At 35.1% G+C, this 282,000-nt stretch overlaps 32 protein-coding genes, 2 long non-coding RNA genes and 3 other non-coding genes across 66 annotated transcripts; 15 read left to right on the top strand and 22 right to left on the bottom strand.

The window, feature by feature from the left end:
• Positions 1–4,819: 4,819 nt before the first annotated feature.
• On the top strand, positions 4,820–11,253 carry LOC130724381 (uncharacterized). 6 transcript variants are annotated; one of them, XM_057575591.1, is made up of 10 exons: positions 4,820–5,115; positions 5,338–5,483; positions 5,565–5,636; positions 6,281–6,361; positions 6,452–6,519; positions 6,840–6,877; positions 7,321–7,629; positions 8,111–8,165; positions 9,464–9,549; positions 9,657–11,253. In XM_057575591.1, the coding sequence occupies exons 2-7, from the start codon at positions 5,349–5,351 to the stop codon at positions 7,362–7,364; spliced, it is 438 nt and encodes a 145-aa protein (XP_057431574.1). In that variant the 5' UTR covers positions 4,820–5,115; positions 5,338–5,348; the 3' UTR covers positions 7,365–7,629; positions 8,111–8,165; positions 9,464–9,549; positions 9,657–11,253. The 6 variants fall into 6 exon arrangements, with proteins under 6 accessions (XP_057431574.1, XP_057431575.1, XP_057431579.1 ...); XM_057575592.1 differs by having other exon boundaries at positions 9,654–11,253; XM_057575596.1 differs by having other exon boundaries at positions 9,464–9,712; positions 10,848–11,253.
• An 11,856-nt stretch (positions 11,254–23,109) lies between these two features.
• On the bottom strand, positions 23,110–29,088 carry LOC130722900 (probable inositol transporter 2). The gene is made up of 6 exons (XM_057573784.1): positions 28,763–29,088; positions 28,570–28,640; positions 25,848–26,183; positions 25,195–25,302; positions 24,490–25,080; positions 23,110–23,916 (listed from the first exon to the last, which is right to left on the bottom strand). Exons 1-6 carry the CDS (start codon positions 28,893–28,895, stop codon positions 23,422–23,424), a joined length of 1,734 nt encoding a protein of 577 aa, XP_057429767.1. The 5' UTR covers positions 28,896–29,088; the 3' UTR covers positions 23,110–23,421.
• A 15,364-nt stretch (positions 29,089–44,452) lies between these two features.
• Positions 44,453–44,824, top strand: LOC130725513 (glutaredoxin-C9-like). The gene has a single exon (XM_057576732.1). The coding sequence runs from the start codon at positions 44,453–44,455 to the stop codon at positions 44,822–44,824; it is 372 nt and encodes a 123-aa protein (XP_057432715.1).
• Positions 44,825–48,886: 4,062 nt separating this feature from the next.
• Positions 48,887–54,142, top strand: LOC130724327 (endoplasmic reticulum oxidoreductin-1-like). Its single transcript, XM_057575530.1, has 10 exons — positions 48,887–49,294; positions 49,638–49,769; positions 50,584–50,836; positions 51,308–51,418; positions 51,718–51,836; positions 52,133–52,237; positions 52,364–52,566; positions 53,051–53,174; positions 53,581–53,763; positions 53,852–54,142. Exons 1-9 carry the CDS (start codon positions 49,133–49,135, stop codon positions 53,761–53,763), a joined length of 1,392 nt encoding a protein of 463 aa, XP_057431513.1. The 5' UTR covers positions 48,887–49,132; the 3' UTR covers positions 53,852–54,142.
• Positions 54,143–63,682: 9,540 nt separating this feature from the next.
• LOC130725512 (cation/H(+) antiporter 15-like) lies at positions 63,683–77,629 on the top strand. Its single transcript, XM_057576731.1, has 8 exons — positions 63,683–64,683; positions 64,885–66,093; positions 73,363–73,425; positions 73,518–73,588; positions 76,014–76,258; positions 76,701–76,918; positions 77,051–77,155; positions 77,312–77,629. The coding sequence occupies exons 1-8, from the start codon at positions 63,916–63,918 to the stop codon at positions 77,627–77,629; spliced, it is 2,997 nt and encodes a 998-aa protein (XP_057432714.1). The 5' UTR covers positions 63,683–63,915.
• Positions 77,630–84,882: 7,253 nt separating this feature from the next.
• LOC130725511 (uncharacterized) lies at positions 84,883–86,095 on the top strand. Its single transcript, XM_057576730.1, has 3 exons — positions 84,883–84,941; positions 85,203–85,293; positions 85,511–86,095. Exons 1-3 carry the CDS (start codon positions 84,883–84,885, stop codon positions 86,093–86,095), a joined length of 735 nt encoding a protein of 244 aa, XP_057432713.1.
• A 2,058-nt stretch (positions 86,096–88,153) lies between these two features.
• Positions 88,154–93,366, top strand: LOC130722353 (uncharacterized). Its single transcript, XM_057573048.1, has 4 exons — positions 88,154–88,386; positions 88,491–88,590; positions 92,243–92,632; positions 92,889–93,366. The coding sequence occupies exons 1-4, from the start codon at positions 88,277–88,279 to the stop codon at positions 93,015–93,017; spliced, it is 729 nt and encodes a 242-aa protein (XP_057429031.1). The 5' UTR covers positions 88,154–88,276; the 3' UTR covers positions 93,018–93,366.
• A 171-nt stretch (positions 93,367–93,537) lies between these two features.
• On the bottom strand, positions 93,538–96,416 carry LOC130722352 (pentatricopeptide repeat-containing protein At1g03540). The gene has a single exon (XM_057573047.1). It carries the CDS (start codon positions 96,198–96,200, stop codon positions 94,281–94,283), a length of 1,920 nt encoding a protein of 639 aa, XP_057429030.1. The 5' UTR covers positions 96,201–96,416; the 3' UTR covers positions 93,538–94,280.
• A 1,417-nt stretch (positions 96,417–97,833) lies between these two features.
• LOC130725900 (uncharacterized) lies at positions 97,834–101,404 on the top strand. Its single transcript, XM_057577090.1, has 3 exons — positions 97,834–98,579; positions 99,534–99,831; positions 100,997–101,404. Exons 1-3 carry the CDS (start codon positions 97,893–97,895, stop codon positions 101,056–101,058), a joined length of 1,047 nt encoding a protein of 348 aa, XP_057433073.1. The 5' UTR covers positions 97,834–97,892; the 3' UTR covers positions 101,059–101,404.
• Positions 101,405–102,364: 960 nt separating this feature from the next.
• On the bottom strand, positions 102,365–104,936 carry LOC130721919 (pentatricopeptide repeat-containing protein At1g11290, chloroplastic-like). The gene has a single exon (XM_057572504.1). It carries the CDS (start codon positions 104,901–104,903, stop codon positions 102,744–102,746), a length of 2,160 nt encoding a protein of 719 aa, XP_057428487.1. The 5' UTR covers positions 104,904–104,936; the 3' UTR covers positions 102,365–102,743.
• A 3,786-nt stretch (positions 104,937–108,722) lies between these two features.
• Positions 108,723–110,506, top strand: LOC130724117 (uncharacterized). Its single transcript, XM_057575289.1, has 3 exons — positions 108,723–109,189; positions 109,445–110,295; positions 110,408–110,506. The coding sequence occupies exons 1-3, from the start codon at positions 109,102–109,104 to the stop codon at positions 110,498–110,500; spliced, it is 1,032 nt and encodes a 343-aa protein (XP_057431272.1). The 5' UTR covers positions 108,723–109,101; the 3' UTR covers positions 110,501–110,506.
• Positions 110,507–113,263: 2,757 nt separating this feature from the next.
• Positions 113,264–114,578, bottom strand: LOC130723638 (membrane protein PM19L-like). The gene is made up of 4 exons (XM_057574745.1): positions 114,315–114,578; positions 113,858–114,077; positions 113,706–113,751; positions 113,264–113,581 (listed from the first exon to the last, which is right to left on the bottom strand). The coding sequence occupies exons 1-4, from the start codon at positions 114,439–114,441 to the stop codon at positions 113,489–113,491; spliced, it is 486 nt and encodes a 161-aa protein (XP_057430728.1). The 5' UTR covers positions 114,442–114,578; the 3' UTR covers positions 113,264–113,488.
• Positions 114,579–115,875: 1,297 nt separating this feature from the next.
• On the bottom strand, positions 115,876–117,664 carry LOC130723639 (60S ribosomal protein L32-1). Its single transcript, XM_057574746.1, has 3 exons — positions 117,504–117,664; positions 116,292–116,473; positions 115,876–116,190 (listed from the first exon to the last, which is right to left on the bottom strand). Exons 1-3 carry the CDS (start codon positions 117,591–117,593, stop codon positions 116,061–116,063), a joined length of 402 nt encoding a protein of 133 aa, XP_057430729.1. The 5' UTR covers positions 117,594–117,664; the 3' UTR covers positions 115,876–116,060.
• Positions 116,927–117,010, bottom strand: LOC130727110 (small nucleolar RNA Z196/R39/R59 family). The gene has a single exon (XR_009015147.1). It is a non-coding gene; the product is annotated as a small nucleolar RNA Z196/R39/R59 family (small nucleolar RNA).
• Positions 117,134–117,210, bottom strand: LOC130727109 (small nucleolar RNA Z195/SNORD33/SNORD32 family). Its single transcript, XR_009015146.1, has one exon. It is a non-coding gene; the product is annotated as a small nucleolar RNA Z195/SNORD33/SNORD32 family (small nucleolar RNA).
• On the bottom strand, positions 117,337–117,418 carry LOC130727135 (small nucleolar RNA U31b). The gene has a single exon (XR_009015171.1). It is a non-coding gene; the product is annotated as a small nucleolar RNA U31b (small nucleolar RNA).
• Positions 117,665–123,033: 5,369 nt separating the features above from the next.
• LOC130726783 (polygalacturonase-like) lies at positions 123,034–127,511 on the top strand. The gene is made up of 4 exons (XM_057578090.1): positions 123,034–123,479; positions 125,536–125,825; positions 125,932–126,157; positions 126,615–127,511. Exons 1-4 carry the CDS (start codon positions 123,039–123,041, stop codon positions 126,831–126,833), a joined length of 1,176 nt encoding a protein of 391 aa, XP_057434073.1. The 5' UTR covers positions 123,034–123,038; the 3' UTR covers positions 126,834–127,511.
• A 3,440-nt stretch (positions 127,512–130,951) lies between these two features.
• LOC130726782 (uncharacterized protein C2F7.02c-like) lies at positions 130,952–139,184 on the bottom strand. 3 transcript variants are annotated; one of them, XM_057578087.1, is made up of 7 exons: positions 139,028–139,184; positions 137,618–137,882; positions 135,739–135,830; positions 135,274–135,373; positions 133,767–134,291; positions 132,340–132,677; positions 130,952–131,502 (listed from the first exon to the last, which is right to left on the bottom strand). In XM_057578087.1, the coding sequence occupies exons 2-7, from the start codon at positions 137,787–137,789 to the stop codon at positions 131,344–131,346; spliced, it is 1,386 nt and encodes a 461-aa protein (XP_057434070.1). In that variant the 5' UTR covers positions 137,790–137,882; positions 139,028–139,184; the 3' UTR covers positions 130,952–131,343. The 3 variants fall into 3 exon arrangements, with proteins under 3 accessions (XP_057434070.1, XP_057434071.1, XP_057434072.1); XM_057578088.1 differs by having other exon boundaries at positions 137,618–137,879; positions 139,028–139,183; XM_057578089.1 differs by lacking the exon at positions 139,028–139,184 and adding an exon at positions 138,775–138,893.
• A 1,743-nt stretch (positions 139,185–140,927) lies between these two features.
• LOC130723453 (phytochrome E) lies at positions 140,928–145,466 on the top strand. 2 transcript variants are annotated; one of them, XM_057574519.1, is made up of 4 exons: positions 140,928–143,238; positions 143,642–144,446; positions 144,598–144,891; positions 144,982–145,466. In XM_057574519.1, exons 1-4 carry the CDS (start codon positions 141,216–141,218, stop codon positions 145,223–145,225), a joined length of 3,366 nt encoding a protein of 1,121 aa, XP_057430502.1. In that variant the 5' UTR covers positions 140,928–141,215; the 3' UTR covers positions 145,226–145,466. The 2 variants fall into 2 exon arrangements, with proteins under 2 accessions (XP_057430502.1, XP_057430501.1); XM_057574518.1 differs by having other exon boundaries at positions 144,595–144,891.
• A 93-nt stretch (positions 145,467–145,559) lies between these two features.
• Positions 145,560–147,285, bottom strand: LOC130723454 (floral homeotic protein PISTILLATA-like). Its single transcript, XM_057574520.1, has 2 exons — positions 147,177–147,285; positions 145,560–146,512 (listed from the first exon to the last, which is right to left on the bottom strand). Exon 2 carries the CDS (start codon positions 146,507–146,509, stop codon positions 145,778–145,780), a length of 732 nt encoding a protein of 243 aa, XP_057430503.1. The 5' UTR covers positions 146,510–146,512; positions 147,177–147,285; the 3' UTR covers positions 145,560–145,777.
• Positions 147,286–148,722: 1,437 nt separating this feature from the next.
• On the bottom strand, positions 148,723–155,531 carry LOC130722036 (protein MEI2-like 5). 2 transcript variants are annotated; one of them, XM_057572625.1, is made up of 13 exons: positions 155,151–155,531; positions 153,749–153,791; positions 153,511–153,654; positions 152,951–153,420; positions 152,607–152,765; positions 152,386–152,502; positions 152,092–152,243; positions 151,543–151,634; positions 150,500–151,403; positions 150,322–150,406; positions 150,147–150,215; positions 149,773–149,952; positions 148,723–149,359 (listed from the first exon to the last, which is right to left on the bottom strand). In XM_057572625.1, the coding sequence occupies exons 2-13, from the start codon at positions 153,777–153,779 to the stop codon at positions 149,225–149,227; spliced, it is 2,538 nt and encodes an 845-aa protein (XP_057428608.1). In that variant the 5' UTR covers positions 153,780–153,791; positions 155,151–155,531; the 3' UTR covers positions 148,723–149,224. The 2 variants fall into 2 exon arrangements, with proteins under 2 accessions (XP_057428608.1, XP_057428607.1); XM_057572624.1 differs by having other exon boundaries at positions 153,749–153,794; positions 155,151–155,530.
• Positions 155,532–161,326: 5,795 nt separating this feature from the next.
• Positions 161,327–164,085, bottom strand: LOC130726523 (uncharacterized). Its single transcript, XM_057577802.1, has 4 exons — positions 163,570–164,085; positions 162,264–162,941; positions 162,031–162,070; positions 161,327–161,934 (listed from the first exon to the last, which is right to left on the bottom strand). The coding sequence occupies exons 1-4, from the start codon at positions 163,625–163,627 to the stop codon at positions 161,676–161,678; spliced, it is 1,035 nt and encodes a 344-aa protein (XP_057433785.1). The 5' UTR covers positions 163,628–164,085; the 3' UTR covers positions 161,327–161,675.
• A 1,016-nt stretch (positions 164,086–165,101) lies between these two features.
• LOC130723801 (putative pentatricopeptide repeat-containing protein At1g19290) lies at positions 165,102–169,942 on the top strand. 7 transcript variants are annotated; one of them, XM_057574938.1, is made up of 4 exons: positions 165,102–168,465; positions 168,592–168,666; positions 168,786–168,881; positions 169,494–169,942. In XM_057574938.1, the coding sequence occupies exon 1, from the start codon at positions 165,414–165,416 to the stop codon at positions 167,991–167,993; it is 2,580 nt and encodes an 859-aa protein (XP_057430921.1). In that variant the 5' UTR covers positions 165,102–165,413; the 3' UTR covers positions 167,994–168,465; positions 168,592–168,666; positions 168,786–168,881; positions 169,494–169,942. The 7 variants fall into 7 exon arrangements, with proteins under 7 accessions (XP_057430921.1, XP_057430920.1, XP_057430917.1 ...); XM_057574937.1 differs by having other exon boundaries at positions 169,490–169,942; XM_057574934.1 differs by having other exon boundaries at positions 168,592–168,881.
• A 3,855-nt stretch (positions 169,943–173,797) lies between these two features.
• On the top strand, positions 173,798–178,331 carry LOC130723076 (uncharacterized). Its single transcript, XM_057573998.1, has 6 exons — positions 173,798–174,412; positions 176,554–177,101; positions 177,221–177,279; positions 177,493–177,591; positions 177,714–177,890; positions 178,013–178,331. Exons 1-6 carry the CDS (start codon positions 173,907–173,909, stop codon positions 178,052–178,054), a joined length of 1,431 nt encoding a protein of 476 aa, XP_057429981.1. The 5' UTR covers positions 173,798–173,906; the 3' UTR covers positions 178,055–178,331.
• A 785-nt stretch (positions 178,332–179,116) lies between these two features.
• Positions 179,117–180,477, bottom strand: LOC130723078 (transcription termination factor MTEF1, chloroplastic). The gene has a single exon (XM_057574000.1). The coding sequence runs from the start codon at positions 180,460–180,462 to the stop codon at positions 179,374–179,376; it is 1,089 nt and encodes a 362-aa protein (XP_057429983.1). The 5' UTR covers positions 180,463–180,477; the 3' UTR covers positions 179,117–179,373.
• Positions 180,478–181,260: 783 nt separating this feature from the next.
• On the bottom strand, positions 181,261–189,633 carry LOC130723077 (CBL-interacting serine/threonine-protein kinase 23). Its single transcript, XM_057573999.1, has 15 exons — positions 189,031–189,633; positions 186,206–186,268; positions 185,987–186,058; positions 185,766–185,873; positions 185,429–185,509; positions 185,296–185,349; positions 185,086–185,211; positions 184,231–184,320; positions 183,979–184,098; positions 183,768–183,893; positions 183,340–183,456; positions 182,986–183,042; positions 182,796–182,870; positions 182,438–182,519; positions 181,261–181,672 (listed from the first exon to the last, which is right to left on the bottom strand). The coding sequence occupies exons 1-15, from the start codon at positions 189,211–189,213 to the stop codon at positions 181,653–181,655; spliced, it is 1,374 nt and encodes a 457-aa protein (XP_057429982.1). The 5' UTR covers positions 189,214–189,633; the 3' UTR covers positions 181,261–181,652.
• A 13,755-nt stretch (positions 189,634–203,388) lies between these two features.
• LOC130725510 (uncharacterized) lies at positions 203,389–203,796 on the bottom strand. Its single transcript, XM_057576729.1, has one exon. The coding sequence runs from the start codon at positions 203,794–203,796 to the stop codon at positions 203,389–203,391; it is 408 nt and encodes a 135-aa protein (XP_057432712.1).
• Positions 203,797–205,523: 1,727 nt separating this feature from the next.
• On the bottom strand, positions 205,524–211,883 carry LOC130723379 (putative ALA-interacting subunit 2). 3 transcript variants are annotated; one of them, XM_057574395.1, is made up of 9 exons: positions 211,598–211,883; positions 211,241–211,452; positions 210,783–210,844; positions 210,624–210,698; positions 210,406–210,522; positions 208,583–208,653; positions 207,616–207,913; positions 206,438–206,727; positions 205,524–205,942 (listed from the first exon to the last, which is right to left on the bottom strand). In XM_057574395.1, exons 2-9 carry the CDS (start codon positions 211,359–211,361, stop codon positions 205,888–205,890), a joined length of 1,089 nt encoding a protein of 362 aa, XP_057430378.1. In that variant the 5' UTR covers positions 211,362–211,452; positions 211,598–211,883; the 3' UTR covers positions 205,524–205,887. The 3 variants fall into 3 exon arrangements, with proteins under 3 accessions (XP_057430378.1, XP_057430380.1, XP_057430381.1); XM_057574397.1 differs by having other exon boundaries at positions 211,241–211,440; XM_057574398.1 differs by having other exon boundaries at positions 211,241–211,393.
• A 540-nt stretch (positions 211,884–212,423) lies between these two features.
• On the bottom strand, positions 212,424–216,068 carry LOC130726013 (heparanase-like protein 3). The gene is made up of 9 exons (XM_057577218.1): positions 215,564–216,068; positions 215,035–215,071; positions 214,736–214,919; positions 214,361–214,506; positions 213,923–214,153; positions 213,651–213,840; positions 213,440–213,565; positions 213,118–213,217; positions 212,424–213,030 (listed from the first exon to the last, which is right to left on the bottom strand). The coding sequence occupies exons 1-9, from the start codon at positions 215,777–215,779 to the stop codon at positions 212,671–212,673; spliced, it is 1,590 nt and encodes a 529-aa protein (XP_057433201.1). The 5' UTR covers positions 215,780–216,068; the 3' UTR covers positions 212,424–212,670.
• Positions 216,069–219,679: 3,611 nt separating this feature from the next.
• Positions 219,680–224,059, bottom strand: LOC130722469 (protein PHOX1-like). Its single transcript, XM_057573199.1, has 3 exons — positions 221,275–224,059; positions 220,955–221,200; positions 219,680–220,104 (listed from the first exon to the last, which is right to left on the bottom strand). Exons 1-2 carry the CDS (start codon positions 223,331–223,333, stop codon positions 221,052–221,054), a joined length of 2,208 nt encoding a protein of 735 aa, XP_057429182.1. The 5' UTR covers positions 223,334–224,059; the 3' UTR covers positions 219,680–220,104; positions 220,955–221,051.
• Positions 224,060–226,490: 2,431 nt separating this feature from the next.
• On the top strand, positions 226,491–229,408 carry LOC130726048 (protein OS-9 homolog). Its single transcript, XM_057577263.1, has 8 exons — positions 226,491–226,652; positions 226,763–226,857; positions 227,124–227,327; positions 227,462–227,533; positions 228,269–228,384; positions 228,506–228,572; positions 228,643–228,749; positions 228,879–229,408. The coding sequence occupies exons 1-8, from the start codon at positions 226,571–226,573 to the stop codon at positions 229,024–229,026; spliced, it is 891 nt and encodes a 296-aa protein (XP_057433246.1). The 5' UTR covers positions 226,491–226,570; the 3' UTR covers positions 229,027–229,408.
• An 8,668-nt stretch (positions 229,409–238,076) lies between these two features.
• On the bottom strand, positions 238,077–243,913 carry LOC130723981 (uncharacterized). Its single transcript, XM_057575135.1, has 10 exons — positions 243,524–243,913; positions 241,966–242,088; positions 241,741–241,837; positions 241,230–241,265; positions 240,342–240,529; positions 240,095–240,197; positions 239,479–239,660; positions 239,331–239,408; positions 238,838–239,034; positions 238,077–238,733 (listed from the first exon to the last, which is right to left on the bottom strand). The coding sequence occupies exons 1-10, from the start codon at positions 243,808–243,810 to the stop codon at positions 238,351–238,353; spliced, it is 1,674 nt and encodes a 557-aa protein (XP_057431118.1). The 5' UTR covers positions 243,811–243,913; the 3' UTR covers positions 238,077–238,350.
• A 1,967-nt stretch (positions 243,914–245,880) lies between these two features.
• On the top strand, positions 245,881–247,149 carry LOC130724680 (uncharacterized). The gene is made up of 5 exons (XR_009014591.1): positions 245,881–246,000; positions 246,113–246,201; positions 246,307–246,426; positions 246,516–246,660; positions 246,800–247,149. It is a non-coding gene; the product is annotated as an uncharacterized LOC130724680 (long non-coding RNA).
• A 9,376-nt stretch (positions 247,150–256,525) lies between these two features.
• On the bottom strand, positions 256,526–257,344 carry LOC130726373 (uncharacterized). 2 transcript variants are annotated; one of them, XR_009014801.1, is made up of 3 exons: positions 257,130–257,344; positions 256,808–256,975; positions 256,526–256,718 (listed from the first exon to the last, which is right to left on the bottom strand). It is a non-coding gene; the product is annotated as an uncharacterized LOC130726373 (long non-coding RNA). The 2 variants fall into 2 exon arrangements; XR_009014802.1 differs by having other exon boundaries at positions 256,808–256,970.
• Positions 257,345–262,983: 5,639 nt separating this feature from the next.
• On the bottom strand, positions 262,984–263,580 carry LOC130724463 (uncharacterized). Its single transcript, XM_057575693.1, has 2 exons — positions 263,449–263,580; positions 262,984–263,361 (listed from the first exon to the last, which is right to left on the bottom strand). Exons 1-2 carry the CDS (start codon positions 263,542–263,544, stop codon positions 263,089–263,091), a joined length of 369 nt encoding a protein of 122 aa, XP_057431676.1. The 5' UTR covers positions 263,545–263,580; the 3' UTR covers positions 262,984–263,088.
• Positions 263,546–265,442, bottom strand: LOC130725509 (replication protein A 70 kDa DNA-binding subunit B-like). The gene is made up of 9 exons (XM_057576728.1): positions 265,293–265,442; positions 264,934–265,201; positions 264,749–264,845; positions 264,528–264,649; positions 264,295–264,437; positions 263,978–264,135; positions 263,783–263,903; positions 263,593–263,706; positions 263,546–263,554 (listed from the first exon to the last, which is right to left on the bottom strand). The coding sequence occupies exons 1-9, from the start codon at positions 265,440–265,442 to the stop codon at positions 263,546–263,548; spliced, it is 1,182 nt and encodes a 393-aa protein (XP_057432711.1).
• Positions 265,443–267,163: 1,721 nt separating this feature from the next.
• Positions 267,164–276,791, top strand: LOC130723208 (proline-rich receptor-like protein kinase PERK9). Of its 12 annotated transcripts, none has more exons than XR_009014219.1 (12): positions 267,164–267,347; positions 268,073–268,108; positions 268,326–268,367; positions 268,453–268,524; positions 268,970–269,026; positions 271,949–271,990; positions 273,932–273,973; positions 274,059–274,130; positions 274,577–274,633; positions 274,748–274,822; positions 274,938–275,357; positions 275,677–276,426. XR_009014219.1 is itself a non-coding variant. In XM_057574169.1 (12 exons), exons 2-11 carry the CDS (start codon positions 268,084–268,086, stop codon positions 276,389–276,391), a joined length of 588 nt encoding a protein of 195 aa, XP_057430152.1. In that variant the 5' UTR covers positions 267,164–267,347; positions 268,073–268,083; the 3' UTR covers positions 276,392–276,432; positions 276,525–276,791. The 12 variants fall into 12 exon arrangements, 8 of the variants coding, with proteins under 8 accessions (XP_057430152.1, XP_057430154.1, XP_057430150.1 ...); XM_057574169.1 differs by lacking the exon at positions 274,938–275,357 and adding an exon at positions 276,525–276,791 and having other exon boundaries at positions 276,288–276,432; XR_009014220.1 differs by lacking the exon at positions 274,938–275,357 and having other exon boundaries at positions 274,577–274,620.
• The last annotated feature ends 5,209 nt before the right edge of the window (positions 276,792–282,000 follow it).

Raw genomic sequence — 282,000 nt, 5'->3', positions numbered from 1 at the left:
TTGCCTTAAAAATGTTTGAAGACATGATCAAATTAAATGTCACAAACTTTGTTTTCAATTATTGTGCAACAGGAGATAGATACTGGGGAGCATCAGCAGATTTTTCTTACTTTAAATTAGAACAAGAAAACAATAATAGAAGAATTAAAACTGGCAAACGGCAATACAGCAATAGAAAAGATTAAGGCCTTTAAAGTTTAAATCAAGGACCAGAAGAATATTTTATCCCCCAAAATAGTCAAGCAGTATAACAAGAATATACTGGCAAATAACCTATATATATATATATATATATATATATATATATATATATATATCTAAGTGGTCATATATTCTAGTACTCTACATGATGAGCACCACCTGGCGATTCCCTTTCATGAGTACTCTAATCCAGTGCTAGATCGATGTAACACCTCCACAAACCTTTGCTTTGGATTCCATTGATGTCTAAGTTTCAATAAAATGACATGCCTCATATAATTTATAGTTAATTACACAACAAATGTTTGGCTTAAAGTATGATAATTCTTAATTGAATCTTTTCTGGACAAGTAGTTTTCAGAAAAGTGATGATGAAACCAATAATATAATTTATAGTTAAACTGGCAAATTGAAGAACAAAGCCAAGATAATTAAATTGGTTAAATTTATAAATTGATCCATAAATAAAGTTGAAGTCTTGTTAGTAAAGCAAGCTACAAATTTGCAGTGTATAATAGATGCTAGCTATAGCTATGCCAAGATGTAGAAAAAAGACAAGAATTCATTCTTATTTTGTCTTATGTAAGCAACAACTGCAATAAGTTAATGTCATTTAACTATTCTGATTATTTTGCACGCAAACAATTCCAAATATCATTTTCCTGATTTATGCTACAACTCCACATTTGAAGAGACTCAGCTAGGACCGTTACTTGAACAATTTTAATTGATTTAAAGGAAAGAATACAGTATCATTAGATATGAAGTTGATGCACTTTGGTTTGGTAGTCCCTATTTGTTAGGAAATAACACAGCTGACGAAGTAAAATAAATTAGGAGCGCAATCAACAACACAAGAATATAACGTGGAAACTCCAAAACCGGAGAAAAAACCACGACCGTTGTCAAAACCGACAACCAGAGAATAAACACTATGTGAAAATTGTTACAACACATAGACTTCACTCTCAACCACCCCATGACCCCAGTACACCCACACTCTCCAAAGTAAATATTTGAACTACATCTCACAATGCTCTAAAATAAGAGCATAAGAGAAAAAGAAAACACAAATATAAACTTAAAGTGTTTTCAGGTGCTACATCTTTAGTGTTTTGGTGTGTTGAAACAATGAGCTTGAGATCCCTATATATAGTCTTGGACTCTCCCACCCCTGACTAATCTAAGCGATGTGGGACTTCTCCAAGATGCATAACTTGATCTTTTTTTCTCCTTCATTAGCAATGTGGGACTTACATTGCAAACAACCCCAACAATCTCCACCTTGATTGTAATGGTCTTCACTCTTCATTGTCTATACCGACAATCATTGTCTTCACCGACAAACATAATTCTCATTGTCTATATACTGACAAATTAAATTATCATACTCCACCATAAAAGAGTACACTACATTGGGAACTAAACCATCTCAAGAATTTTCTTCACTTGGAACTAAATCATTCCAAGAATTTCCACATGTCGAAACCTTGCTAAAAATTTATGGTGCAACTTTCATGTTGGCTTTCTCCGGAAGTTCATCAGCCATCGACATAACCACGTACCTTGCATCAATGTCAACCAATGCCCGCACGCTATCACCACACATCTTGCATCTATATCAACCAATGCTCGTGTGTCACCTTGACAATCTCATGCCCAGAACTCCTTGTGTAATCATGATTGCATCAACTCCTCCATCACAGCATCATCACAGCTGCAGACCGACTGTAAACCGTGCACCAGGTTGGTTCCCAGAAAAGAGAGGTGTCTTTCCAGAACCTCCCAAAACAGCACTTCACAATGTCACACTTCTTCAGCACCTTCGCAATACCACACAAAGTGATATCCATCGAACCGGAAGCTCTGATACCACTGTTAGGAAATAACACAGCTGACTAGGGATGACAATGGGTAGGGTCTGGGTAGGGTACTATAGTACCCATCCCCATACCCGCGTTTTAAAAAATTACCGGTACCCGTCCCCATACCCGTGTGGGTAGCAACTTGAATGCCCGTCCCCGTACCCTCTGGGTACCTATATGCCCGTACCCGTGCCCATTATCCGCAATTTAGCTAACCAAAATATATTTTTCACTGTTTTTGTTAATAGAAAATAAAAAATACAACTAACTTTCTAAATAAAAAACACTAATATATATACAAAAGATTATCTACGTAACAAATAAAATCATTCAAATAACAATATTTTTTTAGAACGAATAAGCAAGAAAGATATAACTTAATTTTTTATTTTGGATTTATAATATAGTCCTAAAATTGTAGGTTGTTAACTTACTAATTTTAAAAATAAGTGGGAGTAAATTAGCAATGATTATGAATATTTTAAATATTCACCTATTTTTTAAAATAAGTAAGTTTGAAAGCTATAGTTTAAGTTAATTTGTTTATATAATACTAAATAATAATAATAATAATAATAATAATAATAATAATAATATGTGTGTGCGGGTATGGGGCGAGTGGGGTACTATAGTACCCATACCCGCACCCATACCCAATACTTTTTGCGGGTAATTACCCATACCCAACCCCATACCCATATAGCGGGTTTTTACCCTACCCATAGTGGGTATTTTTTGCGGGTACCCTATGGGTCCGAGACCCATTGCCATCCCTACAGCTGACGAAGTAAAATAAATCAGGAGCGCAATCAACAACACAAGAATATAACGTGGAAACTCCAAAACCGGAGAAAAAACCACGGCCGTTGTCAAAACCGACAACCAGAGAATAAACACTATGTGAAAATTGTTACAACACATAGACTTCACTCTCAACCACCCCATGACCCCAGTACACCCACACTCTCCAAAGTAAATATTTGAACTACATCTCACAATGCTCTAAAACAAGAGCATAAGAGAAAAAGAAAACACAAATATAAACTTAAAGTGTTTTCAGGTGCTACATCTTTGGTGTTTTGGTGTGTTGAAACAATGAGCTTGAGATCCCTATATATAGTCTTGGACTCTCCCACCCCTGACTAATCTAAGCGATGTGAGACTTCTCCAAGATGCATAACTTGATCTTTTTTTCTCCTAATTAGCAATGTGGGACTTACATTGCAAACAACCCCAACACTATTATCTTTCAATATTTACATTACCTAATAGGGACATTATTCTCTATTTATCAAACATCTATCTATTTTGATTTGAATTTAACCTTCATTGTTATATCTTATTGGAAAAAGCATGAAATGTCACACAATACCAGAAAACGTAAAATCAAACAGGACTATACCTGATTTCTATGATTATATATATATATATATGGGGAATGCTAACTTACTCCTTCACAAAATATATAGCACTTAACACCTTTTATTTTTGACAAAAAACCCGGATTTTCTCCTTTTAATAGTAATTTAAGTTAGGGGTATTTATGTAATCTTAATTTTGTTTATTTTTAAATTTCTCATTTTTCTCTTTCTTCATTTACTATCTACTTTAACTTTACCTTTCTCTTCGTTCATTCTCCTTTTCCTGCTAATTTCTCTGTTACTTCCACACACCCAAAATTGAAGCCATTAAATCGGTACTGAGGTTTTCATGGACTAAATCAAAGTTTCTCGTTGCTTCCTGTGGTCGAAGCCCAAAGGGATTTGCTCTGCCAAGTTCTTTTTTTTTAATCTTCAGATCAGATTGATTTCACCCACTTCCTCTACCCTCACTCCAAACACTTCTCCCTCATTTGTGGAATAATATCTTGTTGAATATGTAATTGAACGAAACAGATCTCATAAATTTAATCTTGGCAGGCACCATCACTTAAATCGAAAATGAGATCTTGTATGAATATGCAATGGTACAATGGATCCAGGTGCTTTAACGAAATTGATTTTGATGAACTTATTGGGTGAGTCATCATCACAATTGTTGAATTTTAGCCCAAAAGATTAAGTCATACTAATAAAAGGGAAGAGTTGATGGTGTTAATTGAATTCCCTTTCTTCACAGCAACCATGACTGAAAATGTGTCGCTGAAGCTTGGAGAAAGGGGAGAGAAAAGATGGAAAATGGAAAAGGAGAGAGAAAAAGGATGCAGGTTTTCAAAATTCAAACCAAAAGATAATTAATGATGATGTAATTTACTTAAGTACCCACCGTAACATTGTTTTTAAAGAGAATAAACTGGGGGCTTTTTGGTCCAAAACAAAAGGTGTTAAGTGCTAACTTACTCCTTCACAAAATCTAGTGGGAGTAAGTTAGCATTCCCCTATATATATATTAGCACTTTCTCTTGCATATGGAATTCTAATCAAATGAGGTGCTTCACTATACCTTTTTCCTTCTTTTATTGGTGAGTGGTGACTGGTTAGGATTTAGAAATCTATAACTACTACCAAGAGATAGAATTTTTTTACTATTCACATTAGGGTTTTTAAAAAATGTTTCGCAGGTGCACCATAAGGATTACTTTTTGGTTTTTCTATTTAGTTTCAATAATCAGGTGTTCTAATCTCAGCCATTGATTTCAATCTAATGGTTATAAAATCATTCTCATTTTTACTTTTCGCTGTGTTTTCTATTTACCTTTTATGGCTACTTTTCCCTTTCAGTACTTTTCTGAGCACTTTTCATTTTCATTGCTTTTCTGACCACTTTTAATGTTTTTCATCTTCATGGAATTTTACTTTTGAAGAACAACTCACCTTTTAAGCACACTTTTGATAATTTAAAACGCTTATAATTTCTCTTCTTCATCTATTTAATCCCTCAACCATCTATTACTGTCGGGTTTTGTTCTTTGTGAGTAGCAATTGAAGTCTGGGTGTGGCGACAAGAAAGGTTGGGTCTTTGTGAGTAGCGATTGGAATCAGATCCATCCAGGTCTATATTTCTTGCTTTCAATTGGTGATCGGAATCAGATCCATCTTGTAGTGTAGAGGTGAGGCACAGCCGTTCTTCCTGATCTATATTTCTTGCTTTCAATTCACATACATATTTTCTTAGGGTTTCTTACCATTTTTTTTTTGGTGTTACAAGGCTCAGGTTTGTTATCATGATGGAGTATATTTTTTATTGTAGGATTTGTTAGTATGAAATAGCCTTACTATATTCGTTCTTTATCTTATCTGATTACGTTTTACTTGTAATTTTGCGACTCTAGCATATTGCTGGATGCCTAAAGCGAGAGGGGACTTCTACCGATCGGGGTATGAGGGGTCAAATACAGTCAGATTCAATGCAGATAGGACTTGCTATGCAACATTTGGGTGTCGAACAATGTTGACACTGCGTATGGGACAGTCTTATGTATGTTTTGATTATTTTCTTAAGTGATCTGGCTTACTTCATTGTGTCAAAATATTGTTCATGATCATATTCCAATTTCAGGCAGTATCAGTTGTGAATGTTGGACCAGCAATTTATATTTCTCCATCAGGGCCAAATCCTATAATGGTGCAGGTTCGTCATTTATTTTGAACTATTCACATTAGCTGATGTTTCAATCAAGTATTCAAGTTGATTAACATGCCATAAACTGAAATGTGAAAATTATGCAAGATTAGCTTGGTTTAACTGCAATTAGATTGTTAACAGCACATTGAAGATTGAAAGAAACACAGCTGATAACCACTTTTATTTCGGAACCTTGTCGTAGTTATGTTGTTCAACAAAAATATTCATTGTGGAACTTGAGTAAAAAAATATGATATTCACATGTACTCTTAAGTCTTAACATATTACACTGTATGCTTTTTTCTTGGCTTCAGAAACAATATAAACTAAGTATTCAATAGATAGTGTCATGATATGTGAAAGAATGAATTAAAAGAATGACTGAGGATTGCTGCGAATCCGATTATATTAATACTCGAAGGAAGGGGAAATCAGATAACATCTTTATTGAACTTGTAAGAGAAAAGAGGAAAATTAGGGAAATATGTCTCTTTAAAAGTGGCTAGATTAGAGACAATTAGATTGAAGAAAAATCAACAATGAAGCTAGGCTTCCCAGTCTTTCTGCGAGAGAAGGCAGTGGACTTGGTTTAGTTAAGTTCTATATTGAGCATCATTCAAAATTTGGTTCACTTGTTTCCATTTTGTCAGATGACAGTGAGAGAGGCTCTCAACTCCGCACTTGATGAGGAAATGTCAGCAAATCCTAAAGTCTTCTTGATGGGTGAAGAGGTCAATCAATTGTCCCATTTATATAACACTGAATTTTTTAACCAAAAAATGTCTATTTCTTACTTCATTTTTTTTTGTATTGAAGTGCAGGTTGGGGAATATCTAACCTTTAACCCTTCCAGCTCATGTGATGAAAATAACAATCGTTTAAATCAGAGGTAATTTCTCTGTTTATAATGTTGTTGGAATTGTTATCTGTTAAACTAGGTTTGGATTTGCAGAGAGTTATAAGAGAATGTTGTTTTTTTAATGGAAACTGGTATGTTCCTCCCTGATTATCTGATGTTTGATCCTATTGTTTTTCATTATTACAGAACATGACATATATCATGATAACAATGCCCCATTGGTTTCTGAAAAACCTGTGTGGTTAATGAGACGTTTTCCTTCTGATGTAAACCTATTCTTCCCCTTTCCGGTTACTATGTTGTTACTTTCCCTACTTCTTTTGCTTATTGTCGTTTTCCTTTACTTGCAGGAATGATTTCATTCACTTGGAGGGACAACTTCTTAGAGGTATTTTGGTTATGATCTCTTATGTTTGTTAATGGTTATCTGAAATTTTCTAATTGTAGTAAGTTTACCCATGACTGAACTAAGATCCTCATCTTTCTTTCACTGCAAGTAGTGACTTTCATAAAATGTGGAAGACTGTGATATTAGGCTGTTACTTGCAAATCAGGGTGCTGTATTTTAAAGATATATTGATCCTGTCTCATAAATTTTAGGATGAATAGCTTTGGCAATAATGATTTGTTGCAATTATCATATTACCTAATTCCTTTACTCCTCTTTTATCTGGAGTTGCCCATACGGGTGTTGAAGTTCATGAAAGTTAGTATCAGTCATATATCATGAAAAAAACCACTTACAAATATGTGCCATTTCTTTCTATTTGCTCTCTTTATTAGCTTAGTTACTTCACTCAGTTTTTTAAATGAATCTTATATTTTCTACAGCTCAAACTGTGTCCCAACACACTGCATGGTTCCAATCCAATTAATGTGCTTTCACTGAACAATCACATGTTCTTAGGACAATTTCATCTTGAAGTCAAGAGTCACTGAACGATCATTGGTATATAAAGGATCTATAACAGCGTCGAGTCCGACGCCGTAGTTGGAGGTTGATCGGTGACATTGCAGAAGTGTCCTGCCTTATAATGTTGAAGAGGAACCGTTGCTGAACACCGTTTAAACCTTCCACCTCCGTCTTTTCCATGCCGCCACCGCCAAGTTCCAGTGAACAAACTCTAGCTTATTTTCCAGGTTTCAATTTCGATTTCTTAGTCCTCTTTCTTATTACTTTAGGTTCCATATCCAATCCTCACAACACACTGTTATTTTCAATTCAGATTCTTACTCCTTTTATTTTGATTTCTCAGTCAAAGTCGCATGCTTTGCTTCAGTTTCAACTTCAGTTTAAGTTCTGACTTATTACTTATTAGTTTAGGGAAGCTAAATTAATTATCTATACTGCTTTTATAATGTGATCCTTTCATTCATGAGCAAAATGGTTTCTTCAAAAAAATTAGAAAGCATGTACTAAATGCTAAATTTTAGTCTTTGATTTGAGATTACTTTGTCACTGGAAGAATGGAAGAATTTTTCATGTCGCTGGTTATCTCTCTTTCCAATTATCTGAAAACCGTGTTCCAGTTCAATATGTAGAATAATAAGAGAAATTTTCTAAGTACAAGATTGTAAGCAATGTTTCTTACTTTGACTATGTTCCATGGATATATTGCAGGTTATAATTGATTCACATCCTTTAATAGTGGCTTTACTTGCAGCTTTGTTATTTGGTGAGTCAGTTAGAGTTATTAGAGTTGTTGGGCTTTACTTTGTGTCATAGTAGATGTTATGTAATCATTAATATTCTCTCTCTCTTTACCCCGCCCCTTCTGCCTTTTCAATCAATTCTATGATATGTATAGTCTGAACTTCCCTCCTTCTGCCTTGTGAGAAAATTAATATGATGTATATTGTCTGAATTTCCCTCATCACGCCATTTTTTTTTTTTCGTTTTGCAGTTCATTTTTCTCTAAAATTTTCCGCCTTAGCTGTTTTTCATGCATTGAGTCTGTTACTTGTTCTTATTTCTTTTTTGGATTTTGGTTTTTGGGTGGCGCAGGTGTGTGATTGAAGCCACTTGGAGGATTTATGTGTTTTGGATCTAAGATTAGGTTTTGATTTAATGTCAATCAAGTTCTTGGTTTCTACCTATGCCCCTTGATCAATAATGACTAAAAATATCTAAAACATTGTCTGGGTGCAAGGATAAAATGATATATGGTATTATTAAATTAATTTGTGAATGTTAGTAGTGATGGTTTTGTTTGTTTTTTAATAATAAAATTTGTACAATATTTTTTTCCTCATATTACTTATGTAGTTGCATCTCTCATGAATTAATGAGATCCAAATCTTTTATATGCATTTCAATATATGATTTCTATTGAATCATTTGGTTTCTATCACTGGAATTCAAATCATTGTCTTCCTCATCATCCTAATAAACTTATGATTGTTATCTTTTCCTTGAAAGTTAGATTTGGGGTATGAAAATGTGCATCTGTCAAAATAAAGACAAATAAGCATATTGTATTTAGAGACACCACTTAGAGTGAAGTTCCCCCATGTTTAAGGTAGTTCCTCCTATATGAAAGTCAATGATGAGTCATAAGATAATCTACCTTCCATTAATATCAATTACTTTTGATAATTTTTAATGTTATACAAATAAATTCATATTCAGAAAGGTCCTACAAATCTTACACACTTGGTTATTAGTTGATATGGTGACATTGATCATCTGTTGCATGACTATTGCATGATGGTAAGCACATTCTAATGCATTTCCTTAAAAAAACATAAACTTGCTTTAGTTTACTTTTGATGGGATCTATTTACACTCTTCACATGGGAAGTAAATGTGTATATCAGAGATAAAGAAGGAATGAACAAGTGTTTTAGTATGGCTGAATAAACTATTTATCTTATTGAACACTAGAACCTTCAAATATGGTTCATGTGATGCTCCATCCTTGAGAGGCACATTATTTTGCTGTAGTGCTTGAGTTTCTTTTTTTGGTTCCTGCAGTGTATTTGCATACTCAAATCTTTTGGACTACAATGATTCTGGAAATGTGAGCTCATTACGGAAAGTCGACCATTTTCCACATTAAGGTAAATTTATCCTCCTTCCCACAGAGCACGCTATAGTTTTTCATTTTTTTTTTTAATATTCAATTGCTTTTCTAACATTTTACTTGTGCGGTTGTGTTTATTAGCAGTAGAGAAAATGCTAAAAGGAATGCATGTATAGTTTTATCATCCTTGACATGATGAGGTATTATTTTTCTTTTTTTCATCCATTCATCTTTCCCCCCTTCATTCTGTCACAGTGATCTTAGAGTTTTGGCTTCCTGCATCAAAACTTGACAGCGAAAAATTTCAAGGAATGAACATTCTTTGGTATATTTGAGTTGGTTCATACGTAGTATTTATCTTAACCCAATTATATCAATCACATTGAATCAAGAATTTGAGTTGGCTCGGTTTTATTTATGCTACTGTATTGACCATTGATTTGTCAATTTCCTTAAACTGAATTATTGTTATTTGGTTTCTTTCTCTTTCTGGTGTGAGTATTTAACTTTAATTAAAGCAGCTGTTAGAATATTAGGGAACATTAACACAAGAAGATGTTAGGGGAATATGCTTTTCTTTGGTTATTGATATGTTTATATTTTAAAAATATTCAACTAAGTACCTTTATTTAATTTATTCAGCATTACAGTAGGGTAGGTTTCTGCCTAACTGTAGGTTAATCAAGGACTATTACTTCATGTGACTGATAACTATTGGTGTATAAGTTGTGGCACTTTGTGGGTGGGGTGTGTTAAGTGCATGATATGAGAAGGTAGAAAATGACAATGAAACTGGACTTAGTTTATTCACTTCAAATCCAATAAACTAATTGCTTTTTGCCACCTGCTCATTTTGATTCCTACTAGTGGGTGGGTTAAATTACATGGACATATGTGAAATTAACAATTCTCATCTGTGATTTGAATTCCCTCATTGATGGTGGGGTGAATATTAATCCTTGGACCCATATTCTATGATGCCAAGGAGAAAAAAGGACTGAAAGAGGGTTGATGTTGTTGTCTTTTCTTTTCTTTTGCTTCCCCATTATATGTTTTTATTTATGTGATTGGTTGATAATTTAGATTATGCTATTTTATTACACTATTTGAGTGGTGATAGCCATCTATTGTTTTAAGTATAAAGGTTTATTTGGCATGCAATAGTAGGATTGGAGTATGAAATTTTCTATGTTGTGACTTTACACCCTCTCTTTTTTCCCTAAATGGTATGTAGTTCATAATTCTTTGTGGCTTATTTCTTCAGTAAATTATCATAGACTCTATTTACATTGAAGCTGACAACTATTCTGTTGTTTCTTTTTCAATGGGTCTTAGTAACAAAGCCAGAATGACAAGGTAGATCTCATCCATTGTGGCTGGGGTTGATTAAGTGAAGTTTGAATTTGAGAGACGTGTTATTTGGGTTATGTTTTTATTTACTTAGTATTGGGATTGTTTTTGTCAGGATTACTAGGATTACTGTTTGTGGTTTTTAAGTTGTGGTTTTTTTTTCATGTTTATTTTATAGTTTCAATAATGTGTATTGTTTCTGAATTGGTTCTTAGTAGCAAAGCGAAACTGAGAATAACAAGGTATATAGATCTCTTCTCTTATGATTTGTTTTCTTTAGTTAGTAGTACCTAATCATTTAGGTCGACTATATATTGTCAATGATTTTGTTTTTGTATCATATAAGAGATTGAATTGAGCTTTTTTTTTTTTATATATTTAGATTTTGCTCCTTTGAAAGACTTTTTGTATATTTATTAACTCGGTGGTGATATGAAAAAAATAAAAGAGTTTAAAAAAATAATTTAAGAAAATAAAAAATAGAAATGAAACATAATAATCTAATTTTGTTTCCCTCATGTAACAAAAAAAAATCTAATTTTGTATTTAGAGATATTAGATGAAATATAGTGAACAATAATTAAAATAAAAAACCAGTTCGTATATCATAATTACCTTGCATAGCATTTATAATTAGAATAAACCAAATCTAAACACAAATTTCTTATCAAAATTAATTGCATTTTTATATGATAAAATTAATTATGTTTTGTATCTATCTATAACTAATACAAAGGGATAACATTTTTGACACTATTCACATTAGGGTTTTTCATAAATGTTGCTTAGGTGCACCATAAGGAACCTTTTTTGTTACTTTTTGGTTTTTTATTTGGTTTAAATTGAAGTTTTAAAATTATTAGGTTATGCTTCAAAAGTTATTTTTTGTTTGTATTTACTTTGGTTGAGTTTGATGGAAATAATTTCATATTGTTTATTTTTAGCTCTATGTAATAATTCTTTTAATAGATGATATTTGTTAATATTTATTATGTGGATATTAATATTGATAGTATAGAGTATTAAAAAAAAATATTGATAGTATAGATTACTGTATGCCTAAATAATAGAAATAAAAAATTATGAAATTAAGTATTGAGATTATTATTAATTTGATATATGATACGAAATTAATAATTGTGTGTCTAAATAATAGAAATAAAAAATTATGAAATTAAGTATTGAGATTAATAATCATTTGATCTAGGATACATATTTTTTAGTTAGAGAAAATATGTATTTCCCCTTTGTGTGTCTAAACTACTATAAAGGGGAAGCATTTTGGCTACTATTCACATAAGGGTTTCTTGCCCATGTGATGAAGGTGCACCATAAGGGAGTGATTAATTTGTTTTTATTCAGTTTTTTAATAAACTTTTGGCTTAATCCTCAAATTAGTCCCTGTCTTTGTGTCGCCGTCTGAACTAGGTCCCTCACCGGAAAATTTTGTGTAAATGATCCTCTTCTTTATAAACCGTTTGGAGCAGGTCCTCGCCGGAGCCTGGAACTCCGGCGAGGGATGAAATGGTCTGCTGACTGTGTAAATGGTGCCCACGTGGAATTTAAAAAAAATTAAAAATTACACATCAGGAAAATAAATCAATTAAAATATCCAAAGTTAATTAAAAAAAACCCACTTTTCACCATAAATTTATTAAAGTTAAAAAAAACAAAAAATCATTAAGCTAAAAATTATAACCGTAATTAAACACAACCAAACTTGAACCCAGAATAATTAATCATCTTCCCTTACATTCTTCATGTTCTTCAACAAACAACTAAACCTGGAAATCAAGATCTACCCTTCAATTAACATTTTCCAAAACAACGACCAACCCACATAATAAAATCCCAGAATCTATAAAATCAGAAAAATATGAACTTAAATCAGCAAGCACAGTATTCCCAAAACCCCATCTGCTTCATCTCCTCCCCCTTCATCTTCTTCTTCTTCTCCAACCAACCCACACCTGCAATCGGAACCCCAACCCCACCCCACTTGCAACTGAAGGTTCAGAGCGTCCAGAACCAGAGCGTGCGATGGCGATGACGACGGAGCAAGGGCGTGGGCTCGGAGGAGATCCCCAACTCAGATCTCCATCGATCTGCTCCTTTCCAGTTTGAGAGAAGACCCATTGTGCTTTCGGAAGTGGTGGTGGTGGCCAAGCCGTGAGTGGTGGTGGTGGCCATGGAAGAAGAAACCGAGGAGTTTGAGACCCAGAAGTGGTGGTACTGTGTCAATCCCCTATTTCTGCGTGGTAATGCGTCGATCCCCCTGTTTCTCTCTCGCCCAACTCTCTGTTTCTTCCTGAATTGTTTCTCTTTGTGAAATCTGGAAAATCTAGGTTTGGGTTTTTTCTTCTTGTGGGATGAAAGGAAATAGAATTAGGGTTCTTTGTGATGGAGATGTTGAAAGGGTTTGTGAAAGGATCAAAGGAGCAGCCTCATCTTCAAAATCAAGGCCCCGAGTATGAAGAAGAAGCAAAGGAAGTAGCTTTCTGGAGCAATCAGAACGTGGAGCAATGGGGAAATTGGGGGAAAATGATAATTTTTCCAATAAAATGATTTTTGTGATCTTTTTTCTCTAATTGGTTTTAGTTTTTTAATTCAATTAAAATTTATGATGTATAATTTTTATTTTACTTTTTAAATTCCACGTGGGCACATTGACACAATCAGCATGCCATTTCATCACTCGCCGGAGCTTCGGGCTCCGGTGAGGACCTGCTCCAAACGATTTATAAAGAAGAGGATCATTTACACAAAATTTTCCGGTGAGGGACCTAGTTCAGACGGCGACACAAAGACAGGGACTAATTTGAGGATTAAGCCTAAACTTTTTCATGAATTTTTGGGTTGCATTCCTTTTTCATGTACTTTTTCAGGTTTGAACTTTATAGTTGCAGGAAAAGCAGAATTTACTTTTGATGTAACTTTTCCTATGAAGGTGAACCATAAGAGAGTAATTAATTAGATTTCAATCAGCTTTTTGATCAACTTTTTCATGAATGTTAGAGTTTTATTCCTTTTTCATGCACTTTTTCAGGTTTTTACTTTTTCATCTTCAATTTGCAGTGTAAAGTAAATGGATCACTTTATGGCAGAGTTTGCTTTTCCAGAAACTTTTAATGGGATAAAGTGACATAAAATGTGTTGTGTTTGAATTTGACTTGAAAATTTTGCTATATAAGGGTGTGATATTGGGTTGTTGTTGGACAAAGCTCATTCACATTATCATGTTGTCTATTGTTTGCTACTTGTTACCTGGATCACTAGGTGGTTATATCTGTAAGATCAAGATTTGGTCATGTGGTACAACTCTATGTTTTGATGATAACAAGTATTTATTTGTGGATGAACAACTATGATACTCTAATGTTTGTCTTGAGTGTTTTGACAAACAGGTTCTGATTCTGACACCAGAAGATATATTCATCAGAGGATCAGAGGATCTGAAGATCAGAAGATCTGAGGATCAGAGGATCAGAGGATCTGAGGATCAGAGGATCTGAGGATCAGAGGATCTGAAGATCAGAAGATCTGAAGGAAATAATTTCATATTGTTTATTTTTAGCTCTATGTAATAATTCTTTTAATAGATGATATTTGTTAATATTTATTATGTGGATATTAATATTGATAGTATAGAGTGTTCAAAAAAAAATATTGATAGTATAGATTATTGTAGGCCTAAATAATAGAAATAAAAAATTATGAAATTAAGTATTGAGATTATTATTAATTTGATATATGATACGAAATTAATAATTGTGTGTCTAAATAATAGAAATAAAAAATTATGAAATTAAGTATTGAAATTAATAATCATTTGATCTAGGATACATATTTTTTAGTTAGAGAAAATATGTATTTTCCCTTTGTGTGTCTAAACTACTACAAAGGGGAAGCATTTTGGCTACTATTCACATAAGGGTTTATTGCCCTTGTGATGAAGGTGCACCATAAGGGAGTGATTAATTTGTTTTTATTCAGTTTTTTAATAAACTTTTTCATGAATTTTTGGGTTGCATTCCTTTTTCATGTACTTTTTCAGGTTTGAACTTTATAGTTGCAGGAAAAGCAGAATTTACTTTTGATTTAACTTTTCCTATGAAGGTGAACCATAAGAGAGTAATTAATTAGATTTCAATCAGCTTTTTGATCAACTTTTTCATGAATGTTAGAGTTTTATTCCTTTTTCATGCACTTTTTCAGGTTTTTACTTTTTCGTCTTCAATTTGCAGTGTAAAGTAAATGGATCACTTTATGGCAGAGATTGCTTTTCCAGAAACTTTTAATGGGATAAAGTGACATAAAATGTGTTGTGTTTGAATTTGACTTGAAAATTTTGCTATATAAGGGTGTGATATTGGGTTGTTGTTGGACAAAGCTCATTCACATTATCATGTTGTCTATTGTTTGCTACTTGTTATCTGGATCACTAGGTGGTTATATCTGTAAGATCAAGATTTGGTCATGTGGTACAACTCTATGTTTTGATGATAACAAGTATTTATTTGTGGATGAACAACTATGATACTCTAATGTTTGTCTTGAGTGTTTTGACAAACAGGTTCTGATTCTGACACCAAAAGATATATTCATCAGAGGATCTGAGGATCAGAGGATCTGAAGATCAGAGGATCTGAGGATCAGAGGATCTGAAGATCTGAGGATCTGAAGATCAGAGGATCTGAAGATCAGAAGATCAGAAGATCTGAGGACCAGAAGATCTGAAGGAACAGAAGCTCTGAAGGAAATAATTTCATATTGTTTATTTTTAGCTCTATGTAATAATTCTTTTAATAGATGATATTTGTTAATATTTATTATGTGGATATTAATATTGATAGTATAGAGTATTCAAAAAAAAATATTGATAGTATAGATTATTGTAGGCCTAAATAATAGAAATAAAAAATTATGAAATTAAGTATTGAGATTATTATTAATTTGATATATGATACGAAATTAATAATTGTGTGTCTAAATAATAGAAATAAAAAAATTATGAAATTAAGTATTGAGATTAATAATCATTTGATCTAGGATACATATTTTTTAGTTAGAGAAAATATGTATTTTCCCTTTGTGTGTCTAAACTACTACAAAGGGGAAGCATTTTGGCTGCTATTCACATAAGGGTTTCTTGCCCTTGTCATGACGGTGCACCATAAGGGAGTGATTAATTTGTTTTTATTCAGTTTTTTAATAAACTTTTTCATGAATTTTTGGGTTGCATTCCTTCTTCATGTACTTTTTCAGGTTTGAACTTTATAGTTGCAGGAAAAGCAGAATTTACTTTTGATGTAACTTTTCCTATGAAGGTGAACCATAAGAGAGTAATTAATTAGATTTCAATCAGCTTTTTGATCAACTTTTTCATGAATGTTAGAGTTTTATTCCTTTTTCATGCACTTTTTCAGGTTTTTACTTTTTCATCTTCAATTTGCAGTGTAAAGTAAATGGATCACTTTATGGCAGAGTTTGCTTTTCCAGAATCTTTTAATGGGATAAAGTGACATAAAATGTGTTGTGTTTGAATTTGACTTGAAAATTTTGCTATATAAGGGTGTGATATTGGGTTGTTGTTGGACAAAGCTCATTCACATTATCATGTTGTCTATTGTTTGCTACTTGTTATCTGGATCACTAGGTGGTTATATCTGTAAGATCAAGATTTGGTCATGTGGTACAACTCTATGTTTTGATGATAACAAGTATTTATTTGTGGATGAACAACTATGATACTCTAATGTTTGTCTTGAGTGTTTTGACAAACAGGTTCTGATTCTGACACCAGAAGATATATTCATCAGAGGATCTGAGGATCAGAGGATCTGAGGATCAGAGGATCAGAGTATCTGAGGATCTGAAGATCAGAGGATCTGAGGATCAGAGGATCTGAGGATCAGAAGATCTGAAGGAAATAATTTCATATTGTTTATTTTTAGCTCTATGTAATAATTCTTTTAATAGATGATATTTGTTAATATTTATTATGTGGATATTAATATTGATAGTATAGAGTATTCAAAAAAAAATATTGATAGTATAGATTATTGTAGGCCTAAATAATAGAAATAAAAAATTATGAAATTAAGTATTGAGATTATTATTAATTTGATATATGATACGAAATTAATAATTGTGTGTCTAAATAATAGAAATAAAAAAATTATGAAATTAAGTATTGAGATTAATAATCATTTGATCTAGGATACATATTTTTTAGTTAGAGAAAATATGTATTTTCCCTTTGTGTGTCTAAACTACTACAAAGGGGAAGCATTTTGGCTGCTATTCACATAAGGGTTTCTTGCCCTTGTGATGAAGGTGCACCATAAGGGAGTGATTAATTTGTTTTTATTCAGTTTTTTAATAAACTTTTTCATGAATTTTTGGGTTGCATTCCTTTTTCATGTACTTTTTCAGGTTTGAACTTTATAGTTGCAGGAAAAGCAGAATTTACTTTTGATGTAACTTTTCCTATGAAGGTGAACCATAAGAGAGTAATTAATTAGATTTCAATCAGCTTTTTGATCAACTTTTTCATGAATGTTAGAGTTTTATTCCTTTTTCATGCACTTTTTCAGGTTTTTACTTTTTCGTCTTCAATTTGCAGTGTAAAGTAAATGGATCACTTTATGGCAGAGATTGCTTTTCCAGAAACTTTTAATGGGATAAAGTGACATAAAATGTGTTGTGTTTGAATTTGACTTGAAAATTTTGCTATATAAGGGTGTGATATTGGGTTGTTGTTGGACAAAGCTCATTCACATTATCATGTTGTCTATTGTTTGCTACTTGTTATCTGGATCACTAGGTGGTTATATCTGTAAGATCAAGATTTGGTCATGTGGTACAACTCTATGTTTTGATGATAACAAGTATTTATTTGTGGATGAACAACTATGATACTCTAATGTTTGTCTTGAGTGTTTTGACAAACAGGTTCTGATTCTGACACCAAAAGATATATTCATCAGAGGATCTGAGGATCAGAGGATCTGAAGATCAGAGGATCTGAGGATCAGAGGATCTGAAGATCTGAGGATCTGAAGATCAGAGGATCTGAAGATCAGAAGATCAGAAGATCTGAGGACCAGAAGATCTGAAGGAACAGAAGCTCTGAAGGATCAGAAGATCTGAAGGATCAGAGGCTCTGAAGGTCCAGAGGCTCTGAAGGTCCAGAAGATCTTAAGTTATGAAGGTCAGAGGATCCAAGCTTCCCTCTGACTCTGATCACCAAGCCTCACAAGTTCCAACACGAAGCATTCCTCTGATCAGAAGTCATTGGTTAAAGGCAAATGTCTCTATCAAGAAGTACAAGAGCAGTGTACTATTCTGAAAAGCCTACCTACCAAGGTTCAGCCACAGCAGGTTCTGGAAGTTCCAGAAATGCCCTCCAACGGTCATATTCTCTCAACAGAAATATCCTTTGCACCTTGGACTATTTAAGGCTGAAGAAGAGAAAGAAGTGTGAAGAACAAGGGAGAAAAACCAAGAGCTGCAATACAAGAAAAGATTCAGCCTCTACTTTCTTCATCTATTCTTATTTAGTTTACACTCAGCTTATTTAGAAGCAAACCTTAAGAAGATCAGAAGATGTTTGATTTTCCTTAAGGGACCGGGTAGGTCAGTATCCTTAAGAAGACTAAGAGAGTGAATCTTAGTGGTGATTCCTTTAGGAGATCAAGGTTGATCGGATCCTAGAGAAGACTAAGAGAGTGAATCTTAGTGTGAGCTAAGTCAGTGTATTGTTAGTCACTTGTAGGTTTCAAGTGCAGTTGTAACAATTATCTGATTAGTGGATTGCCTTCATTCTAAGAAGGAAGAAATCACCTTAGCGGGTGGACTGGATTAGCTTGAGGGATTTATCAAGTGAACCAGGATAAAATACTTGTGTGCTTCTCTCTTCTCTCTATCTTTATCCGCTGCACCTTCTATCTTAGAGAAACCGAAAAGATTTACTTTAAATCTTAAGGGGAAAGTTTTTATATTCAAAACTCTATTCAACCCCCCCTTCTAGTCGTTTTTCACACCTTCAATATCTAGACTATCCGTTCTTTGAGCATCAGGTGAAAATTAATGTTGCCAGCTTCATATCTTAGATTGAAGTGGTGTTTATCATTGATTATCTGCTATCATTTAATTTTGTGGCCTTGTCAGTGAAAAAACTTTGCTATTTTGGCTTCTGTAGATTCACTGGTTCTCCATTTTTAACTCTTTCATGATGGTCATATTTCTAACTGGATTGGTGTCAATGATATTAATGAAACTTTGAGAAATGATTATGAAAAGTATGCTCGGGAAGATGATGATTTGGAAACTTTGGTGAGCCTTTGTTGACTTTGTCTGTAAATTTTTATTTATTTGTGGAATATCCATTCTTTTTTCACGGAAAAATGATTTGGTCAATTCTCAAAATTTTTCAGGAGAGAGATATTAGTGAAGAATCTGGCTGGAAATCTGTGCATGGTGATGTTTTTCGGCCTCCTCGCTATTTGATTCTTCTTACAGCTGTTGTTGGCATAGGTGCTCAGCTTGCAACGTTGGTGCTTGTTGTCATGTTGTTAGCTATTGTTGGGATGTTGTATGTTGGGTAAGTGCATTACTTATTACTATGTTACTCTGAATAATGGTTTTATTGAGATAGTGTGATTGTGCACAAAAGAGACTTAATGCAATACACATTTGTTATTTTCTTCTCATATATCACAAGTCACAACTATTGTTGTCTAGCTTTCCTATTGACCATATTTTGTTTGCCCATTTTGTTTCCCCTTCATTATTATGTGAATTTCCTTACATGTGCATACGAGGAACCATTGTCACAACCTTCATTGTATGTTATGCTCTGACATCATTCATTGCTGGTTATGTGAGTTTGGGATCACATAAACCAGGTGGTGTTCAATGGAAGGAATAGAGATGACGCATTGGCTCTACTTGAAACTGCACAATTCAGGGCTTGGCAATGGCTTAGTGGAAGGGTGAAAGGGTTTCATTTCTCAACCTATTAATGGACATCACAGCCATTTATTCGCATCAGATCCACTGGTTAATTTCTATGGAATCCAGAGGTGGTTATTGAGGAGATGCCACTGGCTTGTAACACTTCGCTTGAAGGTCCTCTGGTGCATTTCCTGCTGTTGTGACTGTCATTTTAATCACCTCCCTGAGCATCTCTGCGTTGGCTTCCAATTATCACCGATTTTTGAGTTGCTCATGTGCTCATTCACTTAATGTCTGTGCAATTTACTTATTGTATTCTACCTCATCAATTTTAAAATTACGAGGAAGGATATTTAGTCCTGTGGATAATATGAAATTCAGTCTGTAATTCACTTGTGTATGGCTTGAGCTCACTTCTGCTCCTTAAAAACCTTGCACTGCTAATCATCAGATTCTATAGCTGTAAGCTGTAGTGGAGAGTTAGCGAGCTATGTATTAATGTTTTATGTTTGTTGTCTTTTATTATATTTTATTGCAGGATATCAATTTGGGAAAGAAAATTGTATTGGCTTTTCAGACTCTTGGTGTTGTCTTTGGTGATGTTGGAACAAGTCTGTTGAGATATGTAGATAAAATAAATAGGGATAAATATATTTAGTATATTTTATCTTTTATTATGATAGATCTTTTCCTTATTTAGCTATCCCTAAACTCTTGTATATATATATGTACTCAGCTTCATGGAATAATCAATCAGAATATTTCATTCAAGTTGGTACCAGAGCTTTCTGATTCAAGTTGAAATTAATTGTAAAAAATTTAATAATTTATTTGGTATGATTGTTATTTATTATATTATGATAGGATGAGTATTCTATTTATATTTATAAAAGGCTTAAATATGTTGGGGGCCCCTATAAAATGGGGGTCCTTTGGTTTAAGCCCCTACAAAAAAATTTCTTTGGCATACGCCCTTATGTGGAAAATAATAGTGAGCTTTAAGCCCCTGCCGTCAACATCTGTTAAAAAAAACGTTAAGTGCTGAGCTGGCAACAAATGGTCACTTCTCTCTCATACCTAACTCTCCACATCATATCCCATCTCATATATTATTTTCCATTTCATTTTAATTATTAAATAAAATTTCAGAAAAAATAAATCATGTTATTCTTCTTCTCCCTCCCTCTTGTGCTCATCGTCCACGGCCCCTCATCTTCTTCACCATGGCCACCAGGCACCAACTGTCTCCTTCATCATCCATCGCCCCCTCCTCCCTCCTCTTCTTCACCATCATTGAAGGATCCTTCCTTCGTCTGGGTTGAGGCCTTCTTTCTCCTGATAATTTTGGAGCGCATGACTGTGATGCGGGCTGGAGACATCGTGGTGATGCGCGAGGATGATGACGGAGGAGCTCCGATCTGGGATCTATTGCAGTGTGGAGAAGGTTTAGTGGAAAGTTGTGGTGATTGCTGGGAGAGAAGGGAAGATGACGGTGGTGATAGGTTTTGCTTTGGTATGGATCGAAGAAGAGAGATTAAGGGGAGGTTTGGATGATAGTATTAAGGCGGTGGCTGATGGGTTATTGGTGCTTTGAGTTTCTATGAAAATTGGGGATTTTGGGTTTTGGGTTCTTCTGATGCTTGTATTTTTCTTTCATCCTTTTTCTGTGTTCAGTGCTTTCTTCCTTCGATAGTAAAATTTCTGGATTTCTGGATCTCTCTTTCAATTTTGTGTTTGTGTTGAATTAAGAACATGAAGGTAAGATTGGTGAAATTTCTGGGTTTTAAGAGAATTGTGTTTGTGTTAAGAGAGAGAATTTCAAGATGGATTGATTTTCATATTTATGTATTAGTTCTTTCTATACGTTTTATTCATATCTTTCTTTGATCCTTGCATCTTCTAGTTTAGTTGCTGGAAATTCATGAGATGAGATAAGGTTGCTGAGGTGGGTATGAATTCTTGGGTTGGAAATTTCTGGTCGAGGTTGAAGAACAGTCATGTGATTTAGTTTTTTTTTTTTTATTTTGTACCATTACAGTATTACACATGTGGATATTAAATTTTAATTAAAATATGTATTTAAAATGCCACATAAGCTTTTAGTAAGTGATTTAACGTTTTTTAACGGATCATTGACTGCAGGGGCATAAAGCTACATATTATTTTGCACATAAGGGTGTATGCCAAAGAAATTTTTTTGTAGGGGCTTAAACCAAAGAACCTCTATTTTATAGGGGCCCCCAACATATTTAAGCCTTTATAAAAAACCAAAGTCAAAATAGGGACACTTACTTTTATTTTATTGTTAACTTAATATCTCATTGTAATATATTTGGAAAAAAATTAAGATAACATGGTATTTTATAGATATTGTTTTGATACTTTATTATTTGTTTTTCTTTATATTTTCGTATGAAATTATAATTAAATTAAATTAGAAAGAAAATAGGAAAAAATAAGATGTGAGGTACAATTTAATTCATTATATTTTGATTGGATTAAGACATTTAAATCACATCATATTATGTTATAATAAAATATTTTGGGAAAAAAATGGCACCGTACATAGCACGGGTTACTACCTAGTAGTACACAGAGGAGCTAAGCATAATAAAACAAAGCTGAGCAGTACTGCTCTACAATTTTGAAATCTCATAAAAGTGTGAAGTCCATGTCTGAAAAAATGTTGGGCCTCAAACTTAATAGATGCTCAGACATTATGGATATTCATTATCAACAAGGTGGCCCAATCTAAATGGCTACTTGGGCTGCCATTTTTATTCCCAAATCTGGTTCCACTTGTCTCATTTTGATCCTAGTTTCATTTTCTTTGCTCAAATTTTGATGCTAAGGAAATCAAGTGGCATTTTGTTTTTTTGTTTATTTCTGTTATTAATGTTTAAGTTAATTAGAGTAGGTGGGGTTTGTATTACATTGAGTATTTGTGATGCTTAGTTGTATTGTTATTTGTCAGTGTTTATTATCCGTGTCGTTTGACTTAGCTTGATGCCTTAATGTAAAATAGCCAACATGGGTCATAGTCTTTAGGACCCAAGTTTTGAGTCTCACCCTCCCAAAGGTGTGTTCAAATCCCCCGTGACAGAAATTTTAAGTTGGTGGACATTTCTACCCAGAGAAATCCCTTAGCGCTCTAGCATGCCATTGGAGTGGACTCTGTTCGCCTCCACAAGGGTAAAAGAGAAGACAATCCTCCTCTATTGAGATCCCTTGTATGCCATTGACATCGTAGGTCTAGATGTGTCTTTCTAAGCTCTACTATTTTGATTCATCAGAAAAAAAAATCTAATATTTATTGAATGAAAAAAGAATCTTTTTTTTTTGGTGCTAATTTCCATTCCTGACATTTCATCTCATAGCCCAAAATGGGACTGCAATTATGCGGGTTCCAAATAACTAACATGTGACATCAAATAGAATAGTTACAGACTAGAATAGTAGAAATTTTTAAATCTTTACATAAGACAGAGTAATAAACCTATAATTATAATAATCTAACATGTGACATGTCACTCTCTTAATACTATTGTCCAATCCCATAGTCTCCTACTTGCACACCAATGCCATGATACAACTCTTTCTCTCAAAGTGAGATAGTCTTTTGTGCATCTACTTGACCAGAGCCAGAACTTCTTTGCCAAAACTTGAAGTTCAGAGACCTTCTTTCAAGCATGTTCTCTACCTCCTCAATTGGAAGTCCTTTGGTTTCTGGCACGAAAACAATCACAAAGACGATCGCCGCGACGGTGATGAATATAAATATCATGAATGTGGATGAAATCCCTATAGCTTCTGTCAAGGACAGAAAGGACTGTGCAACAATGAGATTTGAAACCCAATTTGAGGTAGATGCCATTCCTCCACAGATTCCTCTGTATCTCAAAGGATATATCTCAGAGTTTATAACCCATGGAACAGTTCCCATTCCTGGTGAGAAGAATAAGATGTAAAGTCCCAAGCCAATTAGTGCAAGCCATCCATTTTTGCTAGGGCATCCCCTTGTGTACCATAGCCTGTGTTCATTGTGGCACTGATCTTCTGTTGTGTCATTGGAAATCAAGCATGCCCCAGGTAATAGCTGCAGAGTAATTGGAAGTAGTGTTAGAAGTTAATTAAAACAATGAAGAAAAAAAAGATGATAACCATTTTCATTTAGTTGATGCATTAATGATTTGCTGTTTTGTACCATAAATCCATAATACTATAACTAAATGAAGTGCGCATTTGCATCATTGTGAAATTCAGTTATAAAACCTCACAATTGATTATGTTCACGCAGAAACTAGACCCTGTAGCTTCTCGCAGGTTTAGTTTTGGAAGTGAAATCAATTTTCTAAAATAACTCTCTAACATTTACTGAGTGCATGTTGTGATACACCGTGGAAAACCATGATCAAGCCAAAATCACGGTGGACTTAATCAATTTTCCTTAATTTTGTGATTGTGGATTGTAATTTTGACCTCACCATGTTTCATACCGCCACTCATGCACTTATCAAAAATTAATTTTACTCTATCAAATATGATTCTGAGGTTCCCAACTGGAGTCAAACACACATGGATTCATACCAGTACCAAGGTATATGAAATATGGTAATGAGGAAACCTTTTGATGTACTCAATATGAAGGGTGTGAGGAGGACATGTTTACCTTATTATCTGCTGAAGCACAAAAGCCACACTCAGGAGAAGACTTTAGGCATTGCATGCAATCCCATTCACCAGGGTTCAAAGCTGCCCTATAATCAGGGCATGTGTTATTGAAGTGAGAAGTTTCAATGGAGCTGATCATTGGAGTGTGAGTTGTAGTCTGATGGAACACAACAGTTAAAACAACAAGGGAGACCACAACACCAGACAAACTTATCAGCAGAAGCTTCCTCCTCCCAGTCTTATCAATGAAGTAAATGCTCAAAATGGAACCAAATGCATTCAACCCAGCTATGACAAGTGATAGAAGAAGTGCAACCCTATTGGATGCAAAGCCAGCTAATTGAACAATGGTGGGGCTGTAGTACATCACAGTGTTGATTCCCACAAACTGCTGGAAGATTTGAATTCCCATTCCTGCATATAAACCTCTCCTCACAGTTTTGGTTTTCAAAAGGTTGACTATGCTGACTTTATCTGAAGCTTCCCTGAGTTCCATGTCAACTGATTCCTTTAAAGCAATGATTTCATCTTCAACTTCTTGGGGAGGGTAAATCTTCCTTAGAATTTCTTTGGCCTGTTCTTCTTTACCCTGTTGTTTAACATGATGGACAAAAAGAAAGAACATGTAAAGATACAGATTCTGAAAAGAAAATTTAGATTACTTGGAGTAGTTTGAAAAGGTGATGACTGATGATGATGGGACCTTTCTGAATAGCCAACGAGGTGATTCTGGGAGCATAAGCATCAATATGATTTGTGTTAGAGCAGGTACTGCTGCAACTCCTAACATCCACCTCCATGTTCCTGGTGCCTGAACAAAAATTTATCAAAGTTACAAAATGTTGGTCAGTCTTAAAATTCCAGTTAAGCCTAACCCTGCCCCAAAATCTAACTTCGTGGTGAAGATTGCTAATACCCTATATAATGCCTTTTTTTAATTGTCAATATGAGACCTTAATACACACCCTCATGCCCGTACAACATCTATTCAAGTTAAGCATAACTCTAATTAAAAGGATAAGAATTGCTGAACTCTATTCAATATGACATCTTAAGTTAGTGCAGGAAACTATCTAGGCAAAGTAATTAATAGTTGAAAGAAGCTTAATCATCTAGCAGATTTTGAAATGATTCATCCATACACATGTTTTTTAAAATAGACAAAAGGACCTTCAATGATCACTATTCACTAACATAGCACATGAGCTTACTTTTTCTTCGAATCAATTCTGGTATCTAGATACTACTCACAAAAGCTTATCATGAGAATTGACTTTAAACATGTGATTTGTGTCACAATATGTAATTTATTAAAAAAGCTAAACATGTTGAATAGGTGAAGTTTAGTTTTCTTACACTTGTGAAGGCCAAGTTGATGACATAGGAAAGGAACTGTCCTCCAGTGATGAGAAATCCATTGAGACTAACAAGTGCTCCACGAACTCTGGTTGGAGAAGCTTCAGAGATGTACAAAGGGGATGCCATTGAAGCCATTCCAACACCAAGTCCAACAAAAACTCTACCAACAATGAGAATAGCTGGATTCATAGCAGATGCCATCACAACCGCTCCAATGAAAAAGAGTGTGTCTGCAAGGAGAATTGCTGTTTTCCTTCCAAATCGGTCGTTAATCCATCCTCCAACTGCGGCTCCTATGATTGCTCCAGCAAGTGCCATGCTCACTATGGCTTCCTGTTTCATGATTAACATCAAGTTTTAATTAGTGTTTTGGTGCAATTAGCATAATAGTTTATCAAATAACAAATTATTAAAATATTTAAGCTGCTGATAAGAGTCACATAAATCGCTTCATGTTATTATTTCTAATATAGTTGTTCAGCATTATTGTATGCATGATGCATCTATTACTTAACAATTTCCAGAGATATTGTGTAATGAAGTTTGGAGCTTGTGTGTTCATGCAAACTAGCTTACACTTTTAGTGAAGAGAGTCTTCAGTCTTCACTAAAGCTTTAAGCTCATATATTAACAATGTAAATAATTGTATAATACGATTAATCATATTTTAAATTTTAAATTAATTTAGATATGAGGTAATAAAATAAATTTTAATTGAATAATTTTAAATTGAGTTGTGAATATGAGTTTCAACCCACAAGCTAGCCAACCCAAGTCATTGGTGGATTTGGTTGATAAAAATATGGCTCATAAGAACCTCGGGTTATTTTATGTGAACTCGCCTAACCCACCAAGCACCAACTTATGCGGGTTAGGACCAGATTAACTTATAATTTAATTTTTTAACAAAAAAAAATTATTGTAATTTTTATCTTTTTTTTAGTTTTGTTTTTAAATTGTAATAACCATTTGTATAAAAAAAATTCATACTTTTCATTTTTTCATTTTTTTTAATTAATGAATCAATCCACAAATCCGCAATAGGTCAAGTCAGTTACACTTTTTATAGCTCATCAAAAAAAAAGTTGGGTTGGCTTGAGCAACTTTTACCCTCAATTTGAGGTGAATCAATTCGAGTGAGTCGGGTTGACCGGCTTGTAAACAAACAATGCATAGTTATAGTTTTTTTCTTAAGAAAAAGGTAAAGTAGCTTGTTGTGTATAAGGAAATTCAGGCCATAAATCAGTTGTAATTTTTTTCTCTTTAAACATTGCATTTCCTATGGAATGATGTAGGCTTAGAACATAGGCTTTAAAAAGAAGCATGATAATGATACAGAATATTGTGGTCCTTGGTGCTCCAAATTTAGAACTATCGAGATCCAACACTTGGCACTTGGCAGTGTAGAATTTCGGGACCACTTCTGTGAACGATTTTTAATCGAAAATTCCCCAAACTCATAATAGTAGTGAAAAATAAAAATGAATGAAAATTTGTCTTATCATTTTTTCTTAAAGCAAATAAAGGGGAAATGAGAACCACCCACTCATAAACTAGGGAAAAGGTTGTCTTTATTCGGACATTACAAACATATCACTCACATTTTTTAAGTAATACTTTAAGAACATGTCTTATTAAAACCTTACTAGTAAAAATTTCATGGGATAAAATAATTAATGAAGGAAAAAAAGTACATTATTTTCGATGTATCATGTCATAAGATAAAGATATAAATATTTATATGATATTAAATATTTTAAGTTCGTTAATTGATTATAGTTCATTAAATATTTTGCAGTATTATTAACTATTTTTTATTTTCAATACAATACAAAATTGGGGATATAATAATGATATCCTTTAATATTTATCATTATTGTATTAAATTTTTTTGAGATGAGGTCAATACATTTACCCAAAAATATTATATTATATTAATTTGTTGTTTTCATTTCTTTGACTATATATTTTTCTTATAGGTAAATGTTACCATATCCTTTTTTTTTATCTAAGAAAAAAATAGAAAAAAGTTCGTTAACATATCTCTAGTTTTATTTAATACTTAGCTTTTTTCAGTTTATTGTCTATTCAAGTATCACTACGAAAGACAACCGACAGTTAGTTATTAGATTAATTCCCTTAAGATTTGAATATCACATTTAAATTGGTAGGTCTTTCACGAAAATCATTTTACATACGCATTGTCCAGAGAGATGAAAACGTTTGACTAATTAAATATTTAAGGAGTCCAACTATTTATATGTTTTCCTCAACTTTGTTGGTTTTTTTTTACTTTAATTTAACAATACATGTCTGATAATTTGATATGATAATCATGAATCTGAGCTGAAAAGTTGAACCTGTCCTATTTATCTTAAAAATGAACACACTTATTGAACTCTTTGTGTTATTTGAATTGTTTATAAACAATTGCAAATTAGTACGTAATTTGAAAAGAAATATAAAATAAAATATTGGAGAATTTATATTTGTGAATCTATTCTAAATTCAGGTTATATATGTTTTCCAAATAGATTCAAAATTTGAGAAAATCATCAATAAATTCTTGTTCTAGATAATTTTGTTTTGGTGCAAGGTGATAGTTATGCATGTGAATGCAAATTAGGAGCATTAATGGGGTCCATTGAAAGTTGAAACAGAACAAATTTGGCATGAAACAAGAGAAATGACTGAAAATGCCTTTATGGATGAACATTACCTGCAGCCAAGTCTCTCTATCCACAGCTTTGAAATCATCTCTTATATACAAAAGAGCTCCAGATATGACTCCTGCACAGTGCACACACCAATCATTCATCGCTTTGATTAAGAAATAGGTATGTTATGTATGATATAGAAGAATTTATAAACAGAGAAAAAACAGAGCACTATGAAGTATTTTAATTAATTACCAGTGTCATAGCCAAAAAGAAAGCCTCCAATTCCAGCAGAGAAAGCAAGACGAAGAACATAAGGATTTTTCCATGATAGAGCTAAACATTCTCTGAAAGCAGAGACATCAGCTTCTGGCACTCCTCCTTCCATGTTTTTGTTGAACAACACAAATTAAACAGGTTTGGTTCGTGTTTTTTATTTCACAACCCCACACTAGTGACTATCCCATAAATGAGGAAGAAGAGACTAGAAATTAAATAGATAATGGTGTCAATGTTGGCTCGTGATAGAAAATTGGTGAGAAATAAAAGTGAGTCAAGGGATGACATGAGAAGTGAGATGAGTAAGCATATTTATAGACACATTTTCATTGTCGTGATGAGTTTGAAATTGAACACACATGATGGAATCACATTGACAATTTAGAATTTTCTATAGTGCATGTGCTGAGAGTTGAATGATTTATTATTAGATTTGACCGTAATTTTTTACCCTTCTATTTATTTATTTTGATGAATGTATCCTATTGGGAAAATAGTTGCATGTTTCTCCTAAAAATGTTTGCTTACAACTAGACAACACTTGTTAGTATCCTTCTAATTTTTAAATTGAATAAATATGTATATTGTTCATGTAAAACCTCCCTCCATTTAACCGTAATCCGAACTTATTTTGTATCTTGTGAGATTAAGATGTAAACCTAGATTTTTAAATTTTAGGTGAAATTTATTTGTTTGAATGAAATAAGGTTTAGTTATTTAACCAAATCAAATTGTGGATAAATCATAAAATGAGAATTTGAGAGCTTTTAGTATAATAAAAAACAGGGTGACTTAATCATTATAACAATTTTAAAATTGGATGACTAAATATATTTACAAAATTATTAAGAGGATAAAATTATTTATTATTTATAATATAGGGCTAAAAGTGTAATTGCATATTGTGATTGTTATTTTTATTTTTATTATTATTATTTATTAAATTTTTGTGGGAATTATAAGGGACAGATACCAGAATTGTTATCTTACCGACAACAGAGGAAGAGTACGCGCGAGAGAGTGTATGGCCCAAACTAGGTAGGCTTGGACACCACACATTTTCTTTGGGTTAAAACACAACTTTGGTACAGACCAAAATAAAACAAAGAAAAAGTTGGTTATTTGAGTCATAGGTGTTAGTAACTGTTCAGTTTGTCGGATTTCTTAACTTTTCTCCACCTTAGTTTTGAGGGTTGTATAGATGATCTATGAAAAAGTTTGGGTTAAATAAATCATCGTTCAATTATATTGAAGATAAGTGTATTAAAATTTTATATATTTATTAATTATTTATAAAATATCATATTGACTCACTAAATTGTGGGTTAGTAACACACCTGAATCATTTAGACAACTCTAGTTTTGATATTTAATTGAGGTAATTGTTCTTATTTATTTGTCTCACTATGTTTAGACATAATTGCATATACAAATAAAAATGTATTTATAATTAAATCAGTTCTGATTTGGGCCTTCGTGGATGACTTGAACTGAATATAGCGCTATATATCTATTTAACAGATGTGTGAAGCCAACCCAATTTGAGGACCATGGATGACTTTAACTGAATCCATGGCCTGAATGGCTGAATTTCACTCTGCTACATAGAGAATACCTGACAGATGCTTTAGTGGAAGGATCCATAACATATTTATCAACTCAATTAAGATATTTCCATGAAAGAAGTCTAGAACATAGGATGTGGCAAGGCAATAAATATTCACCAAGCAGGACAAACCATCCAAGTTGTCAAGCAAAGCGAGAAAAAGGATGTCCTCAACTACGATCCAAACCCCATGACGAGTCTATCAGGGAATGTTACTACTATACGACAGTGAAAGACGAGTGACGTCAAATTATAAATAGTAATTATTGTTATTCATTAGCTACGTACAATTTATTCTTACATTACCTTATCAAAATTACCCCTAGGTTGGGTGTCGAGTTCCTTTAAAGGTATCTCTATGCGCCCCTAATTCAACAATGATGGAGGACCCTTAAGTAACGACACATAACAACAAAGAACATAAAACTCAACGACAATAGAAGACCATCAACTAAATAACAAAGAAGGAAAAACGCATCATCAAACTCTACGACAAAGCTGGATTGAGACGATATCAACACTATCATTTTATTATTTGGGTCAGTATCTTTTGATTCTATTTAGATAGATTCAAAAAAATCCTAACAACAAAATAAAATATATTCAATAATTGTGTAATTTTCTTTTTACATAGTTTGCACATATGACATGGCCATAAAGCTCTTAATATAAATCAAGAATTTTTATAATGAAAAATTACAATTTTAAAGAAATATCTAAATTAAAATGTATCCAAATCTGATGTGACCCCAACGGAATCAAGTTTATGCTTTGAAAAGAAATTCTGAGTGCATGTGCAGTTTGAATAGAAATTCTGAATGTATGTGCATTTTGATCACACACTATATGAATGAACTTAATTTACCATTTTACCTTTGTCCTTAAAGCATCTTACATGGAAGGATGCAAATTCTCTATCTCAATACTCTGTCCCCAAAGTTGTCCTACAAATTAAAAATTGGCAACTCAATTAAAATTCTACATCATTACTCTCATTCATCTCGCGGTGTTAGTTTTATGTTTTCTTCATTTCAAAAAAAAAAAAGTTAATGTTTTCTTCTTCATCACTCTCATTCATCTCATTTTACGGTTGCCAAAAAGTTGACCCAAACACATAATTGATCATCGTAGAAAATCACAAGTCCTCTTCCAGGATTTATTTTTGGACGAGATTGACAAGCACAAGTCCTCTCAGTCAATAATCAAAAAATTGAAGAAAAGATTTACTTCAACCCCAAATATCCAAATACTGGAAAATCCCAAATTTTGAAACCTTAATCCCTAAGGATTCACTTTTAAATAATTCACACAACTCAAAAGTGAAAACAGAATCAATTATATGTTTCTTCTTTTTTTATCTCCTCAATATAATCGAATGCCAGATGTGTCAATTTAGGAAAACTGATCAATGACACAGAAACTGAAGGAGAATGAAGCGTAGAGGAGAAGAAAAGCCGAATCTTCGTTAACACGTTTTCTACGATTGATATCATAGTGAGGTTTTCATATGATTTCACATCTTCTCAAAGCTTTGCTCTATTTTTTTTTTATTTGGGATTCGGTGTTGAAGGTTTTGTAGTTAGAGGTTGAACAAAAAAGTTTACGATGTTAGGTTTGATAACAAAGGTGACGTGTCTCTTTAATTGATCTGTCAAAGTTTTAGTAGAGAAGCAGAGAAGGAGACAGAAACGGAAAACAGATGATCTTTACCCTTCATTGAGTTTTCTCCCATCTCTTATTTATGTGAATTGATCTTATAACAATGTATTTTTGAACTCCTATGTCAACTCTATTGTTGGATAGATAAAAAAATTGATGATAATTTCAAGAAACAGACAGTAAAATGTAAATAATTTAGTTACTTGAACAATATTTTTTTGTCAAATTATCACATTTTTATTTAATAAGATTCAAAAAATATATATTAAAGGATTATGTGGCTATGTGCTCCCTTACCCTTAGTGGATCATGGGCCCAATTAAGATATGGACCAGGAGGATGCTCATGTTGTTAGGAGGATGCTCATGTTCCTCCTTCATCTTTCACAAATGTCAAGAGTCTAAAAAATAAAAAGTGATCACAAATGATGTACGATGAATAATTAACCATTTGTATTAGTGCGATATTCAAAGATCTAATGATTATTGTCCAAAAGAAAATCTAATGATTATCATCCCCACCCAAAGAAAACCCTTACATGGGAGGGTTGTTTTTACCAAAATATAACCTGGTACGTATTTCAAATTCAAACTATTTTAGTGTTTGGATCAACATTTCGCGCCTCAATTGACACATCGTATACCTCAGGCCATCACTCATAGTGAAAGCCAAAACTAATGAACTATTGTTTCAATGTCCGGATCTACATCTCGCGCCTCAACCGACAAATTTTATACCTCAGGCCATCACTATAAAGTTATAGTGAAGGACAACGCTGGGGGGCTGCTTAAGCACCATGTAATGTAGTTGAGGCCAAGATGCAACTCTAGCATCCGAGGTCGAGACCAAGCCATAACCTTGCCATCCGAATCATAGCCATATTGTCGAGGCCGAGACATAAATCTGCAATACAACTCGGCCATTTTACCGAAGTCGAGACATAGCCCTAATAGCTAAGACATAACTCTAAGGTACAAGGAATCTGGGGCAAGCCCACAAGAGAGCCGAGATCCAACACTTAGACAAAACAAGCCCAGAAGCATCAGGAGAAGGCTGAGCTCGCACCCCATACACATTTCATCCCTGCACCCGGAAACGAAACCCGAGGACGCGAAGCAAGCATTGTACAGAGATAGAGCAAGAGAGCTGAAGGTTAATCCAACTGTTCATCTCCTAGATGATGGGACAATTCATTGAATGAATCCAAATGTCAACATGAAAGCATGCCGACAACAATGTACCGTCTCCTAGGACCCCTCCGACCTCACCCCTATAGGTACCCAACATGAGAAAGTCAAGGTAACTCTCTCATGTCTCTTTCGCCATACTCCACTCCTTCATGTGCTGACTTGGGCGTCTGAGTCTTTTTGCAGATGCCACCCACCACATGTCACAAGGGCAGAACAAGGACGTCGATGGTCCGACACAACGCGCAGCAATGAGCTCCACCATTATTGATTTCTGGAAGACCAAAAATATTACTTCCATTCATTTGTGATTGGTGGAAGAGGTTTCCATCATAAACACTAATGTAGAGATGCCTCAAATTTAAGTTTAAGGAAACCATGTATATCTCCTCTTATTAGTTATATCTACACTTGATTTCAGTTTTGTTAAATTTCTGTCGTGTGATCCTATTCTAAATTTTGACATGATTAATCATTACCCTAGGCATTAAGAATCTCAACTTATATTATCCATACATATCTTTAACGAAAGTAGATTTCAATCGAATCTCGGTTCAAATACATTGGAAGAATAATACATACTCTTAAAGGTCGGTTTCATTTTCAATACCCAATGATTGTGAGGTTTTCTTTTTTACCTTATGAACTTTTCTTCATGACTTGCTTTTTCTTTGCCAACCATCACTATTTCCACTTTGAACATTTCTGTTACCAGTTTTCTTTTGGGAGTTTCTGGATAATTCTTCACCCTCACAATTGTCCTTGTCACATTAAGTATTTTTAATATGCTCTGCTTTTCTTTATCACCACCAACTTTCTTCCCCCTTTCCTAATTCTTTTCATCATATCCTTCCCATAATTCTTTCTCTCATATATACCTTATATTCTTATCTTTTAAATTTCTTTTGATAAGGAAGATTCTCATTGAGAAAAGAAGGAAAATCAAAAGCTTTTCTTCAAGTTCTCACTATCAATCATCATATATGCAACCAACTCATATGCTAAGATTACGTGCCTTCAAAAAATTTGAAACATGGGTACACACTTCTTTAAGATGTGGCCAAACCCATGTTACTATGCATATTATGTTAGAAGTCCCACGTTGGCTAGAGATAAGACATAGATAGTCTTTATAAGGGTAGTGCAAACCTCAACTCTTGAGCTAGCTTTTGTGGTTGAGTATAGACCTCCCAATTTCTAATATGGTATCAGAGTCTATCCTAGATCCATTTGTTGTTTGTTGTGGAGACCTCCCATTATTGGACCACCCGTTGTTGTTGATCCCACGTTCCAGTTTGTTCAGTCCTGAACGTGAGGGGGTGTGTTAGAAGTCTCTCATTGGCTAGAGATAGAGCATAGATAACCTTTATAAGAGTAGTGCAAACCTCAACTCTTGAGCTAGCTTTTATGGTTGAGTATAGGTCTCCTAATTTCTAATATATTGCTCTTATGAAAAAAGTGGAAAAAGGCTTAAGGGGATTTTTTGGGCCAACAATTAGTGTTGGGATTCAAGCACATGCATAAAGGAAAAGATAAATACGCAATAAAAAGCAAGTGAGGTAGGTGGTTTATTTGGCCACTAACTAGACAGAATATGATATAGTGCTTTCTTTTCTATTTCAGCATATCTAATTAGATGCATGCTTTTAACTATCCCTTTCTTCTTTTTTTCCAAGGCTAGAGCATACCTACTCACAAGGCCGGGAAAAGCAATGGGATAATTATCTGTACAAAAAAAATTAGTAAAATTAAAAACTGTATTTAATTATTGATCATAGTGATGAAGGACTCTAAATCAATGTTTTTAATTGTATTTCTTAGTTGAAGTAGCCATGCTTTTCCTAAAATTATGAAAATGAAGTTTCTATGCTTGCACATATATGCATGTTTCTAAGGAGTCAAGATTTATTAATGGGAGTATAGGGGCTCTCCAATCCGTAGCAGTTTACAGGAGATACACAAAATATGTCCCTCATAGTAATAATAGCGTAGAGATATTAGGTGTAGGTGAAAAGAATCAATCCCTAGCTACAAAAGATAAAATCCTCGAAAATAAAAGATAGTTGAACCAACTTATTTAGCTGGATTAAGATCTTTTATCTCATTTGATATTATTAAAAAACTTAGCGACTTTGATCCTAAACCAAGACCAGGAATGGAAAAAGGAAAATGTTGAATAGCAAGAAACGAAACACACGAATTAACAACTCCATCATCACTTTGTTTTCTGTGAAGTAAAATTTAGTCATTAATAGTTTGATTTTTCATCAAACTTCAATGACTTGTTGTCATTTGTCTATTCTTATGTTTCGTAACTTACCTTTTCGCACCAAATAGCAGGGCTCATGGAAAAAATAAGAACACAAAGCTACGGTTTTAAGGAAGTGATTTTTAATGCCTAAAGCTATAGGAAGAACAATTTGAAACCAATAGCCCAAGAATAAAAGCGTGATATAAAACCAGAAAAACTATCCTACAATAAAAAAATTAAGTAAAAACAAATGCAAATTTGTCTGTGGTTGACTAGCTATGACATCATAGATTCATAGACAGCAAGTTTAATTTAATTTCGTTGATCTAAAACTATATAGATTATTATTCTTGTTCAAATTCATCAAAGTTGGTACTCTATTATTTCTATATATGCAGCAAATTAACCTGCGCATAACAGTGCTGCATGCTAAGATCGACTTTGGAAATTGGAAGTGTCCAAATTAAAGACTTCCAGAAGTTCTTCAATGTACATAGAGTAATTAATTCGAATATGGTCATATATTTTTCTTTGTTGTACGTGTCAGTGGAACTTGATTTGCATGAAACTGTTGGCAGATCTAGAATATATAGATACCTAGCTAAACCATAATCCATAGATCAAACCGGTCACCTTCTTTGTCCTTTAGCAAGTTAACCAAAGACAACAGTCTCAATCAGCCACGTGTTCTTCTTCCAATATAAACCTTCATTCCATTCCCTCACTAGTCACTTCAGCACAAAAGCACTATTTTTCGTTGAGGTGAGTCATGAGAGGGTAATTTTTTTTTCAGTGGATAAAATGCTTAATTAATTCTATAAATCAATATTTATACCTAAGGATGAACTATTTGGAACTTACTTTAGTAAGCTTCTCAAGTTAAAAACTAGAATGTCAAATTGCATAAATGTCTAACTAAGTTATTTACCTGCAACACTTTTTTTTCGGACATAAACACACCTACTACATTCATGTCTATTCATGAAAATTCATGCTACCACAATTTTGGGAATTGCTTTTTGGCTTTTGCACACCCCTTCTTACTATATATTTAAGTGTGATGGAAATAAGTCCCCATAATTTTTTTGAGCTGTCATGGAAATAGGAAAACCCTTGTCAGAAAAATGGAAAAAAAAAGACTTTTTTTTTTGTCACGGGCATTTTTTTTGTCCAAACGGATGATATTTTTGACTCTGTTCGTGTTATCTAGTGATTGGGCCATTAGTCTTTAGACCAGTCTACATTCTCGTTCCTAACGGGCTTTTGCCTCATGTCTCACGAACAGATTCAATGTTAACAAAACAAAAATTACGGATTAAATGGACATATTATATAGGAAAATGTTGTATGAAATTTTTCCAAAATTGTAAATGGAGCAAACTTTATTTTTTGTCCAAGAACAAATAGTTGTTTTAGACATGAAAAACTAGCGGAATTACCCGTGCCCTGCACGGGTGACTTTTGTTATTTATGATTTAAATTTCGTGTGATATTATGTTTTGTATCTTTTTAGTAAATATGTTTTAAAAATTGTTTCAATTATATGTTCTTAATAGTGATAATATTGTATTAATCTACCATAATTTTTACTTAAAATTTTTTACTTATTTAAATATGAAAAAAATTAAATATTTAAAATTTATAAGACATGTACTCATTATTTTATATTTTAAATTATAAATTTTGCATCACTCAAATTTTTGTATATACATTAAATCAGTATTTTTAATTTTTTTAATACATGTACTCATTATTAATATTTGATTGATCATTTTTCATATCAATGTTTCTATTTATAGTAACAATAACAATAATAATAATATATATTTTGATTCAAAATGTTAATTTCAAAGAGAAATCAATATGTTACAACAAAATGAAACCCCACTTCTAATAAAACTCAAATCAAAACATATAAAAAAAATCACCATATTAAATAAACCAAAATAATAGATAATGTACGAAAATTATTTAGATCCAAAGGCTTCTCTTATTTTTGAATAAAGTCTCACGTGGCTATTATTTTTAAGTTTGAACTCATTCCCCTTTTTTTGTCTTTGGCTCTTCGATCATACCTTTGGTAACCACCGCCTACCAGGGACGATGGAGGAAAAATTTATCAATCCAAGCAGATAAATTGAAGGATTTCTGTCTTTCCCCTTCATGATTTAAAAAAAGGGGTGAAACAATATATAATGGTGAATCAAAAATGAAAGAATGAGTAAATAATAGGATTATGAAATAAGAGTGTTCATAACCGAACTAAAAGGAATTAAAACTGCTCAAACCGATTCAAAAAACCAAAACCCGATAACTAAAAAAACCGAAAACCGCAAAAACTGATATTTTGTGAATGGATCAGTTTGTTTTCAGTTCCCATGTTAAAAATCGAACCAATCCAAACCGAAAGTATTTATTTATTTAAATTTTGACATACACAATTACCCATTTAACCATACTTATAATTTTTATTTCATGTATACCCAAACCTTTACCGTAATGTATGTAACCGTTTCCTTTTCATAAAATCAATGTTCTGCTTCTTTGCCTCTTACTCAAAACAATACATTTGTAACATTGGTTGATAATCAACTTAGATAGAGTTAATTAGATATTGTACATGAAATGCAATAGTGTTACAAATCACAGTCATCACTTAACAATCATCATATCAATGCGTATTTAATTCATTTTTTTAAATATTGATGTTAGTCTTAAGCATGATATCTTCTCTCTGTGACTTTTGCAGTGCTACTTGTTTTATGATTTTATTTTCTATTTCGTTATTTATTTCAAGATTTTTAATTTCTTTGAAAAACTGAAATGCAATCCAATCCAAACTGATAAAAATTGGTTCGGATTTGAAAAAAAAAAAAGGATTGAATGATTAAATTATAAAAATATAACGATTGGATCAGATGAATTTTTCCTTTAAAACCGAACCTCGAACACCCTATCATGAAACATGAAATAAATAATTTTACACAACAAATAAAAAGGAGTGAATAAGAGGATAATAATAAACTTATAATATTGCGATCATATTGTGGTGGTGGAGAATTATAAAATAAAAAATTGAATAAAAATCTGAAAACAATAAATCAAAAAAGATAAACACAATGTCACAAAGAACGGGTGAAAGAGAATGTTATAGATTAAAGAAATAATGTAACAAATGTCTCAAAAGAGCAAATGAATTCTAACCAATGTGCATGTATAACAAAATTAATTATTATTGCATTAAGATAAAAAGCATTACCTTTCACATGATTGATAAATTATTTTTCTCTATAGTTGTTTTAAATGAAAGAAAAATTGAAGGTGAAAGTTCCTTAACATGAAATCGAATAACGAATTGAGAAACTGAAAAATGAAAAGTTGAAAATACTTACCATGCAGTATACGAATGGAGAAAAAAAAAACAGGATCAGTTTTTTCATAAGAAATCCCAAAGATGTTCAAAGGATTCATTAATTAAATTATATCAATTTAATTTCGAAAATGTGGAATATTCCATTTTGAAAATTCAATTCTTTAATTAATCTTGTCTAATCTAATTAAAAAATTTCGTTATTTATTACAAATTATTTCATTGTTTCAATAAATTATCAATTCTTGAGCACCAACGTTTTCAAAATTTGAATTTCAAAACGATAATTAATTATACTTATTAATTTTAGGAATTAATTAGAGGCATTAATTTTAGGAAATAAAATTTAGGGGTGTAATCGGACTGGATTGGTTCAGATTTATGGTGTTTAAATGTCTGAACCAATCTAACATGTTCGGTTTGAGTTGGTTCAGATTTCATGATTTTTAATTCTAAATTCGAAGAAAAACCAACCAGATCTCAATCGGATTGGTTCGGTTCTGATTGTCGGATTTGAAATAAAAAAATATTATTTGGAAATATGCACGAAAATTAATCTAAAAACGTGAAAACTTATAAAAAAATAGAAAAATCTAACATTTTCAAAGAACAGAACATTCGATAATGACATAATCCATATAATCTAAATAAAAATAACACCTCTAATATAAGAATAAATATGTAATGTAATGGGTTGAAAATGTTTGACCTTAATGTAAAAAAATTCTCAATTCATTAGATTGGTTCGGATTGATCATTTTTTCAATCCCCAAATATGATACCTGAACGGATGGTGATCGGATTCAATAAATAAATCTGAACCGAACTAATGATCTAATTCAACCCATCACAATGTGTTCGGTTTGATTGGATTCGCGGATCAGACCAAACCCGTTTGCACTCCTAATAAAATTTGTAGTAACTAAAATAGGAAGTATTTATGCAATTGGAAAATTTTTGAAAAATTCAAAATAAAAAAATAAGATGCTGAAAATTAAAAAATTCAATATTTATTGTATTTTCAAAAATTAACTTTCTCATCACACACATTTTATAATTAATCTAGTATTAAAGGAACTTTGAATTTCATAAAAAATTAATTTATCTTTTAAAATCATTTTAACCATAATATTAAGGGAAAAAAGATAAATGAATTTTAGGACTAAAAATTAAAAGATATTGTATACATTGATTTTTGTTTTTTTTTTCTTTGTGTCTTGTCTGTTGCTAGAACTCGGCTTTGTCCCTTTTAATACATATTTGGCTTTTCCAAAAAAAAAATTAAAACAAAAAGGATTCCAATTATTTTTATGAATCGTATTTTCAAACTTATAATATTTTTTTAATATTTGATATTTCTTAAAAACGAATTTAAGGAAAAATAAAAATTGAATTTTTTTATAATCAGAATTGATTATTTTCAAAAACATTAAATCTAATATGGAATTTTTAATAATGGATGAACTGAAATAGGTTTAGAGATGTTCATGTATTGTATCATCTTTTCAAAAATTTGGAGGGGCTGAAAATAATATTATTTGGAATTTATATCCTTACTTTGATAGTTTTTATAAGTATTACCTGTGTTTTATTCTTAAAAAAAGAATTTACCTTTGAGTGTAACAAAAAATAAAATAAATGTGGTTACTGTTACATGGCAATTTACTTTTGTTGATATATTATTTTTTTATAATCATTTTTTAAAATTATTTATGTATTGTGTATGTGGCCATAATATTATTAAATTTAGCAATTCATGAGATAAAAAAAAGTTGAAATAAATTTTTTTGTTTTCGAGGGAAAATGAATTACTTAAGAGGAGACATGTGGCATAGGTCTTCTAAAAGAAAACCTTCTTACCTTCTTTTCATATTTATATAAATATAGATATATATAAATTATTATTTAGAAAACGTAGCTTTTAAAATCAACGCTGAAGGAAAGAATCACTTTCTTCAAAACATCTAGTTAATTACTCCCTCCGTTCCTAAATATAAGACCTAATACAAAAAATTGCGCTTATTAAGAAAACATTAAATGTGTTCAATTAGTGTATTGGTTTTTTAAAAATGCATACATTCCTCCATATTTACCCTTTGTCATTTTCTCTCACTAATTAATGGTAAGTGGTAATCAAAACTTGGGAATTGAAAACATATAATTAATGTGGAGGGTAAAAATGGAAAAGTACAAACCTTTTGTTAGATTATTGTAACTAGGTCTTATATTTAGGAACTTCAAAATTTTGAAACTAGGTCTTATATTTAGGAACGGAGGGAGTATTATGAAGCATCTGCTACCTAGAAGAAACATTAAAGAGGAAAAATTTGCATGGCACTAATTTTAAGGGTATATTATCCAAACAAAACCATTTTAAAAGTACCTATAGAAAATTAACCCTGCATATGAAACTAACCTTGAAAGAAAATATGACGGAGCAAAAGGAAATTGGCGAACATGAGTACGGTAGAGTGAATGAGGGGGGAAGAGAACGTGAGTGAAAAAGAATGTACCTTTAAGAAATTGTTATTGCATCTAAACAAACTCCTTAATGATACCAAAGAGAAACATGAATGATTAAAAATAACGAAGAATCGTGAGTTACAACGAATAAGAAGGTCTTGCGTCTATAATTTATAGTAAACATATTAGAATTACAATTTAAATTAGTGTGTTTTAATTGCTAACAAAAAATATATTCTGATTTGATTTATTATTATATTATACAGTATTAATTAGAATAACTAAATAAGGAATTATTAAGAGTTTTTTTCATTCCATGGAATTAATGATTAGGAGTTGATATCCCTGAATAATGGAAAGCATTTAAAAGTGTATATTTTATAATTGAATCACAAAATTGATTGTGCTAAATAAATTATTTGAATTTGAAAAAGTTGCTAATTTAAATGTTTAAAGTATTTATAAAATTAACTAAATAATTAAAATATGTGAAGTAGAAGACTTTTTTTTTTGAAAGTAGAAGTAGAGAACTTGAATACGGGGCATTAACAATTTTTTGACTAATATATGCAGATATATCTTTGTAAGAATAAAAGACATAAATATAGTAATAATTATTTGGTATTGATTGCTCTTTATATTCCTTAATTAACAGATTTGAATTTAAATTTGAAAAACTCTACTTATATAAACTATTTAATATTTATAAATTAATTAAAATAAATTATATAATATTTATATGCTGATATTTTCGAATTTCTTATTTTTCTTATTATATTTGATATATTTAAAAATAATTTCAAGTAAATTTTACATTAAAAATATGAAATTTTATAATAGTAGAGGATATTAAATATGGTGAGAGATGATCATATGCTTTTTTTTTAAATTTGCCGAGATGATCATATGAAATAAAAAACGTGGGAGTACCAAAATTAAAACTTTAATTAGTAAAAGAACTAATATGCTTACCATATAGTTTTCAAAAGTAATACTTATGTTTTATTCTTAACCACTTTTTTAACTTCTAAGTGTAAAAAAAATAACTGCAAGTTATTGGTTTCAAAATAAATTTCTTTAAGTTTATATTTTTATAAACTCTTTTTCAAAATTATTAATTTAGTGTGTATGTTGTCATATGTATTATTGAACATAGCAATTAATGTGACAAAAAAAGTGGAAATGAGTTTTTTTTTTGGAGGGAAAATGAATCATTTAGGAAGGAACATGTGGCATAGGCTTCTAGAAGGAAACATTATTTTCATATATATATAGATAGATGGTATGTTCACACTAATCTTACACTCACATCAAGAAAGGGACAAAAATAGAAGAGAGAAAAATGTAACATATGATAACTGATGTGATAAAATATAGATAAATATATAAAAATTAAAATGTGAGTGAAAATAAGATGAGAAAGAACCTGAAGTGTAAATGAGTAATTAATTTTATATAACAATGGGCATATATTGAAAAATAAAAAGAGATCGGCATTAGGGGAAAAAACAACTTTGATATGCTCACGCCACTTCTTTTATTTCATCTCATTTCCACTCATTTTTTCTTCTTATCTCCTCTTCTTTTCTCATTACATCACTCATCGTCATATCACTCACTTCTATGATCTTCAATTCCTATCTTTCTTTATATGCATGGTGGAGGTGGAATGGTGTAAAGAAAACGTCAATTGGACTGGTTTGGACTTTTGAGGAAAACTGCTACTTGATTTAGGGTGTCTTTGGGCACACATTGATACTAGTGGAAACGAGTTTTAGCATTCATTTTGAGATGAAAAGTAAATAGAAAAATCTCTATGAATTGAGGAAAAAATACTTTTATTTTTAGATTTATCTTGTATCCAAACACACATTTGGTTTATCAACTTTGATATCATGATTTTCTATCATGATATATATACCATTAACAATGCACAACAGGCACAAATTAATTTCTCATACACCTTTAGGAAACACCTTCTGCTTGTTGCATGCATAAATCTTTATTGCTAAAAGTAAAAAAATGGTTCAGTGCTTATTTGTTCTTATAAGTAAAGAGTTGGTCCACTAGAATCTCATCTCACTCAATTTGCATCAATCTATATTTTTATTTTCAGAGATATACAGTTGATATATCTTAAAATGTTTAATGGATTTAAAATAAACATTCAACTTGACACTCTAATTAGTGTGTGTTTTGAGGAGCAATCTAGCAGTTTAAGGAATTTTATATGATAGGGAATTTAATTGGATAAATAATTGACTTTTTTTATTTTCAACTTCACTTGTTTGGATAAAATGAAACTCGACATGAACAGAGTTGGACCAGCCTAAACAGTCATGATCAAGTTGAACCGACTCGACCGATCATTTAGATCAGTCATAAATCTTAATTCCTAACCCTAAACCTGATATGAACGGGTCGAGAAAATCTAAACCCTAAAATCAACTTTAAACCAGATTGAACATGTTCGGTTGAGTTGAACATGTCGGGTAGATCATAATGGATCAGCCCAACTCACCTTTAACCTTAAATCGTCGATAAACCCGACTAGAACCCTTAAATCGTCCATAAACCCGACTAGAACCCTTAAATGGGCCCGAAAGCCTGATTTTAAGTCGCCCATTCTGCTTACCTGACTCAACGCCAGTTCACCCATCTCGTCTCATGACTCTCTCAAACTGACTTGCCCAACCCGATACTGACCCGGCTGACTCGACCTGTGTCAGGCAGGCAAAATGAAGAGAGAGTATACTAACATTAGTTTTCTAAATATTCTTGTCACTAGATTAGTTCCTTAAATTAATAAAACGGAAATGAAATCGTGTTATACTTGGTTTAGCCGTTGAAATTAACATAGCAACCGGATGGAAGGAGAGGATTGTCAATTCTCATGAGACGAGTACTATCATGCATGCGGTATGCATGTGTACCATCTTAGCGTTTTCTTTTTTCTTTTATGAATTTTACTTAATTATTAATTAATATCATATTACATTCCTCCACTCCACTATAAATATAAGCCTTATTAACCCATGCTATCCCATTCCCATCTCAGTTCTCACACTCTGATCTATATAGCAAAACCACCACCTCCACCACAATGCAAGTTCTGAAATCAGCCACCCAAATGGAGACCGCGCCACCTCTTCCACTGCCGGTGTTGGAGCTTGAGATGAGGGCTCCCTATGAGATGATCCACCACCTGGCCTCGAGCAACGCGGTGGTGGTCTTCAGCATGAGCGATTGCTGCATGTCCACGGTGGCCAAGCGCCTCCTATTCAGCCTCGGCGTCGGCCCTACCGTGGTGGAGCTGGACGAGCGTGCCGACGGGCCTAGCATCCGGGCCGTCCTCTACCAGCTCGTCGGAGCCCATCAGCCCACCCTTCCTGCTGTCTTTATAGGAGGGAAGTTTGTTGGTGGGGTTGAGACACTCATGGCGAGGCATATCAACGGCACCCTCGTCCCTCTCCTCAAGGAAGCTGGAGCACTCTGGCTCTGAACTATATATATATATCTATGATAATTTTTACTTAGTTATATATATATATGTTACTTGAAAGGTCCTATGTTGACATATATAACATCAGTATTTCCCAGCACACTCTTTGTTGCAAAGTTCTTATTAATTTGTTGCATGCTTTCTATATTAGCCGTTAGTATTATTTGCATTGGAAAATGATCACAATTAACAACCAAGTTTTTTTCTTTACATTTTGTAATGTCAAAATTGAAAGGAAAAAAAAGGGAAAAAATGTGGCCGGAGAGTTCTTCTGGAAAGTTTTTGGTTTGAATTTGCCGGAAAATGCCACTTAGGAGTTAGGACCGATATGGTGTGCATGCAGATTGTGTGCTGAAAAACACAAAAGAAGTGAAGAGATGGCATGTGTCCGTACCGAATTATAATTGCTGAATGTTAAAGTTTTTTATTTTGGATTATGTGATCACCACATCAAGAACATGTAATCGATGCTTATTTACAATAAACACAGTGCATGCCATGAGGAATATTGCAGGGAAACCGTTTGGCATGTAACCGTACATGGGGTATCTTTATTCATATTTCAGCTGCGCTGCATTGAGCTAAAAATGTGAAAAAAAATCAACACTGATCATTTGTCAGGGTGACCTCACGGTCATGACGTGTAATGTACCAGCAAGAAATTAAAACAGTACTATTTTGCTATTGAAATGTTTTCTTTTAATTTGGTGAAAGTATTTCGGCTTGATAAAATTTCAATTGTATTTACATAGTCAATTCCTAGAAATCAGCAATTGAGTTTATTCACCTAAATTACTTAATGATTAAACTATGTAATTTTGAATTTAAAAAAAAAAACTATGTGATTTTGGAATTTGATTAAAAAAAGTGAATGTTGAAATACATGCAATCACATCCAAGTAACCTATTCTAATGCATTTCAAAAAAAAAAACCTATTCTAATGATTAATAATGATTGTTGCGTTTATAGCTAGGAATATGAGAAACACGTGTTTAGGGGAGATTTTTTACCGCTCCGTTAAAAACTCACGCTAAACATGTATTTTTTTATACTCCACGTAGCGTTGAGCTAAACATGTATGCTAATTGAATGCTGAGAATTTTTGGGTTGTGGAACTCTTTAGTGATCTTTCAAATATTCTGCCATGTTCAATCATTTTTTTAATAAAATTTGCATTAATTAATGAGTTGTGTCTGTGAGTAAATGATAATTTTAATTAGGAAATAAAAATGGTAGGTGAACAGTGATTTTAACAAAATTACAGTTATGATATATAGGTTTGAGCTTAATGCCCAAGGTTTTAAGCGACGATCCTAACTGAAGTGATTTTGATTGAACAAGTTCAAGTAAGGCTCACATGAAATGAAAGGAGAAGACGTTAGAGAAATTTTATTAAAAAAATGAAATGAATTAGGAGGCTTGAACTACTCGTGCATTCACGTTATTTATGTGCCACAAATATTTTATCTTTGTTAGGAAAACTTGATGCTCTTCATAATGTTGAATGTATAATTCATTTTGCTTTTTGTGATCACATGAAAATATTTTTATTATTTAAATTGTAAGCTTGCTTAGTACAACTAGAGGGTTTGATTTGTGGGAAAATGTACATTAATCCAGTTGGTGAGGGAGGGAGGTACAAAGGCATGGCATGCGGAATCAAATTAAGGGAGACAAGCTCTGCAGAACACAGAAAATGTTACTGCTCTTCTTGTTTTGTTGTTGTTATTAATTATTATTGTGATCGATCACTGTGATGATGATGGTGATGATGATGAGAGTGAGATTTGATTTCCTCTGCTAGTTTCGTTTTACCGTTACTGCCATGCAATTCGTCATTGACTCATTGAGATAATGATTATGGGAGAGAGGAGACACTTGGTTTTCCATGTTTGTCTGATTTGGGAAATCCAATCCACAATGAAATCATCGTGAACAGAAGGGATATGAAATTTGACCAGGGATTCTTTTCTTCTTTCCTTTTATTGAAATGGAAACCAACCAAGGACACATGTGATGCGAATCGTGATCTCTCTTCAGTCTTCATGACTTGTAATATTTGACTGTTTTTAACACTCTTTGACTGTCATATGCATGCACCACCTACTCTAGCTAGTTTTACTTTCCTCCTTTTTCCCCAAATAATAATTACTCCATGTCTCCATCCATTCCTTACCTTAATATTTGTCAATTTAGGGCTTTAACTCAAATTACATTGTGTAAGAAAGTTTTTTTACTCGAAGGCTCGAAGATATATTCTAACTATTGATAGTTATAATAATTTGAGAATAAGCCTTATCTAGTCCTCAATAGTCTTTGTCCCCTCAACTAAGCAAATATGTAAAGCTTTAATTTTCTAATAAAAAATACAAGATCATCATGTACTTTTATTTATTTATTTATTTATTTATTTCGCAATTTTGAGTCGGATATGACAATTAACATATAGACGATAAAGTTCTTCCTATCAAATATTAATTTAACGCAACTGCATACAGACTCGAAACTAAGACCTTTGGTTAAGCTAAAAGAACCCTGTGCAAATTGATCTACGCGTTTGATGGTAACATGTAGTTTCGAATCATTGACGGAATGTTGTCTAACAACACTTCTCTCATGTAGGAATAAAATCTCAAAGTACTACATTGCAAATGAACTTAGTTAAGAAAATTAAGAATAAGCATGCTAGCTCAAAGTATATATGAAGCTAAAATGCTAACACCATAGAAAAGCCCCTAAACTCCAACATTCAACAATGAAATATGTTGACTTTTGAGCGGATTAAGTTTTTCTTATTTTAATCAGCACTCCAAACATATAAATCGCTAACATTTTTAGGGACTTGCTTGCTCGGCGTTGGGAGGCCCTTGTGACTCGTTCTTTGAGGAAGGATAATGCGTGTGCGGACTTTCTAGCTAATGCCAGGGCTCGTCAAAGTAGTGGGGCTTTGCTCTTATCTAGATCCCCCAGTTGATCTTGTCCCTTTTGCTCTTGACAGATGCTTTAGGGACTACTTTTCTCCGGATTTAGTCGTTTGGGTGTTTGTTTTGTGCTTTTATTTTTTCTTCCTTATGCGCCAAAAAAAATTTGTATGAAGTTCCTATTGGCCCAATTGTATTCGTAGGATGAATGGCCCATGCATCTAACCCATAATGCTCATCTAAGGGAGGACCACAACTGTTGACTAAAAAAAATGGAGGACCATAACTTGACCAAAAACATTGGGATCATAGGCCCACAGCCCACAGATATCACTCAAGATTCGACCCAAAAAAGAAACATGACCACAATAAGTTCCGCGGAGTTTCTTTTAGCACCTGATTTTTCCACCCGCACCACCAAATTGAATCACTAGATTGCACTTCAAGGCCACATTAAGCGAATTTTTTAGAGACACATGGTTATGCAAAAATACAACAAATCCTCCAAGTTCATATTTTCATCAATACATTTAGATTTGGATAAAAGAGTTGGAGCAATTTACTTACTTTTTAGGTATACAGAATCCATGAAAAAGTTTTAGTAGATTCAATTTCAACAATGATATATTTATATCTCACTTTCTCTTCTATCTCATATTCACTTATTTTTTCTTCATATTTCTCATTGCTTTTTTTATCACATCGCACATCATATTTTTTATTTCTCTATCTTCTCTGTCTATCTCTCTCTACCACGTGGAGGTGAAGAGGTGTATACAAGTCATTTTCCGATTAAATTTAGTTCTATAAATTAACCCTCACTAGAGCTTCTTCATTGCTATGGCAATGTTGGAACATTGCGTCGTTAAGAGAGCTTGGACTACTACCATATCTTTTTATACCTTTTGTTGAAAACGCTATTTGTACATAGCTCCTATTAATCATAATGTCAATTGCAAGTGACGCGTTGAGTAAGTGAGTAACTAACTATACGATTCACACTCTAAAATCTAATCTACCATTATTATGTATCGACATAAAATATAATGTTGCCGACGTGCTTCCAATTGGGCTATTCTTATTACATCATCCAAAATTGACTTATTTTTCTGACCCATAGTTTGGCAGAAAAACCATCAACAATGCCCATAATTTTCACATCAAAACATCTTCCTTTTGACTTGCCACAAAAGAAAGAAAGACAATAAACAGAAAAACCTTCCTTAACTCCTTTCCCCTCCTCACACCTTCATAACCAAAACGCGTTCATTCATTGCCACCCCCATTTCCTCTGATCCATCAACAAACACCAAAGATCTCATCTTTTTCGCATTTCTGCAACTGGGTATTTTTTGTTTTTCTCGGCGGCGATCTTCACGAAGGGTGATGGTGAAAACCGACGGTGACAAGAAGAGGGGTTTCGGAACCAGATGGCTTTGGCTGGTGGTTGCTCTTGTCGCCGCCTTTGTTGCCATGGCTGTGTCTTCCAAAACTTCTTCCAAGATAGCTCTCTTTGGAGCAATTGATAGAGCATGTCACTGTGCTCGGGTAATCCCTCTTCACTCTCCTGATCCATACTGAGTTATTCTGTTTTTGTTACCTACTCACATTTGGAGCTTCCCCTTTTTTCTTAAATTGAACTGTGAATCCTAATCCTAATCCTAATCCATTTTGCATTTTTTTATTTTTCAACTAACTACATAGCATGTCTCTATGAAGCCCCAAGTAGTAGAAAAATGTAGAGATATGTACTTGATTTGATGGGAAAATGTAGAGATATGTTGTGAATCCTAGCTATTTACTAGAATATATATATATATATATATATATATATATTTTTTTGTTCTTAGTTGAGGGTGAAGGCTTTATTTTTCCTTATTGTTTGTTGCAGGGTACACCAAAGTACAGTGGCATGGTGGAGGATTGTTGTTGTGATTATGAAACTGTGGACCGTCTCAATGAGGAAGTGTTGAACCCATCCCTCCAAGAACTTGTGAAAACACCATTCTTTAGATATTTTAAGGTTTGCTTGTTGTCACTTCTTATGTCTACATTTGGCTTGAATTTTCTGTTGCTAACATTTGTACATAGTTGATGCTCACTTTTACTTTTTATATTGTATAAGAGGCAGATAAACCATTAGGTTTTGAGGAGGGCCTTCTTGTTTTGATCTGTATTTTGTTGTCTCCAATTGACTAGCATTTGTTCGTCCTATCCCTTAAATGACTAGCAAAGATTTCTTGCATCCAATTCATAGTCAGCGAACACAATTTAGCATTGAAGGGCCTTTCTAGAGAAAGAATTTGCAATAGGGTCCTAAGTTCGCAGCTTGTTTATTGATCATTTTTAAAGGTTTTATCCATCACTGGACTATTCAAATTTTAATTTAACCAACAATACGAGACATAAGAGATACCCACAGTAGCACACATGCTGTAGAAACACATGAAAGCTTTAGAATTGAGCACGCATAGCCATCTGCATTGTCAACTAAGCTTAGTGGCCTTCAGCTCAAACTATTCTATTCAAAATCATGTATTTTAATATATTGTACGTGATAACCCTATTAAATTGGAAATCTACTATTTATGTTACTATGTGGTGTGTGTTTAGGATGCATATTATTGATAGTGATCTACAAAGTTTGAAGTTAAGAGTGGATAGTGTTGAAAAGTATGTTTACCAATGATATTATGCAACTAGCATATTTAAACAACACTTTAGATTGTGCATTTTATGTATGGATACCTACCGCTGAATTGAATATTATTTTCTGCTTTTGTAAACCCTCACATGTTTCCTCTCTGCTAAAGACTATTAGATGAAATTTGCTACAGGTTAAATTATGGTGTGACTGCCCTTTTTGGCCTGATGATGGTATGTGTCGGCTGCGGGATTGTAGTGTATGTGAGTGCCCGGACAGTGAGTTCCCCGAATCATTTAAGAAGCCCAAGCGCCTTTCGTTGAATGACCTTGTTTGTCAAGAAGGAAAACCTCAAGCAGCTGTTGACCGTACATTAGATAGTAAAGCTTTCAGAGGATGGACAGAAATAGACAATCCATGGACGAATGATGATGAGACTGACAATGGTGCGCTACTCTACATACTAATTTGCTTATAAATTATATCTGATCGTAGTTGTAGTTTATCCTAGTGATTGTGTGAAATATTATATAGTATATTAATCTGAAATGTTGAAATTGGAACTTAGCGTCCGTATATCTGCTTGTGTGGTTTAAATTAGCTTATCTTGTTGAATAGATCTTGTATACACTAAGATATCTTTATGATTAAATTTCAATTTGATCCATTCTTGGTCTGATCTTTTTAACTGTCAGAAATCGAGTGGCACATGGTTGAAGTAATCTTCATTTTTCACTTCTTGTAAAAGCTTATAACTTTTTTATTAGGTGGCACCATAGGAGATTCACTTCTAGTGTAAAATACTTCGTACTTTGTACACACACTGTTCTTGTGTCAAAAGTAAATCATTTTATAATATTCTGAATTTCTTACTAAGAAAATAAATGTATCAATTGAACGATTGTGTGTGTTTGTAGATGAGATGACTTATGTTAATCTTCAACTGAATCCTGAAAGATATACTGGTTACACTGGTCCATCTGCAAGAAGGATTTGGGATGCTGTCTACTCTGAGAACTGCCCCAAATGTAAGTTGCCTTCAGAAAGCTTATGCACATCAATTGCCTGTGCTTTTAGGTAGTTAGATGATACCTTTCCTATTATCAAATATTGAAGGACCAATAACTATGAATGTGTCTCTATGTACGGAGTAAATACTTCCTTTTAAATGTTGCATTTCTTTTAATCATCTAATGTTTTATTTATCACCTGTGGAGCGGATATTAGTCATATCCTCTGGTTCATAGATGTTGGGAGCCATATGCAAAGCCCCTGAGACACCTAAGTGTTCATCCTTAATAATCACAAAAAAGTTTGTCTTTTGTAGATCCATCACAGGAGTCATGCCAGGAGGAAAAGATTTTGTATAAATTGATATCAGGTCTTCACTCCTCCATATCGATACATATAGCTGCTGATTATCTACTTGATGAAGCTACAAATTTGGTAAATATCATGTTCCTCTCTTCAGCAGTAGCTAATTTTCTGTTTGAAAGAGACATTTGCATTGCTTTTGAGGAATTAATAGTTTACTGCATATTTGACCAAGTAGGTAGACTACTGTTCGTCCTTGGTTTCTGTTTTACAGCCAAAAGTAATGGATCTTGTAAAATGACTTCTGTGATTTTTTATGCACTAAAATAATTTGGCAACATTGTAAATGTGAATATAATAAAATACAGTTCTTACTGAAGAAAAGCATATTTAAATCTCTAACTTCTCCTTCTTTTTTATTATTTCAGTGGGGCCAAAATCTATCTTTGATGTATGATAGAATCATGAAATACCCTGATCGTGTCAGAAATTTGTATTTCACTTATCTCTTTGTCCTGAGAGCAGTAACCAAAGTAAGTATGAATTATCCTGGTTTTAAAATCACACTCAGTACATTCATAGATGGATCAATCTTAATTTTTTTTATTTTAGATATACTAGTTAAAAGTAATCTTCATGCAATCTATATTCCACTCCAGGCTGCAGATTATCTGGAACAGGCTGAGTACGACACTGGTAATCCTAATGAGGACCTTAAAACACAGTCGTTGATAAGACAGCTACTTTACAGCCCCAAGCTCCAAGCTGCGTGTCCAGTTCCATTTGATGAAGCTAAGCTGTGGAAAGGCCAAAGTGGACCTGAACTGAAACATAAAATTCAACAGCAATTCAGAAACATAAGGTATCAACTGAAAAATATTGGACTTATCTCTGGCCTTAATACTATCCATTGATAGTTTTAGAGTTTTATTGTTGTTTATGCTCTAGTGATCATGCTGTATGGTACTCCCAAATATGTAGGAAAGATAATGGGTTTATGATGACTCTTATTAAGGCGTATCTTAGAATTCGGGTTAGGCCTAAATCTACCCCAAGCTAACTTAGGGATGATGATTTCTCTACCCATTATAAGGACTTATTTGGCCTTATCTCTAGTCAATGTGAGATGGAAGTTGCTTTTTGAATTTCCACCTATTGGTGGATGGATATTAGATAGGGTTAAGTTAACTGATTTTTAAGAGGCTGATCTGAACATAACTTTTAAGTTTTCACTGTAGGAAAATGACTAAACAATTACTACACGTTCTGCTCTGCATATATTGTTCTGCCACCGTTTCTATTTACATGCTACTTCATTTCATAATCTCATTGACATTGGAATGCAGTACATTGATGGATTGTGTAGGATGTGAGAAGTGTCGGTTATGGGGAAAGCTTCAGGTTCTTGGTCTTGGAACTGCATTAAAGATTCTCTTCACTGTTGATGGTCAAGAAAACTTGGATCAAACAGTAAGTACATTTGCTGGAGCCTTTCTTTTTTCCTCCCTCTTGTGGTTGCTACCTTTATGCATGTCGCCTTGACTCATATTGCTTCTGCATTCTGCAATGACCTTTAACTACATTATGCTTCCACTTAAATCTTTTACTGAAGCAGATACATCTTCTCTATTCTGTTTTCCTGTCCTGCTGCGGGGATATAATTGATAATTTGATAGTTAAATTAAGAAGTTGTAATCCAGCGAAGTATTTCCCTCTTATAATAGAAAAGTTTCTGGGTCTTCAGCTTGTATATTATTTTTTTGTGTAAATGACTCATCAATTTTTGTCTGTTACATACATCTCCCCTCTATTTTACTATGAATAGTAAAACATGATTGACTGACCCTTTGTGTTGCACTTGACGATGATCTTTCAGCTGCAGCTACAAAGGAATGAAGTAATTGCATTGATGAATCTTCTCAATAGACTTTCAGAGTCGGTCAAATTCGTCCATGAGATGGGACCTACTGCTGAAAGAGTCATGGAAGGACACCTTTCTGTACATTCAAAATTGATATACTCATGGAACAAATTTTGGTCTCATGTACTTAAAGCTTAGGTCACATTCTCTCTTCTGTGTATTTGTTGCTCTTCCTTCGGGCTATTGTTTGGTGTGGCTAACTGAGTGTTGCATTTGATATCTGCAGGCAGGCAGCGACAGGTGATAGTTTGGTTTTTGTGATTTTTGACTCACATTACTCCAAACAATGAGGCTTAGGAAACTATGGTCTTGGTTTGAAAATTTTCCGAGGATGTAACAGTAATGTATGTAACATGTCTCAACATTGAAGATAAATGATAGTTATACAGGGGAAAAACTGAATGTAGTGGAAGATATGTCATTTGGGATGTAATCCCACTAATTTTACTGAACATTCTTTTTTTGGTACAATGTTGACATATATCGCAACATGAAAATAAATCCACATGTTATGTCATTTATAAATCTTAAGGTTGACATATATCGCAATTTTTTACATGTAAGGTGACATGAATCTTCTTCACTTGTAATTCGCATACAAAATTATCATCAACATCAACCATTATGTTAGTTAATGGATAACAAATCAATATTTGGACCTAAATTGCTCTACTTTGAAAGTAGAGGAACTTAAAGCAATTGAAGCATTTCTAAAACTATATGCACCAGAAGTGTAACTAAGCAAGTTAAAATGGACAATTACTACTATAACCAAAAGTGTAACTAAGCAAGTTAAAATGGACAATTACTACTATAACCAAAAGTGTAACTAACCATGTTAAAATGGACAATTACTGCTATCATGTTAGTAATTGGCGAAGATTAGGGCAGTTCCTTTCTTTAGACGACCGATAGTCCCAGTGTTCTATTTGGTAATTTTCTATCATCACTTCCACGATCTCACCGGTGGTCCCTTTTTCACTTCTTCTTCTTCCTGATGAACACCACCACCATGACTGAGACCATCACAACCATCATGGATCTCCACTTTCCTCCTGAAAACTCTAAAAAGCTTCCACATTTCCATTCCTAAACGTTTCATAAGCATCTCTCTTCCTTTTCCTCTCTTCACTTTTGCTTCTTCTTCCTCATGAACATCGCTTCCTTCACTCATCAGATGCAGCGGCTCGGACGTCGAGCAGAAACGAAGTAGTGGATCTTTTTCCTTTCGTGGCCAAGAGCCCGGTTGTAATACCCCGATTTTGGGGAGTCACTTTAGTAACTCAAAATCAAAATAAAGCGGAAAAGCATGTATTTTTTTTCGTTTTGTTTTACATAAAAGACTTGTCGAAATAAAGACTCAACCCAATACGATGATCACAAACTAATATACAAATATATATACAGCCCCCGCTGTAAAATAAAAGTCCACGTCACGAGTAACCTCCAGTGACAGAAAGTAGTATGAAAGTGATGCCCGCATGCCCATAGGTACAAACCATAATCTGTGACAAAGTGTGATAGTACAGTCCTCCAAAGAAAGTAAGTCAGCCTCAAAGCGGCCTCATCAAGACCTCATAAGCACAACCAACTCCATATGATCCTCACGAAAGAGAATCACACAAAAAACTATAAGTCGGGAACCTACCCTGTCCCGAAATGAAAATGACCATCAGAGCTACGACATATACTCCTACTCTAACTACCCAAGAGAGCGTGTCTCAATATTCATCCTCCTCCTCCTCCTCCTCGGCATAATCTTCGTCGGAGTCAGAGTCAGAATCAGAGTCCAGAACGATCAGCTCGCTGTCCACATCAATGATCTCTCTCCTCTCAAACCGAGACACCAACCTAGACACCCCTGTCTCTGCATCCACCACCCTGACGGTCACATCCACCTCCGCCACTCGTACCAATGGTACTAACCGCGCTATAACCACGAGAGGAAGCATATGTTCTAGAGCGAATGATGGTAGCAGTGTCAGAATCATCCTCAGACTCAGCAGGCCTAGAGGAAGAAGCGACATCGGAACGGTCAGCAGCGGCGGGAGAGCTCGATCCAGACGATGCTGCACCGGCAGGCTCCTCCTCCGAGGGATCCTCGTCGTCAGACGACGGTGGTGGTGGCGGCACTCCAGTACCCGGACCACAATGAATAGTGGGTGGCAAGTTGAAGCTCACCGAGTAACATCGTAACAGACCCTTGGCCAATCTCCCAAACTCGTCAATCTGATCCTCCATGATCCTCCCCATGTATATAGCCCGGTGACTGGCGGAATCGGTCACCCACGCGGCTGGGGAATCCCGATCTAGCATCTCATATCGGGTTCCCCCCGAAGGGTGAACAGGCTCGAACCAGTCTGTCATCGACATATGACAGCAGGTGTACGATGGCCCAAACACAAGTAGACAAACAAGGCAAGCGCGATGGTCAACTCACGGAAATAAATAAATAGTACACATAGTGCACGCAACAAGTAAATTGTACGGGGATAGATACTTAGGTTCGATAGGCTTATAATATCATGTAAGTATCATAACCTCAAACGAAATAACAGTAGACGATAAATGACAACTCAATTAGTTATTAAGAAACATAACGATATTCAACGATATCAAGTTAATAAGTCAGAGATGTATAATGAAATGTATGTCATGCTGCAAGAAATGCTCCGGAATAGATGGGCATCATCGAGTCAGTCCTAACACTGGCCTAGTGTTTAACCATTTCAGCTCGGGCGTCTCTTACACCAAACAAATGTAGTCCGATCAGTCGTAACCCGCATGTCTTCCATTTCCGTCTGCTACTAAGAACTACACACAGTGTTCTTATGTGAAAACCCAAGTCTTATGACCATTTTGGGATTCACCGAGGTCCGACATCCCATCGTGTATTGACTTCAATATGTATGAATGATGCAATATGATCAGCAAATCAACGTACGACCAACCCTCGTCACGTCGTCACATGTTCTAACTAACATATTGTCTCTAAAAATACCCTAAGGTAAATGTCGATTCTGCGACAAAAGACGATTAATATAAAAAGGAGTGCAATCAATCTTGATGACTTCTTGAGTCATCTGAATCATCCAATTTCGATGGTCAAAAAATACTCAGCGAGCGAAAGAGTATCAATGTACTTGGAAACTTATAGTCTCCCGGCATATCTTTTAGATAGCCAAACAACAAAACTGCTCCTCGAGCAAAAGAGTACCAACGTACTTAGAAAATTATAGTTTCCCCGACTTATACTTTAGATAGCCAAACAACAAACCTGCTCCTCGAGCAAAGTGCCAAAGCGCACAGGGTTTCCCCTAAACTTGGATTCGACGACACTTCTCATTTTCCAAAACTTAACTCCAAGCCCTAAGCTTTCTTCAGAGGTTGTTATAATTATTTAAAGTGTTTGAATGTTGTTTAGTGAATTATGAATTTTCCTTGTGAAAAAATTTCTCTTTGTCTCTAATTCTATAAGTTCAAAAGATCCCGCCAACCCAAATGATTCCCTGAGAAGGTCTCGATCCATTAAAACCATAAGGGCCCGAACCTCGGTTCGTCCCATCAAACATTCTCTCAAAATCTCGTCACTAGTATGACATAACTCTCCTGTTTCCCCACACTCAGACGTATAAAAGATATATGTATAATTGCACAACAAAGTTAGCACAATCCAACAAATAATGGCACATATATCAACACATGCTAAGATTAACCATTTAGCACATGAGGCTTAGGCCGTTGTTAATCATGCTATGTAAATCAATCCACAATTATAATCAAGCGATAACACATATGTCGGCCAAAGCCCCAGAAATCGGAGACACACGTCTCTATTGATTAACAACTGCCAAAGCCTCAAAAAACAATTTTCCAGATCACATAATCAAGTAAAAGCATAAACAATAAACAAGTCGAATTTATCGACTCCTAAGTCATTAGCTAGCAAGATAAGTTGCCCTCATCTCGAGGTTTTCCAGCTTCACACAACAAGAGTTCCTCACTCGCTTCACTCACAACTCCAAAGAGTTCTTCAGTCGAACCTTTGAGCAAGACATAACAAAATTCAACCAATTCAAGTCAGAACTAATAAAACAATAATTACTAATGTTAGACGAAGCATTATAAGCTTCAGATTACGATAACCTAACACGATAAGACGAGTTTTCGCAAAAGAGAAATTTCTCCTCCCCCCAATGGGTGCTCTCGGCCATGACACATGGAAATGTGTTCCGGCGCTTTTTCTTCAATCAAACTTGATTCATAGGTTATCATTAGTCGTATCTAGGGTAAATTAAAGCTCGAAAAAATTATCGGGTCGAAAACTGAAATAGGGACAATTTGGTCAAGGTTTTTAGCTCAGAAATTCAAAGTCGGAATTTTGAAAAATAAATTTGATGAGGTTGTTACTATCGACGTTTATGACGACTACTCCTACTGATGCTAAGCTCAGTCGAGAGTTTTTGATCCAAAAAGCGTAACCTCAGCTCAGAAATGGATATTTGGACTGTTTTGAATACCTACGACGATCCGGCGAGAATCGGCGAACATCGACGGAGTATTTGTGATGTATAAATTGTAGGGATGAAGTTTAGAAAGAAGAATCGAGTTATTTGTACAGTTTTACAAAGAGTTCCAAACTTTGAGCACAGAAAGACATAGAGAAAAGCGACAGAATTGACGATCAGAGGTTAGAAGTAGCATAAATACCTCAATGCCAACATATAGCAACTGACAGAGTGACGATCGGGCAAGAAATAACGAAAATCTTCTTCTCCTCTTCTCCCTTGGAAGCTCGCGGGTTTGGGTGGAATGGTGATGGAGATTTTTGAGTTTTTCTCCTATTTATAGGAGATGGAAAACGCGGGAAAATGAAAATTTCGCGATTCCGATTTTTCCTGTGCGTTCCTCTGTGAACTATTAGTGAGAATTTGGCGACATAATTTCAGAACTCGAAACAGGTTTCTTGGAATTTAGGTAATCGATCCAATAACGGTATTAGACGATTTAACCCGAAAAGTTACTTTTTGCAGTCGATGTCGGATTAGAAAACTTTCTTCTAAAGAAAGACTGGAAACATCGAATAAAATCGGTACCCACGTGTGGAATATTCGTTAGAATCTCCGAATAGAAAAATTCTTCATCGACAGTTTATTTTAAGGTTCTTGAGCTATCAGGAACTCAGTTTCGGCAAACTTCCAAGAATTGAAATCGATCGTTCGTACATTCCAGGGTTTTGTGTCGAAACACTTGTCATGGAAATGAATAAGAGAAATTCTTACATTCCTCTGAATATTTTTTGAATTTTTCTTCTATAGTGCTTTAAGAGCAGATTAGCCATTAACTAACGCTTTCGCCCTAAGGCAAAAGTGAATAAGGCTCGTACTATAACCTATAGTGACTGTAGTACTATTCTTAGTAATTTCCTGAACTTTCTCATTCATTAAGTTATTACAATTATTGAACACTCGTTCAATTTCCTTCACGATACATCGAAACCTAATCATGAATAGTAATTTGTTTATTTAATTCTATAACTAAAATTTTGGGTCTCACAGCGGTGGTGGTGGTGTATGTTTCCACTAAAATTTAACGAGTTGGTCAAAAACTCCATTTTTGTTGGTTTCTAGGTTGTCCTTCTCCTTCCAAGACACGAATAACACCATCTATAAGAATCTTCACCGGAAAATTGAAGGACATGGTGGAGCTCAGAGTGTCTTCCCTCCTTTCCACGATAGTGACATTCTACCTTGCTTCTTGGTACTAATGGTTCGTCCAACGATAAGAAAAATGAGATGAATTTTGTGAGGCATGCAAAACCTTCCTCATGAAGTAGAGAAAAGGAATGAGAGTGTGGTGAGGGCATTTGAGAGAGAGAAGCGGTGAAAGTATTCACTCGATGAAACGCGACAATTTGTCCTTTTAATTTCTAATTCAATCTTGAACACTTATTTAAAGAATCTTTATGAAGGTAGCTCCCACCGTAGTGTTTTTGTTCAGAGACGCACAAAGCTTTGTCTCTGCCATCTCCGAAGCTCTCCACCCTAACCCTTCTTCCTCCTTCACCCGCCTATTAATTTTCTCTATCTCTTCTTCGATACTGTTAAATTTCTTTTTTCCTTAGAAGAAGGGTTTTGCGTATTGATGGGGTTGTTTCTTCTCTGTGTTTTTTTTTTGTTGCAGTGAGGACTCCTTTGAGCTCTCATCCGAACCGGGTCTGAACCGAACCACTAGATGGTGCGTGGTGTTCCCGCCAGACAGTGGCAGATCTACCACCAGGCTTGGTAGGTCCAATGCCCTGGCTCAATGAAAAAAAAATTCTTTGGACCAGTTAAGTTTGTGGGTCCAAAAAAAATGAGAGAAAGGGCAAAATTTATAAGGTAAGGCAAAATTTAGGGACTCAATCATAAATTTGCCCTAGCTTCCCAAAATTTATGGTTCCGCCACTGCTGCCAGACGAGTCACCCATGATGAACACGCGGTCAAAGTCAACGCCGCCGCAACTCTACCACTCATCCCCACCACCCTCCTTGAAGCTCAGCCCTTGCCTCTGCAGCCACCTCACTGCCTCCACGACGTCGTCCACCGCCATTGGAAGCCGGTGCTCCGGTGCGAGGTGGTAGTCCGGCGCAACCACCAGGGCCTGGAGGCCCGAGGCGAGACGCATGCAACAGTTGTGAATGTGGGGCCACGTGCGCGAGCCAAAACCGAAGCCTCCACCGTGGAGAAACATAATCATAAGAAGTTTCATGTTCTTGTTGTGATTGTTGTTGTTGGTGTTTGGTGAAGAGGGTTTTAGAGGCGGAGAGAGAGAGGTTAAATTTCTTGTCAAAGAGGAAGTCCTTGAAGGTGATGGAGTTGTCTTCGACGGCGGCAGCGTAGAATTTGATGTTGTTGGAGCGGTGGACGGAGCCGACGTCGCTGAAGAGTTGGAGGAAGCCCATGCAGTCCTCTACTACGTGGGGAAGATAACCCATTGTATATTGTGTGTTTTTGCAATTTGATATGTTGATTGTGTTATGTGGATAGGCAAGGTTCTTCAAGAGGAAGGGATCAAATATATAATGCAAATCTACGGGTGTGTTGTTATTAATTGTGGATTTTGGTTGAGGGTGATTTCAAGATAAGGTGTGTGGCACGTGTACACCAAGCTATTGGTTTATTTTATTTATTTATTCCTTTTGGATTTTAGGAAGTTAATTAGGTTAGTTAAGTCATCTCTGTATGATAGCTCAAGTGGTAAAAGCGAAAGACACATGAGTTGGGGAGGGGAAGGTCTAGAGATCAATCTTTTGAGAGTGTAATTTATATTTCTGATATACCAAAAACAGTTAGTCAAGTTGCCTCCGTGATTATTCAAGTAATGCATGATTGATTAATTCATCCTAACAAGATTTTATATGTTCGAGTATTATATGAAAAGACTTTTAGAATGTGTTTTTACATGAACATGAAAGTCCTAGATCTAGGGTTAGGAGCACCATTGTTGAGCTCAAGAGAAAACCTATCTCATTCCTTGGGAACTTAGCCTTTTATAGTGGGGCTGAAGTTGTAACCTAGCTCTAATACATTTGGGTCGTGTCCTCAGCCTATTGGGCATCGCAGGTAACAGACCCAACAGTTATGATCTCGACACACGTATAGTTATAGTCTCGACACACGTACATGTCTCTCAATCCGTCATGTCTCCTGCATGGGCATACATCAAAGGTAATATTACTTACGTATTTTGGCTCGGAACCCTAAACCCTAGATATAAAATTTTATAATAAAAATGCTAGCTATGTTGACATCCATTGAGTGTGTGTGTGTGTATATATATATATATATGGTGAGAAAGGAAAATAAGAGAGAAGTATTGAATGTGATATACGATTTAATAATTAAAAAGTGAGAAATAAAGATAAAATTTATGATTATATATATAATAAAGATGCGGTGATTAAGAGGATTTTTTTTTACATTAGAAAAATAAGTTACAGTTTTTTAGGGTTAATCCTTGAACCTCCATTTTCCCAGAGGTTTAAGAAATTAGTGGAGAAAATTGTTTGGTGTGCAATATAGTAGATTAATATGATATGACTTATGAGCTTAGTATAGTAAGTGCTTGAGATGTCCTTAGTAATGTGTTAGGTACTCTTACAAGATTTGGGTTCCGGGACAAAATACGATCCGAACTAGAGTATGTTTTTAAAGAGTTTGATTCCTCCAAAGTGATGAAGTAACTTTGCAAGACAATGTGTAAGTCATCACAACCGTCGATTAAGAAATCATGAGTATGATTAAAATATTCTTGCACATGTAAAATGAATTATGATATTCTTTAAATCTCAACACTTTACCATGATGGCTTGCTTTACCTGGTAAAGTGACTAATTACTCATTTTAGATTAGTCAAATTCGTCTAACATTTTTTCCAAGGGATGTCAAAATAATATTGAGAATGTGAAGTTTGGAATGCAACATTCACAAGTTTGATAAAAGCTTTAAAAAAATTATTCTCAAATAGGATGGACTAACAAACATGTAACTTGCCTATGATTTCTAGAAATTTCAATCTCATGTCAAATAAAGAGAATCTTAACATTTCTATAGGAATGAAAATTGTTTGTCACTAACACTCCTTGCGCTACACATTTGCTATTTTTAATTAAATAATTTTAAAAAACAAAATGAGAATAGTATATGCCAACCAAAAATATTATTCATTTACCCAAAAAAAAGTCAAAAGTCATTCCTAGGAATATTATTCTAAAACTTGAAATAAACTCCCCAGTGAGTTTTTGAATTAGAACCTGATGAACTAGTACATCGATATTTTTTTTCATAATTTTATTATTTTTAATAAAAAATAATACAATGTTTAAATTATATAACAAATTTTCACAGTTTACATTGGGTGTGCATCTTGGGATCAAATCCCCTCATGTTTAAATTCTCTCTTATTTCTTTAGGTTGACATTTTATATCTATCTTTCTCCTCATATGTAATAGATCGATAACTAAAAATATTGAAATATTTATAAATAAATAGATAAATATAGACATTATCATGTGAAGTGGGAGAATCTTATTTCATATCTTGAAGGCCTTAATTTCCTCCTTGTAACTAGCAGGATTAAAAATGACATTTGTATAACGTGTGTAATGTGTTTGTCTTTGACCCAAAAAAATAAGATGTGTAATGTATTAAATACGTGTTAAATAAACAGAAAATAAATAATAATTGGTGAAGGAAAAACAAGACAGTAATTCATCGCTGTTATTGTTCTACTAAAATAGAGGAACATAACCAATAATAGAAAGTTAAAACCTATTCTTAAGGTACATGCCATCTGAAACAAACACATAAATTTGCTATAGAACGTGGTTTGTTTTTGTCATCGTACAATCAAACAGGACAACAATAAACTTAGATCCTTGTGAGTCATAAATCATAAGTTTCAAAACCTGATACAATCATAGCAGAACAAAAAGTGGAAGTCACACGTCGAATAGTATAGGGAGAATATCATAAGGAAGACAAAAACTATGGGGGATTTTGCAGGAAATGCATGTTACAATGTATCCGTGATTCATCCCAATCGAATATGGCAAACTGCTAATGTTGTAAAATCAGAGCTCAGTGTTCTCGCCTTTCAAATTTGCTTCACGGCATTCTTCTCTAGTCTGTTCTTCTATATTTGTAAACGCATCCTACAACCACGTCTACTTTCCCAAATCGCTGTAAGTAAAAACAAGTGTTTCAATTCCTCTGTAAAATGATGAAATGTGATTGAAAATTAGTGTAATATTTTTAATTAAAAAACAAACAAACCTGGGAAATCTCCCGCTATGCGCCGAGGTATAGGAAAAGACCGTATCCACTTCGTGGATTTAATGTAGGTCTGCCTCAATTTATCAAGGGAATAAAGCCTTGGCGCAGCGGTAAGGTTGGGTTTGCAGTCAAATATTCGAGCCATGGAACAATTCTAAGAATTTCATAATAAATTAATAACAAATATGTTATTTGTTATTCTAACTTGAGGGTATTCCAAATTCAAATTTGCAGGTTGGCTTCATCCTAACGAAACCATTTATAGGGAGTTATGATTCTGTTTTTCAGTTCATTTATCCTGTAAATGGGGTCATAAACATTGAAGTACTAGGAAACATTGGATTGATATTCTACTCATTCCTCAGTGGTTTGGAGATGAATTTGAATACCATTCTAAAAGCAAATAGTAAAGCAAAAAGCATTGCCATTGCCGGGATCGTCTTTCCCATGGCGACGGCACCAGCTTTATATGCATGCACCGAAAAGTTTATATGGGACCTTCTTTCTACAAACTTGAAGAAGACACAACTCATGCTTATTTACTTTGGACTCTAGTTATCACTGTAACAGGTTTTCCAGTCGTAGCTTACTGCCTTTCTGATCTCAAGCTCCTTCATACGGGTCTCGGCAAAAATGCTTTAACAGCAGCCATGATTAGTGATACTTATGCATGGATTCTTTTCACATTAGCGGTTCCATTTTGTATTAATGCTAAAGGAGCAATTTACTCAGTGGTATGTACCATAATATTCATTGTATTTTGCATCTTTGTGCTACATCCTGTGTTTATAAGGTTCATTAATAGCAAGACCGAAAATGATGACTGGAACAATGGCCAGCTAGTCTTTGTGGTGATGGGGGTCTTAGCTTTTTCATACTTAACAGATCTTCTTGGAACTCATGGGATTGTTGGGGCTTTTGTGTATGGACTCATTCTACCTCATGGCAAATTTTCTGACATGGTTATGTCAGTTTCAGATGATTTTGCTACTGGGTTTCTAGCACCAATCTACTTCGCTGGAGTTGGATTAAGACTCACATTACCATCTATTTTTGAGCAGCAAAATTGGCACTTGACATTGCTAGTTGTACTTTTGCTGTGTGTTCCAAAGATTTTAAGCACTATGTTCACTGGTTTCTTCTTCGGCATGTGCAACCAAGAAGGTCTAGCCTTGGGCTTGATTATGAATACCAAGGGTGCCATGGCACTGATCATGCTAAATATTGCTTGGGATAGAGGGGTATTGATTTATTTTAGTCATACTATTTAATTTAGTACATGTTTGAAAACTGTCGTGAAGCCAAAATCATGGTAAACAAAAGTAAAAGGAAATGGATTTTGGTTCACTTTTGTTTTTCCGAACGCGTTGCCAAACATGCACTTATTAAAATTCTTTAGTTTTGATTACTCAAACAATATCTATTGAAATGTGATATTGCAGATATTCTCTCCAGCAACCTACACTGTTATTACCTCTGTTGTTCTCCTAATGACTGCAGTGGTATCTCCAACTATTAATATCATCTACAAGCCTAGAAAGATATTTGGGCAGAACAATCTAAAGACAATACAAAAGCTAAGAGCTGATGCAGAGCTTCGAATTCTGACGTGTGTCCACAACACCCGCCAAGCCACCGGCATGATCAGCTTAATTAAATTATTTAATATCACAAGACTTTCTCCAATACAAGTTTTTACACTCTACCTTGTTGAATTCACCAAACGCGGTGCTGCGCTTGTTGCTGCTCACATGGAGAAGCCTAGAAGCCATAACAGAGTGCAAAACCTGACTGCAACACAGGTAGAGTTAGATAACATTACTAGTATCTTCGAAGAATTCAGAGAGGAACATGATGCTGCAAGAGTCCATACCTCAAGTGTCATGTCAAACTACGACACCATTCATGAGGATATACACATGACAGCAAATGAGAAACATACAAGCCTAATTCTCCTTCCATTCCACAAACAATTATCTTCAGAAGGGGTGTTAGAGACAACAAGTCTTCAATATAGAGATATAAACCAAATGGTAATGCATGATGCACCTTGTTCTGTGGGAATCTTTGTTGATCGTTGTTCTAGGATCTTACCGAAAAAGGACTTCCACATTCTCATGCTTTTTATTGGTGGTCCTCATGATCGTGAAGCCTTGGCTGTTGCGCAGAGGATGGCGGGGAAGACAGAAGTCATGCTAACAGTGCTTCGATTCTTATTTCTTGATGAACTGGCAGAGGTGGATACAAAAAGTTACCCTGAAGCGCAAAGGTTGTTATCTTCTGTGATGGACATTGAGCAGCAGAAAGAGTTGGACGATGAGTATGTGAGTTCATTCAGACTCAAAACAGTGAATATGAGTGATAATTCTATATCCTACTCAGAGATCGGTGTGCATTCTATTACTGATATCAACACAGTCCTAAATGAGATAGAAAATAATGGCTGCGATTTATACATAATTGGACAAGGAAATTGTAAGAACTCTCGTGTGTTCTCGAATTTATTGGAGTGGTGTGATTTCCCAGAACTTGGAGTTATGGGGGATATTATTGCGTCAAAGAATTTTAGTTCACGTTCATCTATGCTGGTTGTGCAGCAGTATGGGTTTGGAGGAATGGTTTATGGAAAAGATGGGTTCAAGTCGCTTGAGGTGAGAACAGATCAATAACGGTTGTTAAGGATTTAACATGTGTATACGATGAAAAAAGCTCGCTTTGTTTGCTTATTATGTTTCCTGAATTATTTAGCTTTTGCGTGAATTTATGACAACATTTAATTTAATATATTTTTATTATTTTTATGCTTCAAATTTGAATTTATTGGGTAGGAACACAATAAGGGTAATGATTATTTATATATTTCAAATAAATATATATATGTTTTTTTATTTTTAATAAATAATTCCTTTTTAAATCAGATTTAATATTTTTTAGTATTTAAAATTATATGGTCCCATCAAATTTAAAATTTGAAGTGTTTAATAGGAATTTATTATTTATCATCTTTTTTAAAATTTTAAAATAATATACATATGTATGTATATATTAGTAGTAAAGTAAGTCGCCTAAATTATACGGTACATAATTTCGAAGAGAAAGTAGACATCTTTGATGTTGTTGATCGTATTAATCTCGATGCTGAAGTACTTTTGTGAGTTGTTGAATCTTCATAACCATTGTTTCCTAGAAGTGAAGTGTAATAAGATTTCATAACATAGCATGGAGATGAAAAAAAGATGTTTAAAATCGAATATAAAGAAAGTTGCACTAATTAAAATTGACAAAAAAAACACACACACACACAAAAGATTTGTGTGCAGAAATTGAAACCTGAAACGGACAAAAAGAACTATTAGACATGCTAAATCAGAATGAAAAAGAAGATGATAAAACCAATGATGAACTTGCGATGTAGCCTAGTTGTGGAAAATTCTAAAATTTTAATAAAATAGAAATAAAATGTGAATAGATTGAAAAAAAATTAAATAAGATGAATCATATGATGATGACACATAAAATATGTGAAAGAGATAAAGATGAAACACTAAAATGATAAAAATAAAAAAGGAAGGAAGGAAAGAAGAATATGGTGATTCGAAAGGGGAAGAAGGTGAAAGCTCTTACCTTGTAAAGGGATTACGAACAAAATGACATCATAAATATTTCAAGAAAAAATTTCAGGAAAGATAAAGAAGTTTGGTGAATATGGAAGAAGACGAAAGTATTTTTATTGAGGCTCTCTCATATGACATCTTTGTCATCAAAATAGCACAAGGGTACTAGACTGTTTTTCTTTTTGCCTTGGATTGTACTGAATCTACATGAGAAGTTTGTTCCCATGATATTTCTTATTTATCAATACAATTTTTTGTTCTAAAAAAAATTATAATGGAGTAGAAGCATGATAAAGGTTAATACGTAAGAACATTGCAAAACAAGATTTGCGTTGTTTGATTTTTTTAGGAAGACGTGCGGCATAAAGGTTGAATGACATGCATCAAGAGAAGAGTTAAGATATAAAACACCAATTTTGAATGAATATACTAATGAAAGGTATGCATTGAAGAAATATTTGGTCGACAAACCTTGATATGATTGATCATGATGCTTTGAGCAAGTACAATAGAAAGTTAAAAACTGGGAATCTCATTGGGAAGAGATCACTTGAATATGATTGTGTGTGCAGGACACGATAAAGAAAATTCTATAAACTTGTTTACAAATAATATCACATGGTTATATAAAAATATCATTAAACGGATTAAGAAATAAAAAGTTTGAAAATTCAAAAGAATTCATGATCATTGTAATATAATAGTAATCGTTTGAATAATGCGATTGATTTCGGCATTGCTATTCCAATTTCAACAAACTTTAATCATAATTTTATGCATCATTGTTGACATGTTTACAAATTTGATATCCAATTAATTTAAAATGGATTCCAAGCACCACATATAACACATATTTGAATTTTTTATATCATTATAAAAATTATTGGGGAAATTAATTTTGAAATTGGAATTACTTCAAATACATATAAAATAAAAAATTATTTTTGAGAAAAAAAATTGATGATGTAAATTTTAAAAAAATCAATATCTATTTGACTTTTAAAAAAACAATTCTTTGAAAAAATCAAAATAACACAAATGATTATGTTGAAAATTTTAAAAAATCAATATTATTTACATTTAATTTCCATTTTAAAACCAATAATAGTAATCAGATTGTAAAATATTCCTATAACAAATGTAATATTAACATTGAATTTTCTCGTTTTATAGCATGACATATTATTGATTCTATTTCATCTTTATTTATTATCTCAAGTGGTAAAAGCGGGAGACAAATGAGTTGGGTAGGGACGGTCCAGAGATCAATATTAAAAAGTGTAATTTATATTTTTGATGTACCAAAAAAATTAGTCAAGTTGCCTCCGTAATTGTTCAAGTAATGCATATAATTGATTAATTCATCCTAACAAGATTTTATATGTTCGAGTATTATGTATGAAAAAGACTTATACATCATATAACTAGCAAATGTGATTGTTCCTATATAACTTGTTAGATCTTAGAGTTATATTTAATTAATATTGTCTTTCAAAATAGAATTAAGTAATATTTACGATTAGTGATCAGATATATAGATATAAAATTTCTTAATAAAAATGATAGCTAGGTTGACATCCATTGAGTATAGATAATTAGATATATATATATAGGGTGAGAAAGGAAAATAAGAGAGAAGTACTGGATTTGATAAATGATTTAATAATTAAAAAGTGAGAAATAAAGATAAAATATATGATAATATATATATATATATATAATAAAGATGCAGTGTTGGACACTAATATTCAAATTCCTTCCCCAAGAGTAAATAATGTTGGCTGCTTTCCAGGTTCTATAATCTTATCCCTACTTTTCTATAGTCTTAATTGCTTTAGGAATCTTCATACATATTTTTCAATCCTTTTTAGGCACTATTGGACAAACAAATAATGTTTTTGCGACCTATAAGGCCCAAGCTGCGTCTTATGCAAGATTGAGAAGGAAAGCTATCATGAAGAACAAATCTTTTTTTTTTGAAATTAAGAACAAATCTAAAATGAATAGTCACGCACAAGGTTGTATATTAATATTAGTTTTATCTACTAATCTAAATCTAATCTAAATCTAAATAGTATATAAAAGAGAACCTAAAAGATGGCAAGTTTTGACACTTGGCATCCATTGGGAGATGTTTCAACTATTTTTCTAGGATTAAAAAAATCAAAAATAAATTAGTATTACTACTTTAGGAAACTTGAGAATGGCTCAATTGCTATTTGATGTATAATTAAAGGGTAAGCATGTAATAAGCCATGTAAATTATTTTATTTTTGACTTTTTTTAATCTTAAATATATCTTACATTAATCAAAACGCACAAGTTTTTATCCCACTACCTACCTCTAAACCAATCAGTTTTTAACATATTAATAAATTTAAAAAATCTGATCATGTTATTGAAATGATTCAATAGTGTTGTTATTTAAGCATTGTGTAGTGCTGTTTTAAACTTTTTAATGCCTTTTTGAAGAAAGAAAAATTCCGTACCTTTCCCTTGACTACCTCTTTCCCTTCTAATTTCCTAATTTTGAAAAACAAATCAAATAATATAGCCTCCCAATCTAACCAATTAAAAAAAGGCTAAATAAATATCTGATCATTATGTTTTGTTTCACGTGCATAATCATTGCCTTGAAAAAATTCCAATGACATTAATTCTCTAAACTTCCCAAACGTATTTAACTTTAGTATTCAATTTTTTTGGATACTATCAACTATTGTTTGTGATTGGTTAATTTTGCCAACCCACTCTGATATCATTCATGATACTTCTCCTATAAATAACTCCAGAATTTTCAAGGCAATACACAATATCTTTTTTCTTAATCCACTTTTCGTTTTTGTTGATCAAGTTTGATATATTGGTGATGACTTAGTCTAAGTTTATTATACAGGTTTGTTTCCTATTCCTATATGAAATCTTCTAAGTTGTTGGCTATACTTTTATGCTTGATTTATGCTTCCTCTTTTATTTTTTGTCTATAGCTTTTATACCCGCACGATTAAAAAATGTTGGAATATATTAGTCTTGCAAGAGATAATATGGAGCCATGTTTCTAGATGGATATTGTAGATTAGAGAATCCATCATAAGCAAAATATATAGGTAAACTTCTGATTTCTTTACCCAATTTTTTTTTCCATATTCAGTGGTTCTTACAGTGTGTTATTTGAAACTTTGCAGTTGAATTTTGGGCTTTTAGTGTTTGAACGCTCTTCTTTGCGTCCTGGATTATGTGAAGCATACATTGACTCTCATTGATTTGGCTGCAATTTATAATGGTGAGTTGAACTCAATTGCTTTTTAGTATTCTTCTTGATTCTTTCTACCTGTTCACTTATTCACAATTAATTTCTTCTTGGTTGCTTTGTAGTTATTAAAAGTAGATATATAGAAGCAATATAATTTGATTGTGAATATATAGGGCTCCCATGAGGAATTAGAGAAGAATAAACATTTTAGTTTTGAATTATTTTATGCACTAAAAAGTAAAAAGACTACTATTAATGACTAATTCAAATTGGATTCCCCACTAATATTTTGTTGGTCAATCATATTTTTTCAGCTGATTATTTTCAACCATGTATTTATCTATAATTAAAACCACCTCATCAATAGCCAATCATATTTAAACATTGTAAGTGTTCTTTTAAACCTCATAAATTCCTTTTCTGATTCTTTTTTCTTTTTACTTCCATTCCCTTGACTACCTTCCTATCTTCTAATTTCCTATTGTTGAAAAAAAAAATACAAAAATATTCCCCCCCCAATCTGACCAGTTAAAAAAAGGAGAAATAAATAGCTTATCATTTTGTAATGTTTCATGTGCACGTACAATTGTGTGTCAAGAAAGAAGGAGGTCAAGAATTATTATTACATATGGTGAAGTCAAGAATTTTTTAATTATTATTAATGAGGTCAAGTATTTATAAGGAAATATCTTCTTTTAGTAATTCAGATGGTGAAGTTATAATTAAATATGTTTAGAAGTAAAAATATATAAAACTATGATGAATATGTCATACTATTTTCCACGGTATTTATCAGTCATTTTCGATAAAATTTTCTACACAAGTTTATGCTATTTTTAGACTTTTAAATTATTTTAAGAGAATATATATAGAAGCAATATAATTTAATTGCGAAAATTGAGAAGCCAGAGGGGAGAACATTTTCAGTTATATTTATTTTTGTTTAAGTTTTTTTTTAGAAAACAAAATGTATATTAGCTAAATGCTTGAGAGCAAGACTCTCAAGCAAGGAGTACAATCCAACTACGGAGAGGAACATTTTGCATGAAAATGCTTTCAAGTTGAAACTAATAGAAAATGTTTTGTTATAATTTTAGTACTTTTCTCATATTTTTTAAATAATTTAAGAGTAGATATACATAAGCATTATAATTTGATTGTGAATATAGGGCTTCCATGTGGAATTAGAGAAAAATAAACATATTTAGTCTATATTTATTAATTATATAGCAAAAAGCTCCTACATGAGCAACATTTTGCATGAAAATTCTTTGAAACTAATAGAAAATGTTTTGTTATAATTTAGTACTTTTCTCATACTTTTTAAATAATTTAAGAGTAAATATACATAAACATTTTAATTTGATTGTGAATATAGGTCTCCCACGAGGAATTAGAGAAGAATAAAAATATTTAACTTATATTTATTAATTTTATACTAAAAAGCTCCTACATGAGGAACAATTTGTTATTAATTAAAATATTTTCAAAGTTGAAACTAATAGCAAATGTTTTAATAGTAATTTTTCCATATTTTAAATAATTTTTAAAAGTAGATATACAAAACCATTTTTATTTGATTGGGAAAATATGGATTCCACGGGGAAGAACATTTATGTTAAAATATTTTGAAGTTGAAAATAGCAAACAATATAATTTTAGATTTTTTTTCATAAGTTTAAAGGTAAAGGTATATAAAAAGTCTTTTGAGAGAGAGAGAGAGAGAGAGAGAGAGAGAGAGAGAGAGAGAGAGAGAGAGAGAGAGAGAGAGAGAGAGAGAGAGAGAGAGAGAGAGAGAGAGAGAGAGAGAGAGAGAGAGAGAGAGAGAGAGAGAGAGAGAGAGAGAGAGAGAGAGAGAGAGAGAGAGAGAGAAGAGAGAGAGAGAGAGAGAGAGAGAGAGAGAGAGAGAGAGAGAGAGAGAGAGAGAGAGGAGAGAGAGAGAGAGAGAGAGAGAGAGAGAGAGAGAGAGAGAGAGAGAGAGAGAGAGAGGAGAGAGAGAGAGAGGAGAGAGGAGAGAGAGAGAGGAGAGAGAGAGAGAGAGAGAGAGAGAGAGAGAGAGAGAGAGAGAGAGAGTGCACCTTGAAGAAGGGGTAGGAAAAAATTCATCAAAGCGAATAACCTTACAGAGAATCATTATGTTTGGTTTGAAATTCATAAAGATGATCCACGCGTTATTCATGTTGGAGTCATGAACGAAATAATTTCGTGAAAAAATTCTCCCACCAGAAGTCAAATATTGAAATTTTGCAGTTGTGTTTTTTATTTTTCTTGGAGGGTTAACAATTAGATAGATTAAATTTTAAATCCAACAATTTTGTATGCTTTACTAGAATGTAGTGTTTTTCCACTAGAGATATCTATTGTGATTTTTAGTTAAACGTTCTTGCTTTTTGATAAATATATTATAGTATTTTATACAAGAGAATTATTATTGCATCCTTTAAATTTTTGTACCCATCTGTATTTATTTAGAGTTTAGAAAATCACAATGATATAGTGTAAAGAATGTAATTTAATATGTAATCCATATTCTCTATCAATTTTTATAAGTTATAAATTGTGTAAACTTATTTGGAGATAGAAAAAACGAAAAAAAGAAAAGAAAAAAATTATACAATTTATTATATTATTATTTCTTAAACAAATTAATCAAATAAAAAATAATATTTACATATACTTTTCATTTATACAAAATAAATGATTCTATATATTAAAAGAAAATTATTATATACTTAGAAATATGTCCCCGTGCATCGGCACAGGTATACATACTAGTCTAATATAAAAGTGTGATATTTTTGATAACTTTGTGTTGTCACTGAGTTTGTAGGCGTTGGTCAAGCTTTTTTTACTCCAGATGCATTTTCGGGCTTTTCCCAAATGCAATATATGTATTCTAGCCCAACTCAAAATATATTGTGGAGTGTATGAACCTATTGTTCTCCTTTAGGTAATTTATGCATTGTATTAAAATGTTTAAATTAGATAGTGAAATTGTTCTCCAAAAATTATTCAACTTAATTTCAGCAATTTTAATATGGTTGCACATGTAGGTATGCATACAGGCAGTAGTTCAAATCAGTCGAATTCAGATAATGGTTCATCGCATGGAGCTGGTAAACTAAACTTCATTTTCAACATGGCCTAATAGATGACAGTTATGTCAATATCAGTTTCACATTCTCTAAAATTATTTTTTATTGTACAGGATCATCTACATAACCACAAAAAAGTTCCATTTCAGATCAAAGTAGCATACTCACATCATCAGTTGGAACTGTAAGGTTCAAACGCATATCTATATCGTTTATCATGTTTTGAATGATAACAATTTCAAGGGTATAAATGAAATACTAAAATTTATATATTGTGTATTTCAGGAAATATCATGTCTTATCATCCATACCCGTCATGTGAACTGTCCAAGCAAAAATGCAAAATCCGCAAGACAGTTCAAACCCTGAAGAGTTGGTCAAAGTCAATTGTCTAGTCACAAGACCGTATGAGGAAAGAAGGTCGTCTAAGGAAAGAAGACAGTCTAAAACAAGAGGATTGTCTAAAGGATCAAAGAAATTTTATCCAACGGAGCAAGCTTTAAAGTCTACAGATTAAGCGTCATCTTCATATTTGGAAATATCTTAGACTACTTGGTAAAGAAGAAATCAAGGATCAAGCCAAACATTACAAGCTAAAGCATGGAACAAATTTCAGTGCATCATCTCAAGCCACTGTGAAATGAGGAAGAAGAAAGAGTGATAAAGCTCTTGCCAAACAGTTCAAGTTAAAGCGTGAAAGGATATTCACGACCTCATCATTAAATGTTTTCAGACAAGGAGAAGGAAATTCAAAGGTTAAGCCAGATAGTCAAAGCAAAGGCGCGAAAGATATTTCATGGCATCATCACAAACTGTCCAAAGGAAGAGCTAGACTGTTCAGACTACACTATGTAAAGTTTTATTCGTCTGATGACTACTGTCTGATGGGTACTGTCCTCATTCTACCGTCCAGGACAACGAACCAGGAAAATTCAAATTGAAAATATCTTCTGATAAAAAAGGGGACTTGTCAAATCAGCTTAGAGAAGAAGCAAAGAAGCTCACGTGATTTCTATCTCTACACATTCCCCAATGCACGAATTACAATGTTGTCATAAAAGTACAAAAAGGAAGAGAGAGAGAAAGTACCACTTTGAGCTAAAAGTCAAGGGGAGTAGGTACAAGATATTTAATGCTCAAGAAAAGAGATGTTGGAGCAACGGTTAGAAAATTGAAAGGCTCTCAATGTGCCAACACATCACTATCCACTAGAAGCCTTGAAGATATAAAAGGAAGACTTGAAGACTTGTAAGAGAGAGAGAGAGAGAGAGTAGCACAATGTATATGAAGAGAAGAAAAGAATGGAGAAATCACTTAGCATTCCAACCATCCTTCATTTCAAGTGATCTTCATCCTTTGAAGAAAAGCTAAGAGTCAAACACTTCTTCTTCTCAACCATGTACTAGAGAACCAAACTTCGAATCCTCTCCAAGTACTTAACACTCAAAGTATTGAGATTAAGAGTCATATCTTAGAAAGAGAGCACAGATCCAAAAGATTCGAATCCTCTCTCAAGCCTCTCTAGATCTAGAACACAAAGTTTCCTAAGAGTCAAATTTGTCCAAAACACTTTGTAGTTCAATTGAGCCGAACCGTCTACCTCACTCTTGTAAGATGAGATTATGTAGAAGAAAAACATCTTGCAAAAGATTTTTTTAGGAGAAGTCCTGATAATACTTGTAAGGAGGCGTCCTGAAAATACGTGAGAGGAGATGTCCTTAGAATACATGGTGGGAGAAGTCCCTTAGAATACTTGTTGTGGGAGAAGTCCTTGAGAATACTTGTGTTATTTACTTGCATCTCAGGAACTAGCACCTCACATAGACATCAAAGGAAAAATAGCTTGAGAATTCCTTATACTATCATTGAACAAGTTTCAAGAAGAAGTTTCGGCTTCAATTCAGAAGACATGGAGCAAGGTGAGACGAGTCCATTACCTGATAACCAAACATCAGAAAGGCACTCATAATTGTATTCAAAGGCAGAAATGACAGGTAAACTTCTTACACTGTATGGTACTTTAATAATACCATTTCATTGCAGTAAGCTAATTTTAAGAAAGTTTGTGCTGCAAAGGTGTTTTATTTGGGGGATGCATCTTATGTATGCTCTAATTGTCAATCTATTATGTGGTATGAAGAGGAGGCAGTTAAGTTTGATCATAGCGAAATTCCAAAATTCAAGATTTGTTGCATGAAAGAAAAAATTACACTTCCATTCCTAAGAAAACCTCCTCAACTATTATATAATTTGATGAACGAGATAAATGACAGATACAAGAATTTCAAGGAGAATATCAGAGCGTAAAACAATTTATTTTCGTTCACTTCACTTGGAGGCAATGTAGAATCAGGTATAAATGATGGAAATGACCCTCCTCGGTTTATACTAAGTGCCCAAAATTGTCATCGGATTGGAAGTCTGATACCTCCTAAAGGAGCTCCTGCTAAGTTTACTCAACTCTATATATATGATACTCATAATGAGTTTTCAAATAGAATGAAAATTTTCAGGTATTTTCTGAACTACTTACAAATTTATGAACAAAATCTATACCTTGATGTTATGGTTGCTGATGCTAAATTCTTACTTTCGTTTTTTTATATCAGTTCAAGTTCAAGGAAAAGTCCACTTGATCCTTCCTTAATGAAGGACTTGACTGCATTGATTGACAAAGACAATGAATTAGCAAAAATGTTTCAGAGAGTTAAAGACTTTGTCGAGACTGATGGTTCTTCAAATTTCTATCTCAAATTGTATTGTAACAAAACTAAGGATCCAAGAACTTATAATATGCCCACGGCTGATGAGGTGGCGGCTTTGATTATAGGTGATCTAGACACTGTGAATGAAGGTAATATTATTGTCAAGGGTACCGACGGAGGTTTTCAACGACTTCCTGAAAGAAAGAAAAAACCCTTCTTACATTCCTCTTCAATATCTTTTATTATTTCCATATGGAGAAGATGGTTTTAAGGGGAATATACCACTACGAGAAGATCACATGCAAGACGATTTTCGAAAGGGATACAAAGTTGCAATCAAGGAATTTATTTCTTACCATATCCAACAAAGGGACATAGAGCATTGGCATTTAGTGAGCACATGTCGATTATTTCAGCAATTTATTGTAGACTGCTACACTATGATTGAATCAGATAAAATGTCTTAATATGGAAATAATCAACAGAAGTTTCGCTCAGATATTTTTAGAGGCTTGCAAGAAGCTGTAACTAGAGGAGATGTCCAACCCTCCTCTGCTGAAAAATGTGTCATTTTACCTCTTTCTTTCACAGGTGGGATGCGATACATGTTCAACAATTGTCAAGATGACATGACTATTTGCAAAAGATTTGAGTATCTAGATTTATTTATAACCATGACCTGCAATGCAAACTGGAAAGAAATTCAAGATTTTGTAACTCCAAGAGGTCTTCGAACAGATGACCGACCTGACATTGTGGCTAGAGTTTTCAAAATGAAGTTGAATGATTTGATGTCCAATTTGAAGAAAGTAAAAATATTTGGAGAAGTGCAAGCAGGCAAGCATTTTTAATTTTTTTTTCTTTTTTTATGTTTTATTTTTTCCTGTAATTTACTAATTGTTATGTTAATTACCTACATACTTCAAAACCTTTAACTGCAGGTACGTACACAATTGTGTTTCAGAAAAAGAAGGCTTCCACATGACCACATCTTAATATGGTTGCAAGGTGAAGGGAAGTTTAAAACATGGGATGACATTGATAAGGTAATATCAGCTGAGTTACCGGATCCTGTGTTATATCCTGCTTTGTCAACAACAGTTTCAAATTATATGATGCATGGTCCATGTGGGTTTGCTAACATGAATTCTGCCTGTATGAAAAATGAAAAGTGTGAGAAATTTTTCCCATAACAATTTCAGAGCTCAACTACAATTGATGAGGAAGGCTATCCTAAATACAGGAGAAGAAATACTAGAGTTAGTGTTACAAAGAAAGACACTGTGATGGATAATACGTATGTTGTACCTTATAATCCAGGTCTCCTCGTGAGGTATCAGGCCCATATCAACGTGGAGTACTGTAACAAGTCAAACTCCATAAAATATTTGTTTAAATATGTAAATAAAGGTCCTGATAGAGTTTCTGTTGAAATTTCTAATAGAGATAAAGATTCAAATAAAGAAAAAGGTGTTGACGAGATAAAGCATTATTACGACTGCACGTATTTGTCTCCATGATAAGTGCCAATTTTACCACGTTTGCTAGTGTATTTCAGGCACTTATCTTGTGAAATTACTCGAAAAAGCTTGTAGATTAACTCTCTTCATGTTTAGAACTTATAAACTTGTAAAAATTGAACTTAGATTGATTTTAATGTATATTTTAGTTCAAATCTAATTGCAGGGTCAAAGATCTGGAATGAATATGGATTTTCAGGAATATCCTTAGATTCCCCACTCAGCCCATTCATTTTTCCCGCTCAGCCCTCAAAGCTCATAACCCTAACTACCAAGGGCTGAGCGCCCAACTTGAGGGGCTGAGCCCTCAAGGTCCAGATTTCTGACTATCCAAGGCTGAGCGCCCAAAAGGAGGGGCTGAGCGCCCCATAAACAAAAGAAGGAAACCCAAGTCTGAAGTAACTGGGGGCTGAGCGCCCCGTTCGTAAAAACAGTATAAATAGGGCGGCTTCAGCAGACAGAAAAGGATCCAGAGTTAGAAAATCAGATTGAGACAGAGAGAAAGATAAGAGAACGACTAGAGCTCATCCCAAGGAGAAAAGGAAGGGGTTTTGAGGTCGGTTGATCGTCCGTTGAGCTGGAGACACGCCGAGGACGCCGCACCGCGCCGATCATCATCTTCTTCATTGTTTTTCTTTGTAAGCTTTTGAGCATCCATGAAAATGGATAGCTAAGCTCTTTTTGTTGGGATTGATTGTAGCCTTTTGACTTTATGCACTCACTTTGATCTATATATATGAATCTTTGTTTCTATTGATGGTTTCAATGATTTTACTTTGTTCTTAATGCTTGTTTTAGCTTGATCATCTAAGACATGAAAATGGATTTGATAAGTTTAGTGAGAACTAGCTAATTGAATCTGATCTAGGTGAATATCATCTAATGAATCTAAGGTCTAGAGATAGGATTGGATCATTAGTCAAAATAACATCTATGCTTAATGCTTCTTGCTTTGTTAATCAATCAAGAGATTGAGGGTTAACTTAGGAAGACGATAATCTTCGCATAGGGAGACCGTGTAGCAAGATAAGAAATGGTGTGATGGAACCAACCATAGGACGAGATTTATGTGTGAAGTCTTAAAGTGCGTAAAGTCAATCGGTGAATTCCAATTCCAACAGTTTTCTCTAATTGTTTTCAATCCGTTTAAACTTCCGCTTATTCGCTTTTACATGTGCTATTAGTTGCTTGTTAAGAACAATCTCTAAACAAAAATTATGAATTTATTGCTTAAGCGATTTAGCTAAAGAATGGTGTTATATTTACAATTCCCTGTGGATACGATATAACCCTTTACTATACTACAATTGAATCTTGAAAGGGATTCAAGAGTAGAGTGGTAAAAACCTTTCAACAAGATGGCGCCGTTGCCGGGGAATTGCGTCAATACATTTGCATTGCTTTAGCTTTATTATCTTGAGTAATTGTGAATATTGTATAAAGTTTTTCTTTTCCTTTTACTTTTTATCTATGTTGTTATTCTCGCATCTCTTTTGAGCTTTGAGTAAGAGGGAGATGATGGAGCTTGGATTGAATGATGTTATCTTGGCACAAAGTATGCTCTTGCAACAACAGCTGGAGAAGATGACAAAGCAATTGGCCAATCTTCCCAAACAATTCTTGGAAATGCAAGAATCATCCTCCAATCAAAGGGGAATGAGATGTGAATTGTGTTTTGGAACTCATCCCACTGGTATGTGTGCTTCACAGAAAGAACAGATGGATTACATATGGAGGCAAGAACCAGAACCTTTCATTTGGCCACCACCATCACACCAACCATATGAACCACCATAACAAGATAGAATTGCTAAGTTGGAAGATACCTTGATTCAATTCATGCAAGTATCAATGATAAATCAAAAGAATACTGAGGCTTCCATTAAGAACTTGGAGGTTCAAATGGAGAAGTTGACTGAACAAATGGCTGAGCAACAACAAAGTAAATTAGCAGCCAATGATGAAGAGGTTGATGGTGAGAAAATTGGGCAAAATGAGAAGGTTAGTGGAAAAGAAAATGAGAAAGAAGCAGAGGATGAATTAAGCTCCAAAATTTCTGTTAATCACCAAAACATAGGTATGGATTGTCAAGTTGAACATATTGGTTTTGTGTTTGGTGATATTTTTAATCAATATACTCTACATAACTCCTCAACTCACAAGTCCATACTTGATAATCTTAAATATGATTGTGATGCTAAAGTGAAAACATGTGAATTTGATTTGAAAGAAGAAAATGAAAGAGAATTGGGGTGGAGTAAGAAAAGGAGAAAGAAAACACGGACCAAGAAAATAAAGAGGCCAAGAAAGAAAAAGGGTCTATTTTTCAATCATTGTTTGTGGTCACCATAGAAGTGTTTGCGTCAAACTAATGACGTTAAACAAGCGCTTCCTGGGAGGCAACCCAGTGTTTTTATTGTTTTTTGTTGTGTTTATGTGTTTTAGTAAGTGGTAGTGTGATTTTGTGAATCTTTGTTTAACTGTGTGCTTTAAGGTTCTTCACAAGTTTTGATAAATACATTGAGTTTGTTCATAAGCTTTGGAAGCAATGAAAATGATAAATTTTGATTTTGAGGAGGTGACTTGTGAAAATGCATGAGGTTTGAGTGAAATTTGGGTACTGTGAGAATTATGTGCAAAACCTTAGTTTAAGAGTAGCTACAGGTCCAATTCAATGTTTATAAGGCATAGGGTTTGATGGAAAGTGAGGTTTATATGAATTGAAAAATTTGAGGTATATGGTTATGTGGTTTCCAAGTGAAAAAAAAGGTCCCTCTATAGCATTCTCTGCATAAACTGTGAAAACTTGCCTCCAATTTCTTGTGAACTATCTCAATTTTTTATTTATATGTCACTTTCCAAGTCTTAGGATAGGTGTTTAGAGAACTCTTTGATGATGTGAAGGATTTTCGAAAATGAAGGTCAATTTGTGCTTGTCAAGTCCATGGAGTGTGTCATGATGCCATGTGCTTCAACTGTGTATCTTAAGGCACTCAACAAGTTTTAAATGATGATTAATAGATAGTTTTGAGGTCTAGCGTGAAGGAAGTGTAAGAAGTTCAAAATATGAGGTATGGAGTTGTGAACTAATGAAATTTGAACCTAAAATGACTTATGTACTAAATATGCTTCAATTTCTAATCTTAAGTTATGCACAAGTTTTTTAGGGCATTTGTATCTGTTTGGAGTGATTGACATGTTCTAGAAATGATTACATCAAAATATGACATTTTGAGTTGTGAAAAGTATGAAAACTTGCCCTTGAAGCCTAGAAGTGTGAATTTTTGATAAATTGGGCATGGATGTTGAATCACAAGGTCTGGACATGTTTCAAATGACAAATGAGTGTGAATACATCAATTGGCTTGCTTGAAAATTTTAAAACTCAGAATTTGGTATGTTCACTTGTGATTAAAGAGAATTGGAGTTTTGGATACATGTGCCAATTTGATGCTTAGATTTTGGAGATTTGAATGAAAAAGATGTTTGGAATTCATGGATACAAGTTTTAATGATCACTTAGATGGTTTTGATGAAGAATAAAGGTGATAATTTTTCTTAGAATGGGATTTGGGGGTAAATGTTGAGAGTTGTTGTTTTTTTTTAACTGGTATAGGCCGCCCAGCGTCCATCTGAGAGCGCTCAGCAGCCTCAAACACTGATGTAGACCGCTCAACGGTCTTCAGAGGACGCTCAGCACCACCCCCTTATTAGTAATCCACTATTTTATTCAAATGAGCATAACTTCTTCATTTTTTATGAATTTAAGCCAATGACCACTCTATGGAAAGCTCTTGAAGTCTATTTTCATATGGACTAGGATTTGACTTGTTTTAATGCTTTAATAGTCTCATTTATCTCTTGTACTCTAACATGTTTTTCAAGTGACTGTTAGGCAGATTAACAAGAAAAACATACAATTTGGCCTGAGGACAGTCCAATTCTCATGGAGGGGGAGAGAGATCAAGGACTTTAGTAGAGATTTTGGATTCAAAGAATTAACATCACAAGGGAGTCCACTTCACCTTGTTTTTAGTTTCTTTTTAATAGTATAGTTTTATATATAGCATTTGTGTCCTGGATTTCATATTTCTTTGACTGTTCTCAATGCTAGCATGACTTTTGTGCGAATTTCTTGATATGTGCTATAAAAACTAAATGGTTCCATGACTGAAATTGTGTTTGCACTCATTGATACCATGACTTGATATGATTGCATGATTTACTTGAAATTCTTGAAGCATACATGAAAGTTGCTTGAAAATCAGGAAAATTTGAAACTTTTTAGTCTGTGAGGGAGTGTTCCTATACACTGTGAGTTGAGATAACATCACTGCTTCACATGGTTGATTTTGTTTGAGTCTTTGATATCATTGGTTGCATGGAATTGATAGGAAAAGATCAAGGCATGTTTTGTTGTGTATATAACTACTTATCCAAATAACCTACATTTTCAATTAAAATCCATTCGTTAACCCCTTTGAGCCTGAAAGTTAAATGTTTTGTGTTTTGTTCTTGATTATAACCCTAAGCCTAAAAGAAAAACAATGACTTCTCCTAAGCTTGATAGGCTAAGAGAGCATTTATTAGTGTGGGTTGTATGCAAGTTGGGGGGAGAAGGATTCTGTGCTAAAGTTTCTATGTCATTTGAATTCAATCTCTTTATAAATATAGTCAAATGTGTATATGCTTCAAAATCAAAAAGAAAAAAAAAAGCAAAAAGGACAAAAGGAGAATAAAGAAAAGATTGATGAAAGAAAATGGTTAAGTTCAATTGAAAATGTTGAATGAGAGTTGGTTTAAAACAAGTTGAGGGGAGTGAATATCAGGAAAGTAAAGTGTGATTGTTCTCTTGCCTTGTTGAGTTTCTTTGCATATCCTGAAAAACCAAACTCTTTGAAGCCTAGCCACATTACAACCCTATAAAGACCTTAGTGATCCTTGATTGAACATGTAGCTTTAATGATTGTGAAGACAGGTAACAATCTTGACTTCTGTGATTGAGTGATGTACATGAGTGAAACACTAACCTTGCTTGAATTACATGTTATATTTTGGCTTGATAGAGTGTTCCTTGATCAAGAGTAATTGATTGTATGCCTATTGAATTTTAGGTTGAATAAGTAGTTGTATCAATGTTATGCATCCTCTTGTGGGCATCATGTCTCTGTTTTGGACCATTGATTCAATTTTTGTGAGATCTTGCAAATTAAGCTTTGAAAAATTTTAGTCATGCTTGTTTGATTCAAGTCATTACCATTTGTTTGAAGGCAAACAAAGTTCTAAGTTGGGGGGAGTTGATAAGTGTCAATTTTACCATGTTTGCTAGTGTATTTTAGGCACTTATCTTGTGAAATTACTTGAAAAAGCTTGTAGATTAACTCTCTTCATGTTTAGTACTTATAAACTTGTCAAAATTGAACTTAGATTGATTTTAATGTATATTTTAGTTCAAATCTAATTGCAGGGTCAAAGATCTGGAATGAATATGGATTTTCTGGAATATCCTTAGATTCCCCGCTCAGCCCATTCATTTTTCCCGCTCAGCCCTCAAAGCTCATAACCCTGACTACCAAGGGCTGAGCGCCCAACTTGAGGGGCTGAGCCCTCAAGGTCCAGATTTCTGACTACCCAAGGCTGAGCGCCCAAAAGGAGGGGCTGAGCGCCCCATACACAAAAGAAGGAAACCCAAGTCTGAAGTAACTGGGGGTTGAGTGCCCCGTTCGTAAAAACAGTATAAATAGGGCGGCTTCAGCAGACAGAAAAGGATCCAGAGTTAGAAAATCAGATTGAGACAGAGAGAAAGATAAGAGAACTACTAGAGCTCATCCCAAGGAGAAAAGGAAGGGGTTTTGAGGTCGGTTGATCGTTCGTTGAGCTGGAGACACGCCGAGGATGCCGCACCGCCGCCGATCATCATCTTCTTCATTGTTTTTCTTTGTAAGTTTTTGAGCATCCATGAAAATGGATAGCTAAGCTCTTTTTGTTGGGATTGGTTGTAGCCTTTTGACTTTATGCACTCACTTTGATCTATATATATATATGTGAATCTTTGTTTCTATTGATGGTTTCAATGATTTTACTTTGTTCTTAATGCTTGTTTTAGCTTGATCATCTAAGAAATGAAAATGGATTTGATAAGTTTAGTGAGAACTAGCTAATTGAATCTGATCTAGGTGAATATCATCTAATGAATCTAAGGTCTAGAGATTGGATTGGATCATTAGTCAAAATAACATCTATGCTTAATGCTTCTTGCTTTGTTAATCAATCAAGAGATTGAGGGTTAACTTAGGAAGACGATAATCTTCGCATAGGGAGACCGTGTAGCAAGATAAGAAATGGTGTGATGGAACCAATCATAGGACGAGATTTATGTGTGAACTCTTAGAGTGCGTAAAGTCAATCGGTGAATTCCAATTCCAACAGTTTTCTCTAATTGTTTTCAATCCGTTTAAACTTCCGCTTATTCGCTTTTACATGTGCTATTAGTTGCTTGTTAAGAACAATCTCTAAACAAAAATTGTGAATCTATTGCTTAAGCGATTTAGCTAAAGAATGGCGTTGTATTTCCAATTCCTTATGGATACGATTCAACCCTTTACTATACTACAATTGAATCTTGAAAGGGATTCAAGAGTAGAGTGGTAAAAATCTTTCAACACTCCCTGTGAAGCAGCGTGGAGAATATTTGCATTTTATATTCATGACAAGTGACATCCTGCTAACAGACTATCATTTCACCTTCCCAATGAGCATTATGTTACTTTCAAGGATCACGAATGGATTGACACTGTAGTTGAAAGGAACCAAGATATGGACACTGAGTTTACAGTGTGGTTCAAAGCAAATCAGGAATCTGAACTTGGGAAGGACCTAACATATGCAGAGTTTCCCTAAAAGTTTGTTTATGATGAAGAGAAAAGATCATGGAGTGTCCGAAAGAAAGGATTTTCAATTGGGAGGTTGAATTATATTCCCATTGGTACCGAAGAACTATTCTATATGCGGGTCCTTCTTACAATTCAAAAGGGTTGTACAAGTTTTGACAACATAAAAACTATAAATGGGATATTATACCAGACCTACAAGGAAGCGTGCTACATCTTGGGTTTGTTGAAAGATGATAGATAATACATAGATAGAATAAAAGAGGCAAGTGATCTTGGGTCTAGACACCAATTAAGACGCTTATTTGTCATGTTATTGTTAGTGAACACAATCAGCAAACCATATGTAGTGTGGGAAGCTACATGGAAATTGCTAGCAGACGGAATTTTATATCAAAGAAGGAGACTTCTTCAAATACCAGGTATGCAACTTAAGAAACTCATTTAAACCATATGAAATTAGTTTTTTAAAATAAGTAACTAATAATTTACATTTCTTCCACAAGTAATTTTATATTCCATTCGATTCTTATTTTTTCAGACTTGGAAATTAGTGAGGATGACTTAAGAAACATGTGTCTGATAGAGATTGAAAAATTGCTCTAGAGTAACGGGAGATCGCTCAAAGATTTTGATTGTTTACTTTATCCTGGATCTTTTGATCTACATCTATTTTAAAACAGGTTCATAGTAGATGAACTTAACTACGATAGGGATGAGATGTCTGCCAAGTGCACAAATTTGCTAAATTTAATGACAGATGAACAAAAGCAGGTCTATAATTAAATATTGGAATCTGTTTTGTCTGACTGTGGTGGTTCTTTCTTTTTATATGGATACGGAGGAACATGAAACATATTTATTTGGAACGCATTGTCAACATCTCTACGGTCTCAAGGATTGATTGTTCTGAATGTAGCTTTCAGTGGTATTGCTTCGTTATTACTACCGGAGGAGAACTGTTCATTCAAGATTGTGTATTCAACTACAGGTGAATGATGTATCTACATGTAATATTAAACAAGAAAGCTTACGGGCAAATTTGCTTTTGCATACTAAATTGATTATATGGGATGAAGCGCCCATGTTGAAAAAAATTTGTTTTAAAGCCTTGGACAGAACATTGAGGGATTTGATGAGAGCACATGATGAAAGCAACGTAGAAAAACCATTTGGTGGCAAAATGGTAGTGCTTGGAGGTGACTTTAGGCAGATTCTGCTTGTTATTCCGAAAGGGTCCATACAAGATATTGTTAAAGCTACCATCAATTCATCTCAATTATGGAAGCATGGTAAGGTGTTGAAATTAACTGCAAATATGAGATTAAGAAATGTTGGATCCCTAGAACTTGCAGCTGATATAAAGGCATTTGCCGATTGGATTCTTCAAATTGACAATGGTGGATTTGAATCGAATGAGAGTGGAGAAGCTGATGTAGACATACCTACAGATCTGTTAGTTGAGCCAAGTGATAATCCTATTCTTGATTTGGTTAATTTTACATATCCATATCTCTTGACTAACATGAAGGATTACAAGTTTTTTGAAGAGATGCATATTGTGTCCGACTCTTGAATCAGTTGAGATGATGATGATGAATGATTTTATGATGAGCTTAATTCCAGGTGAACCAAAAGAGTACTTCAGTTCATATACAACTTGCAGGTCTAATGCAGATTCAGAGATACACTCCGAGTGGTTTACCTCTGAGTTTTTAAATGATATAAAGTGCTCTAGAATTCAAAATCACAAATTGAGTTTAAAGAAAGGGACTCCAATAATGTTATTGAGGAATATAGACCAGTCGGCTGGGTTATGTAATGGAACTCGCCTCATAGTTAATGATCTTTTGTCGAATGTTATTGGTGCCACTGTGCTAACATGAACTAATATTGGTGAAAAAATATTCATTGGAAGAATGAGTCTGGTACTTAATGATTCGGGCTACCCATTTAAATTTGAAAGACGACAATTCCCAATTTGTACATGTTTTGCTATGACGATCAACAAAAGTCAGAGACAATTTTTATCACATGTTGGACTATTCCTTCCTCGACCTGTTTTTACGCATGGCCAATTATATGTGGCTCTCTCACGGGTGAAATCAATAAAGGGTCTCAAGATTTTAATTCTAGATAAAGAACAGAAAGTTATGAATTATACCAAGAATGTGGTGTACAAAGAAGTGTTTGCGAACATTTGACTATTGTACTAGATACAACAAATTTTCTTGCACTTTATACAGGTTAGATTTCATCTTCTCCTGCCTATGATTGTTGTAAAATTGTTCTACATGGTTCTCTCCTACATTGCAATGACGAATTTAATTTACATTACAGGTGTGACATTTAGCATGATGAAAAACAATGGACTTGGATGGTTGCAACTTAAATTGATCGGTAACAACATAGATCTCCATGTGCCTACTCTTCTGTCTTACCACATGTTGTGAGTTCCTTATCTTTTGCTTGGGTTCTAATTCTTAGAATAGTCCAATTTCATTGTTACTTCCTCACCACTCATGCATTTAGTGATTATTACGCAACAAGACATCTTATTATTGGGACAATTAGGTCATTAAGACCATTGTACATCTTTGAACTAAGAAATCAAATATAGCAATCCATATCTTTAAAATTACAATTCTTTAATCTTACAGAAACATTTTGTTTGACGATATAGGAATTCATTTAAGATTATATTCACAAGCTTACGATGAGCATGTCTTTGCATTTTAAGTTAAAAATGATTTCTAGCTGTAAATTTTGCACAAAATCAAGCAATAAACTAAATATATCCATTGAATGTGTATGAGAGAAAAAGTTGCTAGTTGTAACTATTGACGCTAAAATATTAATCTCATACTACATAATAAAGACACAACACATAAACTCTCTCTTACGCAATCATTCTCTTATATACTATCTTCTTTATTTTCAGGGATTTCCAATCTACTACAAAGTTGTGTATCAAGGATAAACCGGCTACTGTCCAGTGATCATGTCAAACAATGTTAAATTCATAATGATGATGCTTTTGAAACATGTAACAAAATGACCCTTTTTCTTTAAATTCATTATCAGACCATGAAAGCTAACATGGTGTTTTTCTTGCTTATGTGCATTGATTTCAATATCATGACATCTTTGGAATTAAACTTTGGAACGTGACAATGTGCTTATTTGGATCAATTATGGTGTCTTCTAATTTCGAGATCTTTAGATAATCCATGTGACACATTTTATAGTTTGTTTACAAAACAAGTCTTTCAATTTTTTTTTTTTTGAAATAGGAATATATTAAAATCAAGCTACATGAAGCATAGAAGCTAAAATATTCAGAGCCACCAAACGAGAAGCAAAGTCTGGAACTTCCTCAATCCACACCACATCGTGTGAAAGATAGAGCTCCTAGCTAACAAATCGGCTAAATCAGTTATGGTTTTAACGTATTTTCTTTGTCTTTTGTTAAAAGTCTTTCAAATAGGATACTCATGTTTTAATGTACAAAGAAACCATTAACTTTTAATTTTAAAGACAAAATGTCTAACTAGTACTAAAAGCTTAGATGTTTATAAGTGTATAATAACATTTCTACTATTTCAGTCAAATTTGCATTGTTGTCTACTGTTTCTCAGCAAACTAGTATTTCACCCGTAAATGCACGGTATAATACTTAGTTAGCTGAGAAATAATATAGATCATCGTATTCATAGTTGTTGTCTGCAACTGCAAGTAAAAGAGAAGAGAGAGTAGAATGAAGGTAGCTCCCACCGTAGTGTTTCTGTTCAGAGACACACAAGGCGGCTTCGTCTCTGCCATCTCTGAAGCTCTCCACCCTAACCCTTCTTCCTCCTTCACCCGCCTGTTAGTTTTCTCGATACTGTTAAAAAAAAATTTCCTTAGCAGAAGGGTTTTGCGTATTGATGGGGTTGTTTCTTCTGTGTGTTTTTTATTTTTTTTGGTTTCAGTGAGGACTCCTTTGAGCTCTCCTTGGAGGGTTATGGAATCAAGGACCTCAAAGCTTCTGGGAACGTTATTCACCATGTTGATAATCATGGCATTTACCAGGTCCTTTTTTTTAACCAAATTGAATAGATTTCTCAATAGGGTTTGGATTTACAAATGCTATAAATTGTAGATTTATTTTAATTGACTGATTAGTAGTTGTTTAATTTATGGTGTTGATCATTTGCTACTTGCAATTTTTCTTTTCTACTAATTTCATCTTACTTTGAAGCTCTTACTTTCAGCAAGTAGGTATGAAGTTGCATATATGTTAGTGGTTATACCTTACAGGCTTACACATTTGGATAGAAAATAATTTCATATCCTTTGATAGGCATTAGGCACCCACATCCCTTAGGTTTGTTAGTAGCAGTTCAGTTAGGTTAGGTATTAGCAGTTCAGTTGGAGTTCTGTTAGCTCAAGGAGTTAGTAAGTGTAGGGGAGGGGATATTATAAATAAGAGGGATTTGAGAGGGATTAACATCTTTTGGGATCATTTTGGATTGGGATTTAGGGTAGTGTAGCAACAGTGAACTTTTATGTATTGAATAATAAGAGTTTTCTTTCTTCTTCTTCTTGGCTGATTCTATCGTCCTTGCATGTTAGTCTTCATTGTAGGATTCTGTGAACAACAAGCATTACATTTCATTTCAAAATTAAGAAAACCCAGTGCCAGGAGGGATGAATTCTTCTTTTATTAGCACATTGATTCATGTCTTACTGATTCTCAATCAACTTTGGTGCCAACGACTTATAACCCACTCTCAGATTTTGATTGACTGCCTAATTTACAGCACATGTCTTATTTACAGCTTTGCAAAACTGCACATTTGATGAAATAAATAATACATAGGGAGATTTGTTGAGTAATTATAGGAGAAGTTTGAGAAGTGAGAAGTTGATTGGGGGTGACTCTGTTGGCATATACCCCTCAGATTGATGCTGGTTGATGTCAACGGTGATAAAGATGTCAGCAACTTGAAAATATGAGGAACATGAATGGTCTAGTCATTATAGGCTTCATGAATATTGATAGGAACCGAATTTATTACAGAATATTTATGGAAGTACTGGTGTTCGAGAGCCAGTTCTCTCCTACAAATTCTGGAATTTTGAGAGTCCAGTCTCTCCTTATGACAACCACCCAATTTCTGAATGTCTAAACTAACAGCCACAACTCCTATTTATAACTAGAAATTTAATAACCACCCCTAGGCAGTTTTGATAGAACATAACTAACATAAACTGATGTAAATAACTAACCCAATAACTACCCCAACAAATAATCAAATAATAACTTTCTAACTGCTACTGTTCACGAGCACTGTTCATGCGCACTGTTCACACAGTGCCCTATCAATACCCCGCCCTAAAAGATCCACCTTGTCCCCAAGGTGGTAATCCGGAAAGTTTCTTTGCACTCTGCCCACAGATTCGCAACTGTTCTTACACAAGGGAAGGCAGAGTCTGGTGGCTTTGCCGGAGGTCGTTTGGTGGTTGCCAAATGGCATGGAAGACAGCCCAAGGTGTTGGGATCACCGACAAAGAGGTCTGGTGGCTTAGCCGGCGGACGATTGACGGTCACTGTCTTGCAAAGGAGTAAGTCCGGCGGTTTCCGCGGTGGCCTCCTCTCCACATCGAACTCTAAATCAGCATTTTGGGCCCCAGCGGTGAATTCCCCCTTTTGAAGGTCACACTCTTGGGTTCCTTCCATTGAAGAACCATTCTGCCACTGCCGGTAGGAAGCGATGATAGTCGTTCCATCTTTCTCCCCCTTCTCTGTCAACATGCAAACTGTCAGGGCGATCGATTGACTCTGTGACGCCACCGTTGCAACCTCCTCTTCTCTTCGTGACGCTTCCGCTGCGGTGTGTTCCGTTGCCGCTTCGTACGAGTCTTTCTCCATCACTTCTGTCTCAGACTTCTCCTGCAGAAGTGGCTTTTTCCTTAGATCTCGCTTGATCTCCATGCCGCTCCTGATCTTCCACTTCCTTACTTTAGCCAGCACCTTCATCGGCTGCGTTCGCTGGATTCCGAGATTCAGCCTAGAACTCGTTCTTGAAATCACACGTATGAAATTGTTTTGCCTCCATTCTTGATATTCCTTGTTTCTTCTCTCATCTTCCTTTACTGACGTGCAATTTCCTCTCTACAATCTGCGATCTCCTTTTTCATTTGTCTAAGAAGGTCAATTGATTCCAGTGACAATGAATGCCTCATGGAATCTTCTCTTTTCTTTCCAGCCTTACTTCCCCACTTGTATAGGGCACTGTGTGAACAGTGCGCATGAACAGTGCTCGTGAACAGTAACAGTTAGAAAGTTATTATTTGATTATTTGTTGGGGTAGTTATTGGGTTAGTTATTTACATCAGTTTATGTTCGTGAACAGTGCCTGCTGTAGCAGTTGCACCCAGCAGTAGCAGCTAGGGGTTATTTTTATTTAAATTGGGTCAGTTATTATTTGCTAGTTGTGTCTGGTTGTAACTGTCTAGGGGTGGTTATTAAATAGGGGTTGTGTTTGTTTATTTGTTTCATTCAGAAGTTGTGAGTTTAGGGGGAGAGGTCTGGCTCTCGAATTCCAGAATTACTAGGAGAGGACTGGCTCTTGAACATCCAGAATTTGTATAATTATTCCTTAATATTCTGTTTCTATCAATTTGGTGATAGGAACCGAATTTATTACAGAATATTTATGGAAGTACTGGTGTTCGAGAGCCAGTTCTCTCCTACAAATTCTGGAATTTTGAGAGTCCAGTCTCTCCTTATGACAACCACCCAATTTCTGAATGTCTAAACTAACAGCCACAACTCCTATTTATAACTAGAAATTTAATAACCACCCCTAGGCAGTTTTGATAGAACATAACTAACATAAACTGATGTAAATAACTAACCCAATAACTACCCCAACAAATAATCAAATAATAACTTTCTAACTGCTACTGTTCACGAGCACTGTTCATGCGCACTGTTCACACAGTGCCCTATCAAATATGGTGACAATCCACGTCAATAGGTTTGATATGTTCATGAGAAATAGGATTGGCATCAATCTAAATAGCACTGGTATTTTTAGCATAAGAAGTAGCTTTAGTTTGGGGGAAACCAAGTTTCCCAATAACCAATGATTCAATGAAGCGAAATAATCGCAAAATGAGTAGAAGACATGGCCTGATAGCCAGACTCCTTAGATGATTTGTAACTACAGCTTCTTAAATACTGATCAACACTATCAGAGATCTACCAAGAAATATACATCTGCTTGATGCTGAATGGCGATCATTCACACAGCCATTGCATCACTATAAGCTGTCAATTTAATAGGAGTTGCACAAGGGATGTGGTCTCAGTTAAGGGTATCCCTCAAGTACCGATCTGACGATTAACAGAACAAGCTAAGGATGAAAAGCTAGGAACAGAAAAATATCAAGGGAAACAGTCACACCAGTTTAGGTCTCTTCATGGTCACCTTCTCCAACACGTGATTCTACATAAGACACCCACTGGCCACTGCAAATAGTGACATTGCTGCTTTTGTCCACTAATTCTCCAAATGAAATCAAGTTAGTAGATGATCCTAGAGCTAAATATACATTCTGAAAGGATGTTGGAGATCCCAACCTTTACGAGTCATTTTCTAAGAGATTTTTTATCTTTGTGCTTTAATCCTCCTTCTAGAGATACATCTAATTCTATTAAACTCTTCTTATCCAGGTGTCGGTTGTGGTTATGCAGCATTATGAACCACCGGTACTAGCATGTGCTCTTAATGAGGTCCTTAATGAAATTGCTGGTGATAAGTCATCCTCGGTGCCTTCACTTTTGGTACCATTTTTGGTGGAATCATCCAAGGTTAAAGGGCAAAGTAAATCCCTAAGATCAGATGAAGGAAAACCTTTAATTTTGGGGATACAGGTTGGTCAAAGTACAGACGTAATGCAGGCTTTACTCAAAAAAACGCAAGAGATACCATCTTCATTGCAGATTCAGCATGAAACTCTTACATTTCTTCTTCACTTTGTTCGTGTAATGAAGTTGCCAACCTTTTTTCTAATTGGACAAACTAGTCAACATTTGGACAATAAATCTACCAAGCAGCGAGAGGTACTCATTTTGCTTATCACTTCTAGAGCAAATTATCTAACTTGACTTCCTAAAAAAAGTTCAGTATTTGGAGAATGGTTAGCCTCAATGGACTGTGTACCATCTGACGACGAACCTCTAAGATAAACAGTGGCACTGTTGAGTTAACATTATTTTCATTGTGCAGCATCCAAAAATAATAAAGGAAAATACTACTTCCTATTCTGCAAAGTATGGGTATGTGTTCAACAGCTAATTTTTGGTGGTTTTGTTGCAGATAATTCATGAAATAGGTGAGGTTTTGGCTAGCAGCACAGGTCTACAGTTTTCAGAAGACAGAGTGATATGGAATCCAGAAAAGACATCAAGGGAGACAAAGGAACCATGGCGCGCTTTATATGGTTGAATCATGGGTTATTTACATGCAAACATGGAACCAGTGTTTTCAAGGGTCTGGTTCTCAGAACCATCGATCTTTCTGTGTTAACTGTTTCCTTAAAAACAGTTTCATGTTATTTTCCTTATCTTTTTGGTACATCCCCGAAGTATTTTAGTCTCTGTTGTAATGTCAGTGGGCTGAATGTGCCATAGCATGTAACTGCATGTTTGTGTACATGTGGGTTTCATTTTGTTCATCAATGACATTTTATAGTCGCCGTGTTGCTTTGATGCCACAGATTTTTAAAACTGTTTCTGTAATAGAAGAAGCATTTTAGTAATGTGACTAATGAGGACCGCAGATTTTGTAGTGTTTATTTTAGTAATGTGAAGTAAAAATATTCTATGACAATTATGATTATGAATTACTTCTTAGCAACATTTGGTTAACTTATATACATTGATTTTAATTAGAAGGGCTGATAGGTATAACGATCCTGATTTTTAAACTTTCTGGTATTAGTACTATAACTATACACCCATTTTGCTCTATCTCTATCTTCATATCACAACATTATCATCGGTATAAATTGTCCGTTGTTCCTCAACTTTCACAAAAGTAGTCTCAGGTTTTGCTTTTTCCCATTCAAAATTAATGCAAAAATGGGGTTCTTCACATCATCAAGCAGTCCCAAGGCTAAAACCCTTCATGTACAAACAAGAAAAAAACTCAGTTACATGATTGGTAAAGAATGAAAAAAATTCAGCTAACTAATCTGTCATGTCAGGAACTAGCAAGGGAAGTGAATTTTTTTTCCTGTCAAAAGTAACAGAAGTGATTAGCATCATTAGTTCTGCCATGAGGCCATCTTGGTCATGGAAGCGCCCAGCATTGCTAAAGGATAACATGCTCAAGGCATAATTTTTAATGCATTTCATTTTATCACAACAGCTCATGAATCTGCAGCCTTATCATGTTGATCCCTCCAACCAGATGACAACAAAGTTTATTAGATGCTGGAGTCATACTTCAATTGCAGTGAGTTCCTGAGTGAAATTGTTGTTAAATATGCTGAAAGTCAGACGACAAGAACCATTCTCTTCATGCACAGCAACAAAATAGAATCTTTGGACAGTGCGCATGAAGCTGGGGCTTGCACTAGTTAATGTGCTAGCTCAATACTGTCAAAAGGGTAAATGTTGGCTCAAAGCTCAACCTTCCATAACACCTGAGATTGACCAGTTCAAGATGACATGCAGACCAATAAATTCAACGTGCCAATTTCCATCATCACACAGCCTCCCCAATGCTAGAAACACTGCTTCTCTCAAAAACATTCACATTGGCTAAACCAGACAGAGAACCCTTTTGATTTTCACTCCCAATCCAGCTCTTGCCGGGCAACTTCTTAACCCCTCTATCTTCCATCAACTTCCTGATCTCCATAGCATCATTCCACCTGCCAACTGCTCTGTAAATGTTACCAAGCAGAACATAACTCAAATGGAAGTCAGGCTCCAGCTCAATCATCTTCCTCGCGACGCGCTCAGCAGTGACATAGTCAGAGCATTTAGTGCAAGCTCCGAGAAGAACCGCCCACAGTGAATGATCATACCTGCAATCTGCATTCTCCAGCAAACTCTCAGCCTCCTCTATCATCTCAGCGCGGCCCAGAAGATCAATCATACAATTGTAATGCTCCACCCCGGGCTTAATCCCATACTCATCCACCATCAAAGCAAAATACCTCCTCCCTTCATCCACCAAACCTGTGTGGCTACAAGCAAAAAGAACACCAATGAAAGTGATGTAATCAGGCTCCATCCCCTCCTTGATCATATCCTCAAACAACTCCAACACCTCCGTCCCTCTCCCATTCTGCGCCAAACCGCCAATCATTGCATTCCACGTGATCTGATTCCTAACTTCCATGCTCAAGAACAATCTCTGAGCGAAATCAACACATCCACACTTGGCATAAAGATCAACTAGAGCAGACTCCACAATAACATCCCTCCAGCCACCCTTCCTCACATACTGACAATGCACCTCCTTCCCTAGCATCACAGCAGCCACCCCGGAACACGCGCGAAGAACAGTCCCGAATGCATACAGATCCGACACACCCCTCTCCCTCACGAGCTCAAACACAGCCTCATATTCCTTATTCTGACAATATGCACTAAGCATTGCAGTCCAAGACACTGAATTCTTGTCCCCTAACCTATCAAACACAACCCTAGCTTGCCCAACCTTCCCACACTTGCCATACATATCCAACAAGCTGCTCTCAACAACAACATTTCCGCAAATCCCTAAACCAACAACCTTCGCGTGCAACTCCTTGCCCTGCCTCAACCACCCCAAATTCGCACAAGCAGCCAGCAGCGTCCCGAACGTGAACCCATCCGGAACCAACCCACAACCCCGGTGCATTGCGACGAACAACCTCAGAGCCTCCCTAAACATGTCATTCCGCGTCAGCGTCGATATGATAGCGGTCCAGCCAACGACATCCTCCGGCTCAGGCGATTCATCGAACAGTTTAAGTGCATCCCGGACCGCGCGGTTCCTGCCATACATGTCAACAAGAGCGCTCGAGATCACCGTATTGGAGTGGAAGCCGCGGCTGATGACCATGGCGTGGAGGCACGCCCCGAGAGCAAGGTCGCGGAGCTTGGACGCAGCGGTGATGACGGAGGAAATGGTGAATGCGTTGGGCTCCATGTCGAGGTCCAGCATTTGGGAGAAGAGTTGGAGGGAGTTTATGGGCCGGCCGGCGCGGGTGTAGGCAGAGATAAGCGAGGTCCAGGCGATGATGTCTCTGACGGCGAGCGAGTCGAAGAGGGTTTGTGCCTGGGGGAGGTGAGGGCCGAGCTTGAGGTAGAGGGTGAGGAGGCTGTTGCCGACGAAGCGGTCGGAGTGGATGCCGGACTTGAGGGCGTGGGCGTGGAGGGTGGTGCCGTGGAGGAAGGAGGAGGTTTTGGTGCAGGTTTGGAGGAGGGAGGCGTAGAGGACAGGTTTGAGGTTTGGGTCGAGGGTGGTTTGGGAAGTGTTGAGGAGGTGGAGGGCTTGACGGAGGGAACCATCTTTGCAGTGTTGGAGGATTTCAGAGTCTGTGGAGGAGGCGACGAAGCCGGTGAGGGTGGTGGTGGTGGTGGTGGTGTGTCGCTGCAAGGGGGGGAGGGTGTAGCTGGTGAGCTTCTTCATCAAGAACTCAAAACAAAATGCTTATTGCATTCCATTGGCATTGAACATTGATAATCAAGGCTTCATTGTAGAGTGAGAGACAAATAATGGTAATTTTTAAATTTAATCATTGAGTGTTAGGGTTGATTCACATTGCTGATGAAGGAAGAAATAGCGCGAGAAAAACATCTTGGAGAAGTCTCACATTACTCGAAATGATGAAGAGTGGGACATCAATCACATTATGATCGGGTTTTCGCCAAGCATAAAATAACACTCAACAATCCGTCTAAAAAATCACAGAACGAAAGCAAAGACTCGAAGCGGTTGCAAAAGCCCAACGAGTTTCCATCGAATCACACACCATAGGGATGGTCTTGCCGGAGCGCAAATCCAACATAACCAACATGAAAACCAGAAAATAACCAACATAGAAAATCCAAGCCAACAACCTTATTGTCAAACAAAAGCCTATTATCTATCTCCCACAAAACATGAAAACCAGAAAATAACAATTGAACTATATCATCATCGGCATGCTTAAAGAAGCTTAGTAGAAATTCAATCATCAATAGACATGGAAAATCATTTATGCGCGGACTTAATGGTGAAGCAAACTAGAAAGACTTGACCTCAGAACAATAACATGAACTACATATTCTGATTTAATAACACAAAGAGGACGAAAACGATCCACGTCCAACCCACGCGAGCTACGACACAAACGAACTAGAATTGCATCATTGCAAGCCCGTCACACCAGCTCTTTAAACTAAAGAAGAGCCTTAACTTTCCAAAGTCTTCGCCAAAAGGGAAGGAGTAGCAGTGAAGTAGACATCTCGTACAACACTTATTGATGGGCCTTGAAAGCATAGCCAAATTTGGTGGAATATTTTCCATTCGAACAAGCTTTACTAAAACACATCATCATGTGTAATATAGAGAGAAAGAGGAATAGAAATAATGCATTACACAACATGAGTGAAAAATAGAAGATAATACCTCATGTCTCAATAATAAGACCCATCATAGGTTAAATAAGAAACATTATGCACATCCACCACAAAAGCAAGAAGAACTCTACTCAAACGAGAAGAACTCAAGAGAATCCAATTATTACGTCAAACCCTCACATGAGAGTCATCCCCAATCCTCCAAAGAAACCCCTTCCTAAAATCCATCTCGTTTGAAAAAATTTAGTCTACACATAGCTCGGCCTAAGCCCTTTATAAGCCCTCCCATAAAGATCACTTGGGAAAATAGACAACCTTAAACACTTGCCCACAGAGAGAAGATGGACTTTTCAAATGTCACCACCGATTCTTAGCAAATAATGCACTAGTAAATATCTTAAAGTCACATAAGCCAAGACTCATGTTTGCTTTGAGAAAGCAAAATTTAGACTACTTCAAGAAGTGCATCCCTCTCTTGGACACATCCTCACTCCAATACAATTTGCTTGTTAATCAGCATCTTAATATTGTAAGTTTTTTTATAAAATTAATTATTATTAACCATTGATATGCATTATGCATATACACAACACAACAATATTATTTTTTATAAAATTAAGTTACTTTTATAACATAAAAAAAGTGAAAATAGATATAATTCGAAAAAAAAAAATTATATTATATGAGACATTGTTGTTGGGGGTTTATACAGATTAGGGTTTATGGTGTGAGAGCAGAGTCCCAACACCAACAAGCAAACATGAGCAACGAAGGAGAAGAACAAGCAAAGCCAACAACCACAAGAAGAAGAATCAACCTGGTAGCAGGTTCATACGAGCGATTCATATGGGGATTCAATCTCAATCCCAATCGTCAAACCCTAAAACCCATCTTCTCCTACCCTTCCCACCTCTCCGTCATTAAAACCCTCGCCGTCTGCGGCTCCGTCGTCGCCTCCGGCGGCACCGACGACACCATCCACCTCTACAATCTCTCCAACGCCTCCTCCCTTGGCTCCCTCCACGACCACTCCGCCACCGTCACTGCACTCGCCTTCCACTCCCTTCCCAATATCCCTCACCCTACTACACTCATCTCCGCCGACGCTGATGGCTCGGTCTGTATCTTCGATGCAGACAGCTTCGTCCACCTCAAGACGCTTCCTATCCACCGCAAGGCCGTCAATGACCTCGCCCTCCACCCCTCTGGCACGCTTGCTCTCACTGTTTCCCGGGATCGGTGTTTTGCCATGGTTAACCTTGTTCGCGGACGCAGGAGCTTCTGTTGCCGCCTCGATAACGAGGCTACTATCGTCAAATTCAACGCTGCTGGTGATGCCTTCTTCATGGCTGCTGATGAGACTGTCTCTGTTCACCAGGCTGAGGACGCGCGCTTGTTGTTCCAGTTGCAATGCCCGAAGCGGGTTCTATGTGCCGCGCCAGATAAGGTTTGTGTTCTATCTGTGTTTTTTCAGAATTTATATCAACTAGTTTTTTTGTGATCACATGATTATTGATGCTATGTGGAGGGAAATTATGTCAAAGTTGCATTACCAATGTTTTAATTCAATTTTGATGTCTTGCCCATGTTTTGGATTTGCAATTAGCAGTAATGATTCTGATGTATGATGAGGTTTGTTAATAGGTTTGGGGCTTGGAGTTCTGGATTAGGTAGTTTAACTTTAAAACAGGAAATGAAAGAAAAATTGTTGTTTTCTTGTAGCAAAGGGTATGCCACTGCATGCATGTGATGCTGTTAAGTAATATGTTAACCAGAAGTGGGAGGTGCTGTTCTGCCCTTCTGGGTTATGATAGGATTTGGGATCTGTTAACAACAAGTGTTTGCTGGATTATTAGTATTAAAGCAGGGTTTAACCATGCAACTTTCACGAACATGAGAGGAAAAAAGTATGCTTTATATATGATGCATCTGTAAAGTATTGTGTTGGTTAGTGACGCTAGTATGATTTCCTACAGATATACAACTATAGGTATATCATGTTTTTTCCCAGTCTCTGCCAGCTTCGGTATATATGAAGGTTATTGAAATCTCAACCTTTTATTTCTAAAGTATTTGTGGGAAACTATTTTGTTGGTTAATGGCAATGGTGCTGGTGTGATTTTATACATATATACAACTATAGGTATAGCATGTTTTTTCTAGTCTTTGGCCAGCTTCAGTGGTGAACTGAACTATCTGGGGAAGAGGAGATAACTATGTGCAATCTTGCATCACTATACAATGTTCTCTGGAATATATTTATTTGAGGGGGTTGGGTTTGAGGATAGGAACTTTTTCTAATTCAACAACTAAACAGGGGAGCGTAATTCGTGTACTGCTATAATTCAAGGAATGCTATCTGAAATATTTCTTTGACAGCTAAAATTTATTTTATTTGCAGAATGGTCTTCTCTACACAGGCGGTGAGGACCGAAATATCACAGCATGGGACATAAAAAGTGGAAAAGTTGCATACAGCATAGAAGAAGCACACACTGCCCGTGTAAAAGGTATTGTTGTCCTTGGAGATTGTGATGGTGCTACGGAGGGTGATGACCCATATCTAGTGGCATCTGCATCATCTGATGGTACTATACGAGTCTGGGATGTTCGAATGGCTGCCACAGAGAAGCCAACTCCACTAGCTGAGTGTAAGACAGAGTCAAGGCTGACATGCCTTTCTGGATCATCTATGAAATGTAAGTTGTAAATACTGAATCCTTAAATATAACTTTTGCTCTTATTTCCTTATTTACCATTTCCCATCCTATTGCTCCTCCAAACTGCTTTTTTTGCTGCATGGTTTGTTTCACTAAGACCCAACATGAGCAGTCTTTGTTCATGAGTTTACTGTTGTTATTTATAACCTTAATAAGCGCCTTTGAATTTTACAACTAAAGGTTTGGTCAGTCTTGGTTTCTGGTGAAAGAAGTCTTGGTTTCTGGTGAAAGAAAAGGGGCGCAGGGGGGGCATCCTACCTTGATACTTGAGAGTAGGCAAAGGAGAAAGCTGTTTAAAGTACCATTAATCAGTTGAAAACTGTAAGAGGAAATCTTATTGAAGGAAACAGAAGAAGGGAAACACTCTCAAAACGGATTCAAACCAAACTTCATTGCTGAAACATAGTAGTCAATAGCGCCCTATAGCGGCGTAGCGGAGCGGAGCGCCTCCCTGCCGCTATTGAGATAAAATAGCGGCACACTTCACAATAGCGGCCGTAGCGGCCAAAATAGCGGGAAATTGCGGCGCTATATGGTCGAAGGAAAAAATGACTCAAGCCCCTCTGTTTTAAATCATTGGGGAACCTTTTTAGGAGCATTTTAGGACTTCTCAGGGCCATTTTAGGTCAAACTTGAAAGAATGGAGCTTCATTCATCATTCAGATTTGCAAGTCCGACTTCTTTACCTTGCTTTTGAGTTGTTTTTAGTTGTGTGTTATTGTTCAAGACTCTTGATTTTTATTTCTATTATGAATGTTATGAATTTTAGGCAATATTTGACATTGTTTGGCATTTATATGTGTATAGTATAAAACTATTAATTATATAAAAATGTATATAAAAAATCTAAATAGCGGCCATCCCGCTATGCGCTATCCCACTTTTGGGGCCGGCCGCTACGCGCCGCTATCCGGGATTGACTACTATGTGCTGAAATAGTAATTAGATATAACCATGCAAACAGGCCAAAATGTTAAATTTTACAAAAAAACAGAGCTTTTGTTTGACTTTGGAGTTCAGGAACTTCTTTCTTCTGCAACATGTTCATTTCGTTGTATCTCTACACTTGATCAGATTTTAGCTGTGCTTTATTTTTGCTCGTTTGTTCTGTATCATGATATATTTTCAATTTTCCTCTCTGCAGTGATCCCCAAGCAGGGAAAGGGTAATCCAAAAGTAGAAGATCAAATGATGGAAGGTGAATAGGGCTCTGGATGGCATGCTTGAGAAAATTGTTTTGCTTATTGACTAATGCAGCTTTAACCGTTTGGAGGATTCAACTAATGGCATTGCATTGAGAAATCTCTAGCTGCTTACACCCGGCTGATTTTATTTATCAGTTGCAGCACTCGCGCAAATACATATACACACAACTGCTATCTGTTTTGTGCCATTTCATTCTGTTATCTGGCAATGCTTTGTATTGTCTATTTTTGTGTTAGAGTTGAGTGTTCTGAAAGTTGAAACAGACGAAGATTCATATACTGTTAAATTTTCATCTATAGAATATTTCTCTTTTTATCTATTATTAATGAATTTTGTATTGTCATAATTTCTTATGCTTCTAATTGCTGGGATTAGGAAAATTCTCTCATGTTAAAATTTAATGTCTATCTATCTCTTCATATGCACCTATTGAATGAATATGTATAATACTATATAAGTGGAAGAGAGAGAGATAGATACAATGTTGAACTTGAAATTCTCAGGTGATATGAGAGAAGGATCCGAACCTCCTACCACTCATGCGTGACAGAGGTAAATGTAGATAGGGAAACAACTAACCTCATTTGATTGCAATTTGAAAGTTTATCTAACTGTAACACATTTCCACCACGATTATTTTTTACCAAATGCCAAACCAATAAACTAAACTGAAATAAAGACGGATACATTAACAAAACGATATAGGGATGAGGAGGAGACAAATGATACACTCGGTGACTCGGAACTTTTTGGAATTGAAGATCTATCTTAGGACTTGAACACCAAGTGGGATAACTAGCATACTTGGTATCCAATAATTTAAACTTCCAACTTTTGAGGTCAACAATCTGTTTTTATCTTAACCATAGTTTCAAATTTCAAATTTTTCTAAAAGCTAAACCATGGATTTCCTATAATAACCTTGTATTGAGTGGAGATATGGAGAAGACTAGAAGGTAAAAAAAAAAAAGTTTCTTTGAGATCAAAAGATTCATTTTCCTTGTTTAATTCCCTTCAATGATTGCATGAAAAATATAGCTATGAAGTATGAGTTGATGATGGCTGAGGACAAATAATTCCCTTGCCTATTTCCCTTAGCTTGAATATTCACCAAAGCTCCCTCTTAGTTTTGTGGTTCCATTCATCATGATCCCATAATCAATTAGTAACAAGCAATGCATAGCTTAGTTCTATCAATCTTGAACAGTATTTTGTTTGAAAAAAGAGTAAGGATTTGTTCAATAGAGCATCAGAATATCATAGGAATTTTTTTTTTTTGGAAAGTTAAAGGCTAACAGCAATATAACTACATAAGTAAAATAAACTACAGCATTCTGTAACACCCTTGATTCATGAATGTTTCAAACAATTAAATTTTATAAAGTAAGAATAACAAGTGTCAGTTTGGTTTCACTATTTAGAGTAAACATATTCCCGACTTTGCATACAGGGGCTGTTCACATGACAAAACTGCTATTCCAGGCAATAATCCTTCCGCCAAACACAATGGTATCTGTTGCTGATAGTTTGATAAAGAGATTTAAGATGTGTGTTCCGTTTGTCTACGGCCGTGTACTTTTCCTTTCGACCTATCATCGGAAATTAGGAATTAAGTGGTGAATGTGGTTTATCAGATGCCATGTCTTAAAAGGTTCTTGAGTAGATTCATTTACAATTCACATCCCTTAAATGATATGAGGCTCAAAGAGTTCAAGATCATCCTCCAGATCCCCTGCTTCCAACTCCATTACTTTCAATATCGAATATATATCCACCGATCTTGGATGAGATTGATCTGCAACACGAAACTCGTGTACTTGTCCATTTGACTCGAGCCAGCTACAACCTGGTGTTTTCTTTAGTCCTCTATCTCTGAGAAAACTCCTCATTTTAGCAACCTTGTCCCACTTTCCTGCTGCAGCATATATATTGGAGAGTAACACATAGTTTCCAGCATTTTTAGGCTCCATATTTATGAGCTTCTGAGCTGCAACTTCTGCTAAACGAGGATCTGAGTGCATCTTACAGGCACTCAACAAGGGACCATAAACTCTGGCATCTGAATTCAAGGGAACAGTTTCGATTATTTTGCTTGCTTCATCAATTTGTCCAGCGCGTCCTAGTAGATCAACCATACAGGCATGGTGCTCCTGACTAGGTTGGTAACCATATAGGTCCACCATCTCCTTGAAAATCTCTTTCCCTTTATCAACAAGGCCTGAATTGACACAAGCCGTGAGCAGCCCAAGAAACGTAACCTGGTCCGGTTTAACATTTGATAGTTTCATTTGGTTGTAAAGCTCAAAACATTGAAACCACTCTCCATGTTTGGAATAAGCACTGATCATGGAGTTCCATGCAATTATATCTTTATGGCTGCTTTTGCCTTCATCAAAAAGCTTTCTTGCCATCTCTATGCATCCACATTTCGCGTAGCTAGCCAGAAGTGATGTCTCAAGGGATTTGAGTGAATCAAGGCTTGCTTTCAGTGAATACCCATGTAAGTATCTTACATAATGCAATGCTCCAATCTTTGCAAATGTAGGCAAGATGTTAATCACTATAATGAAGTCAACTCTAGTACCACATAACTTCATTTCTATGAATAGAGATAGAGCCTCAAGACACTGGTCATGAACTGCATGTGCTTTGATCATTGCACTCCATGAGACCACAGTCTTGTCCGTTATCAAGTCAAAAATCCTCCGTGCCGAATTTAAGCCGTTACATGCAGAATACATGTCAATAAGAGCATTATGAACAGATACCTGATAATCAGAACCATTTCTTATCACATGAGCATGCATTTGCTTTCCCCACTCAGTATGTTTTAACTGTGTTATTGAAGAAATTGCAGGGATTGCCGTGAACATGTCAGGTCTAACCCCTGATCTAACCATACAATATACAAGCTCTAAGGATTCCTTAGGGCACCCATTCCCCGCATATGCTGAAACCATTATGTTCCAAACTACAAGGTCATTCCTAGGCATTTTCTCAAACATCAGTCTTGCATCTTTTAGACTACCCAACTTCACATACATTGATAACAATGCAGTATTCACAGTTAATTCTCCACACAAGTTGCTCACAATAATCAGAGAGTGGAGGGCTTGTCCTATCTTCAACAAGTGCAAATCAACAGTTGATCTTAACAAGTTAATCACAGTAATTGAATTAGGTTGGATGTTCTCTTTTCTCATCCTAGAAAAGAGCTGAAAGCATTCCTCCATTTTCCCACTCTCAAAAGCCTGAGAAATCATGTTATTCCAATAAGCCAATTCTGTCACAGACATTCCTTCAAGTGGTTCATGTGCATTCAGAAAACCATTTTTTTCATACAGCTCTACCAAACAGTTTCTCACCAAGTCAAATGCATCCATACCCAGTTTCACTATCTGCGCGTGAACCATCTTCCCTTGTTCATGAGACACAGAAAAGCAAGACCTCAAAACAAATGAGCAACTCTCTTCATCTGGGTACATGGATTTCTCAACCATTTCTTTATACAAAAAGAGGGTCTTCTCATGTTCACCAAACTGAGACAAGTTTCTTAAGATTGCACTGTATATAACTGAATCAGGGTTTTCAGTGAAGTAGAAGACTTTCTGGGATAAACCTGGGAGTCCAAACTTGGTATAACAATCCATGAGTTTGGAGCTAAGGGATGAGTTTTGGTGGAGGCCATGGAGGAAGAACCTGGCATGGATTTGTTGAAGGTGTTGAGGTTTGGTGCAGAGATCTAACAAAGAGGAAGTGGTGAAAAACCTTGTCTGGAAGGGTGCAACAATGTAGGGGATTTTGCGAATGTTAAGGAGATGAAACAAATTGTGAGTGCAGAGCATGTCAGGCAGAAGAATCTAAACAACATCGTACGCTAGTCACTATATACTCCCAAGAGTGAATCCGAGAATCTAAAAAGTTATTTTTTGGGTTGATAAATATTTAATAATGTTGTTGGTCCACTTAAAATGAGTGATATTTGAATGAATTTAGTCCATAACCATAGTAAAATTGGGTGCCTACTAGGGTGGGGAAGTTTCAAAATGGTCCACCGGTGGACCATTGCCTAGAACCGTTGGATGAAAGAATCTAGGAATATTCTTAAATTTAGTGGCTAGGATTGAATTAGTGTTAGAGGAGTATGATTGTAATACTACCATGTCTCTCTCTCGCTTACCAAAAAAAAACCACGTCTCTCTCTCAATAGACCCAGAAAGCCAGAACCACCACCGCCGTGCAATCTCCAACGTCGTGGCCACTGCCGTTTCGACCCACGACGCCACAACCACCGCCACCACCGGATCTTCTCCCTTCTCACCTACCACAACAACGCCTTCAACAATATCCCTCAGTTGCAGTTTCAAATCTGGGTATTTTTGTTAGGTTTTTGGGTGAGGGAGGGATTGAGTAATAGCATAACAGATCCACCAAGCCACCTCAAAGAGCAGAACAGAGGAACTTGAACTTCGCCTTGCTGACATCGCGCTTGGCGACGAGCTTGACGGAATCGACCATGCTGGCATACTGCTCACACGGAGAGCGAATCAGCGATGGATTTGGAGGTCCCAGGCGTGGCTTGCTCGCCGGCGATTGGGGCGGCGGTTTTGTCGACATGCGCTTTGGTCTCTAAGGGGGTTCTGGGTGGGCTCGCAGATGGACCAGACGCGGGCTTGAGGGGTGGGTGGCACGCGATGGCCGGTTTTGATGTTCTGTGTATTACGTGTTTTCCTCCCCCACCATGCTCTGTTCTCTTCTCTGTTTCTTGTTCTTTGGTGTTTTGAACTGTATTATTGTTTCTTCCCTGTACAAGAAGTGTTTGAAATTGCAAGCAAACCATGGAAATTTGGATTTTGGGTTTGGGTTTCGACTTGTGTTGGTGCCATGACGAGGAATATGAATCAGTATTGTGTTGGTGTTCCATTGTTTCTGTGCTTGGTGTTAGCTGTTGGTGCGGTGGTGTTTGAGGTGGGTGAGGACTGAGGAGAGAGGTTTTTTTTTTTTACAATTTAATTTTTTTTATATTCTTATTTTGTAAATTACTACTATGACCATTGGTCCACCGGTGGACCATTTTGAAACTTCCTCACCCTAGTGGGCACCGTAAAATTGTAAGAACACCTTTACTTTTTGGGAAATAGGGGTATGTTTGATTACAGTTTTAGTTTTCAATTTTAAGTGTCTATTTGGTTTTCAGCTAGGAAGTTTATTCAAAGCGTTGTAATTCGATATCACGATTTTCAATGCACATTTAGCCAACGAAATACACTTGTTGGGTTGAGTGAATGTGCTTTCACATTCACCCAACTGAAACCAAACATGCTCTAAAACTTAGAAACAATTTTTTTTTTCAGAAGAAGGAAATAATCTTTGCTCAAGTCGGAGCTCCGCTCACTTTGCCACGAGCCTGACAAGAGCTTATGGAGCATGCTGACATGATGATTGATGTGTCAGCTGAGGGATTAAAATCAAAAAAATTCAATGTTAGAGGGATAAAAATGTATTTAATATTTAAAACTATATTTTCTCCTCCACAGAAAATCACAAATTTCTAAACCTACTCCTAATTTTAGATAATCCCCTCAGCTTGGAAACTGTAAACCCGACCCGAACATGAGCCTCATCTCCTTCCCCAGCATCAAAGAGTAATTGTAATGATCCAAGTTATGAGGGCGACCGTAACCCCCCACTTGAGTTAATGGCGTTACCTCACTCAATAAGCCAATGATGACACTTAATAACATCATCAATGTGCCATGAAGCCATCAGAGACCCCCAACAACCCAAGGGACAAGATAAGGTTTTATAACGGGCCTCCAACCCAACTATTGGAGCACTTTCACTCATTACGAATTTTGGACTCTAGGGCTAAGTCATGTTGTGCACTCTAGCCTACCTTTGGTATTTGGAGGAAACATCTTGTGTACCCAATCCTGGTTGAAGGATGAGTCACATTCCAAGTGCTATAAGCTAAAACACTTTGGACTTTAGGGGATGTGTACCCTTCGAGTTTGACGACCCCAAACCCGGCTCAAGGACGAGCCACACTCCAAGTCCTTTGAGCTCAAACGCTTCGGACACGAGGGGTTGTATACCTTCCGAGTTTGGCGACCCCAAACCCAACTCAAGGATGAGTTACACTCTGAGTCCTTCAAGCTCAAACGCTTTGGACTTAACGGGTTATGCACCCTTCGAGTTTGGAAACCTCAAACCAGGTTCGGGCACGAGCCTCACCCTCTTTCTCTTTCCCAACACTAAAGCCTAACCATAATCGTCCCAGATACAAGGGAAACCGTAACCCCCCCCCCCCCCCCCACTCCCCACCTGAGTTAATGGCGCCACCTCATCTAATAAGTCAATGATTAGAACACCAGCAGTGCGCCATGAAGCCACTAAAAACCCCAACAATCAGTAATGGATCTAAAAATTTATTATTGTGAGAGCAATGTTCACATATAAATTTGTAACATAAAAAATATAACATATTACTATTAAAAGTTTGAGAAATACATCAGTGTGAGACATTTTCTACTATGTAGAGCATTTATTATCTTAATATCTTAATACTCTATATGATATAATTTCTCACCTTCTTCACCAATTAGCACTTTATACAAGACTTTAAAAAAAATTAGCACTTATACAAGGAGCTTTATTTCTAAATTGAATTAATGCAACTAAGAAATGATTTATTTCTAATGATTCCAAACACGATATTTTAAATTTATTTTATTCTTATAAAAAACGTTAATCAGTTTTGCACAAATATAGAAAGAAACCATTCACAAATTTGATAAAAACAAATCAATTAATAATGACTACATATATGTCTGTCCACCTGTGTGGAGATAAAGACTAGGCATCACAAGTCAGTATCTCATGAATCATGACACAAACTTTGTTGGCCAAATGCACACCTCTCGATTTCCTAATCCATAATCCATACTCCGAGTCGGCGAGTCTCATTCACACCATTAAATTTTGCCAACAAAAGAAAACCAACCCAAAAACTCACCATAGAAAAAGGAAGAGATGTGTCCCTTCCTCACACCCCACTGCCCCATCACCCCTAGTAGATTCCAGCAGATTTTGAATCTTGAATTCTTAATCCCTTACCAAATAATGAATGCCCCACTTGCCTTGGCTCACCACAGGACATGATTCCCCTCTCTTACAACAATACACAATATGGTTTTTAAAAATAAAATGTAACACTTTCCTCTATACAATATGGTAAAAAACTAAAAATAGTAAGAATATATAACACTTTCCTCTTCACAATAGTAATGAATGCCCCACTTGGTTGTGAATACTCCTTTCTTACACAAGTCACAATGTGATTTCAATCACCGAGCAACCCGCTTGACCGGTAAGCAGGATGAGACGAGTCAGCCAATTCAATTCGTTGATTCAAATTACTCTTAAATTTAGTTGATCAACCTGCTAATTCGGAGAGTCAGACAATCCAATTCATGAGCCGACTCGTTTTTGTTTTGGGCCGACCCACTTATTATCAATTATGTACTTTTTTACTCACAAACCAATTAAGCAGGATGAGCTGACATTTCCAACTCATATTCTATAACGGGTCCAACTCGACTCAACCCGGTACATGCGGTTGAAAGCGGGTGGGACGAGTCGGCTTGCGCCGCCGCCCTACACTCCCATTATTTTTTTAATTAAGAATTAAAATAAGTCATTTTAACCTTGACTCCCATTGTTTTACATGACCATCACACTTCCCTCTTCACAATCACATACATACACTGCAGTCATTTGCAGCTGCACAAAAGCCAAATGACACTGGTGACTGCACAATTTGTCTTCTCTTCCCCCTCACCCACCATTTCTTATTAACAATTTCAAACCCAGAATCTCTCTTTCTCTGCATCTTTCTCTTCCTTCTCCTTTTTCTGCAAACTGTAGCTTTTACTTTCAAGTCTACATCTTTGTCTTGCCCACTCTAGAAAAGAGTAAAAAGAGCAAAACACAAAGGTAACATCGCACTATTTGTGGCCTCCATTTTCCAAACCCTCCTCAATCATGCCATCAGGTGCTAAGAAGAGGAAAGCTGCCAAGAAAAAGAAGGAAAAGGGAACCAATACCACCCCATCAACCAACAACCCTCAAGGTACTCTCTTTCAGTTCCCCCCTATGCATGCATAGCCTTGTCCTTTTCAATTTTGGTGTTTTTGGTCATTTTTCTTGTCTTTGAATATAATTAGGTTGTGATGATTTGGGAATATTCACCTTGCATTTAGATTGTGCTGTGTGTTTTGAATAATTTATTGATTGATTATGTTTAGGGTAGTTTAGGCATGTTAATTCTGTTCTTTGATTGATTGTTGGTATTGGAATTGATTGGTTTTCAATGAATGAATTTTAGGAGATAATGAGTTGAAGTCCCAATCTCAAGATGAGAGAGGAAGTGATGGCGGCGAGGGTGGTTCGCCCGCGTATCGCGATAGTGAGCATGCATTCGGTGGAAGGAATGAAGATGTGGTGGAAAGTGATCCACCAGCTGCTCAGCCTTCTGCTGCTGTTGCCAATGACATTAAGATTGATGATGAAGAAAGAGGTGGTAAGGATTTGATAGCTGAGAAGAGTGATGAGGGCAAAGATGTAAGTGTTGACAATGTTGAATCTGCTAAAGGAGTAAAGGATTTCAAAGCTGAGGAGAGCAATGATGCAAGTGTTGTCCACATTGAGTCTGCAAAGAAATCAGATTATGTGAATGGGAGCTCTGGTGGGATTTCACATGATGAACCCTTCACTTTCACTACGAAGAGCTCAAAGGATGAGCCCTATAATTCTGTAAAACCGACAGTTGCTTTTGATGAGTTGGTTAAATCCATTGATTCTTCGCATGCCAAGATGGCGTTGATTGCTCAAAATGCTCCGGTCGAGGAGACTGTTAATGCAGTTGTGGAATCTTCTGCTGGTTCTTTTGAAGCGGTGAGCTCTGCATCTGTGCTGAAAAGAGATACTGGAAATGCTTTAGTAGAGAAATCAGTGGGCTCTCAAGTAGGTTCAACTGATATTGCCGGGAAGAGCAACGAGGATAAAGTATATCCATTTTCTGATGAGGATGCTAGAGCATCAAGTTTGGAGGAACCTAGGCCAAAGAAATTTGACCTTAAAGTATCAGCATCAGTATCTCATGGTCGTAACCCTGAATCTACCAATGGTGCAGAACATGCTAAAGATTCTGAGACTCCAGAATGCTCTGAAAATCAGGTTTTGCATTTTTCTCATATTTTGTGCTTATGTTTGTTTCATTTGACTTAGTTTGCGTTTTTTTTTTTGACAATTATTTTAAATGTTTTTCCTTGCTGAATTTGGTCTGTAGCCTCTAGTAGCATCAGCTCCACACATGGTGCAAAAAACCTCATGGTTGAGTTGCTGTGGACTGTTTGAAGTTCTATCAGGCTCCAGCAGATAATTTCAGGTTAGGAATAATTTACGTGGATAAATTATTTTTTTGAAGTCTGAACTCCCTGCCCCAACTCAACTTTTACTTTCCATTTTACGATATGCATTTGCCCCCTCCCTCATGCTTGTTTATGATTGTCTTTTTTGCTTTCCATGCTCCGTCGTCATTGCTCAATGCTAATTAGTTTTATTATCTTCAAATCGTGACTTTTATTTAGGTTTTTAAAAATTTGATAGTGCTATTGTGTTCAGTAATTTAACTTTGTTGAATCTCTTATTTCTGTTTTCATGTTATGAAGTATATTCTGTTCTTGATGGTTATGTATTTCATCCATTGATGAGATATAACATATCTCAGGACTCAGGAGATAACATATCTGTGCCCACTGAAAGTCTATATCAGAAAATGAGAGTTTATCATAATTAACAATATATGGAAATGAGAGTGTATACTGTATCATAAATAACAATATATAGGCATCCTAGTTACCATTGGAAATTGAATAGTGGAATATGAAAAGATTCTGTTGATGTATTTTTACCTAGTTTTATATGTGAAAATGATATAGTTCCTCCATTATTTGTATTGACTAGTGTAACCCTTGTAACACTAGTATGAATATACCTTCATAACTATTTTCCGCTCCTGTTTTCTAATGTGTAAGAGTGTTGTAAAATGGGTGACATGGCTTTTACACCAGCTGCAACTAAGTTCTCTGATTAATTTTTTTTGTCAGATATTTCAGTTTGTATATTTCTTCGACATTTTGATTAGTCATGATCTTTCTCATAGCCGCATGAGGCCAGTAGCTTGTTTTGTATGTTAATAAAAGAAACAATTTAATCTTCGAAGATTTTATTAATGGAGTTTCACCCAACAAATTTTTGTGCTGATTCAGCCCTTCCCCTCATTTGCATATGACTGGTACGGTGGTACCTGCTCTGGGAGTCCCAGCTGCGGATTTTTTTCTTTTCTTTTCATAGATGTATTTTTTTCAACCATTTGCTCTTGCTTTTGTATTATCTTGTTGAGTCCTCATAGATATTTTAAGCTGCGTTCTAGTTCATCTTCGTAGAGTAAATGTCAGAGCTGAGACAACAGACTTTATGGATTTCATGAATCATAAGACTTCTTGAAATAGCAGAATTGTATGTGTAACAATGTATTGCTTTTATGTCAAAAAAAAAAAACAATGTATTGCTTTGTTTGCAATGCATGCTTATAATTTCCCACATTGCATCCTACTATCATTCAAATGATGAATTGTTTTATGTTCTTGCTATAAGGCTGACTTTGGTGATTATTTTAGTATTGATGCATACATTGTGAAATTGAGAGTTGAGTTTTGTTGACAATCTCAGCCTTGTTCTTCTTGCAGAAAAATACAAGCAGGCTCGAGGATCTCATCTGATAGTTCAAATCTGTGAAGACTTGGGATTTGGTTTAGAAATTTTGTGGTATTTTGATTTACATGTGTTCTATAAGATTTTCCAAAAAAATAATGGGCAACAGGCCCTACCATATACTCCATATGAGATTTATGTACAATGAGGTTTACTGTAGTTATTGTGTTAGCAACAGTTTCAGCTCAATGTACCTGGGTTTTTCAAACTTCTTCAAACTACATTTTTTGAAGCCTGCAATCGTTTAATACATTTTTAACCTCTTAGTTTTACAAATGCGTGGATTTGATCCATGTAATTGCTTCAATCAAGTCATTCTAAGAGCGTGTTTGGAACATCGTTCAATTGGCCTCACGCACGTCTTGGAACATCGTTCTATTGGCCTCACACACGTATGCCAGAAGCAACGTATTGGTGCGCCCTCGGAGTGTGTGTGAAACTCGAACATTTTGGTGCGTTTGCTGAAATGTGCCTTTGAGTGTGTGGAACTCAATTCCAAACATATACCAAGGTAGCGTTTGGAAAAAGAACGGAACATAACGGAACAGAATAGAACGGTATGAAACAGGATAAGAATGTTCTGTATGCTGTGTTTGGCAGACACATCACAAATAGAACAGAACATAAAATTAATTACAAGTATACCCCTATCATGTTTTAAAACAAAAAAATTGATTGAGTTGTTTATCAAATGTGAAACGGCTGGAAACTTGCACCAGCAATCTTCATCTTATTATACATGTTTGCTAATTATTCCATTACCTTTTCTTCTTCATTAATATATACATCAAAATAACATTACAATTTGCAGTAGCGAGATTCAATTAAAATAGAATTGCAAGATTCAATTAAAATAGCATTTTCTTTGAAACCTAAAATAGCATTGCAGTAGTGAGATTGCCCCTTTTCTCTCGTGATTAGCAGATCTCATGTGCGCAGTATATGTTTGACAGAAATAAAGATGGAGGAAATGGGGGAGGTGCGTGGTGTATGATCATGGAAAGAGAATTGAAATGGGTGACGGCTGTACAGATGAGATGAGCGTTGAGTGAAAAACAATTGGAAATAATAGAACAAATTTATGGGTAATTTGGTATTTTAATTTAGTGTCATGTTATGTTCTCTTCCGTTCCACCCTTTTTCAGGGAACCAAAATGTCCCGTTCTTGAAGCATTATGTCCTGTTCTGTTCCCTCTTAAAACATGACAAACACGGAACTGAACAAATATGTCCCGTTCAGTTCCGTTCCGTTCCCACATGTCTACCAAACGCTACCCAAGTGTTTACAGTATTATCAAATTTGTCACGATTTACATTTAATAGCTTACGTTTAAAGGCTTTAATAACAGTAAGACATTGAAGAAGGATATAAAAAAATACAAGTTATATTCATCTTCAATTTTTTTTTGTACACAACTTAAATAATACAAATCCAATCATGTAAAAATAAATCAAACCACAATGAAGTTTGTAAATGGGAATACTTAGATGGACAAAAAGAAAATGAATAATTCAAGGAGGTAAGAAAAGGAGAAGAGACGAGGGGGGGAAAATAGACAATCACATCAACACATTCAATCAACTAATATGAAGTTTATCTCCTTGGTGATGCAGCAGCAGCATAAATAACAGCTATGTAGAAAAGCTGTGTGGCTGAGAGGATAATCAGAAAAGCCTCCATTGTTTTCTGCAAAATTGGACAATTCAAACCTCTTGTAAAGGGAAACATTCTGGCACTTGGGAATCTAGAAACTAAAATTAAATCATAGATAAGAAAATGATAGTAACTAAATAGATTTTTCCTATCTTACCAGGCGGGCATTTCTGACGTTAAGTTCAATCTCTTTGCATGCAAATCTGCATAAGATTATATTCTAGCTATATTAGTAAATGTGACACTACCCAATTTCTAATTTTTTATATCAATGCAAAGCAGTTGGTCAGAGGAGGAGGAAGAGGTTACCCCATGGCAAGAAGTGTAAGAGACCATGCAATGACAGCAACTGAAGCTGCAGACGGCAAGCTCTCTGAAGTCCATGAACGGATATGATTAAGCCCTGAAATCAGTGATCCAGCCCCTACAACTCCAGCAATCAAAGCAAATGTGACAAAGAATCCAGTGGCAGCATTTCCCATAGGGAAGTGTATGGGTGAAAAATGAGCAGGAAGTTCCAATCCTTGACCTGCATACATAGTTCCTCCTCTCACAACATAAGCATGCTGAAGAATTAAAATTACAAAGATTACACATGCTTCCATGTCTTAGAATTCAGGTGAGGCCTAACTCTTGCTCAAAAGCTAGCTCTGGTGTGCTTAGTGGGACAAGAACCCTTGCCTGATAAGAAGCTAGCTTTTGAGGCAGAGTTAGGCTACGTAACTTGGATTCTAAGATCATGAAGGAAAGATTGGAGACACATCACCTATAATAAAACCATAATCTATTGCTCTGTTCATGGCCCATGCACCAATGCCCAAAACTATGACATACATGCAGAAGTTGAGCCCCAAAAGAAGTGTAGCAACTGGCTTCATCTGCTCGTTTGCCATCTCTTTTCTGTGTGGTTTGGATAAGGAAAAAGCTGGTTTAGACAAACAGAAAAAGCTAAGCCTAGGGGAATTTCAGAAGCTTGAAAAGTTGTGAAGGAAAGCCTCGAATTCAGAATCAGGATGCAGTGTTTTGTGCAGGAGAGTACTCTTAATATATAAGAGAAGTCATGAAAGGTTTGGTTCTTTACTTGCTAAGGCTGCTAGTTCAAAAGGCCTATGCAGGGTTGTAAAGATTATGTTTCATGCTTCAAATTCAAGGCAAGAGAGGAAATATGCTTGATCCTGATTCTTACTTGCTTCTCATTTCCGAAGTTTCTATAATTTAGGTTCTTAGAATTAGTGCCTTGTTGATTTGCTTAGTTGTTTGTTCTAACAGGCAAGTGATATTCTTTGCCTTTGGTGGACTCTTCTTACATACCTTTGTTCTTCTTTTAAAAGGCTTATACAGTTACACTGTATGTGATCATTGTGCAAGCATTTTATTATCTAGTTATGTTTATGAAATAGATTTTTTTAATTAAACAGTTTTTTTTTTTGGATAAATAGTTCTTTTTAACCTCCAGAGTATTTTTTGAGTAGATAGTTTTGTAGAACAGAACTATTATTTGAAATGCCAGTTTGTATTTTCTTTTCAACTGATATAATGGAGATTGCATTATGAATGTATTGCTATTTGCTAACAAATTTTGTTTTTGAAACTAGCTAACTCATTTTCTTTTCTACTGATATGATTGCATTATGAATGTGTAGCTAACTCACAACAAGCTAGTGACATCTTTTAACTAATGAGGGATACGATGTCAATTTATTACGATCAAAACACAGATGGAGCAGATTATTTTTTCTTATCACAATATTAAAAAATTACATTAGTGGCCAAAAAATTCATGATTCTGTGAAGATGTACACAATCCATAACTTCGTAGTCACGAGCATCAGCAGAAACATTGTCCTAGGATTGAACAACTCGTTCAAATTAAATGCAATGTTCCAAGAAGCATTTCAATTTTTATAATTGCAAAATTTCAATTTTAACCAGCAGCAAAATTATTCTCCAGCTCAGCTCTGCCAATAATTCTATTCAACGCCACCAACAATTGGCATTACCTCAGATCATGATTATGCTGAAGTTCAGTCTAACCATCATAGAAGGTGAATGGAAACACTTTATAGTCAATTTATTCTAAATGAACAAAACTAATCAGAGATTTTTTACTTTATTAAGAATTATTTAGACATTGACAAAATAAAAACCAATTTTTAACTTAAATATCCATGCAGATTTTTTTTTCTTTAAAATCCAGTTCAATAGTTTGATCTAAGCTATCAATTATTTAGAGTCTGGTAAACATCACACATCTATCTAGCAATCATTAGACCATACGAACAATCATCTAGTAAGCTACTACCGAGAAGATCTATGCACCTCAAAAATGTTGAACTTAAAATCTAACCAAGATTATCAAAATAAGGATAGAAAGTATTGTGATAGCAAGATAACAAGCAACATACTAAATGTAGCAACTGGTTTTGAGGAAAAAACAACAAAATTGATCCAAATCAAAGGTGTCAACCGAATCTCACTACAAAACATAAATAAATTTCCATAACATTCAGATCTATTCATCCTCCTGGCTGCGAAGTCTGGCAGTTTTGTTTGTCACCACAACATCAAGCTGAGCAGCTCTCTCAACAATGTCCTTCCTCTTCCTGGTAGAAACATTGTGAGCAATCTCGGCACAGTATGTCCTGAATTAACAGAAAACAAAGGGGTTATACATAAGATAAGTTGATGCAAAGCTTTTAAATTACAATCCAATGAGTTGCAATGAAAAACTTCAAATCTTCACCTGTTATGCATCATGAGAAGCTCAAGGTCCTTCACATTGTGCACAACAAATTTCTTGAAACCATTGGGCAGATAATGGCGGGTCTTCTTGTCTGAGCCATAACCAATGTTGGGCATCAAAGTGACACCCTTGAACTTTCTCCTGACCCGAGAGTCAATACCCTTGGGCCTGCGCCAGCTTTGCTGTTAAAACAAAACAAAACAAAGTTATGAACAACTTCAAGTTCAATCAGTTCAAACCAACAATGTTAAGTAACATGAACAATCAATCAGGTGAATGGGTTAATACCACACAGACACACATAATTAAACTAGTGGTAATAAAAGGGAAACTAATAGAGCTTCAGCACTAATCTAATAAGAAGAAAAGTTCTCAATTACAGGAGGAAGACTCATTTTTGAAAACAAAACCTTCAGTTTAACTTAACAAGTATGAATTCTAGGATCACACAAGGATCATATTGAAAGAAAGCCAACTGTGTCCAGGTAAGAAAACTCAATATATCCCTTTCAAAAATACCAAGCTAGTTCTATAACAGAATACCAGACCATAAAACACAAACAATGAACAAACATAAATGATATTTGAAGATTCACACCAAGACAAAAATACATTCACAAGTTAGAGTACGGATCTGCAATCTCAGCCGAAAGATGGTGATCTTGGTATAATAATCACAATATATTCATTATATTAAGGAAATTTCATCATTGATTGCAGAACAGTACTAAGCTCTAAACATAAATCCATAAAAACAATTGACAAACAGAAAATTAAGAAACAAACACCTGGGATACAACAAAAAAGCATCAGCATATCAAAAACAAAATAGACAAACTTGCAAGAGATCAGATGGTAGTGCATGTTATTAATCATCATTCAAATACAGAATAGATGGATAAAAATCATCATATCTCTTTGCAAGTAATACCCAGATAAAAAAACACAAAACACCAACAATTCACAAGTAAATCTAAGCTTCAAAAAACATTTTCCGAACAAAAAAAACACACCCATGAATTCAAAACAAAACAGAGCAAAATCAAGATCAGATAAACATGTCAGTCACCATGTTACACCTCGAGGTGCAAATTAAGACTGGGGCGACAAAACCTATCATCATTTCAATCCAAAGGGTACAAGAAACAAGTAGAACAGAAATCGAAGCATAAAACAAAGCACTGTGAAGATTAGAAGGGGTAGTGTGGTTACCTTGACGCAGATCTTGCGATCACTCTGAGGGCGGATGAACCTCTTGACCCTCTTCTTGATGATCTTCTTGGTGAGCAAAGGGACCGCCATTTTCACTTCACTGCGTCTGCGAGCGTGATTAGGGTTTCAGAGTTTTGCAACGAAGCTTTATATATAAGGGTTGAGGTGAGAATAGGTCTAGGGTTTGCGTAACATGGGTCTTGTTTTCTTTTATTCACATTGTAGTGGGCTTGAATTTTAGATTAGAGGCCCAAATAATTATGTCAACATTATTTGTTTCTCAATAATTATTTCAAACCTAACCTTAAAATTTAAAAACATACACTTTCTTTCTTGCACATCCTTTAAATAAGTAAAAAAGGTTTATATATGCATTCCTTTTTACCATATTTTTCGGTATTAATCAAGGTATCTTTATAGTCGATAGATGTGAGATAATCTCTTCTTCACTGTCAGCATAATAGGAGGCTGGTGAAAAAAAAATTTCAATCGCAAGAGTTGGAAATCGAACTCTCAACCACTTACTTAAGGGACAAAGTGTTGAATCACTATTTCAAAGCTAGTTAGGCCCAGTTTTGAAGAGCTTATTTGAGCTTATCTGACAGCATAAGCTCTTATGCAAGTGTTTGAGAGGGTTTATGCAAACAGCTTATGACCTGCCATAAGCTCTTTTCAGCTTATTTTCATAAGCTACTCAAGATAGCTTATAAAAAACAGCTTATGCTTATATACAACTTATTTTTAATTTGTTTTAATAAATTTTTAAAAATAGCTTATAAATAAGTGCTTATGACCATAAGCGCTTAATTAAGCTGTTTTTCCAAACAGGGCCTTAGTTTAATACTAAGTTTACATGAGTATTAAACATCAATAATACTAGGTTTAATTACATGCTTATATTTTGCATCAATTCAATCAAATTTTATGTTATTTAAGTCCTATCACCGCGTTTATGTTGGGTTTGAATTGATATTACTTTTACCTTAGACCCTAAAAGAAAAATAATTGGTTTAATCCAAAGTATGAAAAATTGGACCCAATAAAAGTTATATAGAGTATTCATGGATAGCTCACTTCGTTCTTTAACCATGATATTAAGGGTTCGATCCTCACCCATTGAAATAGATAGTATATTATGATTGTTGATCAACGCTTAGTGCGAGCACTCACGATAAGAGAATTAATCATTGCTGTCGGCGATGGATACTCTAAGCTCTCTAAAAAAATTATATAGAGTCAAATGAAAGAAAAACAAAATTTGTCCTATCTCAATCTAAAATTTGTCCTGACATAAGTTGCTCTAAAAAATGGGAAATAAACCTACAAAAATGAAATGGACTAAATAATGTTGTAAATTAAGGCTAAAAGGATCAATAAGTTCTAACACAACTGGTACATAACTGAATTACCTTTTTATTTTGATAGATAAATGTTAGTTATTAATTGTTAGTAAATTAGTTCCTTCATCAGGGTTTGAACATTGGTCCCTCCCTTCAACACCCTTCATTTCTCTTAGCACACTAAATGAGTAACCTATCCCTCAGATAACTGAATTACTTAAGCATCTATTATAAGGTTTGACTCTAAACAGTGTGTATAAAAAATAATTTATTGAGAGAGATCTACTCATTTAATATAATCTTCCTAGGTCGGATTTAAAGCATAAAAAATAAGCATGAATTTGGAACTTTGGATGACACGTTGTTTGGTTGGGGGCATATGCAGCATGTTTGGAGATAACGTGAACGGGCTAAGCCAAACTTGCGCAATTTGTTATGCAATTAATATTCCACATTCACATGTCATGTGACTCATTGGCTTAATTTGGGGTTCATTCAACACACTGAAGAATATTCACCCTCTTTTCAGCCAATTGTCGAGTTTTGAGAATGACATTACCAAAATAATATATTCAAAAGAGAAAAAATGGATTTTGTTGCTGGATGACATAATATGTTGTTTAAATTTGGTTGTATTTTTTGGTGAATAAAAAGCTTTATAGACAACTCTGAACTATGCCGCATAGAGTTATAAAGCTATTAAGTATTAATAAAGATATACTGTACCACCGATGGATATTATCTGTGTACTATATGCTATCTTATAGTTCAAGGCATGCATATATGTAATCTATAGCTGTCTTATAGGAATGTGCCTATAACTTGTTTTTTTCTTCCGCTGAAACTGTATATAAGTTTAATTTTCGGTGTATAATAAGTTCATTTGGGTAAATTTATTACTATTAGAGTTAGAGAGGTCTAACTCAACCCAAAAGCTAGCTCAAGAGTTGAAGTTTCCACATATCTAACCAATGTAGGACTCTTACACACACTATCACGCCCAGAGTTGGACATATGGAGCGTGGAATGAAACATGTGACCCAAATATGGAGAATCAACAAATAGATCTAGAATAGGCTCTGATACCATATGGAATTAGGAGGCCTAACTCAACCCAAAAGCTAACTCAAGAGTTGAGGTTTACACAACCATTTATAAGTGCTTGATTGACCACATCTCTAACTAATGTGAGACTCTAACATTTATCAGTCAAATCCCTAATAAAATTGATATGAACAATAATTGAAACATTTGATTAATTGTGTTAACTCTCAGTTCACTTTTGGATGAGATAAAGTATCACTTTAATCATTATGGCTAATCAACACGTTGTCCATTTTACCGTGAACCCTCTAACTTGACCAGGAAGATATTGGGCCTTATAACCATTTCAGCCGGCCAGAATAAAATCCTCATCTTAACATGTAATGTAATGCAATGTCAAGTTTAACAAGTTCATGACAAATACAATGGAGCGTTTAATAATGAGATGTTTAGTATGAGATGTTGTGCAGATAATTCGATATAAACAATCCTTTTAAATTTCTAATTAAATTTCAAAAAACAAAAGTTTTTCTTAGTGTCAACTCACGACAAACTACACTAAAATTTTCTCACCTACTCGGTCTCTTTTAAGTTATTGAAACTTGAACCATTATGATTAGTGAGTAATCATGTTTTGCAATTATGTTTTGATCATAAATACATGCAATAATATTGCGACTTCCATTGTAACCGTTTTTTTATAATTTCTCACTTTGTTCTACCTTTCACACATGCTCATGTTTCTTATTTTTGAATTCTTTTAAATTGGGGTGAAAAAAGATTTTGGAAAGTTTTCCACTCCTTCCCCCCCCCCCCCTCTTATAAATGTTGTTTAAACACATCATTTTTATACACCAATCTTTCATACTCGAACTCTCTTTAACTTCTCTCGAAAGAGAATTTTTACGAGAAGGTTCTAAATGTTTGTCTGATAGTTCATCTATCTTCTTTCTTTCAAACCTAAGAATTTCCTTTCTTTAGGTATACTTCCTTTCTCTATTTTCCATTTCCTTATTTTCAATAGTTAAAATTCATCGAATAAGGGAAAATGGGAGTAAGGATAACAATAACGATAACCCTAATTTAGAACTTACAAGTGAAATTTCTACAACCCCTTACAAAATGTATAACCTCTTCCAGTAATAATAGAGAGGGTGGATTTTTTTCATAGGACATCTAATGATCTCAATAAGGAGTTAATAGATATTAATTATTAAGGATCTTGAGAGTGATGGGTCGTCGAAAGGGTGTTCAACTTGAAATTCCTTCTTCTACGAAAGAAAAGTTTGGATAGATAAAGAAGTTATAGGTAAGAAGTGCTCATTCCCGCTTGGATATGAGAGATGCAGACGCGCAAAGCAAAACCCACGTTCCAATGAAAACCTAGCTCAAAGCCACCACCAGTAAGCTCCCAAAACCTGACAAAAATAAGAAAAGAAGGTGTAGTGAGGGAAAATACTCGTTGAGGAACAGAAAAATGGCAAGCAACCGCAAACGAAAGTCGAAGACCACCACACAATCTTTGCTTGCCAGGAAAAAGAATCGTCGCAACAAAAGAACAGAGAAATAACATAGAGAAAACAAAATATGTGAAAATGAAGGAACCCTTCTTATTTTTACACAAAGGGGAGGGGCACAAAGGTTGATGCCCCCCATCATTGTGAAATTAAATTCGCGCGGGAGTTGAAGCGTCGCCACCAATCACAAAGAGGCACACACTTTTGAGCAGTGAAACTGTTAGGCACACCCAATTGAGTACTACAATGCGGAACGATACACATCACTAATCATCATGAACTTGTGCACATGAAACTCATACCTCTCACCATCAACTTTCACTCATGCCAAGAGTTGAGAGATTACTATTCCAGTTCTCAGTTAGTGCATGTCTACCGGTACTTGGCGACCACATATTAACCAAAGGAAATGAAATGCTATCTCTCGTCATTGCTTCTGCTTATGTCAAGAGTTGAGAGACTACTATTCTAGCTTCCAATTGATGACATGAACAATGCTGCACATCTAGCGTTTGCCAAAGAGTAACAACAAACACCCAAACAACCAACGAGTATAGATAAGGGAGCAGATCAATCCGATTGACCTATGTCGATGAACCTCATGAAGGAACATTTACTTTTCATTACACGCTCTTATAAAAGGATTGCAACTACCGACCACGTTTACACACAATGTCGATTATTGTGTTGCGATAAGTGTATGTCCTGCCATCCTTGGCAAATCTCCATTTGAACCCCTACTAAATCACGAGCGCATGCACCCCCATTACCAATCGTCATTTATGATTATTGTATATTGCACAACTAACCATGCTCCTTTGAATATGATTTCTGCTCAAGGACTTGATACTGTACGCAAGCTCGCAAGCTCTCTTCTAGTTGTTCGATTAAACTGCATTTCAGACAACCCAATTGTTTACCCCAATCACAACACCTCATACCCATCATGAGAATCCATCTAACCTCAAATTCTCCTACCTCGAAACCCTCAAAACTCGATCGTATAAAAGGTGGTGGAATCCATGATCCACAAGGTACACATGATTCACATCTCTTCCCTGTTTTTTACCTACATTCTAACTTGATTGTGAGAGTGTTTTTACAGGTGTCGCCATCGGAATATCCATACGACGAAGGCGCAACTCTAAAGTACGGAAGACCACTACCTCCTCCACCGTTCCCTGCTCATCTAAACACTCTTATGTGTAATTGATTGGTTCAGGTCGATCAGTACCCTGTCGGCATCCATGATTTACAAATTAATATATGAGAAGCCGAACGTGTTGGATTCATATAATATTGTATCTTCTCAGATATAGGCCTGTGACCACCTTTGAGTGTGTGTATTTCTAACTTTTAACCTTGCTAGCTAGACAAACATGCATGATGATAAGCTGTTGAGCCAATGAGAAGGCCCGTGAAACCTTGCACCACGCATATATATGTTTTTCCAACGAAACAAGGCTTGAAAATATGAGACTATTAAGTGACTTAACATGTGATTGACTTAGTTTGTACTTCAAACCACGTGACATTAAATATCTTCCTTAAGCTTTGTCCCCATGTCTCTATATAGCAAGTATAAAATCTTCACGGATTCGTACAATTCTCATCAAAAAATCAATTTCATCATCATGGTTCATCATAATTTCTATCTCTTTATTCTCCTAGCCACCACCTTCAGCTTCTTCTACGAAGCTTCAAGTGCTAAATTTATCAATGTGGTTAGCTTCGGAGCTAAACCTGATGGAAATTCCGATTCAACCAAGTCCTTCCTTAGTGCATGGTCTTCAGCATGCACATCAAGGGAACAAGCTACAATTTATGTACCCCAAGGAAGTTTCTTGTTGAAACAAGTAACATTTTCGGGTCCTTGCAAGAACAAGGTCGAAATTAAAATAGATGGCACTTTAGTGGCACCTAAAGATTACTGGTCACTTGGTGGTTCCGGTGAATACTGGATCTTGTTCATGAAGGTTGATAAGTTGAAAATCCAGGGAGGGACTATTGATGGAAAGGGTTCTGGCTATTGGCGTTGCAGAAGATCTGGAAAAAATTGTCCTGCTGGAGCAAGGGTATGTGTAAACAACTAAACATCATTCTTGCGTATTAGTGTGTACTATGCCTATCAAAAGTACAAAAGTAGTTAATATATCCGAGTACATAGTTTAATTCAATTTTTTTTCCTAATATATAATTTTAGTTGTGTGTTTGGTTCCTCCTTGAATAACCTTAGAATTAATTAATTCTAAAACGGTAAATCAATTATCTATGATACTGTAATTAATGTACGTTTGGACATACATGATACATGACGAATCAAAATTATAGTATATAAAAACAATTTCTCTAATTAACCTTTAAAAGTTATTTTAGAGAATTGATTTAAACCCCAAAACCAATTCTATTCAGAGCTAAGCAAAGTAGCTTGTATTATGCATAATCAATTCTAAAATTTATCCGACAAAATTCATTTTTCCTGTGAAAGTATCCAAAATAATATTATTTTCAACTCACATTTACTATAATCAACTTTATTAAAATCAATTCTTACAATGTTGTTCATCTAAACATACTAATGGTGAATTCTATTTTTAAAAATTCAACATAAGTACCTTGTAAATCATTACAGTTTTTTTTATTACAAGAGAAAAATAAATCATCACAGTTTAAAATATGGGTTCACTTTTTTTTTAAATAACTAATTCTAAAGAGTGTATTGAAATTTGTGTTAAACATGTGCTACCAACCTTCTTCATTTTAAAAATTATACTTTATTTTACCTTCTTCATTATAAATTAAACTATTACTAATATTTTTTAATTTTTTATAGGATACTTTTAAAATGCTTTTTGTAAAATTATTGGAAAAAAATTCGTAACATTTTTATATGATATTTTTTTTTACTTTTTTAAAATTGAAGTCAATAGAATATTATATTTATACACATATCACATAATCATTTATCGAACACGCTAGAAAGTCAGGTTCCGTTGATTACTCAAATTAGGAAATTTAAAAGTTTTAGGAAAAAAATACAATTTCACTCCGGTGAGAGATTGACTTTAGCCAATGATAAAGTTTGAGGGACTAAACACATATTCAACCCCTTAGTAAAATTCTTCCCTAATCCCAAAATTCTTTTTAAGATTTGCATGTATTGGCAATATTTATGATGAAAAAACCCCTCCATAAAATCCCTCACTTTTTTTTTATCTCTATTATACATCAGCCTGAAATTTTGCGAGAAAGGGTGAAATAAAATTTTTAGAGAAAAATAAAGTTTAAGTGTCATGTGAGCAAAACAGAAGCCAAAGCCAATAGAAAATAAATTACTCGTAAGATTTTATTTATATGGTGGGTCAACCCGTCAACCCACCTAATTCGCCCTTAAACAATGACCTAAGCTTTTTAAGCCGCCCTCAAAGGCAGGCCAACCCATCCACCCCTTTTTTTTGATGGGTTGAGAGAATGGCGGCGCTTGACCTACCAACCCATTTTACTATATATCGCAAGATATAATTATTACTCAATCATTTAAAATATTCAAAGTATGAAAAATTATTAATGAGTTACGATAGGTAAAGAGTAGTTTATGTAAGTCTCTCTATAATTAACTTCAAACTTTTCAATCCTTTGTGTAATGACTATATATATGAAAGGGATGTAAAATAACTAAATTGTTTTAAGATAAACATATCATATCTTACAATCATCACAATTTAATTTTTTAAATGACATAAATTAAAGATATTTTTTTTTTTGGTGTTAAACGTTAATTTGAAAGAATCAAAGGCTAGTAAATACATTGTTTGGATAAACTTGACCGACCTCATAATCAATTATGACATTCAAAAACTATTTATAGTAGTTTGTCAGCAAAATTGATTTTTTCTTTTAATCAATTTGCCCGAGCTGGCCGTTCATTTTGGATACATTCATTAATTTGCATTACCTTTGGATACTAAGAGTGAATTTTTGATTATTTCGCTTAGAAATTTCGATTCAAAAATTCAAAAAGGATAAGAGATTTGAAATACAATAATTATGTATTTGGCAAATCAAATACCATGGTTTAATAACAAATCATTCGGATTAATTGATAATATTAATGGATTGATCAAAATGCAGTCTTTATCATTCAGTTGGTCCAGCAATGTGGTGGTTAGTGGACTAAAATCACTTAATAGCCAGACAATGCACATTGCTGTCGACCATTGCACAAACGTTCTGATCCAAGGTGTTAGAATCAGAGCTCCAAGTGGAAGCCCCAACACAGATGGAATCAATGTGCAGTTTTCAACTGGAGTTACCATCATGCATTCTGCCATCATGACTGGTGATGATTGTATTTCCATAAACCAAGGTACCACCCATATGTGGATCGAACGCATCGCTTGCGGCCCCGGACATGGCATTAGGTATGTAATTCGCGTCTCAATTCCGATTAAATTTTGTCGTGTCAAATAAAAAAGACATGCGTGAGTTAGTTACAAACTTACGTCGTAGTTTTTAATTTGATTACAGCATTGGGAGCTTGGGAACTTCTTCGAATGAGGCAGGAGTGAGGAACGTGACAGTGACCAATTCAGTGTTCACCAAAACCGATAATGGAGTTAGGATCAAATCATGGGCGAGACCAAGCAATGGATTTGTAAGAGACATTGTGTTCAGGAAACTTATCATGCAAAATGTCTACAATCCCATCATTATTGATCAAAGATATTGCCCTGGCAGGCAATGTCCTCACCAGGTCAGTAAGATTGATCTCTACAAACCAGGATTATTATTACATGCTTAATTTCAAATTGAGGGAATGGTGAAATGGTCCTGTTGGACGCCGACAAGTTCGTCTCTAGATTTAAAAAATACCGGTGCGTTCCTTAATTGTATTAAATTTGGGTGAATTTAGTCTTTGTGGTTAGATAAAACGTTAGTCAAGTTAGTCTCTAACTAGCATTTTACACAATTAGGGACCGCAGAAATATTTCTTTTATCTACAGACGAACTTGTCAACGCTCAACACTTTTAGGGACCAAATTGACCATTCACCTTTTCCAATTCAATAATAACCTAATCATGAATAATTTGAAAACACTTTTATGGACCAATTTGACGAACTTGCTAGCGTTTAACACTTTTAGGGACTAATTTGACCATTCATTCTTTCCGATTCAATAATAACCTAATCATGAATAATTTGAAAACAGAGTTCTGGGGTGAAGATAAGCAAAGTGTCATATGAAGACATACATGGAACTTCAGCAAGTCCAGTAGCTATTAATTTTGACTGCAGTCAAAGCAATCCATGCTGGGGAATCAAGCTGCAAGACATAAATCTCGTTTATCGGAAAGGTTCTGCAAAATCAGCTTGTAGAAATGCTGGTGGCAGTACCATTGGAGTGGTCATCCCAAGGAGCTGTATTTAAATTTATACACTTTAATTGAAAATAAAAAAGTTGATCATAATTGAAAAACACTGTAATTTCTGCACATATCATTTCATTATTGCCTGCAATGTGAGTGAAACTTGATATCATATATAGTCTTCATCAATATTGAATGTATTTCATATGTTGAATTTCTTTTTACTGAAATGTATATAGATTGCATAATGTAAAAGCAGTTTGCCTCTCTCTATCTATAGTCTATACGTATTTTCAGTGGAAATAATATAAATAGACTCGCTGCTTAGAAATATCAATTGTTGGTTTGTGTGATTGCATTGTGAGAGAAATGCGACTGCAGATTTTTGGCAATGATAAAGCTAAATTAAGTTTCTGATGGGTTGGTGATTCACCATCAACCTCCTCCGGGTGGTTCACTTTTGGCTGAAAATGACAGACACCTTGTTTTTGAGGCGTTAGCTTATTTTTCTTTAAGCATTATATACCAGAAAAAGAAAGAAATATCAATGATAAATGTGCGGTTTAGAAATAAGTCACACTCCGCTTCACTTTCATCTAAATTCGCTTGACTTTTTCTTCATATCTCTCTTCTTTTTCTATTACATCTCTGTTTTCTCTTTCATTTATCTTTAACTCTCTCATAAAGTGTAAATGTAATAGGTATAAATGAATCATTATTCAGAAGTCTTGCAGCACCCAAGATTATAAGATCTATGTTAACTGCAGTGTTTAGATGAACATTCAAACCAAAATGTTACATAACCTCTTTTTGAATGATGAAAACTTTAACTAATATAATATAATTCCATAAGGAGCGGATCAACTTACATCAGTGTAAGACTTTAGTAATGTAAAAATTTCAACGGATGTGATCTATTAGAGAACGATGTAAAACTACTAGAATCTTACACAGGTAATGGTGAAAACATATTTTTGGCTTGGGGGTGAAGACTATATAAGAAGGAAAAGTGGTGGACTATGAAAAGGGAAAGTAAGAAGTTAAAAAAGGAAGAAACCGAAGCTCACTATTGTATACACCGTTGAGTTTAGAGAAGATAACCAGAAAAAAATAAAGAGGGTGTTATTTGTACTTCTGTGGCATGTGGAAGAAGGGCTCCTAAAGTCCTAGTTGAATAAAAATAAAAAAGTGAGGGAGCCACAAATTATTTCATGTAGCCGCATCAAAAGAAGTTGAAAATGTTGGCGGTGACCATGTACATATAGTCTCCCCTTTGGCCAAACTGCAGTGTTGAACAAGAACATTTCTGACCATTTCCGTTGTTAATTAAAAGTGTATATATGTCTATCCCTTTTATTAGATGAATTTACGAAATTGCTGCTAATATATGATGCAATCATACGCTAGAAAGTAGAGAACCCTCAAAACATAGGTGAATATCTGTCTATCTCTTTCATTAGATGAATGTACAAAATTGTAGATAATATCTAATGCAATCACATGCTAGAAAGTTAGCTAGAAAATAACAGCGGATTAGCAAGAAATCACAGAAAATCATTTCAATCTCTAACTATTTCCTAGCTAATTAATGGTGTATAATACACCCTAGTATATGTTGATAGAACCTTATAAATAAGGGTCAGTATACTTTGCTTTATATCTTGTATAAATCCCTTTATTATCCTAATCTACTTTTGTTACTACATCATATAAATCGACTTTCATCCAGTTTCCCCCACACATATTCTTCCTTTACAACTTTAACATGATGTATACCTTTCTTTATATAGTCAATCCAATAATTCTGGCTAGAGTGTTCAGTAGCAAATCATTTGTATTTCTGAATACAATGATGGACAATTGTAAATGACAAAATAACAAATGGCCAGAAATGAAGAACAGGAAGAGGAAAGGAACTACCAGTGAAATAACAACGATTTAACATTTCAAGTAGGATTTTACAATTTCTTCAGATAATTAACAAATACCTAAGAATTGCTTCCAGACTGTAACAAAATGTACATACCTATTAGACAGCCATTAGAGGGATAATCTAATAAAAGTTTCTTCACAGACCTGCAGACAATGGATGCAAAATCATGAAAGCAGATGACCATAGCAAGAAATAGCAGACAATCATCAAAGAATTGATAGTCAGCTATTTCATACAGGTGAAGTCCATCAACTTTGAATTTAAACCTAAAGGAAGTTTTAGCAGTTCAAGTACTTGTCACCAAACCACCTCTCTTCTCACTTTTGTCCCAGAAGGAACCACAACATCAGCACATGTTAACCCTAGAGCATATGATGTTCATATCATATGTACAACCACTTAGCTTCCCATCCTTCCATTTCCTCACATATAGTTGCTGTACTCTCGGTTTCATATCCACTGTAGCAGACTGATAATATTAATAATAGTTGTAGTCCTTTTTTAAAATAGATTACCTCAAATTCACTGTACCAAGGTTGATATGGTTGAATAAGAATCTAATATTAATAGAATATACCACACCTATTGATAACATGAGTATTCCTCATCCACCAGCTGCCAGCCAAACTGATTACCTATAAAGGGATATTCTTTACACTTTTAAACCATTGAAACAAGCTCATTCTCATAATTAGAAAATTCAATCTTACTTTGACATCTCTTTTGTTCTAAAAACCAAGTAATAGCAGTACAAATCAATTAAATGTGTCACTCTTTCATATCACAAGGTTCCAATATCAAGGATGACCAAAGTAATTTATGGCTAGTGAAGTATAGCAGTGCAGCCAAATGTATCAGGGATGTCCATAGAATGATTATAATCTCTTTCCACCTGTGTGAACCGTTTCCTTACATCAAGTCCTTATACACATGAAAGTTGGGAACAGGTATTGATATCAAGGAAATGGATAGGTATCAATAAGTCTAATAATCAAGATCTCCAGTGGAGTGTACACTGTGAAGGTAAAAACATAGCAACAAGCCACTTGGAAGTTAGAAGGTTATTTATGCAAGATGTAAATTAGTTCTTCAGACCAGAACTTAAAAGGATAATCTAGAAAATAAAATTTAACAATTAGTTAGTTTGATCAAAGTTCATACAAGAACGAAAAGCAAAAGAAGCTAGTTTATTACCTTTCAGGACTTGACAAGTAATTGAAATTTATAAGGATGAAGAATTCCACCTCAGACCTGATAGATGGCCAAATACTTTATGATGCCGAAGTGATGGAGTCCGATTTGTGGATCAGTTCCACACAATAGATGGAAATATATTTAAGCTTTAACAATGTAAATATGCTCAAACATTCAAAGTTTACAATTGTAGCATGGTTTTCATGTCAGAAACGAGATACATTTTTGCAATCCAAATAAATTTAAGCTTTACCAGTGTAATTCCCATATAAAATAGGCTAAAACATTCATAATTTTCAAATCCAGCATGATTTTAATCCCAGAAACAAGTTGCATTTCAGTGTACAAATGTAACAAAAGCTGACCAGCTCGAAGTAAAATTATAGATTCTATTCTATTTTTGGATTATCTTATTCTAGCTTAGAATCAGGATAGTTATTAGATTGTTTGGCTTTAATGGGTCTATAATAGACCTAAGTGTTAACATTTAGATGCCTTTGATGATTAATTAATCTATAACTTTTTACTAGAGTGTGGGTTTGAGTTGAAGTTTGATTAAGAATATAACTAATTTCACATTTATCTTCTGTGATTTCTTATAAATGCACCTGAAACCTTAATTGAAATAAGATTGTCACTGAGCATCCTCAACAATACATTATTCAATTATTCCAATAAACTTGTTGAGTGTTTCATATCTATGATCTTTCATTTCTTTGCAATTTTAGGTATATGTTTCAAATTTGTTGACTACTGATGACTTATTGCTTGAAAGACTGATTCACATACACTCTTCCATCTCAGCCATGCAACTGTTAACCTGATTGTTAAAATTTCAGTTCTAAACCTATTTGAGATTTTTTCAATTAGTTGTACAGTTGTACTTACTCATAATAAGTTTATCCTAGTATTTTTACTATCCTTGAACATTTTGTTCAATTTTCTTTTTAGATAGTGAACTAAACTTTTCTGCCACCTTTGATAACACATGCATCAATGATGCATAGAATAATACTTGAATCACAATCCTAGATGATCATACGACAAGAAAGATAAACAAAGACCAAGTAAAAACTCGATACAGTCTCCATTTCTATTGGTACACATACAATTGATTTGCCCTCCATAATATGATAAACTTCATGTACACCCACATAGAATATATGAACTTCAACTATACAAGTCAAAGACTAATAGAGGGAGAAAAGAAACAGAGATACTTGATAAAACTACCTTTCAAGAGAAACTGAGAACTCCAGATTTGTCAACTGAGAAGAAATAGGAACCAATTTTGGACTCAACCAAAAGACAACCAATAGTTTATTGTATAGGTTAATTCATCTCAAGCTCAAACGGAAAGGGGACCTTAGCATCTAATTAGAGGCCAAATTTTCTTAAACCTAGAGAAAGTAGAAGAGCAGCTAAATTTGGTGTAACAAGAAACCTTATTCTTTGTTACCATATCTCTTTGCAATGATAGGACGGACATCATCAGCATCAGCCAAGGTCTCTAGAAAGGGAAGTAATGACATCAGTGCAGAATCTAATGGATCATCAAACCAACTCTTTATGGGAATACCATTATTCACTTGCAAACGGAAAACCTGAAATGTTTTATAAGAGTGAAAGGATTACACATACAAAAATATTCAGTGAAGAAAATATTTTTCTCCCCTCCCTCATCCAGGACCTATGGATATTATAAAGTGAGTGCAGAGAGATGGAAAGGGAAGGGAAGGGAAAGGAAAGGGAGTTATTTCTTCTTGTTTGGATGTTTAAGTGAGTGAAGGAAGGGAATGACGGTTATTTGCCTTTATTTAATTTAAAATAAAGCTTTAAACCCAGCCCAAATTTGAGGGGGAAATAATTTTGAAGCTTCGAGGTGGAGGAGGGGGAGGAGACACTTCTCCCTCCCACATTCAAGAAACTTCAAACAAGGGTTGAGTCAATTTACCTTCTTCCCCACCCTTTTCCTCTCATCCAAACCCACCATGTTATTTATTTACTCAATGAAAGGAATCTCACATGTTTCTACCCTTTTTATTCAGTTTTAATGAAAGTCAAAGCCTAGTGCTCATCGGCTCGCTGCTGCATTCCCCAAAGATAATTGTTACTAAGATTTAATAATATATACCTAATTTTCCGCATGCCTTTTATGTATAGCTTTATTATATACTATACTTCTTTAAGTACAGAAAATCAGCAACAACAACTAAGTGTTTCCCCACTAGGTAGGGTCAGCTGCATAAGTCAAACGATACCATAATACTCTACAATGTATTGAACTCTCGGATAGACCATTTATTTCTAAATCTCTCTTAATGGTTTGGCCTATAGTTTTTCTTAGACATATTTTTTCAAGTTCGTAAACTGCTTAGAAATAGGGAACTAAAAGAAAGATATCTAGTTGAACTAACAAAAGAGAGGGATAGATTATATACCTGAGGTGAATTATCGATTATTGCAACTTTTTCCAGATCAACACCTAATATAGTAAGATCTTTGGTGTAATTTCCATCTGAAAAAAGGCATGATTCCCGATACACACGGCGAGAAATAAACCTTCCATCAGGATCCAGTATATCAAGTAGCGGTTTCGCATATAAACTTTGGCTGGCAGTAAAAATAACTACTTCAAACATCTCTGATACTTTCTCCAAGAATGTGTGGAGGTAAGGCCTCTGTTTTACATATACTGTATACTCTTTCATATGGAAGAAGACGGTAAAAGTGAAATCCGCATCATCACAAGGTTCCAATGTAGAATGAACAAGTGTCTCTGCATATAATGAGCATGATGGAAGGCTAAGGTAAATATTTCAGAAATAAAGCATTGGGGAAAAATGATTATTAATGTGAATGAAACAGAATATTATCCAATAGAGATACTCAAACAAGTCCGTCAGACTAAGTGACTTTAAAGAAAACACTTAGTTCTCAATCAAATTCAGCTGTCTCAACTTTAGTGATTTATTAGCATATATTGAGAAGGAATGTTACCATGGGTTAGAAGAGTCAAATTTATTTCAATAAAGTGACAATTTTTTCTTTTATCGATCCTTTTTTGCCGAAGCACAAGAGTTGGTGAAGAATGCCATGCAAAGGCATAAATATTTGGAAGGAATGAGATAAGTACTCGAGCGCATTATTACTAAGTAAGTATGGAGAAGAACACCATATTATGTCTTGATTCCATGGGAAAGCTGCTGAAAGATCAAGAACTTTGACCTATTTTCTATTTTCCATGTGTTTCTCAATAACTCTTATTTTTAAACTTCTAACTCAAAATGGTTAAACATCAATAACCATTTGTGATTTTTGTAAACATATATACACCATATGGCCTACACGTCATTCCTCAAATCATAAGGATATTTTTTTTCCAGTTTTAGTAATATAAATGATCCACAAAGCATAATACATATCCATGTATAGCTATGCATCTGATTTTTATAATAGATGTCACTTTTATGAACTTCATTGTTGTAAAAATTGAAGTGGAAATAATTTTAGCAATGCCATGCCATGCATATACATATATATATATATATATATACACACATATATATACACACACACACACACATATATATATATATATATATATGATATCTTTGTTTTAGATAGAAAATAAGAAACTGGAATGTATATCATCTAAAATTTACTCATAAATCTGAAGTTAAGTGACATATCATAAACCACATTAACAGACAATCTTTTTGACATAACAAAATCATCGTAAGAAAAGGAAGATTGGACCTATGACTCTAAAATCATTTATGTTAGTCTAGTCAGTTTATGCCATATACTACTGCATAATTATAGATTGCTAATGATGAGTGGGGAACATGCTAACTTGGTTTCTTACCATCTAAATCAAGCACTAGGGTTATTGACTTCCTTTTTGGAGATTGCTTAGGGATTAATGTGGGCTGGCCACTTAAATCTGCTTCAGATAGTTCTGGTAAATTCTTGATAAATGATTGCGGATCAAAGGACTCCGCCTTATCCATGTCATTTTTAGCATCAGATTCCAGGTTGCTTGATCTAATCTGAGTCATGGCTGAATATAAGCTAGCACTTTCTTGAACCATCATGGCTTCTTCATATGATATGATTTGAGAAATACCGCCAACTTTAACATCATCTTCAAGAGCAGGCAGGACCGTGTACTGCTCAGAAGCAGGAAACACGGATGGCTCATCTGATCCATAGTCAGAGAGGCAATTGGTTTCACCGACATCATCATCGTCAAAGGCATTTCCACCAATGGGTAAGCTTGAGATGATCATGTCAGAAATGTAGAAGTCTGAAACATCACATGTTTCATAGCCACAAATATTTCTTCCCTCATCAGCTCCTAATCCTGCCATGTTAGTATCACAAATGCTCCCTACAATATAATTAGAGTTGTCAGCATATAAACAATAACAATCAAATAACCACGAAGTAAGTAGCAGTACATTGTGACATAAAATTAAATACTAATTATTTTAAAATAAAAAATATGCTCTCCGCTTCCTTGAAGAACTACGCAAACATGTTGCAAAACTTCGAGGGTCTGCAACCCCCTTCCATAAGGCCCCAATTCTCATCAAATTGACTAAAGACTGTCTCTCTCCTCCTCTGTTTCTTTATACATCACAACCTACCTCCCTAACTGTGTCATCCTAACTATTCCCAACTAACTAACTAATAGGGTAACTAACTTATTGGGTCTCCCCCTGGATTTTTGTACCTTGTTCTCAAGGTGCTAGTTTGGAGCATTCTATCACAATGGCAAAACTTTCTCCAGGATTCCATTGTTCATAGTCTGATATTATTGCCATTATGAAATATTTCAGTACACATACTTCGCACCATAACCACAATTCTCAACTGTGTACTTCCTTCAATGGTTGGTAGCAACTTATTTTCTACGTCCTATAAAGTTACACTATGTAAGACTTTAGTAGTCTTGGACCATTGAATAACTTTTTGCCATATGATTGTATTCTACAACCTACAGTTGGATTAGAAGTTACTATCGTATAGATCATATGTATGAAATTTTATATTAATCCAAATTACTTAATATGTCACTCAGATGCATATTTAAGATTAATGTCGGTCATATACGCATTTTGAAACATGCGACAATGAGAACCATTTATTTATAAAATTATGTTCAAATGTTACAAGATTTGACACAAATAATCAATGTAATAAATAATTATAATTCAACAATTAGATAAACAAAAATCATGTTCTATATGAAGTTATTTAGAGTGTAAGATCATCAAAGTATTAGACCAGCGTAACTTGAGTCTTCCCCTACACACACACTGACACACGCGCACTGGTACACACACGCACACATAACATGATTGTCATACCTGCATCTTTTTCAGTATAATGTTGGGAATTGACTTCAATGGGCTCAAAAGCAGGAGAAAAAATTGTCTCAAAGTTTGTTGTACAGGGGTTGTTCAGTTCCTAGAAAAAGAATTACGTGAGTTGTGCATTACAGAAAAGCTCTCATGGATATAGTAGAAGTATAGTTGAAAAGTTATCGATGTAGACATAAATTCTATAATTATTTTTTAGGAAGCCAAGAAAACTACTTAGCTTCCATAGATTGAATGGAAGAATCACATCCCCCACCAATAGTCCCTTATTCTCCTCTCAGTGTTTTCTTATACATTGTACTTCTCAACAGGAAAGTTAACTTACACTCGGCTTCTACAAATATCTATTTAGTTGGAAAATGGTAATAAAATTATCCAGGAGCGAATGTAACACTGAGTAATGTGCACAATTATCAGTAACTAATTAATAAAGCCAATACAATCAAACTTTACCATTCTTTCCAGGACAGAATTTTCGTTATCCAGAAATTCTTTTTTGTCAATGGATTGATCACTTGCAATGTCTTTGGGCGGCTTTGAGGAAACTATAGATAAACAGTAAGAACTATCAAATGCAAGGGATTAAGATAATTTCAGAATAATTTTAGGGAGAAAATAAGTGTACAGAATGTAAAACCTACAACTACAGCACATAAATAAAGTATATCAAGGAAGGAAACAAACTGATACAAATGGATACACAATTCTGCATGAGTACTTCACATCATAGTTGGCCACTCTACTAAATAAAAAATATTATGCATTATTGTTTTAATACCAAACGAATCTCACAAAGAAAAAAAAAAACTGCCATTCCTAATCTAATCACTGACCAAATTCTGGACAACCCCCTAATAATGAGTTAATAGCCGTATATTAATAATGCCAGTACATACAATTGCTTCTTTGGTAACTCCAATGCAACGAGTCCAAAACCTTGCAAGTTGCGACTAATAACCCCCCCCCCCCCCCCATTTCGGTTTGTGATAAAAGACCAAGTTTTTGATCAAGAAGAAACTTTAGGTACGTGTTCAGGACTACTTTAGAGTGCAAAGCATGAGAGAAAGAACAAAATTTTGAAGCTTCAATTCAGGTCATAAATGCATAGAGAATTCTTTTAAATCCTTGCCTAAGTGGCTCGGAACCCTCAACCAAGGCAAAGTGTTGGACCCGCGCCAGTCCCTCCTTTGAGGGTATATAGAAGGAAAAATAAGAGTAAGGGTAGGAAAGAAATGTTGAAGGAAAAGGTGGGAATCAGTTTGTTAGCACTTAGGAGGAGGGCTGCTAACAGAATGGACACATGGAGAGGAGAGATAGGTGAGGAAGATACGGGAATCATTGGGAGGGAGGGTGCATATAAGGAAGCGGAGGGTAAAAGACAGGTTTAGGCAATCATTGGGTGAGTGCGGTGGCTCAGGCCAAGGGCAGAAAACATTCTTCTCTGATTTTTTCTTTCTTTTCCATTCCCCATTTTCTGTAATTCTCTAATTCCTCAGAGCTAGACTCTGAGAGTAACAATAGAAATACTACTCTGTTTTCAATTCCTATCACAAAGACTTATAAACCATCTTGTCTAATCAAGGATTTCCCTCGTGGTAGTAATTGCATCTTTTGTTTTGTATATATCATGCTTTCAATGTCTTTTCTCTCTGTTATCTAAGAAGAAGAGTTAAATGCTTAATGTGAGCTTTCACATGACAGAGCCATGTAGTGAGAGATTGACATTATGACTTAGTATAGGACATTTTGTAATTCATTCTCTAGGGGTGTGGCACCCTGAGCAGGAGGACCTTATGTGCATCTCTCCTTTCACACAATATGGTCATTGGTAAACTAATAAGAGAAGATCTACAACCCTAAACTACCTGTATTAAGATGTTCTAATAATTATCCCTCCGAGTAGAATATCATCAGGTATATCACAGATAAATCCTCCTATTTTTAATTAAGGAAAATATCTGCCAGTAGTTCCATGACTTGCCAAAGTTGGAGCATTAGTTGTCCTTTTTTTTTTTGAGGACATGGAGCATAAGTTATTCTTGGAGTTCCATAAATTATGAACAACACAAAGTCACCAATCGTCCACAACAATTCAAAATCATAAACTCATGTGATTGTGCATGTTGCGTAAATGAAAGCTCAATCAGCAGCATGTTATATAAAATGTAAAAAAAAAATGCAAAAGGTAAACTGTTCAAGAGCTTGAAGTAAAGCAAAAGCACAAATATATATATGGACATTAACAAGAAAAAAAATCAAATTAATACTTCGACAGAAATCTTGAAGGAAGATTGAGTTTAAGAAATTTCAAGTTGCTGCTTAGTGTGCTTACCATCAAGGAAATTCTGGATAGTAGTGTCTATTTCTACCGTTTGAGCAGAAATCATTATCTTAGAGCATGGATTTTTGGAAATTATCTTTGATTTTGGACACACATGAAGAAGATCTGTTCTTTCTGTTAAACAGCTCACACTTACTTTGCTCTTCATTTTTAGGGATGGCATTTGATTTATGCTTACTATAGGCACAGCAGTCTGGCTCTGGGCACATGTGTGGGGAACGAAGGTCCCTCTAGGCAGTCAAGGCAGCAGAGGCTGCTGTACAAAGAAAAGGGAACAGATATACCAAATTAGAAAGTATGTAATCCACAAGAGGTAAAATATGCATTGAGGATTCTTTAAAGGAACAAAGAACTGTAACTCAAATAGCATGCAATATTTCAGTGTCAGCATTAAGAAATGTGCATTTTAGAATCGGAAACTGAAAGTCCAGGTCTTTTCTTCATAAAGTTATAAAAATAAATGATCTCATTAAGAGAAGAGAGGTGAGAGATTACAAAGTAGAGGATAAACAAAAAAAATGTTATAACAAATAAGAAATTATCTTAAACCAAAGCAAGCAAACTGCATAATTTGCCGAATAATGATTTTACCAAGAAGCCTTAAGGAAAACATAGCAGCCACATAGAACTATATCTTCAAACACATCTCAGTTAAAGGAGACATAGTCATATCATGGAAGGAACCAGAAAGAATAAGTCCAGGGGCAAAAATTGAACACAATAAGCAGAATTATCAATGGCTAATTAAAAGATTCAGTATAAAAATTTGAGGGGGATATCACATTTATATACTATTCTATTAAGAAATTATTTTTCTCTTGACGGGGCGATTGCCCCATTTCGGAACAACCTAGTTTCATCCTGCATAACATTATCTAACAAACATAAAAATTTAAAAAGATTCCTTTTTGGAAAAATTATAGATTTTACTCCCCCCACAGACCCCTAAAAACCTAATTAGAAATGTTCCATTCACAATCAAAAACTAAAAAAGTGCACTTTCTGACCACCACCACCACCTTATGCTTGACATCTCCATTGATTTTCCAAGGATTACCAACATAGACAACCAGAATTACATGAGCAACATAATCAAAAGTCAAAACCCAAAACCCAGAAGAAAGAAACTCAAAACCCACAAAACTCACCAATTGGCGCGCCAAATCACAAGTCAACCCCGAAATTATCCCACAAAAAACTAAGCAAATTCCAACTTCCTTAACAAACCAAATAAAAAAACATAATCAAAATCATAACTGAAAAAAAAAAAAAAGTTCAACTTGCATTTACTTAGCAGTACATAATCAACAACAACAACAAAAAAAACAGTTCCATGAGTACAAACAAAGAAGCTGTAGCTGAAAAATGTCACACACAGTGAAGTTCCAGAAGGACAATTACCTGTGGAAGCTAGCAAACTAGTTAGGAACTGAACCAACCCTCACACACTCTCTGTCTCTCTCACTCTCTCTCTAGTTTCTCTCTCTAGAGTTCCATTGATTTTGGTTCCGCGGGTGAAGAGAGAGAGAGCAAGTGTAACTATGCGTTGTTGGATTATGCTACGGACGGCGGAGATTTGATGATCTACGCCTTCGACCGTTGCGAAAGCGCCACCTGGCGCGTGAAACCAGCTCAGCATCACGCGTTGACACGTGCTGCTTCGTTCCTTCGCGCTGAAGGAGGCGATAACTCACGCGCTTCCTGCTGGCGCGTGTGTGTCAGTCTCGCCCACCATTCAATTGCATATGCTTGGTCCTTGGAAGTCCTTACACTTTTTCTTCTGCTTTCTTTCTTCTTGTGGCTGTCATTTTAGTTTGAGGCCAGCTTCGTTTGTCACTTACATTAAATATTTAAAAGTGTTATATTCCTTTTTAGTGTTTTTTAAGTTCATTTAAAATAATATAATGATCAAATGGAAAATTTAGTCATTTTTTGTGTTACATAGATAGGAAGATATAATGATGTTTACTAGTGTAGGTGTTTTCAAATCATAGTAGTGTATTTTAGTACTAGCATCTAATAACAAATATATTTCAAAAACTAGAAAGGAAGCTATTTTTGTTTTCTTGTTTGATAAATTAAGGGATCCCATAAATTAATGTTGTATATTTAAATATAAACATGAGTTTATTGGCAACAACTAATGTTTAAGGCCATCAAAGTTTTGTGTATGCATGATTATTACCTATTGTTAAATGTGATGATAAAAAAAATTTATATGGACAAATTCCCTATAAAAGTTTTAGGTGTGAAGATTGGCGTCAGCCTCGACATCAGTGTCACTTAGTGTTGGCTTAGTCGATGCAAAGCTTTAATAAGAGGGCCGACTCTAGTTGGCGTCAGCTAAACCCACTCAAACGGATAATGTTACGTATTTTATAATGTTTCCAAGTAGTAGTGTCGACTAAGTCAATCCTAGTGTTAATTAGATATAATTAGTGTTCAGTCATCTCAAACTGTATTACGCTCACATTACCTCACTCACTCACATTGGTCTCGCCGCTGACGCCCCACCTTTGCAACATCTGCAAGCCTCGATGCAAGTCATAGTGTGACTGTACCACCGCCTTTAGCAAGCCTCGTCTGAGTCCCACTTTTTCCAACCGAATATTTCTCTTCCAATTCCTCCACTTTTTCATGGGACACAAAATTGGGCTACAAGAGATTTTAACCCCCTTCATTCTCCTTTCCCTCCAACCAAACCCTGACTTTTTCATCCAGCATTATTGTGAAAGACAAGGACAGCATTGGCCCTCATATTCCAATTGTATGGCTCACATTTGTGTCATGAGCAGAGTATGACCATTGGCCACAGAGTGTCTTCCTTCCACTTCTAGATTCTATTTATTGTCTTTTAAAGGGCAGACACGTAAATTGAAGCAAAAGTTGAAGGATAAGTAGTAAAAGTGGAAAAAAAAAGTAATCTCACTTTTGACAAGTTTAGACTTAGCAAACATATAAACCGCCAAAATATATCAATCATTCTAGTCTCTAACTCTAAACCGCCAAAAGATATCAATCATATTCCATGCACGATAAAGCTTATAATTAACTTTCTTAATATTTCAACTGACAATTGCTGCATCAGTGAGGCATTTGTTTCGATAACTATGGCTTTGGCTGTAAAAGTAAGACACTGAAAAAGTTGCAACAATTGGAATATTGGATTGAACACAACACAGAAGTGAGAAATAAAGGTAATTCAGTTTCAGTGTCGGTTTGGCAGAACAAAAGAGTAATTCACATTGGATAAGAACATTTATATTCCCAAAATTTCAGGTACATATATACACGTGTTCATTATCTCATTCACAAAAACACCAGAAGCAAATCAAAACCAGAAAGCTAAAACCAAACAGACATGGCAAAATATCAGGCATGTTGTGTGATTTTGATACGTGATTCAATGATTTTAAGCATGACATTAGCACACAAAACATGACAAAGACGTGTGTGTGCAAGTGCAACCCATGACATAGAATATTAAGGAAGCAGCAATAGCAACATTCCACACAGAAAACACAAGACACTGATATAGCAAACGAGAAAGGTGGAAAAGGAAGTACTTTGAATTGTGGAAGCGTTGAGAATGAGTTCTGGAAGCAGAGGGAACTTGAAGGACTCAAGCTTTACTAGTAACATGAACACCGCCACAACCAGCAACAAGGACAAGGCACTTGCTCAGTTCAGTGCAGATGCTGAGAATCTTGCAGAGTTTGAGCAATCTGGTGCCTCTGACAAATCATTTGACTACTCAAAAACAGTTCTTGATTCTCCCAGGTTAGTGTCTGAAGAGAAAATGACTGCATATTTGTCTAAAATCCAAAGGGGTGGTCTTATCCAATCCTTTGGTTGTATGCTAGCAATTGCAGAATCCACTTTTACAATCATTGGATACAGTGAGAATTGCTTTCAATTGTTAGGCTTAGAGAGGCATATTGATTCAAAACAGCAGCTTCTGGGTCTGATTGGGGTTGATGCCACAACCCTCTTCACTCCCCCTTCTGGGGCTTCCCTTGCAAAAGCTGTGTCTTCCAGGGAAATTTCACTTTTGAACCCAATTTGGGTCTATACAAGGACAACCCAGAAGCCATTTTATGCTATACTCCACAGGATTGATGTTGGGGTTGTGATTGATTTGGAGCCAGCAAGGTCCAGTGACCCTGCATTATCACTTGCTGGGACAGTTCAATCACAGAAGCTGGCTGTTAGAGCAATTTCAAGGCTGCAATCTCTTCCTGGGGAAGATATTGGTCTGCTTTGTGACGCGGTTGTTGAGGAAGTGCAGAAGTTTACTGGATATGATAGGGTTATGGTTTATAAGTTTCATGAGGATGACCATGGTGAAGTTGTGTCTGAGATTAGGAGGTCAGATTTAGAGCCTTACTTGGGTTTGCATTATCCTGCCACAGATATCCCACAAGCTGCACGCTTCTTGTTCAAGCAGAACCGCGTAAGGATGATTTGTGATTGCCAAGCGAATGCGGTTAAGGTGATTCAGAGTGAAGATTTAATGCAACCTCTTTACTTGGTGAACTCAACCCTCAGGGCACCACAAGGTTGTCACTCACAGTACATGGCTAACATGGGCTCAATTGCTTCTCTGGTGATGGCTGTCATAGTCAATGGAAATGACACAACAAGGCTTTGGGGATTGCTGGTTTGTCATCACACTTCACCGCGCTATGTGCCTTTCCCAGTCCGTTATGCTTGTGAGTTCCTAATGCAGGCTTTTGGCCTGCAGCTTTACATGGAGATTCAACTGGCAGCACAAATGGCAGAGAAGAGAATTCTTAAAACACAAACTTTGCTGTGTGACATGCTCCTGCGCGATGCACCGTTTGGGATTGTGACTCAATCCCCGAGTATCATGGACCTTGTGAAGTGTGATGGTGCTGCCTTGTACTATGATGGTAAGTGTTGGTTGTTAGGCACAACCCCAACTGAATCACAGGTGAAGGACATTGCAGAATGGCTACTTGTTAATCATGGAGACTCAACAGGTTTGAGCACAAATAGTTTGGCTGAGGCGGGTTATCCGGGCGCTACTTCGCTGGGGGATCCAGTTTGTGGCATGGCCACAGCAAGAATCAATTCAAGACATTTCTTGTTCTGGTTCAGGTCTCACACTGCTAAGGAAATGAAATGGGGAGGAGCCAAGCATCATCCAGAGGATAAGGATGATGGAGGGAAAATGAACCCAAGATCATCCTTTAAAGCTTTTCTTGAAATAGTCAAAAGAAAAAGTTTGCCTTGGGAAGTGTCAGAGATTAATGCTATTCACTCATTACAACTAATCATGAGAGATTCATTCCAAGACACACAGAATTTCGGTCCAACGACTCTAAATTTTATACAGAAAATTGGCACTGCAATTGAAAGGAAGGGTGAACTCAGTTCAGTAGCGTGTGAAATGGTGAGATTAATTGAGACAGCAACAGTCCCCATTTTTGGGGTTGATTCAGATGGCCTAATCAATGGATGGAATGTACAAACTTCTGAATTGACAGGTCTGCAGGCTAGTGAAGCTATAGGAAAATCCCTAGTAAATGAAGTAGTACACGCGGATTCGCGCGAAACTCTTACAAATGTCCTAAGCAGAGCCTTGCAAGGTAAATCAGTTCTTGTAAATGGAGTTTTGACTGTATTACTAATTCAATTATTTTTCATGATTCATTGGCTGAATAAACTGTTCTGTAGTATGAATCTTATAAGGCAATGGACAAACAAAAACCTCATTTTTCTAGATTACTGATGTCCTCTAAACCAGCTAGAATGTAAAAATTAAATGACTAGTGTTATATAATTGAAGAATATGCACGGTAAAGGGTGTGTTAGGCCTGCGACATCTAACGTTAAACTGACCATATCTATGCCTCAAGTGATCCATATATGCTATAGCCGACCTCATTTAGTGAGATAAAACTTTTGTTTGATATTGTATATTGTTGTTGTTGTGTATGAAGAAAAGTTGAGTACCCTTAGAATATGTATTTATGACTGATGTTTTTTCAGGTGAGGAGGAAAAAAATGTTGAGTTGAAAATAAAACACTTTGGGATTGATCAAAAAAAAGTTGTTTATCTGAGGGCCAATGCCTGCACTAGTAGGGACTACACAAATGCCATTGTTGGGGTGTGCTTTGTAGGTCAAGACATAACTCACGAGAAAGTGGTTCTAGACAAGTTCATCAAGTTGGAAGGTGATTACAAAGCCATCATACAGAGTCTCAATCCATTAATTCCACCCATTTTCGCTTCTGATGAGAATGCATGCTGCTCTGAATGGAATGCAGCCATGGAAAAGCTAACTGGTTGGAAGAGAGAAGAAGTCATAGGAAAATTACTTCCTGGGGAGATCTTTGGGAACTTTTGTCAATTGAAAGGTCAAGATACACTCACTAACTTTATGATTTTACTGTATCGCGGACTAAGTGGTCAAGATTCCGAGAAGTTACCATTTGGATTTTTTGATAGAAATGGAAAATTTGTTGAGGTTTATATAACAGCAAGCAAGAGGAACGATGCGGCTGGGAATATGATAGGCTGTTTCTGCTTCTTGCAGATCGTGTCGCGAGATCCGAGCCAGCCCTCTGATGGACACAGGTCTGAAGGCAGAGAAAGCATTTATGAATCTAAGGAGTTAGCTTATATTCTACAAGAGATGAAGAACCCTTTGAACGGTTTAAGGTTCACACACAAACTTCTGGAAAACACGGCGGTCTCAGAAAATCAGAAACAATTTCTTGATACTAGTGATGCATGTGAAAGACAGATCATGGCAATTATTGAGAATTCAGATTTAGAAAGTATAAATGAAGGGTGAGAAGTCTTGTTGCATTATAATAGGCATTACTGATGTTTAAAATATCATTTTTTTTTCTTATGTTCCATGTTTACATAGACAAGCATGTCATAATACTGACTAAGTTTTTTTTTCTTTTTTTTTGGCATTTTATGCTAATGCTAGCAGCACTTTGCAGCTAAACATGGAAGAATTTCTTCTGGGAAATATTTTAGATGCCATTGTGAGTCAAGTGATGATGTTGATAAAAGGAAAAAACTTGCAGCTGTTTCATGAAATTCCGGAGGAAATCAAAACACTTGCTCTATATGGTGATCAAATTAGGCTGCAGGTGGTGTTGTCTGATTTTTTGCTTAATGTAGTTAGCCACACACCATCTCCAAATGGCTGGGTAGAAATCAAGATTTCACCCGGTTTGAAAATAATACAGGATGGCAATGAGTTTATCCATCTCAAGTTCAGGTACACAAACCAAGCATTTGTTAATTTGGTTGCTAATACTTTTCCCTCTAGTGATGTTATTGCCCATTTTACTAATTTTTTTTCATGCAGAATGACCCATTCTGGTCAAGGTCTCCCTTCTGCTGTTCTTCATGATATGTTTGAAGGAGGGAATCAGTGGACTACACAGGAAGGTCTAGGGCTATATATGTCGAGGAAAATTCTCAGTAGGATGAATGGTCATGTCCAATATGTAAGAGAACAAAATAAGTGCTATTTCCTCATTGATCTTGAACTTAGAACAAGAAAAGAAAGGCAAAGGAATTTGCAAGCAAAGATAAGCATGTCAAGTTAGCTTTCTTCTCTACATTGGCATATATGGGAAGTGCTCATTTCAACATAGCTTTGAAGATTGACATATATCAAAGCAATTTTCTATATATCTGGCTGTATACTGCAGCTGAAAAGTTACTACAGTAAAATAGGAAATGAGCTATGAATAGTGTTCCCCTATTGTTTTGAATGCTATTAATTTAATCTAATTAAGGTGCAATCTTGTAATATTGTCACCAGAAATCCAGAATTGGTTTGTGCTCTGATTAGGTGCATCTTTTTTATTTTATTTTACTTCTGGAGCTTAAAAATTTATTCATAATAAATAAGTGGAAGTCAATACATCAATTGGGCAAAGATAACAAGCTTCTTCATTGATAAAATAAAGAGATGTCAATACATCAATTGGACAAAGATAACAAGCTTCTTTATTCATAAAATAAAGAGAAGTCAATAGTCAATGAATAAATTTTACAAAGATAAGAAGCTCTTTTTTCTAACAAAAACTAGGTCATAACCAAAAAAACATCAACTTCTACTGTACTGACTTGAAACTCATGTCCTTCAACACCAATCATTTGAAGCATGTAAAAAGATCATCCGTATTCTGAGAAATAAGCTCATCAAGTTGGTTGGCCCAAAAAAGATCACTTTCATAGTTAGTAGAAACATCACACAAATTCAGATGCTCCAGTTCATCCCAATTCATATAATCAAGTAGGTCTATTGAATCTAGAGACACATTTACTTCAACAGGGCATGGATTTGAGGATTCAGCACCCTCCTGAGCCATGTTTTGCACGCTACCAGAGGCGGCTGTGGCGGCTTCGCTTTGACGCTCCTTCTTCAACATATCAATCCTATGATCACAAGCTTCAATCTTAGCACTCAGCTTAGCCATGAAGAAACTCAGTTGCTCCATTGTCAGCTCATTGAAACATGGATCCCAAGTTGGATATTTCACCTTAAAAAACTCCTTCTTCACTCTAGCAATTTCAGCTTCAACCTTCACTTTCCTATGGTCAAAGAAATTTTCCAGATCAAATGTCTTAGGAGCAGGTTTATCATTCTTACTTCTTTGGTGCTCATACTTATCAAGGATTGAGTGTACTCTTGAAGGTTCCTCAGGCCAAACCACTGGTTTACCATTACCATCAACATCATACACAATCAAGCATGCTTCATTTCCACAAAATTTGTGAAAGTCAGAAATTTTCTTCATAAGGCCCTTCTTTCTTTGACTGAAAGTTAATCTCCGAGTATTCACCTTTTCAATTGGTTTCAAGATTACTTTTGCACGCCCCATTCTCTACAATCACAACATAAAATACAAAATTAGTAAAAAAATTAAAAATTGGTCTCATAAAATACAATTAAATCACAAACAACAACAGCAACAGATGATTGATAATAATAACTGATAGCAGAAGCCAATTTCTGCCTATACCACATCCTGCATACTGATATACTCACCCACAACAGCAATTTAACCACAAACAAATTGATCCCCCAAAAATAACTTCTTTTTAATCTCTTTCTTTGTTTTCCAATCATATCACAGTATTTTTTCCTAACTCTCTTCTATCTACCTCTTTTCCACCTAAAAGTTGAAACTTTTTATGAAAAAGAATGAATCTTTACATGAAAAATCACTTAATTTGATGCAAAATTGCAAAGTGAATGTTTCAGTTTTTGAGACACTGGGCAATGTAGTGTAGTTTCCGACAAAAAAACACAAACCCCATTCCTAGTCCCATGATGTTTCATCCCAGAAACCAAACAAGAACAAGATTCATCCCAGAAAAACATTCCCATGATGTTTCATTCCCATGATGTTTCATCCCAGAAAAACATAAAACTGAAACTACATATCAAAGAAAAGAACACAAAGTGAAAAACCAAACCAAACAGAAACTGTAACTGTAACTACTAAGTGCATTGACAAATTTAGGAAGTTATGATCAAAAGCATACCTTTGTCGTAATCGGCCAAACACTGCAGCTTGTGAGTGATACTTAGAAGACAAGAAACAGAAAAGTGCCGTTGGAGTTGGAGTTGGAGTTCTTCAATTGAGGCATTTATAGAAATTGGACAAAATAAAATCGAATCAGAAAACTAAATCAATATTAAATCAATCTCAAGTTTCTTCAATACATATATAATCGAATAGTATCTAAAACAAAATCAACTAGATATTATTTTACAATATATTTTTAACATTAATTAAAAATTAGTATACTTTAAATGAATATTGAAATAAGTTTTCACTATAAATATTATTATAAACTATTTTGTCTAAATTATTTATTCATAAATACTATTTTATTATTAATTAATTTTGATTCTTCATATCTGTTCATATATGAAAACATTACATTACTTAGTTTCATTTTATTATTTTAATTTTTTCCTCCATTTATGAATGGCATTTAACAATGTAAATAGTTTAATGGATATGCATTGTCTGTCAGTGTAAAATAGTTTAGTTTTACACGGACATTCAATCAATGTTTGCCACGTAGGAGAGAGTTACATTCATTTTTAATTTTAATTAAAACAAAATCATATTTGCTTATTTGGCGGAATTCAATTGGATGTCCGTGTAAAACTATTTTACACTGACACAGTGTATATTCATTAAATTCATTTTTTATTTGTATAACAAACTGAAAAAGTTGATAATTAATAGTACTACTATTAATAATGTAAAATATTTATCAAAACTCAAGTTAATTATTCTTTATGTTTTTTTATACATCGAAAAGATAAATTACATCAATCAGGTATTGATCCTGGACCTTCCCCTCCTCAACCCATATGTTATGTCCCCAGCTCTAACCACTTGAACTATTCTTTTGGGACGTTAATTGTTCTTTCTACTTTAAGAGAACAATAAAAGTAATATATTCCAAGGCATAATACTAATCTTAACATAATTTAGACTAGAACGCCTCTTAAGTATCTTTTTCAACTTCATTTGATCATCACAAGAAAAAAGCAAGAAACCGGAGTGGCGCGGTGGATGTAAAGGTCGAAGCAGCAGCCGGCAGGAGCGGCGGCAAGAGGCTGCGAAAGTGAGGGCGACTGGGCTGAGGGCATGCGTGCCCAAGCAAAGCGCTTTCCATCCGAGACGAAACGACAAACAAAAAAGCAAGAAATTAGAATCGCGCACATATCCGCTCAAGAACAAGAAAACATGAATTTCACATTTACAAGTGTGAAATTTATGTTTTCCATATTATTGCATGTTTTAACCGGTGAAGGGATACGTAAGGTTTTTTTGATAAGCCAAGGGATAGGTAAGTGATGATATTGATTTTTAAGGGTACTATAGTAGAGTACCATTTAAAAAAAAAATAGTAGAGTACCATTTAAAGGGATGATATTAAAACCATGGGATGTCACCCCAAATAAATTCTAGTTGTCTACAAGTTATGACTTTACGTGTCAATTTTAATGTTTCAAATTCAATAGACGTGTCAAAGATGCACTTGTAAAGCTAGCTCAAAGCCAAAACAATTTTGTCTTGTAGGGAAACAGAAAGAACAACTTGTCCATCATCGTCATTGTCAACAGTACTGATACATTAGAGGAAGAAATAAAGAAGTCTCTTTTTTTTTCCTCTCTATACAATTTTGCACCCAATGTTAACTTAACTGTCAATCTCAAACCTAACTTAACTCTTACCCTATTAACATTTTCATAAACCTCAAAATGACAATCCACCAAAAAGCAACAAAAATGAGCAATACTGGAGAGAAAGCCTCCCTAGAAGGAGGCTCTATTTGCTCATCTCTTCAGCCTGTGCTCCTCCCACCTTGTGTACATCATCAGATTAGCTACCTACCTCTGCAGCAAATCAATCAAAATGCTTCAAAGCTTCTGAAGCTTGCTGGCAAAATAATTCCATGAGTAACTATGGTACAAAATCTACATCCTCTTATCCTTCCTAAATATATGCAGCACCAGAGATCCCAACAGCAACTGATTTGGTCTTGGAAACTCTGCATCTGATATAATGTTAATTTGTACCCAAACTCACAGGAGGACCATCCTTTGGAGGGCTTCCAGGAGTAAAACTTGAATGTAACTCGCTCAGCCTAGCTGCCTGAATATTTAGATTGTTGGAGATGGAAGGTAGATGCTCTTGTATGAACTACAGGAAAGTATATAGACATTTGCAGCAGTTAGGGCTATTGTTAGATGTAGAAAACAAAGAATAGAACAGCACAATTAACTAATAAGTGATCATCTCAGTCATGGTTACATTTGAGGAGACAACAAATCCAAAGGAAAAGAGAGAAAATAACAAAAATAACAGATCCAAATATCAATGAAGAAAAATCAAACAATGTTTTCCAATCACAGTTTGAGACATATATATATTATTATGGGTTCGGCTCCTCTCCTCTAAAGTGAGGTAAAGTAGGTCATATTTACCATTGATTGAGTTGTTTTATTCACTTTTCACAGTAGAGAATCAATATTAATGGTTGTGATGACTTACTTTACCCTCTCAAGTGACTCTCACTTTAGAGTCACTTTAGAGGAGCCAAATCCTATTATTACCTGATCACCAGTTTCAGAACCCTCTGAATGGAACAGAATAGGGCGGCAACGCTTATCTTCATTCATCAAACTTGAATTTTGGAAGTGGTTCACAAGGGCAGACTTTCCTTGGATTCGAGCATATGCCAAAGATGCGACTTTTTCACTATTAAACTTCTCCCATTTCTTCCCATTGAATGTCTGCAAAATCAGGCACATCAGTGGATCTACAACTTAACAAAGGAAAAGAAATCATTAGGCTTTTCTAGTTACATTTTTTAAATAAAAGCCAAGATATCATTAACAGCTATGTTAATTTTAATTTTAACAAGTTCATCCAGAAAAATGATAAAAATATGCAAATAGGTGCCTAGCCAAAATATTCCCATACAAACCTCATAGAATGGAATAATAAGCAAGGGTGACAGCATGTTGATAAATGCATAACCCACATTGCATTTATTCTGCAATTGGGGAAAAAATATCAGCTTCAACATGTTCAGAGGAACTAAGATTTAAAAGCAACACAAGGGGAAAAACAAATAGTTCGTTAAAAAAGCACAACATTACCTTAAAGTCAATTGGCAGATAGAGGAAATCATAGGTACCCTTGTGGTTTTCGTCAATGGCAGCTAATAACATTTTGGAGGTATATCTGCAGGTTATCAACAATTAATATATCATCTCAGCATCCAGTAAAATTAAAGGTTAATAAACAGCTAACAGCTTTATTAAAAGTTAGCCATACTTATTTGGGATATTCTTTATCATTAATGTAGTCCTTGTATCTTCACCGCATTTAATCTTATCCAAGTCAAGCTGAAACTGCTTCTTGCTGTCAACTTGGCTTCCACTGTTCTCTATCCATCTACTCCTAGCACGGTCAGCCAAACTCTCCATGGGAGTAAGTGACAATCCTGGATACGGACCATTGCCCAAAAATACAGGGCTAAGCCTAGGAGAAGATCTTATTCTGAAGTTCGATGAACCACTGTCACACACAGTTCTTGGTATAGAAATGCCAGCATTAACAGACCCGCTCACATTAACTAAGTAGTTTCCATCATTGTGCCCCAGACTCATGCCTCCATAACCAACATTACTCACAAATGAAGTTTCAGGTGACTCGGGAAGAAAACCAAAGTGCCTCTCAAAAGGCAAACCTGATGGAGCAGAACCAACATGATGGTGGTGATGAGGTTGGGACGAACTGACAAATGAACTATTCTGACTTGAGAATGGGAAGGCATGGCTCTTTCCATTCGATGTAAATGGATGCCCCACGGATGGTCTTGACCAAGCTGTTGGTTTGGATTGCTCTGAGTGGAGGCTTGGACTTCCCCATAGAAACTGTGGCCCAGACAAGGTTTCGATTGAAGATCCATTTGATGTTGATGGACCAAAAGTGGGCAAAGCTCCATGATATTGGCTGAATTTTGGCTCTGGAAGTGAATGCGACTGAAAAGTAGCTCCATGAACATTCCTTCCTATGTCCTTAGTTGGAGCCTTCACAGTGTTCGATACTTGTGGTTGCAAAATCGAAGCTAATCCTCGTAAATGATTGCCTGCTGTTGGGCTCATAATCCTCGAACCAGGAGAATGATTGATAGTTGGCATTGAATTCTGCTCAACAGGACTGTTGAACCAATTACCTATGACAAAGGTTTTATTAACTCAATTTCATCAGAAAGAACATAAATGCAAAGGGAACTTGATTATGAACTCCTTAAACAAAAGCTATGCTACTTAAAGACGCGGCACAAGGGATATTTAGCATCTCAAAGAACCAACCTGGTGGAGAGCTGGCTATTGGTGAACCCACTGGGTACCGGAAACTCCGAGTTTCATCTTGGTCAGGATCTTGATTTAGTTGGGTCATCAAACTAAAAGGTGCAACATATGATCAATTATATGTTTGTGCATCGGTTTATGATAAGAACACAAAGGTGGCCAATATAAGGAAGTTACACATGTTAGTGATGATAATTTTCCATCCTGAATAACATTTTGAATGAGTTTCTCTACTATCACTTAGCACATTGAGTTTATGGCTAATTTGGTGAAACTAATTTCAGAGGAATGCAACGCCAATCATAATCATTTTAAATACTTTCAACAGTGTTTAAGCTATCTCACTAGATAATAGGTACCAGAAAAAGACAAGTCAAAAAACATTATTTGTGCTATTTTTATCAACAGTTGAAAAGTCTTACATGCCTCATCAGTCTTTTCAATTTTCATGTATTTACACAACGCAAAATTAGCCCTCAGAACAGATGATTATCATAAAGATAACAAGACAATCAACAAAAGCAACAGTTAAATTATAAGGGTACGCACTTTCGACGAGCTCCTCCAGGCCGACTAGGTTCAAGCTTTATGCGTTTACCAGCTATATCACTTCTATTTAATGATTTAAGTGCTGCTTCTGCAGCTCTGACATCATAATATTCAATAAATTTATGATGCCTCTTGTGAGGAGTTTCCCTTATCTGCAGAGATATTGATCATTAATCTTAAGTTTAAACAATTGAACACATATAAACACATACATAAACAGACGTATGTTCATGCATGTGCAGGATGTGAGCAAAAGCAGGGATGCAAAACAGTAAACAAGGATAACATTATCACCTCTTTGACCTCTCCATAAGCCCCAAATATTTGACGGAGGTCTTCATTTGAAACAGATGGATCCAAGTTGAAAACTACCAAGGTTCCTTGGTTGACATCCTTGTCAGATGGATTATCCTGGGATTGTTGAAGAAAAGAACGCCAAGAGAATAAATAAGAACACAGGAATTCAAAATAAAAGAATAGATCACAATAGTGAACTTTTCAGTTGGTAAAAACACCTTTGGTATTGAAAAGTGAATGTCAAGTTTCCTGCGCCGTAGAGGCTTGTTTTGTAATGAGCGCATAGCTGTTCGAGCAGCACGGATGTCATAGTACGATATCATTACAAACCCCCGGTGCTTACATGCAGTATACAGGGTTCTAATATCACCATATTGCTGAAAATAAAAAATATCAAAACACAATAACAATTCATTATGTTTCACACGAATTTCTTTTCAACAAAGATATGCTAATGTCCATAAGAGGCAATGATAAGTTATGGCCACCAACAGAATACTAATATATCAAAGCAAACGTTTATACTAACTTCTAGATTGAGCTAGCTCTAACTAAAACTCACCTCAAAAAGGGCCTTTAGCTCCGAATCCTCAACATTACTGTTAATATTTCGAACAAATAAGGTTCGAGAAGGATGCTCTCCATATGGATGTTCTCCAGCAACAATTCCCACACCATTAGGGATAGAATAATTGGGCAAACCATTGCCAAGAGAACTATCAGAGAAGCTTAAATTTGACATACCGACACTGAGAGTTTCCTGGGGATCAGTTTCTAGTTCCATACCTCCACCACTACCAAAAAAGTCATACTCTTCCAAGTCCTCGAGGGAACCAGGCAAATCACTTAGATTAAAATCATCCATTATGCCAGCTAAAAGCTCCTCCTCATCATCAGGAAGCATGGTTCCGATTGCATCATTATCACCATTTTCAAGGGAATCATTAACCGCTACATCTTGATGGAGCTTTTTAAAGCCGGATGAGATGTCATCAACAGATTGATAATTATTTTCAGTGTCATTTAAGTTCACTGCAGGAGACAAAACAGACCTGTTAAGACATTTTACAAAACATCAAGTACACTAAACAACAGAGCTGTTAAGATATAACAATCACATACATTTTTCATGTGGAAGAACAGGTAATGAGCTAGAAAATAGGCTGGCATCAGATGAGGCATGGTATGAATCAGATCCAGATAAAACCCCCCATGGACCACGCCCTGGTTTTCCAGGTACATTTATAGATGGAATCCTGGAAGGACCTATAAGCAATAAAAAGATTATATTTGTTTCAACATCATAACTCATTATTGTAAGTTGATAACCAGAACAAAATAAAAGAATTGAAAGAATTACCCCAGGATGTAGGATCAAAAGACTGCTTCATTGCATCACCGTTCTGCTGCATTCAAAAAAACATAAGATATTGAGTTATTTGGTTTTTGTTACACACAGATAAAAGCTTAAATCCTTGCAACCAATTTACCAACCATCATAAGGCATAGAAAACTACTAGCTACATCGGAATTCAGAATAACTCAGAAAAAAAAACTACATCTACAAGAACACTAGGCTTTTGGTAACTCTGCAATAACCAATTGGGGTGGTAGAGGCCTAATTCCATTCATTTCATATTTCAACCATTTTTTAAACTTCTGAACAAAGAAGGGGAACTAATGCAAATATATATAGTTCTAAACCCAACCACCCCCGCCCAAAAAAAACTCCCAAGGTTCCCAAAAAGGCATAATAGTTATAACTCTCTATAAGTACATCTAGAATTTAACTCCAAAATTGTCGAACAAACATCTGGATACCAAATTAAAACTAGAGCTACTTCATCTATCTCTCTGTTCCCTTTACGATTTGGTTTCCAACTTCACTGCTCAAGAGTGGTCAAATCCACCAACTGGGACTCCTATACCATCTGATTCAACTAGGTTTGGCAGTAACAACGACAAGGTTTCTTTTAACTTGAAAAAAGTGACAAAATTTTGAGCCAACCAAAATAAACAAAGCAAGATACAGGAGACAGCAAACAGTGCACGTGCACAAAAGCCGGTTATTCACACGTGTTACTCTTCCCTTCAACAGATTCAACACAGTAACACTGATAAGTAACCGTGCACTAGCAGACAGTTCCAAAATTTGTCCCAGGTCTCCACAAATTCTAGTCATTGAAGACCTCATGACAAAGATTAATTCCCCAAATAGATAGTCCACAGACAGGGAAAATAAAAGGAAAAAAAAACACCAACTTCACCACAATTACTCAGCATCCAAATAAGATACTGAATGCTGCTTCAATTTAACCCATCCAATGAAGAACAATGGAAGTGACTTTGGTAGAAAAAAAATCAAATTGAGAGACCCCATCAAGTTAAAACAAAGAAATCAAACAATGGAAGTGTCATACAGACAAACAACAACGGTTACCATTGCAAAAAGCAAGTGATCACAACGAAAAAACCAACCCCATTTGTCACGATCAAATAGAACAAACAACCCTTCAACCGAAAACCACAAATTCAAAAACATTCAACAATACTACACTTCAAAGTTCAAAGCAACCATAACTGAATCCACCCTCACCCTCCATGACCATAACCGCTGCACTCAAAGCTAAACCAAAATTCAACTAAAATAAAAAAAATGGGGTGACCAATTCGATCATACCCATTAGAAACAATGTTGAAAAGACTCAAAATTTGGCATTAGAAAATCCATACAGTGAATCAAAACAAAACCCATGAAATACCTGAAAATAGGGTCACAGAGTGAGAAAACCCTAAATGGTTGAATGGAAGAGCGAGGCTAATGGGGACACAACACGAAACTTGGTCCCTGAGCGCCTAAAACCAAATGAGTATGCAACAAATTGCAGAGAAAAGAAACTGTTACAATCGAAAGTGTGAATAGGAGAATGGAGTGTGTGTGTGTGTGTGTGTGTTGTGGCAGTGTTTGTGATTGGAGAAGAAACAGGAATCGAATCGTTGGTGAGAAGGAAGAAGAAGCAGAGCAAGAGCGTGATGATGATTGGTTCTGACCCCAGAAGAGAGTGAAAGAGAGAGAGGAGAATGATTGTGAGAGACAAAGAGAGAGAGATAGAAAAACAAGAACAAAAACATAGGCTAAAATGAATGTGAATGTGGAGGATTCAACTGTATTTAAAGGTTATTTGGTGTCCAATTTTTTTGTTTGTTTCTTTGAATTGAATTTTCCTTAATAAACAAACTTTCCTAAAACAAATCAAACAAACATTTGAATAAGAGGATAAAATTAAACAAAACAATCATTTGAATTAGGATTACAGAGATAGATAAGAAGATGAGATAGTTTATTTATTTGTGGGAAAAATATATTATTGTTGCAACTTGCAAAGCCAACAATTGATAAAAAAGGCCCTACACTACAATCAAAACAGGTGCGTGCGTATTAGAATGAATGATCTTATCTATTATTAAAAAAATAAAAATATATTACTTATCCATTGCTCGACCTCGAAGGCAACAACCCCAACGTGTGCGGAAAAAAATCCATTGGTGCTCGACTCCCCAATAAAAAATAATTTTCTCTTGAACTAAATTATGTAATGCATATGTTTATTTTTAAATATCAGTTCAAATATTTATGATCAAAGTGTTACAAAAGTGAGTAATGACACAAAATTGTGTGTGAGTATCAATTGATTAAATATCATTCTAAATTTCTAATTACTATTTTTAAAAAAAATTAAAAAAACAACAAGTAGAAAAAGCCAAATGTGTTGGCGATTTAAGAAAAAAAAGAAAATAAGAAAACGCCAACTATGTTGGCAATTTTAAGTAAAAAAAAAATTTAAAAAGAAAAGAAGAGAAAACGCCAACATGGTTGGCGATTTATGTAAAAAACGAAAAAAAAAACAAAAACGCCAATAGCATTGGCGATTCTTTAAAAAAGTAAAAAAAAAAAAAATAGAATCGCCACTGACAGTGGCGATTTATACTAGTTTGGTAAATAAAATAAAAAGTACCCCAAAGCTGTAATTTCCAAAATAAATTATACCAGTAGGGTACAAAAGCCCCCAAAATGGTTGAACCACGACAGCTATTGGCCTTTTGGTGTATTAATTCTCGGTAAGAATGATGACACAAGTTTGAATCACTGCAAAATTATTTATTTTAAAAAATTGTTGATATTATAGGCTCGGTAAAGATGCTGACAAGCATTTGAGTCACCGAAAAATCATTTGTTGGAAGAAATAACTTTTATTATAAAAGGCGCATTGTAGGAATTAACTATATTGAGACAAGGAGAGAATGATTTTATAATAAGAACGGGTAGTAATGACAAAGACATGCTCAATATTATAATATTAGGCTGAGTCAGCTCATTCCGACTCGTCAACCCTGCTAGGTTTGGGCCAAGTTAACCTCATAAATAAATAAAAGTTAATATTTTTTCAAAAATCTACTTTGTTAAAAATGTCCGACTCATTTATACATAAAGTTTTTGTAGTTCAGTCCCTGTATGATAGCTCAAGTGGTAGGAGTTGGGGGACATATGCGTTGGGTAGGGAGAGGTCCAGGGATCGAATCTTGGCGGGTGCAATTTATCTTTCCAATGTACCAAAAAAAAAACTTTTGAAACTCAATAGAGCATTCTATGTTTTTTTATTAGAATGTTTCGTTTGAATTAAATTACCGACAACAGGTTGAACATCAATTTTTTACCATTGGGATCAATATCCACTAGTATAGAGCAACCTGTTTAGATAAATAAAATTAGCATGCAATTATTTATTATTGGTTTAAATATATTTTTAGTCACAGACAAATAAAAGAAAATATAAATTGGCTCATATTGATTAAAAAAAAATTGGTTCGTATTAAAAAATTCATAGCTTTTAGTTCCTTAAAAAACATTTGAAATTAGTCCAAGTGATGTTAATTTACATGTATGTTATGAATTTTGATGTACCACATTTCTATGTTTTTTTTTACAAGTGCCACATTTCTATGTATCATTTCATAGTCCCGCATGTTTTACTTTCCGATGCACCAAAAAAAATAGTCCCGCATGTTTTTTTTGGCTGCCACCCTTCTCTTCCCCTTCATCCTCTCTTCCTCTTCCTTTTCCTTCTCCTTCCACCACCACCACCGCACCCACACTTGCTGCCATACTCACCTCACTCTGCGCTATTCTTTTTCATATATTTCCTCTCACCCACACAAGTTTTGCCTTTCCCCTCTTTTTTCAATAGAAAAAGTAAGTGAAGATTAACAAACATAAATTATGAACTGCATTGTAAAGAAAAAGTGGTTTTTCCAATGTCATACTCTAGTGCTCTGCAACTTTTGTTATTTGGATGGACATCGGGACATGTGAGGTTAGATTTTACAAGTACATGATTGAAAACAAAACACTTACAAAGTACAAATAAAATCTTATTTATCAACCAAGTGCTTTAACTAGCAATACAACATGTAATAAATATACTACAATACATGCTTTCGACTAGCCTTCATTATCTTTTAAAGCTTCTATGTGCCCTACAACCTAGGGCATGTTTGTTTTTTTTTTTAATTTAAAAATCGAAAACTTATTTGATATGACATGTTTTCAAAAACTGTATTTGATTCAAAAGTTGTTTTTGATTCAAAAACTGGTTTTGAAAACAATTTTCATTTTCAGTTTTTAAAACAAAATAACCAAAACAGTTAGATGTTTTCAGTTTTTGTTTTTAATTTTCAAATATCAATTTTCTAAATGTTGAAAAACATGTCATTCAGACTGTTTTCTTCTACTGAAACAGTTTTAAATTTTTCTTTCTTTCTGAAAATTGTTTTAAAAACTTAAAACTAAAAATGCAATCAAATAGACCCCTAATCTTCTATTCTTCACGTGCATTAGCAACGTTTCTCCTCGGTAACTTGTTTTCAAGTTGCCTTGAAATGTTTTTGAATTTTGAATTTAATTACCTTCAACCCATTTCCAAGAGGAAATGTTTGCCTCTTTTTTCTTTATAACTTGGTCATTTTTTGGCTAAAACTAGGCTTAAGGTTTTCGACCTACGACAATTAATTAGTAGTCTCCCCTCTCACAATCATTAGTCCATAATACAAGGTCTTTGACCACAATCATACATTTTGAGGAATCTAGCAGAAATCATCCTAATTGTTTTGCTGCTTGATAGCTTACCCTGAGGATCTCACACAAATTCTTCTAAATATCTTGTTTCTTAATAGCTTATCTCAAGAATCTAACACATATCCTTATAACTTTTTACTTGACAGTTTAGCTCGAGAATTCAACACGAGTCCTCCAAATTGTCTTGTTGCTACACAACTTTGTGATTGTTGGTTACCAATCATGACACATACTTTCTCTTCTTCCTCGAAAGTAATTCGACTTCAAATCAAGGCTTGTATGAACCCTTCACTTCTTTAGATTTTAGATCATCACACACTTTTTTTTTTACCTCGAATAGCACTTTCATAGAAGCTTTTTTCATCTGCCACTAAATACGCGCGTATGTTGAAACTACCTTGCAAAATAGCAGAGTTCATGTAGGAGTACTTTATATATTCATGACTCGAATAATATAAGGAAGAAATCATATTTTTTTAATATATATTAGTTAACAATATTGCACATCACGATTTAATTCCTACTGCAATAATAGTATACATATCATTAAAACATTATTATACAAAAGTAGAAAAAAAAAAGTATATGGAAAGGGAGTATGGAAGATTATAAAGTGAGGCAGGAATATTCGAGTTGGCATAATGGCATCCTCCTCCACAAGACCATGATGATTGATGAGATGACGTGAAATTCTGAAAATTGGCATACAGATCGAATTCGTTGTAGTTGTAGTACGCAACTAAACTAAAGGATAATGTATAAATAAAGGAACCAGGACACACATTAATGTGAACAATTTGACCTTGCGTTGGTTACGTTTGAACTCAGTATACATTACGTGGGAATTCAATCCAAATGATTGATTTGCATGAAACCAATTATATGGGGTTATATAAATAATCCAATAGTACAATTGGGTAAGATCAGCGGGTGATCTAATAATATTTTAATGTATTTTACAAGCTATAATTTTATAGGAGATATATTAAAATCTTATTGGACTACCTAATTTAAAGTGATTTTATCTATATAGACAAAAATTGGTTGGATTGGGACGAGTTACTTACTTACTTTGGGTGTCGTTAGTGGCCGGATGGATATTGCTCTTATTAGGGTAAAATATGATTATCACTAAGTAAATTAATTAGCGTGTTTTGTTTTAAAGTGTGATTGTTTCAGCTTTTAAAAAGACATTATTTGATAAAGTTACTAGGACTAGCATATCAGAAAAATAGATAAAAAAAAGGATTTTAATTATTTTTTGTAATGGAAAAAATAAGCAAAAGCTAAAACATCACAGCAAAGGAATAACTATGTTCGGGAAAATATCAAAACATACAAAATAACACTGTTGAGCAACTCCAAAACCCACCAAGTAATCTGCCGGGACGTGAGTCTCCTAGGGAATATGACGAAGCCGGATATTCCAACTGCGAGTAAGCAAAAGATGAACATTCATAAACATACTAGCAAACTCATGTAATCAGAACCCCCATGAGTAGGCAAATCCACAACCTTCTTATAATCTTATTCACAATAAGCCCTGTGAATGTTCCTCCTTCAAAGGAGATGAAGACCCATACGAAGAGTAGTGAGCTCCGCAACCAAAGGATCACCATCAAGCATGCCGATCGACACAACAGCGCCACAAATTAGCCTATACTTTTTTGAATCTCTAAAAAACGTTTCTGTAAAGGTAATTGTCAAATATTTAATAAGATTTTATCCCACCAAGTGATAGTAAGTAAAAGAAAAAAATGAGTGAAAAATGATGTGAAAGATAAATAAAAATGTGAATAAATTAAAACCCTTAAAATATTTGATCAGGAGATTTGTTGGACATAGTGGTCACACTCAAATATCATTATTTCATTGGATGACAAGATTTGTCTGTAATGATTGGTAATTTTATTTCTTAATTAAATAAACATTTTTTTCCCAAAAAATAATTTATTAATTAAGTCAAATGTTAAGTCTAACTTAAAAAAAAATGTTAAGTCTAGGGATGGTTGCTAGTTTTGACTGTTGGGTTTCCAAATTTTCAAAAACAAAAATCAGTTTTTAGTTTTTTCTTAAGAGAATAGGTATTTTAAAGGCCTCTCTCCCTCCCCCAACTCTCCACCTAGATCAAAAGAAGAAAAAAGGTAAAAGATAAAAGTATGGTTTTGGTTATGATGCTTTTTTGTTAAGGATAAAAAGAAGGTGCAATAATTTCAATGTTGATTGTCGTTTGTGTGTGGTGTTTATCTTGGCATTTCTCATTTTGTAGCACTTTAGCTTCTCATCTAAGTTGACCTCAAAATTGTAAATTATAGATAGCTAAATTGTAAGTTAGGTTGATCAAATCAACATTATGTGATTATCTTTCTTGAAAAATCTTGTCCCCCACTTGCCTGTCCTTTTCTATATGACTATCTTATGCACATTGTATTTGTACTTCTTAGCAAAAGCATGACTATCCTTTGCACATTAATCAGTACTGTTAGTTGGTTAGGCTTAATCAGGTTTTTGTTGGAATCGTTTTGAAAAATATGATAAAACAAATGAGTATTACATTTAAACTGTGGAATGTTAAGCATTCACATGTATTGACTGAACACATCAAAGTGTAAACATGTGAATGCAGCCTAATCTTATCTGTTGCATAAGCATTCAATTTTAGTGTAACTACTACCACCAAAGCTTGTCTAACATACTGAAAATATCACATGTTTATATACAACTATTGTGGATTAGTTAGATTTATCTGAAGCAACCTTCTAAATGCATCTGATTTATCTGTGGAAGAGCAGATCTAACTGGAAGTAAGATAATCTAACAATTTATTGTGCTCTGCTAACTCTGTAGAAGAAATGTCTACAGTAATCTCTAAATCTGCTACTACTAAGGGAATACATTGATGTAAGGGAGTACTAGCAACTAGCAAGAATTCAGATTAGTAATAACAAGTAAAGTATGGCATTTTTGGCTCTGCTTAGAACTCTTGCAAAAGCTGCTGGAAAGCTAATAGCCCTTTTGGATACGGACTTATTGAAGCTTATTGGAGCTTATCTATCTATATAAGCTCAAATAAGTGCTCTTTGGTTTGCATCCAAATGGGTTCTGAGCCGGTTCCAGCATATCACATGCAGAAGGAATGACCCTTGCTTCTCGTCTAGATGTTGTTTTCTGCATGAATTGAAGCCCAGAGGCCAAATAAGGCAAATAAAAGCAGCACTGAATGAGAAGCAGATGTGGCTTTATTGGGGCTTCCTGCTGGTGCTGAACCATAGACTGATGATGTTCCACCGGGAATCATCGTGCTCGGTGAGGATGGGGTCATAAAGCTTGGTGTAGGTGGGGTCATAGTTGGAGTCATAGTGCTTGGTGGACTTGGTGGATTCGGTGAGCTCATAGTTGTTGGTGGACTCACTCTGCATAGACAACATGTTCAAGATTTTCAATGTTCATGTTTTATTCATAATAGGAGGTGAATATGATGTTGGTGCTAGTGTGCTACACATTCTCACCTTGGTGTTTTGCCTGATGTGTAGTGGCAGTTCCCATTACCTGAAACAATGTAGATAAGCACATGTAAGTAACACATGATATAATAGGATTTTGTTGTCTGTATAATCCCTATTAAAAACTCACATTAGTAAATCAAACCCATATTCTGCATATAAATGTTTTTTTGAAGTTTTTATTGTGCTCAATTTTTATGAGGAGCTACTGAGGATTTTATGTTTGATGAAAGTCTTACTTGGATCTTTGTTTGTAAGTGTTGCTGCTCCACCAAATGCACAGCTTGTAGGTGCTGGATTCTTTTGGTAGTAGTCATTGAATGCATAAGAAGCATGGTCTTTCAGAGTATTTGGGTTATAACAACTTCCTCCTTGTTGAATTGCTGAACAGTCTGCACCATACCCACAAGCATAGTCAAGAGCTACCTTCAGAGTGTTCTCTGCAGCTGATGGGCTTGCAACACACCATTGACCACCTCCTGAAGTGGTTGGGCTTGTAGGAGTTGTAGTAGGTGTTGTTGGGTTTGTGTATGGGTTTGTGGGGCTTGTTGGGTTTGTGTCTGGGCTTGTGGGGGTTGTTGGGTTTGTGTCTGGGCTTGTGGGGGTTGTTGGGTTTGTGTATGGGTTTGTAGGGGTTGTAGGGTTTGTGAATGGGTTTGTTGGGGTGGAAGGACTCATGTCTGGGGTTGTAGGGGATGTAGGGTTTGTGTATGGGTTTGTGGGGGTTGCTGGGGTTTGGCCTGTTGTATCAGATGCTTGTGGAGAAGTTGGGTTTAATGTGGGAATAGGAGATGGATATGCTGAGCCTGGAGTTGTAGGGTTAACAATAGGAACTGAATCAAATTGAGTACCAAAATCATATGATGGGATTTCCTGATTTTCTTCATCCCTTGATATCATCATTGCTGTAGCTAGACCTGTAAAAGAAACTCATGATCTTTTAACTCTTCAGCAGGACAAATGAAAAGAACTTGCTGAAATTGATGAACCAGAGAGCCTGAATAAATTGACTCAAAACTTTTCTGTGTGTGATTCAATGAATACCTTTTTATGCATGTTTCATGAGCTATATGCATATACTGATAGACATGCCTTCCTGAACCTACCATATTAGGTTCATCCAAATTCAACCTAATCTGGTTGATTGCAATTGAATATTTGAAGTTTATGTGCTATGATCATGGAATGGAAATATTATCGGTGCTTCAGGAATGTAACATGTTTGGATCAGTTTTTCTTTCCTCATAATCAATTCTCGCCCTTAGAAGCTACTCAAGCTTCTCTCCAAAATTGATTTTGGTTTTAGAAATTAGAATCAACTCAGGAAAGATTTTCAAACATGCGACCTACTGAATCCAGATTTCGTCATTTTGATCATTTTGGCTATTGATTGACTCCTCCTAATTAAATGCTGCTACTCCAGATTAATGGTTTCTAGCATTCTTGTTTTTGGTTCTCAAGAAATTATACACACACATATATATATATATATGTATAACTAAGAATACATGCATATATGAACAAAGTTAAAAAAAATTGAATCACCTGAGCTGAACAAAAGACTCAACGAAAATAACACTAATCGCCAACTTCTTGCTCCCATGTCGGCAGGTTCTGGCTTATATGCTTGGCTTCTGATTTTCTTCCTGGGTTATAAGCAATGTATGAGAAGCAGAGATTTGTTAAACAAGAGAAGGCACCTAGTCACGTACGCTGCTCCTGTGAAGGAAAACTTTTTCTTTTTAGCTTGCATCTTTTATATTTATACATGTAAAGCTTGAGAATCATAGCATTCTTGGATCAAACAGAGAAGGAAGAATATAAGAAAACTTGAGAAAAGAGGCATTGGAGGTGGAATTAGCAAGCAAGAGAAGGTTCAAACAGAGAGAAAAGGTTGCATGATGGTAAAGGTTAAAAGGGTGATCTGGTTAGTATTAAATCTGCCTCTTAAGAGCTGAAATATATCTTAAAATTATTAATTAATCGAATGGTGATATCTCAGCAATATCTTTGTTCTTTTGCACATCTTTTCCACTGTTTCATGGGACTGAACCAAAAGTTAAAGGTGATAACTACACTATGGTTTTGTACTAGGTTGCCTTTCACGGTTTGTAATGAAGAATGCTGTCTTTTTGTTCTATGCTTCTACCCCTACACGTAGCAATACAAGCTGAATTCTTTTGGTTTGAATAAATACTTCCTTTGGAATACTTAGGAATCACGATTCCTTTTGTGAGAATTCTCTAGTTAATTACCTTGTCTCCATGCTTTAATATTTATCTTATTGTAATAATTTCAGGTGTCTCTAAACTGGAACACTGCTGCCGCTTTCCTTTCTTTTTCTTTCTGGGTATTGATTCATGAACCTTTGATTCATTTACACCTCATTTTTTTTACTATTTCATTTCCACTTTTTTTTCTTCTTCCTATCTCTTACATCTATTTCTATCACATCACATCGCTCATCATATCTCATATTTCTCTATTTTCCTTATTATATCTCAAGGTGGGTGGAAATGAATTTTATATGTGAAGAAAACTTTATTATTATTTTTTTATAGAAAAACTCATCAATCAAGAAGTTGAAAACTAATATGGAATTTTAATATAGATATTTTAGATTTTAATCTTGTTCAGAAGATCAACTGGGAAAAATTGTCTGCAAAATATTTGTAGACCATCACTTATGGTGAAGGCCAGAGTCGAGAGACTCTTGTTTTGGCGGTCGACATTATGTCGTTGTCGCTCGTTGACCATATTTGACTAAATATATAACATCCGCTCTCGACCATATGGTAGTCATTGACCATACCAACCACATGTCAATCACTGACTATGACCAGCCAAACATACTTCTTCGGGTACATGGTCATCCGCTAACCATACCGGGTACCGGCCACACGTTGCCCGCGAGTCATGCCTACCAAACATGCTTATTCAGGTACGTGGTCATCCTCCAAACATATCGAACACATGTCGTTTGCCGACCATGGCCAACTAAACATACTTATTCGGATACATTGTCATTCACTTACCATATAGACCACATGTCACTCGCCGACTATGACGGACCAAACACATTTATTTGCTATCCTAACTCCTTTTATTGGTCGTCCACAAAACCATCATCGATTGTTGACCAACAACTTGCCTGAGCAACCCTAAAACACTACTCCCCCGACAGTCGTTATAAAAACACATGATAAAATTGTCATGTTTAGTAATTATTTTCATCCGTGAAGCAAATGCAGCACTAGACTTAAGCTGATTAATGGCGCCTTTCTATTAGAATTTGCAACGGTTGTCCTTGGTGTAGTGTGTGTTCTTCACTTGTTCAGAAACCAAACCATTCATTGTATTGAACACTCCACAAGTGATGCTGTTCCAAAATGCTGTCATGTTCCCTCCACAAACCCACCACCACCCCTCTTCTTCTTCTCCTCCGTAAATCCTTCCATCTCTCTCCTCCCCTCCTCCGAGAAGAAACCACCAACCCACCGGAGCCTCAACTCCTCGACCGTATCTCCCGCCTCCTCATCCTCGACCGCCCCCACGCCCTCCGCCGCCTCACCTTTCATTTCTCCGACCACCTCACCGACGCCCTCCTCCTCCGTCTCCGCCTCCACCCCTCCGCCGCACTCTCCTTCTTCCGCCTCGCCTCTGACCACCCCCACTACCGCCCCAACCCCCGCTCATACTCCCTCCTTCTCCACATCCTCGCCCGCGCCAAAATGTTCCCTCAAACCACCTCCCTCCTCCGTGACCTCCTCTCCCTCCACTGCACCAACAACTTCCGCGCCTACGCGGTCCTTAACGATGTCTTCTCCGCCTACAATGAACTCGGTTTTGCCCCGGTTGTATTGGACATGCTACTCAAGGCCTTTGCGGAGAAAGGGCTGACCAAGCATGCACTCCGCGTGTTCGATGAAATGGGAAAGTTGGGTCGAGCCCCGAGCTTGAGGTCCTGCAATTGCTTGTTGGCTAAGTTGGTTGGCAAGGGTGAAGCGAGGACCGCTGTCATGGTTTATGAGCAGATTTTGAGGATTGGGATTGAGCCTGATGTTTATATGTTTAGCATTGTTGTGAACGCGCATTGTCGGGTTGGGAGGGTGGATACTGCTGAGGGGGTTTTGGAGGAGATGGTGAAGATGGGGTTGGAGCCTAATGTTGTGACTTACAATGCGCTGATCAATGGGTATGTTTGCAAAGGGGATGTGGAGGGAGCTCAGAGGGTGTTGGGTTTGATGTCTGAAAGAGGGGTTTCGAGGAATGTGGTTACTTGCACCTTGTTGATGAGGGGTTACTGCAAGCAGGGCAGGGTGGATGAGGCTGAGAGGTTGCTTCTTGGCGTGGTGGGAGATGGGTCGCTGGTTATGGATGACCATGTTTATGGTGTGCTGGTGGATGGCTATTGTAAGATAGGGAGAATGGATGATGCTGTTAGGATTCAAGATGACATGTTGAGGGCGGGATTGAAGATGAATATGGTTATTTGTAACTCGTTGGTTAATGGGTATTGTAAGAATGGTCAGGTTTCCAAAGCTGAGCAAGTCTTTAGGGGAATGAGGGATTGGAATTTAAGGCCAGATTGTTATGGCTATAACACACTGTTGGATGGATACTGCAGAGAAGGGCAAATGAGCAAGGCTTTTATACTTTGTGAGGAGATGATAAGGGAAGGAATTCAACCATCGGTTGTGACCTATAATACTGTTCTCAAGGGGTTAGTTCAGGCCGGCTCGTATGGTGATGCTTTGCGCATTTGGCATTTAATGGTGGATGGAGGCGTGGCTCCAAATGAGGTCAGCTATTGTACTCTACTTGATTGCCTTTTCAAGATGGGAGATTCTGAAAGGGCAGGGATGCTCTGGAAAGAAATTTTAGGCAAGGGATTTACTAAGAGCACAATTGCATACAATACGATGATCAGTGGGTTGTGTAAGGTGGGGAAAGTGGTGGAAGCAGAGGCTGTTTTTGAAAGGATGAGAGAACTTGGATGCTCATCCAACGAAATAACGTATAGGACTTTGAGTGATGGATATTGTAAAATTGGCAATCTTCATGAAGCTTTTAGAATTAAAGATGTGATGGAAAGACAAGCGATTTCTCCTTCCATTGAAATGTACAATTCCCTTATTAATGGACTTTTTAAGTTTAGGAAGTCAAAAGATGTCCCTGATCTCCTTGTTGAGATGAAAACTAGAGGATTATCTCCAAATGTTGTTACCTATGGAACCCTTATTTCTGGTTGGTGTGATGAAGAGAAGCTAGACAAAGCTTGTAATTTATATTTTGAGATGATTGGAAAAGGGTTCACTCCCAATTCGGTGGTCTGTAGCAAAATTGTTAGCCGCCTTTATAAGGATGCTAGAATCAATGAAGCAACTGTCATCCTAGACAAGATGGTGGATTTTGATCTTCTTACAGTTCATAAATGTTCTGATAAGCTTGTGAAAAATGATATTATAAGTCTAGAAGCTCAGAAGATTGCTGATTCTCTTGATAAAAGTGCTATGTGTAATTCTCTTCCCAGTAATATTCTGTACAACATAGCTATAGCTGGACTTTGCAAGTCTGGGAAGGTTGACGAAGCTAGAAGTTTTCTGTCAGTTTTGTTGTCTAGAGGATTTCTTCCTGATAATTTCACATATTGTACCTTAATTCATGCCTGCTCAGTTGCTGGCAACATAGATGGTTCTTTCAACTTAAGGGATGAGATGGTGGAGAGAGGTCTTATTCCGAATATTACTACATATAATGCATTAATAAATGGTTTGTGCAAATTAGGAAATATGGATCGAGCACAGAGACTTTTCGACAAACTTCATCAAAAGGGCTTGGTTCCTAATGTTGTTACCTATAATATACTAATCAGTGGTTTCTGTAGAATTGGTGATCTTGATAAAGCCTCTGAATTGAGAGACAAGATGAAAGCAGAAGGGATTTCTTCAAATCACAAACTGCCTTGATCAGTGGTCATTTGGGAAGACACTTTGAGGTTTTGGATTAAGTTACTATGGCAGATTTTAACTAAATTCTGCATGATACATGCCGAGTGCAAAGTTGAACAGTTGGCTCAAGACTCAATTACAGCACAACTGCATCCATGTTCTGATGCATCAATCATTTCTTCATGTGAATGATTTGTAGGTAGGTAATGGCCACATGCTCCTGCTGTTCATCCACAAGCACCATATTGAAAGTTCTAGGGTTCACTCTCTTTGTTAATGAAACTGGATGTGCTTCATAATTGTTTTTGTTCAAGTGATCAAGGAAAGTGCATGGAGTTTTTCTCCTGATGGAATGAGGGGAACTGTGAAGTGTTCATTACAGATTTCAACGGTTTGGAGGCATGTATGGATAGGTTTACTGATGATGTTGTCTGATGTCCACTTAAAATGTTGGAAGTTTTGAGCACTGGGAAACAAAACAAGTTATAAGGTACCCCAAATCTTCGTGCTCATAATACAGCTAAATGAGTTGCCTTACATAACTGTAAAGGTGATATTATCAATCTCATTACTTTGTTTGTAAACTGACTCATGTAATCTATGTTACCCACCTCAGGCAGGATGTTGAAGAAACTAGACGGCGTCTGTCAAGCTATGGTAGGAGGCCGAGATGATTTCGTTCATCTGAAAGGTAATAAGACATTGTTTCTAGATGTAGCACTGTATGGGTATATACATTTCCCACCATGTTGGGAGAGAGAATTGCTATGTCATGACCAGCGTAACTGTGGTTTATATAGTACCCTTCAGGCCTTTGCAATATCTGGATGCTGAAGACTTTCTGCATTGAGAATTCTACCTTGAATTACTTCATGGAGAAGTGCTGCATATGCATAAAAGAAATAGGTAAAGTTTTGTCAGAATTCAGCTAAATTTATGGGTGGGGTTTTTATAAGATGAAATAATAGGGACTACTCATCCATCAAAGAGTCAATAAGCAATTTCAATTCATTTTGTCAAAAGCCTGACCAAGAATTCTGGCTACAGAGCTTTTTAATTATATTCATTGTTATTTCCATCACCAGGGGTTAGCTGACCTAGGCCCTACCCTTCCGGTCATGAATTTTTTTTACATGACTTGGATTGACATTGTAAATTATCATTGCAGTTAGTGGTTTTCCCTGACCTTAGAGTGGGAGAGCTTCCCTCACCTAAATAATCTTTTTCTATTGCCAAAAAATATTCCTTGTCATAGTTTTGATGCACATAGTTTGGCCTGCAACTATTAGAATTTGAGGCTAAACTATTTATATATAATAGATTTGCCTATGGAATGATTTTTTTTCTTCAATGAAATGAAGTTTCATTTTTACAGGCCTCTTGCCCCAAAATCGTTGTTCTTGTTTTCAGTATTTGTTTACTTCTTTGATAAGGTGCTGAATTTATAGAGCTCTGAGTAACTAACAGAAAATATTGACATCAACAAATTAAACTTTTATTGCTTTTGGTGACAGTAAGGCACAAGAGCTTATACAGGAACTTTGAAAATTGGTATGGACAGTTTTGAAGAGAATCACTATTGTGTTGTGCTGCCTACTACCCCTGAGTTTTGTTTGGTTTTGGTCATTTAGCTGCTATACCTTGTTAGATACAGTTGAAATTTCATCTTTCTAGTTTCTATAACTGAACATGTATAATTGTTTGTGATTTTTTAACTCTGTTATACTTGTTATTAACTGGTGTGTTAGCTTTAATTCTGATAGTGTACAGCTGAGTTGTTGGAGCTGATTGTCACCACATGATATCGTGTGTTTGTGTACGCGACACCAAATATCCCAGTCTAAGAGTCCGTTTGGATATGGATCAAAGTGTACTTATTGGAGTTTCTCTACTAAAAATGCACTACATAAGCCCTTATATACTGTATTCTTTGATCCGCATTCAAATAACCTCTTACTCACCGGTCACTATATTGCTCATTTATTTTCTTCACTTTTCGCTCAATCGTATCACCAGAAAAGAATAAATGGTTAAGAATGAGAATGAATGTATGGTGCATTAGAAAACAAGCTTTTTCCTGCTTTTGCTTTTCTGTAGGACACTAGATAAAGGTAGCAATAAGGACTTGCTAACTTGTTTGTTTATGGTTAATCTAAACTGTCAATGATTAGAATAGCTTAGTTAATTATGAGTAATTTGCATGTGTTTTAAATTAGTTCATGTTTCATAGCACTAACAAGTAATTCAGCCAAAATGGAAAAGAAAAAAAACATCAAACTTATTTACCAAGGTTTCAAAAGTGGCATTATTGAATTCAGCCATTAATAAACTGTCCAAACACTGCCTTAGGGAACTTTTATAGCAACATAAATAAAGTTGAGGTAGTATGAGGTTTATAAAATGAAGATCCCCTCCATGACTTTTTTTAAGGACACAACTGTGGCATCAACTGATATCATACCATCTATTGGAACCTATAGAGAAAATCACTTCATTTAAAAATTAGCATTTAAAATTGATACAATTAACTTCATCATTAGGCTACTACTTAAAGCCAATCAAATGTGTAGTCCTAAATTTGTATAGCTATTAATTAACTGTGATTAACTAATATTCCAATTTCTTATAAATCAAGTTTGTATATCCGAATACACTAGTGAACTGTTATCATTTTTTCACATTAACATGCTATTAATTGACTGTATGATTACTACTAGCATTTTCCAAGCACAAGAAACAAAGGAATCTGGTTAGTAGTGGTATTTGATACTTTCACAGCCTCAATCAAAACATGCTTGAAAATGAGTAAACGTTAAGATTTTTTCTTTTTACGATGAAACAACAAAGATATTTGATCACAACGAAATTACATTCCGACAAAATTTTGTTTTTCCTCTCCTGGAATTGTGCCTTTTCTTTTCTTGGAGTAACCTGATTATGAATTGTGCTTGTCCCCCTTACATGTGTCACTATGAAACTTGATGTGATAAAATTGTGCAGCACTAGTCCTCTTCAATGTGAATACACATAGCATTTGTTATATAATGTACAATATATAATAGTTACCAGAGATGCAATATTAAAAATGAGAAAACCAGAATTTTAGAGTGCGTTTGTTTCAGTCAGAATATTTTTCACTGTCATTCTTGGCTTTTCCAGTTATTCCATTTGCTTAATCAGTCATTTTTAATGGTAAAAATATTCTCAGGTGAATTTTTTCCTTAAGAGTTAATTTCATTCTGAACAAATTTAAGGCTACAATCTCTATATCTACCTGATATATTTAGAGATCAATATAGTGAAGAACGATTTTCTGCAGTCTTATTAAATTTCAGCCGAAATGGATTAATTAATGTGAAAAGCTAAAGAGATTGTTTATAGGCAACAAGTAGGATAATTACAAATTGTACAACAAAATATACAGAGAAACACATAGTTCCAAATTTGAGAAGAATCAAAAGGTACAAATAAGCCGTCAATCACACTTTAGGGAAGAATAAATGTTGTTCCATATATGGCTTCCTTTGTGTCATATCATCTTTAACATTATTATACTTGCTGAGGGGTCACCTTAATTTGTAATTAATCTTATGTAAGTATTCGAAAGTGGGGGGATAAAGTGATCCACGAAAATTGACGTGCAATTACACCTAACTTATTGACAAATATGAATGTATAATGCTGAAATCATCACCTAAATTGCTTGTTCATGTTAACGATGGAATTCATTTGAGGCCAAACTGGCAGCAGCATAACAGCAAATCAACAGTATCTGAGGGGCCAGTCACATGGGACTTAATTGTATTTATCTGTGATGATCTAAAATCACCAGTTTTTAATTCAACATGTTCCCTTTACCTAGCACACAAGGCAGTAGATGTATTGTATGTTTGGAAACTCTTCTAAACAGAATCACTTATGAGAAGACACTTATGTGAGTAGTTTCTGAAATTCAAAATTATTTATGAACCTAAGGTATAAGCTAGGTCAAGAGAGTCCTAACTCAGCCCTAAAATCCACATAATGAGAATATCTTAGTCATAGCAGAGGGACTCATTATCTAATCGGTTAAACCTATCGACACATTACATCATGCATGTAATTGATCTTTGCGTAAATAGCTTATGATGACATTCATGTCTTGACCAATCATTGAGGTGAGAATCACTCCCAACGCATTCATGTCTTTATGGCTTATTAATGATCAACCTCATCTCGATTTGGAAATGCTTGTTCGCCAGATTGGGTCTTCGCACCACCCTGGTCTCTTAGACAATGCCTTAAGAAGATTAGATCGGCTCATGGAGCTCGGCTGACCCAATACCAGAACTCATTGAAAACAGCCTAACACAACCAGATAACAAAAATTAGTACAACTAGAACAAGAAAAAAGGAAATTTTAAAAATGGAAAACCTCAAAAATCATTAGGCCTCTCTGTTAGTCGATGATGGTCTCACCAGCAATGTATTGATTATGACCTCTTAAATAGAAATTTAAAGTAAAGGGTAAGCCATAAAGCTTCTGAGAAAATCTGAAAATATATTTAAGCCTTTAATGCAGTGTCTCATTCTCAGGTATCAATCATCCGTTCCTTCACCTGCCCCTTTTGGCAACTTCATCTTCTGCCATACACATAAATCCATAGTTCCTACATTTTCCTTTAATTCCCTCAATTAAAAGTAACAACTATTAGAGAGTGACAGCATCTCAGGGTATGGACACACATTACTTTCTATATATTGATTTTGTCCTCTTAGTGTGTTGCTTTCTGAATATGGAAGTTGGTTTACTCAATCTAAAAATTTCTTCCTTTCACATTGAGGTTCATTGAAAATTGAGAACATGAGATATGAGACACCCAAATGTGGCTGTAACTGAAAACCAAACATTAATCTCTTTCTCAAGGTTAAAATAATGCATTCCAGTTTCATGCCTCTACAAACTCACAGAGCTTGAGAAAAACCAAAAAGCTAAACAGGATCACAAAACAGAATCAGTTGCCCCACCCCCATAAAGCAATTGAAAAGAATAATGCAAAGTAGGGAAAATGAAACATTGAATGAATTATGATGGTGTCTGTGGGGACTTCAACTCCAATTTCCAGCCTATGTATCTTTCCAGGTAATCAAATTGATACAAATTATCCCACTATGCATTCCCATCACATATCACTAATCATTCACATAAAGCAAAAATTGATCACTCAACAAACAAAAACAGCAATAATGGCAAGACCCAGAAATTAAGCAACCATTCTTTGCTTACTCATTTGACTCACATTTCTGATCAAACCCTTTATCTAAGTTTAAGTATTTTAGTGGATCATAACATTATTTTTATAAAATGGTGAGGCACAAGAATAATAACAACTTCACAATGTATGTTTAAATTTCCGTTGACCGTTAAGACGATCTACATTAAACTTAACCACTACTAATCCATGTTGGAATTTGTAAATCACATACAAGAATTTGGATTCCTTGCCGTAAGAGATTTCCTAAATTCAGACAGTCGTGCAATCTAAGAGGTTGACTCTGATTTTAAACTTATATCTACTATCTAATCTTGATAAAATATATAAATCGATTGATGTTAATCAAACAATTCAGATCTTCTGAATGCCTGAATGCACGGTATACTAACAGGAATACATCCGAAAAACAAAAATATACACACCAAAAAGTATGAATATTGATAAGTTATTTATATATTTACTGAAAAAATATTTAAACAAGTGAAGCATAAAGAAAGAGTAAAAGTCAATCAATGACTTTTTTTTCACAAATCACTTTTCCTGTTTTTTAATTACTTTTATTCTTTTGTTTCATCTTCTTCAACTCTATATATAACCACAAGCTACACTTCCTTTCTTTCCAGTGAATTTTCCGATCAGTGAAGAGGAGAAGCTCACCGGTGAACCTCGCCGGAAAATGGACGAGTCATGGAGGATGCGGATAGGATTAACGCCAGCTATCCCTAGCCGGCGATCCATGGAAGACCATTCAAATTCCCGGACAAGGAGGTCCATCTTCTCCATCGCCGGCGCCTCCGAGCCGGAAACCTTGGACGCCGACGACTTCTCTGACGTCTTCGGGGGGCCGCCGCAAAGCCTCCTCGTGCACAAGTTCTCCAGGTCAAATTCATTCTACGAGGAAATGCTACGGCCGTCGGATTTCACTTCTTCGCCGCCGCCGCCGCCGCCGCCGAAGAGCTGCCGGAGTGTGCCGGTGTTCAGGATTCCGGCGAAGAATGAGTCGTTTTACAGCGATATATTCGGGTCGGACGATGAACGGAGATCGATGGAGCTGTCCGGGTCGCAATCGATAGCGAAATCGAAGTCGAATTCGTCGTCGGCGGTGAGTTCAGAGGAGCTGAGCCCTCTCCGGCCGGCGATCCGTGATGACGTGGCATTATCCGCCTTTTCTTCAAATCTCAGGTACGGAAGCTGAAATGAAATCCCAACGAAATAACTGTTTATCCAGCTATGATGACATTTATACCCTCCATGTAGTTATATTTTTAGATGTGTTCTTAAGGGTGCACATGGGTTGGGTAGATCTAATGAACCCGCCCGATCTAACCTAATTCAATGGAAAAAATGCGGGTTGGATTGGGTAAACAGATCAATCGGACGGATTTTATTACAATCCAATCAACTTCGGATCAGATATCAAATTTAATAATAATTCACCCAACTCAACCCGAAATCCAAACATACAATAATAATATATTACTTGATATATATTTTTAATAATTTTACCTATCCAACCTCAAAATTTTAATACCCTAATTTTATTTCACGGTTTCACTTTACACAGTCTTCACTCTTTGTTTCAATTTTATTTGGCATATAAGGGAATGAAAGACATCTAAATTCTAAGTATCTATGTCATTGTCGTATTGATTAATTTGATTTCATTGTCGTGGTTGTTTTTCATGGTATTTGACTATATGTCATTTATGCAATACTATTTCATGCTATTTAGTACAATGTTTTGTGTCCTTTTTATGCTATATGGTACTATAACAAATTTACTAGTTTTTTCTATTTTTTTCAATATTCTAATTTTATTATTATTTTAATATGTCGATCCAATTAACCCATCCGAACCAACCCAAAGATCGTCGGATTGGGTTGGATCGGGTCCGAAGGTAAAAATTCATGAAATCCAACCCAACTCAACCCAACCCAAACAATTTTGATCGGTTCGGATCTTAATTAGCCTAAAAATCTATCCAACCCAACCCATGTGCACCCCCTTGCTTAGGCTAGGGTTATTATAGGAAGACAATAACTGTTTTTAAATCTTAGGGCATGTTTGATTTATATAACACATCTCAAGTTGTATTCTTCACTTGAAATTAAAGTTTCAAAAATTGTTTTAAAAAAATAACTTTTAAATATAAAAAGCTAAAAATAAAATCAATCAAACTCTTACAGATGTCTAGCTTGAATTTCTTCGGCGATATATGGAATTAGGTTATGTTTGGATATTATTTCACATCACTATAAATGGATGTTAATGGATGTTAGTATGTCCTTCAAAATAAAAAGTGAATGAAAATTTTCTTACCTGTATCTAAGCACACAATTGCTTGCTAAAGTTGGGAGATTATAGGCAATAAATGGTATTGCTTTTCTCAGAATATTAATATAATAATGCTATGTGTTAGAAGACTAATTATATTGCAAACAATTTTTTTTTCCTTTGGTCACCGGTCTCCATGGGGGAAAGAGGTTCCACGTGACTAATCTGGCTCGGGATACGGTAGTGATGTCCCTGACCACAAAGATATTATTTTTTACCTCAGAGGGGATCGAACCTAGGCCAGAAGCCTAGGTGAAATCCCTTAAGGAAATGCACATTCACCACTTATGCCTTATTGCAAACAATTTGGCATTAACTTGTCCATTCCTATCAAAGACCAAAAATATTAATTTGGAAACAAACTACTCCCTCCGTTCCTTTTTAAGTGTCGTTTTAGAAGAATTTTTTTGTTCCTATTTAACTGTCATTTTGATGTTTTAAGGTTCTATTTGTCAATTATACCCTTACTTTTTCAATAGCTCTACATCACATTTTTCTTAAAATTCTCCTTTCTCAATAACTATGAAGAGCTTTATGACTTCATGATTGGGTGAGAGTTGTAGATGGTTTAATGATATGAGAGAGTGGAAAAAAAACTAACAATCCATTATCTTGGTTGGAAAGCTTTATGACTTTATGATTAAAGTTTGAGGGGTAGAATGAGAAAAAACACTTTAACAATCCACTATCTTGGTTGGGAGTATATTGTATGACAAGCATATTTTACTTGTCTATAACCTTGAGGCATCCTAGTGGTAGCTTTTCACCTTCCCCTTTGACCAGGAAGTAGCAATTAACAATTCACTTGTCGATGCAAGTTACATTGGACCTTGGAGGTTTTAACTTTTATGTTGCTTTGCTTTCTTTTTTCTAGCTACTACAATGTGCATGGTGTTTGTTTTTCCTGAGCTTTGTTGAAGATTTGATAACTTAGGAAACTAGAATAAATTGGTAACCTAGTTGTGGGAATTCTCAATGATTGTTACAGGCCAATTAATACCCCATGTAGATGGAACTCATCCACTATGATGCCTGAGGAACACCCAATTAAACCAGAGAGGCCACTTTTTTCATGCAATGGTCAGCCATTTGACATGCAGAGTCAGGATAATGAGTATAAGGAGAACTTCAAAAGTCCTCATGTAGGATTCACAAGAAGAGTCTCATCCCCAGAAACAATCAGTCTTGAATCCAATTCATATAAAAGCATCAAAGTATCCGGTGATGACTGGGAAGTCAACTCCCCATTTTCTGCTGTCTCTGGACTTTGTCAAGAACCTGAATCAAAGTCTTCAGTTCATGATCATGTGCTTCCAGAACTAGTTATAGAGCAGGATGATGATTATGATAGTGATGATGATGAAGTTATGAGCTCCTATGTCATAGAGGTCAACTCCAACCTCAGAGAGGAGTATTGTGAAACAACAGGCATTGATGAAGCAATTGCGTGGGCCAAAGAAAAGTTTCAATCACATAAATCTAATGAAGAATCAAGCTTGCGAAACGACGGCAATGAGAAAACTCCTGGGATGGAAGGTGATCTATCTTAACCAGATAATTTGAAGAAAAACTCATACTAATTTAGTGCACAGTAGGTATAGTAAGTAACAGACAAAGGCAGACACCTCATTTTGATTTCTTATCATATAATGCAGGAAGGCCTGGTCCAGGTGATTACCATAATGGTGGGATCGGAATAGTTAAATCTCCCCAGGTAATATATTGTACAAGGTTAGGGTTAGCATATCTGCTTAAGTAACAAAGGATGCATTTGGATTGCTTTTAGTTTTCTTTTGCGCGTCCAAAGGGATTGGAATTTGGAATGCTGTTCCAAACAAACCTTCTATTATTAGGATTCCTTTTTGTTTCCATTTCTTATACTACCTGAGAACAAAGATTTATACTGATTGTTCTGCTGTTTCTGCAGAAGGTACAGACAGAAACAGAGAAGTTGGACAGAGATGTAAGATATTGGTCATCTGGCAAGGAAACTGACATCAGGACACTGCTTTCAACACTACATAGTGTAAAGTTTTCTTTATTGTTGACCTATTATCATTGAGAATTTGTTGAATATTTTGAAATTTCATACCCTTTTGATGTATTCACTATTCGGATAATTGACATGATTGCATGTTTTCAATACAGATTCTGTGGCCTGAGAGTGGCTGGTATGCTGTTTCTTATATGAGCCTAATAGAAAGCTCACAAGTGAAGAAGGCCTATCAGAGAGCAAGATTATGCCTCCACCCAGACAAATTGCAGCAAAGAGGAGCAACACAGCTGCAGAAGTACATAGCAGAAAAGGCTTTCTCCATTCTTCAGGTTTGTGAAATATATACATATATTGAATTATTGATCAGTTACACTTTTGAGTTTCTAAAATGTAATAAATGATACTAAGGATGAATGCAGAAATTAAGTTCACATCTTCTACGTTTGTACAGGATGCATGGACTGCATTTATTTCTGAAGAGGTTTCCTTCTAACCTGCGGATGACTCCAATTCCTGATCACTCAGTTTTGGTTTAAAGCTTGTGGACAAACACCAAGTTAGACATTTGAAATGATGGAAGTGTTTGTTTCCGCTTAGCAAAAATACACATAAAGTAAATGAGTTTTGAAAACAGCAACTTCTTTGTATAAATAGTTGTCTGATAGAAGTAGAACCACTGTTTTGTTTTGTTTGTATCAGAACTTGTTTGATGCTTTTGTAAGTATTATTTTGGAAGTAGTTAATAGAAAGTTATTTAATTGGTTTCAACATTTTACTTGTATATGATGACATTTTTGCTATTTGTTGCTACATGGAGACTCCTACATTAAGACATGGACTCCACCCGACCGATTTGCCAGCAATATGTGCGGTGCGCGATACATCAAGAAATGTTTTTGGCGCCTATTGAATTCCGACCGACCTAATATAAGTGTGATAACCAATTGCTCTAAAAATCAGGGGGTCCTGATAAAGGCAATAACGTAATGGAATAAAATTGGAATGATTTACAACCCTTTTTATGATGTAATTAATGTTTAGCATTATAAGAAGCAAAGCGGACAAGGGGAGAACACTTGCTCATCTCGGTACCGTAAAGCTGAGTTAGTATCTTAGGTTTACTAGGTGAACACTAATTTTATGGAACCTATTACATTCTCATCTGCTCTACTGCAGCCCTTTTACATTTTGAGCCCTTTCTGATAGATAAGCTTACCCTTACAAACTTGAATCACTTACCTTTTCTCCTCAAGGCAGAGAATTCATGGTGTGTCTACATATGATCCAATTGTTAAGTTGAAAAATTTTCAGGTATCTAGTGTCAGTTACTGATTTGAAGTACCAGACCTTGATCTAGCTGCAACCTTCACTAAAATTTCTGATAGAGAGAAAAATAAGGAAACTTCTTATATCTATATAATATTGTCTTTCTTGATGATCTCTTATCTATGATAAAAAGGCCATGTGCTACAAAGCTCACACCAAAGAGGGCAAGAGATGCTAACTGCTAATCTAGATGATGAAATTTCCAAGTTCCATTGAAAAAGTAGGAAACTGCTTAAACTTGCTCCTCTAAGATAGCTTTTCAAATTTTCATCTTTCTTTGCTTCCCAGTATCATCAAAAAAGGGCAGCCAAAGATTTATTTACAATAGCAACTTAAAACAATATCAGTCATGTTGCTTAAGGAGTAAGTAAGTACAGGGAATTCAAAATTACATATCATACAAAAAACTTGTGAAACATTCAAACTTTCTTGGAGAAGAATGAATTCACAAAAATAAATACACATAAAATGATGCTTCCATCTATTTCATCCATCCCCCTGCTTTATCAGCTCCCTAAATTCTTCATCAGTGCTTTTAAGCATCACTGACAAAGGTAAATTGATCCCACATTGCACAACCTCCATGTGCCTAGGCTTTATCCTGTTCTCCAAACTAAAAGCAAAGTACTGAGGAAATTCCTTCAGCTCCTCCAATTTCCTCCCCATTTCCCCAGCAAAGTACTCAAACTTAGGCTCAAAATTATTTTCTATGCTGAAAGTGAACAATGCTGGACACCTCAACACCAAACTTCTAGCCTCCCCCTTAGAAAACCCCAAGTTCTCCAAATACTCCAACTTGGGGATCAGGGTCCTTTCTACATTAGACACCAACAGAACAGAATCTTGATAAGCCAAGGGTGTCAAATCCTTGAATCCAAGCCTCTTGAGGTAAAACAAAGCTGGCTTAAGCTGGTCTCTCACACTAGATGTAAGCAATCTTGGACATTTATTGATAACCTTCCTGAAATTGTAATCTGGGACTTTGAGGTCATGCAGGAGAAAATCAAAAACAGGGTTGAGTTCAGTTTTGATGTCAGAGGTGAGAATCTTGGGGCACATGCCAAAGATTCTTGGCAAGTCCTTGTGCTGGATGCCTTTGGAGAGAAGGAAGCTGATGATGGATTGAATGGATTCCATGGTGGCTGTCCGGAGGTCAGGGTTTTGAGACAGTGCTCTCCCTGCATCAACACCCATTACCTCAAGGCAGAGGATTTTCTCTTTGAACTGAAGGGAGAGTTTTGCATGGGTTGTTGGTGTGTAAAGTGGATGGTTTTGAAGGAGGCTTTTGGGTTTGGTAATCAGCAGGGTGGTTGAGGTGGAAGGAGGTGATGGTTTATCAGGAGAGATTGTGCACAGGGAAGAGTGCAATGCTACAGCTCCTGCAGCTGGGGACATGGTGGAGAGGGAGAGTGGAGACAGAGGAAGTGGAAGTGGAAGATAGAGAGAAAATGCAGAGGATGTCCTGTTATGGAGATGTTGTGGAATTGTGACTGGCCACGTGGGAATATGTTTGAAACTTGATTGGCTGTAAATGGATTTCAGAGATTGTAAGGAGATTGAATAAGTACGGTCCATGTCCCATGCAGTTGGTATATGATCACTTTGTTTTAATTTATGTATATTATTATATGTTTCTGGTCAAATTAAATTTGATAAATTAAATTTAGTAAAATTAAGATTTAGAAAATAAATGCATTTTGAGGACTATATATAAAGTATAGGACTACGTATATATAAATAAAATTGGAAACATGTTTTCACAATTTAAATTCAAACTTGTATCATCAATTTTACGATTGTTTATCTTACTTATTACTAAATTAACATCTTGTAGGTGAGAGTAACTTAGAGCTAATTTACGTTAATATTTGCTTTTGAAAACAAAAATTTGTAAATAGTGATTAGTGAGTACAAGTTTATTTGATATACACTCACTTGTAAAAAAATTTATAGAGTCATCCAATAAGAATTCACTAATTTTGTATGTCATAATTAAATTTGAATTTAAAATTATTTAAAATGAAAAATTGAGAAACGTAATTGAACGCATGTGGACAACTCTTTACACTGTCGGTGCATATAAATTAAATCTTAGTGAGTATATGTTATCAAATTTCAACAATAATTTATTTATTTATTTTTGTTCACAAGAGGAAGGTAATTTCAACAATAAATTAGTTGAATTAACTGTTGCCATATACAATAAAAATAAATCAAATTTAATTTATTAGATTCAGTTTCTCAAGATTTATACAATACAATTTATTAAACAATCCTGTGAAAATGTCAGGATTTTCAAATAGCTCAAGTTGTCGACTATTGGGATAATGTTTAGATATGAACTCCCAGTGATTGTTCTCAAAAGATAATCTCTACTACAAAAACTGCATATTGATTGTGAATAATTTATTGTATTATTTTACAGTTCATGCATGCATGCTACTCAATAGAAAAGGGCCAGGGGGACTCATAATGTCATGATAGCCACACAAAAAAAAAACTGTCAACTATTAAACTGTCAACTGGTAATACAGATAAATTCTACAATTCTCTTACTTCTGTTGAACCAGTTTTCCCTATAGCATTTCTATCGTTTCTCACATCACAAAAAACAAATGGTATTTTGAAACAGTATCAAACAAAGACAGACTTTCATATACCAATAATGTAAAAAAAAAAAGGAATCCTTCAAGTAATCCCCACTCTTACCCAATAACACACATGTGATTGTACTTTGTACAAAGATGAAGATTTAGGCAACATAATCATTTCGCTGCAGTGGAACCTGTACATAGATATTCAAAGTGATATTACATTAGAAGTCCAAGTTAATGAAAAAAAAATGCTGGAAAGAACTACTCTTAAACAGTTGTATAACCCAAGTAAGAGGTTGGCCTGATTGTGCATAAACTCGAGAGGTTTTTGCATAAACGCCACAGGTATAGTTAAGTGTAAATGTGTAATTTACTCTGAATATTAGTATTTCCAAGTTTAAAATTTTTCCTGCTTTGTGGAAAGTTTTTCAAGGATTATTTTAAGTTTTACCATGGCCTTTGTACTCAACGTGCACAGATCCAAATGAAGTAAGATTCTTTTTTGGAGAAGGGGGCGAGTGCATCGCTGAGAACATAAAAAATGTGTTTTTAAGGCAACCATAACCCATTATCTACATATCCTCCAAAGTATCTTTGTTCCTTGTATGATTAAAATCATTAAGAACATTATTTGCCAGTGATTAATACCAAATGAAACTTATTAAGAGTAATAAGAGACTCCAATACCAAAGAAACTCTATACTAGCCTTCTGGCACCACTAACAAATAACAACTAACAAATACTGCATAGTAGCAGACTTACAAACACAAATTAGCAGAATTAAATTCCTCCAATCATTTGAAATCTATGAAATAATGGAAACCATACCATAAATAGTTAACCGTCTAATAGAATATAGAAATAGACAAAATGATAGACCAGGATCAAAACAATTGTTAAAATCATCACTTAGCTAATTCAACTATCAGGATTGCTAGAATAAAAAAAAACTAACCATTAGGTTTAGGTTTTTCTTCATCAATAGGGTCTGCTTTCCAAACAATATCTTTAAGCCCAGTAGCTAGGTTCTTGTAGAACTGCAAAGAAAAACAACTTAGTCAAAAAGAAAAATTATTTTGTAAGAACACATGGAGGGAGAAGCTTTTGGTCCAGCCCACCAAAACTGAATGGAGGTTTAAAATGTGTAAAATTTAGCTGACTGGACTCATTAGCATATAAGAAATTTACTCTATCTATAAATAATTGAAGCAGACGAATCACGATATAGTTAAATTGATTCAGCTCATGTGTGCGCAACTAGGATAACTCACTCCGATATACAAATACATAATTAACTTGTGCATTAAAATTACCTTGTGAAATTCCAGAGTATCTCCTTCAGACTTGCGCAACTCAACCATGTGAAGTGAAGGAGCCACCTCCAAGATCTGGAAAGCAATGACAAAAGCATTATAAATAGCTCTGAGTTCTGAATAGATAACAAACACATTAAAAAGATGAAGCACATTCCAGATCATGATAGCAGACTTTGAAAAGACATACCTCAGTGGCTACAGAAAGATGACCTTTCCTTCCAGTCTTTTCCCCTTGAAGCTTTAACTGAAATGCAGAATAAGATCTATTATCAGAAATAGAAACTCCAAAAAGAGTTTAACTTTACAAATTAGCCCTGATATGCATATTGACTAAGAAGTGGACAAGTAAAATAATTGCTTTTTTGAATGGACATGTGGTGTGTGTAAACAAGGGCATGGAGTGCAATGACTATAGCTGTCTTATCATCATTCATTTCTTAATCCATTACTGGAAACCTTAAAGATCCAAAATATTGATAGATGGGACAGAAAATTAAAAGTGAGGCAAATTAGAGACAAGAATAAGGATAGATTTTTTCACCTTACAGTTGTTCTTCTTAACATCAAAACCCAGAGGTCCTGCAGCTTGCTCAATTTTTGCAATTATCTCATCTGCTGAACATTTGGAAGTGAATCTTGTTTCCCTTTTAACAAGTCCCTAGTTGCCACAAATACAAATAACCTTTACTAAGAACATATTCAATTATTTCAAATTTGAAGAGATTATACATTCTTGATTCATGCAACTTGTAACTAATAAACAGCATAACATAAAGTGTAAAAAGGGTAAATGAAAAGAACTTCAAGTGCACATGACCTGATCATATGATGTGATTTGATAGGTCCTCACAAGACATGAATATATTTTTTCAAGTAAAAAACCAACTCCATGTCAAGTTTCTGGGATGTGAAGTGAAGCACTAATAAGAGAAAAACATACAACTAACTTTTCTTATTAGATATGCATACCATTTGCTTCTCGAAAAGACTACTAAGGTTGAGGCCTTGAGATTTAGATATTAGCTCAAATGCATTCATGGTCACAGGTGCCGCATGCCCCTCTTCACGCCTCTCAACAACAAGATTTTGTGAATCCTGTTCACCACAAAGAACATTGACATGTTAAAATGCAAGCTTTGATGAACAAAATTCAAGAGAACAGAAAAACCAAAAGACTTACCATGGATTCACTGAAAATTGAATTTACATCATCAAGACTAACATTAGCCTGTTCAAATACCGGAGGCTTATATCCCTTTTTGAACCACTCATTCTCAATGACCTCAGCAATTGTAATCCTCTGTTTTACATCATCAAAAGAGAAAGACATACAGGTTGGTTTCACATATTTGGTGAGATGGAGGGGAAAATAAGAATATTTATTAAAACCAGATTAGTAGAGAATTAAACAAATATTACAAGTAACACATACTGTAGCAGGACTGGGATCCAGTATTCTTTTGATTAGTTTCTTTGCACTTGAAGAGAACCATGGGGGACACGTGAACTCAGCCTTGAAAATCTGTCACTCACCGTTAAAATTAAGAGAAAAAAATGAGGAAGAACCATCTGAGACAAAATATAGGATGACATTAAAAGAAAGATGCACAAACTACTTCACAATCACAGGTACATCCTCTCCACATGGAGATCTCCCATTCAATTCAAATCTCCAATCTAGTGCAAGTAATTTTTGCTTAGCATAACATCTTCCTCTATTAGACAACCCCAAATTTATAGGGTATGGTGTAAATTAAAATTTCCCCTTTGTAAATAGAAGCCATCAAGCTATTAGCACTTTGGAGTCAGACAATCCATGCCACCATCCAGGATTCACAATTATGAGTGGGATAAGGCCAGGTTAGTGTTGTAAGGAAAGTGATTATATATAATCACTAGGTCAATCAGTTGATTATAAGCCAGCTGGTGTATCCAGCTAATGAAATGTGTTGAGAACATTTGGTTACATAAGAAAACCGAACAGTGGACGAGTTCCTAATTGACTCAGTCAAACCAATCAATCTAGTCTAACTTTAAGAGCAATATATAAATCTCCCGTCTGAATGATAAAATTCATAAAAGAAATGCGCGACTTTGATCCCTTAATTTTTTTCGGGTTAATTCAGTTCATCTACTTTTAAAATTCAACAAATTTAGTCATTCTCATATCCAAAATGCTTAAATATATGTGCATACTAATATGCAAATATTGCACAGATAATAAATGTTCAAGAATTTATGTTATGTTCTTCATAAACTTGAAAATAGACATTTGAGTAAAAATAACCTTTTTATATAAAGCCATAAGATTGTTTTCTTCGAAGGGCAGATAGCCAGCCATTAAAACAAAGAGAATAACACCGCATGACCAGAGATCTGCCTTTGCTCCATCATAGCCTTTGTTGTGGATCACCTAGATGATAAGGAAGTAGTGATAAAAATAAATAAAAGGTATATGAGATAAAACATGTGTAAGTGGCATCTAAAGCTAAAATACCTCTGGAGCTACATAATTTGGCGTACCGCATGTTGTGTGAAGTAGCCCATCTTCCTATTAACAGTAAGATAATTAGTTACCATTTGGGCATAATTATGTTTTCTCTTGTTTGAAAGTTAGTCAACATACTCACCCGAACTTGTTGAGGCAATGCACTCAATCCAAAATCTGATACTTTAAGCGTTCCATTAGCATCCAGCAATAAATTCTCAGGCTTTAATAAACAAAACATAGTAACATATTAGTTTCATTTCTTTTCATGCTTCTCTCTCTCTCTCTCTCACACACACACACTCACTCACACCCACCCACCCACACATCTGGTATACACATTCCATAGAAGAAAAATAAATTCTTTAGCAGAGAACACATTAATAAAATTATTCAAAAACCTATTGTCTGAACCCCACACCAGCACGCCCTCTTTAAAATGAAAACAAAGGGGAAATGTGTAATAAAGTAATATACACCTTTAGGTCTCTGTGGAAAACACCTCTACTATGACAGTAATCCACAGCACATATAAGCTGTTGAAAGTATTTTCTTGCTTCATCTTCTTTCAACCTCCCATTGCGTGCCTGGCTCAAGTTAATGGCAACAAAAGCACCAAAACAGAAAGGTTATAAAAGGAAAATGCTAATATACAGGATTCTGACCTTCAAAGCACATACAAAAGTATAAACTGACTTACAATTTTATCAAATAGCTCCCCACCAGTCACAAATTCCAATACAATATAGATCTTTGTCTTGCTAGCCATCACCTACATCAGGAATTTGTAATTCAAGCATTTAGGAAAGACTGAAATATTAATCTAGTCTAACGTAAATATTAAAACAGAAAAATATGAAGAGTGAAATAAATTGCGCAAACGTAAATACTTGGAAGCAATCATTTACTGCTTTCTAACCTCATGCATGCGTATGACATTTGGGTGCCTAATCAGTTTCATTGTTGATATTTCTCGTTTTATCTGCATGGCAGTGAACAGCAGAATATCAGGTTTGACTAGAGTATTCATGCTTCAAAGAAAACACTAACAAATTTAGCAGAAGATAAGTTGGTTCACACAGTGGAGGGATTTAGCAATATTGTTATAGTTACAATTTAACTACAAAACTTCTGCCAACTAAACCATTTTTTTCCAATAACAGACAAATCACATAACATTAAACTTAAATCATTGAAATGTCCAGCTGTTACCATAACACATGAAATAAAATACAGAAGCAAGTGATACTATTAAGTATATTCTTATTAATAATAATATGAGATAAACAATCAAATAAACAATTTATATGAAAAAGAAAGATTTGGATGGTAATTTGGCAACAATTTGGTCCATATGGATTGCTAGGAACAATTTGTTTTTAATTCTACAATGTTCTATTCTTCAAAGTTCTCATGTTGGTTAAGTTGAGATCATGGTGGAAGTTGAGGCCTTGAGGGCAAGGTGTAAACATTTCGCTGCACCTTTTGTTTGTTGGGATTCAAATCTTTCTTTTTGCTTTTAGTAGCCGTTGACGATGGTGTATGGGATAAAGATGCATATAACTCGTCCATTGGTTTTTATCTTATTCCAGGCCATATTTGGACTTTGGATTTCTCCTTTCTATAACTTTGACTGTTCCAAACACTGGTGTGACTAATGAGTCCCTCAGACTTTTGCTTTTACCTACTTTGCTAAACCATCGATGTCCAACTAGAACTAGAAAATTGCCAGGATGAACAGATAGATTTTATTGCAGACACATCCCTGATCAGTACTTGTGTTAAAGAATCAGAATCTGGAATTGTACAATGGAGTGGTTCTGTCATTCTCCAAATTGTTATTCCAACTCCAAAGCCTGCCCTCTATTATCTCCCTCCTATTCCTTACATAAACTGTTAAGAGAGTAGTCACCTTATGGAGTTTGCCTTAACTAACTAACTGCTGATATTTTGGCAAGTGTCAACATGTTCCTTCAAACAAATTCAAAATCCAAAACTCCATCGCCTAGTTTGACTCCATTGTTTGGGAGGCGTATTAACAGGAATTATCATAAATAGCTTAGTTGCAAATTTCCAGGTCTCAACCCCATTCCTCCTATGGCTTATGTATTGTAAGCAAATGTTAAGTTTATTAGTAATAATGTATCGGTTGGATTATGCTACTCTAGAGTTAGGTTTACTTGTGTTAGTTTGTTATAATTCTATTAACAATTACGAATGGAAACTGTGCCAACCAAGTTATCGCTTAAGGTAGCCCAGCCCGAATATCAGGGTATTCTCCACAATAGCCCGGTTCAGATCATGGGACACGCTTCACTGTAAATCTAATCACCAGGGGCGCTCAAAGCCCAACAAACACGCACGTCGTTTATGAATTCAATAACCATGTAATAAATAGCCGCCTGTAACCCGTTCAATCATTAACCAATCAATATGACATTTAAAAACCTAATAAATCACCCCAAAGATAACACCTAGGAGACCGAAGCCCAAAAAGACACCCTTAATCCTATAGGAGGATCAAGGTAAACAGGATTAAGGCATCTTCGCTCTAACACCGATACTGGGAGATAGGTTGTGTGCTTGTCACTGAGTCTAACCCCGAAGTCTTGGAGAGAACAGAAACTGTTCGTAACTGACTACGATCACGTTAGAAATACAACATTCGTACTTCAGATTAATCAATGAATTCAGTTTACAATTTCTGCAACTCATCTCTCTCAAGTTTCTCTCGGTTTACATTCTATCGGATCTAGAATGCCTGCAGTCAGTTTTCTATGCGGTCACTGCAGTCATGCATTTTCAAACAATGGATTAAGATCGGACGGCACACTTGATTTCAATAAATTGAATATAAATACATGCTATAAATATTAGCCGTCCGATTTTGACCGAACGGCTTGTATTTGCGACTGCACGTGTAGTCAACTCCATTTAATCCAAATACTCATTCTATCAAGTAGTAATTAGTATAAAGTATAAAAAAGAACACTAAATTCTGTGGCTATAAGGAATTAAGCAGTTTATGCAATGCTTTGGTGCCTTCGGTTAGAGCACAATACTATCAAGGATACATAAGGTTATATCCATGTGAGCTTATAACTTCTCTTTAGTGTTCTACTGAAAAAAAATCAATATTTGTCAACAGTTTTCACTTTCAACTGATACATATATAAATGAAAATCCCCATAATGTCAAAGACAACAGAAAATGACAAACCCCATGTTACACATAACATAAAAAATTGCAAACCTGACACGTACCCATTTAATTACTTGAAAAGAAGAAGACAAGAAATAACAATCAAAACATTAAAATAAAACCACCGTCCCAACTATCAATGACTTCCACATTCTAAGTACCCATTTGTTGTTTTTCGGTGTTAACCAGGTATCCCACAACCGACAGCCGCGAAACTCATCCTCATCCCGCACTAAGCGGTTGAGGCTGACCAACGAGTTTTTTTCATTCATAAAAGTTGAGAATCGAACTTCCAACCACTTAGTCAACCGACGAAGTTGCTTACGAGGGAAGAAAACAAATCAAACACGTGATGATCAACCCCATTCTCGATTTCCCATATACCCAATTAAAAAAAAAAACCATCAACCTCAACCCCCAAACAAAACAAATGGTAGAAAGAGACAATTCACATCGATTTACACAACAACAAAAAATAAAAATTTCAGAATAACCATTGAGGCATTAACACAAACACATAGAAGGTATGAAAATTGGAACTACCTGGCCAATCATCTTATGCTTGAGAACTTTTTCCTTGTCGAGAATCTTGATGGCCACGTGATCCCCGGTGCCCACGTGCCTGGCAAACTTGACCTTAGCGAAATTGCCCTCACCCAGAGTCCGACCCAGCTCGTACTTCCCCACCCGGGTCCTGCTTCCGCCGTTGCCGGAACGTGACGACATCTTCTTTCTCTCTCTAACTTCTCCGATTCCCTTTACTTTCTCTCTCTAAAGCAATCTGAATATATATTAGGTATTAGAGCCTCTTCTTCTTGCAGGGTTGCCATACCTGTGACTTTGCGAACCTCATTTTTCTTTCTCTTTCGGAAGCAATCAAACAAACGAGAGAATCTGAGGGATTAACCGTGGAATGTTCTTTTTGTTGATGATTCCATTCAAAGGGTGGAGGGTGGTTGACCGTTGGATTGAATGAGGAGAGAAAAGGGGAAGAAAGAATAAAGGAGGAAAGAAATTGAAGGTGTGGATTTGTGATCTTTTCTTTCTTTCTTTTGTTGTGAAGAATGGAAGGAAGGAAGGAATGGTGTTTGGTTTTGATTTGATTTGAAGATGACAAAAAGGAGAGGTGAATGGTTCAACTTTGGATTGGACTTGATTGTATTGTTTAATGTTAATGAGAATTTCGTGTGGGGAAGGTGCATGTGGCACAGGTGAAATGTGACATTAAATTGTATTTTATTGAATTTTCCATGGTAGTTTTCCATGTGACAAAATCTTAACTCTTGTTATATGTCACTCAATATTATAAACCACATTATTGACTTTAGGATAATATAATTTATGTATGGTATAGAGGGCGGATTAAGTTTATGATTCAATGTATGCATGTGTTGTGTGATACTGATTGGTCCAATTGTTGTTTGAAATTAAAATAAAAATCATGTAAATGGTTAAAAGTTTTACATTTGCAGTGCATCATAAGTTAACTTTGGTTGTGATTATTTGCACTCCTATGTTCCCCTTGTTAACTAGATCAGAGCTTAGAAGGAGAAGGTTCGAGAGTTTTATTGTGTCCATGTTTGTTGGGAGGCCAACCAAGTAGTGGATTGCTTAGCCAACATGGCTAATGAACTGAGGTTTCGGACTTCATGTATTGAATTGTCACCCTTTGAGGTGTTCAAATGTACTTTCGTTGATGTTTCAGAAGTGTTGTTCATGAACTTTACCCGCGGATGGTTTTCTTTTTTGGGTTTAGTCCCTGCTTATAAGTCCTAACCAAAAAACAATTTAACTCATAAGTTTATATTAAATAATATATGATATCCATACCTACAATTGGTTATACTAATTAATTATAGTAAAACTATGTTCAATTGGAATAATTATAAATGAGGTGTGGAGAAGAGGTGGAGGAAGAGAGAGATATGAAGAAATTAGAGAGAAAGTAAAGATGTGATAAATGATTTGATTAATAAAGGAAAAAGAAATAGATAAAAATGAAGGTGGAAAAGAAGTGGAAGGGTGTGCATATATCATAACTCGTTCAATTGTAACTCGGAACGTTGAAATTAAATAAGTAACCCTGCAGGTAGGTAGAGAGATCAACTTCATAGCATAACTTGTTGCGAATTGACTTCATTGCTTGTATGAGCTCATACCACATAATCTAGAGACCTATAGATAAGCATTAGTAGGAGGAGTAATCATGACATCCTCCTAAGTTCAAAAAAAATCATGACATCCTGAACAGTGAACATAGCTAGAAGGGAGGAAATGTTCAAAACGATCCAACACCCAACCCCTGCCTTGCAATAAGATATCTAAGACAAAAAGCACAGTAATGATATATACACACCTCATTTTTTAAACACTTCATTTTCATCTATTTTTATTTTTATCTCTTTTCTCTTATCATCTATCACATGTCATATTTTCTTTCTCTTACTTTTTTTTTTCCTATCTCTCTCCTCATTCCACCTCTTTCCACCTCAAAGAGATGTAAATGAAACATTATTCCAAAAAGCAAGAACAAGTTCAACGGATCAAATGAGTTTGTAACCGAGGATAAGATAGTTAATGCTTGATGGTAGCTGACGGCCAAACCATAAATTAACTGTCAACCCATCCCCTACAGGCTACAAGTCAATTGATACCTTGGACTCTGAGTTGCATTTGTGGACCATGTGAAAGATGTTAGTTCCACACTTATACTTATTCCAAAGGGGAACGAATCCTCTCAATTTTCTGTATTGGATATTTGTGCTGCTTTCTTTCAATTTTCAAGCCGCCACAAATGTCAAGAAACCGCCACAAATGTCCACTGCAGAAAATTGAGAGAGAGAAAAAAATTGAGAGGATCTTCACCCATTGGCCAAAGGACTTTACCCCCACGAAGCTTGAGCTTTGCATATCAAGTTCCATCCCACCCACATCCACATGCATCATGATGTTTATTTTAGTTTTTGTTTCACTTTGTATGGTTCTATACATGATTTTGTAGATGCTAATCCCTTTTGTATTTCAGTTTGTACTTAATTGAGATTTTGTATAGACACAAATTTGTGTTATTGTTAAAATTCACATGTTTCAATTCTTAAAAAAAAAATGAATTATAGTTTTTGAAACTATGTTTTATGGATGAGAAATATATTCCTGAAAAAGAGTTAACCTCACTAAGATGTAGTATATGTTTATGGTTTAAACATGATTGTCCATCGTGGAACATACATTGTTAGACTAAAAAAATCCCAAAAAACAAGAACCTAGTAACCCATCAAGGTTTTTTTTGGTAAAGAAAACCCATCAAATTGATTGGATCAGTTTTAAATCTAATAGCCCAATCCAAAGAAACAAATTACAACCTAAACAAGGCCGAACATACAAATATTAGCTAATACTACTGTTGCATGTCGGATATTAAGAAACACCGACGGATGGTCTCATTTTTTGTACAAAAAAAAAGTGAATATAAGGAATGGGCTGTAAATGACCCGGCCCACTTGTTACCTAATGAAAACCCAAGGATCCCATTTTTTGCAAAGTATAAGTGGGTGTTGAGTTCGACCGAAAAAAAAAGTGGGGGTTGAGTGGTGACAAAAAAAAAAGTGGGTGTTGATGTGTTAGTCTGGTTCAAGTTTAAAATAAACTAAAATTGGCTTGAATAAATTAACAAATTTTATTCTCCGGTTTCTCTTTTATTCGTCAATGAGCCCAAATTTTGGTGATAATCTAGGACTTCAATAATATATTTATTGAGCGATAGGGTGTACTTGCCTTTAAAACTTGTATGATTTTAGTGCAACATGCATGTTACCTGCTAGCGACGGTTGTTATGGTAGTGGCAGCGACGTGTTGTGGTGCAGTGGTAAAGGGTGGTGGTGGCAACGATGTTCAAGGAGGTGGTGACGACAACAACAACAACAATGGTGGATGTGGTGGTAGAGGGTGCAAGTGGCGATGGAGGCGACGGTGAAGACCATGACAGTGGTGGAAGCTAGTGCTGGGCGGCAGTGGTGGTGCAGTATTAGTGACGATTTATAATTTAGTCACTATTGCAAATAGTATTAGTGGCGACTTATGATTTGGTCTCTATTACAAATAATATTAGTGACGATTTATAATTTAGTCACTATTACAAATAATATTAGTGACGATTTATAATTTAGTCATTATTGCGAATAGTATTAGTGCTGATTTATAATTTGGTCACTATTATGTATAGTATTAATGTCGATTTGTAATTTGGTCACTATTGTGAATAGTATTAGTGACGAAATAAAAAACAATCACAAATAATAAATTTTTAGTGACAAAAATTAATAATCGTCACTTAGTTTTGTCACTAAAATACATATTTCTTATAGTGTCTAATTACTTTAAATTTATATTTCTCTTTTTTTTTTATCACATCCTCTATCGTATTTTTCATTTATTCATTTATGTCTAAATAAAAACTGAATCCTAATTTTAATTGATTTTATTTAAGTTTAATGTGAATTAAACCGATTACCTAAAAGCTTAAACATATTTAGTTGGATTATGAAATACATAACGTGATATATGATGAAATCAAAAGTATGGTTATTTCACAACCCTATAATTCATGATGATGACAACGATCTCGTGCATATCACAACAACGGTCTCACGATTTCAAGTTTTGCCTCACTATTTAGGATAGATAGGAATCAAGTTGTTTCTTTTAAAGAAATGATATTGTCCAAGTTCTTATTTCCTTTTATCTCACCATTCTTGTCATTTTACAGAGCCATGCACATGGATACAGCTTCTGAGATAGACTCTAACTACATTGAAAACACCAGGTCACATTGCTACATATGCCGTATTAGGGAGGGTAGCTTGTGAAAGGAGAATCAAACTTTGAAAGGTGAAGAAAAGCTTGGAATATGTAGGGTCTCATTATCTTTAGAGGCCCACGAGAAAAGCAACTCTTACAATCATAAAGTGGAAACATGGAGCTGCCTTGTGCCAAATCTTGACTTATGAGTAAAATGCAAAGGAACCAAAGACAATGCCAAGCTTTGCATTTATTTCATAAAGGCAAGTCTTGCAAATGGAGCCAATTTCTATCTTTTCTCTTTTAACACCTTTCCTACAAGTAGTGCATATAGACAAGGAAAATGACTTACCCTTTCTCCAGTCTTCTCCTTACTAGCTAGTTAAGCTTAATTATTACAGTATACTCATTGATACGGGAAAGAATTAATAGGGTTATATTATTCATTAATCACATAACCATTTGGACCAATATTGATCATATTTACATCTAACTACTCATTATATAATTATATGAATTTGTTGTGACTTATGATTAACTTGATTACACCTATGGTTGAGTAAAAGCCATTTTAGACTTTTCAGAAGCCCTAGCTAGGGAATTGCAATATACAAAGCTTTAATTTGTTCATCAATGTATGAAAAATGGATAGAAATGGTCATCTTGTGCTACGCGCAGTGAGTTGCTGGACTGCGAGTTATCGAACTACAAAGAAAAATTAATCAATTTATTCACACCAATTTTTTCTTCAATGTCATTTCTCATTAACGTCTAACTTAATAGTTTTGACTAACCATATTTGGATGCTCGAAACCTGACAAGTATGTATTTAATATATACATTTCAACTTTTCTCTTCTGGTTCTTATCTGCCCTTACTCTTCTTTCTTTCGCTTTTTTTTAATGACAATATTAATCAAAAATTGATACCTTAATCATTAAATAGTGGAGGACACCCCATTTTTATAGCAGTCAAAAACACTTTCTAATTGTTTGGTTGGAGGAGAATGGAGGGGAGGGGAGGGGAGGGATTTTTAAAACCTGATTTTGTTTGGTACAAACTTTAGGAGGGGAGGGAAATGGAGGGGAGCAAAATCCCTCCAACCTCAACTTTTTGTTCCCCCCAAAAGTGGGGGAATTATGAGGGGAAATAAATTTAGGACAAAAATAACCCTGCACAAATTTAAAAATTCCAATTTTTTATCCTAAGGTTTCCCTTCTTCATACCAACACCAGCCCCCATCTTTGATCTCTCTTGCCGCCGGCGTCGGCGTTGACGAACCTGACCATCGGATCGACCTCAATTTCGTTTTTTTTATAGGCCTCAATTTCGTATATGTCCACCATTATATTCAAGCTTTGCAAATAACTATATATGTACTCCTGCCTTTTGCTACAGACGTTGGGAATAGCATATGCATTTTCTTCATTTATTTGGCTTTGTGGCCCATTTACAGGTCTTGTGGTAGGCAACCAGTGTTCGTTTCATCTTTAATTGCAATTGTCATTACCTTACTTTTGTGAACTGAATAGTGCATCTGCGTTCTCCTTTTTGTCACTGTGTAAGGTCTGGAAAATTATGGTTTGTGAAGTTGTTGACGAAGAAAGGATGTTATATTGTATTGTTAAATTCAAGTAAATATGTAAAAAGGTATAAAAGTAATTTTAATCATAAAATCTCTTCTCTACCTTCATATACCCAAAAAAAAAGTTATTTTCTCTCCCCTCCCCTCTTATGAACCAAACGTAATAAGTATTAAAATCTCTCCCCTCCCTTCCCCTCCCCTCCCCTCCATTAAAACCCCACCCCTCCCCTCCCCTCCTTTAAACCAAACAGGGGCTTTATATTTTAATTTTGTGGTGGTAAAAAATCTCAAAATGAATGACATCAATAGCAGTCTCCAATACAATGCTATTCAGCAGTTCACTCATTCATATCCATCAAAATTCAAATGCATACAAATGCATAGCTTTATCATCTTTTTTAATTAATATTAAAAGTGGGGTGGTAGACACCCATATCCTTGCAATGATATAGACAAAAGATCCTTTTTCCTTTTATAGTTAACATTTTTTCCTATATTGAGGTCACATTCTTCTTATATTCATATATATTTTTTCTTTTTTATTACACCAATAGTTTTCACACGTCTCTTACTTCTCTCTCTTCTATTTCCTGTGCTCTCTATGAGATAATAAATTATTTTATTTTATCTTCTTATTCCATCAAATTATAAATATCTCTTAATTCTGAATTTTTATTCCTATCTCTCTTGATGTGTACGTAGTACAATTTGAGTGTGTACAGATTATTTTCCTTTCATTAATGGATACGCATGCCTCAAATTGTAGTATAAAAGGACGTATATGCAGACCAAGTAGGATAACCTCACAACCCTATCCTTCTCTTAGAGCAAAGTCGATAACTTAGCTTGGCCAATTATGTCTTCCCCAAACTCCATGGTTTCTTCATTGTTAACTCCATTCTGTGCTCTTGCCCCTCATTATTATTTGGTGAATGCTATCAAGATACAAACCCAAATAACCTTATTGGAAACAATCTATGAAGAAGATGAAACGGAGACAAGCTTAGAGGCACCTCTTCAGTCTTCACCAGTACCCAATCTTCACAACTCATGCAGGGGAGCCACCGGTGTCGTTTGGCCACAACTTCCGGCGTGTGTGAATGGTAGTTATGGTATTTAATTAGTTACATATAAAATCCAAAAGTAATTGGTCCACATGAAGGAGATTATTCACAATGGTGACTACATGATGCATATATAGGTACTTAGGTAGTCATGAGTACAGAGTACTTACATATGTAACGTTTAGTTTTCATGTCTAGCTAGCATATGGTCTATTAATTAGAAAATCGAAATTGATTAGTAACTAATCTCATCTTAGTTTGCTCGTGTATGATTACACCACCTATTGATTAGAATTTCCCGGCCCCCTTCTTCTTAGCTATTATATATGTTGGGTTAATTTATTTGTTGGAAGCTTCCATGCAAGCAGTTGTGTTGAGCTTTAATCTTTATATTGAACCTGTATTTTTTGGAATTAGGACATGCAAAGTTGAGGGATGCAGCAAAATGCTATAGGTTTATAATCAATTGTTATAAAATTAACAGTTATAAGCATATCTCATTCAACCAAATATTTCAAAAGTTTAAACTATTAAGTAAATGATATGTGAATGATAACATGCTCCGCTACGCAATAATGAATTTGGTTTGAAGCGTAAAATATGCACATATCCACCTATTTTGAGTTAAAATTTAAATTTTTTTATAATAATTACTAATATTTTTTACCCGTGCGATGGACGGGGGAATATTCATTTTTTTTTATTGCGTAAAATTTTAAAATATGTGTTATTGTTGTTATATGTATTAAAAGATAATGGACATTGATATTAATATCACCCACACGTATCATTATCATCCCCCAATGTGTACCACACTTGAAAGTGTGTTACATTTTCACTACCGCTGCACATTAGGGTGGTTGGTATTAATAAGGGTGTGTGTAGTAGTTTTTAACTATGGCCAAAGATAATTTACCGATTAATAAATGATAAAATTTAATTTTAGATATAAGAAAATATTAGTTTGTAAGTATTTTTTCATGAGAAATGTGTTTGTTTTCCTCTTGCATAAAAGAAACTATTATATATATATATGTGTGTGTCTTTTCATCTTATTTATGCCAAACAGATAAACATATGAAAAGAAATCTAAGAAATAAAAGAGAGTGGAAAAAAAAAGAGAAAAAATGACAATACATGAGAGTTTTAAGCTAGACAAATTATGTGAGGTAAATTTGTTGTGCATTTAGGTAATTTTCATATAGATTTTTATTTTTTGTTTCATGTAGAATGAAAGTAACTATCCCCTAAGAGAGATAACCTCACAGTGATATGGATGTTCTCGACTCGAACATGATTTCCTTCAAAGAAAGACGTCTTACCCAAAAAGAAAGTAATTTTTTTTGAGGTAACAGTAGTTTTCATATAGAATAATTATTGATTGAGCACAAAAACAGAAGAAAAAAATTGGAAAATATAAACAGATTTTGACTCGAGAAGTTTTAATTCAAGTCCTAGTATTTGTGACCCGTGAAATACACGGAGATATTCATTTTTGTTTATAATGTGTATTTTTTTTCTTCATATTCTTAGTTATTTTTATAGATTTACTAAAAGAAGAATCATGAATTAAGAGAATAAAATTTATTTTAAATATAAAAATTGTTGGATCTGCTTCACACCGGTGCTGTCATGCCTGAAGCTGATGAGTTTAGTGGATGTTCTTGGGAGTTTATGCATCTTGGAGTTCTGGCGGATTTTTTTTTTGCGTTTTTTTAAGCCAAGAAAAGGTTTTTACTTAGATATCCAAATAACTTTACTATGGAGTATGTATATGAATCTCACATAGAAAAGAAGAGCTTACCTAGAACAAATTGACGCCCTTGACTGACTAAATCCCAAAATAATTTGTACACTTGGTATTTCCATCATTGCACCTTGAATTGCTCTCAGTTGCAAGGTCTTCAAAACTTACACGTAAGCTACTTCACGCTTAATTCCTAGTCTTTCATCAAACATGGTTCAATTCAACTGTGTACCCAATCTCGAACTTCATCATCAACATCCCAAATTTTTGATCTTACACAAATGAACTATCTAAACTAAAATTTCTTCGTTATTTTCTTGGCTTAAGTACGCCACCATCTGGTCTGCGTATAAGCCTCAAAGTGTACACACCAGTTGATTGCCTCCGCAATTTTCATTCTAATTTTAATAAAGTAAACCTAATGATTTAGGAGAGTCTAAAAAATTTAATATAATCAATCAATGTATGAAAAAGACTCACGTCGAATCGTGTAGCGCAACATCTATATGCATATTTGTCTTCCCATCCTTTTCACCTTCTACTAATCCACCTTTTGTGAACTAAATGCCCAATAACATCTAAAATAAAAAAAGGATAAAGATTAATAATAAACTACAATGTGAGCATGCAATGCTGCTGTTGTATGAGAAGTAACCTAGCAAGTATGAGTCATTAGGAAAACTTGTTTGCTAATTTTTTTTTACCGTCTGGTTGGGTTTGGTTGGGTGTGCAGAATCTTAGAGGGTCTTTTTTGGCTAGTTTTGCTTTTTGGATCCCCTTTGGAAGCTTGATCAAGCTTGAAGTGTCAATGATTGATCTACTTTAAACCAAATAAGAAGCAAAATAAAGGTAAGAAAACCACAAAAAATAGTATGGAGCAAAGGGGTATTTATACTCGTAGTTTAAGGCTTAAAGAAGATTGAAGGTCTAAAAAACTGAAGAAGATTGAAGGTCTCTTCAAAGGTTCTAAAAAATTGAGCTTAGTGAATGCATTTGGGAATACCAAAAGACAATGAGATTACTATGAAACTGACTTTTCTCCTGAAGCTGAAGAGTTGTCACAAAGTTATCAACGACCAGGATTGAATCTTTAAAAAACTATGTGGATTTTTACTGAAATACCCATGCTGAAAAATATGTTGTAGTGCAATGAATTATTGAATGACCGGTTTGCCCTCAAGGCTGCAGAAACTCTGCTTTTATATATAGTATAGATAGATAGATAGATAGATAGATAGAAGATAGATAGATAGATAGATAGATAGATGGAAACAATGATTATTAATCAACTCTAGATTAACTATTTTTATCATCTTTGTAAACATATATGTGGCAAATTAAAGGGACATTGGTTCAAAGGAATCTGCAATACTTAAAGTTTTTTCTCAAAATGTAAGTCATTATCGATTATAAATTGTAGACTTGTTTTTTTTTATCAGCTAAATTAATTAATTGGTGCAAGGGTACCAATCTAGATTCCAAGTAGAATTACACATAAATTCTAAGCAATATATACAGTAAAGTGACCACTCATACATCGAATAAGAAAAAGGGTTAAAGACTTAAAGTAATAAGGTAGTTTCATACATTTTTGCAGTTAAGTAAAACATCTTATAAGTGATTAAATTTCAGATACTTAAATCCACACCAAAAATGTCATAATACCCACAACATAGTGTAGCTTAGCTTGGACAGAAGCAGCAACTCAGAAAGATGATCAACAGACACGCAGATTTTTAATCAAATGCGTCATCATCATCATCAGGAAGGAGTTGACTAGCCGCCGCAGCAAGCTCAGTCTCGTGCTGTTGTTGTGCAGCTGAATCAATTTGAACATCAGGTGGAGCCAATGCTGGAGATTCAACAAAGTGCAAGTTAGGATCACCTAAAAGTCTCGTAGCAAGATAAAGGAAAGGCTTCTCAAACTTTTTAATATGCTGTATAGTATAAGGTCTGATAGTATAAAACCTGATTGTATTATGCCTGATAGGATAAGGCCTGATAAAATTTTAATACTATATAGCGTTTGGTCGTGCACTTATAATTTGGTGGCGACAATAGTGGTGTGGTAGTGGTGGTATTGGAAGGTGATAATGGTGGCGGTGGTGGTGGATATATGGTGGTAGTGGCGGTGGTAGTAGTGGCGGTAGCGGCGATGGTGACCGTGGTGGAGGCAGGACCGGTCCTGACATTTTGGAGGCGCTGGGCAAATAATAAAAATGGACCCCTAATAAAGAGAAATATCTCTTGGAGATACAACTGTCAGATACTGTTATATATTTTACATAAAAGTAACATAAACAATTACTAACCACTAGACCAGCTAAAGTCATTAATAATATCTTGAACATTATTATAACTAAATTGTTTTTTGGGGAAAATTTAATGTGAATTTTTTTTTGGGGGCCCCTTCTTTTTGGAGGCCCTGGGCTGTGGGCCGGCCCTGGGTGGAGGATGGTGGTGACAGTGGTGGAGGAGCCTGGAGGGTGGTGGCTAGCGGTAGCGGCGATTGTGGTGGTGGTGGTGAAGGTTGGTAGCGGCGGTGGTGATGGTAGCGACGATTGTGGTGGTGGTGGTGGGTGTTGGCGACAGTGGTGGTGGAGACTAAAATTCTGGTTCTCGCACAGCAGATGTTCTACGCGATACTGAAACAACAGGTTCGACAATCGATCAACAATAAACTGCAACAAAAGCTTAAAAACATAAAAACACAACACAAGAGTTGTTAACTCAGTTCGGTGCAACATCACCTACATCTGGAGGGCTTCGCCCAAAGAAAGAAAATCCACTATCTCAAGATTTAGGAACTACAGACACTCATGAACACCTCAGCTCATAGTTCTTTTCCTAATCTACCCAGTGTTTTTCTACTTAGTATATCGACCTAAGTATGAGAGTCCCTCTCACTTTCTCTCAATCACTGCCACAGTGATTGGTAACAACAATCAACACATGTTTGAAGAGATTACAACTCAGCTAAAACAAACCAATTGTAATATGATGATCAATGGAGGCAGTAGAGTGGTGTACAAATAACATAACAAGGACTCACAAAACACAACCCTAAAACCCAATCCTTGAGTGCCCAACGCACACATTGCAACTAGGGTTAAGCCTCCTTAAATAGTCGTTCTTCAGGTCTTGATCTTCAATGGGCTTGCACGAAAATAGAGCGCACAAACAGATCTGGAACAAATCTATTAAACTAGTAACGCAATCATCCAAGATTTTATTGCATTAAAACAATCTGTCATTAAACAATAGAAACAAATCTTCAATCAGAGATTGTCTCAACAAATAAACCAACCCACATTAAATGCAATCACGATACAGCTACTTGAACCGCAAGTAACCACAAAACAAATCTTCACAAGATTTTCCAGGGCACACATAAGCACTCCGAGTAAGGGACTAATGTCATGTGCTACACGTAGGCAGATGGCACAACATTTGCTTCGACATCAGGTTGTTTTTGACAAAATGCAGACAACCAAAAGTAACAATAGAGACAACGGTAGTGGTGGTGGCGGCGGCATCGGTGGTGGTAGCGACGATATCGATGACGGTATCAACGATGGTGGCAGTGGTGGAGTGTGGGGGTGGTGGTGGCGGCAACGACGGCGGTGGTAGTAGTGGCGATACAATGACGGTACCAACGATGTTGGCAGTGGTGGAGCGTGGTTGTGGTGGCGGCGGCGACGGTGGTGGTGATGGCAGTGACGGTGGTGCGGAGGGTGGTGATGGTTGTGGTGGTTGTGGCGGTTGATTAAATATATTCAAGTAGTTCATACATCATACTCTTATCATACCTTATCTATCATTTATAGGGTGGATTAAATAATCCATCATTTTGATGTATAAGAGGGGATTGATGATAAGCCTATATAATACAATGTGAGCATCAAACAATGAATAAGTTCATAATATATTGTTTAAGTTTATACTATTATGTTTAATACGGCGTACCAAATTACTCTAAGCTGATATTCATAGTACTGCAAATTCATCTTCATGTGGAAAGTAACGTGCTTTGCCTTCACCTGTCTGTTCTTCACATCAACCTTGTTGCCGCAGAGAACAATTGGGATGTTATCGCAGACCCGGCAAAGATCACGGTGCCAGAGGTAGGGACATTCTTGTATAAAGTTTTTAAATACGAATATTAAAAAAACTTGAATTAACAATAGCTTTGGATATTAATTAGGTACCGATATTGATTAAGGATCAACATCAAGATCATCTGTCCTCAAATTTTATCTCAGTGATATGAAATAAAATTGAGTAGAGGCATATATATAAACATACAGATCGTCATTTTCTTCTCAAAGAACAATGCTCATTAGGAAAACTTTTGCTTCTGTACAATTTCATCGATCTATATACGATAAGAAATTAATATCATGCTCGAGCAAGAAAATAATTTGTACGTTTATTAATTAGTATGATCACCTACACAATAAAATTGGTAAGATTCTTTTCACATTACACATCCTCTATAGAAGAAAATGTACAAAAAGCCAGAGAATAACAGAGGCAAAGAAACAAAAGCACCCTTGTGAAATACTTGAGACACTTGTGGTTCCTCTTCAACAATGGTCTCTAACTTGGAAAAACGTGATGTGGGTCTCTTGTGATATGATGTTATGAGAGCAGGTGCAACCTCACCCCAATTGTGCTTTGATTTCATCACCTCTTTCACCATTTGAGATTAGAAAACTTCAATTCAGCTAACTCCTTTGCTTTCTCTTTAGCTGAATTGGGTTTTGTTAAAAGCAGGATTGTATTGAATGGAGGAAAGATAGAGAGAGATCAATTGTCAAATGATGTTGAAGGCAGAAATTAAACACAATATAAGGGTGTATTTAAACCTATATTTGGTTTGAATCCGGAAAAGAAGGGCTGAAGCAAGGAATCAGACATTGTACGGTTGGAGGACTAAATTTTCTATGGTTGAAACAACTCTTCAGAAATCAACTAGTGTTTGAATATGTCTTTCATGACAAATATATTCTATTTTGTTGTTGAATGCCCCTAAAATGCGCACCTAAACGTTTCTTTTTGTATATTACTCACAACTAATAAGCAAAAACGCATCATATTCTATTTTGTTGTTGAATGCACCTAAAATGCGCACCTACAAGTGTGAGTCATCACCACTTTTTCCGTTTGTCCCGGGGACGGAATGGACGACACATAGGCTCACACACGTGGATGCCACGTCCACGTGTAAAAGAAAAGTTAAAAACATGAAATCCATCTATTTAGTCCTGGACATAAAACCCCCCGATTACATAGTTATCGATAGCGCGCTATAGCACCGTCGCATCGCGTAACAGACCCCTGCCGTGACGGGATCACGGCCGTGAAATCCTGCAACTCATGGCCAATAGCAGCCTTCCCTTGTATGGGATTTCATTTTTGGGGGTCATCCACAACAGGCCGTGATCCGCGATGGACTACTATGCCCCAGAATATCCAAAGAATTTCCATCTTCTTCAAACATCTTCATCATGAAACCCATAAATTTCTAGAAAATAAAAAACAAATCTCCTCAAACCTAATCATCAAATAACAAATCTAAACCACAAACACAAAAACAACAATAGCAGCTATGCACAATTAGTGAATTCTGCATTACATATGAACATGAATATATCAAACAAGTAACAACAACATAACAGAAAGAAAACATTGTATATATATTAAATTCAGAGAAGGGTGATGAGAATGAAAATGAGAAGTGCAGCAATGAAAGAATACTTGAGAGCAGCAACGAGAATGGTGAAGGAGATAAACAAGAGCTGCCAGAGGACTTGAACACTGGCCCATGTGAGAAGACCCGTTAATCCAAGAGCAACAACGTTATCAGGGTCAGGGTCTAAAAGGGTTTTCCAATTGAAACCAAACAAGGCTGGTCTTGTTTGTTTGCTTGAATCGTTAACATCTTCTTCTTGTTTTCCTTCTACTGTTTTCCCCTTTTCGTTGTTGTTGACTGCAAACAGCAACAGTGGTTGCGATTTTCGGGAGATGATAAAGGGTTTGGGATTGAAGGTGAGAGTGAAAGGAGAAGGGAATGGGAAGAACAGATGTGGAGGATTTGAGAGTGAGGGTCTCATCATCAAGGATCGATACTCTCTAGTCTCTTCTCAGACCTCAAACAACACTGATGTTATTCTTCTTGTTTTTTTTGGTTAAAAATAGTGATGTTATACTTTTAGTTGGGCCAGCCTCATCTTCCACTATGAGGCCCAAAATATAGTTAAGAAACTATATATAATATTTACCATAATTATATAATTAAGAAACTTTTTAGTTCTAGGGTAGTTTTCTATTACATATTGTTCAGTTGAAAGGAGAATGGATGGAATGGGGAGGAAAGAGTTTATTCAAACTAATATTGTTTGGTTCAATTTTTTTTGAGGGGGTGGGGAATGAATGGGGACAAAATTCTCTATTCACTCAATTTTTACTTCCGTGCAATATTTGAGGATTGAGAGGGGTAACAATTTACGGGACAAAATATTGCTACACAATATCATTATTCTAAGTTCATTTTAATGCATTTATTCTCCCTAGGTAGCTAGAGCTAGATAACTACTGTTTCGAAAGATATTTTCGATTACATTCAAGTTAGGGTACTTATTGTCATCGGCTACGCCAATGCCACAACTGGGGAACTATTGTTTGGAGGACGATGTTTGTTACCCACAGAGAGTCAGGATTATCGTCACCATTGGCTCCAAACAACAACACATCTATGACCAGCCAACCTACGAAACAACCAACCTTGTTGGCACCAATAATCAACAATCGACCCCAATATGAGCACATGCCCAAATCGTACGAACTAGCCTTAACAAGGTGCACCTCTCTAGGGCGGTACTCCCTCCCAAGACTAAACGAACGACACCTCAACATGTCCCTTCCATGGGTCTCATAAAGGTAAATGGCACCCTGCTCTAGCCGCACACATTGTGCATGAGGAAGTAAACCAACAATAAACTTCCCCTAAATCACATGATTGGCTGAAGTTAGGGTGATTTGACTGTCACCACAGGTCTAGAGAACCAAGGACCACCGGTCAGAGTAGCGCTCTAAAACCACATACCCCATTACCTCGGAAGATAAGAATCTTGCTCCTATATAAAGTGACACCATTCAAACAACAAATGTAACTTCTCATTTCATCTCATTCACTCTCCCTTATTCGTTCACATTCTCAAACCTAGCTGACTTCTCAATACTACTTTAGAAGAAAGGGCACTAACATTGAACCAACTCCTAATTTCATTAATAAGTAATAATAATTACATTAAAAAACTCCTTGAAAAAAATTGCATTAAGAAAAAAATCGGTTCCAAGTCAATTTGTTGACAAAATAATTAAAAGTATTTTAATAAATAATGTTTAACGTGTGATAAAATGAAAAATTATAAAAATTGAAATATCACACAACTTTCAAGTGTGTTTGGGTTAACTTAAACTTTCCATTAATGTGCTTAGAAAACTGAAAATGCACGATTTAAGACTCAAAATGTGAATGGTCACTCTACGTGGTATTCCAATGAACAGAATTGCTAAACAAACATATACACTATGTCCAGGGGAATATATCCAAGAAAAATAAACTATAATTACAGCTATAGTCAATGCTGTCAATTAAGTGAATTAACTTTATATAAGTAGCCCTTGATTTAATTGGCTATTCTATATTTCAAAAAAAAAAAATTGGCTATTCTTCTTAATGCACTCATAGTATTAATGAGATGGTCTCTGTATAAAAGACAATTTCTCCCAAATAATTTGTTTCAACAGAATACAGCTAAAGAAGTGCTAGAATCAATCACGAAAAACATAACTGATTTTTTTTTGATAGGGAAAAAAAAAGAAGCCAAGAGTCTGCTCCCACTATTAATAAACCTTTAACTAACTCTACTCTGTAAAACTACACTTGAAAATACAAGACTATATAGTGTTATTTTAAGTACAATAGCAGGCCTTCAGCTTTGATTTTATGGCCACATATAAACCACACAAACTTTCATCACTACTATCTCACTAATAATGGATTACTTTCATTAGAATGAAACCCAAAGGAGATGTTTACTCTGCTTTACCATTTACAATTAAATACAATATCCTTTGTAACAAGAATATGTGTCCTCATTTTCCACAAGAAAGTATTACTGGTGTACCAAGTTGCCTTATCAGGTAGCAGTGTTTTTCTTATTCCAAGATGAGTAGGTTGTGTCCCCATAAGGTCTGCCTCAGAAAAAAAGAAAGAAAAAAAAAAGAAGAATAACATGTAGAAAGCATAAGTCAACAGTTGTCTGAGAAAAACAATTTCAAAAGACAGGATAGGAGAATGATCAGAACATGTTTACTATGCAAACTACCACTATGGGAATTATTCATGAGTATGATCAACACATTTTTTTCATTTTTTTTTTTTGTGAGAAGTTAAAAAAACCTTGATTATTGCAATGATGTACAATTGCTTGTTTATTGTCCGTATTAAGAATTTCACTCAGCAGAAAATCAACTTAAAACTCAAATAGAAGCTCTTAATAAGAGTAAAGGAAAAGCAACAAAAAAGGGGGGAAAAAGAAAATGAAAGGCTATCCTGCAGTATATTTAAGTGTTACAGGAACTCAAGAATAGCAGTGTTCAGCATCCTCCAGCCAACTACATGATACAGTGGTCAAGGTGCACTAAATAACCATAAAGTAATTAGGCAAATATGGACACTGTTATTACCTAGGATTTTTCACATGAAGCAACAGGAAGATGATCGAGATCAATATACAAAAGCTTCCAACAAGTAAATTGGCAACTCCAAGGAAGTCATTTTTTCCTCCCAGCCAGCTTGTTGTCGACAGAACAAGCTTCTTCTTTCCACCAAAACTGTAAGTGTTATAATTGTTCTCTAGGTGGACGACTATAACATCATCTGCATCCAAATCCTCTTCAATTCTTCCATACAACTTTCGGAAGCTGGGGAGAGCAGCAGTACGCATCCAAACTATCAGATCTTCTTGATCACTTAGCTGAAATATGGCAATCACAATAGCCAACAGAGAGAAGTAGCATAACATAAACCAAATCAGCAGAGAAGAATTATTGACGAAATTAGTATATAAAGAAACTTTTAATGAGAAAAAGATTTAGGTACAAGAAATGCCTCGGCCAACCGCCACACAAACATCAACTTTCAACTTCAGGTTGACCTATCATATGCTACTACTGAATATTAGTATTTCACTTTTACATACATTCTCAAGTGGTGCAACTAATTTCAAACCAATAGAAAAAAAAAGAACAAGAAAGAAGTATACCTATGGAGGAAACCATGCACACATGCTATAGAATATTAACTGTCCATTTTTTATTCACACACATAAAGATAATCTAAGGGTGAGGGTTGTGGTAGGGCTGTGGCCATTATCACCACTTGTCACTGATTCTAATTTCTAAATGAAGAAACAAACTCTCCACTTATGGTGGTAATGTTGATTTTACATCTACCCCCCCCCCCCCCCCCCAACAGAGATGATAGTAAACATCAATGCATGGAAACACAAACACTGTTATCATTTTTAAACAACTGGGAATCAGTATTTTTAATTATCAGGGAATTATGATTCTGCCAAATGTTGATTTTACATCTACCCCCCCCCCCCCAAACAGAGATGATAGTAAACATCAATGCATGGAAACACAAACACTGCTATCATTTTTAAACAACTGGGAATCAGTATTTTTAATTATCAGGGAATTATGATTCTGCCAAATAAATTAACATTTTAGGCAAAGGTCAGGAAACAAAGATATTTTAAATACGAACAAAGACAAGCCATGACAAGAAGAAATGACGACAAAAAGATGAAAAAAAAGTGTCCATAACTCCATATACAATTCAAAAGCTTAGAACTTACAGGAACACTTTGATCCAACTTTCCACCCCCAATCAATGTCCCATTCTGAAAATTAAACGGGTAAACATGCTTTCCAAATTTGTGATCGCGATCGCTCTTCCACGCAATGTTCTTCCTATTGACCTTCAATTTTGTTGGCCCACGATTGAACATATATGTATCATTGAACATACTCCATGCTATCAACCCACAAGGTACAATTGGAAGATTATCAGAAGACTCTACAGGTTTACAAGAACTGGTGTGATTGTATCCAAGACCATGTAAGAGTTGCTGATCACTTCTACTTTTTACATACCTGGATTAATTATGAAGGTTTGAATGAGCAGTTGAGAAATAAAAGCATGAAAATGTAAATATAGAAGATTTATGTTTTTAGTGGAAAGGAATGAAGCAGGAATAAAGAAAAATATTTCATTATATTGACTATAATTTAAGAGACATTCACTGGACCTGAAATGCTTTTAGATACAGCACATAATATTAAATTCAAAGACAATAAATCTATGAGATGCTAGCAATAATTTTCAAAATTTAACAACCAGCAAGAGGACCTATAGTTCATCTCAAACAATTGGTGAATAGTTAATGGACATAAATTCTCTATAAATTTAAACTTGAGGGAAACAAATTCGGAGTTGCTTAGGACACATGTCAATAGGTCCAAATACAACCTAATAAAAAAATTATAATACATACAAGAAACCAACTGGCCTCATAACAGGGCATATATTCAACTTTGCTCAACTGAACAGACACACAGTAGCATTGCCTCAAAATAAATGATTTATAATATTGAGAGGACCAATAAATTGTACATAGATAACTTGTATATCAACCAAAAGAAAACAAATAAATAGAGATTAACGCGAAAGAGACAGGATAAAAGATGAAAAGGTGAAGCAATGACTTCCTCAAAAGAATACTTATCCACTGTATTTAAAATACGAAAATAAAGAATCCTTACCGTCGGTGGTTCTGGTAATAGTTATCAAGCTGATAATAGATATAAATCGGTGCTCTCATTGGCTTAGGTACCTACAAACAAGTTTTAAAACACGATTAAGGGACGGTGAAAAGATCAACTGTATCAGTAACTTTCCCAACAAAGATATCAGCAGTTAAGCACCCGGTCCAAAATTCTTAATTATGATTAAATGCGGGAGGAAAAAGCAAGTGAAGTTACAGCAGAAAAGCATGGACGTAGTTGTAAATATCATAGAATAATATGTTCTTTTGAAGAATGACATAAGCCAACACAATATATAACCTGATAAGATTCCCGTGATTCATAATATCAGCAACAGCAGGCCTCCTTTTCTCTTGAAGGGAGGAAAACTCTTAGCACGATATGAAATACATATAGTTTTCTACATTCCCAGTCTGATGTTTCACCCATCCATGTATCACACAATGCCACTATCGGAAGCATGATAAGGGGCGAGTATTTGTTCCTAAACTTTCTAGGCAATTTCCATCTTCTCATCTCTGCTTGCAAAATCTAATTGTAACACAGCATCCAAGTCACAAAGAAACCTATGGTTAAATTAGTATTACTCTATAAGTTAGTCTCCATTGTTTTGCTCTTGATTTTTCCTATTCCCTTTCAGGAGGATGTTTATAATCTTTTGTCTCTTATTCTAGCTGTTTCTATTTTCTGTCTTCTTTCTGATAAGTATTTTATATTTCTATCACAGAAAAGTATGGGAAGTTTAATTTCCAACAAAAAAGAATTTTGGTAGATATTATTTCAGGAACTTTGACAATTAAATTTTAGATAGAAAAGTTTCGAAAGTTTACATGGTTTAATTTGTGTCTTCAAAACAGAACAGTAACTGGAAATTTTAAATACCAGAGCAACATAAACAGGGTATCTTGTACATTTGGTCTGTATAATAGAACCTCCGCTGTGTGATTAAAAGTTAAGGATTCACTAATATTTCTCTTGAATCAGAACATATAAACATGCAAAACTTACTTGCATATGTAAACTTCAACTTAAATAAGTGAATTTAAGCCAATAAGAGAACTTTTCTAACATATTGAGCAATAAAAGTTGCATCTGATTATGAAGATTTGCTCCTACTCCTTATTCAACCAAACTATTATGAAATACTAAGAATACTTTGAGAAGAAAAGGCAGTAAGTGATGAGGAGTATAAACCTACAATGCTACCATCCAGAGAGCAGCGGATAAATTTAAGAAGTAATAACTTTCTAAATATCAATGAGACCACCATCTATTACATCTAAATCTGTTGTCCAATGTTCAACCAAACCTAACAATAATAATTGGCAAAGCCACTGAAGCAGTCAATAGAAAACTTTGAGAATACTGTGGCAACATCCAAAGATTTTAAGAGTCTAACATTTGGGCTAAGCCTAACTCCCAAACAGTGAGCTCAAGTTTAAGATGGTATCTGTGTTGAGGTCCCACATCACACCATCCTCACTGCACAAGCTAGCTTCAGAGGTAGAGTTAAGTCTAACCCAAATTCAAGATGGTATCAGATTCTATCCTATATTTGATATTGGGCCACCGTCCACTGTACAAAAATCAACATGGCCCTGTGGATTTCCCAGTGCAATCTATCCGACCTCAAGGCTAGTATCATGAGCTAACTTTTGGGTAGAGTTAGAGAGAACAAAAGTTTAAGAAAGAGAATGCCAACCGCTCGTTTAAATGGAGAAGTATGGAACTAAGAGGAAACAATTTATTTTATTGTACAACACTTAACCCCGAAGCAATAATCAATGAATGATGTGATCAATCAAAAAATGAATCATCACCTTTAAGAATCGTGAACAGTTTTTGGAGATTGAGTCATCTTTGATATATGCGACCTTATTACTTTTAAATTGATCCGGTACACAATCAATGTCATACCTGTCCTCAATTTCAACAACCTACAATCCATAGGTTAATTAATATTGTAAGCACAAGGATTTTGAAGGCAGAACGAAAAAATTTAAATGCAAAACATTGAAGGAAGGAGAAATATTCATACACTATACGAAGCACGAAGTGTAACAAGTCCAACAGGAATGAAAATGAAACCCATCAATAGAAACGTAGCAATGACCTGCACAGAACATGATTGAGACTTGGTATGCACATTTAGTAGAATAAGGTGTCATGAAACTTAAAGTGTTGTCAAAGAACTAACTGCTCTAGGTGTAAGGACAGGTTTACATGCTGGAAGGTTCTGCTGTGTAAACTGATAGAAAGCTGCAAAACCACCACAATGGCATTCAGTACAAGTTCCATTAAGAAAATAGATGAAACAAAAAAGTCAAATACAAAGAAACTTCTCCGAAGAAGAAACATATCTAATAAGATTTCAATCCATTCGATAACTGTGACTTACTTTTGGTCTAAGTAAAGGCTAAATATCATAACAAGATTCATTGCTAAATGATAAAATGCAATGAAATATGATTCATCCGCGAAACGATTGCCTAATTCTTTATGCACTAGGGTTCGATAAATACGGAATGTTTCGAAATTCGGAGTGCATAAATAAATGTCAACAATACAGGTTTTTAGAAGTGAATAAATGGAAACAGATATTCTAGCACATCTCCTACAGAAACCTGTTTGCAATAGAGTCAAAGTAACACTGACCTCCCTTTTGTGCCGGCCGACCTGGAATTGCCGGCACTCTCCTGCTAACCGATGTTGTCGAACTTTCTTCATCGAGATCCATTATCACAATTTCCCGAGCTCCAGAGGTGTCAGTCAACATATTGAACTATCCAATGTATGTACACCACCACACTAGGTTTTGCTCAACATTGCAATACAGAGAAATTCGAATCGAAAAGCTGATTCAATAACTGACAGGAATGAATCATCAAATTGAGCATGAATTCTCACAATACAGATAATCAATTACAAAAACGAGAGCTATCTAATCTCTAACTGAACCAAATTATGATCAACGAATCTGAGGAATCGAGAAAATAGGAATATATATTATACCAGGAGTTATGTGCAGATCATGGCGTGGAGCGAAAGAGAAGAAATAGGTAATCTGGAAAGGGAAGAAGAATGTGTACAGGAGTGAGTATGTAGAGATTCTTGGCTTGTTGAGGTTGCAGAGAAAGTGATGGTGGCACGCAACCGTAACGAACAAACCCTCCTCCTCCTCGCCGCCGCGTATCGCAAGCGTTTGACTCCACTGCTTCGTTCGCCGTTCACGCTTTGAATGATTTCGTCAGAATCCACCCGCTACATTGGATTTGGAAGTTACTGTTTGTTATTACCGCTCATAGAATCGAGGTGAAAATGGATAGTTATAAAATTTTAGTATAACTCATTCATGTGAAACTATGTAAAAAGAGTAATTTATCTTAACTTCCATTCGAATCATGATCATTTCATGTGAAAACACTATCGTATATCCTATGTTAAAATTTTATGTTTATCTCTTTCTTCATTATATTAAATATGTGAGACTTTTTAAATATTTATTAAGACAGATATAGACACATTTTTCACTTGACATTATTATGTCACGTGAGAGGATTCAATCCAAACCCTTTAAATACGAGTTTATTGAAACTTATCTATTAGAAAATATACAAATAAGCTCGAATAAGTATTCTTTTGACATCCAAACGGGTTCCTAGTCGTCTTTCTCTTACTTATCTCTTACTTATATAAAATAGAAGGTGCAAGAGAGTGTGATGTTCACTTCTCACTTATATAAAATAAAAGGTGCAAGAGAGAGTGTGATGGAAGGAGATGTCAAACAAAATTAATCTAACTTGTTGCTGCTAGTGCTAGTGGGATCGACTCACCAAAGGATACCAATTCTCAATCTCAATTTATTTGTCACTTTCAATTTGCAATTTATCATCGTAATGAATTCAATGGTACACATTGGGAAGTAAACAAAATGGAAAACAATCAAAATCCTAGTTCTAACCTAAAAAAAATTGGTTTTCTGTTCTTCAACAATAAATTGAGAACTAACATATATTTCCTTTTGGTTTGCTCAATCACCAAGAGAAACCATTTTTTTGGTTTCGTGGGGTGTGTCACCTAGCTAGCTAGTTGCATGCTGCAACAACAGCATCAGGTATATGAGCAAATACAATAGAGAAAGGAGCAACCGTTATTGGCATTGATGAGTTCACAAACAAAGGCTCCAAAGCAGGAATATCGCCAGCTGAATTCACAGTTAGAGCGTTTCCATTTAGCACCATGATTTGGCTATGTATATCCCCACCCCCTGGTGTTAGATGGTACTCTTCTCTAGCTGTTCCGCTTGCACCACGGAGAGGAAGTTCCGTCAATTTTGAATTATCAGCCATCTTTCTGTGCCGCAGAAATTTATTGTCGCTTAAGGTCACTTCTGCTTCAATTGCTGTGCTGCTGTCCAGGTTGATCAATAATATTATGATTCCTTTCTGTAAGATATAGATTATTAAATCAGATTTCATGGATAGTAAATACTAAATATCCACTTGATAATGGTGACACTAAATTTCACTCACAGATTGCTTTGCACAGTGAGCATAAGCTCGTATCTTTTTTGTCCCAGAGAAGGTAGTTGATAGCACACTCCTTCCCATGAGTCGGTGCCATAGAAGAGCACTGCAGAGAAGAAAGCACATTGCCACATAAATGTTAAAGAATGTAGCACATGTGGGTTCATATCAGCTCAAGAAGAATGAAAAACTAGATCTGAACCAAGTTTAGTCCATAACTATGCAGCTCATACTTCAATAGTTTAGTCCATAACAAATTTGTTTATGATTTTTTTCCATCTCATGACTTAGCAATGAAAACATGACTGTGAAATTCAATATTCAGTACCTATAGTAGTCCGGGTTCGGTAGGAAAGTAGTAGTATTTAGTAAACCATAGTTTCCTCCAATCAAAGTCTGTCTGCAATATGTTTTGGTGTCGTAAGAAGCCGACATGCCAAGCTGATCCAAATACCTGTTTATGATGCATTAACATCAGCCAAAACAGTTCTAAGGAACCCACCCTAAAGGTATCGAAATCATGGGGAGTCAGAACTAACCAGAAACTGTACAAGAATGTATCGGATACAAGATGCCGGCCACTGTTGTAAGCCCCTCCTGACTCGCCAACCCACGCTGTTGCTGAGGTTGCTGTACTTTGGAGTACACTTTTGAGATCTTTGAATGTGCTTGCAATACCATCAAGAGAGGCAGGATTAAGAATTCTTTCCTCAAGGTGCTCATCAACTCCTGTATACAAGATAAAGTAGCTTTCAATTGTAATCAACTTCATGGAAATTGGAAAAATATCAGCCAATGTGGTGAAACATACCTGCTCCAAGGTTATAAATGTGGTGGGTGACGACATCTATAGATTTACCCGATTTGCTTATGAATTCCTTGAACCAAGCTGCATCAAAGAAACCTCCAGGAGCAAGGACTAGTGGCTTTGGCTGAATCTCTCGATATGCATTGTCAACTATTGCTCGTAAAGCAGCAAAATCAGAAGCATATTGGTCTGCAGAAACTTTTGTTCCCACTCCATTACCACTCAACTCATTGCCTGCCATTGAAAAGAACTCAGTCAAGAAGGATTTTGTTTAAAACGCCTTGATACAGAAAAGATTAGTTGATTCTGAAAGATATTGTAGAAGACCACATGTATCAACAATAAATATTTATGACCTTTTTTGACAAAAACATCATTTTCAACTTGTCTTATTGTGTAGTGCAACATTGGCATTTCTAATAGCAGCATGACTATACATACCAAGTTCCCATCCATGAATGGCGTAGTTCTTTCCAACAGTGTATCGAATAAAGGATTCGGCATTAGTGTAGTTCCAAGGTCCTATGGCAGAACCAGATTGTATTGATTTTCCAGCAAGAGCGTTTAAACCAAAGATAATCTTAGCCCTGAAATAAACCGTTTAGCAATGTTAACAAGTAAAAATCATGGTTTCCAATAGTCAACAAGGCGAACCTAGTGCTTGTTTGGTTTTCAGTTCAAACAACATTCAGCACCACAACGAATGCACTTGTTGGATTGGGCGAATGTGCTTTACATTCACCCAACAGAAATCCAAACTATTAGTCCCAAAACACAGATACATACACACAAACTAAAAGGAGAGCTGAGTTTTACCCTGATTTTGCAAAAAATTTGTTTAGTTCATCCCATCTATTCATTGGGAGGCACCCTTCCGTGAAGCCAAACATTTCAGATTGTTTCCTAACAAAAGGAGTACATGGTCGGTGGTAATCTTCAGTTCCATAATTTACCTTATCTTGCAAACTGCCACCTAATCTTAGTTTCAACGGTGAAAACGCTGCAAGCAAAGATACCTTGATAAGCTTTCAAAGCAATCATCTGAATAAAGTAATTAAGGAATTTAAACTGATGCCATTTTAATAACAACAATGGAGATGTAAATTCTCTCTTACCTTTCACTGCATTTAGAAAAATCTTGTTGTTCAGGTCCTGCATGAGATGAAAAATAAAAGTTAATCATCAATTCTAACTTAACAAATTATTGACTCAGTCAATTAATTAATTAACTCTGAAAATAAAGATTGAAAACTTAAAACTCATCCCAGAAACAGAGTCTGGCAAAGATAGTGACCTGTGTCTGGAATGTCATTAATTACAAGAAAACAGTATATACTAATGATTATGTGGGGAGAATATTATAAACTTTTTCTCCACAAACAATGAGAAGATAGTACAGCAAAAAAACATTGTAATTTTTACGGAAATTAATTTTTCAGCTGAGCTAATTAAGAGATCCAAACATGCATTCAGATTGGAACATCATTCTGAAAATCAAAAAATCAATCATCAAACAGAGGATGCATGACATCAAACCATAAAAAGAAAGAACAACCATTATTAGTAAGTAATAGTTCTGGTGTTGGAACTAAGAACCCAAAAAGGCAAAAAAACATTTGGTAAAGAAAAAAGAGAAAAAAATACCAGATTGAGAAGAGAAGCAAGACCCCAACTGCATCTCCCATAGTCACATTTCTCAGGAGGCCACCAATCCAGAGTTGCACAGACAAAATCATCATCAATGTTTCCGATTGCAGATTTCCCATCAATGGTGACAGTCCCTTTTTCACTCAGTGTGTTCACAAAAAGAAAAGTGAAGCTCAACAAACACAGACCCAGAAGCTGAATCCGAGAACCCATTTTCAGAACCAGCCAAATTCGAGATCTTAATCTGTATTATCACTTATTCATGCATCAGTGGGTGTAGGGGTGGATATATAGTGGATCAGCCTTTATTACTGCAGAGTCACAAGATGACAGAACGTGATGATGATGGACAATTTAATGTCATGTCACACATTTTTCTCAGCAAATCTATACAAAATATGCAACTATGTTTATGTATGTGGCTCTAAATATATACGTGAAATCAAGTTAAGATTAGAAAGACAATTGTTTTAGACAAGAAGCATTTAAGGTAAAAGATACCGGCTTAGGTACAAGAATATGTCGTATTCATTAATGTTATCATTGTTGTTGTTGTTGTGTCATTAAGGGGTTGTTTAGGGATGGGGATCTTATACTTATTGGGGAACACGTGTGAAGCTCAATTTTTAATTTTTAATGGTTTAATTGCAACTTTGGTCCCCGACGTTTACCAATGTCATGATTTTGGTTCCCCACCTAATTTAATTACATGGATGGTCCCCGATGTTGTAGGCCGTGTGCAACGTTAGTCCTACCGTTTATTTCTTAATGGAGAAGGTTTACGTGAACGTCCAGTTGGAGAGAGAAAGGAGGTATGAGGAGAGAGGGAAGCACGTGAGTATCACGTGACCCTTATCTGAACCCATTATACCCAAACCCCTGACCTCATTGGAACGAAGAAGGTAACGCGATTTAAATCCCTAGGGTTTCAGATTTGGGTATAATGAGTTCATATAAGGTTCACGTGATTCTCACGTGCTTCCCTCTCTCCTCAGATCTCCTTTTTCTCTCCCACTAGACGTCCACGTAAGCCTCCTCCATTAAGAAATAAACGGTAGGACTAACGTTGCACACGACCTACAACGTCGGGGACCATCCATGTAATTAAATTAGGTGGGGGACCAAAATCGTGGCATTGGTAAACGTCGGGGACCAAAGCTGTAATTAATAATTTCTAACTTTTTTTAATAGTAAAAGTATAGAATAATGGATTAGTGCAAATTTAATAATTTTAGCTTTTTATTTATAATCATAAATATTACTCTATAATTATTTTTCTCTTCCTCCATTTTCGCCTCTAAAAACCATTTTTTATATAATCCTTTACATGTTTTTTTTTTGTCCTCGACTGAGTTGTACTCCTGCGTTTGAGAAATTGTAGTAATCTCTCCTAACAAATCACTTTTACAAAAATTTAATATTTTCGAATTGTTTCAAAAGTTTTAAGCTTTTTCTTATGCATTTAAATTTAAAAATTTTAAATTTTTGTAATTAATTATTTTAAATTTATAAGTATATATTCAATTGATTATTCATGTAATATGTCCTTATTCTTACTAAATTCGTGTAACGGTTAAATATTTTATTAATTGATTTCTTTATTTAATTGTTGAATCATTGGCTCTGATGCATGAGATCCATACCATACTCCGGTGGAGATGGTGGGTTGAGCTAGTTTGGGTGGCCCGTAATTGTAATGTTGCAGCAGATTGGTTAGCGAAGTTCTTCCATCTCTGAACCTGCGTTTGTTGGAGGGGTCCCCTTTAGGGTTAGAGCTCTTTCTTTGTTGGTCCTTTTCCGATGTATTAAAAAAATATTTTAACTTTTTATTCATTAAAAAATGTAATTTATTTTTATAATGATTTTCTATTTTTATTTTTTGTAAAAAAAATTACCATCTTATATTTCTTGTATTTTTATTCTAGTTTAATTGCGATGTACTAATAAATAATGAAATAGAATTATATATACGTGTAAAATTTATTTAAAACTATTCATGCCTAGTTATTAAATAATTTCACATTCAACAAAAAAAATATCTTAGTTATTATTATTTTTTTGAAATGTAAATCTTAGTTATTAAACTCTACAGATATTTGTTTTTATATTTATGTATCATGCTTTTGCGTGTATACATTAACCAGCACCCACATCTTTTCAAGATATGCCATGTATTCTTCTTTTACTACATTTTTAACAGAATCTCTGAAATGAGTCATGCTTCTAACTTTCTGCTATAAAACTATTCCTAATAAAGTATATTAGTTCTTTCCGATGTAAAAATTAAATAAATTATATTAGGTGTTTCTTTTCTACTAACTTAAAAGGCCCTTGGCTTATTAAAATAAAAAACCTTGAAAGGCCACATTTTTTTAAAGAATTTTGTTTCATTTATTTTTCCTTCATCATGTGATTAATACTTAATAATAGTTCTATTTATTTGATAAAAAGAATTCTCAAGCCATGAGACTTTTGAACATCGATGTATCATGGTTTCAGTGAAATTCTTGGAAGCACTTCTCAACGGGATAAAATCATGTTAAGATCAAAGCAAAAGACTAAGCTTGAGTTAATATAAAATTAATTTTAGCTTTTTCTCACAAGACATTATTATTTTCCTATAAAAATCACTTTAATACTAAACCTATCCAAACAAAACTTTAATTTTCTCATGTAATTAATACAAATCACTTTATTTTCAATTCACTTTCATTATAACCAATTATCTTCTCGTCAACATCTCGACCAAAAATGGTAATCTCAACCAAAAGCAGTCATTTCATCTCAACCACTATTTCAGCCACATTTTGGTACGCCAAACTGATAACCCATACGATAATAAGCATCAACTATTGAGCACTTGACCACTATATATAAATACAAGCTTAGTTATTCATAAACATAAGCATTGTTCATTATGCAAATTCTTAGTTCTTTTGAGAGTACACTCGTCCTTCCTAACCGTGCTTTGTTGTGGATATCTTCACCGCATTCAGAGCATCCAGCCTACGACCATCACATGAAGATCAAATGTATGATTGTATCCAAACATAAAATATTTCGTTTTCAACTCACTCTAATCATAGTCATTTTACTAAAATAAATTTAGGCAAAGCTTGATACAAACACACAATAAGACAGTAACAATTGGATCGCCTTTTTCGTGTTTCTTATTTTTCTAAGAGAACGTGATGCTGGTACTAGTGACTACTGACAAGTGGGAGATAAGAGCCTGCTTTCCAGAAGAAACATACATTGGCTTGTGCTCAAAGTAAGGGCACTGCCTTTTAGCTTTCACGGTCTAAAGTGAAAACAGCACAAATTGGAAATGTCTTTAAATTATTTGTGTCCTAATTAAGCCTATCTCCTATTAGAGTTGGGAAAGAAAACGTAACTGATACTTGATTTAGATGCAATCTTCGTCACAATGATATAGAGATGGTTTTTTTGCTTTTTTTACAATGGAAGCAATGGCTGTTTACCAGCATGCGAATCTCTGTGGTATTGGATTGGTTTGAACGGGAAACATTTTTCTGTAAATGTGTTATTTACGTATTCTTCAAGTTATTCCAATGCTAGTTTCACACTACAGCACACAGTGGATTTTTTTTTTCATCAAGGTAAACTGAATTAGTAATTGTTTAATTTCTTTTTTCACCACGGAAAGACAATTATGCTCGAACCAAGATCATCCATATCATGATAGGGGTCTAGTTCTCTGCATCGAACATGAAACACTGCATAAAGCAAACAAACATACACCACCTGAACCAGCCATCTATTGGTATGGTAGTAACGAAGGAAAAACTTGACTTGATTGCATGTAATGCTTTGATATTGAAATAATGTTGTTCCCATTTTAAGAAAAGAACAAAGAGAAAAGATCACCAACTCATTGTTGATGGCTAGCTGGACTCATGATACAGTCAAACAAATGAAAACAACTTGGATTACAGGGAAAGGAAAACGCCGGCTTCTGTCTTATCTTGTGGCAATGTGAGCTCTGAGCAACAATGTCCATTTAAAAATTAACATATGAAGCTAAGCATTACATTAAAATTAACGTGCTTCTCAGCAATTAGTATAAATGTCACCACCAAAGCAACTATAAAACGACAACAAAAGCAAAATAAGTTGCAATTGGCAAGTTGAATGATACATTACAAGGAAATTTCATCAAAAAACACTAACTCAACAAGTAGTTACAAATGAGTTTACAAAAAAAAGTTACAAATGGATAAATTACAGAACAAGGAAAACAGATAAACAAACAACATACATATATATCTCCCACTGCTTTCCATATAAATTTAATATCCAACTAGCTCCTATAAATCTAACCATACATAAAGGGAAGGCAATGTGAGCACTTGCAGAAAGTGAGTAAAAAGCACTTCCTGAAACTTCACCTTCCCAGTCTGTAAAGGAACTTGCAAACTCTTTTAAGTTTTTGGTACATGTCTATGCGCAATGAAAATAATCGTTTCTACCTATAAGTACATTCTTCAATCCAAACTCTAGAAAGTAGCAAAAGAAACCTGCAGAATAGGCCAACAAACATGACTAAAGGAGATAAACCATTACAATTACATTATCATATTTTATGAACAAAGGCAGGAAAGTAATAGCAGTAAGCAATGCCAATCATGTACATAACTAAAAGTTGCAAGGGAAAGCATTCAGTTGAGCTCTAGAATAGCACACAACTGACAACACCTCTCATTAGATGGGTCACAAATGTTCAAGGGATTTCAAGCCCCCAAATCGACAAAACTTAACTATGAAAATCTCAGTTTATGGTCGCGTTTTCCTACCCTAATGAACTTGTGCAGGTAAGGTATACAGAGAAGCTTACTTTAAAATGGATTTTGCAGAAGAAATTGTCAAAGGTGCGCGAGAAGTAATGAAACCTTTAACAGATGTTGCAGATAAATAATTGATGGAAAACTGCACTTAGAAGACATGCTAATTGTTGAAGCAAAGTGTTTGGAGAAATTGTTTTTGCTGGGATGGAACCTGGTCTTATTTATAGAATTATAGTATAGCTATTACAATCAGTCATAGAGCTAGTAAATAGCTAACTTAAACCAAAACCACCATAAGTTAATTACAGCAATGATCATATAAACAGTTGGTTATTAATCTATAGTATACATGCTAAAACTAACACAATACTATACAAACTTCAGCTACTTATTATGCTCATATCTATAAGATGCTTTTCCAAGATGCATTCATTGATTCTCATTCCTCAGAAATGGACATATCAGAAGAAATCATGCAGATAAGTACAAAAGTATATCATTAAAACACCACATAAATAAAAGCAATAACATGAATATTATCAGTAATTCAATATAGGTCTTAGATTCCTAGTTAGTTAGTTACCTTGTGATGACACTAGCATTCCAGGCACAGAAAAAGATGCAACTTGTACGAGTGCTGGCTCTGTTATTCTTCAACATCTTGTAGAAAAAGATGAAACTTATACAAGCTCAAAAGCATGGTAAATCTTTGAAACTCTTCTTCGAAACAAGGGCTCCAAACGAAATGATGGAACTCCTTTGTGCAACTTTTTAGCTTCATACATCTCATTCCACGCCTGCACTATTTCATCAATGTGGAAACCTAGACCTGTTGATGAAACAGTTAGTATATATAGATATATATCCAGCGAAAAACTTTCTAACTAGGAAATTGAAACATACCATCTCCGGAAGTGTTATTTGAACAGTGGTTTTTCAACATTACTGCTACATCTGTTGGAGAAGCTCCAGCAAGTTCAAACTTCTCAACTGCAACTTCCAGGCATTCATGCCATACCGGTAAACCTAATTTGAACTCCACAATTGAGCGCTCATATAGCATGGTTCCCCACATGAGATTTATTTGGGACCTCATGTTGGCCGCCAGTGCAGCAATTTCATCTGATGACATGTTTTTAAATAGTCCACCCAACCCCATGTTCTGCAAATGTGATCTAATATCGCTTTGATTGGAGGTTTCACTCAACCTTTGTTCTTCTGATTCTTCCCATATCAGCATTCCTTTGTCCATATTTTCCTCAGCACTGTTGTAAAGATGAAGAACCTCGGTGGAGGGCCATGTGGCTAAATCTACATTACTACTGAGTGCATAATACCAAGAAAGTTTTGCTTGCTCAAACTGCTGTTGGCCTAGTGCGAGAAAGCCTTCATAAAAATCTGACTTGATTTTAGTGGATGCTTCATATCTTTCTCCAGCTTTTGCATATTCTTTCTGTGCCCATTCATATGAACTTCTGATTTGTTCACAAAGATGCTCTTTTGAAAAATCTTCTGTTAAATACACTCTCTTCCTTGCCCTGGACATATGCACATTTCCCCAGTTAAACAGAGCTAGAGCTGCCATCTCTTGAAACTTGCCCCCAGCCATGTCAAATAGACCTTGTGCCTCTTCACTCGTAACTGTCTCTTCCACCGCCTCAGAATAAAGCTTCATCCCAAGTTCATGAAAATCTAAATATCTGTCAGATTCAAATCCAACATGGTTCTTGAATAGTTGTGCAAACTGAATTATCCAATCCTCAATGCAAGATGAGGTGATAATTTCCTTTGCTTTCACCACATGACCATTCTCAGGAGAATCATAAATACCATCCTTTTCCCCATCCCTCACATGAAGTTTCTCATAGAGTGGATCATGATCAGGATTAGCTTCTACTATGTACAGTCGGATAGAACCCGGTGATCCTGTTTCAGCCCACCTTAGTTCTTCTTCAGAAGTGATTGTGACCAAATCACCTTCCTGGTCTCGATATTTGACAAGAACTGCTCCTAGGCTTGGGAACCGATCACGAATAACTTCTCTTAGCTGAAATAAGCTGCAATCAACTGGCAATTCAGCACATCTTATATCCTCACCAAAAACAAGTTTGACTGCTTTCTTAGGCACATCTTCACTTCTACCATTACATTTTACCTCATAGACCTCTTTAACATCATCCTTTTTCTTATCAACTTTTTCCTTGGTCTTCTTCTTTTTAGATGTGTTAGCCTTCTTCCCTTTCAGACCATCCTCTTCCTTCTTTACTGCAACACTGTCCTCAGCATTTTTCTCTTCTAATTTCTCCTCAGTTTGCTTTTCTACAATTTTATCCAGATCCTTCACCTTCTCTTTGTTGTGCCTTTTCTTGTGTGTCTTTTCTTTTACTACCTTTTTGGGAGGCAAAGCAATAGGAGGTTCAACATAATCAGGAGGCAACTCAATTTCTGTATCATTCACTCTTAATCCTTTATCTTCAAGTGCACTTTTCACCTTATCTGAGATCTCCAAAGCCATGACATTATTTGGCTCCATCTTCAGAACAGCACTAACATCTCTCAGTGCTAAATCCAGCCTGTTTAAAGCCTCGTAGCACCTCGACCTCTTCATCAGAGCTTTACTGTACTTTGGTGTCACTTCAAGAGCCAAATTGCATTCATGAATTGCCCTAGGGTACTCACTGAGCCCCATCTGCATGTAGCACGCAGCCATGTTACTCCGCAGATAGGACACATCTATGTGATTTCCAGGAAGCAATTTGAGGGCTTTCTCATATTTTACCATTGCTCCTTGAAGATCGCGCTTTTGGAACAGCTTGTTCCCTTCATCCTTCAACTCTTGAGCCATGGATATAAATACCAAGGTATCACTATCATATGCTTTTGGGCTTCTATCTCCAACCTTGCTCTGATTTGCACTATCTTCACCACTTATTTCTCCTACTTGCTTCTTTTTCTTCCCCATTTTGAACCCAACAATCCAACAGCTAAGAAACTAATCCAATATACCAATCCTCCTAGTCCACATCACTCACATTTCAATCCACTCAAGTACATAAAAATGAAAGATAACTATAACAAGATAACCAATCCAAAGCCAAACACAAGGGCTTCTAAGAAAAAGGACAATTTAGTATTAGACAAGCTTGTGAACTTAGCAGAGTGGAAACAATGGAAAAGCTACAACAGTCAAATTGATACAAGAACAGGACAACCAAGATGATATATAACAGTGGAAGCTATCAGGAAACAAGCTCAAAACCTCAAATTAGGACCCTTAAAACCTCAAAAACATAGATGATATAGAACAGTGGCAGCTATCTGAACAACTTGCATACAAAAGCACCCTTCTCTCCAAATCAGGACTTGTTTCAGCTGATACAAATCCTAACTCAGAGAGGGGACAAGGAAAATCCAGCTCAGATTTGAAGGAAAATGATATCACCCCTCTGGTTTTTTTCAGAACAAGGATTGGTGAACAAAATGACCCAGAATTTGATTACAAATGAAAACTTATCTGGGTGATAAATTCTGATATAAAGCTTGAAACTTTGGCAGGAGAATGGAAGGAATTGAAAGATTTTTCACATCCTTGACGTAAACGCCACCACAAAAGAGGGAGAAATTAATTAATATTCAGATAATGCTAAATTTCTGAACCGAGAATCTGCCATGCAAGGGTTGGGTGGGGTAATCTTCTTTTCCTCTTTCTTTTCAATTCTCTTGAGAAAAACAAAATTTAGAAAATTAATGGGTCCCATCCTATGAATTTTCAACAATGAACATCATTTGATTTTGGTTTTGGACTTTTTTTTTTTTAAATCTTAATTTTATTCGAGTCGAAAACATCTACATCGACATTGTGCACATTGTGTTGAGGTTATTTCTACCCGTGAAATTTTTTATATTCACATAATTGGTCTTGAGACATTTAATGAGAATCAAGCATATATTACTTGAACCAGCTATTCATTTGTTATTTGTTTTGTTTTGGACATCCTTATTCCTAAGTAGGAAGTGGCGTGTTGACGTAGAACCATCCAACGGTTTGTTAGTTTTTTTTGGTTTTTTGGATAATTTGGGATGTCATTCATTCATGGCAGTTGGTGTTTGGCAAAGTGTATCATTGTATTTTTCTTCCTCCAATTGTTTATTAATATATGTTTCCATTCCTATCTATGTTATGATGTGATTATGCACAAATATATGGCTACTACATCATCTAATACCATTTCCAAAAGATGAAGGTTAGATATAATAATTAGATTACTATTATTTAAGCATCATTTGCTCAATTTGCTTCATGTGGATAGCAACAATCTGACTAACATAATTAAAGCATGCATTCAAATCCTTTCTTTTTCTTTCTCTTACTTATATAAACTTCACTTGTTAATTTTGGGCATTATTTCCCTAAGTTAATTTGGGATTTATTATATTAGATTTGGAATATTTACGTGGACCACACGAATAGCATTTGTAATTTTTCTATAAGCTTTTGATTTTTATAAGCTCAAAAGCTCAACAAGCAGGAACAGATTCCACTTTTGCGTCTCCTTTCTTTTTCTATATATTTTTCGAATATATTAATGACTAAATTATCTTGGGTTTAGGATTTTCCAGACTCCTATAAGAATAATAGAATATTATGATTTTGGAAATTTTATAAAAATTATAATAATAAACTGAAAAAGAAAGGGAAATCACGTGATGTTAGCAAGAATATATGGACCCATCACACGTGGCCGGCAAAAGTGTATGGAGGTTGGAGGACACGACAGACTTTTGGTTTCGAAAGAAAAAAAAAGGCAAAGGCATCATCAGCTTTTCACGTTGTGGACCCTCTAATCTTTTCAAGTATGGGCCTCATCGAAATAGCCCACTTAACACACAAAAATCTCATTAATTCTTAAGAGTTTTTGTATCCCAAGAAAATAATCTTAGTTAAGGCAAAGATCTCAAATCACTCTAATCTCAAACCCTTAATGCCCCTACACTCTCCACCATATCCATTGCCCACTAAACGCCATTTCTTATCCTCCATCATCGGTCGTCGCTTCCACTACGGCCAACACATTGTTGTTCTGCCTTATTGAGTATGGGAACAAGGTAGGGGAGGAGACAATAGCAATACCATCACTAGAGCAATACTATCATTAATTAAACTCATTAAAGATGACCCTAATCAAAAACCAAAATAATGGTTAGGTTGGAATCTTTAGCCTCCTTAAGCACCATGAAAATGTTAAGAGGACAATTACATCTAGAGCAGTTTCTTTGTTAGTTAACATCTTGAAATCATGTGAGTAAGAAGACACTATCATCAACTTGCTAGTAATTATGGAAAGTAATGTTGAGACTTTAGAGAAGTGACGAAACAACAATCCATTTGTAGAAAAATCTCAAATATGAGTTTCGACCATTCTCTTGTTTGCAGAAAAATCCACGATAAGGGTTTCGATTTGTGCTGTTCATATGGATTTTGATCATTCTCTTGAATTGAGTTTCAATCATGTTAATATAGATCTTTTCTTGGAAGAGAACGACTTAAGATAGTGGTTTGATGGTGGCTGGATTTGGCTATGGGTGTTGGGTTGAGGGTTGTTAGATTGAAGAATAAGTATAAGGAGGAGGAGGCTCTGATTGCCACGTCCACGATCACCAACAGATAAATTTTTTTTTATAGACAAATATTAGTTGTTAATTTATTAGTAAATAAGTTTCGTTGTCAGTATTTGACCCTTTACCCTACAAACCCCCTCATTTCCCTTAGCTCATTAAGTGAGCTACCCTTTCCCATTTTTTTTGGTTTCTCAAGGTATTTCCACAGCCGACAGCCATGAGACTAATCCTTCGGGGCTCTGAGATCACGTTAAGTAGATAAACCTATCCTAACAAGTGCTTCTCCATACGCCCCCCAGGAATCGAACCCCGGACTAGATGGTTAAGGTCTTAAGGAGTTCAACTATCTACTAATTGTACTACACCTTGTTGGTCTACCCTTCCCCATTTAATTTCAAGATTACTATCAATTTATTAAATGAATTTTAAAATAGTGAAAACCCTCGGATGACGTGGCAACATTGGATTGGTTAGAAAACGTGGAAGCTGAGATCTCTGGTTCCGAACACATTTGAAGCAAAGGAAATAACTGGGTTTGCGTTTCGCGTTGCTGTGAAACTTGAAGAAGAAGAAGAAGACGATGAAGAACAACACGAGGGCATTGATTCTGCTCTTGATCTTCACCCATGCCTTCGCCGAACAAATCTTCCCCGTTCATATCGGTAATCTTCTACGCATTCTGCAACCATCATCTAAATCCAAAAACCCCGAATCATATCATTGCTATATAAACCTTAATCTGATAATCTCTCTCTGCTAACAATTTGACCAGCTAGCATATTCGGCGGCGGCGGCGGCGGAACCAGCAGCTCTCGTGAACCCAAATACAAAATCGAATTCCACCCCGAAGATTCCCCTTTCCACCCTGTAAGCTTTCTACAATTGATTTCATTTTTTACGATTTGTCTTAACCCTAGAAATTGGTATTCATTTGGTTCCGAAACTAAATTCGAGTTTAATTGAGCTGTTAATTGCATGGTGTTAGAGAGATTGGGAATTAGGGTGAGTTGGTTGATTTTTAGGGTTTGGTAGTTTAGTGACTGATTGCAAAGAGTGATGATTCTGTAACTAGTTTGTGAAGCTTTGCTTGCATTGGTTTCTGATATGCGCTTGCGATGCTGCTGAATTTGTAGGAGGATGATCAGGAATCGATAATTATGCCGGATAAAAATGGGCAGAAATTTGTTTGTTATCTGCCTAAGGTGGAGAGGGAGAAAAGTGGGAAGCCTGTTATTCAGCACAATGTTAGCAGCATGATTGTTGAAACTGAGAAGAGGGTTAAACAGAAGACGCCGGATGAATTGCTTGAAGTGTTGAAGGGTCCATGCTTTCTCAGAGTTAGTATTTGCATCTTTATAGTGATGTACTAGTTTTTGTTCGTTAAGTTTATGGTCTGATTGTTTGGTTCTATTTTAAACTTATGGCATCTATTGTGAATCAGTTTTTGACACTGGATTTTGTGTTTGTGCAGCAAGAAGGTTGGTGGTCTTATGAATTTTGCTATCAGAAGAGGTTGAGGCAACTACATTTGGAGGATGACAAGGTATTCACTTAATTGTATTTAGTTTTCGCCCTTCATGCTCTTTTAGCAAGCTTTTCTTTACTTCACCCTCTAGTTAATAGTACAATGTGAGCTGGATTACATTCATGTATGAGTTCAAATAAATTCCTAATTTACAGGTTAACATTGTTTCCGCGCTGAGAGTCGTTTTGATCTCCTATTTGATAAAAAATATTATCACTCTATGTCCAAAAAAATAGCTCCAAATTTTCCTAATAGATTCAGTATTGATACCACTTACCTGGCTTTCAATTATATCCAAATTATACCAGTTTATCAAATTATATCCATTTACTCATAATAGAAGACAGTTCTATAATGAGAGAGCTTACAAGAGGGCATGTTTATCAAATTGGTGGTTCCCAACACAATGCATTAAGCAATGTGTGTTCGTCCACAAGGAAATGTATATCTTTCTTTCTCATAATGGGGCTTCTTGTTGCTATGTAAAAGGAAAGATCTAAATTCCCTGCTACCATCCTGGTGATAATGTATTACTGCTAGTAGAAGTGAGCTCTTGATAGAAATCTTACTTTCAGAGCAGTACTATTTATGGTTCACTCATCGATATTGATGTGTTTTTAGCAGTTTTCAATTGAATATTTGTGTTGTTCTATTTTTATCCGGAACTTGTAAAATCATATGTTCATGTATATAATTAGTGAAAAGTCAGTTATTGATATAAATCTTACTTTCAGCTACTTTTCCTTGTCACAGGTAGTCCAGGAGTTTGTCTTGGGTGTGTATGATCCTGAGGCTACAGCTGCGTTTAACCAAAATCTTTCTGACATTTCTACATTGAAGGATCCCCGCTCAAAGGATGCATCTCAAAGGTACCTTCTATAAATTTTTGTTACATATCTATGAAGATGGGGTTAACTTGGAGAAGTGGTTTCGCATGATAAATGCCCTGATGTAAACAAGTACTTAAATTAGTATATCATGTTCATTCAGGTATCATGCTCACCAGTATACTAATGGAACCATATGTGATCTTACCAATAAGCCTAGAGAGACCGAGGTATGTATAATCACAAACATCTCTCTTTTATTCTTTCCCCATCCTACTGATTTCATATTTTAATTTGAAGGTGCGGTTTGTATGCTCGGAACCCAGAGCAATGATTAGTTCAATAACAGAGATTTCCACCTGCAAATATGCTCTTACAATTCAATGCCCTACGCTATGCAAGCACCCGTAAGTTCTCTCTTTCTTTCCATCTTTCTGGGAAGTTTTTATCCCACCACTCACTAATTATGCCTACTAAGTTATAACGTATGAACACGCGCCGCTTACAACATATTTATGCTTTTAATTTTTATGCAGACTGTTTCAAGAGGAGAGACCAGTATGGCACACCATCGACTGTAATGTACTACCAAAGGATTACAAGGATGCTAAAGGGAGACAAGAAAATAGAGATGTGGAGATTGTTATGGTCACAGACAATGAAATTAATGATCCTGAACAATGATGTGAATATACACAACTGAGAATGGAAGGGGAAAAAATAGAGCAAGTTGTCAGCATGTGTTTTCTACTACGGAAAAACAGCAGATGGACATATTCGGATGCATGAAACCGGGGAATGTGTGAATCATTTGATGTGCAGTGCATACGTTGCTATATGTAGTTTTGCCATACATATAACTGGCCCAACAGGCACAACCCAATGGCATAGTCATAGTCGGCATTCCTATTTAGAGTACCAGACTGAAAATGAGCTGTTAAATATTTGTAGTTAATTGATTTTGTTATAAACTAGTGCTTCATACTCGCTAAATAGTGTTAGAGTTCGTTCAGTACAATTATACCTTATATGCAAGAGTATTTTGGTCTGACAAAAATTCCTTCAAGTATTGTTGTGGTTTTACCATTCCAGCTAAGGGTAGTGGCGTTTACAAGAGTATTTGAATTTTGGGAAGGGAATATTAACATCTGAAGCATGAGTTGTGACCGGTTTAGATTGAATTGGATTCGATGCAGATGATTTTCCACTCAAAAAACTAATATAATCGGATTCATGAACACTCCTACTACCATAAATTTATGCTTTCAAGTTTTCTGCAGATTGTTTCAAGAGGAGAGGATAAGTATGACACACCATCGACTGGAATTGCTTCCCAAGGATTACAAATATGGTTATTGGTATATGGTCACAGATTCTGAAATTAATTATTTAGAAGCAGTTAGCATGTATGGCAAAAATTAAAAATAAAATGTACTTTTTGCTTATCTTCCTCCCAAACAATTGATAGACATAGCAGTGGCTTTAAATCTTAACAAGATCAGATTTCCACAAAAGTGTGGTTGAACTTTAAGAGGTTTTTGCAAGGTTTTTATTTTCTTCTCCATAGTATTGTCATTATTATTGTACTATGATTTCCACAAGAGTGTTTCTTCGTATTATTATTATATGGAAATACAGTGTTATTTGCTTACTCCTATATGTAAGCATCTAAAACATCACATATGCTTATGCATACATCAGTTTGATAATGTGTAAATAATGTCCTAGAAATATCAAATTTAAAGAATCAGCATTGTGTATAATATTTTGAATTTCATCACCAAGTTTTATCAAGTCATTATATGACGGGAAATGAAATGAAATGAATGGTAAGTTGGTAACTACAAAATCAATCAGAATTCAGAACGACGCTAATTGCTTTGACCAAAACAAATAAATGAAAGTAGTTGTTTTGATTAGGTAATGAATTTAAATTATAAAATCAAGGGTTAACTATTAAATTGGTCCCTGTGTTTGAGTCGCCGTCTGAGGTGAGTCCCTCCCCGGAAAATATATGGTTTAAAGTCCTCGTGTTTGAAAAACATATGGAGCAGGTTCTCGCTGGAGGGCGGAGCTCCGATGAGCGCTGATTTGGATCGGTGACGAGGATAAAAATGCTTACGTGGATTTAAAAAAATAATAAAAAATAAATAACACATCATAAAATTAAATTAAGAAAATAAAAATAAAATAAAAATTAATTCTCCAAAAAAATTTAATTTAATTAACAAAAATAAAACTAATAATTAACAAATCTAACCCAAAAATTAATTAACAAAATCAATTCCCCCCAAATCATCTTCATCTTCATAAAACTAAACCCATGTTCATCTCCATCTGAATCAAATAAACAATCTTCATCTGCTTCCTCTCTCTAAAAAAAAACCATAATCTTTCATCCCCTCTCTAAAATCCTTCCCTCTACCTTGCTTGCTTGGTACCAGAGAAACCAAAACCGTGTTCTTTCTTAGTAAAATAGGAAACAAAAGCTTCAACCAAAACCGTGTTCTTCTTCATCCTCAGTCTGGGCATTAAAAACCCCCAAATCTATTCTTGATGCTAGATCTGGAAGCACCACTCACGGCCTCACCCCAAACCTCCTCCACCTGCAACCAGAGATCTGTGAGCACCAACCCCACGCCCACCTACAACCAGAACTGTAAGGAAGAGGAATCAGACATCAAGTGCAAAGTCGATGAAGGATGTGACATGAGAGGTGCCGTTTTCGAGCGAAAGGAGAGGATGAGGAGAGAGAGGAAGAGGACTGTAACAGGGCGAGTTCGATGGAGCCTCACGCATGAAATGGCGACGGTGGTGGTCAAGCTCCGCCACTGGGAGAGGCGGCGCGGAGCCGCTAGGAGAGGCGGCGCAGAGCCGCTAGGAGAGGCGGCGCAGAGGTGGCTGAAGAGACGAGATCCAACGACAATGGAGATGTGATTTAGGAGGTTACAAGGAGGAGTACTGAGGATGGAGATGAAGATGCGATTTAGGAGATCCAGTGGTGGTTTGGAGATGCGATCCAGCGATGGGCTCTGGAGATGCAGCGATGGAGATGCGATTTAGGAGATCCAGTGGTGGTTTGAATGGGTCTGAATCTATATTTTTGGTGATTTGGAGGCTAAGAAGGGGATTCTGGTACTGATTTTGGTGGGTTGCAGGTAGGTATGATTTGCTATGTGGAAGGAGATTAAGGAGGAAGATGAGGAAGAAGTTGAAGTTTCTGGGTTTCTAGGTTGGAATTGTGTTTGATTTAGGGTTTGCTTTGTCCTTTATTTTGCTGATCTGGTATTTTGATTGGAAGCAACCCAAGTTTGTGCTTTTGGTTGCAGGAAACTGACTTATGAATAAGGATGATGATGATTTTTTATTTTTTCCCCTGTTAATAGGATTAAATTGTAAACCCTTAATTTTTTTAATTTTGGTAATCTAGATTTTAATTTTATTAATTTAATTTAATTTTCTGATTGTAATTTTTTTATTTTTAATTTTAATTTTTATAATCCACGTAAGCATTTTTATCCTCGTCACCGATCCAAATCAGCGCTCGCCGGAGCTCCGCCCTCCGGCGAGGACCTGCTCCATATGTTTTTCAAACACGAGGACTTTAAACCATATATTTTCCGGGGAGGGACTCACCTCAGACGGCGACACAAACACAAGGACCAATATGATAGTTAACCCTAAAATCAATGAATCAAAATTAAAATATTTTTATAGGTGTCATAATTAAACTGCCAAATGGTTTATTGTATGTTGTGCTCACATCTGGAGCCTAACGCCACCAATTTGATCGTTTGGTAAAAGGGTAAACAAAACAGTTACGTTTGGATCCAGTAAAACATATTCTCACAATCGTTCATGTTGCAGTAGAAGAACAATCAATAAAGTGGCTGACTTTATGGTTAATTATCTTTTCATATTTTATTCGTTAAGCAAGCTATAGATATTCTCACAATCGACAGACGTATGACTAATTTAACGTTATATTATCAGCATACAAAGCAGTAAGAGAGATTGTAAGAGTTTAGTTACGAACCTCCAACCACATACTTAAGAAAAGAAGCGATTAACTACTACGCGAACTCACTTATTTAAAAATCATATCTAACAACTAAATAAAAATACCCTATTTGTATTCAATATACAACATAGGAAAGAATAAAGTTTAAATAGAAACTTCAATACCAAAAAATTGTACTTTCAAACTTAAAAACACAACATAAAGAAAACTATGCGGTTATTTCGATGATAAGCTCCAATTAGACCATGCAAGATCACACATATATGTGATAGTAATGAGTCTAGGTCACAAGATTCATGCAATTGTTACCACTCACACCCCTAGTTAATGATGGAGCTGCCAATGTAATTGAATGTTCCCAACGGATAACTAACACTAGTTTCCAACACTGGTGAGGGTGACAGTGATGTTGTGAGTTAGTTGATAGTCTTTTGCATTCTTCTTCTTGTTCTTGTTCTTGTTCTTGTTCTTTTTCTTCTTCTTGTCGTCACTTTGAACTTCCTTGGTGCTCCTCCAACTATCTAGTGAAAGTAGCTCGTCTTCATCTACGGGTAACTTCGCAAGCACATCATCGTTTTCATCTTCCAATAACTCATCTACCATGCTTTTGAGCATCTTATCTAATTCATACCAAGAAAAATCATCTGATGAAGCAACATCATGCGAGGTTTTGACATTAGAGATTGACGCCATTAGGATTTGGGAGAAGTTGAAACGTTGAGTTAATGAAAAGGAGGAATGTGTGAGTGAAGGAAGGGCAAGGCATAGCTATATTTATAATCAATTGGATTAATCTTATTTAACTGAAGCTTGTTTAGATTTAAAAGTACTAATTAAACTCTCAATAGGGACACTAACTACTCGATATAGTTCAAAATTAGTTTTGTGATATGATATGCAAAATCTAAAAAGTCACATATATAAAATATCCCCCATCACAAAAATAGATTGTTAACTAGACTAATAATAATAGATTGTTTTGCAGACTTTTTATAGGTGGGAAAAAGTGATAATTATGTGGATTGTTTTCGTTTTTTATTTACAAGGGGAAGAAGGATTGTTTTCGTTTAATGTATCATTAGGGATAATTTGGTTGAATTGTTATTAATTAATTGTCAACTTTTCATCACTTGTATTAGATAATCTTCCAGAATATAATTACGAAGATTATGAGTAATTTTACACTTTATATTAATTGTTTTCGCAGCTGCAATAAAGATTTGGACATTTGGGGCTAGATAACTGAATAATCTTGATTTAATTCTTTATATATGAAAATGAAATATGATAATTTCAAATCTTTTCATGATAAGATACCAGAGGATCTCATCTGAACTTAAGTATCTATTAACTCAAGATAAAGGCCTATCAAAAAAAAATTTAACTCAAGATAAAGATACAGCTGTAGATAATTTTACTTTTTTAATTATGATGTGAGATTATAATTATGATAGTAATTGTTTTCCGATGTAGAAAAAAAAAAAAAGAATTATGATAGTAATTAAACATATATGACTTATATACACTCACAATAATCCGCTAATCACCATGGTCCAAGAGTAATCCTATATTTTAGATAAAATAACACAAGTTTTTAAATTATCTATTAAATTAATTTCTTTTAAAAAAGTTTAAATTTACCAAGTTTTTAAGTAAGTCCTTACTCCTTACACAATTACACAAAACCCAAATGCACTTTTGGAAGCTCAAACTGAAAAACAAACCCTACCCATTCATAAATATTTTGAGAGCTTTCCATAATTATCTTTTGCAAGTACGCAAATTAATTAAGTATCTAATGCTAAAGATAATAAACTAATAATTAATACTCCTGGGAATGAGCACATATATCTATGTCATCCTGGGAATGAGCTCATATAAATCTTTCTGACATTTCCATTGAAGGATCCCCGCTCAAAGGATGCGTAGTGATCTCAAAGGTACCTTCTATGAATATAGTCACATATCTATGAAGATTGGATTAACTTGGAGAAGTGGTTTCACATGATAAATGGCGTGGTGCAAACAAAACAAGGATGCCAGTGAGACAAAAAAACAAAAATAATTAGAAATATAGTTATTGTTATATGGTCAAAGATTCTGAAATTCAACTGCCAAATGGTTTATGTATGTTGTGCTCGCATCTGGAGCCTAACACCACCAATTTGATCATTTGGTAAAAGGAAAAAAAAAAAAACAATTACGTTTTGAACAATCTGAAGAATATGCTGCAAAACATATTCTCACAATCGCTCATGTTGCAGTAGAAGTGTTAATTTATCTTTTCATATTTTTTTTTGGTTTTTTTTGTCTTAATCAAGATATTCTCACAATCGACGTATGTATGACTAATTTATTGTTCTACTATCAACGCACTAAACGGTAAGAGACCTTATAAGAATTTAGTGACGAATTTCCAACCACTTGCTCAAGAAAGGAAGCGATTAACCACTACGCCAGGGGCGGACCCACGTTCCCCCTGAAAAAAAAATTCCTACATACCCCCCTCTAGTAATTTTTTTTGAACCCCCTGAAATTAAAAATTTGCACCCAGGTCCCAGCAGCCTCACTCTCTCTCACGCACTCATTCAACCATTCTCACTCTCAGTCTCTCTCTCACCACACTCACGAACGATTCTTCTCCTTCTCTTGACCACCACCTCCACCGATCCAGCCGACGCACCACCGCCACCGGCCACCAGCCCACCACAATCCTTCTCTGCTCACTACCTTCTCTCTCTCTCTCTCACGAGTCACGACTCTGGTTCTTCCTCACTTCTACTTCTCAACTCTCAAGCACAACACACACCAGTGACACCATGCGGCCACGCCATCAGTCCACCACCACAGCACCACCGGCGTCCGGCGCACGCCACCATTCTCTCTCTCTCTCTCTCTCTCTCTCTCTCTCTCTGTTGAAGCTTGAAGGTTGGTTGGATTTGAAAACCCCCAAATTGAAAACCCTAACTTCTATTATTTTGATTTGCTTTCCCTTTTGCTGAGTTTGAAAGTAGTGTATGTTGTCAATTGTTGAATTTGCTGAAATCAATTTGTCAATTGTTGGTTGGAATGTTGAATTTGTCAAAAGGAGCACTACCAGTACCAGGTCCAGGAGCTTTCGAATGTTGTTGGCTGGAATTTTGATTTGCTTTCCCTAAGATACTGATGTTGAGGAAGCAACTGATGATGAAGAAGTGGAATCAGAAGAGGAATCAAATGAAGATGAGGAAGCAACTGAAGATGAGGAAGAGGAATCAACTAAAGATGACTATATCTAAATGTCCAAAGCAGAAGAATTTGTATGCAATATTCTCAACCCTTGTTACCTTTTGTTCTTATTCATTTGCATCATAAAAATTGAAAAAGCTAAATGCAGAATACACTTAGGTGCCTTTACAATTCCTGACTTATATCATTTAATGTGATGTTCGATGTTTTGGCTTGAAGTTGTGGAGATACAGTGGAAAGATGAGATTAATTGAAAGGGTTGAGACTAATCAAGTTGTGATATGAATTGATCTTGTGTGTAATGGATTTAATCACTTTGTCACATTGGTCTAGTATTTGATAAGGCTTTTTTGTCATAGTTCCATGATATCCCTAAAGATACTTTGTAGTTGTATGCTTACGCCAAGGCTAGTGCAACTGATGAAAAAAATTTGTTTCAACAGAACTTGCTAATGTCTCTGTTCATATGCTTCGTTTCTTTATCTAGATTGTATCTTTTACTGAATGGGGAAAAAGTTGTAGTTTCCTCTGTGGAGGTTATATTTAGCTGCATAGTCTATGGCCAGAAGATATAATCAGAACCACGATCCTTTATGGTTTTCATGTTTTTATATATGGACCTGATATTAGAAAAATTATGAATAGAAGTGAACATATGCCTTGTTTTTTTTTTCTCTTTCTTTTGTATAAATCTCACTATTTGTATCGGTGTGTTCATTTGAAAAATTTGAACCCCTGACCCGGGGTCCTGGATCCGCCACTGCACTACGCGAGCCCACTTAGTTAAAAATCATATCTAACAACTGAATAAAAATACAACATATGAAAGAACAAAGTTTAAATAGAAACTTCAATAACAAAAAGTTGTACTTTCAAACTTAAAAACACAACATAAAGAAAACTATATATGCGGTTATCTCGATGATAAGCTCCAATTACACCATGCAAGATCACACATATGTTAGTAATGAGTCTTGGTCACAAGATTCATGTAATTGTCACCACTCACGCCCCCAGTCAACGATGGGGCTGCCAAGGTATTTGAATGCTCCCAACGGATAACTAACACTAGTTTCCAGCACAGGTGATGGTGACGGTGACAGTGACAGTGAAGGCGACAACGTTGGAATGTTGTGAGTTAGTTGATAGTCTTTTGCGTTCTTCTTCTTCTTCTTCTTCTTGTTCTTCTTCTTTTTCTTTTTCTTCTTGTCGTCACTTTGAACTTCCTCGGTTCTCCTCCAATTATCTAGTGGAAGTAGCTCGTTTTCATCTACGGGTAACTTCGCAAGCACGTCATCGTTTTCATCTTCTGGTAACTTCGCAAACACATCATCGTTTTCATCTTCCAGTAACTCATCTACCATGTTCTTAAGCATCTTATCTAATTCATACCAAGAAAAATCATCTGATGAAGCAACACCATTTGAGGTTTTGACATTGGAGATTGGCGCCATTAGGATTTGGGAGAAGTTAAAACGTTGAGTTAATGAAAAGGAGAAATTTGTGAGTGAAGGAAGGGCAATGCCTAGCTATATTTATAATCAATTGGGTTAATCTTATTTAAGTGGAGTTTGTTTAGATTTAAAATTAAGTACTAATTAGACACTCAATAGTGACACTAACTACTCGATATAGTTCCAAATTAGTTTTGTTATCATGATATGATATGCAAAATCTAAGAAGTCAGATATAAAAAATATATACATCACAAAAATAGATTGTTAATTAGATTAATAATAATAGATATTGTTTTGCAGACTTTTTACAGGTGGGGGAAAGTGATAATTACGTGGATTGTTTTCGTTTTTTTTAACAAAGAGGAAGAAGGATTGTTTTCGTTTAATGTACATGTATTTTTCATTAGGGAAAGTTTGGTTGAATTGTTATTAATTGTCAACGTTTCATCACTTGTATTAGATAATCTTCAAGAATATAGTTACGAATATTGAGTAATTTTACACTTTATATTAATTTTTTTCCCAGTTGCAATAAAGATTTGGACATTTTTTGGCTACAAGAGGAGGATTTGGACTTTTTGTTGTTAGATAACTGAATAATCTTGATTTAATCTTTATATATGATTTTTTTTTTGAAACTAATCTTTATATATGAAAAAGAAATATAATAATTTGAAATCTTTTCATGATAAGATACCAGAGGATTTCATCTGAACTTAAGTATCTATTAACTCATGATAAAGATACAGCTGTAGATAATTTTACTTTTTTAGTTATGATGTGGGATTAGAATTATGATAGTAATTAAACATATATGACTTATGACTTATCCTTTCAAATCACAATAATCCGCTAACCACCATGGTCCAAGAGTAATCTATATAAAATAACACAAGTTTTTAAATTATCAATTATATTAATTTCTTTCAAAAAAGTTTAAATTTACCAAGTTTTTAAGTAAGTCCTTACTCCTTACATTATAACACAAAGTTACACAAGGACCCAAATTTACTTTTGGAAGCTCAAACTGAAAAACAAACACTACCTATTCTAACTTTAGATTAGCATAAATTTTGAGAACTTTCCATAATTATCTTTTGCAAGTACGCAAATTAAGTATTTAATGCTAAAGAAAATAAACTAAAAATAAAACTACTATAGAACTCCTGGGAATGAGCACATGTACTCATCAAGCTATGTACTCCTAGCAACGAAGAGAAAAAGCACGTCCATTATTTAATATCTATGTCATCCTGCTATTTACATAAACTGAGCCTGAATCACTTCAAAATCATTCTCTTCTTATTGGGAAGGAACCACTTTCCCACTGCTGCTTGAAGACTCAAGCAGAGTCAGGTACTCAGTTATGGCTTGCCCTTCTATGTCAACTTCAATGTCATAATCATCCAATGCATCAGATTTTGCTATATCTGCAGAGAGCTCATCTTCCATCTCCACATCTCGTTCTTCTGCGACGGATGGATCTTCAACCTCATTCATTTGGTCTAGAACATCAGAAATAACATCATCTGGTAGAGGAGCAGATGAACTTGCACTGCCATTGGGAGCAACACTAGAGTTAACTTGAGGCTGGATATTTTCAGAAGTGCTACCCGCCTCAGGTAGTGCCGTCAGTCTTTGCAGAACTTGTTCTAAATTGCCACCCGCCTCAAAAGCAGCAACAACTGCAAAAAAGAAGCAAGTATCAGAACAAGGCAGAACATATGTGTCTATAACTAGATTTCACATTAACACATTGTTGTGTCCTAAACCTAAATAACTTCTTTACCTCTAGATCTTTCAAAACCCATTTGCACAACATTTTCAATTGCAGAATCTGTTTCTTGTTTTTGTCTCTTCCTTTTCCTTGACTCGATATTATCCTGCAAAGCTGAATTTGTTTCTGGATTTGTCAAATCATCTAATGCCTGCTGAGTATCATTTTCATTTCTTCTCAGGGCTTCAGCAGCTAGTTCCTTTTCAAACCTGCCAGAATAGCATTAACAAGTTTTACTAGAGTATAAGAGTTCTGCGAAGCAGCTTTATAATACTAGTCTACTATGATTAGCTAGCAGAGACTGGCAAGAAATATAAGAACTTGACCATGTTAGAAATGCAAGTATGCAATGATAGATGCTGCAACATGAATAAATTATATGTAATGGCATGTAAAAGCTGAAAAAGTTCTTAGTGTTCCCTGTCAACAATGTTATTTTAAATCATAAAGTAGCCTCTTAACACATTACCAAATACCAACAGTACCATACCAAAATAACACTCACCCAATAGAGACCAATTCCTTCAATCTATCTATATCCACAGCTTTCTTTGAGGGTGTCATTCCATAACTCTTTTGTTCCCTGGAAGAAAGCTATTTAGAAACCAATAGAGATGCAAAAATTAAAAAAATCAATATACAGGTACACCAACCTAATTTCATTTCTTCTCCGAATATCTTCCTCCCGTTTTTGCATTTTCTTTGCCTTCTCTGCAACAAGGAAATCAATGGCACTCCCAACATCTTGATTGTTCATTCGCAATGCTCTCTTTGCACCACGTTCTTTGAAGCCCATGCTCATAACAAGTGATAAGGCTTCATCTGGCACTTGCAGCTGTCAAAAAACATAGAGCAGTGTTTTTAACGAGAGTAGAAAGTAATGTAAGTGACACCAAGCTATTCAGCTAGACGTTATGTATTTATTCCATCTTCTTTGAAAGAGAAAAACAGGGGCAGGGTAGTATAGAGAAGCAAACAAAACTGTATATATCAATCAATTTCAGAGCATCTGAAGCTAGAAGGATGCTCAAAATCTAAAAAGATACCTTGAAATTTCAAAATTCATAACTCTGATTTCTTAATGCTACAAAAGATGGAGCTTCAGAAGATGTTATCTTAATATCATTCAACTTGCATATTAAAGATTATGATATATGTGGCAGCTACCAACGAACAACACGATTAAATAAAGAGACCAGGAAATAGAATATGTGTAAAATGTGACTTTTTTCACTTAATTTATCAACACGTTATATCAGCATAGTCTACCTGGGCAAACTTTGCTCTTGCAGAAGCTAATACATTTCTTGACTTCTCCAATTGGCCAGTATGATATGCCACCACCCCTTCAAGCAGCTCCATCCTCAAATGCCTACGCGTGAAATCCTAAAAATTAATCTACTCGCAGATTGGAGAAAATATGTACTGAACTAATCTACTTTGAATTGAGTATTTGCATCCTAGTTATTTGAGAATTCCTAAAGCAAAAAGCTAATCAATAAACAGAAAAACTCACAATGCAAGTTCTGGATAGCAACCTCCTTGTAAGATTCTGAGGCGGAGAGAATCCTTCCCATGAGCACGTTCAATTCCTGCCCTGGCCATTTCAAGACGCTTTCCTGCATCTGAGAGACATCGGATGTCTCGTATCATAAAGTAGCACCACACCATGTCTATTTGCAGTATTGGAACATTGTCAATCAGCTGAATGGACAAAAAGACACAAAGTAAATTAAACAGATATGAAAACATATATAGGAGTGAATTAGGATCCTTTAAAGTAAGGATTGCACTTTAGAGAAAAGAAATAGCGTTATTATAACCACAAAAACTAAATTTGTGATAAATACATTCACATCTGTAACAAATTATGATATCCTTAAAAACACTCCCTTGATTTTTTTATTGAGGGTTATAACTTCACACTTTCCGGTCTAAAGTGTACCCTTCATTTTGGATGAGCCAAATCCTATAGGATATTATATTGAAAGAAACCAAGACGAACGAACCATGTTGCTAAGTAAACACATTATTAGACCTTTGCCACAAGTTTTGTCCCTGCAAATTTTTTGGATTTCTTGTTTTTTGGGAGGGGGGACAGGGGTGGAGAACATAATTTTTCATTACTTGTACTGCTTGCTATCCTACACTTTTCTCCGTCTTTTTAAACAACACTATTTTTCCTATGTGATTCTACAACTTTAAGCAAATGCTTGGGGCAAAGTTAGAAGGAAAAAGGCTATTTCTAATGACAATTAGATTCGGGGGAAACAAAGGAATAATCAGTTTTATTGAAATAAGTATACAATTGCACTACACCATGGCTTACTCAAATATATAATTGCCAAGTAAATTCTGTCATATATGCTGCCTAAACGTGAATTGTATAGATTGGATCACTCACCTCAATGACTTTTGGATCACAAAGAGAGAATGACTCCTGCAAAATGAAATAGGTCTTGAGTTCTAAAAGTAATTGTATGAAATAGTACAATACTTACCAAAAAATTAGGAAAAAGAGAAGTCTAAATTTGGTGAAATTTTGGAAGACCATGAGTGCAGATTCAAGAAGTCAGCCACAGTAACATAAAAACAATAAATTTAGGAAAAATCCTAATCTAAATGTCTAAAGAAAGAGGTAAAGACATCAAAGAAAGTAGAGAAATAATGTCGGAAAACTCCTTGGCAAATACTGTTACGAAGGCCTTTTACATAGATTGGACAATGCTCACAAGTCACAAGTTAAAGTGCCTATTCATCATATTACATTGAGCCCAGTGGTGATCATATTATTCTGCTTCAGGCCTATACCAACTTGCAAAACATATATGCAAATATATATATATATATATATATATATATATATATATATATATATATCTTATCAAAATTAGGGAATATTTGTAGGAACTAACCTCTCCCATGATAAGCACTTCAAGTGCATCTTTGTAATTTCCCTGTCTGATAAGACGCTTCCCCTTTGCATGAAGCATCAATCCCATCATTACTGCCCTGCCAAATGACAGATTGAACCTCACTTAAATAGTAAAAACAGGATATTGGATCTTAAAACCCACAAACTCAAACAAACTTTCACCTTATAGATGTATAGAATTGCCACATGGGTATATTATACATACCTCTGATCAGTCTCAGATCCCAAACGTACTTTCTTCCCACTTTGATCTTCAACTTCTATGTTGAAGTCCTCAAGAGGTAGTGAACCATCTGCATGCCTTTCAGCCATTGAAGACACAGCAGTCCTGTTTGCACCAAATACAACTAAGCTTAATAGAAAGTAGTGATGCACACATAGGCCCCTTTTGGATTAACTTCTCGCTTATGGAAGCTTTTCAATTGATATCGGTATTTGTTTCCTAACTAAAGAAAAAAAGCCTTAATAAGTTGTAAGTGTTTATGAACAAGTTAGATGAGCAATCTTCTGAAAAAGTGGAGGTGTAGTATTTAATTTCAACTTATAAGAGAAACTACTATTTAAACAATACATAATTATTACAAGATTAATTCTACTTTTCTTTTCCTATTTAAACTTTTCTTTTCCTATAAGTGCTTATGGCGAAGTTTATCTAAACTGCCTCCAGTGTTAATCGTGGATCGCGGAAAATAGCAGAAAGCCAAAAATCCGCTATTTCAAACCCTCATAGCGATAAATAGCGACTAATACCAGTGAGCCCTCATAGTGCTATGCTATAGCGCTGCAATAACCGTTATTTGACAACACCCACTGCCTCAAAGTACCAGTGTACCAGTGTAACTCGCAAGAAAATAATGATTGGGAAAATACTTATAAAGTAGAATGAAAAATAAATACTCAAATTAGTCACCAAAAGAAGGAACTTATCATTATGCTTAAGGTTCATATGCATTTTTTCAGTTAAATTAGTCATCATGTGACAAATAGCAGAGAATAACTATACTCACAAGATACACATTCAGGAACTTGTAAGATTTTGATGATTAAATGCAAATTCAAGGGTTTCAGATGTAGTTTTCAAAATTTTAAGGAACAAATCAAATAACATTATTATTGATCCCGACAAAAAGCAACACCTTTTTTAAGTAATCAAAGCATCCAAATTCAAATAACTCCACTATTCCGGGCTCTTATTGAGCGTAGCGAAATCAAGGTTTATTATAAACCCAGCGAAGTTTCTATGGTCTTCTACCTTTGCGTAGTCTCGGTCCACAGTGGAAGGCTCCATACCGACGCCTCACTACTACTTAATTAATGGCTAAGCGATTTCATAACCTGAGCTTTCCTTAACCAGCTGACCTTACTTCGTAACCTTAACCTACTTTCTTTCCAACTATATCATCAGCCTTCGCCACTTCAAGGGTTTGAGATGTAGTTTTCATAATTTTAAGCAGCAAATTAAGTAACATTATCATTGACCCATAGACCAAAACAATACTTGTTGAAGTGATCAAATTTTCACCCCTGTATGTGAACTGTGAAGTTAGCAGGACTAACATGATCAACATTTAAATGATTCATCATTCAAACACATAAAAAGACTAACTTTATGACAAAAGTTAACGTTAGGACTAATTTGGCGTTCTCTGATGATCATGTTTCATAATCAACAAACAATGAAATACTCCAATAACAAAAGGGTCAGTCCAAAACTAAGAAAAGTTTCAAAATTTGAAGAGAACTGCATCAACAACATAACGCACCTGATACGGGCAAGCCTCCGAGAGCGTTCTTCTTCAGCGATGAATGTTTGATCGGCGAGGCGAGAAGCGAGGATCTTAGAGTTGTTCTTGAGACCCAATTGGGCGAGGTTTTGGGTTCCATCGGCGGCGTCCTTGAGAATCTTCCCGGCGCAGATGAGATTGATGGAGTTAGCGGCACAGTTTGATCGCTTTGCAACCTCTTCACGCAGCGTTTCGATTGTCCAAGCCTCCAACTCTACGTCTTCGAGAATCCCTGACCATGTTCCTGCAATCTTCAATTTCGCCATGGTTGATGATGATCGCGCAGAGTTTCAGAGAGAAGTGTGATGATCGAAACAGGAAAGAATGAGAGTGAAAACGATTGTAATGCAGGTTTGGAATTAAGAAAGAGGTTTACTAAAAAGGTTTTATAGGAGAAGAATAAGATGATATATTAAAATAAAAGATATAACTTGGAAAAGGAGGCATCTAATATGCACAAAAATTATTTAACTTAGATTTTCCCATATTTTTTTTTTTGTTTGTGACGGTTGTCTTTCTTCGGAGCAATCTTGTACGAGAACATATAACCTAGAATTTTGAATGCATCCTCTTAGGCCGGTTGCGTGTGGATAGAGAAGGTTCCTATAACCGTAGACATTTTGACTTCTATGCCCCCAATTTAATTATATTGCATGAATATTATAAATAAAAAAAACCTAGGTTCTAGGTTTTTTTAAATCACAAGTATCATATTCGAGCTACGTATGATAAGGATTCGAACAAATGAGGTACTGCCAACGATTTTCTAGTCGCCGGCCTACACGCAGCTGGAGATTTCAGGAGGTACTGCCAACGATTTTCTTTCAATTTTGTTTAGATTTCCTATCTTCCACTCATCAATTATTGACCTGATTTGAAATTTGCGGTTTCATCAAAGCTTATATATAGTGGTGTGTGTGTTAGTCTGTTCATATCACATCCTTTGCACCATTGTTGCGTTAGGTATTGTGTGAGTCAGTTGTAACTTCCTGTTCTGTGACATTCGATGGCACGTGGAGGATTCGTGTTCGTGTGCTGAGGATGTGGGAGATGTGCCTAATTTCTGAGCCAGGCAAGCCATTTGCAGTGCAGTTGTTGCTTATTGATGCGTCTACTGTATTCTAAGTTGTCCCTATATATCAGTAGTTCATCTTCTACCAACAAAAATTCAGTTTTTTATTAAATGTGTTTTGATTTAAATTGAACCAACAATATTAGTAGTTGAATATGAATTTTCGTGGGTTGGGTCTATTTGTTTTAATAGATTAGATAGTCTTTTGTATAAGTTTGTCAGATCCTGCTCTATTTCTTTCTAAGTAGTTGTCAGTATTGTGGTGATCTGAATATGATTGTTGTGACTGAAGCTCATTGTCTAATTTTTCTGTTAATGTCAACCCTTACTCCCATAGTCATATTTTATCCCGTTTTCAAATACTTTTTCAATATGATATAATCATATCACACTCACTTAATGCCCTCCCAAAATATCCCTTAATTTTCTCATAGAGTACTTATTTGTAACTGATTTTTTCCTCAGAAACCTACTCCCATAATTTTAAGCCACGATTCCTGCAATCTTTAAAATATTGACTGCATCTGTAACAAACACTCAGCTAATTTCAGATGTTAGTCTATATGAATGATTTTCTCTTTGTTCAGTTGTCCACAAACCTTTATTAGTTAGCATCAAATTGATACTGACCATTGGCCTGTAGATGAAGGAAGAATTTTATCTAAATCAGTGCCCACCAATATTCACTAGAACCACCTGAATGATATTTTTCTAAACCAATGTCCACCAATAGTGTAGATGTTATCATTTTCTAAACCAATGCCTTCACCTATTAATAATAATGAATATTAAATATAAGATAGTAGTAGTTAAATATGAAAATGATCATCAATAACCACAGTATTGATCTTCTACAACAACGATGATATTTTTTTTCTTTTCCTCGTTTACTGAACTTCCACACCTTTTTCCATAAAAAATCAACTCCCATAATTTTAGGCTAAAACTTTTTCCAACTATTAAAATTCTGGATGCACTGAATCACATCCCCTAATTCACGCACCATTTCTATCCTATTGACTATGTCTCCTTTTGTTCATTCGTGTGGTCTCATATATGAAGGGCACTAATGGATTGAATTGTTTTTTGTGATGTTTTTTATTTAGCTTATAGCTTACAACATATAATTTTCCTTAATCAACAGGGTCAGAGGATTGAGGCAATCATTGATTAGGAAGCTTTTTGGTGAGGTTGTTGAGGGAAATGTCTACAAGATCACCTACTTTTCTGTTGTGCCTAATTCTGGAGCTTATAAGGCATCATTCATCACACCATGAATTCAAGATCCTGTTCAATGGATTTACAATGATCCCTCTGTATGGATTTACATTCATGAATTCAGCTGAAATGGTTTACACCATGGGCGAATGCGAATACCTCATTAGTGAGTACTGTGTTTGTTTACTCTAATTATCACCATGGTATTAGTATTACTATTCATCCACTCCACTAACTTATGATAACTTTACTAATCCCCAAGATACTTTTTTCTCCAGACATGATAGGTTTGGAAACAGCAGTATCAATACACTAAAAGTTCCAATGTCACAAGGATGATCGAGTTGGAGTTGACTCATGATGATAGGTAAATCACTTTAATCCAAGATGGACAGGTCAAAATTTTCTATTTATTTGATGTACTTATTTGAACACCTCATTTGGATAACATTGAAATCTGTTTAATATTTAGGGGCAAGATTCAATGTGCTCTCTTTGGAAGTTATGTGGACATTGTGAATGAACATGTGCAAACTGATGGCCATGCTATGCCTATTGTTATCCTGTAGCATGCAAAGATAAACCTTCAAAGGTTTGTATATTGTGCACAAGAACCATTGTATTGTCCAAATTATTTGTTTCAGCTGACATAACTGAAATCTTATATTATCTTACATGCAGGAAACGTTGTCATCCAGAATGTGATGCATGCTACTAAAAGAGATCTTGATCACCAACAAGGCCAAATACATGCTAAAAGAGAGCAAATGAATATGTTTGCAGCAACTCAAAAGGGAGAAGTTTTATGCAAGTTCGTCGTGTCTGTGTGTGTGCTTTCTAACTTGGAATACTAATTTTCTGGAATGATTTGCATAATATAATTTATTTGTGTTCATTTTCTCAGCCTTTCATTGATCTTTTATTTATGATTGGTAACGTACAACCTCAACTTTTATATTTTTCAGGGGCAGAAAATTGAAACATAAGTTGCTATGGCAAAGTACATATGGAGGACCCTTTTGCTATTGTTGAGTACTGTTACGATTACAGATGAACCTTAGTGGGAATGGCTGCTGATGCACTTTGCCATTGTTGAGTAGTGTTTATTTTCTTATAATGGGACACTGATAAGCTTCTGATGCACCCAATATGTACATACTTTCCTTGAAGCTCTCTTGATTGCAATGATATCGTTCATCATGCAAGCACCTTAATTTCAACTGATGTAATTTGGCCCTGGAGCTTTGATCATTGTGCTTATATTTATATTGTCTTCATTTTGTCACTTTTAATATTTAAATAGTTTCATTGTGTGTTGTTTGGTTCCATTCCTTTATTTTCACATGCTTCAATGAGGCTACAAAGTAGAAAGAAACATAAGCAAATTAACTAAGGTCGCAGAAAGAACTAGAACAAATTAGTCAAGTTTGGGATCACCAACACGACCACGTACATTCTAAAAGAGTGTAAATGAATATGTTTGCAGTAGCTCAAAAGTGAGATTTTTACTATTGTATGACTGCTTTTGCTTTCTCCTTTTAGTTGAGTAATGTAGCTTTACTATTTAGTGTGTGTTTGGTTGCGGATCCAAAACGTGGATCTGAGTCCCAAAACTGGATCAAAGCCTTAAACGTGGATCTCCATGTCTCAAAACATGTTTGGGAAGGCTCAATTGGGTGAATGGTCACTTTCGTCCCCATTGTTTCACGCGTCGGGCATTTTAGTCCCTATTCTATGAAAATGTCGTTCGTAGTCCCTAATGTTGAAAATCGTCAATCATGTTGGTCCCTGCCTCTGCTACCGTTAGTGAACGTTAACGGGAAGGGTGATTTGGCACGTTAAGTGCTCCAGTAGACTTGCCACGTGGATTTAAATGTTGGGAAACTTTTGGAAAACATAGAAGCTTCAATTTAGTCCCCGGCCAAAATCTCTAAATCTGAAAAGTTTAAATCTCCATCATCTTCTTCCTCCTTTCTCCCACCACCAAGACCATACAACCTAAATCAAAATCCAACTTTTAACAACCCGGATTTTTGAGTCTGATAAAGACGATGCAGTGGCAGAGGAGGGCGAAGAAAGCACCGTCTTGGCACTAGGACCTTAGCGGGTTCATGGGTTGCTACAATTTGGGGCTGGTCGAAATCACGTCAGTTGCCACGTTTTCCTAAGAGGTGCGATGGCTTCATGGATCTGGACGAATATATGTGTAGAAAGGGGATGGAGTGGGTGGGTTTCAGAAATTGGATTTTGTTACTAGGTTTTTGAGACCACAAATTTTGTGGGTTTTGTTACAAGAAAAATGAAGGAGCTTGGGTTATTCACAACCAAGAGGGAAAAGAGGAAGATGAAGATGGGTTTGGTGGTGAGTGGCGATGAGTGGTAGTGGGAGGAAGGATGAGATATTGTTATTTCCTCTCACATTTGATTCTTCCCATTCTCAATTTTCTATCTTCGATTCTCACCTTGTCTGTATCTTTGGTTTATATTTTGAGTTTTTTTTTTAATATTTTCGTGGAAAATTCAATCATTTTGTCTCTTCCATCAATTTCATTGTCCCTGATCATCATTTTAACATCTGGGTTAGGGTCTTCTGGCTTTGATCCAACAAGCATAAAAAATTAGCATTTAACATTTTCTTTTCTATTTATGGTACAGTGATTTTGATTTGCAAAATTTTGATGATTTGCACAATGTAATTTGAGACCTTGAATGATTATTGGAAACAAGGTTGAAAGTGTAGAGGAAGTACAAGAGAGTAACGTAGAGGATTAGCCATAGCATTAGCTTGGGTGGGAGTGAGGAGGAAGAAGATGATGGAGAGATTGAAACTTTTCAGATTTGGGAATTTTGGCCGAGGACTAAACTGAAGCTTCTATGTTTTCCAAAATATTTCCCCAACAATTAATCCACGTGGCAAGTCCACTGTGGCACTTAACATGTCAAATCACCATTTCTGTTAACGTTCACTAACGGTAGCAGAGACAGGGACCAACATGATTGACGATTTGCAACATTAGGGACTACGGGCGACATTTTCATAGAATAGAGACTAAAATGCCCGACGCGTAAAACAATAGGGACGAAAGTGATAATTCACCCGGCTCAATTAGATCCACGTTTTGAGAGTAAAATCGGATCCTGGTGATGCTAGGAAAGGTAGCTTCTCCATCAACCAAACGTGGATCCAAGAAACCAAATCGAAACAAACCCAATTTTACCCCCTTTCCCTTCTTCATTTGCATGTATATTAGAATTTTAAAATAATAGCACCAAATTAACGGAAGATAAGTTCAAAATTAAAACGCAAGTTCAACTAGTTTGTGCAACAATAACTATACACAACTTTATTAGGAGAGCTGAAATGGATATTGATTTCAATCGGTGTGAAGATGAGAACATAACTGTTGACACAAATGATTATGGTGACACAAATTGAAACGGAAGATACCTAAGTTCAAAATTAAAACGCAAGTTCAACTAGTTTGTGCAATAATGACTATACACTGTAAGATCAAGTTTTGATCTAGTAGTACAACTCTATGTTTTGATGATTACAAGTTAACCTTTTGATATGAACAATTGTGGTACTCTAACGTGTTTCTCTGAGTGTGCTATTTACAGGTTCTGACCTCAACTCAATCTCACACAAATCAGAAGCACTGTGTATAAAGAGCAACCCAAGCAACGCTTTCGCATTCACCATGTTCAGTATGAACAGTGGAAAAGCTTCAGAAGTTCTGAAGCTACACAAACTCTGATGTGGACTCAGTCACTAGAAGCTCTGAAGATCCAGAAGTTCTGATAACCTAGAAACACTGAAGGTTCAGATATTCTGATGGTGTAGAAGACTCTGTAGATCTAGAAGCTGATTAGTGAAATTCTGTTGTCCAGAAGCAAGATACTCTGAAGACCATGTTCTTCCCTCTGAGCTCAGAATCAGAAGAAACAATGGTCAGAGGATATGAGCTTTCCCTCTGACTCTGATCAACCGGCTTCACAAGTTCCAATATGAAGCATTCCCCTGATCAGAAGTCTCCTAGGTTTAAAGGTCAAGTCGCTATCCAAGTACAAAAGCAACTGTACCTTCCTGACGACCTACCTAACAGTCTCAGACACAGCAGAAGCTGGATTTTCCAGAACTGCCCTCCAACGGTAGCATTTCCCATGCAACGCTCAACCCTAATCCTTGGAGTATATAAAGAGGCTGAAGACTGAAAGAAACGGCTAGAAGCATTCACATACGCGCAAGACAAACTTAAATTCTTCTAAGCTTTCTTTCATCTGAAAATTCATTGAGTTTACTATTAGCTTTTTAGAAGCAAATCTCTTGTAAACAATTCTTTGATAAACAGTTTGTTTAGTTCCTTTAGGAGATCAAGGCTGATCGGATCCTAGAGAAGACTAAGAGAGTGAATCTTAGTGTGAGCTAAGTCAGTGTAATTGTTAGTCACTTGTAGGTTTCAAGTGCAGTTGTAACTCTTACCTGATTAGTGGATTGCCTTCATTCTAAGAAGGAAGAAATCACCTTAACGGGTGGACTGGAGTAGCTTGAGTGATTTATCAAGTGAACCAGGATAAAATCCTTGTGTGCTTTTCTATTTCTTATCTTTAGCACTTAAGTTCTCGAAAGATTTGTCAAAATCTTTAAGGTGGAAGTTTTATACTGAAAACGTTATTCAAACCCCCCCTTTATACCGTTTTTCATACCTTCATACACAACTTTATTAGGAGAGCTGAAATGGATATTGTTTTCAATCAATGTGAAGATGAGAACATAATTGTTGACACAAATGATTATGGTAACACAAATTGTAAATAAATTTATATGAATATAAAGTTTAGAAAATGATGCAATATATAATGAATAAATAGTCATATACCCATTTTTGTCATTACACAATCAAAATCAAATCTAATCAAAGTTATCCAAACGAAATTCTGATACAAAAATCAATTTTGGGTATGTGTATCCAAACATAAATCATGTCACTTGAACTCACGTTTTCAGATCCAATTTTGACCAGATCCAATTCTAATAAGATCCAATTCTGCTAACGCTAATCCAAACACACACTTATTTTATCACGAAGAAAATTACCAAGTCAACATTCAATCCCTAAGTTTGGTTTATGTTTATTTTTCTGAAAAGCTACTAACATTGGTGCCAAGGATTAAATTGATTGGGGTTTAAAATTGTTTGTTATCATCGGTCCCTAATTTCAACATCATATATCTCATCCAATATGTTTACCTTCCTTGTAGCCCCAATGTATCACTCTTGCCCTCCACTTCCGCCATTTCAGTCAGATTCGGTGGTGCTTAGTAGTTCGCGCCTTGCTTCTTCTCCTCCAGCTGCGTAATGTCTCCTCTTTTTTACGTTTCTTTCGCACCATGCATTTCATTTTTAACTTAAGTTAGTATTAAAGATGATCTCTATTTTGTTTTAACTATTTATTTTGTCTTGACATATGATGATATTATTTTTTGCCATCTAATTTCATCTCTTGCATACTTTAATATTATTTTTTATCATAATCATAATTACTATGTTACCATAGATCATATAAAATTCTTAAGTGTTCACAAAACCATATAAAATTATAAGTGGTCATTATACTTTGAATTCCATTTATCAAGTTTTCTTTTGAAACATTTTGTCACTTGCAACATTTAGAGAACCTTCAACGTTTAATGACATTTTTTTGGGGGTCCTTTTTTAATCACATTTTGTGCGGTCAATAAAAAGCTCTATCTCACCCAAAATTATTCATTAGTTGTTGAGCAATCCAGTTAATTTTTTGGTTACAACATAAACTAAAATTATTTCCTGGTTGCTTTTCCAAGAAGAGTGAGAGGGGTGAATAGTTGTATTGTAGGCGTATACTGCTTTGTTGCGTCTCTCTCAAATATATAATTTCCTTTTTCCAAAGACCTTATTAATTTTCTTTATTTTTCTACCAAAAAAGTGCTTTGCCTTCAAATTATATATGGGGAACCGGGAAGATGAGTAGATGGGACTGTTAAGACTAGTATCTGTCCCCGTGCGTCGCACGGATGAATAATATGGAAAAAGAAAAAAATAAAGTTAAGAGTAATGAATAATATTTTTTACATGGTCTTTTTTTTTAACTGAGTCGAATTACATTCATGTATGTTTGTGTTATGTTTGATATTTGATTTGGTTTTAGAGAGGGCATTATCAAACGCATAATCATGTGCGGATTATAATCATAGATATAATCTTTTATTCATTGATCACCATGAGTAAAAAACAAAATTAATAAAATATAAGATAAATTTCATCCAAAGTAGTAATATTACTATCCATCAAAAAATAGTAATACTACTAAGGAATTGTTTGGTTTGAGGAGAATGGAGGGGAGGGGAGGAATTTTTAAATTTTAATTTTGTTTGGTTCAAACTTTAGGAGGAGAGAGGAGGGAAATGGAGGGGAGCAAAATCCCTCCAACCTCAATTTTTTATTCCCCAAAAGTAGGGAAATTAGGAGGGGAAATAAATTTCAGAAAAAAATAACCTTACACAAATCTCAAAATTCCAATTTTGTATCTTAGGTTTCTTTTATTTATTCACATCTTTCATGGCCGCCTATATCAAAGATTGTGAGATGAATGCTAAGCCTATCAAAGTAAAATTAAAGGATACAGTTGGGACGCAAGACCATCAATGTTCTACATCTCCTCATTCAATCTGCAAATCCCATCACAATACGTATTAGGAAGTAACCAATTTCAATTTCATCTATTTTTTTCTAATTTTTATATACCGATTCCCCTTAGTTTCTGCATCAAGCACTGCAAGCAAATCACAAAAAGGAAAAAAATCATGACGATTGTGCGGAAATATATATAAATAGAGGAATTGATGTGCAGTTATTTGTTTTTTATTTTATTTGTTGCAAAATTTATTTTGATCACTTTGTAGCAATGAATTTGTGAACTTAATTTTGGTTTGTGATGTTGAAGTGAAGACTTAAAATTATTGAGAATAATTGTTGATGAAGAAAGATGTTATATTGTGTTGTTAAATTCAAGTAATTTTAATTATAAAATCTATGGATAAAACTTAGGTCAAGTTCCTTACCTCCATTCCATCAAGTTTATGTGTAATTTTTCAAATTTTGACAATAAATTCTTAATAAATGACATTTATTTTTAGAAATAGTTGCACATGTGTCATCACATGATTTGTAAACTTGATGAAATGGATTTAAGGAACTTGATCTAAGTTTCTCCCAAAATCTATTCCCTCCCCTCATGAACCAAATAAAAATAAGTTATTTTCCCTCCCCTCCCCTCCAAACATAATAAGTACTTCCTCCGTTCCAAAACTATTGTAGTTTAAGGTTTATACACAAAGTTTAAGAGTTCATTAATTGATGTTATAATTTGACTGAAACACCCTTATTTAATATGAGTTATATGAAAGAGAGAGAATGAAAATCATTGGTCAACTAATTGGTGAGAATTGTGATTGGTGGGAATAAGAAGTGATACTTGAGGGATACAATATTAAATGAGGGCATGAATGGAAGAAAATGATATAAAATGCTTTGAATATGTAAAACAACAATGGTTTTGGAACAAAATAAAAAAAATTAAAACTACAATAGTTTTGGAACGGAGGGAGTATTAAAATCTCTCCCTTCCCCTCCCCTCCTTTGAACCAAACAGTATGTAAGTCAACATATCATAATTTTAAAAATAAATGTAATTATATTAAAGTATAGTTATTCTTCTAATCACTCAAATTTTTAACATAATTTGGGGGCTAGCCCCTCCATTTAAAAAAAAATTAACATAATTTTAAATAGAATATTCAGTCCCATGTGTTAAATTTTTAACATAGAATTTATATTAAAAATATATATAAACGCTCATTTGTATTTCATCCTATATATCATTTTAAGTATCTACCAAAAAATATATCATTTTAAGTTATATTATTTCATCCTGTTGCAAGCAATGGAAAAATCTCATTTTGCACCGGTGCCAATTTGTTGCTTATGTTGCGCTAAGCTAATCAAGCGAAACACAAACTAACATTAAAAAAAGAAGAAAAATGTAATAGTACCCCAAATTGCTTATATTATACACTCTTAGTTTTTTTTTGGTACATACACTCTTAGTTAATTATATATCTTCTCTATAACTTTTGGTAATCATTAGTTTTCACTGTGTAATGAGTTCTCATTATTCATATTGTATTTTTCAGAATGCTTGCATCATGTAATTTATTGATTTTTTTTCATCCATATCATTTACTTTCCATTTATAAGTTCTTATTTCCAATCTTCAGTTTTATCATTGGACTCAGTCATTTATTAACTAGAACTGGATCATTTGATGTCTTGAGGTAGGTGGTGTGATGACTGTGATCAATCAATTAGTGATGGGGGGTGATCCCTTTGTTTTTTTTACTGTCTTGGAGTAATTTCAGTGAGTCATGCAATATCAAACTATCAGAAATTGCTCAAGCAACCTCATCATTGCTTACAAAACTGCTATTAAATTATCTTTTACCAAACCAAAAATCATTCATAAAATTAAAAAGATTGAAACACAATAAAACAGAATTTGAAAGATAGTTTGATATTAGAGCCTATAGAAGCATAGAGTGCAAAAACTCTAAAACCCAAAACTCTACAATCCATAACTTGATAATCCACACATCTTCTCCTTCTTAATGAACTTCAACAACTTAAATATAATAGTGTTATTAGAAGCCAGACATTTCTTTTGCTTCTTTAGCTCCGTTGCATATGCTTTGGGCTTGAATCATGATTAAACAATGATATCGTGATTGTGGTCCTATTCTATAGGAACAACTTCAGTCTTAATATTTGAATATCATCGTCTGCAAAGATATTTCTGTAAGTAGCACATGTATGATGTTTTTGCCCATAAGAAACTTGACATTACATATAAATCCAAGTATCCGACATTGAAAGTCTTCAAATAAATCTTCAAACATAGAAAATAAACCAGATAAATCTTCAAATAAATGCAAATGAGTGACATTGAAAGTCTAAATTCGGTCTTGAATTAAATGGGCAAATGCTACCAAGTTAGAAAGTTTCTCCACATTATATCCTGATCATACATATAATCAAATCCCTTACTTCGCTCCATGTTTAAGTTCTCCATGAGTAAATGTGCAAGTGATTTGTATCCATTTCCCGAGTTGGTATATTGCCAACTCTGTTGGAGACATCCTTAATTTCCTCAGACATATTGAGTTGTTGCATATCCAGTAGGGGTTTATTCCTCATCATCATAATAACTTTCAGAGTTTCAACAACCATACTACATGCAATCACAAAATCATGAATGAAGTTCACAATTGATCAAAAGGAGCACAAAATTGACAAAAGATAAAAACTCGCACATGAGAGAAGCAGAATTGTGAAAACAACATGGCTCTTTGCAGGTGAGGTCGACTGTGGAGAAAATCTTGGCCGCTGGTTCCATATACAAAATAATCATTCACGTCATTGGCTGTGGTGAAAATCTTGGCCGGTGGAATTAAACGAACTGCGTAGTAGTTTAAATTTCAAATTGAAATTTATGAATTATTTTTTTCTTTTTGTACGATTCAAAATTAAAATCTGGTTGTAAAAATGAAATTTCAAAATTCAAAAAATATTATTAATTTAGGATTTTTTACTATTTATTTGTTATTTTATTTTTAATTCAAAAATATTTATATTGAATATATTTTAAACAAAATATTATATAATTTAGATTACTTTATTTCCCTTCATCTTTGAAATTATTATTTATATTTCATTTTTGATTTTTTTACACTTGATCAAATTAGTTTTTCTTAAACATGAATTAGTTTAAATAATAGTGATATGTTTCCCCCAAATAATGTTTTTTTTTGAAAGATAATAATGACTTGAATGTTGGGAACGAACAAATGAACTTATCTCTACATTCACAACATGGATTTTGGTTTATTGGGAAAAAAAAAGAGATAATTTAAATTCAAAACATCTGAAGCTAAATTTAAGCGACTCTTTTAGCTGGTATCAATTTAAATTCAAAAAATCTGAATAAGAATAACATCATGTATCGGTTTAGCTGGTTGTTACGTATTTTTCTTTCTTTTTCTTTTTCTGTGAGTTGGAGATGGATGAATATAAGACCAAGTACATTGTTAACTTCAAATACTTGTACTTGACTAAATCTACACTAATCCACAAATTCAGAAGTTAGTTAAAAAATTTAAATTAAAAACCGTATTGTTTAAGTTTTTGAATTGTAGTGTTCTGAAATTTTGGAAAAAAGATTATGTTCAAGGTATACTTAATCAAAGTTTCATATTGATTATTTGTTGAATTTTATTTGATTGACACATGTCCATTAATTCAGAAGCTCTATATGATTGACACGTCAGATTCTGATGAGTCTTAAACTATATAATACTAGTGTAGTGGCCCGTGCCATGCACGGGAGATTTTTCACAAAAAAATTAAAATTATTTTTGAACTAATTATGATATATTTATAATGCTTACTTAGCTTCTACCTGGGACATAGCTAATCAATATATATTTAACCATTTATTTTCAAACATCATATAAATATTACAGTTGCGAACAAAATATATTTCAGATCAGAACTTAGGTTATAACAAAATATCTTGAATACAGCATATGACAACCATCTCATATCTAAGAGTGCTTACATCTAAACATAAGTTTTATCATGTCAATTATATTCCAAAAATTAAATAGCTATCTCTTTCATCAGCCACCATTCAAATCACATTTGCAAAAAAATCAACAATTATATCACATCTTTTTGAAGAATGTTGCCAGCATATAAACATATCCCAATTCCAAGCCGTGAGCAACCATGTCCTAAACACAAAAATAACAGTATAATCAACACTCTAAATGATCAATAATATACATTATAACTTTGTAGTTTAAAAATATAGACTACTAACCAACTTGATGAATTTAATGCTTATTACATTCCTTCAAAATGATGAGAGGTCCTTGTGTGTAACAGGCTTTGTATTAGCTAGGAAATTGTGGCCTTCGTTAGCTTCCTTTTCCATGGTGCTTTTTGCATCTGATAGGAACTCCTATACCGGGTCTCTGACCATTCTATTCTATATTTGAATTTTAAAAAAAAATAAAATAAAATAATGCATTATAATATAAAGAACAAATTAAAATTTCCAAGAATATAATATAATCAAGTTCATGAATATAATTTTTTTATGAAGTTCAAGAATATTTAGAAATATAGAAATTGGTGTTTACCTGATTAATCAATTATAGAGTATCAAAAACCTCATTGTACACAACATTTTTGGTCGATTTAGACATCTTTCCTTCTTCATCTAAGCTTAAAATCTTCAAACCCTTCTTTGTTTTTACTCTAGACACAGCCACATATAGTTGGCCATGTGTAAAAACTGGTTTAGGAAGAAAGAGACCAACATTCGATAAAGATTGCCCTTGGCTTTTATTTATGGTCATCGCAAAACATACAGATAACACGTATAGTAAGAACGTATTTAAATTATGATATTACTTTTTTTTTATACCAAAAGCACAGTGGTCTAGAAAGGGATTGAGCTGGTAGCTAAATTTGAGTCGGTATTGAAACACCACCAATTTATCTTTCCGCTGAATTAGAACATATAGCTAGCAAACTGTTATCCAAACATGCTCTACAACAACTGATTCAACATTCATTTTTAAGGTCTAAAGTGCAATATGGAACAACATAATGAATTCAATAACACACATATCACATCTATTGTGATTTTAAGTTTAAGTGATCTACTTCTGTTTTCTTTTAGCTATATGTAGTTTAGTGTTATGCATTATTCTTTTGCTGATATTGTACTTACTGCGAATATCAATTGGTGAGTCCGTTTTTCATGAAAGTAGGTCACAAAATTAAAGACTTTTACTGTAATCACATTTTCAAACCAATAAAATAAACTAACTTAATTAGTAGACAACTAAAAGAAAACACAGCACATAGAATAAAATAAAAAGATGTGTCAAAATAGCTTTTTTTTTTCTTCCTCCTTGACTATTCACCCACCATTTCTTGGTAGTCCATTGATGATAAGCTTAGTTACTAAAATTATGAAAGACACGTTTATTTTTCTAGAAATGATAACCATTAATTGAAAAAACCATTCCAAGGGAACAACCCCTCCCTTGTGAGGCAGAAAACACTTCAACAAAACAACAATGCAAATAGAAAGTAATACTAATTTTAGATAGAAAGACAACAGACATGACAAAAGAGAAAAACACCAACTTCTAATGTGGCATGAATACAAAAGCCTTTCTCAAACATGACAGCCCCAAGTTGCAAAATGAATCCTTATACTAAGGATTGTACTACTTACTTCCAACTATGCATATGGATTAACTTTCCCAATGTGAATCACAGTTGGATCCCTCTTGTCTATCCCCATATAAACCATATCCCCCACAGTCAGTCCACTTTCTTGAATAAACTCAATCCATCCTCCTTTGAAATGGCCTTCGTTAAACCTTGTAGTGTGCCAATACAGGGTGCAAAAGTACCTCCTACCAAATTCATCCCTCAACACACAACGATTTGGCTTCATAGGCAGCATAGCAAACCTGATCAAAGCTGCAGGAAGAACCTAAAAATAACATGGAAAGATCTCAATTAACTTATCCATAAAGGTAGTATAGAATGAAAAAAAAATCAATTAGAATGGTGCTTGATAAAATGTACCTTCTTATTGCTGACCACATGAGATTTTTTCAGTGTAAAATAAAACTCTTTATAAAATTCCTCATTAAGCTCGTCAGCATCACTGTCATATTGAACTGGTATATAATTTGCATCAACCCAGCCAATCTCACGAAAGATAGGTGGCGAAAAGTAGTTAACCTCCCTATATTCCCTATCCATGATCTTAACATGAAACTCAGATTGACCCAAATAGTAGACATCCAACCATCCACCATGAAGCAAATTGTATTGAATCCTCAGGTCAGAAATACCCGCAGTGAACATGTAAACATCAGCATTCTTCTGCATCCAAACATTAAACATAGATCCACCAGCATCAATCAACGTAATAGTCTCAGTAACCATGTCGCCATATTCACTGACAAACATAGGAGGCAACTGAGTGTATTCCTGCATTGCATCCAGAGAAAAAACAACATCACGTATGCTATAAAAATTGTGGAAAATATTTTAAAAGCACAAAGCATAGGACTTAGTACCAGTTGAGGATCAATGTACAGGAAAAAACCCCTGTAGCGAATAGCAGCATTGTCATTGTTATCCATGGTACAAAACAAACCCTGAAAGCAATGAATTCTCATTATTTTTATGAGAGATATAATATTATGCATAAAAATAAATAACATAAAAAGTTGAAAAAATTATTGAATTTATAGATCAACTTACAGAATTAATCAAAAAGGGATAAAAACACTCATACAGTCATAACAGTGTTCACTATCTAGTTATCTCAGAGTAGTAAAAATAATAAAATAATTAGTATAGTAATATCTTATGTATTGACAAAGAAAGCAGACGAATACATACTTCACTATTTGTAACCAAAACATTCATTCATGCTGAAAACAGATTTAAAAAACCAAAGAAAGACTATTTGAAGAAGACACTAATAGTTCAAGAAGTAGTCAAATAAGTAAGAAAAAACAAAACTATGGATTTTAGACTATGAGTATTGCAGTACGTGAGATTGAAGGCAAACACTTAGTATCTTTCAGCTTGCTTGTTGATGTGTTGAAAAGAAAAAACACATTCAGTCTTATATATATGTGCAAGGGCAATTGGATAGCCTTTTCACTAAATGAATATTGTTGGAAAAAATAACTTTTTCACTAAGATGGTTTTCAGATGAAGAGTTACACGTTAAAACCTACTCTAGTTTAGGATTAATAATAACACTGAAACATAATTATGCGTAAAAAAAAAAGAGTCCAAAGATTATGTGGTTAAGATAAAAAGCATATGCACAATATAGGCTGAAAACTAAACCTACCTTTCTAGTTGTGTATCGAAATACACAACCATCATGAGTTTTGTAATCCAAAAACTACTCTCATGAGAGAAACTTTGTGAAAAACTTCTGGAAAACTGGATATCATCATGATTTTCGTAATCCAAAAACTACTCTCATGAGAGAAAATTTGTGAAAAACTTCTGGAAAACTGGATATCATCATTTCATATGGTAGCTTGGAGAAAAAACCCTAAAAGGCTACTCAAATACAGCAGTAGCCATCAAATAAATAGGGCCTTGATCCACTCAGTAGCCAGTAGAGACGGCTCAATGAAATCACTCATTGATTTTCTCTGTGCACGCATGCTCCATTTTGTTTTTGCCAAGAACATGGTTTTAAACACACGTTTAGCCTGTAATCATGGTTGGTAGATGAGACAAATTAGGACCCAGTTATTTTATTTTTTCAAAAACAAAAACCTGATATAGAAATTAATGGAAAAGATTTGTTATGATAAACCTCTCAACACGTATACTTTTTACTGTTACAAATGAATCCATACTGAAATTGGGAAATTACTTTTGAAACTATTGGGAGATAATCCATGCTGTTATCATAACAACATGGAAATTTAATTTGACTTCAAAGAATAAAAACGTGTATCATATCTCCAAAGGATGCAAATGGCTAATGCTTTATTTTTTTAATGTGGCTAATGCTTTTTTTTTAACGTTTAATGTGGACAATGCTTAATCATACTATAAGCTACGTTCAAAAAAGCAAATCATACTATAAGCTAATCTGAGGACAAAAAAATTAATAAATTAAACTCAAACATATTAGAATCTCATAATTCTAAAAAATCACGGATTACGTTTTTTTTAACCGGTCACCGACTAAGTTATAGTAGTAATAAACTTAATTACAAAAAAAATTAAAATTACGTTCAAAAAATAATAAACTCAAAACAATTTGCTGAAGAAATACAGTATACTTTTTTAAAAAAAAATATAGTATACTTTACATCAGATGTTTTATAGTTTGAAATTAAGTAAATTAGCTCTTTTTCTTTTTCACAAAAAAGAGATATTTATTAATAATAGGAACCCACATGAGAACAACCCTATCATGAAATAGAGGAAAAATAAGGATGGTTGATTTTGTTTGATTGTTTGACAGTCGTTGTAATCCTAGCCTAGGGACAAATATGAGAACAACTATTACTGTAGTTGTTTCTGCTCTTAATATAAGAAAGACATGAAACTTGATTTTTGAAAAATTATTATAATAATAATTTTATCTAAAATAAATACAAAAGGCATTGATTTCATGCATATTCCATATATGCAAGAACACATCGAAATTTTCTTATACTGATATAAAATATTTCAATTTACAACAAAATAAAAATTTATTTCAATTCAAAAATACCATAATATTTTAGGAAGACTGAATCTTCAATTAGATAAATATATTTTTATATCAGAATGTATATTGTTTGAAAGGTGACTTTATTTGCAGCCTAATTTGGTGTTGATTTTTCTTTGTGCGCGTAGCCGGTGGTTACCAAGGGGCTTTTAAACATAAATTTCGGTTGTAAACACGTTTGTGAAAGAGAAAATTCAGGGTTCAGTTTTAAATGTGAGATATCTTTCCTGATCAACAATTGAAAATGCTAATTTTCAAATTGGCAAACTATATTTGAAACAATTATGGGATAGTCAATTGACCTTTTTTTTTTTGAGCTGAATCAATGGTCATGATAATAGCATAGAAATTTAATTTATTTTTTTGAAAAGGAAATTTAATTTCAATAGATGGCAAGTAATATATGAAATCAAAAGATTCAAGTCCATAATGGCAAATAATTCTATCATATATTCCAAGAACATATCTTTCCAAAAAATTTAAAAAAGAAACAGATTTTTTAATATAATATATTACATTAAAAGATACTATCAATCTCATTGGTATAAAAAATTTCCACATCCATTACACGTGAAAAATTTCCACAACTTTTAAAAATCAATTTCCACAAATCTTTCAAAAAAAAAAACTTCCACACTAAAACATACTTTTCGTATTGATCTATAATCTTTAATACTTTTTTAATACTAAAAAAATATAATATTGACAATAAAGTAAATATTTAATGCAATAAATTTAATCTTTACAAAATTAAGAACTTCTGAATTGTCAAACAGTTTTAATGACCTTATAGTAATTGAGTTTGTTTTAAATCTTTCTATATAATAATAATAATAACAACAACAAATGCTACAGTTTTTTTAAAACAAAAATTGAATACTCTAATCAATTAGTATTCAACTTAAGAAAATGAAAGTCTATCATAATATCGGTAACCTTGCAATTCCTGTTTTTAATAGATATAAATATTTCAAGAATTTATGCTTTAAAGTGTAAACACGTTTGGTTGTTTAAAAAAAAAACACGTTTGGTGAAAGAGAAAAATCAAGGTTCAGTTTTAAATATGGGTTCGGTGTTCTTTCAAAAAAAAATATATATGGGTTCAGTGTAAAGTGTAAACACGTTGAGTTTTAACAGCGAATTTGGCAACAAAGTCTATTTATTGTTTTTATCTCCAAGCACAAATCAAGGAAGCAGTTAACAGCCTATTTTGCTAGTACTTGGGGGTTCCTCTTGAAAAGAAAAATTGGTGTGGGTTTAGATTGTATCAACACTTATAATTTGTTTAGGGTCTGTGAGAGAGTCAATCAAGTGAATCAACTAAAAATCTCCCATATTTCCTTATACATTTCCATCACGTAGCTTGCTCAAAGTTTACCCTTACTATGTGATACTTTATTTTTATCCTAATCTCCTTATATCTACACATGTATATTTATATATAAAACTTGAAAATATTTATGCAAAAATAATAATGGAAGACAAATCAATAACACAACCATAATTATTATAAACTGGTAGAAAGACACATCTTTGTAACAGACCACCACAGTGATGGGTACAAAGTTGTAACTGGTAACTCTAACACAACTCATAAATGGACATGAAACAACAAAGCAGTTTTGAAACAACATTCATCTAGACAAACACAGCACATGAAGAAAAAAAAAAGACAAACAGTGGAGAAAATTCAGTACAACACAAAGCCAATCCAAAAGATGTTGTACCATCTACCATGAGACACCCATTATTCTTATATTCTACCTCCACAAAACACAACATGCATTTTAACCAGATCATGTCAACAACACTCAGGCATTCTTCTCCTGCTTGATTTGCTTGAGAATCTTCACGTTGCTAGTTCCAGCACCACCGCTCACAGGATCAGCAGTAACCCTTTTCTTATGAGCAATCATTGAAACAGAATCCGCATCAGCAATGTTGAGACCTTCGTCACGACCTTCCTGACCATCCAAATTGACAACCTCATCCCCTAAAACATTGTTACCATCAACACCTAGCCCAATGTAAGCTCCACCAGCTGCATCAGAAGGCTCAGCTTCAGAGAATTGACTCATAAGATCCTGCATACCAAATAGTAAAAATATTTAGCATTCGAAGGAACTTAAATATATATCAAGTGCTAATATAATAGTAAACGAATCAAATACCTGAGGATCAACCAACTCAGCCTTATTAGCATGATTGCCATACTTGGTCAGATTCAAAGAAACATCAGAGTTATAAATCTCAGATCCAGAGTCCATGTCACTGAACCTAGCCAGTATGACAGCATCATCAGTGAACCTCTTAACCTTATATGAAGGCTCAAATCTGCCAACAGTCAAGTTCCTCATGTCCATCTTAAATAGGAACTTCTTATCAACCAAGTCAGATATATCCCTTGGGCAAACCAGCTCACCACCATGCTGTAAAATAACTCATTCATCATATACTATTTCGCATACATTAAGAAAAAAAAAAACTCCAAGCTGATTGCCATACCTTCTCAAACATCTCTATCATTTCTGAACAGGTACGATTGAAATATCCAGCAGCAGGACGATCAAAAATCACAAAGGTAGTCGAGTCTGTGTCATCAATAACTCGAACCTTAATTCGATACCTGATTCAAAGAATCTAAATTAGGCTCAGAAAACAAAAACAATTTGCCTAAAAAAAGATAAGATAATTCACAACCTAGGTTTCACATTCACAACCCGACGATCACAGTCTCCACAATAGTAGGCCACAGAATCAGGATACACCGCTTTGTTACAGGCATTGCATGCATTGTACCACCAATCGTCCATATCAATAACATGCTTAATAGTGGCCTCAACAACATAAGAGATGTCCTTCAAGTAAAAACAGATAATTTTTAGAATCATATATTAGTGTTCAAATAATACTAACTCTAGTTATCTACAACTAACATGCTCAAGGTTGGAATCCTTCAACTCAGCAATTGTCTTTCGAATGTTGCTATTAAGAAAATCTTCCTCCAAAGTAGGAACATGAGTGTCATTGATGCGTGAAATTCCTTGTGAAGGTGAGGTTAAGTTCCTCAACATGCCCTCCTTAAAATCAATAGCTTCTTGAAAGGTAGGGTTAAAGAGCAACTTAGTGCAGTGCAGAGCATTCTGCAATCCCTTCCGACCTGAATATAAAATAAAATCCAATTAATAACTATCAAGTCAAATAATATACAAACTAAACAAAAAGTAGGTATCAGCACTCAATATACAACCTTGGAACTCTTTGATCTTGACACCAAAGATAGCAACAACAGCAGTTTCAGTGTCACCAGCTTGGAGGAATTGATTCAGTTGGTCATTGTAACGACCCCAAAGAGCACAGTTCAGCTTGATCCTGTAAAATAAATATCATCAAAACCACATAACCGATTAGTCATATTATTATGTAATTTATGTTGTTCAAGATATCAAGTTTGTTAGTCAAATAATTTACCCAGAATTTTCCAGCTCGATAACATTCATCTTTGTCCTGGTTCCATTAGTTACGTATTGACGCTCAGTTCCAAGTCCAGTGATAAGTCCCATAACATCTACATAAAAACGATTAATATGAGCAATGCAGTATAGATATACAAATCTCCATATGCTGAAACTCATGGACCACATGCATATTAGTACCTACTAAATATGCAGTGTCAAGACGACCCCCAACAATGTCTTCGAAGCTGGCAAATGTTAAGGGGAAAACAGGAACCAAATTATCAGGCTTTATAACTGCAACAGTTTCACCCTGAATAATAATCTTAAACTGATGGGAAGTAGTCCGATGATCCCCAACATTATCAGCAACTGTGAAATTTCTGAGAGAGTAAACAGGACCCTCCCTAAGTATACGATCAAACTTCTTCACATACTTCTTCCTGACAGCAGCCTGGATTTGAGTACCCTGTACAAAGCAAAACCAAGACAAAGTTTTAAAAACAACAGACCACAAAATCTGGACTCAAAGTACAAAACACTGATAGTCATAAACATACAGCTTCATCAACCAGAATCATCTCAATGGCTGAAACTGGACTCCCTCTCTCAGTTGAGATCACATTCCACAGACGAACAACTCTAGCCAATATGCACCAATCCTCTTTGGAAGCATCAAGATCGCAAACTCGGACATAGTTTCCTGCCATCGTGACTTGGTAAGATTTTAATTAAATTGAATGAAGTTGAGAGCTGCACATCAAGCCCTTCAAAGCTTCACTATTTATAGGAATCAAGTAAAAATAACGTGCTTGAAACTGGTTGAACAATACATCAAGACAGAGTAGGATTCATAGGAGATATCATGGCAAACACATGGCTAAGGCACGCATGGTGAAGAAAAGGTCTGTATCACCTTCTTGAAATTCACGAATAAGTAACCAAAAACACACGTTTGCACTGCAGCTGAATGATGACAAATTTTGATTGGCTTCCATGGACGGTTAGAGATAAATTAGGCAATAATAACCTAAACCTAGTATTAAAAAGCTATTATTATTTTATTTTCAAATACAGCCCTGGATATATCTGTTTTTTCTTTTCAAATATAGTCTGGATGACTTTGAAAAAAAAATATAGCGACAGTTTTCTTTTTAAATCAATTTACACTAATCTTTCAAAAAAAAATTCCACACTAAAACATACTTTTCAAATTGATTTATAATCTTTAATACTAAAAAATATAACTTTGTCAATAAAGTCAATCTTTAATGCAATATATTAATTCTCTTAAAAATTAATGACTTCTAAATTATCAAACAAATTAACGGTAAATGCAATAAATTTTGTATGCAATGAATTGTCAACCAATTTTAATGACCTTATATTATAATTGAGTTTGTTTTAAATTTTTCTATATAATAATAGTAACTTTTCTGATGTACCAAAAAAAAAATAGTAAGAAATGCTACAGTTTTTTCTTTTTCAAATATAGGCTGGATGATGACAGATTTTTTTTTTAAACAACACACGTTGATTGGCTCCCATGGACGGTTAGAGATAAAGTAGGGAATGATAACCTAAACCTAGATTTAAAAATCTGTTTGTTATTTTATTTTATTTTCAAACACAGCCTGGAAATATTGCAACACATGCTGAAGCTACCACGTGTCCAGCTCCAAGCTTTGCTAAAAATAGTAATCATAATTTCTTTTAGAATTTTTTTTAATGTTTCTGCATACGTGGCGCAAGATTGGGGGTGGTTCCAATAGTATGACGTGGCAAACTTTCCTTCTAATGGGCTCTCTTTTTATTTATATTGAGATTAGATTAGATTAGATTTCAAGCTGATGTAATTCAAAATTTGAAAACAATTTTAAATTTAGAGAGATAACTAATGCGGAAGGGCAATTAATGGGGAAGTTGGAAATAACTGATTCGGGAAGAGAGAAAGCGAGATTGGGGAAATGGTGATATGAGAGAAGGGATATTAATGGGGAAAGAGAAATGAACAACTATTATTGTTATTGTTATTATAAAAATAAAGAAAAAATACGATGATGTGTCGCCCACTCACGGTCACGATGACGTGTTACCCACTCACGGTCACGATGACGTGTCACCCACTCACGGTGACGCCCCCCTTTATATACATTAGAAGATACAATCATCCACAACCCTCAGAATTTTTCTTTCTGTCACGGCCTCTCTTTTTTCTCATCTCCACGATTTCAATTCCCCTTAACCCAGATCTATTTTTTTCCCAATACAATTCCCCTCTATGAATTGTTCATCATGGATCCCAGATCTATTTATTTTTCCCAATACCATCCGTTTCCATTCATCTTAATTCCCTTCTATGAATTGTTCATCATGGATCCAGATCAATTTATTTTTCCCAATACCATCCGTTTCCATTCATCTTAATTCCCCTCTATGAATTGTTCATCATGGATCCCAAATCTATTTATTTTTCCCAATACCATCCGTTTCCATTCATCTTTTCGCCCTTTTGGTAAATTTAGGATTCAAGACAGCCAAGGGTGGCTGAAGTAGAGGATTGCATCGGCGGTCCTCTTGTTTAGATTGACCAGTTTTGCGATCTTCCGGATGAGGTATATTTAATTTTTTATTAATTATATTTGCATAAATTTGATTCCTCATATCCGATTTAAAAACCTTATTTTCGCATTTTATTTTTGCAACAAAAACCTTTTTTACAATGCATCTGACGGTTGTTTTTACCTTTTTTTTCTAATCCCTTGGATGCATCTTAGGGTAGAACCGGGCCCTGTTCGCATTTTATTTTTGGTGACCAAAATCCTTTTTTACGATGCATCTAACCGTTGTTTCAACCATTTTTTCTAATCCCTTGATGCATCCTACGGTTACCGCACCCTGTTATTTTTCTTCCCGGAAACGATTCGTTTTCCGCTAAACCCACACATATATATAACTGTACCCAATTCATTTCCTCACAGAGACTATTCATTCCCTCTCTTAGGTTTTCTCTCATTCCTTTTCTCTACTTTTCATTTCATTTTCGTTTTTTTCAATTCATTACAATGTCTATCTTAAGTTTCGTTTTCTTGATCTTTGCCTTGTTCTTCATCAACATTTCCTTACTATGGCTGAATCAGTTGTTTGTTTTAATCTTTTCTTTTGATTTAGGGTTTTCAACTACGGTTGATCATGTTTTTTTTTTATCGTTTTTCCTTGCAGAGAGTCTGACATTGAGTCCAGCTTGTTATCCCTAAAATTGCTTTTCTGTTGATAAACTTATTATTATTCTCCTTATCTGTTGATTGATATTGATGTTTGTTGTTTTTTTTTCTGTTAGAGTTCTCCACAATGGCCGGATCTTCTTTCAAACAAGGTTTTCTCTCATTCCTTATCTCTACTTTTCATTTCATTCTCGTTTTTTTTCAATTCATTACAATGTCTATCTTAAGTTTCGTTTTCTTGATCTTTGCCTTGTTCTTGATCAACAGTTCATTACAATAGCTGGATCTGTTGTTTGTTTTAATCCTTTCTTTTGATTTAAGGTTTTCAACTACGGTTGATCATGTTTTTTTTATCTTTTTTCCTTGCAGAGTCTGACATTGAGTCCAGCTTGTTATCCCTGTCCCTGAAAGGTAGTATTGCTTTTCTGTTGGTAAACTTATTATTATTCTCCTTATCTGTTGATTGATATTGATGTTTGTTGCTTTTTTCTGTTAGAATCTTCTGCCAACCGTCGCTCCTCTTCTACTTATGTTAACCGTCGCTCCTCTGCTGCTCATGCCAACCCTGGTATATATCTTTTCTATTTATTTTCAGTTTATAACCATTGTTGATGCTAAAAGCTGTGGATTAGAAATTGATTTAGAGCCTTAAAATTTGTGGTATCTCAACCAAAGCATAGAATTTGATTGTGGTTGCTCTACCAAAACATGATAGTCTTAGATAGTTTCTTGCTTCTGTTTAAAATTTGTTTGAGGGTTCCAATTGCAGTACACACCAAACAAGGTTTTAGTCCTTATAAAAGGCTATCTTAATGCATAGTTTCTTTCTTTTTTGATGCCAACGGTCTTGTAGTTTCATTATTTTTGTAGTTTTTGGTTTTATTTTGACGCAGCTACGATGTATTTATCACCATACCACATGTTGATTTCATTTTCTGTAAATTGTTTTGAGTTTACAATTTGTGTTAATAATGATTTTGAGTTGACAATTTGTGTTAATTATTTCCTGGTAGTGTCTCCTATGAAGCCCCGCTCTGTGAGGCCACCACCAAAGAAAGTACCACCTCCAGGTATCCTTTGCCTTTTATGCTTTGGTTGTATGAGCTGAATTGAAGCAGTGGTTTCATTTAATGATTTTGATTTGAAAATTTCGGTTAATAATTTCTTTGTAGGGTCTGTTGTATAAAAGGCAAAGGATACCTGGAGGTGGTACTTTCTTTGGTGGTGGCCTCACAGAGCGGGGCTTCACAGGAGACCCTACCAGGAAATAATTAACACAAATTGTCAACTCAAAATCATTTTTAACACAAATTGTAAACTCAAAACAATTTACAGAAAATGAAATCAACATGTGATATGGTAATAAATACATCGTAGCTGCGTCAAAATAAAACAAAAAAGTACAAAAAAAAAAAATGAAACTACAAGACTGTTGGCATCAAAAAAGAAAGAAACTATGCATTAAGATAGCCTTTTGTAAGGACTAAAACCTTGTTTGGTGTGTAATGTAATTGGAACCCTCACACAAATTCTAAACAGAAGCAAGAAACTATCTAAGACTATCATATTTTGGTAGAGCAACCACAATCAAATTCTATGCTTTGGTTGAGATACCACAAATGTTAAGGCTCTAAATCAATTTCTAATCCACAGCTTTTAACATCAATAATGGTTATAAACTGAAAATAAATAGAAAAGATATATACCAGGGTTGGCATGAGCAGCAGAGGAGCGACAGTTAACATAAGCAGAAGAGGAGCGACGGTTGGCAGAAGATTCTAACAGAAAAAAAACAACAAACATCAATATCAATCAACAGATAAGGAGAATAATAATAAGTTTACCAACAGAAAAGTAATACTTCCTTTCAGGGACAGGGATAACAAGCTGGACTCAATGTCAGACTCTGCAAGGAAAAAAGATAAATAAAAAAACACGATCAACCGTAGTTGAAAACCCTAAATCAAAAGAAAAGATTAAAACAAACAACAGATCCAGCTATTGTAATGAAATGTTGATCAAGAACAAGGCAAAGATCAAGAAAACGAAACTTAAGATAGACATTGTAATGAATTGAAAAAAAAACGAGAATGAAATGAAAAGTAGAGAAAAGGAATGAGAGAAAACCTTGTTTGAAAGAAAATCCGACCATTGTGGAGAACTCTAACAGAAAAAAAACAACAAACATTAATATCAATCAACAGATAAGGAGAATAATAATAAGTTTATCAACAGAAAAGCAATTTTAGGGATAACAAGCTGGACTCAATGCCAAACTCTGCAAGGAAAAAAGATAAAAAAAAAACATGATCAACCGGAGTTGAAAACCCTAAATCAAAAGAAAAGATTAAAACAAACAACAGATTCAGCCATAGTAAGGAAATGTTGATCAAGAACAAGGCAAAGATCAAGAAAACGAAACTTAAGATAGACATTGTAATGAATTGAAAAAAAACAAAAATGAAATGAAAAGTAGAGAAAAGGAATGAGAGAAAACCTAAGAGAGGGAATGAATAGTTTCTGTGAGGAAATGAATGGCAACGGATGGTATCGGATCCTCTATGGTTGATGTTGGTCAATCTGCAAGTGCACAGATATCTCCGGGTTTTAAATTATCGAACTACAGGGAATTGGAATGTGAATTCAGTTTAAGAGTCAAGTTCAAGGTTAAAAGGCGAGTAAAATTCATTTTCAAAGGTTGATTGATTGTTGTGATACTTAATTAGAAAGTTAACAAAGATAAGTGTGTGATGATCAATGGTAAGAATGCCTTGGGTTCTTGCTTGACTAATTCAGTTCTAATCAACCTATTCTATCCACAAAACTTCGAGTCTCTCCTTGATGTTCTAGCCTAATCAATCATCTATCAATGTCTCGCATAGACAATCCTCTCAAGCCAAAAGATAAGCGCAATTCCTTGATAACCTAAACATTTGCTAAAGGCATTAAGCATGCAATTCAGGCCAACAAACCTCAACCCTTTCTCTATTCCTAGTAGCAAGTATAGAAGAGGTAATCCCACAACAAGTCCTTAATCTATAACAAACTTCCGTTCAATTATAGAAAAGTATAAAGCTAGCACATGTTCTAACTTGAAACATAAAGCATGGATATGAGATTCAAGGGTTTACTCAGAGGAATCGTGAATAGAAATTGGGATTAAGATTAAAACATCATAAGTCTTACAAAGAACCCAAAGCAAAAGGGGTTTAGCCAAGCATGGCTATAGAATCCATACAAGAAAAGAAGGATAAAACCTGGAACATGGACTTGGAAAATGCTTCTCCTCAAGCTCCAGAGCCTAACCCTACTTCTAACTTATTTAGGAATGTATAGAAATGACAAAAGTTACAAAAGAAATGACAAAAAGCCTATTTATAGGCAAACAGGTCGAGTCTGGGCGCTCAAGCACCATTCAGAGCGCCTGAGCGCCAATTCCAAGTGGAAAAAGCAGCTTCTGGAGGTAATTGGCGCTCAGGCGCTCAACACGAGCGCTCAGGCGCCAATTCCTTTCTAGCATCATGTAAACAGCGAATCAATTGGCGCTCGGGCGCTCAACACGAGCGCCTGAGCGCTCTCTACATGCTAGAAAGCCTCTTGACCTTCTTCTTAACTCCCCTTTAAGCCTCCCTTCAATTTTCCAAGCCTTTTGATCTTCTTTCTTCATCAGTTTTCAGACCTAGCTACTTGGGAACAAAGCAAGGAAAATATCTAGGATTTCCAAGAGTTTATTAGCACAAAAGACCCTTAATTCAAGTAGAAAAGATATGCAAGTCCTAAACTTACTTAAAATGCAAGAAAAGTCCCTATAATACTACAAAATTACCAAAACGAAGTAAAGACTCAAAGAAAGATAAAAATGCATGAGAATGCATGAAACACTACATGAGACTCAACAAAAAAGACTCAAAACAAAGAAAGAAATGACCCTAAAAACACTATTAAACTAGAGTCAACAGTTGATCATATTTTTTTATCTTTTTTCCTTGCAGAGTCTGACATTGAGTCCAGCTTGTTATCCCTGTCCCTGAAAGGTAGTATTGCTTTTCTGTTGGTAAACTTATTATTATTCTCCTTATCTGTTGATTGATATTGATGTTTGTTGTTTTTTTCTGTTAGAATCTTCTGCCAACCGAATTGCATCCGCCGGAACATTGTTCACCCGGTAAGTGTTGCAATTCCGGATGAACCTCTCCATGTGAGCATGTGGATCTTCTAGGGCACCTCCACCATATTGGTTTTGCCTCACCAAGTTGATGAATGTCGGTCTCAACTCAAAGTTTCCCACTCCCTCGGGAAAAACAATGCTCCCGGGATAGTCATAACTCATAGTAGATGAAGTGAGTTCCCGAAGAGACCGGTTGACATCCTCAACTTCTTTTTCACGTAATCGAAGGGTGATCCCCTCTTGGATTCTTGCCTCAATATGGGCTTGCATCTCCTCCTCCGTCATTCGGCCACCCATTGCGGTGTCTCTCGTGAGAGCAACCTGAAAGTGTGACACTAAAACAAAGAAAGATTAGTAGCACCAATTCTAGACAAAGATAAAAACAAAAAATAAAACCACAAACTAAAAATTTAAACCAAAAACCACAAACAATTCCCCGGCAACGGCGCCAAAAACTTGTTGGTCAATCTGCAAGTGCACAGATATCTCCGGGTTTTAAATTATCGAACTACGGGGAATTGGAATGTGAATTCAGTTTAAGAGTCAAGTTCAAGGTTAAAAGGCGAGTAAAATTCAGTTTTAAAGGTTGATTGATTGTTGTGATACTTAATTAGAAAGCTAACAAAGATAAGTGTGTGATAATCAATGGTGAGAATGCCTTGGGTTCTTGCTTGACTAATTCAGTTCTAATTAACCTATTCTATCCACAAAACTCCGAGTCTCTCCTTGATGTTCTAGCCTAATCAATCATCTATCGATGCCTCGCATAGACAATCGTCTCAAGCCAAAAGATAAGCGCAATTCCTTGATAACCTAAACATTTGCTAAAGGCATGAAGCATGCAATTCAGGCCAACAAACCCCAACCCTTCCCTTATTCCTAGTAGCAAGTATAGAAGAGGTAATCCCACAACAAGTCCCTAATCTATAACAAACTTTCGTTCTATTATAGAAAAGTATAAAGCTAGCACATGTTCTAACTTGAAACATAAAGCATGGATATGGGATTCAAGGGTTTACTCAGAGGAATCATGAATAGAAATTGGGATTAAGATTAAAACATCATAAGTCTTACTAAGAACCCAAAGCAAAAGGGGTTTAGCCAAGCATGGCTATAGAATCCATACAAGAAAAGAAGGATAAAACCTGGAACATGGACTTGGAGAATGCTTCTCCTCAAGCTCTAGAGCCTAACCCTACTTCTAACTTATTTAGGAATGTATAGAAATGACAAAAGTTACAAAAGAAATGACAAAAAGCCTATTTATAGGCAAACAGGTCGAGTCTGGGCGCTCAGGCGCAATTCAGAGCGCCTGAGCGCCAATTCCAAGTGGAAAAAGCAGCTTCTGGGGGTAATTGGCGCTCAGGCGCTCAACACGAGCGCATGAGCGCTCTCTACATGCTAGAAAGCCTCTTGACCTTCTTCTTAACTCCCCTTTAAGCCTCCCTTCAATTTTCCAAGCCTTTTGACCTTCTTTCTTCATAAGTTTTCAGACCTAGCTGCTTGGGAATAAAGCAAGGAAAATATCTAGGATTTCCAAGAGTTTATTAGCACAAAAGACCCTCAATTCAAGTAGAAAAGATATGCAAGTCCTAAACTTACTTAAAATGCAAGAAAAGTCCCTATAATACTACAAAATTACCAAAACGAAGTAAAGACTCAAAGAAAGATAAAAATGCATGAGAATGCATGAAACACTACATGAGACTCAACAAAAAGACTCAAAACAAAGAAAGAAATGACCCTAAAAACACTATTAAACTAGAGTCATCAGTTGATCATGTTTTTTTATCTTTTTTCCTTGCAGAGTCTGACATTGAGTCCAGCTTGTTATCCCTGTCCCTGAAAGGTAGTATTGCTTTTCTGTTGGTAAACTTATTATTATTCTCCTTATCTGTTGATTGATATTGATGTTTGTTGTTTTTTTCTGTTAGAATCTTCTGCCAACCGTCGCTCCTCTTCTGCTTATCTTAACCGTCGCTCCTCTGCTGCTCATGCCAACCCTGGTATATATCTTTTTTATTTATTTTCAGTTTATAACCATTGTTGATGCTAAAAGCTGTGGATTTGAAATTAATTTAGAGCCTTAAAATTTGTGGTATCTCAACCAAAGCATAGAATTTGATTGTGGTTGCTCTACCAAAACATGATAGTCTTAGATAGTTTCTTGCTTCTGTTTAGAATTTGTTTGAGGGTTCCAATTGCAGTACACACCAAACAAGGTTTTAGTCCTTATAAAAGGCTATCTTAATGCATAGTTTCTTTCTTTTTTTGATGCCAACGGTCTTGTAGTTTCATTCTTTTTGTACTTTTTGGTTTTATTTTGACGCAGCTACGATGTATTTATTACCATATCACATGTTGATTTCATTTTCTGTAAATTGTTTTGAGTTTACAATTTGTGTTAATAATGATTTTGAGTTGACAATTTGTGTTAATTATTTCCTGGTAGGGTCTTCTGTGAAGCCCCGCTCTGTGAGGCCACCATCAAAGAAAGTACCACCTCCAGGTATCCTTTGCCTTTTATACTACTCTTAATGCTTTGGTTGTATGAGCTGAATTGAAGCAGGGGTTTCATTTAATGATTTTGAATTGAAAATTTCGGTTAATAATTTCTTTGTAGGGTCTGCTGTGAAACCCTGCGCTTCTACTGTATCTGTGAGGCCTTCGAGGCCTCCATTTCGGGTCCTTACTCCAGGTATCCTTGGCCTTTAAACTATTCTTAATGCTTTGGTTATATGAGCTGAATTGAAGCTAGGGGTTTTTATGTAATGATTTTGAGTTGACAATTTCAGTTAATAATTTCGTTTTAGGGTCTGCTGTGAAACCCTGCTCTGTGTCTGTGAGGCCCTCATTTCGGGTGTGTGGGCGTCTACCAAGGAATTTTCCTCCTCCAGATATTCTATGCACTTTAACTATTCTTCATGCTTTGGTTATATGAGCTAGATTGAAGCAGGGCGTTTTAGGCAGAGACTATTTGGACCATCCCTCTTTACTATCCACACCATCCCCTTTTTTTATAATTTCAAAAATACCCCCCACATAGAAAACATACAAAGCAGTAAAAAAAATACTCTCACAATCTCACCTTCTTCTTCCTTCTTCCTCTTCCACTCTCACCTTCCCCCATCCCTATTTCATCTTCTAAATCAATATATCACACACCTTGAAGCTTCAAATCAGTGTAGAAGATAAGTGGGTGAGATCAAGAGAAGATTAGAAGCTCAAAATAGGTGAGATTTTGGGATTTTTACGGGTTTTACACGTAAATCTGGGTTGAATATGTGGGTTCTGGTGCGTTCCGCCACTTAAAATGCGGACGTTTAATTGCTACCGCTATTTTAGTAGCGGTAACTTCCGCTATCTTAGTAGCGGTAACTACCGCTATCTTAGTAGCGGTAACTTCCGCAGTTAAAATAGCTGCAACGTCCGCTATCAAGGTAGCTGTAACTTCCGCTATTAAGATAGCGGAAGTTACTGTAGTTTAAATTACGATTTTTGTTGCAGGTTCTGGTTTTAGTGTTTGACTTGGTGAAGTTTGTTGTCTATTAGGAGCATTATGGCATCCCCAGCTGATCTTATTGATTGGGCTCGCGGTGTAGGTAAAGAGAATGGTTATGTTGTTATTGTGATTAGGTCTGACTACGGATCTGCAAAAAGGAAGCCTTTGATAACATTGGGATGTGAACGTGGTTACAGCTATCTTGATAGCGGAAGTTACAGCTATCTTGATAGCGGAAGGTTTTGAATTTAACAGACGTCGATTTCCCTTCTAATGCTCACGTTTGTTGTGTCCGCTATCTTGATAGCGGTAACTACCGCTATCTTGATAGCGGAAGTTACAGCTATTAAGATAGCGGAAGTTACAGTAATCTTGACTGCGGTAGTTACCGCTATCTTGATTGCGGAAGGTTTTGAATTTAACATACGTCGATTTCCCTTATGTTCTGTCTAATGCTCACGTTTGTTGGGGGTATAAATGTATTTTTGCACTTAAGGGATGGTGTGGATAGTAAAGAGGGATGGTCCAAATAGTCTCTGCCGGCGTTTTATGGTTGTTTTTTTTTTTTTGCTGTTTGTTGGTAAGCTATTAATGGTTTTCAATTACACAGCACATTGTACCAAAAATTTCATAGAGCTATTAATGGTTTTCAATTACACAGCACATTGTACCAAAGGCACCTGCACCAGCTCCTCCATCTCCACCTCATGGCCCCTTTCATGCCGATGGGCAGTGCATTTGGCACTGTCCGAATCCTGCTGCTGATGGTGAGGTGTTCTGTGTTGACCATTTGCCTCCAATGGAAGGTATAATTGAATACTTAGTTGTCTGTCAAATTTCTTTTATCTTAGTTGTTTGATTTTTTTTTTGTTTTATCTGATGAATTCTTTTTCATTAGGTGGGGAGGAGGATGGAGAAAATGGAGCTGGCAACTTCGTGCTTTTGCCGCTGATGCCAGGAGCCGAACTTTGAGTTTGAGAAAGTTTAATTGCACCATGAATTAAAATTATCTACTTTTAAAATTATATCAATTATTATTTTTATACAAAAGCCTCTAAGACCTAGTTGAAATAACACTAGGCTGGGCCTTGGTCGGGACAAAAGTTAAACAAGAGTCAGCAAAAGCTTGAGTAGCCAACAACTACCTTATATTTCCATATCCTCCCATTTCTTGGATCAGTTTGATGTAAAGTTTGGTCCTCATTCAACCCACCGGTATATTCGTTCTCGAATGATAGCTCAAGTGGTAAGATTTGAGGACATAAAAGTTTGGTGAGATGAAGAGTGAAGGGTCCCAAGTTCGAACCATGAGAAAAATTAATTTACTAAAATTACTAACAGCTAACATGTGCCTATAAAAAAAAAACTCACATATTCACAGAAAATTTGCACGTGGCAAAGAGAAAGAAGACCAATAATATTTGGGCTTTGAGCCGTCAAAAAAAAAAACAGGACCAAAAGGTTTTATGGGATAAGATGATATATTATTTGACAAAAAAAAGTGATATATTAAAATAAAAGATATAACTTAAGGTTTTTTTTTTTAAATCACAAGTATCATTTTCGAGGTTAAGTGTTGAATCTCTTATCTCTTTATAGGTATATAATTGGATTTGAATTTGATATCCCTACTTAAATTGTGTTATTGACTTATTTTTTAATATCCACTTTTTGTGAAATTTTTTGGTGAATTTTAAATATTATTTTTTTGAAAGTGAATTTTAAATATTATTAAGCTGTAAATAGTATTCTTTTTTTTTACAAAAGTATTTTTTTTGGTACATCGGAAAATAACCAATCAAGTATTTAAATTCTATCAATTAATTTTTATACAAATAAAATATAACATATTTGTCAATTAGTATTTACTTATATCTTCTATATATCTTTATTGTATAGTAAATCAAAAAATAAAGATTATTTCAATATTGACTGTTTTCAAAATTCAAATGATTTTCTATAATTTTGATGAAATTTATATCTCATATTGACTATTTATTTTCTTCCTTAGTTATTTAATTAATCATATATAAAATTTAAAATTAATTTTGATTAATGATTAAAATAATTGTTTATAGATATTCGTATTTTATATTTTTTGTGCTATTAAATTTTTTTTTTTACGGGTGTGCTATTAAAATTTTGAGTTGCCAAATTATATAATTTAAAATTATATCAATTATTTTTTTATACAAAAGCCACTAACCTAGTTGAAATAACACTAGGCTTGGCCATGGTCGGGACAAAAGTAAAACAAGGGAATTGAGTTTGGTGCCCCACCCCTTAGGCTTTGCACCCCACTTTATTAAATACGGAATTTAAAGTTCCGTATCAATACGGAAAATAAAATTCCGTATCTGTTTTAGTATATAATGAGTGGTTGAAAATGTGACACGCATGCTTAAATACAGTACGGAATTTTAAGTTCCGTATTCAATAGGGAGAATACGGAATTTTAAATTTCGTATTTGATAAAGTGGGGTGCCAAGCCCCATAGGTGGGGTGCCAAACCCAACTCCCGTAAAACAACAGTCAGCAAAAGCTTGAGTAGCCAGCAAGTATCTTATATGTCCATATCCACCCCTGTTTCTTTTTTTTTTTTGAAATTGGGTTTCATTCAAAGAGAAGAAGCCACAGAGGCAAAAACATCATCCTGGATGAGAGAGGAATCCTCCAACGAAGCCTCTTCAATCCAAACCAAACAGCCTAAACGAAAAGCAAGTTTTGCCAACGCGTCGGCAACAGAATTGTCGGTCCTACGAACGAAAGTAAAAGTAAAAACATCAAAACTACAAAGCAGTAAACGACAATCCTTAACCCCTGTTTCTTGGATCAGCTAGATGTAAAGTTTGGTCCTCACTCACTGACATATTCAAAGAAAATTTGCACACGGCAAAGAAAAAGAAAACCAATAATATTTGGGCTTTGAGCCGTCAAAAAAAGAAAACAAGACCAAAAGCTAGAGGACCCAACAAATTAGAAAAACAAAGGATTGCATCGATCTTATTAAGCTAAAATATTAGGCTTAATACATCAGAAGGTCCCTGAAATTGTAAAGGGAATCAGTTTCAGGGCCTGTAAAATTTTCGCATCAAATTGGGTCCCTAAGAAATTTTTTTTAATTCAATTAAGACCAAAGTGTGTCTGATGCTGAAGTGGCTTCAATTTTAGCCTAGTCAGCTTTTCCACGTGGCATTTGAAATTATTTTTTAATTGAAAATTTTTAAAACTTAATTTTTTAATTCCAACTCATATATTAAAGCCTAAATTAAAAATAAATTCCTAATACAAAACCTAAACTTTTAGGGATTAAAAAATAGGGGAATAAGAACAAGAGAGAGGACCAATAACTAATTCAATGCATTCAGATTAATCACGAACCCAGTATTGAAATGGATATATATACCAGTAATCATAAAAGATGGGGAAAAAATAGAACTTGCGAGGTTATTGCACATGGGAAAGTACATGGTTGGTGAGTAACTATCAGAGCAGTGAAATCGCTACTTGCTAGTTCATTTTCTTTGAAAAATGGGGAAAAATCTTCACTGGGCTCTATGCTTGTTTGTTCACTTTGTACTCAGGGGAAGAAAACCCCTCCGTCTTCCTCCGCCGGAACACCTCCACCACCTCTTCCTCCTCCTCTTCACCAACCACAGCCGGCGAAACCCGATGCCCCACCGTCAGAACCCAAACCCTCCGCCACTCCAGACGCTAACGTAATCCTGGTCCCCAGCCACTCCAGATGGTTCTCATGGATTCAATTCACCAATGTGAGGTTCGTCACCTCCCTGAGTTCTTCGATTCTGCTGTCATGAAACAGAAGCTTCTTCTTCAATTTGAAGAAATCGTGGCTGCTGGGGAGATGAAGAAGCAATACAGGGCTTGAATGAGGTTTCTTCTTCCCTCCCACCACCGCCATCTTCTCCTTGATCTCTTTCCCTCTCACTGATCACAACCTCCATCCCTCTCTCTGTATTTTGATCGCGTTGTAGATCTGGTTAATGAGAGCGAAAATTAATGCCACGAAGGGGAAGGGTTGCAGATCTGGGTTGTTGAGTAGACAGGGGAATCAGACAGTGCGAGGTTGGCCACATGGGGATGAAGGTGGGGAGAAGATGGTTCTATCTTCATCCACTCTAGGGTTGAAATTGGGGATGAAGAATGAAGATGAATAGTCAGGGCTTAATTGGGGATTCTCAGATTAGATTAGGGATTAGTATTTGATTAGATCAGGTTATTTTAAGTTATTAGGTTAGATTAAGTTTTTTATTTTTTTTAAGTTATGAGAAGATGATTTGGGGTTAATTTGAGAGGGTTTGGAATTAAAAAATTAAATTTTAAAAATTTTCAATTAAAAAATAATTCCAAATGCCACGTGGGAAAGCTGACTAGGCTAAAATTGAAGCTACTTCAGCATCAGACACACTTTGGCCTTAATTGAATTAAAAAAAATTTCTTAGGGATCCAATTTGATGCAAAAATTTTACAGGCCCTGAAACTGATTCCCTTTACAATTTCAGGGGCCTTCTGATGTATTAAGCCAAAATATTATGATTATATTGTACTACTAAGAGTCTTAACTTTATAGACATATGAAAACTCATACCAATAACATCCAAGACGGGAGATTGGTATATTGTTAGACTTTTTTTTTTTAAGATAGGTGTCTTCTTTCAGAGGTAATCCTATTCGAGTCGGGATCACCCACATTATGGTGGGGTTAACTCTCCTAGTAGAGTTTTTTTATCAAAAAAACTCAAATATGATTAAGATATCACTTGAACCAACCACCCGTTGGTATATAGTTAGACTCTTTAAATATCAGTTTACTATTTGAAAGTTACTATTTAGTAATTTGTTTCTAAAATAAGATATAAGTATTAATAAACGTCATAAACATGAGATCATAATCTTATGTCAATTATGTTAATGTAATATAAATCTTCTTGCATAAGAGATTATGAATACCCTCAAGCGGATGTTCAGATATATATTTGAAAATTATGGTGAAAATAAAATTATGATGGACAACCATAAAAGCTAACATATTGTTTGGTGGAAGTGGAGGTGAGGTGAAGGTTTTTTTTTTTTAACTTATCATGTTTGGTTCATATTTTAAAAGGGAAGAAGAGGAGATCAAAACCTTCATAATTCAATTTTGTCTCCTCTCAAAAAGTGGGGAATTAGAGGTCAAACATTTCATTAGACAAAAATACTCTTCCTAAGTTTTAAAATCTTTTAAAAGTAAGAGTAACTAAAGTAGTTTTATTTTAAAATCTCTCCTCTCTCGTTCAAAAAAAATCTCTCCTCTCTTCATGAACCAAACATGACAAGGGTTATTTGCCCTCACCTCAGTGCTCTTAGTCAAATATGATAAGATAAGAATTAAAAAAATTCCCCTCCCTTCCCCTTCCTTCCATTAACATTCCTCATCTCTCTTGCCTTTCATTAAACCAAACACACTCAAGGGAAAGTTGTTTCTATAAACCGTGATTTTGTATCATTCTGATTTTCCATTGGTCAAACATGTCCTTAGCTTCTGTTACCATAAATGCCCTGAATTACCAAAAGAGCTACCAGATGGTGTTGATATTATGCAGTGGAAACAATGTGAACTGGATAAAAGATAAGGTGGGAAAGAATGTTTAATGTAGCTGATAAGGTTAGTTGATGGTTGTCATTTTCATATCACACTTGTTTGTACTTTGTAGCCCACTTCTTTTATAGGGAGATATGCAGAGGAAGATCATCTTAACTGTAAAATGAAAATAAACAAAAATTTAAATTTGAAAAGCTTTTTTTTTTGTTTATGAATAATATATATTGCCTTCCTTATTTCCTAGATTTGGCCCAAACAATAAAGCCACTGTGATACCTAGATTTCTATCAACTCCATTTACGGCATTAAACTAGTAGGTAAACACTATACCAACCATGCTAGGGCTTTGAAGGAAATCAGTGTAGATACTAGATAGCATTTCAGCAGCAAAGGGTACAATACCATAGAACTGTGACAGGTAAATATTGAAAAGAATTAACTTTTTCCTAATACCATGGGAATGCAATAAGATGCACAAACTAGATGGTATCACTCTAGCTCACCTAATAATATGATTCATAAATAATATGTAAGAAGATACTGTAATAGATAAATTTCAGACAAACTTCTAAAGTGTGTCAGGTAAGCAGAAGGAAATTGAATTTCTTATATGTATGATCTGAATTCGGCCTTCGAATCAAAGGGATACCCACCTTCAGCACTTCTGAGTCCTGACAAATAAAAATATATATGTACAATAAATTAAACCATCTATATAATATTTAATCCCTGACCTCTCAGCAGAATCTGATGCCAATGACATGGATATTAC

This window comes from Lotus japonicus, chromosome 6, assembly GCF_012489685.1.
Source record: "Lotus japonicus ecotype B-129 chromosome 6, LjGifu_v1.2".
Taxonomy (NCBI): Eukaryota; Viridiplantae; Streptophyta; class Magnoliopsida; order Fabales; family Fabaceae; genus Lotus; species Lotus japonicus.
Note: the sequence above shows the minus strand (reverse complement) of the source record. Positions and strands in the feature narration are given on the sequence as shown.

What these genes read in the sequence shown, in the direction of transcription:
- LOC130726782 (XM_057578087.1), bottom strand. Translation starts at nt 137,789, where the DNA reads ATGCCATCCCTAAAAATGAAGAGCAAAGTAAGTGTGAGCTGTTTAACA. An exon ending in CCTAGTGCTTGATTTAGATG is followed by an intron (nt 132,678 to 133,766) that starts GTAAGAAACCAA and finishes CATTATATGCAG; the next exon opens with AGACACTTGTTCATTCTACA. An exon ending in TAATCGATAATTCACCTCAG is followed by an intron (nt 131,503 to 132,339) that starts GTATATAATCTA and finishes AAAACATTTCAG; the next exon opens with GTTTTCCGTTTGCAAGTGAA.
- LOC130723208 (XM_057574167.1), top strand. Translation starts at nt 268,084, where the DNA reads ATGGCCGGATCTTCTTTCAAACAAG. An exon ending in CGGATCTTCTTTCAAACAAG is followed by an intron (nt 268,109 to 268,325) that starts GTTTTCTCTCAT and finishes TTTTCCTTGCAG; the next exon opens with AGTCTGACATTGAGTCCAGC. An exon ending in TGCTGCTCATGCCAACCCTG is followed by an intron (nt 274,131 to 274,576) that starts GTATATATCTTT and finishes ATTTCCTGGTAG; the next exon opens with GGTCTTCTGTGAAGCCCCGC.
- LOC130725509 (XM_057576728.1), bottom strand. Translation starts at nt 265,442, where the DNA reads ATGGCAGGAAACTATGTCCGAGTTTGCGATCTTGATGCTTCCAAAGAG. An exon ending in ATCGAGCTGGAAAATTCTGG is followed by an intron (nt 264,650 to 264,748) that starts GTAAATTATTTG and finishes TTTATTTTACAG; the next exon opens with GATCAAGCTGAACTGTGCTC. An exon ending in TGATAGAGATGTTTGAGAAG is followed by an intron (nt 263,707 to 263,782) that starts GTATGGCAATCA and finishes GTTATTTTACAG; the next exon opens with CATGGTGGTGAGCTGGTTTG.
- LOC130725512 (XM_057576731.1), top strand. Translation starts at nt 63,916, where the DNA reads ATGCACCGAAAAGTTTATATGGGACCTTCTTTCTACAAACTTGAAGAA. An exon ending in ATGGGTTCAAGTCGCTTGAG is followed by an intron (nt 66,094 to 73,362) that starts GTGAGAACAGAT and finishes TTGCACATGTAG; the next exon opens with GTATGCATACAGGCAGTAGT. An exon ending in CATGGGATGACATTGATAAG is followed by an intron (nt 77,156 to 77,311) that starts GTAATATCAGCT and finishes TAACAATTTCAG; the next exon opens with AGCTCAACTACAATTGATGA.
- LOC130723077 (XM_057573999.1), bottom strand. Translation starts at nt 189,213, where the DNA reads ATGTCGTCACGTTCCGGCAACGGCGGAAGCAGGACCCGGGTGGGGAAG. An exon ending in AGCATAAGATGATTGGCCAG is followed by an intron (nt 186,269 to 189,030) that starts GTAGTTCCAATT and finishes ACTGCCATGCAG; the next exon opens with ATAAAACGAGAAATATCAAC. An exon ending in CATTGCCTCAACAAGTTCGG is followed by an intron (nt 185,350 to 185,428) that starts GTGAGTATGTTG and finishes TACTGTTAATAG; the next exon opens with GAAGATGGGCTACTTCACAC.
- LOC130723379 (XM_057574395.1), bottom strand. Translation starts at nt 211,361, where the DNA reads ATGTTGACTGACACCTCTGGAGCTCGGGAAATTGTGATAATGGATCTC. An exon ending in TCGGCCGGCACAAAAGGGAG is followed by an intron (nt 210,845 to 211,240) that starts GTCAGTGTTACT and finishes GTGGTTTTGCAG; the next exon opens with CTTTCTATCAGTTTACACAG. An exon ending in CTTCATGTGAAAAATCCTAG is followed by an intron (nt 205,943 to 206,437) that starts GTAATAACAGTG and finishes TTTCTGAGGCAG; the next exon opens with ACCTTATGGGGACACAACCT.
- LOC130726013 (XM_057577218.1), bottom strand. Translation starts at nt 215,779, where the DNA reads ATGGGTTCTCGGATTCAGCTTCTGGGTCTGTGTTTGTTGAGCTTCACT. An exon ending in TTTTCTAAATGCAGTGAAAG is followed by an intron (nt 214,920 to 215,034) that starts GTAAGAGAGAAT and finishes CTTTGCTTGCAG; the next exon opens with CGTTTTCACCGTTGAAACTA. An exon ending in CTCACTGTGCAAAGCAATCT is followed by an intron (nt 213,031 to 213,117) that starts GTGAGTGAAATT and finishes TATATCTTACAG; the next exon opens with AAAGGAATCATAATATTATT.
- LOC130723453 (XM_057574518.1), top strand. Translation starts at nt 141,216, where the DNA reads ATGAGTTCTGGAAGCAGAGGGAACTTGAAGGACTCAAGCTTTACTAGT. An exon ending in CCTAAGCAGAGCCTTGCAAG is followed by an intron (nt 143,239 to 143,641) that starts GTAAATCAGTTC and finishes ATGTTTTTTCAG; the next exon opens with GTGAGGAGGAAAAAAATGTT. An exon ending in TTAGAAAGTATAAATGAAGG is followed by an intron (nt 144,447 to 144,594) that starts GTGAGAAGTCTT and finishes TGCTAATGCTAG; the next exon opens with CAGCACTTTGCAGCTAAACA.
- LOC130722353 (XM_057573048.1), top strand. Translation starts at nt 88,277, where the DNA reads ATGAAGGTAGCTCCCACCGTAGTGTTTCTGTTCAGAGACACACAAGGC. An exon ending in TCTTCCTCCTTCACCCGCCT is followed by an intron (nt 88,387 to 88,490) that starts GTTAGTTTTCTC and finishes TTTTGGTTTCAG; the next exon opens with TGAGGACTCCTTTGAGCTCT. An exon ending in AATCTACCAAGCAGCGAGAG is followed by an intron (nt 92,633 to 92,888) that starts GTACTCATTTTG and finishes GTTTTGTTGCAG; the next exon opens with ATAATTCATGAAATAGGTGA.
- LOC130725513 (XM_057576732.1), top strand. Translation starts at nt 44,453, where the DNA reads ATGGAGACCGCGCCACCTCTTCCACTGCCGGTGTTGGAGCTTGAGATG.
- LOC130725900 (XM_057577090.1), top strand. Translation starts at nt 97,893, where the DNA reads ATGAGCAACGAAGGAGAAGAACAAGCAAAGCCAACAACCACAAGAAGA. An exon ending in TATGTGCCGCGCCAGATAAG is followed by an intron (nt 98,580 to 99,533) that starts GTTTGTGTTCTA and finishes TTTTATTTGCAG; the next exon opens with AATGGTCTTCTCTACACAGG. An exon ending in TTCTGGATCATCTATGAAAT is followed by an intron (nt 99,832 to 100,996) that starts GTAAGTTGTAAA and finishes TCCTCTCTGCAG; the next exon opens with TGATCCCCAAGCAGGGAAAG.
- LOC130723981 (XM_057575135.1), bottom strand. Translation starts at nt 243,810, where the DNA reads ATGGCGAAATTGAAGATTGCAGGAACATGGTCAGGGATTCTCGAAGAC. An exon ending in CAAGAGCAAAGTTTGCCCAG is followed by an intron (nt 239,661 to 240,094) that starts GTAGACTATGCT and finishes GTTTTTTGACAG; the next exon opens with CTGCAAGTGCCAGATGAAGC. An exon ending in CGGAGAAGAAATGAAATTAG is followed by an intron (nt 239,409 to 239,478) that starts GTTGGTGTACCT and finishes GCTTTCTTCCAG; the next exon opens with GGAACAAAAGAGTTATGGAA.
- LOC130725511 (XM_057576730.1), top strand. Translation starts at nt 84,883, where the DNA reads ATGGAAATTGCTAGCAGACGGAATTTTATATCAAAGAAGGAGACTTCT. An exon ending in GAGACTTCTTCAAATACCAG is followed by an intron (nt 84,942 to 85,202) that starts GTATGCAACTTA and finishes ATTTTAAAACAG; the next exon opens with GTTCATAGTAGATGAACTTA. An exon ending in TGACAGATGAACAAAAGCAG is followed by an intron (nt 85,294 to 85,510) that starts GTCTATAATTAA and finishes ATTCAACTACAG; the next exon opens with GTGAATGATGTATCTACATG.
- LOC130723801 (XM_057574938.1), top strand. Translation starts at nt 165,414, where the DNA reads ATGCTGTCATGTTCCCTCCACAAACCCACCACCACCCCTCTTCTTCTT.
- LOC130724117 (XM_057575289.1), top strand. Translation starts at nt 109,102, where the DNA reads ATGCCATCAGGTGCTAAGAAGAGGAAAGCTGCCAAGAAAAAGAAGGAA. An exon ending in ATCAACCAACAACCCTCAAG is followed by an intron (nt 109,190 to 109,444) that starts GTACTCTCTTTC and finishes AATGAATTTTAG; the next exon opens with GAGATAATGAGTTGAAGTCC. An exon ending in CAGAATGCTCTGAAAATCAG is followed by an intron (nt 110,296 to 110,407) that starts GTTTTGCATTTT and finishes TTTGGTCTGTAG; the next exon opens with CCTCTAGTAGCATCAGCTCC.
- LOC130724327 (XM_057575530.1), top strand. Translation starts at nt 49,133, where the DNA reads ATGGTGAAAACCGACGGTGACAAGAAGAGGGGTTTCGGAACCAGATGG. An exon ending in TTGATGAAGCTACAAATTTG is followed by an intron (nt 51,837 to 52,132) that starts GTAAATATCATG and finishes TTATTATTTCAG; the next exon opens with TGGGGCCAAAATCTATCTTT. An exon ending in TCCTGAGAGCAGTAACCAAA is followed by an intron (nt 52,238 to 52,363) that starts GTAAGTATGAAT and finishes ATTCCACTCCAG; the next exon opens with GCTGCAGATTATCTGGAACA.
- LOC130723639 (XM_057574746.1), bottom strand. Translation starts at nt 117,593, where the DNA reads ATGGCGGTCCCTTTGCTCACCAAGAAGATCATCAAGAAGAGGGTCAAG. An exon ending in ATCGCAAGATCTGCGTCAAG is followed by an intron (nt 116,474 to 117,503) that starts GTAACCACACTA and finishes TTGTTTTAACAG; the next exon opens with CAAAGCTGGCGCAGGCCCAA. An exon ending in CTTCTCATGATGCATAACAG is followed by an intron (nt 116,191 to 116,291) that starts GTGAAGATTTGA and finishes CTGTTAATTCAG; the next exon opens with GACATACTGTGCCGAGATTG.
- LOC130722469 (XM_057573199.1), bottom strand. Translation starts at nt 223,333, where the DNA reads ATGGGGAAGAAAAAGAAGCAAGTAGGAGAAATAAGTGGTGAAGATAGT. An exon ending in AAATAACACTTCCGGAGATG is followed by an intron (nt 221,201 to 221,274) that starts GTATGTTTCAAT and finishes TTTCATCAACAG; the next exon opens with GTCTAGGTTTCCACATTGAT.
- LOC130724381 (XM_057575594.1), top strand. Translation starts at nt 5,349, where the DNA reads ATGCCTAAAGCGAGAGGGGACTTCTACCGATCGGGGTATGAGGGGTCA. An exon ending in CAAATCCTATAATGGTGCAG is followed by an intron (nt 5,637 to 6,280) that starts GTTCGTCATTTA and finishes CCATTTTGTCAG; the next exon opens with ATGACAGTGAGAGAGGCTCT. An exon ending in TCTTCTTGATGGGTGAAGAG is followed by an intron (nt 6,362 to 6,451) that starts GTCAATCAATTG and finishes ATTGAAGTGCAG; the next exon opens with GTTGGGGAATATCTAACCTT.
- LOC130725510 (XM_057576729.1), bottom strand. Translation starts at nt 203,796, where the DNA reads ATGAGACCCTCACTCTCAAATCCTCCACATCTGTTCTTCCCATTCCCT.
- LOC130726783 (XM_057578090.1), top strand. Translation starts at nt 123,039, where the DNA reads ATGGTTCATCATAATTTCTATCTCTTTATTCTCCTAGCCACCACCTTC. An exon ending in ATTGTCCTGCTGGAGCAAGG is followed by an intron (nt 123,480 to 125,535) that starts GTATGTGTAAAC and finishes ATCAAAATGCAG; the next exon opens with TCTTTATCATTCAGTTGGTC. An exon ending in GGCCCCGGACATGGCATTAG is followed by an intron (nt 125,826 to 125,931) that starts GTATGTAATTCG and finishes ATTTGATTACAG; the next exon opens with CATTGGGAGCTTGGGAACTT.
- LOC130726048 (XM_057577263.1), top strand. Translation starts at nt 226,571, where the DNA reads ATGAAGAACAACACGAGGGCATTGATTCTGCTCTTGATCTTCACCCAT. An exon ending in AAGATTCCCCTTTCCACCCT is followed by an intron (nt 226,858 to 227,123) that starts GTAAGCTTTCTA and finishes CTGAATTTGTAG; the next exon opens with GAGGATGATCAGGAATCGAT. An exon ending in ATAAGCCTAGAGAGACCGAG is followed by an intron (nt 228,573 to 228,642) that starts GTATGTATAATC and finishes TTTAATTTGAAG; the next exon opens with GTGCGGTTTGTATGCTCGGA.
- LOC130723454 (XM_057574520.1), bottom strand. Translation starts at nt 146,509, where the DNA reads ATGGGGCGTGCAAAAGTAATCTTGAAACCAATTGAAAAGGTGAATACT.
- LOC130722900 (XM_057573784.1), bottom strand. Translation starts at nt 28,895, where the DNA reads ATGGAAGGAGGAGTGCCAGAAGCTGATGTCTCTGCTTTCAGAGAATGT. An exon ending in CTCGTTGGCTATTCAGAAAG is followed by an intron (nt 25,081 to 25,194) that starts GTCCCATCATCA and finishes GTTAAACAACAG; the next exon opens with GGTAAAGAAGAACAGGCCAA. An exon ending in GTGCTTCAGCAGATAATAAG is followed by an intron (nt 23,917 to 24,489) that starts GTAAACATGTCC and finishes ATTACTCTGCAG; the next exon opens with CTATTACCTGGGGCATGCTT.
- LOC130721919 (XM_057572504.1), bottom strand. Translation starts at nt 104,903, where the DNA reads ATGCTCTGCACTCACAATTTGTTTCATCTCCTTAACATTCGCAAAATC.
- LOC130726523 (XM_057577802.1), bottom strand. Translation starts at nt 163,627, where the DNA reads ATGGGAGCAAGAAGTTGGCGATTAGTGTTATTTTCGTTGAGTCTTTTG. An exon ending in GAGTCTTTTGTTCAGCTCAG is followed by an intron (nt 162,942 to 163,569) that starts GTGATTCAATTT and finishes TTTCTTTTACAG; the next exon opens with GTCTAGCTACAGCAATGATG. An exon ending in ACTTACAAACAAAGATCCAA is followed by an intron (nt 162,071 to 162,263) that starts GTAAGACTTTCA and finishes ACATTGTTTCAG; the next exon opens with GTAATGGGAACTGCCACTAC.
- LOC130723638 (XM_057574745.1), bottom strand. Translation starts at nt 114,441, where the DNA reads ATGGCAAACGAGCAGATGAAGCCAGTTGCTACACTTCTTTTGGGGCTC. An exon ending in CTTACACTTCTTGCCATGGG is followed by an intron (nt 113,752 to 113,857) that starts GTAACCTCTTCC and finishes AATCTTATGCAG; the next exon opens with ATTTGCATGCAAAGAGATTG. An exon ending in ACGTCAGAAATGCCCGCCTG is followed by an intron (nt 113,582 to 113,705) that starts GTAAGATAGGAA and finishes CCAATTTTGCAG; the next exon opens with AAAACAATGGAGGCTTTTCT.
- LOC130722036 (XM_057572625.1), bottom strand. Translation starts at nt 153,779, where the DNA reads ATGAAGCAGTCTTTTGATCCTACATCCTGGG. An exon ending in ATAAAGAATATCCCAAATAA is followed by an intron (nt 150,407 to 150,499) that starts GTATGGCTAACT and finishes GATAACCTGCAG; the next exon opens with ATATACCTCCAAAATGTTAT. An exon ending in GTTCTGAAACTGGTGATCAG is followed by an intron (nt 149,360 to 149,772) that starts GTAATAATAGGA and finishes ACTTTCCTGTAG; the next exon opens with TTCATACAAGAGCATCTACC.
- LOC130723078 (XM_057574000.1), bottom strand. Translation starts at nt 180,462, where the DNA reads ATGGACCGTACTTATTCAATCTCCTTACAATCTCTGAAATCCATTTAC.
- LOC130723076 (XM_057573998.1), top strand. Translation starts at nt 173,907, where the DNA reads ATGGACGAGTCATGGAGGATGCGGATAGGATTAACGCCAGCTATCCCT. An exon ending in GAAAACTCCTGGGATGGAAG is followed by an intron (nt 177,102 to 177,220) that starts GTGATCTATCTT and finishes CATATAATGCAG; the next exon opens with GAAGGCCTGGTCCAGGTGAT. An exon ending in TGCTTTCAACACTACATAGT is followed by an intron (nt 177,592 to 177,713) that starts GTAAAGTTTTCT and finishes TTTTCAATACAG; the next exon opens with ATTCTGTGGCCTGAGAGTGG.
- LOC130724463 (XM_057575693.1), bottom strand. Translation starts at nt 263,544, where the DNA reads ATGGACTCTGGATCTGAGATTTATAACTCTGATGTTTCTTTGAATCTG. An exon ending in CTGAGTTGGTTGATCCTCAG is followed by an intron (nt 263,362 to 263,448) that starts GTATTTGATTCG and finishes TTTGGTATGCAG; the next exon opens with GATCTTATGAGTCAATTCTC.
- LOC130722352 (XM_057573047.1), bottom strand. Translation starts at nt 96,200, where the DNA reads ATGAAGAAGCTCACCAGCTACACCCTCCCCCCCTTGCAGCGACACACC.